The sequence below is a fragment of the Amblyomma americanum genome, chromosome 10 (assembly GCF_052857255.1).
Source record: "Amblyomma americanum isolate KBUSLIRL-KWMA chromosome 10, ASM5285725v1, whole genome shotgun sequence".
Lineage (NCBI taxonomy): Eukaryota > Metazoa > Arthropoda > Arachnida > Ixodida > Ixodidae > Amblyomma > Amblyomma americanum.
Genome location: NC_135506.1, coordinates 145881796 through 146170153, shown reverse-complemented (window position 1 = coordinate 146170153; position 288358 = coordinate 145881796). Strand labels below are relative to the sequence as shown.

The window sequence follows — 288358 nt, the reverse complement described above, 5'->3', positions numbered from 1 at the left end:
TGAGTTATCGTGCGCAGCTAACAAGCTCACAACGGATGACGACAAACGAGCTGTGTTGCTCAGTTGCTGTGGGCCAGAGACGTACTCCCTCATAGCAACCCTCGTCAAGCCTTCGCGGCCACCCAACGTGGGCTATCAAGTCATCGTCGACGCAGGGAAGAAGCATATCAACCCGAAGCCATCTGAACTATACTCGAGGTACGTCTTTTCGAAGCGCGACCAACAAGACGGAGAGGGCGTGGCTGACTATGTCACTGCTTTGCGCAAGTTATCCGAGAACTGCGGATTTGGCGGTACAAAAATTCCGTTAGAGGAAATGTTGCGTGACCGTCTGGTTTTTGGAATTTCGGACAGTGTGGTTCAACCGCGTTTGTTGGCGGAAAAGGATCTGACGTTTGAGACGGCATACGAGTTAGCAGTAACGGCGGAAACGACTGCCAAGCAGCAAAAAGCAATGAGGAGCAATGCACAAGAACCCGAGTTCCAGCAGGAGTTGACGGTGGAAGTAGGAAGGGTGGCGAGCATGAAGAGTAGAAACTTGGGCGAGTCGGTAACGGTGATCCATGGAAAGTGTCCCTTTGTCCCGTTTTGCGCTACTCTCACTTTCCATGGAGCATGAAGAAACCAGAAAGACAGCGGCGTTGTTTTCGCTGTTTGGCAGCCCATTCAGGATGGCGGTGCAGATACAAAGATTCTGTGTGCTTCAGCTGCGGTGGAAAGGGACACTTATCAAAAGCATGCCGAAAAAAGCAAGCAGAAGTGGAAATGCAGCTGGATAATATGGAACATGCTGTGAAGAGCGAGTACGACGAGTCGTTCAGTATCAGCCAAGTAAAAAGTGGGACGCCAAAGTACGTCATCGCTGTAGAGATTGGGAAGGAAAGCGTGCCTATGGAAGTAGATTCTGGAGCTGCCAGGTCTCTTATTAGTGTGAACAAATTTCAAAAGCTGCAAGTGGCGAAACAGATCAAGCTGGAAGATTGCAACACGCAACTCCCTGGACGAGGGAAGGTCTCGACGTGCTGGGAAAAGCGTCCGTGCCCGTGAAGTTCACAGGCAGAGAATTTAAGTTGCCACTGCTTGTAGTGAAAAAAGAGGGAAACACTCTTCTAGGCCGGGATTGGTTCCAGCCACTGGAAATCAGCATAGCTGGCCTTTACAGCGTCCACGCCAGAGCAGAAGGAATTTTGAAAAGGTTTCCAGAGGTGTTCAGTGACACGTTTCCAGGCGCTGCCCTACCCCTCATCCACATCGAACTCAAGGAGGGCGCCCAAGCCAGGTTCCTGAAATGTCGTAGCATTCCGTTTACGATGAGGGAGGAAGTCGTGGCAGAGCTTAACCGCTTGGTGGAGCTGGGAATTCTACAACCCACTCAGTATTCCGACTGGGCAACGCCAATCGTCGTGGTGCGGAAAAAAAACGGCTCCCTCAGAATATGCGGGGATTATCGAAGCACTGAACCAGGCCGTCAAAAGCAATGTGTACCCACTTCCGACAAGCAAAGAACTTTTTGCGAGGTTAGGAAGGGGGCGTGTTTTTTCCAAGCTGGATCTGACGCAGGCCTATCAGCAACTGTTGGTAGATGAAGAAACGGCAGAGTTGCTCACGATTAACACCGTGCAGGGGCTATACAAGGTTTGTCGTCTGCCGTTCGGCGTGTCCGTTGCTCCTGGTGTTTTTCAAAGAACCATGGACACCGTGTTGGCTGGAATGCCGCACGTAGCGACATACCTAGATGACATCCTGATTGCCAGCGAGTCGATTGAGGAGCATGAAAGGATGTTGGCTGAAGTCCTCAGCCGCTTGGCCAAATCGGGTCTCAGAGTTCAAGCGGAAAAGTGCGAATTTTTCAAGGAGTCTTGAGTTTCTAGGGCATCGGATTGACGCAAAGGGCATCTACCCCTCCAAGGTCGAGGCCATCCACCAAGCTCCTGCACCCAAGAACAAAAAGGAACTGCAAGCCTTTTTGGGCATGATAAATTTCTATAATCGGTTCTTGAAGGGAAGAACAGAAGTAGCGGAAAAGCTGTATCGTTTGTTGGATAGCCACGTAGCAGGGAACTGGGGTGCAGAGCATATGGAAGCGTTTGAGAGCCTGAAGAAGTTGCTAACGTCTAACTCGTTGCTGGTGCATTTTAAGACGGATGTCCCGTTAGTGTTGTCATGCGACGCATCATCTGTGGGTGTAGGAGCGGTTTTGGCTCATCGCGACAGCAAAGGAAAGGAGCAGCCTGTGGCGTATGCGTCCAGAACGTTATCTAGGGCGGAGCGCAATTATGCTCAGATTGACCGTGAGGCCCTTGCCGTGGTTTTTGGGGTTCGACATTTTCACCAATATCTTTGTGGGCGAGATTTCCTCATTATCACGGATCACAAACCCTTGCTAAGAATTTTCCAGAGGCAGAAGCAAATTCCGGCGGTTATTTCTCTCCGCATGTTACGGTGGACGCTAATGCTGTCGGCATACGATTACGTGCTCGAGTACAGGAAAACCAAGGACCATGGAAACGCCGACTGCCTAAGCAGGTTACCGGGCCCCTTAACCCGCCAAGAGACCGAGGCGCCAGGCGACATACTCCTTCTGGAAGCTGTGGAGTACCCTCCAGTGAGCGCAATGGAAGTGGCAGCCTCCACCAGGGGTGATCCCCTGCTGTACCAGGTGAAGAATGGATCCTGGAGGGCTGGCCGCAAGAACGGGTAGGCCTGAAGTATTCTGCATATTGGGTAAGACAAAACGAGTTGTCCGTACATCGTGACTGTGTATTCTGGGGGAGCCGCGTAGTTATTCCAGAGGCACTGCAGAAGCAAGTTCTAAGCCTTATGCATGCTAACCATCCAGGAGTGACGGCCATGAAGGCAATCGCTAGGTCGTACGTGTGGTGGCCGAAGATGGACGAAAAGATCGTCGAGTTTGTGAGGCACTGCACGCCATGCCAGGAAAACAGGCAGAGTGAACCAAGGACACCAACGCATTTCTGGACTAAGCCTGAACGACCGTGGAGTAGAATACACGTGGATTTCGCAGGACCCGTCCAGGGCGTGTTTTTTTTTGGTGGTTGTAGACGCCCTGTCAAACTGGGCCGAAATTGAAGTGATGCCGTCTCTCCAGTCATCTGCAGTAATTGAAAAGTTTCGCCAAATGTTTGCAACACATGGTTTGCCCGACTTGGTTGTGTCGGATAATGGCACCGCTTTTGCAAGCAGAGAAACTCAGGCTTTCCTGAAACTGAATGGTATACGCTATATGTATGCGGCGCCGTACCACCCGGCGAGCAACGAAAGGGCGGAGCGGATGATCCGAGAACTGAAGTGTGCGTTACGGAAACAGAGACAGGGCACCGTATTATGCAAGGTTGCACGACTTCTATTCAAACAGCACTCTACGCCGCACGCCGAGACCGGGAAATCTCCAGCCGAAGTCATGCTGGGCCGGAAGTTCAGGACCGCCCTATCCAGCCTTCGCCTGGATGAGAGTGACGCAAGCTGCCTTCGGCAGCCGCCACCACGAGGTTTCCAGTCTGGTGACGCCGTGTACGCGCGGAACTTCCGGCCAGGGCCCAAGTGGTTGTTTGCACGCGTGTCGCGACCGATAGGCCACGTCATGTACGAGCTGAGTACGGCAGACGGAGCTGTGCACCGACGCCACCGCAACCACGTTCGCAGAGCATGGTGCTCTGATCCCCGGACAACAGACCAGCAAACCTGTCCCTCGTTCGCTCTGCCGTCTATGTCAAGCCGCGCACTGGGACCTTCAGAGCCCGAGACGTCTCAGCCGCTCCGGCGTTCCACTCGCCAACGTAACCCAGTGCGACGTTACGGCATCGATGACTAAGGGGGAAGGGATGTGGTAGATTGTGCAGTCACGCACTGTGACGTAGGTGTGCCACAAGAGAGCATGCGCCAGTTCTGTGCCTGTGTTGCTATCACCGGTGGTGCTGATAACGGGCCACCGCCGCAGCTATTTAAGCAGTCGTGTTCTTGGAGTAAAGCGCTTTTGATTCTGTGCATTGTGACTCACGCGTCAGTCTGTTACACTTACAAATGACAGCTGGTCCGGCGGTGGTTCTTTCAAGTCGTCCTTGGAGAGTGCGTGTGGGCACGTTTTGCCAGCAGAGCACCACGTGTCCGATGAAGGAATTAGATGACGGCGGCCTCAGGTTGGGTGCAAGTCTACAGCAGCAGAGGTCGTTTGTGGCAGCTTGTAGATTCAGAGCAGGGGTGCGTTGCTTGGTCCCCGTATCATTTGCATTCAGCGATCTGCAACGCGGGCAGTAACTTTTTAGCAATACAGTCGTGTTGTTGCCACTGCTGCCAGGAGGCCGCTGATCTGGCGGTTGCTGTTTTATGTCGTCCTTGTTGCAGTCTGTGTACACGCAGGTTTTGCCCTTAGAAGAAATAGGAGCTGAAGGTCACAAATGCAGTAAGAACAAAGGGGCGGTGATCCCATATGTTCATCGCCTATTGCACAGATGGAAGAAGATAGCGGAGAAGTTTCATGGCAAGATCCTGTTTTAAGCGACAAACAAATTGATGAAGGCTCCTGCGTTATTGAAACGCAAGAAAGAAATTGGTGACACCAAAAGAAGGTTGTGGTGTTCGTCATGGCACTCAGTTTTTGCAGTGCAGCGTTGGAGTGGTTTACAGGATTCCGTTCTCGTGCGGCCATTTCTACGCGCGCCAAACAGGCAGGTGCCTAAATGATCGCCTGTTGGAACATGCTGATTCTTTGGGAGGCTCTTGTTCATTAAAGTTGGTTGCACATTGCAAATGCTGCCCGTGCACACCGCATTTGACAACACCTCGGTGCTCTATCGTCATAAATAGCGACTGGTACGAGTAGTAGAGGCGTATCATATCTTCACAGAAGCTGACTCGTGTGTGAGCAGCATTTCGATGGCCTTGTCTAAGCGCGAGATATGGCTGTTGGAACAACGTGGAAGCCAGTAGGTGTTTGTTTCAGCAATTGTTATTTTTCTTTCTTTTTAGGTTGTAGTTGTGATGATGACGTGAGGCTCTGACACGGCGATTACAGATTATAAATATGTGGTTTTCCGAGTAAAACAGACAGTTGTAAGTCAGCGCGAGTCCGTGTATTCCTCTTTTTCTGGTCCTTGGTGTTAGTTGCGTTGTTTCGTACCTTAAGATGCAATACGAACTCGCCCACTTTGCTGTGTTACCCTTAGAGCGCCACGAGTCCGACGAAGGAATTGGATGACGGCGGCTTCAGGTTGGGCGCAAGTCAACGGCAGCGGGGATAGTAAGCAGCAGCATGGATAGTCACAGCAGGGGTGGCGTTCGTTTGCCCCAATCACAGTTTTGGTTTGGTTTGGTTTACGGGGTTTAACGTCCCAAAGCGACTCAGGCTATGAGGAACGCCGTAGTGAAGGGCTCCGGAAATTTCGACCACCTGGGGTTCTTTTACGTGCACTGACATCGCACAGCACACGGGCCTCTAGAATTTCGCCTCCATCGAAATTCGACCGCCGCGGCCGGGATGGAACCCGTGTCATTCGGGCCGGCAGCCGAGCGCCATAACCACTCAGCCACCGCGGCGGCTTCAATCACAGTTTTATTCAATGGTCTGCATCAAGGGCGGTAGCTTTCTAGCCATCCAGTCGTGTTGTTTTTGCCACTGCTTCCAAGTGGTCGTTTTTTATCTGGCCCTTGTCGCAGTCTGTGTCTACGCAAGTTTTCCCAGTTGAGCGCCACGTGTCCCAAGGGGGAATTAGATGATGGCGGCCTCAGGTTGGGCGCAAGTCCACAGCAGCAGGGATCATTCGCGGCAGCATGTAGATTCAGAGCAGAAGTGGCGTTCCTTGTTCCCAGTAACAGTTGCATTCAAGGATCTACAACGCGGGCAGTAGCTTTTTAGCAATGCATCATGTTGTTTTTGCCATGGCTTCCAAATGATAGCTGGCCCGGCGGTCGCTCTTTTATGTGGTTCCTGTTGCAGCCTGCGCTTATGCAGTAGAACACGTTCTTGGGCATGTTGGCTCATAGCTTCAGTAGACGAAGGACACAAAAACACAGCACACAGGAAAAGAAAGACACGAGACAGCGCCTGGCTCTTGTATTTCTTTTCCTGCGTGCTGTTTTTGTGCGCTTCGTCTACTCAAGCGCCAACGCAGGTTTTGCAAGTTGAGTGCGACGTGTCCGATGAAGGAATAAGACGACGGCGACCTCAGCTTGGGCGCAAGTGCACTGTACCAGAGAACGTTCGCAGCAGCATTTATTTTCAGAGCAGGGGTGGCGTTCTTTTGTTGTAGTCACAGTTTCAGTCAGAGATCTGACACGAAAGCTGTAGCTTTTAGCAATGCAGTCATGTTGTTGTTGCCTATGCTGCTAAGTGGCCGCTGATCCAGGATGGCTCTTTTATGTAGTCCGTGTTGCAGTCTGCGTCTACGTAGGTTTTGCCAGTGGAGCACTACGTGTCCGATGACGGAATCGGTTGATGGCGGCCTCAGGTAGGTTGCAAGCTCACAGCAGCTGGAATCGTTCGCAGCAGCATGTTAATTCACAGTAGGGTTGGCGATACTTGATCCAAGTCACAGCTGCATTCAGAGATCTGAAACGAGGGCAGTAGCTTTTTAGCAATACATGCGTGTTGTTGCCATTCCTGCCAAGTGACAGCTGATCCGGCGGTCGCTCTTTTATGTGGTGCGTGTTGAAGTCTGCGTATACGCATGTTTCGCCCTTAGAGCGCCACGTGTCCGATGGCGGAATTGGGTGACGCCAGCCTCAGGTTGGGCGCCACTCGACGGCAGCAGGGATCGTTGGCAGCAGCAAGTAGATTCACAGCAGGGCTGGCGTTCCTTTGCCCCATTAACAGTGTCATTCAATGAACTGCATCGAGCGCGGTAGTTTTTTAGCCATGCAGTCGTGTTGCCACTGCTCCAAGTGGCCGCTGATCCAGGGGTCGCTCTATTTTTGTGGTCCGTGCTGCAGTCTGCGTCTACGAAGGTTTTGCCAGCAGAGTGCCACTTCCCCGATGTAATAATTGAATGACGGCGGCAACAGGTTGGGCGAAAGTCAACAGCAGCAGGGATAGTTCGATGCAGAAAGTAAATTCAGAGCAGGAGTGGAGCTCCTTGGTAACAGTCACAGTTGCATTCAGGAATCTGCCGCGCGGGCTGTAGCTTTTTTTGCAATGCAGTCCTGTTGTTGCCACTCCTGCCAAGTGGCTGCTGACGCAACGTTCGTTCTTTTATCTGATAGATGTTCCAGCCTGCATCTGCGCAGGTTTTGCCAGTAGAGCGCCAAATGTCCGATGAGAAAATTTAATGACGGTTACCTCATGTGTGGCGCCAGTCCACAGCAGCAGGGATCGTTCGCAACAGCATGTTACCTCACAGCAGGGTTGACGGCCCTTGTTAGCAGTCACAGTGTCATGGAATGGTCTGCATCGAGGGCAGTAGATTTTTAGCAGTGCAGTCGTGTTGGTAATACAGATACCTATCGTGAATTCTGTCGCGCGATTGACACCTATCGTGGGATGTGTCGTACGTCAGATTCCTGGCGAGGGTTATTGTTTTACTGCAGAACATCTAGAAATACTGTCGTGCCGTCGTGTGACAGCGATAGGATGAAATTGACTAAAGGTCTGTTAAAGCGCGTTCACTGTGGCGAGTCGCGAAGAGGTTGCGAGGTGCTCTGGTCTGCTGGTGACGGGCACAGAGCGAAATGAAATGCTAATTCTCATTGGCGAGTCGAGTTTTCAACTCGCTTTCCGCGACCGTGGTTCTCTCTCCGAACGAGAATTGGCCTAGAGGAGAGCCACTGCTCGAACACCCACTTAGTTACCTTCTGTTCTTACATGAAAGTGTGACGAAAGTAGTGCATGCTCAAGACTAATGCGGCTTTGGAAGCCCAGAGAGCTGTAATGCACAAGCGACGAAGCCAGCGGTGCCTGCATATCCGCACGTGCTTGCGGTGGGGGCATGTAGCCAGCCACGACAGCGCCTGCTTCCAATTGCCGTGCGCAAGTCGATTGGCGCTACTGAAAGTCACTGTCCTCCTGGCTGCTGTGAGGTTGTCGTCAAGCCATGTAACATACTGTACCGCTACTACTATATGCGCAGGAAAGGCCAATTAAGGACACATATACACGCGTCGCGGAAAAGAATGCAGTTAATCACGGCCTCGGCACTGTCCACGAAATGCCTCGCCACTCACCGTTCCTGCTGTTCCAGGTGCTGCTGCTCACCGGCTATCACCTGCCTGTTTCATCGACTTGCCGACCGGTTCCGCAATCTTGCGGCGCTAGCTGGTTTCTGGACGGCTGCGGCCGCTCATCCGATCATCTGTGCGCACCCCTGCCGATTTTGGACACTTTCGACCTTCGGGCCTGGCAACATGCTACATTATCAGCTGACGAGGACACCTACATAAAGCACTCGGATTTCACCGCCCCCTTGGGCCACGGCACTGTCCACAAAATGCCTCGCCACTCACCGTTCCTGCTGTTCCAGGTTGGTTATTGTGAGTGTTCTTGTTACCGTGATGATGATGTCTGTCTTGTGGCAGTGTCGTGGCCACCCCATATTCTGAAACGTTTCCGCTTGGCGGCAGTGTACATTTGGCGCATTTTGGTCCTGGGTGGGGACGTTGAAACAAACCCAGGCCGAAGGGCCAAGAGAAAAAGCTCGAACTGGTATATGTAGCTGTTCAAAGGCTTGAGACGAACCACGCGAATATCCTCGAAAGTGTTAACAAGATTCTTACAAATCATATTGCCCTGCAAAATGAAATGAAGACTTTAAAGGATCGTGTGCATGAACTTGATCTTAAAATCGAGTCTATTCCAGTTCTTCAAAGGGACTTACAGTCTTTAGCTACCCGTATGCAGGAACTGGAACTTAAAAAACAGTCAGTGCCTACCACAGTATCTGCCACGAGTTGTACACACGATGTATCTAACATTCAAGTAAAACTTGACGACCTGGAAAATCGTTCCCGCCGGTCTAACATTCTTTTTCATGGTGTTCAGGACACTGATGAGTCTGAAACTAGGGAAGACTCTGAGCGTCATGTGAACGAATTCTGTTCTAGCAAACTTGGTATCACGTTGTCTTCCTTAGCCCGTGCTCACCGCATAGGCCCTTTTCTCTCAGGAAAAAAAGAGACCCATTATTGCAAAGCTGTTCAGCGAAAAAGAAGTCGAAACGATTATGAGTAAGGGCTATAAACTCAAAAATACCGATTTCAGCATTTCGCGAGATTACTCGAAAACGGTTCGTGAGAAACGCAGCCAACTGTGGAAGTATGCCAAATCAGTAAAAAAAGAAGGTGATAAGGTCCGTTTGTCTTTTGATAAACTGCTTATTAATGGTGTCTCGTATTTCTGGGATGATCAAACCAGTAGCGCAGTGCGCGTGTCCCTTGCCTGACGCATCCCTTCCAGTTCCTGTAAAGTGGCAGGCAAACCACCCGTGCGGCCAAACGCGCAGCGTTGCTCCAATTACGATGTCAGTTTTCTGTACACTAACATAAGGAGTGTTCTTTGTAAAAACGTAGCACTTTCTTCTTTAATTGATTCATGCTGCTCCTCGGTCATCGCGCTTACCGAGACTTGGTTAAATTGCATGGTTCCTGATGATGTCGTTTTCGCCTGTGACTCCGAATTCAACATATTTCGTTGTGACCGCACGGGCCGTAGAGGTGGCGGTGTCCTTCTGGCTGTCAATAAAGTGCTCACTGCTGTGCCTATCGAGGTCACGTCGTACCTAGAATCGGTATGGGTCCAGTTGAGTTGTGGTCCCACGGTCGCCATCATTGGCGTCATTTACCGCCCTCCGGACATGAATTCTTCATTCGCAAGTCAGTTTTCTAATTTACTAAGCGATCTTACTTGTCATTTCCCGAATTCAAGCTTACTTTTACTTGCTGACTTTAACTTTCCGGCTATTAACTGGTCGTCATTAACAGCTCCTGCCAATGATCCTGAAGCTCAGGCTTTCCTCCTGTCCTGTCTCGATTTCTCTTTGCAACAACTTATTTTTGATCCTACGCGTCGTTCCGCCACTACAGCCAAAATTCTCAATCTTATCTTGACAAGTGATCCTTACCTTTGCTCCAACATTGCGCTCTTAGGCCTTTCCGACCATTCCATAATCACGGGTAACCTGAATTTTGTGCCCCATAAAAAGGTAACTCGCACTAAACAAATAAGGTGCTACAACCGAGCAAACTTCGGTGAAATAAACGCTCAGTTGTCAGTCTTTCCTGATCATTTTCTTCACGATTTTTCGTCACGCTCCGTGGAATCGAACTGGAACCTGTTCAGCGTGAAACTTGCTACTCTCATTGAGAGATTCATACCAGTCATCAGTATCCCATGCACTAACACAGCGCCTTGGTTTAATAGGCATCTACGTCGCCTTAATAACAAGAAAAAGCGCCTTTACAGACAAGTCGACAAGAACAGACACTCCGAATCTTGGCAACGGTACAAACTATGTGATAAGGAATATCAGTCTGAGTTGATATCTGTACGTAGGCACTTCTTCACACACGATCTACCGGCAATGCTAACAAACAATCCACGGAAGTTCTGGCAGATAATAAACCCCGCTAATCATCCTGACATTACTCTTACCAACGCGGAAGGCAGCAGTGTTCCAGTGGCCGAATGCGCCGAAGTTTTCAATAACGCATTCACATCCATTTTTACCCGTGAAGATCTCCCTCTACCTCCTATTTCTGTCAGCACTTCTAATACGTCAATGTCCGAAATATGTATCAGTGAGACAGGTATCTTTTCCTTACTAGGGAAGCTTAAAACAACATCAGCATCAGATCACCTTGGCTTTAATAACAAAATACTCAAAAATTCACCTGATGGTATTCATCGCATCTTGTCCGCTATTTTTTCACAATCTCTATCATCAGGCGTGATTCCGCTGGACTGGCGCCTAGCTAAAGTTGTGCCAATTTTCAAGTCTGCTGATCGTCCCTCACCACTAAATTACCGACCCATTTCATTAACTAGCACTGTTTGCAAGCTTCTTGAACACGTAATTCACTCGCAGGTAATTAACTATCTCGAAGAACATAACATTATCTTTAAATATCAACATGGGTTCCGTAAAGGCTACTCATGCGAAACGCAACTTGCCGGATTCATTCAAGACATACATTCATCGATTGATGCTGGCATTCAAGTAGACTCCATATTTCTTGATTTTTCTAATGCTTTCGACAGAGTACCTCACAACCGGTTATTAATGAAACTAGCACTGCTTAATATCACCCTCTTGTCATTGCATGGTTTAAAGTTTTTCTCTTTTCCAGGTCTCAACTTACAGCTGTCAATAACAACAATTCGTCTTTCAGTCAAGCACACTCTGGCGTCCCACAAAAAAGTGTGCTTGGCCCCTTACTTTTCCTAATATTTATCAACGATTTACCGGATCCCATTTCTTCCCATATCAGACTTTTTGCTTATGATTGTGTAATTTATCGCAAAATTTATTCTAACACCGATTGTCAATCCCTTCAATCTGACCTGGATTCAGTAACAGCATGGTGCTCAACCTGGCTTATGCAACTTAATCATTCAAAAACTAAATTGATGTCTTTTACTAACCGAATGTCTCGAATTCAAACAGCATACTCCTTAAATAATAGCTCACTCGAGCTAGTCACCACGTATAAGTACTTAGGACTTCACCTTCATTCAGACGTAGCATGGAACCACAATATTAACCTTATGCTTGCATCTGCTAATCGGTCATTAGGTCTCTTAAAACATAACCTAAAGCATGCTCCTCCTCACCTCCGTGCCCATGCCTATACCACTCTAATTCGACCTAAACTCGAATATGCCTCGGCCATTTGGGACTCTTACCAATCTTACCTAATAAATAACATTAAATCTTTGGAGAACCACGCCGTTCGTTTTATTTACTCCGATTATTCACGTACCACCAGCATCACAGCCTTGAAGAAACGCGCAGGTCTCCAGGATTTATGTCTCCTCCGCAAAATTGCACGACTATCACTTTTTCATAAACTTTATCATCATCCATCACTTCATAACAACTTTTTTTCTTTGCCTCCTTCGATTTTTGACCGCCGCGATCATCCCTTTAAAGTTAGGCGTTTCACGTGCAGAACATTTAACTATGCGCATTCATTCTTACCACGCACAGTATCTGACTGGAACACTCTGCCTTCACATATCGCAACCACCACTGATCCAGATAAATATTTTAATCTTATATCTTCAATAACTACTGCTTAACTCTTCGCATACATTGTTATTTTTTCCTGGCTTCCTTTACAGGGTATGTTATTGCAGGGTATATTATTAAATGATTCATTGCATTAGTGTTCCGTTTGTATAATTTTAATACTGCAGTAATCTTCGTTCTTTGCCGCGCTGCCATTCTTTTGATTCTTTTGCTTACTTATGTCATGCGAAGTGTCTTATTTTTGCTTTTGTTGTCTTATATTTGTGGTTTTGTTTTATTCTGTTTATTTGCCTGTGCCCCCCCCCCCTATGTAATACCCTCTCGAGGGCCTTTAGGGGTATTCTGTATAAATAAATATAAAATAAATAAATCAGGGAAAATAACTCGCCATAACCATCCGCCTATCACAAAGGCAGCATGTGTGTACATTCACGCAGTTCTCGGTATAATTGTTCAAAACAACCGCGATATCATTTCTCCACGTTTAAGTTTTAATAGGGTAGAACGTTGGGCCAGTTCGTGGGCCAATTAAGTTGGGCCAGTTAAGTTTTAAGAGCGTCAGATCATACTACTTACGTTTGTCAAGGACATGTCTGTCTGCAGGGAAGGTCAGCTTAGCCAAGACAGTTACCACACTACATCACATAGCAAGAGCGGGCGCGTAGAGCCTCAGTTGTCACCCATACCTTCGACCCGTTTTACATATGCCAGTATAGCGGCTATCCAAGTGGAGCCCTGGCGACCCCCATTTGCATCAAATTTGGGGGCCGCCCGTTTGACACGGAATGTTCAAAGTGGTTTCAGATGACTTGCCATGTTCCTGAGGATAATATAAATCTTGAGATGAAGCCCAAAATATGTGTGGGATTCGCACCGACGACATTTCCACCCCAAACCATGAATTCCGGGGACTTCTAGACGGCCATTATGGCGTATTCGTTTGCCGCAGAGGGTTCCGGACGCGGTCAAACGATTCGTATTGTTGTAATGCACACTTTTATACAATTCATTAACTGATATGTAAGGAGGAAACATACCGTTATAGGAAGGTGGCTGTAATTCGCAATAGTAGGGCAAAATCTTTGAACTAGATGGCGGTGCTTGTATCTTACAAGTAATGTTTCCGAAACGAAACACCCTCGCATGTTTGTATTTTGTCTCCTCCACGTTTGCAGAGCACCCCGATCTATACACTTGAAGCTCCCGTAGTTAACGCTCTTAAGTCCAACACTGATCCAGTGTAGGCAGAGAATTTTTTTAGTGGCAGTGACGTGCTGCTTATCACAAAATACAAAAAAAAAATACTTTACGTCGTCGTACATTGCCTTCGCTGAAAAGTTCATGACGGTGACACGAAAATGTCGCCAAATAGAGAGAACAGCGTATGCAGCCGAAGGTGAACCGATTTCAACATGGACGCCCAGAAACGTCGCTCGCATGGGGCGCTGCCGCGCGCCTTCGCTTGAATTTACCTTTGAAAAAGGAACCCGGATATTGGTCAGGGGACGTGGCGTTATACCCCGCGACGCTACATATTGGATGAGATCTGTGAAATGATGTCACAAGCGACTTCCATAAAAGGGTGTACTTGTTCGGAGCTCCCCCCAACCTCCGCCCTTCCTCCTCCCGCCCACTTGACCAATGAGCTTATTTAACTTGCGCGTACACTGGGACTCGCTCCTGTGAACGCACATTTAATGCCTACTCAGACTTGCAAGCCGCAAAGGGCACGCGACCAGCAGTCGCTTGCGATCAGGCAGCAGCTAAACAACGCAATTCCTCACACCTGCAAGGGCGACCTGCGGACCTCCTTCTCGTTTGATTCCCGGTCGAAATAAGAATTAAGTCTTGGGACTGATGCCTATCGCGCGGTTTCGAAAGTTTCGTCCGCTTTGGCATTGTCTAGCTCCTGCGGCCTCCCGCTCGGTCCTCTAAAGTGGTCTGGTTCCCAGTGTGACTGTGTGCTAGGACAATGTGAGCGAACAGGAAGATGTCTGGTAGGTTTGATGTGCACCATGGCCATAAAATTAAGCGTCATGATAACGTAAGGGCGCCCTTCTCGGGGCTGACAGGCAGCCTGGATGCCGGCCGCCGGCTTCTGAAAAATGCGATAGTAATGTTTGTTCAAGTTCATACAAAGCCGTCGGATGAAGTATCGTTGGCCAATATCGAGTTGTTGGTAGAAGCAATAACAGGAACAGAAATAAATGTCTTCCAATAGCGCCTTTAATTGCTGCCGCTCAATTGCGGCTCTCCTGGCCTCAGCTGGCCCCGCTCCTGAAAGCGTCGCGGACACCAAGCATGTCTTTATTTTACTATGAGACGAGGTTCGCAGTAAAACGATGACGAGAGCAGCACCTCAGCGCTAGCCAGTTCTGAAGTGCAGTTATCTGTTGCATCGATGTGAAACCGGCTAGGCTTAGCGACGACTAGGGCAGCCAGGGAGCAGCGCGTAGTTCGATGCCCGGCGCGCCAACGGGCAGCGTCGTTGCCGAAAGCTCGGCTCGCTCACTTATTGGCTCAGCAGCTTGCGACTTGCACTCGGAAGGCTGGAAAATCGAACAGCGAGCGACTGCCCTGCGACTGAGCATTACTTTATGCCCACATTTGCAATACTCGTGAACAACTTTTAACGCCCATATGCTTGGGGTATCGGCTGCGTTGCGGCGAGTCTTAAGATCATCCAAGAGGAAAATACCAGCCAAAAAAAAAGACGAACACACCAGGAGAGAACAACACAGGACAACGGCTGGAAAGTCGTTGTCCTGTGTTGTTCTCTATTAATGTGTTCGTCTTTTTTTGGCTGGTATTTTCCTCTTTAACATGCCATACCAACAGGCCTACCATTCTGCCCTGCTTAAGATCGTCCGCGACGCCATCGTCACCGTTCGTGAAGCACAGGCTGAGAACTTCAATCCCAGTACGTGCCAAAACAGCTCGCATTTATCGGAACATTATGTACTCGCTAACACGGGTGCTTCGATGCGCTAGTGGGCTCTTGCTTGTGAAACTTTACGCGATCAGGATGCGGCGACTGCGAGCCGCTATTGCATATTTGCTAAAGTTTGACGCAAGTATCGACGTAGTTTCGTAATGCAGTTGATATCAAAGCAATCCGCTTGTACTGGTCACAGATTAAGGTGTTAAGTTTCATGATCTGCGGTTAGCGTGCCAGTGTCGCGCAAATGAAAGCATCGCAGCTGCTCTCCATCGCGCCACTCACGTTCAACATATTCACAATATTCGCCAGCTTGAGATACGGCGCATTTATTTGCTTTTTTGTCGCAACTTAGTGGTTATATCTGGCATCAAACGAAATAGCATTCCGTCAACAGCGTCGTCTGCTCCGTCGTCTGCTAGCACATCCGGATCACTTCAGGGGATCACAGGATCACAGCTTCTACAAACGACATGCCAGAAAAATTAACTGAAGCATAGAGTTTCTTACCATTATCTAGAGGGAAGGCTGGCGCCACGCCTATGGGAGTTTGCATGGAGCTTCCTCGAGACCACCTGTACCATCATGGGCGCTCTAAGCGTCATTGGGTGGAGAGCTAGCGACTGCAGAACTACAACTTTTGACCAAAAAATGCTAAAGAACAAACGTTGCTATATAGTTAAGAATGTCCTATCAATCAATATCCTGTCTATAATTTGTAACAAACCAGCACGAAAGCATGAAAATGCAAACTTAACAGGCGCACGTTTTAAAAAAAAATATGTTTTTGAAAAAAAAATGTTGACGCTTCAACCTTTTTAAAAGGTTTTTCCACAACATTTCGGAAAACAAAATCTTTCATTGGCGTCGTGTGCTATTGCGTTTTCGCTACTCTGGCTTTTGCAAACCACTTTTACGCCGAAGTCGTCTGCGCGGAGCGCGCCCAAGATACGGAATGGGACATTCAGTGACGCCATTCTGTGTTCTTGAAAAAACCTACTGCCCCGCATCAAGTAGCTCATCGCCCCATGAAGCTTTGCACGCCCATGGGAGCTCAGGTGCAGCGCCGCCAGCTTTCCCTCCAGCTTTCCGTCTCGCTTTCCCTCCAGCTTTCCCGCCAGTTCCCTCTGTATGAACTGAAAGTGCTTTGATATTCATAAATAATGCAAAATAAATTTCAGAATATACAACGTCTTCGATGTGAACATAATTCAAATATTCGTGGTTTAAAAAACAAACTTGTTTTTGAGTTGCAATTTCTCAACGACGCGAAATTGCAGCCGTCGGCGCCATTACAGCGCAAACGACGCGTGGCATTTTGCATTATTTGCGTCTTTGAGGCATTGCTTGAGTCCTTGTACGGCGGACATGTGTGAAGAACTCATTCAATAGGAAGGTGAGCAGGAGTATGTTTTGAAGACAACGACAAGAATTACGCCCTGTCGCCATTGGCGAGTTTCAACGGGCAAGCCACAGCTATAAAGAAAGGCAGTGCTGCGACGTCTTGTCATCTGGAAAGGCAACAAAGACTCCTGTGTGACGGATCTCCCCAGAGAGCTCTCGGACCGAAAGAATGTACTAGGCGACAGGTGTAACCACACAGACGCACATTTAATACACCCTATGTGACACACACACTAGAACACAAAGCTAACAGAACTAACACAAAACACAAAGAATAAAAATACACACGACCCGGGAATACTGCTACCAGCGTCTACTAATAGCGTTCTACTGTTAGTGGTCGGCGTTCGTGCTCACTGTTGGTTCGGTGCGGCTGCGGCGTTGTATGGATCCAGTAGCCGACATCGAGGCAGCGTTCGACGTGCATGGGCTGGCGTCGTACAAGCTTCCGATCTAAGCGCCCGTGGAGGTGATGCCGGTGTTGTTGGCGTAGGGGGCACCAACCGAATGGGTGGCAACAGCGCTGGAGACACCCCTGGCCGTAGCTGGTGGTAGCGTCCTCCTTGACTCCCCGGAACGGGCTCAGGCACGGCATGGAGTCCACGATGTGAAGCCCTAGAACGCGAGCTCACCAGAGCAGTAGCCGGCGTCTCTCTCTTCCAGCCGAAGCGTCACTGACCCGCCGGAACCTCCGCTTCTCTGTTCTTTCCCCCCATTCCTCGCTCTCCCTCGCCCTTTTATAGCCTTGGCGTTAGTCCACGTAAGCCTGGATGTCGCCTTCTCCTTCTTCACTTCTCCACCAATCATCTCTCTCCACCTCACCGAATGCTTCTCCACCGATCATCTCTCTCCACCTCACCGACTGCTTCTTCATTCTCTTTATTCTTCAGTTAATCCACGTCGTCTTCTTCACACCTCTTTCCTTCATAATTTTATTTTGGACTCATTATATGTGACAAGGGCCCCCTCTCTCAAGAGTTTTTCCATGAAAAACTGCTCACGTCGTCCTTATCTTCAAGCCATCAACCGACTATCATCCGTGGCGATTCTGGACCCAGCACACAACACACCGCAGATGTCCAGCACACACCAAAAGCACACCACTAACACAGCACACCAAATTGCACTTACGGAACATTAACACACCACTGCCGTTGTCCGTGCGGTGTCCTTAATACACATGTTAATGTCAACAACACACTCCCTTGTATCATCACATAACAACAACAACAACAACCACAACAAGATAAATCCCAGAGATACATTAGCACAGCAACAACAGCAAGATACATCCCAGAGATACCTAGAGCTGCTCAGTTGGCTCTATCTGTAGAGAGCTCTAATTTGTAACATATGACCTCTGCTTTGCCTGGCCCACCCGAAAACATCTCCCTCTTGATTTGGAGTAGAGCTGTGATCGCCTGTCTTCATTTACATTGGGCTTCATTAGTACCTCATCCCGACCTGCATTTTCTTCCCACTGCAGTTGGGCACCTCGGAAATATCACCTGTCCCCTCGGCCACTAACGCACATGCTACCTTCGGGGCGTGCCGCACGGCACCCCTTTCTTCGCACTTCTTCAACAAATTTACATGGAAAACCTTCTTAGTGTCATCTATCCACAATTCATAACCCATGTAATTTTTCTTCCGCGTCAGAAGGTGCGCGCCCTTCCATTGCATCAGCAACTTATTATGATCCCTGGGTAGCAGGACGAGAACCCTGTCGCCCGGATTCAGATTCCTGTGAATGGCTTTCTTTTCATAATATCCCTCATGGCGTTCATGCACCTTTTCCAGGCCTTGATGAGCAAGCCTGCACGTTTCCTTCAACCTGTCCCGCCACTCAATAACGTATGTGTATGTTGTCTTGACATCTGATTCAATCTCTTTATTAGCCCACAGCTCCTTGGGTATTGCAAGTGGACTTCTAACGGTTCTCCCATCCAACATTTCGAAGGGCGAGAAACAAAGACTCGTCGGCTGTACTTCGCGGTAAGCGAACAAAAGAGCTGGAAGATATCTATCCCAATCAGTAGGTCTCTCCTGGCACATTTTCTTGATCATATTTTTGAGGGTGACATTGAACCGGTCTCCAAGCCCATTCCACACAGAATGGTAAGGCGGCGTCAGTAACTGCCTTACTGACAAAAGGCGGTTAACCTCCTTCATTAGTTCCGATGTGAAGTTCGAGCCCTGGTCACTCAAAACTTTCCTCGGGAGCCCATAACGTGAAAATATTTCCACAAGACCCTCCGCTACTTGGATACTGTCAATAGTTCTCAGTGCAATAGCGTCAGGATAACGAGTGGCCACTTCAAGCAGAATAAGCATATATCTATTGCATTTGGCGGATACTGGAGAGATTGGCCTCACAATGTCAATAGCCACTCGCTGAAACGGTAGGTCGATGGCTAGCATCTTGCCCAGAGGTATGCGACCAACTCTTCCCTTCGGAATTGTGCACTGACACACGTCACATGAGCGAACACAGCGCATAACATCACTCTGAACACCCGGCCAAAAGAAATCCCCTGTGATCCTAGACACCGTTTTTTGAAAACTGTAAGGCCGCGCTTCATCAACGCGTACATTTTTTTATTCCCTTAGCTTGCGGTCACTGCGGGCCTCCGGTCTACATAGAGAGCCCTCAGTGAAGCATCGAGCTCTTCTCTACCCGCGTGACCCCCCCCCCCCCCCCCCCCGCAAGCAGTGGCAAAGGCGCAGGGGCACTGGCTGCTTGACAGCACCACTGTGACGGCCGAAGACACCTGGCGCCAAGAAAGCATGCGAGGCGCGCACAACCAGCACGGTTTGCCTCTTGGTCTTAGGCCGCATTCCCATTGCGGCAGAATGCGGACCACCTCGCATTCCGCGATGGGGCCCTTTTTTCTTTTTTTGGCATTCTCGATGGCACCGAAGCATCGCGTTTCTCCGCCGTCTGACATTCCTGCGGCGAGACAGTGGATCAGTGGCCCCGCAAATTAGCAGAAAAACAACATTTCGTCCTTCGAGAGGCGACGCGCGGGTGTGGCAAGGTGGGAAAAGCATCAAGCGATAAGGGTGAGAACTCCCCCGGGGACAGGGTTTCAGAATGTTTTCTGTAGGTGTTTCTTTTTTTTTAGCCAAGCCCAGGGCTCGAAGTTGGGTCCAGCCTTCAGGGGCTGTGGCTACTACCTCAATTGATTATCGAAGCCTAGGGCAGGCCTCGAAATATGCCCGTTCTATCTTCTTTGTTTGAAAAAGCTTAAATTTGCATGTAAAATCATTGGGGGGCAGTCTTGTCTAGTTGAGCTGGAGGCTCCGTGCAGTGGCACATAATTCTACAGACCTAGACTCTAACCTCGGGTCGATGAGTAAGGTCTTGTCGAGTTTCTCTGTGTGAGATCATTTCTTTTAATTTACAGTTTGACTGTCTGTGTGACATAACTTGTAACGCAGTATGCCAGTGTAAATCCTGTAAATATATTTTCTCTTTGTCTTTATCATCTGGCATCAATCATCGTCTGCTCCTTCAACACCGTCGAATCCACGTTTGGAGAGGTCCTGTGCCCTTCCGAAGAAACGCAAAGAACCATCTTTGAATTTACTGGCGCAGTCTACAGGATTCGGCACCCTTACAAAAGCAACCAAGAAGACCTCGGGCGGCAACAATAAATATGGGACGGCTGTGCAAGCCACCTTTGAGGACGGCCAGGCAAGGAGGGACATCCGGGCTTGTGCTGGATGAGTGGGATTTCTCGCGTCTGGTTGAGGTTGACTTGGCTTGTGTTAGGAATTTGAGGGTGTAGGCGTTTAATATCTCCAGATGCATGCGGCAGCGAGAGGTAGTATGCTGTATGCTGTTACAGACGCACTCGAAATTGAAATGCAGCGGCTTGAATTAGAACTCGAGCGGAAGAAACTTGAGATCTTGCGGGAGGAAGAGAGAATAATGAAAGAATTCAGGTGGCAGCTGGAGGGCAGCAGGCAGGCGTCCGCTGCGCCCGACTCAAAGGCGCAGCGCCGGTCAGACCTGGGCCCCGTTGCCGTGCGCTCTACCACAGGCGGCAACTTGTCTCGCTCCCAGACGGAGGCTCAGCACGAGCGTGGGCAGAACATTAGCCGCTTATCCCAGAGAAGAGCAGCGGCTCGCTGCGCAAGGGCGCAGGCGCATTCGGAGAGCTTAGTGGCAAGGGCTGCAGCACAGATAGAGGCCGTGACAGCACTCGAGACACTGCATGTAGGCGGCGGGCAGTCCGACTTTGCATCCGTAACTAAGGAGCAGCGGCGGCCAGACCTAGGCCCCAGGGCATATCCCGCTAGTACTGTAGAGAGCGACCCCTCCCGACCTTCGACGAATGCACAAAGACAGGTCGAGCAAAGTACGGCCAGCTTTTGCAGCGATCGACGGAGACTGACAACGTAGCTACCCAGGCTAAGCTCGAGCAGCCAGCCTCACTAGAGGACGAGCTGAACTGCGCAGTCAGCACAGTGGTGCAAATGGCAAACCGCGAGGATCCGAAAGAGGCGTCGGAACTATTTCCAGTGATGCCGACCAACCAGTTGCCGCCGTCCTTTGCAAAGACAGTCGAAGCTGATCTAACCGCGGTGAGCGCGGAAGAGCAGAAAACCAGGAGCGAGAACGGACACTCGGGAAGAGAGTTTCTTATACTCGGCGTGTCGCTCAGAACCTGGCAATGAAGGGCAGCCGTCGGAGGTTGGCGGCAGTGAGGCGGACTCCGCTGTCGGCGGTTATGTTTCTGCACAGCGAACTGATAAGGCAGAGGGAATGTGCGACGCGCCATTATTTGAGATCCGCGCGAGAACACCAGGAGAGCAGAACCAGATCAGGCAAGAATGTGGCAGCGGAATACCACGTGCACCAGAGCACCCAATTTTTCTGCACCGTGAAAAGCGCGGAGAGTGCGCAAAGTCGGCGGGCCTCTTTTTTGCACAGGAAAGCCAGAGCCTAACTCCGGTCGTGCACTATGACAAACAACTTGACCAGGCAGCATCGACACGCAAGCTGCTGCGTAGGCCGCGCACGCAGTACCGCAGCACCGGAAGCCTTCCGATCCGTATTTGGGACAGATAGCGAGGCATAGCCAGGCCAGCCTCGGCCGGCGTGAACGTTCCCGCTCACCCAACGGGGGACGTGCACGGAACTGTTCAGCGCCACCAAGAAAGACATTTGCACGTCAGTGGACTTTAATGTGCTTCGTGAGCGTGGGTGTCTGTGCCTAACTGTGCTGTGCGATTGTTAACGGACTTGTGCGCCGCTACCAAACTGTGTTTGTTTTATGTGTGTGTGTTGCGTGTCAGTTATTCTGATGTGACATTTTTGCGCCATGTCCGGATTTGCATGCCGTGATGTTCCAGTGTTGTGTATTCCTTTTTTGTTGTTAGTGTGTGTGGCTATAACCCCCGAAACAACGGATCTGTGTGCCGCTATGGCAAGAAATTGTCGCATGAGTAGCTAAGCTTGGAGGCTTAGGTTATTGCGGTCTTTATTTGGTTTTGCGTAAATGAGCGGACTCCAAGCTCATTTAGCATCTTAGGGAGGACGTGTAAGACCGCGCTTCACCAACGCGTACATTTTTTTTTATTCCCTTAGCTTGCGGTCACCGCGGGCCGCCGGTCTACGTGGAGAGCTCTCAGTGAAGCACCGAGCTCCCCTCTACCCGCGTGCCCACCCCCCGCAAGCTGTGGCAAAGGCGCAGGAGGCACTGGCTGCTTGAGAGCACCACTGTGACCGCCGAAGACACCCGGCGCCAAGAAACCATGCGAGGCGCGCACAACGAGCACGTGGTGCCTCTTGGTCTTAGGCAACATTCCCACTGCGGCAGAATGTGGACCACCTCGCATTCCGGGATGGGCCCTTTTTTTTCCTTTTTGGCATTCTCGATGGCACCGAAGTGTCGCGGTTCTGCGCCGTCTGACACTCCTGCGGCGAGACAGTGGATCAGTGGTCCCGCCAATTAGCTGAAAAACCACTTCTCATCCTTCGAGAGGCGACGCGCGGGTGTGGCAGGGAAGGGGAAAGCGTAAGCAATAAGGGCGAGAACTCTCCCTGAGGAGAGGGTTTTCAGAATGTTTTCTGTGTGTTTCTTTTTTTTTAGCCAAGCCCCGGGCTCGAAGTTGGGTCCAGCCTTCAGGGGCTGTGGCTACTACCTCCATTGGTTATCGAAGCCTAGGGCGGGCCTCGAAATATGCCCGCCCTAACTTCTTTGTTTGAAAAAGCTTTAAAATTGCATTTCAAATCATTGGAGGGTAGTCTTGTCTAGTTGAGCTAGAGACTCCGCGCAGCGGCACGTAATTCTACAGACCTAGACTCCAACCTCGGGTCGATGAGTAAGGTCTTGTCGAGTTTCTCTGTGTGAGATCATTTCTTTTAAGTTACAGTTTTACTGTCTGTGTGACTCTACTTGTAAGGCAGTTTGCCAATGTACATCCTGTAAATATATTTTCTCTTTGTCTTTATTTGGCATCAATCATCGTCTGCTCCTTCAACACCGTCGAATCCACGTTTGGAGAGGTCCTGTGCCCCTGCGAAGAAACGCAAAGAACCATCTTTGAATTTACTAACACCCTGGTGTACGCCCATAATGGATTCATGTCCTAAGCGTAGCACGGTCTCTCGCATATCTCGCGGTAACACCAGCTTTTGGACCCGCCTCCCGAAACTAAATATGCTTTCCCTGTGCAGAAGACCACTGACCAATGGATATTCGAACGACGTATGACTCTCCTTTTTTTTCCCTTTTTCCCGTACTCTTACGGAACGGGCCTTCATGCTCGGGTCTTCTTTTTGCCTAATTGCCATTTTGCCCGGTGTTATGCTCAGGAACATCGTAACAGGAGTAGAGAGCGGACGCTGCGTTGCTCGGGCTGTCGTTGAGCTCTTGTCTCCACTGCCGACGAGAAACTGACTGCACCCGTCTGAGCTGTCGCGGGACTTTCCTCCTTTGGATGTACTTCAACGTCGAGCATCCTCCACTCGGGATCGGGGTTTTCGACACTTCTTGCACCCGTAATGTTTCCCATTATGAGATCGTAGATGGGTTGGTCTTGCATTTTGCCACTACCTGCCCCGTATATATGACGTGGACACTTGAATCCTCGCTTCAGGAAAGGTACCTTACTGTGCTATCTGCAAGAGTGGCGACAGACGCTTCCCCTGTAAGATCCTCGTCCTTCACCAGGATTCTCCGAACCAAACTGTGTTGGCTCCGCGGTCTCTGAGCACCAATATAGGACGGTCCCTTATTTGCCCAACCACCACCGTCATTGCTGCTTTTGATTTGAGTGTTCCACTCGCCGCCTCATTTTCCAGCGGCGTTTGCTCTCCTTTCAGCTGCTGAACAGGTGGATTCACCACTTCTACCCTAGCGTCGACAACGCATGCAGCTCGGTCCTGCGTTCTGTATCGGCACTCATCCAGAGTACGACCCCTGCTCTTACAACATTGACACACAACCTGTGTTTTTTGGGCAGCGCTACTAGTCCGACAGTCAACTGCACGGTGTCCCACCTTGCCGCAGAGAAAACATTTTACTGGCGCCTTAGATGCACCGCCATATGCTCTTGGTTTTGCCGCATCTGTCTCTTGAGTCTTTTGGGTTTCCTCCTTTGCCTTACTCGAATTTCTTAGCCCTTGAGCCTCGAGGAATTGGTCTGCAGTGTCGGCGAACTCTTCCAATGAACACAACTTTCTTTCTTTCAGGAATAGCGCTAGCTTTGAGCTGCAGCACGCTAAAAATTGCTCTGTGACCAGCATGTCACGCACCCCTCAATACTCTTTTCTGTGTTTGACATACCAAGCCACCTATCAAAATACTTGGTCGGCCTGCAGGAAAACTGCTTAGCGATTTCCGAATCCTCAGGTTTTGCGGTGCAAAATCTCTTACGAAAAACCCTCTGCCGTGAGCCTGAGTCATTGGAGGAGCGCCTTTTTGACTTTCTCATAGTCCATGGAATCAGCAGCAGGCATCCTTCCAACACATTCAGCGCCTCTCCAACTAAACACATGCTCAATGCCGTGGCCGATTCACTGCGCTCCCAGCCTTGCTCCAAAGCTATCCGCTCGAATCGTTGCAGATATGCGTCCAGATGATCTTTTTTGTCATAGAAGGGAGCCATCGGCCTCCTTGGACAAATTCTGGCCGGTCTAGGAGATTCTCTACCCGCTAAAGAACGCTGATCACTCACTGTCCGTGATCTCATATCCTCCCGCGACATGCGCCTGATTCCACAAAAGAAACTCCTCCCATTCTATCCTTCTTCTCTCCTGTTCTGCCTCGCGTGCTCTTCTAGCTTCTCGCTCTTGTTCCTCCCGAGCGTCTGCGCGTGCTTGCGCCCTTTCCTCTCTCTGCCTCTTTGCCTCCTCTTTCTGCTGGTCGCAGAGACGCATCGCCTCTTCCTTGCTTTACCCCAGCTTGAGCGCCAGTTCTAACGTTCTTGCCAAATTCATACTTTCTGCCGCCGAGAGATCGGAAAGATCCGAGACGGAGCAAAAAAGAAACGAGGAAATGAACCCTGGCAGGCTCACCACTTATCTTTGTCACGGATCTTCCAGGAGAGCCGGTGTTGTTGGCGTTGGGAGCACCACCCGGATGAGTGGCAACAGCGCTGGAGACAACCCTGGCCGTAGCAGGTGGTAGCGTCTTCTATTGACTTCCCGGAACGGGCTCAGGCACGGCAGTTAGTACGCGATGTGAAGCCCTAGAACGCGAGCTCACCGGAGCAGTAGCCGGCGTCGCTCTCTTCCAGCCGATGTGTCCCTGGCCCGCCGGAGCCTCCGCTTCTCTGTTCTTTCCCCCTGTGCCTCGCTTTCCTTCGAACCTTTATAGCCTTGGCGTTAGTCCACATAAGCCTTGTCGTCGTCTTCTCCTTCTTTTCTTCTCCACCAATCATCTCTCTCCCTCTCACCGAATGCTTCTCCACCAATCATCTCTCTCCGTCTCACCGAATGCTTCTTCTTCGTCTTCTTTATTCTTCGGTTAATCCACGTCGTCTTCTTCACACCTCTTTCCTTCATAATTTTATTTTGGACTCTTTATTCTATGTCACATCTTGCGCAGTTTTACTAAGCCTGGATGAATCGCATGACAGGTGAGTCCCGCTCTGCGTTTCTTTGCTACCGATCTGTATTCACACGCCCTATTTGTATGCGGCTATATAGGAATGTGAGTGGAGGCAGTATGCATGCGGTTGCCGCAGCTATAATGCGGCGCCGAAAAAGCAGCGCCTATATTCTGCATGACAAGTTTTGTTCTCGTTGTCTTTATGTGCGTTTAGTACACGTGGGCCGTGGCAAATAAAAATTGCACCAGATATCCCAACAGAGTTACGCTTCAGTAAAACGAGTTCTTGGGCGAGTTGGTTACTTGTATTTGGCATAGTATCAGCGCAAAAAAAACACATACAAGAGAAGAATAGACACCGAGAGACACGCACAGACGCTGCACTCAACTGATTTACTCCAAGCTATCAATGTGGAATATATAGGCTGCGTCGCGCATGCGCGTTAAGAGAAACAAACAGAAGGCGTGCCACCACAACATCCTGATCTTACATCTTTTCTTGTAGCAGAAAAAAGAGCGCGTATCGAACTATACAGCAGAATTGACGTATCACTAATACAATCACTGCCCCTTTTCTTTATATGAAAGGCTTCCAAAAGCTCACGTGCGGTCTTGTCTTTACCTCTGCCTAGGACCATAGTACTTTCAAAATGAGGCGAACACTTGCAAGAACTGCAGTGCTGAACTGAGCGCACGTCCTCACTGTTCTGTAAATTTTGTTGGTGCTGCCTGAGTCGATCGTTAAGGCATCTGCCTGTTTTGCCTACATAGGCTTTCCCGCAAGACAACGGTATCTCACAAACCACTCCTGTTTTGCAACGTGAAAAAAACCAGCGAGAAAAGACGCAAGACCAGAGAAAGACACACACAGACTTTCGCCGCACTTTTAACTGAATTTATTAAGGTTTCACCACACATTTGTAGCCCTTACTTGCGCAGGCGCACATACATGCCACATTCAACAAAGTCCGGACGTCATTACTAGCCAGACAAAAAATTCCATTCTTTGTCAGTGAGAATAACAGATGGGTCGCTGATACAAACACGCTCGTTCTTTTTGATTAAAAACGCTTCTAACAGCTCGCGCTCGTGCCTGGACTTGATGCGGCCGAATATAGTAGCATTGTCCAGCAGAGCTGAGCAATTTTGGCACTCCTTGACATGTATGGCCAGGTTGCTCCCTGTACCTAAGCGCTGCGTTCTGCCATGCTCTCTGAGTCGCTCGTTCAAACATTGCCCCGTCTGCCCAATGTAAATTTTCTCACAAGAAGTAGGGATAGAATATACTACCCCCACAGCACACTTCGCGAACTTTGTTTGGTGCTTAGTTTTGCAGGCGGGTTCTCGCTTGGAGCCGGAGATACGGACGCAAAGGCTCGAAAGCTTTTAGGAGGACCGAAAACACCAGATTCACTCCAAATTGTTGGGAAACTTTTTTCAGTCCATGGGAAATTCTATGGTAGTAGGGAATCACCTCAAAGTTCGTTGTCCTCTCTGTTGGGTGCTCGGTATTGGCAGCAGGCTTCTTCATTTTCTTGCCCAAGGTTTCAGCGACCGCCAACAGCAAAGAGGAAGGAAACCCAGAGGCCTCTAGTCGAACCACCTGCTCGGCAAGACTGCATATCAAGGAGTACTAAAATTGCTCAGCTTTGCTTAACAACGATACCGTATCGGCTCGGGAAGTCCAGGCACGAGCGCGAGCTGTTAGTAGCGTTTTTAATAAAAAAAACGAGCGTGTTTGTATCAGCGACCCATCTGTTATTCTCACTGACAAAGAATGGATTTTTTTGTCTGGCTAGTAATGACGTCCGGACTTTGTTGAATGTGGCATGTATGTGCGCCTGCGCAAGTAGTGGCTATATATATGTGGTGGAACCTTAATAAATTCAGTTGAAAGTCCGGCGACCGCCTGTGTGCGTCTTCGTCTGGTCTTGAGTCATTTCTGTCTGTTTTTTTTTTTCACGTGAACATGTTCCAACTCGCCCAACAGTTCACGCTTCTGAAATGTTTTGCAACGCACGCATGGCCTGGCATGCTTTTTTCCGCAACCTATTTGTGCAAATTCCTTGCCGAAGATACGAGGACATAGCTTAGATAATTTTTCCGGAGCGGAAAAAACGAGAGGCATCGCAAAACTGCCCGCAACCTTCTTCAGGTTGTGCGAAATTTTATGCAGGTAGGGGACAACTTCCGTTCGCACGCTTCTTTAATCTTCCCTCGTCTTCAGGCTCTTCGTGTGCTTCTTCACTTTTTCAAGGAGCGCCTCGGCAACCGCCGTCATGACCGACTGAGGGTACCCAGACGCTACTAATCATTCCAATTGACTATTAAAGCTGCTTGCCATTTCGTGTTTGCAAGATTTCTCCAGTGCTGATTCGAGGCAGAGGTTTACAATGCTGCGTTTTACGACATTTGAATGAGCGGAATCATACGGTAGGAGTTGTTTTTGTACACGTGGAGCATAAGCCCAACACACACGTTCCTCACCAAACTTAGCACGTATGTCTAAAAAGTGAAGGGCCTTTTGCTTCGGTAGTTCGCAAGAGAAAGTCAGTCCCTTCTCATGCTTTTTAAAAGCGTCTAAAATTTTATTAACAGTAGCGCAGTAGTGTGAAGGGATCTGCTTGTCCAAAATGATCCAAAAATTGTCAGCGTATTGGTACAGTCTCATGACTTCGTCCAGGCTAAAAACAGGAGGTACAATCTGGTCAATGCTAGCTAAAAATATATCGCTTAAAATGGGTGCAACGCATGACTCAATGCAAGTTCCTTTGGGCTGCAAGTAGGGCTTGTCATTAAAAGCGATAGAAGTATTTTGAAGATAAAATACTAAAAGCGTAAAAAATTGTCAACAGACATGTCAGCTGAATTCTGAAAAGGGACGGCACCACTCATGTCAATGCATTGCTTCAGTGCTGAGAACAGCTCTTGGTGAGGTATTGAATAATACAGATATTCTATATCCACAGAAAACGCGTAGCTGATGCTCGGTTGAGATTTTGAAACTTGATTATTTCCTTATAATTTTTAATATAGAAAGGGTCAGTGATTGTCAATTCTATTAACGATTTTTGAAGGTACTGGCTCACCAGCAGCTGCCAAGTTCCCTTTTCACTGACTCTGGTGCGGAAAGGAACTGGCACTAAAAACGCTTTCAACCCATTGCCTTTAGTTTTTATGTCTTGGCACTCAACAAATCTTTTCCAACATCCTTGCAACATCGTAGGCAACTTTTTTTTGCGATAGTGGGGCTGCCTTTTTTAGCGGTAAAGTTTTTTCCACTGTCTGATGTGCTTTCTCGTTAAACATGTCCTGCGGAAGACCCACAAATACTCTTTTTTTGTGGGTCTGTACAAGTGATAAATCCTTTTCTTTAAAGTGTGTGACCTCGTTCTGCAAGGACGCTGCACATTGCTTAATTTCAGATACAACAGCAGCTTTCTTCAGACAGTCCGCCCCTTCAAGCAGGCCTCTCTCACGCTGTTCTGTCGGTGAGCAGCGTCTGTGCGTGTTTCCCGGTTTGTATTCTTCTCTGGTGTTTTTTTTTTGCGCTGCGGCTATGCCTAAGAGATGAGTTACGCTGTCGCTTGCTAGCGCTGCGACACTCAGTGCGAAAGCATAGATTTGCACTGTGCAGAAGACGATAAGCGAGACGTGCCGCGCGACGGAGCGCTCGCGCTAGGCCAGCTGCGGTCAGACAGCGCACTATTTTGCTCAGGGTTGGTACTTATCGGATTTTGCTTGCGCCTTAATATTCGTCAGACTAAATTATTCTGAGACAGTGATCGCATGTGAAAGGCTGATACATTTTCCTCGCCTTGTCATTTGTAAACATATCTGTGCTTCCCCAGTGGAACAGGATTTGAGGCAGTGTAATGTCAAAGTTAGATCAATCTTGCGTCTGTCATCAGCTGTAAGCACGATGTTTCCTCTCCTTCTGAGCACTGCGAGCTGTCGGGGATGCAACTGCACACTTATTTAGGATTTCTAGCTTTCTGCTATATCCCTCGCTTGTGCGGACCACATTCAAGTCGTTCGCCATCGTCGACGGTTTTTTGTTACTTATTTTCACTTTTTTATTTATTCTTGGTTGCGTGCCATCAGCTGTGCTGCCGGTGTTTCTCCGAGGTCGGAACTCTTCCCAGGCCCGAGATCCTACCCACAGACCTCCTTTCACCGCACTCACCAGTGTTATTTGGTATTTTTTGTTTCTCTTGCCCCTACTAGCATTGCCAGTCGCCAAATTTGTGCACTTTTTAATTTAATGTTGATTTGTTCAATGCGCTACCAGTATTTGTATGACGCTATAGGCTGTGATGTAGGCTGTTATGTGAGATATCAGGCTTCTTGCTAGTGAAGGTGTGCTTTTTTCCATTCTCTCTCCTCGTTTATGCAAGGCAGACTGGTCGCAACGTTCAAGTTAATACCTAGACGTTGGTGCAAGGCACCCTGATGGAAATTAATGAAAACCTATGTGTCCTATGTTCAAATTGGTGTGGGGTATTTCAGCCAGCTCATCTTTCGGTGTGGTTATTACAGTCATCCTGACTCGCTTCAAAGAATGTATGTGGGTGCATTACATAAAATCTGTTAATTTCCTTTGTCATGGGCTAGCTCACAGCTTTTTTATTTACTTATATTACGTATAATTTTAGTTCCCAAAGCAGTAGACAATTTCCTCTCTTGTCATTCATGACATTGCTGCAGCCTCTGACAGCTGTTGCTCATGATGTATTTATTTGCAGTTGCCAGCTGCCAGCATCTATTGGGCCATGCGTGCATCTTGCCTTCGGCTGTGTCATCCCTCCTGAGCCGTTCATGGTAGTTATTCTTTTTCAGTGATGCATATCTTACCTGCCTACTTAGAAAAATATTTTCAACATAGGCTTGCAGCTAGGTTTAGGAATGGATGCAAACTCGACATGCACTACACATCAGTACCTCAGCTATGATTTCGGGAACTGTGGACTAGTACGAAATATAGTCGCTCATGTGGCTCTTGACGCAGCTGCTGTTAACATAAAGGAGTTGATTCAATAAAACTTGTTGCTGGGTGAGTTGGTGACACATGCTTTAAAAAAGATGTAGCGCAAAAGAGACGAGCACGGAAGGGAGACACAAGGACGAACGCTACTAACAACTGGCTTTATTCTCCTCAACAGATGTCAGTATATACGTGTACACATCGCATGAACACAAGACACTAGGGCGGCTCTGTGCTTCTTCACAGAAAAAAGAAAAATGAAAAAGGGGGAAAAATTGATTACATATCTACAATCGAAGAAAGAATGAGTACCAAAATGTATCATCTGCAAAAAACGGGGAAGAGGGGGAGGGGCAAACAGGCGATGAAGATGAACCTACAGAAAATAACGAAAGAGAAAAACAGGCACGCACGAAAGAGGCTTTGTTATTCTTACTGAAACCTTTCCAGAAAAGCGCGCTCGCAGGAGAACAAACTTATTGACGCGTCGCTGATGCAATCACTCGATTTTTTGTTAATGTAGAAAGCCTCTAGCAAAACCCTGGCTTTTGTGCCTGCGCTGCTCCCCAGAATCTTTGCTTCTTTAAAGCGGGGCTCGCACTTGCATGTCAGAACATGCGAAACTAAATTTGCGAGTTTATCTTGTAGGATTAAGTTTTGAGCATGCTCTCTTAAACGGTCGTTGAGACTGCGCCCCGTCTGCCCTATATAGCATTTTCCACCGGACAGTGGAATGATGTAGACCACTCCCAAGGCACATTTGACGAAGGCTTCTTCATGTTACTTTTCGCAACCGCGCTCAATTTCCCCGCAGATACGGGGGCATAGTTTGGCCAACTTATCTGGCGCCGAGAAAAGAGGAACATTAAATTATTCCGGAGCCCTCCACTACGGCACCTCTCTTCCTTTCTTCTTTCACTCCCTCCTTTACCCTTCCCTTACGGCGCGGTTCAGGTGTCCAACGATATATGAGACAGATACTGCGCCATTTCCTTTCCCCCAAAAAAACCAATTATAATTATTATTGTGCCTATTGGCCACTTTCTTGAGGTTATGAGAAACCTTATGAATGTAAGGCATCACCTCGGGATTGGCCCTCGCGCGTTCAGTTCCAGGCATCGTTCATCGGGGCCCGAGCTTCTTTAGGAGGGTTTCAGCGATTGCCGTTAGGACCGAACAAGGGAAGCCTGCAGCCAATACCCTGCGAATCTGATTATGGAAGCTACCGTGCATTTCGTGCGAACACGACTTACGAAGCGCAGATTATAAGCGGTGCGAAGCAATGGCTCTTTTTATAGTCTTAGAATGGGAGGAATCGTAGGGCAGAAGGGCTTTCTTGGCACGTGGGAAATACGCCCAGCAGGTGTGTCCCTTCGTTAACATAAGCTTCAAGTCTAAAAGCGTATCTCGAAATTCTTCGGGCCATACTCATTAAACAACTGTAAGATTTGCATAACTGAAAGTTCGTAAGCAGACTCGTTATTATCTTTTAGAAAGATTAAAAAATCGCCAACGTATCTAAAACCCAATAAAACCCGGCCTTCACTAAAAGCTTGATCCAAAAGGCGATTAATATAAGCTAGAAAAATGTCACATAAAATAGCGCCACACAGCACCCTATACAAACGCCATGCGTTGCAGAAAAGGCTGCATGTCAAATTCGATAAAAGTGACACTCAAATAAAATTCTAAAAGCTTTAAAGAACTATGGCTGGAACTGAACACGCGGGGGCTAATCCCGAGGTGATGCCTAACATTCATTAGGTTTCTCATAACCTCAAGAAAGTGGCCAGTAGGAACAATGTGCCTCTTATTTTCTCGGCGCCAAAAAAGTTGGCCAAATTATGCCCCCATACCGGCGGGGAAGTTGAGCGCGGTTGCAAGAAGCAACACCAAGAAGCCTTCGTCAAATGTGCCTTGGGAGTGGTCTACATCATTTCCCTGCCCTGCGAAAAATGCTATATAGGGCAGACGGGGCGCTGTCTCAACGACCGTTTAAGGAAGCATGCTCAAAACTTAATCCTACAAGATAATTTCTATGTACAAACGTTAGCGCAAAATAAGACACATTCACAAGAAAGGTGGAGAAGACAACACGCTACTGACAACTCAATTTTATTGAAAGAAACACATAATATATAGGTTCACCGTCCACCACCTATCAGCGGCAGCAAACGCCAGAAAGGTGAATAGGGTCATAAAAGCGATAAAAGACAAACACTAAAAACATGACTTAGTTAAAAACGATAAGTTGGGAGAAAGAACAATAAACGGCATGACACGTGGTGTAAAGGGCCTAAGAAACATGTCTGAATGGGATCTGAAAGAATGAAGACAAACCAAAATGCATTAAAACCGTAAAAAACAAGATAAACCACGTGATACAAGAAAACCATCTAAAAGGCTTTGTGCACTCAACCCTTCAGATTATTCTGTTCAAAAAAAAAACCACAGTAGCTGTACACGTGTTCGTATCAGGAAAACTTTTCTAAAAAGGCTTCTTCGCTTTTTTACAAGAAGATAGAAGCATCGCTAACGGCACTCAGGCCCTTTTTCCTAAATATTAAAGGCTTCTTTTACTTCGCGGGACACTCGATCCCGGCCTCTACCTAAAACTACAGTTCTTTCAAGAATGGGCCCGCAGGTGCTTTGTTCACAGTCGTTACAATGAAGAGGCCGATTAGAACCTGTTCCCGTCCCCATCGTACGCTTATGCTCCTCCAACCTTTCATTTAGGCAACGCCCCGTCTGTCCAATATACATTTTTCCACACGCGAGTGGGATCTGATAAACAACTCCTTCATTGCACCCTACGTACCTACTGGAATGCCTGGTTCCGTAGGTTTCTTCTCTTTTTTTTCTGAGTTTACACGAGGACATATTGAGGCCAGCTTACAGGGAGCTGAGTATACAACTGGAACTTTGAATTCAGATGCAACTTTTTTCAGGTTATGGGCAACGCGGTGGGAGTAGGGCACCACTTCAGGCCTAATTCTATCCTTAACAGGCATAGGCTGTTTACGTTCCACGCCTTTTATGCTGTGAAGAACGGACTCCACCACACTAGTCAGGACAGACTAAGGGAAGCCTGCATCCTGAAGCCTCACCATCTGCAACTGGAAGCCCCTTTTAATGGTATGACAACAGGATTTCGCAATGGCGGCGTGTAAACCAGACGTGGAAATGGCTCGCTTCACTGTCTTAGATTGTGCCGATTCGTATGACAAAAACCTTTCTGGGCACGAGGGTGGTACATGCGGCAAATTTTGTCTTTGGTTATGGAAATTTCCAGGTCTAAAAATTGCAGTTTATCGCTTTCAGGTACCTCCTGTGTAAGTTCTAACCCCTCTCCGTTCTCACGAAAAATTCCTAGAACCTCGTTAACTGTGCCTGAGTAGGACTGTGGGTCTTGTTTTTTAGTAGGATTAAAAAATCATCGACGTATCTGAAAATTCTCATTAACCTTTCCTTGTCCAACTGCTCAATCACACTTCGATCAATCATTGAAAGGAATATATTGCCCAGAACCGGGGCCACACACGAGCCAATACAAATCTTTTTCGTCTGTATAAGCGAGCCACTTTAAACTGTACAATTGTGGCATTAAGTTCAAATTCCAACAAAGTAATGAAATTCCCTACTGACGCACCAGCTGCGTTTTGAAAAGATGTACCCCCATTTCTTCAATGCATGCTTCAACGGCTGTGAAAAATTCCTTATGGGGAATGGAATAGAAAAGATCTTTAGCATCAACATTACAACGGCATGGTACACCTTCTCTGTAATTCTTTGCCGTGAAAAAAACATGTTAAGATTTTTGCTCTTAAGGTCACTTATAGGCTTTGCTAACCTTTGCAGCTCCAATTCGTTGCAGAGGGCGGTGGCTCTTGTGGCGGTGGCCTTCATGGGCTTGAGTTCAGATCGTTTAAAGTTTTTCTCAACTGCACGGCACACTTTTTCATTATATGCCCCCTTGGGCACCACCACAAAAAAACCTTCCTTGTCGGCATGCAGCAAACGAATGTCGCTCTCTTTGAAGTATTTCACCACTTTCTTGACCGTAGACCCATATCAACTGGCTCTCTTGGAAGCCGTCATGGCTAGCGCGTCCACTCCTTCCAGCAGGCATCGCTCACGATCTTCCGCCAGTGCCTTCCCCGCCACTCGCCTATTCAGAGAAAAGAGCTCATGAGCCACTGTAGTTGGCTCAAGACTGAATGTCTCTTATTTTGCGCTAACGTTTGTACATAGAACTATGCACCAGCTAGCCCAGCAACAAGTGTTACTTGACTGCAAGATAAGCTCGCATATTTAGTTTCGCATGTTCTGACGTGCAAGTGCGAGCGCCGCTTTGAAGAAGCAAAGATTCTGGGCAGGAGCGCAAGCACAAATGCCAGAATTTTGCTGGAGGCTTTCTACATTAACAAAAGTCTAGTGATTGCAGGAGCAACGTGTCAATGAGTTTGTTCTCCTCCGAGCGCGCTTTTCTGGAAAAGTTTCTGTAAGAATCACACCTCCTTTTTCGTGCGTGCCTGTTTTTCTCTTTCGTTTTTTCTGTAGGTTGATCTTCATTGCCTGTTTTCTCCACCCCCCTCTCTCCCTTCCATTTTTTGCAGGTGATACATTTTGGTACTCGTTCTTTCTGCGAAACCTGTTGCCTGTTATGCGTATGTGTCCTCGAAAAGGCCCTATATGTTCATTTATCCCTTTAAAACATTTTGCTCAACAACGTTGGTTTAAAAGTATTTCTGATACAGAGAACAAGATGTCCGTCAGTAATGTTAAATTCCAAGATAACACCAATCCTTGTATTGCATAGCATCTTTGGAATGCACTGGGCAAGCTGCTGTCAGCAAATATCTATTGCTGGTTTATTGCCAAGGCATATAATTATACTGCACAGTCTGTACATACACCTTAAAACTGCATCCCTGAAAATACCTGAAAATTAGTTGAAAGAAAATTGAAGTAAATGTCACAGTAACTGTCTCACGTTTTCACGGACACTTCAACCTTGATGTAAGAGAGGGATATAGGAGAGAATTAAACAAGAGGTACCATAGCGGAGGGCTGGCGCCCTTGTTAGATGTCCTCTCTATAGTTAAACATACCCCGCAATTTTACACATTTGGTGCAAAACACGGGACTTGCACGCTCACGAGGACCCTCATGTCAGTAAAACAAAAAGTGCAAAGGTTGCCGTACTTTAAAGCGCAGCTGACTGCCGCTCAAAGTTGAGAGCAAAAATATGTCTCCTTTCCTCATGTGCAATCCGCGATGCAGTTTGCAATGGTGATTGACATTGAGTCGCGTGATGCGCAGCCCGTTCCTGGAGTTGGTGATTTTGTCTGTCGTGTGAATCTGCCGTTACAATTAGTGCCGAACAATGGTTCTCCAGTTTATCTTAGTTAACTGCATCCTGTGCCACCTGCTACCACCCTTTTTCCTCAAATTTCCCAATCTCATTTGGCCACCTAATTGCCACCCTTTCATGCATTCACCTACTCTTGGAATCCTCCCAGTGTTTAGTGCGGTATTGCCTATATCTTTACACATGCATTGCCCTTCCTTTTTTTATTATTCATGATATCTCTGTTTCTGCTTCTTGCATAAGGAGCTGGGCTCTTGCTGTTTAGAGGGGAGGGGTACAAAAGTTTAAACATTCAAAATTTGATTTTTTACTATTCGTAAACAGGCACAATCTAGCAAGTTTAAATCACAGGTGCTGAGTGCAACATACTATTGGCCTACCTAGTAGTCACTTCAACCTTTCACCCGCATTAAGTGAAAACAAGGGGTGCAGCCTCGAATATTGGAACGTCGTTGATATTGCCTTTCAACAGTATCTACTTGCTAGTGATGCTGATGGGGCTAGCTAGGAGAACACTTTGGCATAGCATCGGAGCCTGTGTGCTAGCTAGGAGAACACTTTGGCATAGCATCGGTCGGTCACGCACATAAAATCTCTTTGGGCACTCTAAAATGAATACAGCAGCTCTAACGATGGCCAGGAGTGAGAGGCTTTGTAACGAGCGGTGCCGACGAGACTGACAGTCGCCAAGCCAGGCCTTGACAGAAAGCTGGCGAGCGAAAACTTGTCTCCGACGAGACAACAAACTGAGTATCTTCTCTTGTCTTTTTATGTCGAGTGGAAACAGTAACGAAATGCACTGCATGTGTTCACGTGTGGACACTGACGAGAGATAAACATCACACGACAGTGCCAGCCTCCTCTGGCGAGAAACTCTAGTGAGTACGTTTGTGTGATGATGATTGTAGAAAGCGAATTTTTAAGTCCTAGCGTATGAAGTTCGTCATAAGTGTAGTTTCGGCAGCAGTGACTTGAAATCAGTTGTTGCTTACTGTGTAGAACACATAGAGTGAATGAGATGTGACAATGCTAGATGAGGTGACTCTCTCTGTCTAGCAATGGATTGTTTTGGGAAACGCAGACTTGTGGAGAACAGCTTAGTTATATCTGATTTTTTTATGTTATTGGCGTAGTATGAGTGATGAGGAATTGTAGTTCATGATTGAGGATATAAATACTCAGTGCGAAAATGAAAAGAGCTAAAATAATAAACAATCTTAAAAAGAACATTTTATGATAGGCAGTAAGGTAATAGAAGTGGTACCTTTGTACATCTAGGCCAGGTCATCCGCAATTCTAGGCCAGGTCGTGCACAAATGTAGATCATTTGAGAGAAATGTGTGCGAGTAGATTGGGGTATAAGTCCTTTGGAATGCACGCAAAAGTTACAAACAGTTCCTTTCGGTATGCTCAAAAATAATTTAAACTGCCTTGATGCTACAAATATCTCGGGCATAAAGTGGTACACTAAGAAGTTTAAAACTGCGAACAGTGCAGTCGACCACTGAAAGGAAAAACACAAGGTTAATGCTAAGATATAGAGGAGAGAGATGGGTGAGCTGAAAATGAATGCAAATAAAAATTTCAGCTAAAAGTTGGAGTAGACGTACGCACGACATCCATTTTTAATAGCTGACTGTCCTTTTGGGTAGTGTAGTGGTTGCTGGCAGCAAGAAACTCTCCTCCTGCCTTCATGTTAGGGACATATTGCTTTGTGAATTAGGTCCCAAAGCCTGTCATAAGCCGCATGTGCTTTTAATGAATTATCTGTGCAAATATATGGCATTGGAAAGCTAGATAAACTCTAAAACCTCATCAATGCTCACTCTCTCTGTAGTGAACTTTATAAAGCCTGTTAGTCACCTCTTTGTTGCATGTCACCCCTTCACTACAATGTCCCTCATTGCCTGAGTTGCTTTGGGATGTTAAACACAAATAAACTAACCTAAGCATGTCACCCCAAATGGGAGCCACGGTTTGGTACTCAGCTGCTGTCCCGAAAGATGGAGGTTCAATTCCAGCTGCAGTGGACGCATTTTGATGGAGACGAAATGCTGGAGGTGCAAGTACTCTGTGATGTTAGCACACTAAAAGATTTATCCATTGCTCTAATATCTAACAGAGCCTGCGCCACTTTGTGGCATTAAACCTCATGACACTAAGAAAAATTAGTGGCTACATCATTTCATTATTTTTTTTAATTTATTATTATTTTCTAAAAATTAACAATTTTCTGCACCTCTTTTCCTTCATCTCTGCCTCTCTTATTCCCTTCCTCGTTGTGTAGCAGGTCAGTGGTTTGAATGCCAGCTTTTTTCATTAGAAAAACTTTCTCGCTCTATTCTTTGTTAGTTGTATTATGCAGAAATATATGAAGCTTAAATCCAAGACTATGGCCTGGATGGTAAGTTCTATAGTCTAGGATAGTCAGTTTTATATTCAATCATACTTACATTACATATTATGCTATCTATGCAGACTCTTTGTAATGGGCTGCCTGGCTCAAAAGTTCAGTGGCCTGCATTGGTATACAAATTTTCAATGTAAATTTCTCAGTTGCATGCATAAAGAGGTTGGGCAAGCTCATGCGCATGTGAAGCTCATAAATTTGCATTTGTTTTCATAACCTTCGCTGTGATGCATTGACCCACTGGATTACACTGCAAATCTTCACAGCAATTAGATCTGCCTAATTTAGTGAGACATTCATGTACTCAAGTTTGGCTTAGTACACTGTGCTCAAATGATGAAATGAACGGCTGCGCAAATCAGGACACAGACAAGAGACACCACATGCGCACGTGGTGCGCATGTGGTGTCTCTTTTTTGTCTGTGTCCTGATTTGCGCAGCCGTTCATTTCATCAGGCACCAGCTCGCCCCTCAGGCCGTTATTTTTTGTGCTCAAATGAGTTTGTTAGCTGGCAAAGATAAAGCAAGGGTGGCAGTGTTTTGTATTGTTCACAGGGCATTCTTGCAAACTCCTGTCTGCGTGTCATTCCTTTCTTTTCGTGCAACATAAACAGTTCTCTTCACACTCAGATTTGAAATAAAATGCTGCACACTTCACCACTGTAAAATTGAAAGCCATTGTGCCGCTCCACAAAATGATATCTGGCTGCAGCTGTAGTTGTGTTATGAAAAATTCGCTAGGCTATATTCACACCAATTCGTCATGATACAAGCCACTCGCACGCCACACAACCATGTTGATAATATCCAGCAGTCTTGCTGTGGAGAGTGCAGATGAATCAAGAATGCTAAAAGTTTTCGAAAAGAATTCTTGGAACGCTCCCTATGAGGTTAAGGAACTTTTATACTTCATTAACATCAGACCATTTATAGAGTATGCCTATGCACTCTGGGACCCTCTCGTCAGAACTTATTGTGATATGCTGGAATGCGTTCAGAATCGCGCGGCGTGGTTTGTCACCAACAGATATATTTTTAATTATCGAAGTAAAAGTATCAAACAGGACCTGAACTTGGAGCGTCTGGAGGAGCGCCGTTTACGAATAAAGTTAGAATTTCTTTACCGCATTTATTTCAAGGAAACTACTACTAACCCAGAAACTTATTTGCTGCCACCTCATTATGTATCCAGAAGGCACAACCACGACTGGAAAATACTTGATATAGAATGCGGTAGTAATGTGTTCAAAGTGTTTTTCTTTCCGCATGCCATTAATGAGTGTTGTAAGCTGCTTCAATCTAATGTTGAATGCGAGTCCGAAGCAAAGTTCCGAGCATTGTTGTCGGAACTGTGATGTGCACGCATCCTCAACTGCTGTTTTTCTTCTTTTCCTCCTCTTTTCCTTCCCTGAAGAATTGACTGATGTGAATTCGCTGTTTACGCACTTTTTTATCATCTGCCATAGATTATTTCTCGTCCTGTACAAATGGTTGGCACATGCTGTAGGATTGACTGTGTATGTATGTATTCCCCCCTGCAGATATGCCTTCGTCGCGCTGCAGAAATGTAACGAAATAAACAGCTGATGATCTGTTAGGGCTGCAGGTTTCCAAGAGTGAGAAAATCAGAGGGAGCCTCTGAGCCAGTTATAATAGTAAAATTTGACTAGTAGCAGACAGGGATCATGCAGCTTGTGGAGGGCAGGAAAATTGGAGACATATGGAAGAGGCTGGAGACTCAAGTGCACCATCTGGGCTTGTGATGCAATGTGTAGGGCCCTTGGTTTCTTGGTAAAACCTGGTTTCTCATTACTGTTGCACCCAAAAAGATTCTTAAAGACTAGGTTTAACACAGTTTCTGTGGAAATGTAAGAAAGTGTGGTTTGATGGTGCCCAGAGCTGAAGAACTGCTGGAGTGTAGTGGTTGTCACATATTTCTTCTAACACAGATTTTTTAAACAATTCTTGCTATTTTATTCCTCTTTTATATTTATTGTTAGTCGAGTTGCTTATAATTTTAGGGTAAATTGAAAACTACATGTACTGACTGGTATTCCATTGCAATAATTGTACCCATAATTATGAAGTCTTCTTCGAAGGTAGGTGTGCATTTAGTATGTGTGCTGTGCATTTCAGTTATTGTTTCTGCAGTGCAAAATGGAGGGCAGGTCTCTGCTGTGCGAGTTCTTTGCAATGGAGTGAAAGCAACTGTAGCAGCGTTTAATACTGTCACCCAGCCAAATGTTCTCCCACAGGACCACTCAGCTTCTGAATACCTGTGGCTCAACGCTCGAAGCTCCGATTGCCCTTTGCGAGGTTTCTTGCATTAACCTCTGCACGACATAGGGCTCAGAGCTAACAAGCATTTGAAACCATAGAACTATACACAGCAGTGCTGGGACCGAGCAGAAAGGCAGCGTTAACGAGGTCGCGATAAACGCGGTTTAATTAGTGTGAAAAAATAGTTGCACTCTCAGAAAACGCTGTTTTTTTCTTAGTCGGTCATTGAAACAAAGCAATACATAAGAAATTTGCTGTCTTGCTGACGCTGACCCCTTAATTTTTTTCTAGAGTTGCATGGAGGTTGTGCGGCCACCAAGTTGCGTGCGATTTGTGCCAGTGACCTGGAGCAGGATGGGAAATTTGTGAAAGGCCAGTGGTATTCACTCAGTAAAGCAAGCTTTTTCTGTAAATACAGTTTTTGCCATGGCATTGCTTAGGGATGCATGCATTTAACTGACTACTCTGCACCTACCCATGCTTCAAGAACAATGAAGTACGTGAAAAAAATTGATTTGCGAAAAAAGCTTGCCGCTTCAGATATGTTTTTTCAGGAAAGTATTTGTCATTTAAAGGGCTCAGTGTACTGTGAAAAACCTTTAAAATATTCCTGTGCTTGTTTTGGCCTTTTGAAAATTTCTCATTCCACGTCTTTGTGTCCCTGAGCTTGTAGCTTGTCTGCATGAGATTGCATGAGATTGGCTGCTACCTACAGTTCGATTTTTGTTGCTCTTTTATTGGTTGTCACATTGTTTGCGTGGCGGTGTCCTGTGGTTTGGGACGTAATCTGATCTGATTTCTGCGTTGGCCTCAAGTGCAAGCTTTGGATGGGGAGGCAGGTTTACAGCGCCCCCTTGTTCGCTGTAACTACAGTTCGGCCATGAGGGTTAGTCCTTTTTTTATTGTGCTGCAGTGCCATTTACGTCATGCATAAATTAACGAAGTAAGCACAATTTTTGTAATATAATATCATTCATTATAACTGCAGTCATTATAAGTGCGCTTGACTCTAAATTGGCTGTCTTCCGGAATTCAGTATAACATCTTAAAACCAGCCGGAAGACACAACACAGGAGAAGAGATGAGCACAAGACTAGGCTGGTCTAACAATTGAAATTTTATTGAAGGAAAGCGGCAAAATAAGTCCTGCAAAGAGATGCATGCGTGCAAAACCCCAAAGCAGTGAGAGGGCGAAAAACAATCGAAAACACTGGAATACAAGTAACCCATTTAAAGAAACAAATTCGTAAATGTTCATCGACGGCTTAGCTACGCACATGTCCTTAGCCTTACCGATGTAGTAAGCCTCAACAATATCCGGACAGATTTATCATTTCTGTAAACCACTGATGTGCCGCAAAAATCGGGCGCGCAAAGAGACAGGTCGTCCTCCGATTGCATTCACGAGGTTGAACGTGCAGTGCCAGGTAATAATTCGCCTTCCCCCCTACAGTGAAAGTGCTCTCAGTCAGGCGCACATTCAGACATCTGCCCGTCTGCCCGTAGTAGTTTCAGCTACAAGGGAGTGGAACGTAAAACCTTTTACTTTTGCAAGTGGTGAACCTTATTTATCTACCATTGTGCATAGCTGATGATTACCCGTAGTTGTATCAAGCCTGGTTTGAACGATGGTGCAAAGGGCTCCTACCTCGCTTTTAGCTGTCAAGACAACAGAATCATCACACTTTGGTGCGACTTTCTTGAGACAGTGCGAAATGCCATAGAGGTGCTGCTCCACTACGTCAGCATCATCCAAGTGAAGTTCCTTTCCCTGAAGCGAGTGAAAATACACTGACAGGTGCGCAAGCTGGGCAAGATGCCCATCTGCCAGGTGCCATTGGCTTGGAAACCTGCTCCTAGAATGCGTTCTCTACACTGTGATGGCATGATTTCCGTAAACCTGTCGTGATGCTTGCGATTGCCAACCCATCCTTCACCAGCCTCAAGTGGTTCGACTCATGGCTATGAGCTTGAATAGGACAAATTGCCGGGCCAGTTGGTAATGATTCATTCTTGTTGACAGCGCGTTAAAGCACGATTGCACGATAGCCCACAGAAAGAGGCTCACAGATTGCGACACATGTGTTGTGTATCGCGTTCCACTTTCATGTGGTAAGAATTACATCGGCCAGACTGGTCGATGTATCAATGAGCGTCTAGCGGAACACCGCAGATCTCTAAAACGTGGTGTGTCCTCCAACCTCGCTTTGCACTGCAGGGATTGCAAAAATTTCTTTCCTCACCTTGACAGGACAAGTATCTTGTTCAGGCACAAAGATAGGGTATGCCGGGAGCTGATAGAAGCTTACTTGATTAAAAAAGAGAGAGAAGCGTGCGCCGCATCACCGTAGGTCAGCCTGCAGGATAAGGAAGTTCCTTTTCTGCGCAGTTTCTTGGGGGCAAGTAGACAGTACGGGGAGTTGGCCTTATGTGATTGAATTTGGTTTTCCTGTTGCTGTGGTGTTCCTTATCACGCAGGAATGAAATGTCATTGATTTCTTTATACATCGGCTGTGGCGGTTCCTTTTGTTGTTTTTGTGTTCTATCACGCCTATAAAGCTTCCTTTCAGTGAATAAAAGCTCAGTTGATAGTCTGCGCTTGTGTTGTGTCTCCTCGTTCGCTTTTGTCCTCGTTTTTTTGCGCTGTCAAGTATGAATCCACACCAACTAGCCCAACTTTCTGTTCTTATCAAGTATATCTTTCCACCGTCGCAGTAATCCTCTCCTGTTCCCCTACTCTATCTCTAACGTTCCGATCGACCCTGTCCAATCATATAAATATCTCGGTGTTCATCTTAGTCTTGACCTCACGTGGAATAGCCATATCGCGTACATTATTTCATCTGCTGACAAAACTATTGGCTTCTTAAAGCGTAATCTCCACTCTGCCCCCCACCATGCTAAGCTACTCGCATACAAATCATTAGTTCGATCAAAATTAGAATACGCATCGCCAATCTGGTCTCCAAACCAAGTATACCTTACTAACTCACTTGAATCAGTTCAAAATAGGGCAACTACATTCATTTATTCCTCATACTTTTTTGATATCAGCATATCGGCTCTGAAATCGCAGTCCAATATACCTACTCTTTCACTTCGTCGCCACATTGCTAGTTTATCCCTTTTTCATAAATTCTTTTATTCCGCGCTATCACAGGAACCCTATATGTGCCCTCCCCCACCACGCTTTTTTCTTCGCACCGAACATCAGCATCAGGTATCTCGGCAACGAGCACGCACAACTTTTTCTTCATCATTCTTTCCCCGGACTGCTAGCGACTGGAACGGCCGTCCCCATGAACTTGCTGCCATCACATGCCAAACTAAGTTTCTTAAACAAATTACGCGTTTGCTTGCATCACGATAATCATTTTTTTGTATAACTCGTTCAAGTTTTGTGTACTTTTTCTGTTGTTAATCTATATGTGTCCCACCCCTTATGTAATACCCTCACACGAGGGTATTTAAGGAAATAAAGTGAAGTGAAGTGAAGTAGTAGTAGAATGCATCTTGAAACCGCGCAAGAAAGACAGGGGACGAGCAAGAAATGAACAGGACCGAGTGCGGAAGATTTGTAGCTGCATTCTATCGAAGGACACAATTTGGATTTTTGCAAATTGCCTTTTGCTGCTTAGTAACTGCGCAATAATTCATAAGCCACACCAAGTATGCCATATAATAGAGAGAGGAGGGCTAGTTATTGGCTAGTAGTAGAATGCATCTTGTAACCGCGCAAAAAAGACAGGGGACGAAGAAGAAACAAACAGGACGGAGCGCGGAATTTCGGTAGCCGCATTCTATCGGGGGACACATCTTCTATTTTAACAAATTGCCTTCTGCTACTTAGCAACTGCGCATTAGCTCATAAGACACACCACTTATACCATACAATAGAGATAGGTGGGCTAGTTGGTGGATAGTAGTAAAATGCATCTCGTAACCGCGCAAAAAAGACGGACGAGTAAGAAAGGAACAGAACAGAGCGCGGAATTTCTGTAGCTGCATTCTACAGTAGGACACATCTTGGATTTTTGTCAAATTGACTTCTGCTGCTTACTAACTGCGCATTAGCTGATAAGCCACACCACGTATACAATACAATAGAGATAGGCGGGCTAATTGGTGGATAGCAGTAGAATGCATCCTGAATCCGGGCAGAAAGACAGGGGACGAGGAAGAAATGAACAGGACAGAGCGCGTAATTTCTGTAACTGCAATCTATCGGAGGACACATCTTGGATTTTTGCCAAATTCCCTTCTGCTACTTAGTAACTGCACATTTCCTCATAAGCCACAACACGTATACCATACAATAGAGATAGGCGTGATAGTTGGTCGCTAGTAGTAGAATGCATCTTGTAACCGCGGAAAAAAGACGGGACGAGAAAGAAATGAACAGGACCGAGCGCGGAATTTCTCTAGCTGCATTCTATCGGAGCAAACATCTTGTATTTTAAACAAATTGCTTTCTGCTAGTTATCAACTGCGCATTAGCTTATAAGCCACACCACGTATAACATACAGTAGAGAGAGGCGGGCTAGTTGGTGGCTAGTAGTAGAATGCATCTTGTAACCGCGGAAAAAAGGCGGGAAGAGGAAGAAATGAACAGGACATAGCGCGGAATTTCTGTAGCTGCATTTTATCGGAGGACACATCTTTGACTTTGACAAATTGCCTTCTGCTATTTAGTGCCTGCGCATTAGCTGATAAGCCACACCACGTATACCATACAATAGAGATAGGCGGGCTAGTTGCTGGCTAGTAGTGAAACGCATCTTGAAACCGCGCTGAAAAGACAGCGGACGAGGAAGAAATGAACAGGACAGAGTGCGGAATATCTGTAGCTGCATTTTATCGGGGGACACATTTTGGATTTTTGCAAAATTGCCTTCTCCTCCTTATTAACTGCGCATTAGCTCATACGCCACACCACGTGTACCATACAATAGAGACAGGCGGGCTAGTTGGTGGCTAGTAGTAGAATGCATCTTGTAACCGCGCAAAAAAGACAGGGGACGAGGAAGAAATGAACAGGACAGAGCGCGGAATTTTTGTAGCTGCGTTCTATCGGAGGAATCTTCATGGATTTTAACAAATTGCCTTCTGCTAATCAGTAAGTGCGCATTAGCTCATAAGAAACACCACGTAAACCATACAATAGAGGAGGCGGGCTAGTTGGTGGCTTGTAGTAGAATGCATCTTGTAACCGCGCAAAAAAGACAGGGGACGAGGAAGAAATGAACAGGACCGAGTGCGGAACATCTGTAGCTGCATTCTATCGGACGAATCATCTTGGATTTTTGCCAAATTGCCTTCTGCTAATCAGAAATTGCGCATTAGCTCATAAGACAACCACGAATACCATATAATAGAGAGAGGCGGGCTAGTTGGTGGCTAGTAGTAGAACGCATCTTGAAACCGCGCAAAAAAGACAGGGGACGAGGAAGAAATGAACAGGACCGGCGCGGAATTTCTGTAACCAACTAAAGCGGCTGTTTGGGCTTGTTGGTCAGTGAACATGGTAAAAGAATGCAGCGCGAAAAAAACAAGGACGAACAGAAGTGGACAGGACAGGGCGCTGATCAGCGCCCTGTCCTGTCCACTTCTGTTTGTCCTTGTTTTTTTCGCGCTGCATTCTTTTACCATTTTCTGTAACCGTCTTCTATCGGAGCACACATCTTAGATTTTTGCAAATTGCTTTCTGCTACTTAGTGACTGCACACTAGCTCATAAGCCACACCACGTATACCATATAATCGAGAGAGGCGGGCTAGTTGGTGGCTTGTAGTTGAATGCATCTTGTAACCGCACAAAAAATACAGGGCACGAGGAAGAATGAACGGGACAGAGCGCGGAATTTCCGTAGCCGCATTCTATCGGAGGACACATCTTGGATTTTTGCCAAATTGCTTTCTGCTACTGAATAACTGCGCATTATCTCATAAGCCACACCACGTAAACCATACAATAGAGAGGGGCGGGCTAGTTGGTGGCTTGTAGTAGAATGCATCTTGTAACCGCGCAAAAAAGACAGGGGACGAGGAAGAAATGAACAGGACCGAGTACGGAATATCTGTATATGCATTCTATCGGGGGACACATTTTGGATTTTTGCCAAATTGCCTTCTCCTAATCAGAAATTTCGCATTAACTCATAAGCCACACCAGGAATACCATATAAGAGAGAGAGGCGGGCTAGTTGGTGGTGTTACGTTTCGCCTACGACGCGCGGTATAGCCGGCGCGGATGCAACGGACGCCGGGGCTTCGTTCAAAGTGGCGGTCATTTTGGGCCCGTTCAGTGCTGCCGTAACGCCTCCCGCCAAGCGCGTCCAGGCAGGTTTCAATGCCACGTGTCGTCGTGTGTGCGTGTGTGTGTGTGCATGTTGGTGCCCACGCTTGTCAAAGCGCGGCAGCCGGGGAGAGGAGCTCCCCAACTGGGAGGCGAGGAGGTCTGACCGGCGCCGGCCCGGCGGACGCGCACGTCACGTCTGAACATGTTCGAGCGTCGCCGTATCGGGCGCCTCATCCAGAGCCGTTCCTTCTTGCCCTCGACTCCGAGGGTATAAAAGCCGCTGCCCCGGACGCCAAAGAGAGACTTCGATTTCTTCCTTCGAGTAACGTGGTCGCCCTGACCGGCTGCTCTTTTGAGATGCCAGAATAAACAAGTTGTTCTGTTGCCAGTCGACTCATCCTTTGCCGGGACCTTCGGATGTTTCCAGCTTTGCCCCAGGCCGCCAGGCCAACGCTACCTTTGGGGCTTGCAACCCATTTGCAACAACTGGTTGCCAGCGGTGAGATCCCGACAACGGAGGCCAGGAGCGAAGATATGCGGTCGACTGTATGCTGAGCAGCACAACGACCATCCGGGAGCAGTGCAACGAGCCTTGTGTGATGACTGGTTGCCTGCAGCGGAACGACTGCGCTGAATTCTTGGCTGCGAGGTTTGGTGAGTGCGGGACTTTCTTCTTCTGAGTTTTGCCAGGCTTTTGTTAGTGTCAGAAACAGAGCTGGTAATTGTGTTGTCGTTGCTGCCGGGTTAGTTTGCGGCAAGACAATAGTAGGCAGTAGAGAAAGCAGCATTCGGAGCAGCCATGGATTTGAAGTCGTTGCGCAAACCGAAATTGCTGGAGCTTGCAAGAAAGTTGGGTCTGGATGTCTCAGACAAACTCAGAAAACCAGAACTGCTAAGGGCTATTCTTGAGTTAGAGGCTGAGGATGACGAGCTGTCGGAATGCCTTGAGACCATTGAGGAGAGGGAGCAAAAAGAGGAGCGCGAACGTAAAGAGCAAAAAGAGAAAGACGAGCGCGAACGTAAAGAACAAAAAGATACAGAGAAAGAAGAGCGCGACCGTCAACACGCTTTGGAAATGAAGCGTCTCGAGGTAGAGATGGAACGCGCTCGTCATGGAAGTCAGGCACACGGTGCAGGAGAACGAGTATCGTTCAAAATGACTGACCTGATACGGCCGTTTAAGCTTGGAGAGGACATTGGTTTGTTCCTGGTTAACTTTGAGCGAAAGTGCGAGAAGCAGGGGATTCTCGGGAAACGTGGCCACAGCGCTTGCTCACTTTGTTACCCGGCGAGGCGGCCGACGTAGTCGCTCGCTTGAAGAGAGAGGAGGCAGAGGATTTCGACCAAGTGAAATCGAGTCTGCTAAAAAAGTACAGGCTGTCTGCGGAGGCGTTCCATCGGAAGTTTCGGGAAAATGAAAAAGGCAGAAATGAGTCATATACAGAGTTTGCCTACAGGCTTATGTCAAACATGCAGGAGTGGCTCAAAGAAGAGAAAGCGTTTCGTGACCACGAGAAAATTCTGCAGTGTTTCGGGCTGGAACAGTTTTATAGTCGGTTACCTGAGAACGTGCGGTACTGGGTCTTGGATAGGCCAGACGTTAGTACAGTGGCTAAAGCCGCCGAGCTAGCCGAGGAGTTTGTGACGCGTCGGGCTCGCGGAGCTAAGGACGGTCAAAAGGGTGAATTTGGCTCCAAGTCTGAGAAGCCGAAGTTCACACCCATGAGAGCAAGGGGGGACACACGTAGTGCGGATGCGAGTGAAAGCAGTCCGACCGAACGTAAGGAGACGGCGGCAGCCAAAGCCGAACGCAGAAAGCGGTTCGAGACGAGGCAAGCGCGCGTGTGTTATACGTGCCAAAAGCCGGGTCACTTTTCGGCGCAGTGTCCAGAAACAAAAACAAAAGTCGTGTGTTTGTCATTATGTAGCACTGACGAGAACATGAAGCTTCTCGAGCCTTACATGCGAGACTTCCTCGTGAACGGGAAAGAGTGCCGAGTGCTTCGTGATTCCGCAGCTACAATGGATGTAGTTCACCCCTCTTACATAGAACCCGATATGTTCACGGGCGAGTGCGCATGGATCAAGCAAGCCGTGGAAGCTCACAGCGTGTGTCTGCCCGTAGCAAAAGTGCTTATTGAAGGACCTTTCGGAGCACTTGAGACGAAGGCCGTAGTGTCATCTATGCTGCCCCCCAGTACCCGTACCTATTTTCGAACAGGTCCGATCACCTCCTGCGCGAGAAGGGGCTTTTGTTTGATGAGGCTAGCGTTCAGGCCTTAACCAGATCGAGAGTTCGGGAGCTCGCTGCAAAGCCGGTAGTTGCGGGGCCGACGCTGTCGAACAATGAAAAAGGGTCGGAGGCGCAGCAAGCTGATATTCCGAGCACGTCCGAACTGGATAAAATTGAGCCTGTAGCGTTGAAGGCACCAGGTACTGGAGAGGAAATGCCTGACACGGGAAAGTTAGAAGAGCTTCCGGTCGAGCTTCCGGGACTAGGCTCAGTGACGAACAGGGAAGACACCGATCACGTCATTAGTGACTTACTCAGTAAAGCACCGCTGTCGGCTGAGCAGAAAACCGCACTACACCAACTCTTACAAGAGTTTCAAGGTCAGTTCTCTGAGAGGCCTGGTAGGACTTCTGTCCTTACTCATGGTATAGAACTTACCTCCCCAGAGCCAGTACGATCCAAGGCGTACCGGGTGTCACCCCGCCAGCGCGATATTATGGAGGCTGAGGTAAAGAAAATGCTACAGCTCGGTGTTATTGAGGCGGGTGAGAGTGATTATACCTCCCCTTTGATTTTAGTTGAGGTACCGGGCAAGGAACCTCCTCCTTCGGTCGACTACCGCAGGCTTAATTCCATCACTAAGGATCAAATTTATCCGATCCCTAACATCGAGGAGCGCCTTGAGAAAGTTAGTAGCGCTCAGTTTATTTCCACCCTAGATCTTGTCAGGGGTTATTGGCAGGTTCCACTTACAGAAGAGGCTAGTAGGTATGCGGCGTTCATTTCACCAATGGGAACATTCCGTCCTAAAGTTTTGAGTTTCGGTTTGAAGAACGCGCCATAATGCTTTTCAAGCCTCATGGACAAAGTGTTGCGGGGACAGGAAGAGTTCGCTTTACCGTATTTAGACGACGTAGCGATATTCTCCGCATCCTGGTCTGAGCATATGGCACACTTGCGGGCAGTGCTAACCCGCCTGCGCGAAGCGGGCTTGACAGTCAAGGCTGCCAAGTGCCAATTAGCAAAGGCCGAGGTTTTCTACCTCGGTCACGTGATTGGACAGGGTCGTCGCCGCCCCTCTGAAATAAAAGTGGCCGCTGTGCGAGACTTCCCGCAACCGCGCACGAAGACCGATATTCGGTCGTTCTTAGGTGTCGCCGGCTACTATCAGAGGTACATCCCCAGGTACTCCGATATCGCGGCTCCCCTGATGGATGCTCTAAGAAAAACAGAGCCCCAAACAGTCGTCTGGAGCGAGACAAAGGAAAGAGCTTTTAGCGCCTTAAAGAGCGCCCTAACAAGCCAGCGTGTGCTACGATCGCCAGACTACACAAAAGGGTTCGTTGTTCAGTGCGATGCTAGTGAGCGAGGCATGGGCGTTGTACTGTGCCAAAGGGACAATGGAGAAGTGGAACACCCCGTCCTGTATGCTAGTCGTAAGCTGACCTGTCGTGAGCAGGCGTACAGCGCCACCGAGAAAGAGTGTGCGTGTCTCGTGTGGGCCGTTCAGAAATTGTCATGCTACCTAGCCGGCTCGAGGTTTATCATTGAGGCGGATCACTTCCCTCTCCAATGGCTGCAGGCCATCTCTCCCAAAAATGGCCGCCTCCTGCGCTGGAGCCTCGCTTTGCAACAATATTCCTTTGAGGTGCGTTACAAAAAGGGGAGTCTCAACGGTAACGCCGATGGCTTAAGTCGAAGCCCCTAACGTGGGATTCCGCCTCAAAGTTGTTTGTTACTGATGTTTTCTTCCTAAGGCAGGATTTTTAACATATTGCTTTTGTTTAGTGTTTCAAAGTGATTATGTGCTTTCTAGTGCAATTTTCCAATTTGTGGACGCGTTCTGAGTGCTGCTTGACTACTGTAAGGAACTAGGCAGTAGTATAAAAGGGGAAAGAGCCTGGCAGAGCTTAGTGAGGGTTGTCTCGTGCTTGCTGACTGAGCGGTTGCGTTTCGGCGTAGTTCTAACGCTTGCTGGGAACGAGCACAAAAATGGCAACTCTCCCGAAGTCACTTTGCAGTGTCCTGTGTGAACCTGAACCTGAGAACGAGGCCTTCTCTGTGCGCTGCGCTCAAGCAACGTCGAGGGACGACCGGTTTCGATTACGAGCATCATCGAGCGACATCCCTCCGGACAGCGGAGGCAGTCCCCTGACCATCGGGATCTCCTTCTCCCGGCGGGGCGGTCTGTTACGTTTCGCCTACGACGCGCGGTATAGCCGGCGCGGATGCAACGGACGCCGGGCCTTCGTTCAAAGTGGCGGTCATTTTGGGCCCGTTCAGTGCTGCCGTAACGCCTCCCGCCAAGCGCGTCCAGGAAGGTTTCAATGCCACGTGTCGTCGTGTGTGCGTGTGTGTGTGTGCATGTTGGGGCCCACGCTTGTCAATGCGCGGCAGCCGGGGAGAGGAGCTCCCCAACTGGGAGGCGAGGAGGTCTGACCGGCGCCGGCCCGGCGGACGCGCACATCACGTCTGAACATGTTCGAGCGTCGCCGTATCGGCCGCCTCATCCAGAGCCGTTCCTTCTTGAGGGTATAAAAGCCGCTGCCCCGGACGCCAAAGAGAGACTTCGATATCTTCCTTCGAGTAACGTGGTCGCCCTGACCGGCTGCTCTTTTGCGATGCCAGAATAAACAAGTTGTTCTGTTGCCAGTCGACTCATCCTTTGCCGGGACCTTCGGATGTTTCCAGCTTTGCCCCAGGCCGCCAGGCCAACGCTACCCTTGGGGCTTGCAACCCATTTGCAACAGTGGCTAGTAGTCGAATGCATCTTGCAGCCGCGCAAAAAAGACAGGGGACGAGGAAGAAATGAACAGGACAGAGCACGGAATTTCAGTAGCTGCATTCTATTGGAGGACAAATCTTGAATTTTTGCCAAATTGCCTTCTCTTACTTAGTAACTGCACCTTAGCTCATACGCCACACCACGTATACCATACAATAGAGAGGCGATCTAGCTGGTGGCTAGTAGTAGATTGCATCTTGTAACCGCGCAAAAAAGACATGGAATGAGGAAAAAATGAACAGGGCCGAGTTCAGAATATCTTTAGCTGCATTCTCTCGGAGGACACATCTTGTATTTTTGCCAAATTGCCTTCTGCTACTTAGTAACTGCGCATTAGCTCATACGCCACACCACGTATACCATACAATAGTGAAAGGCGGGCTAGTTGGTGGCTAGTAGTAGAATACATCTTGTAACCGCGCAAGAAAGGAGGGGCACGAGAAAGATATGAATAGTACCCAGTGCTGAATATCTGTAGGTGCATTCTATGGGAGGACACAACTTGGATTTTTGCCAAATTGCCTTCTGCTACTTATTAACTGCGCATTAGCTCTTAAGCCACACCGCGTGTACCATACAGTATAGAGAGGCGGGCTAGTTGGTGGCTAGTAGTCGAATGCATATTGTAACCGCACAAAAAAGACAGAGGACGAGGAAGAAATGAACAGCACCGACTGCGTAATATCTGTAACTGCATTCTATCAGAGGACTCATCTTGGATTTTTGCCAAATTGCCTTCTGATACTTATTAACTGCGCATTAGCTCAAAAGAAACACCACGTATACCATACAATAGAGAGAGGCGGGCTAGTTGGTGGCTAGTAGGGAAACGCATCTTGAAACCGCGCAAAAAGACAGGTGACGAGGAATAAATGAACAGGACATGCGCGGAATTTCTGTAACCGTCTTCTATCGGAGGACAAATCTTGGATTTTTGCAAATTGCTTTCTGCTACTTAGTGGCTGCGCATTAGCTCATAAGCCACACAACGTAAACCATACAATAGAGAGAGGCGGGCTAGTTGGTGGCTTGTAGTAGAATGCATCTTGTAACCGCGTAAAAAAGACGGGACGAGGAAGGAATGAACAGGACCGAGTGCGGAATATCTGTATCTGCATTCTATCGGGGGACACATTTTGGATTTTTGCCAAATTGCATTCTCCTAATCAGAAATTGCGCATTAGCTCATAAGCCACACAAGAAATCCATATATTAGAGAGAGGCGGGCTAGTTGGTGGCTAGTAGTCGAATGCATCTTGTAGCCGCGCAAAAAAGACAGGGGACGAGGAAGAAATCAACAGGACAGAGCGCGGAATTAAAGTAGCTGCATTCTATCGGAGGACTCATCTTGGATTTTTGCCAAATTGCCTTCTGCTACTTAGTAACTGCGCATTAGCTCAAACGCCACACCACGTATACCACGCAATAGAGAGAGGCGGGCTAGTTGTTGGCTAGTAATAGAATGCATCTTGTAACCGCGCAAAAAAGACAGGGAAGGAGGAAGAAATGAACAGGACCGAGTGCGGAATATCTGTAGCTGCATTCTATCGGAGGACACATCATGGATTTTTTCCAAATTGCCTTCTGCTAATGAGTAACTGCGCATAAGCTTATAAGCCACACCACGAATACCATAAAATAGGATGAGGCGGGCTAGTTGGTGGCCAGTAGTCGAATGCCGCGCAAAAAAGACAGGAGACGAGGAAGAAATGAACAGTACCGAGTGCGGAACATCTGTAGGTGCATTCCATGGGAGGACACATCTTGGAGTTTTGCCAAATTGCCTTCTGCTACTTAGTAACTGCGCATTAGCTCATAAGCCACACCACGTATACCATACAATAGAGAGAGGCGGGCTAGTTGGTGGCTAGTAGTCGAATGCATCTTGTATCCGCGCAAAAAAGACAGGGGACAAGGAAGAAATGAACAGGACCGAGTGCGGAATATCTGTAGCTGCATTCTATCGGAGGACACATTTTGGATGTTTGCAAAATTGCCTTCTGCTCCTTAGTAACTGCGCATTAGCTCATACGCCACTCCACGTATACCATACAATGTAGAGAGGCGAGCAAGTTGGTGGATAGAAGTAGAATGCATCTTGAAACCGCGCAAAAAAGACAGGGGACGAGGAAGAAACGAACAGGACAGAGCATGGAATTTCTGCAGCCGCATTCTATAGGAGGACAGATCTTGGATTTTTGCCAAATTGCTTTCTGCTCCTTAGTAACTGCACCTTAGCTCATACGCCACACCACGTATACCATACATTAGAGAGGCGGGCTAGCTGGTGGCTAGTAGTAGATTGCATCTTGTAACCGCGCAAAAAAGACATGGAATGAGGAAAAAATGAACAGGGCCGAGTGCAGAATATCTTTAGCTGCATTCTCTCGGAGGACACATCTTGGATTTTTGCAAATTGCTTTCTGCTACTTAGTGGCTGCGCATTAGCTCATAAGCCACACAACGTAAACCATACAATAGAGAGAGGGGGGCAAGTTGGTGGCTTGTAGTAGAATGCATCTTGTAACCGCGCAAAAAAGACATGGAATGAGGAAAAAATGAACAGGGCCGAGTGCAGAATATCTTTAGCTGCATTCTCTCGGAGGACACATCTTGGATTTTTGCCAAATTGCCTTCTGCTACATCGTAACTGCGCATTAGCTCATACGCCACACCACGTATACCATACAATAGTGAAAGGCGGGCTAGTTGGTGGCTAGTAGTAGAATGCATCTTGTAACCGCGCAAAAAAGGAAGGGCACGAGAAAGATATGAACAGTAACCAGTGCTGAATATCTGTAGGTGCATTCTATGGGAGGACACATCTTGGATTTTTGCCAAATTGCCTTCTGCTACTTATTAACTGCGCATTAGCTCATAAGCCACACCACGTATGCCATACAATAGAGAGAGGCGGGCTAGTTGGTGGCTAGTAGTCGAATGCATCTTGTATCCGCGCAAAAAAGACAGGGGACAAGGAAGAAATGAACAGGACCGAGTGCGGAATATCTGTAGCTGCATTCTATCGGAGGACACATTTTGGATTTTTGCAAAATTGCCTTCTGCTCCTTAGTAACTGCGCATTAGCTCATACGCCACACCACGTATACCATACAATGTAGAGAGGCGAGCAAGTTGGTGGATAGAAGTAGAATGCATCTTGAAACCGCGCAAAAAAGACAGGGGACGAGGAAGAAACGAACAGGACAGAGCATGGAATTTCTGCAGCCGCATTCTATAGGAGGACAGATCTTGGATTTTTGCCAAATTGCTTTCTGCTCCTTAGTAACTGCACCTTAGCTCATACGCCACACCACGTATACCATACATTAGAGAGGTGGGCTAGCTGGTGGCTTGTAGTAGAATGCATCTTGTAACCGCGTAAAAAAGACAGGGGACGAGGAAGGAATGAACAGGACCGAGTGCGGAATATCTGTATCTGCATTCTATCGGGGGACACATTTTGGATTTTTGCCAAGTTGCATTCTCCTAATCAGAAATTGCGCATTAGCTCATAAGCCACACCACGAATACCATATAATAGGATGAGGCGGGCTAGTTGGTGGCCAGTAGTCGAATGCCGCGCAAAAAAGACAGGAGACGAGGAAGAAATGAACAGTACCGAGTGCGGAACATCTGTAGGTGCATTACATGGGAGGACACATCTTGGAGTTTTGCCAAATTGCCTTCTGCTACTTAGTAACTGCGCATTAGCTCATAAGCCACACAACGTATACCATACAATAGAGAGAGGCGGGCTAGTTGGTGGCTAGTAGTCGAATGCATCTTGTATCCGCGCAAAAAGACAGGGGACAAGGAAGAAATGAACAGGACCGAGTGCGGAATATCTGTAGCTGCATTCTATCGGAGGACACATTTTGGATTTTTGCAAAATTGCCTTCTGCTGCTTAGTAACTGCGCATTAGCTCATACGCCACACCACGTATACCATACAATAGAGAGAGGCGAGCTAGTTGGTGGATAGAAGTAGAATGCATCTTGAAACCGCGCAAAAAGGACAGGGGACGAGGAAGAAACGAACAGGACAGAGCATGGAATTTCTGTAGCCGCATTCTATAGGAGGACCGATCTTGGATTTTTGCCAAATTGCTTTCTGCTCCTTAGTAACTGCGCATCAGCTCATAAGCCACACCACATAAACCATACAATAGAGGAGGCGGGCTAGTTGGTGGCTTGTAGTAGAATGCATCTTGTAACCGCGCAAAAAAGACAGGAGACAAGGAAGAAATGAACAGGACAGAGCACGGAATTTCAGTAGCTGCATTCTATTGGAGGACAAATCTTGAATTTTTGCCAAATTGCCTTCTCTTACTTAGTAACTGCACCTTAGCTCATACGCCACACCACGTATACCATACAATAGAGAGGCGGGCTAGCTGGTGGCTAGTAGTAGATTGCATCTTGTAACCGCGCAAAAAAGACATGGAATGAGGAAAAAATGAACAGGGCCGAGTGCAGAATATCTTTAGCTGCATTCTCTCGGAGGACACATCTTGGATTTTTGCCAAATTGCCTTCTGCTACATCGTAACTGCGCATTAGCTCATACGCCACACCACGTATACCATACAATAGTGAAAGGCGGGCTAGTTGGTGGCTAGTAGTAGAATGCATCTTGTAACCGCGCAAAAAAGGAAGGGCACGAGAAAGATATGAACAGTAACCAGTGCTGAATATCTGTAGGTGCATTCTATGGGAGGACACATCTTGGATTTTTGCCAAATTGCCTTCTGCTACTTAGTGACTGCGCATTATCTCATAAGCCACTCAACGTAAACCATACAATAGAGAGAGGCGGGCTAGTTGGTGGCTTGTAGTGGAATGCATCTTGTAACCGCGTAAAAAAGACAGGGGACGAGGAAGGAATGAACAGGACCGAGTGCGGAATATCTGTATCTGCATTCTATCGGGGGACACATTTTGGATTTTTGCCAAATTGCATTCTCCTAATCAGAAATTGCGCATTAGCTCATAAGCCACACCAAGACCTCCATATATTAGAGAGAGGCGGGCTAGTTGGTGGCTAGTAGTCGAATGCATCTTGTAGCCGCGCAAAAAAGACAGGGGACGAGGAAGAAATCAACAGGACAGAGCGTGGAATTAAAGTAGCTGGATTCTATCGGAGGACTCATCTTGGATTTTTGCCAAATTGCCTTCTGCTACTTAGTAACTGCGCAGTAGCTCAAACGCCACACCACGTATACCACACAATAGCAAGAGGCGGGCTAGTTGTCGGCTAGTAATAGAATCCATCTTGTAACCGCGCAAAAAAGACAGGGAAGGAGGAAGAAATAAACAGGACCGAGTGCGGAATATCTGTAGCTGCATTCTATTGGAGGACACATCATGAATTTTTTCCAAATTGCCTTCTGCTAATGTGTAACTGCGCATTAGCTTATAAGCCACACCACGAATACCATATAATAGGATGAGGCGGGCGAGTTTGTGGCCAGTAGTCGAATGCCGCGCAAAAAAGACAGGAGACGAGGAAGAAATGAACAGTACCGAGTGCGGAACATCTGCAGGTGCATTCCATGGGAGGACACATCTTGGAGTTTTGCCAAATTGCCTTCTGCTACTTAGTAACTGCGCATTAGCTCATAACCCACACCACGTATACCATACAATAGAGAGAGGCGGGCTAGTTGGTGGCTAGTAGTCGAATGCATCTTGTAACCGCGCAAAAAAGACAGGGGACAAGGAAGAAAGTAGCTGCATTCTATCGGAGGACTCATCTTGGATTTTTGCCAAATTGCCTTCTGCTACTTAGTAACTGCGCATTAGCTCAAACGCCACACCACGTATACCACACGATAGAGAGAGGCGGGCTAGTTGTTGGCTAGTAATAGAATGCATCTTGTAACCGCGCAAAAAAGACAGGGGACGAGGAAGAAATGAACAGGACAGAGCGCGGAATTTCTGTAGCTGCATTCTATCGGAGGAATCTTCATGGATTTTAACAAATTGCCTTCTGCTAATCAGTAAGTGCGCATTAGCTCATAAGGAACACCTAGTATAATATACAATAGAGAGAGGCGAGCTAGTTGGTGGATAGAAGTAGAATGCATCTTGAAACCGCGCAAAAAAGACAGGGGACGAGGAAGAAACGAACAGGACAGAGCATGGAATTTCTGTAGCCGCATTCTATAGGAGGACAGATCATGGATTTTTTCCAAATTGCTTTCTGCTCCTTAGTAACTGCGCATCATCTCATAAGCCACACCACATAAACCATACAATAGAGGAGGCGGGCTAGTTGGTGGCTTGTAGTAGAATGTATCTTGTAACCGCGCAAAAAAGACAGGAGTCGAGGAAGAAATGAACAGGACAGAGCACAGAATTTCAGTAGCTGCATTCTATTGGAGTTCAAATCTTGAATTTTTGCCAAATTGCCTTCTCTTACTTAGTAACTTCACCTTAGCTCATACGCCACACCACGTATAACATACAATAGAGAGGCGGGCTAGCTGGTGGCTAGTAGTAGATTGCATCTTGTAACCGCGCAAAAAAGACATGGAATGAGAAAAAAATGAACAGGGCCGAGTGCAGAATATCTTTAGCTGCATTTTCTCGGAGGACACATCTTGGATTTTTGCCAAATTGCCTTCTGCTACTTAGTAACTGCGCATTAGCTCATACGCCACACCACGTATACCATACAATAGTGAAAGGCGGGCTAGTTGGTGGCTAGTAGTAGAATGCATCTTGTAACCGCGCAAAAAAAGAAGGGCACGAGAAAGATATGAACAGTACCCAGTGCTGAATATCTGTAGGTGCATTCTATGGGAGGACACATCTTGGATTTTTGCCAAATTGCCTTCTGCTACTTATTAACTGCGCATTAGCTCATAAGCCACACCGCGTGTACCATACAAATGAGAGAGGCGGGCTAGTTGTCGGGTAGTAATAGAATGCATCTTGTAACCGCACAAAAAAGACAGAGGACGAGGAAGAAATGAACAGCACCGACTGCGTAATATCTGTAACTGCATTCTATCAGAGGACTCATCTTGGATTTTTGCCAAATTGCCTTCTGATACTTATTAACTGCGCATTAGCTCAGAAGAAACACCACGTATACCATACAATAGAGAGAGGCGGGCTAGTTGGTGGCTAGTAGGGAAACGCATCTTGAAACCGCGCAAAAAAGACAGGGGACGAGGAATAAATGAACAGGACATGCGCGGAATTTCTGTAATCGTCTTCTATCGGAGGACAAATCTTGGATTTTTGCAAATTACTTTCTGCTACTTAGTGACTGCGCATTAGCTCATAAGCCACACAACGTAAACCATACAACAGAGAGAGGCGGGCTAGTTGTCGGCTAGTAATAGAATCCATCTTGTAACCGCGCAAAAAAGACAGGGAAGGAGGAAGAAATGAACAGGACCGAGTGCGGTATATCTGTAGCTGCATTCTATCGGAGGACACATCATGAATTTTTTCCAAATTGCCTTCTGCTAATGAGTAACTGCGCATTAGCTTATAAGCCACACCACGAATACCATATAATAGAGAGAGGCGGGCTAGTTGGTGGCCAGTAGTCGAATGCCGCGCAAAAAAGACAGGAGACGAGGAAGAAATGAACAGTACCGAGTGCGGAACATCTCTAGGTGCATTCCTGGGAGGTCACATCTTGGAGTTTTGCCAAATTGCCTTCTGCTCCTTAGTAACTGCGCATTCGCTCATACGCTACACCACGTATACCATACAATAGAGAGAGGCGGTCTAGTTGGTGGCTAGTAGTAGAATGCATCTTGTAACGGCGCAAAAAAGACAGGGGACGTGGAAGAAATGAACAGGACCGAGTGCGGAATATCTGCAGCTGCATTCTATTGGAGGACACATCTTGGATTTTCGCCAAATTGCCTTCTGCTAATCAGAAATTGCGCATTAGCTCATAAGCCAACCACGAGTACCATAGAATAGAGAGAGATGAGCTAGCTGGTGGCTAGTAGTAGAATGCATGTTGTAACCGCGGAAAAAAGACACGGAATGAGGAAGAAATGAACAGGACCGAGTGCAGAATATCTGTAGCTGCATTCTCTCGGAGGACACAACTTGGATTTTTGCCAAATTGCCTTCCGCTGCTTAGTAACTGCGCATTAGCTCATACGCCACAACACGTATACCATACAATAGAGAGAGGCGGGCTAGTTGGTGGCTAGTAGTCGAATGCAACTTGTAGCCGCGCAAAAAAGACAGGGGACAAGGAAGAAATGAACAGGACCGAGTGCGGAATATCTGTAGCTTCATTCTATCGGAGGACACATTTTGGATTTTTGCAAAATTGCGTTCTGCTCCTTAGTAACTGCGCATTAAATCATACGCTACACCACGTATACCATACAATAGAGAGAGACGGGCTTGTTGGTGGCTAGTAGTAGAATGCATCTTGTAACTGCGCAAAAAAGACAGGGGACGAGGAAGAAATGAACAGGACTGAGCGCAGAATTTCTGCAGCTGCATTCTATCGGAGGAATCTTCATGGATTTTAACAAATTGCCTTCTGCTAATCAGTAACTGCGCATTAGCTCATAAGAAACACCATGTATAATATACAATAGAGAGAAGCGGGCTGGTTGGTGGATAGAAGTAGAATGCATCTTGAAACCGCGCAAAAAAGACAGGGGACGAGGAAGAAACGAACAGGACACAGCAATGGATTTTCTGTAGCCGCATTCTATAGGAGGACAGATCTTGGATTTTTGCCAAATTGCTTTCTGCTACTTAGTAACTGCGCATTAGCTCATAAGCCACACCACCTAAACCATACAATAGAGGAGGCGGGATAGTTGGTGGCTTGTAGTAGAATGCATCTTGTAACCGCGCAAAAAAGACAGGGGACGAGGAAGAAATCAACAGGACAGAGCGCGGAATTTCAGTAGCTGGATTCTGTCGGAGGACACATCTTGGATTTTTACCAAATTGCCTTCTGCAACTTTCTAACTGCGCATTAGCTCAAACGCCACACGCGTATACCACACAATAGAGAGAGGCGGGCTAGTTGTTGGCTAGTAAAAGAATGCATCTTGCATCCGCGCAAAAAAGACAGGGAACGAGGAAGAAATGAACAGGACCGAGTGCGGAATATCTGTATCTGCATTCTATCGGGGGCACATTTTGCATTTTTGCCAAATTACCTTCTGCTAATCAGAAATTGCGCATTGGCTCATAAGCCACACCACGTATACCATATAATCGAGAGAGGCGGGCTAGTTGGTGGCTTGTAGTAGAATGCATCTTGTAACCGCGCAAAAAATACAGGGCACGAGGAAGAATGAAGAGGACAGAGCGCGGAATTTCTGTAGCCGCATCCTATCGGAGGACAAATCTTGGCTTTTTCCCAAATTGCTTTCTGCATCTTAGTAACTGCGCATTAGCTCAAACGCCAAACCACGTATACCATACAATAGAGAGAGGCGGGCTAGTTGTCGGCTAGTAATAGAATGCATCTTGTAGCCGCGCAAAGAAGACAGGGAACGAGGACGAAATGAACAGGACCGAGTGCGGAATATCTGTAGCTGCTTTGTATCGAAGGGCACATCTTGGATTTTTACACATTGCCTTCTGCCACTTAATAACTGCGCATTAGCTCATAAGCCACATCACGTATACCATATAATGAAGAGAGGCGGGCTAGTTGGAGGCTAGTAGTAGAATGCCTCTTGAAACCGCGCAAAAAAGACAGGGGACGAGGAAGAAATGAACATGACAGAGCGCGGAATTTCTGTAGCTGAATTCTATGACAGGGCACTTCTTGGATTTTAACAAATTGATTTCTGCTAATCATTAACTGCGCATTAGCTCATAAGAAACACCACGTATAACATACAATAGAGAGAGGCGGGCTAGTTGGTGGCTTGTAGAAGAATGCATCTTGTTACCGCGCAAAAAAGACAGGGGACGAGGAAGAAACGAACAGGACAGAGCGCGGAATTTCTGTAGCGGCATCCAATCGGAGGACACATTTTGGATTTTTGCCAAGTTGCTTTCTGCTACTTAGTAACTGCGCATTAGCACATACGCCACACCACGTATACCATACAATAGAGAGAGGCGGGCTAGTTGGTGGCTAGTAGTAGAATGCATCTTGTAGCCGCGCAAAAAAGACAGGGGACGAGGAAGAAATCAACAGGACAGAGCGCGTAATTTCAGTAGCTGGATTCTGTCGGAGGACACATCTTGGATTTTTACCAAATTGCCTTCTGCAACTTAGTAACTGCGCATTAGCTCAAACGCGACACCACGTATACCACACAATAGAGAGAGGCGGACTAGTTGTTGGCTAGTAATAGAATGCATCTTGCATCCGCGCAAAAAAGACAGGGAACGAGGAAGAAATGAACAGGACCGAGTGCGGAATATCTGTAGCCGCATTCTTTATTTTTTTATTTATTTTTATTTATTGATACTGCAATCCCCTCTGGGGATTTTAGCAGGGTGGGATAGAATAAATACATAATGAAAACAATAACACAGACAAAGCATATAATACAAATGAGATCCATGGAGCGTATAAACAGTTAAAGACAACACATTTCTAAACAATACCTGAAATAAATGCCGATAGTGATGATTTTGAAATTTGATCATTGGTTAGTAGATTCCATTCAGTTACTTTTCGGGGAAAGAAAGAATACTTAAAACAGTTTTTATGGGTGTTAAAGGCGGTTATTGTGCGACTGTTTCTCTGCCTTGTTGAATACCCAGATGAAAAACTAATTATTCCCATGAGGTCGGTTTTGTAATGACTGTTAATAAGTTGAAAGAGGAATTTTAGTCGTGATACACGGTTTCTTTGCGTTAATAGTGGCAGGTTTGCTTTCATTAGTAGTTCGGTTACTGATGTACGTCCAAAGCTATTATATATGAAGAGAACTGCTTTTCTTTGCACCATTTCCATCTTGGTGATGTTAGTCTTGGTGAAAGGGTCCCAAATTACACATGCATAGTCTAGTATCGGCAGAATTACACTTTTGTATGCGAGCAGACGGACAGAAGGGGTGGAAAGTCTCAAAACCCTCCTCAAGAAGAATAATTTGCGGTTAGCATTAGCTACTACATATTCAAGGTGCTTAGTGCAAGTGAGATCATTAGTGATCCAGAGTCCTAGATACTTGTAGTGTGTTACTTCAGAGAGAAATATGTCGTTAGTAGCATATGGATATTTATGTTTGTGCTTCTTGTGTGTAATGGTCATAAAAACAGTTTTTTGAAAATTAATTGACATTTGCCAAGCTTTGCACCAGGCAACAACTTGTCCTAAGGCATTGTTCAGCAGTTCCTGGTCAGCGGCATTCTCTATTTCCGAGTACAATACACAGTCGTCAGCATAAAGTTTAACCTTAACGGGAATACCATGCAGTACATCATTAATAAACAAAAGAAACAAAAGAGGCCCAAGCACCGAGCCCTGCGGGACGCCAGAGCCAACTGAAAGTCGTTCTGAATGGTGGTCATTAAAAACAACAAATTGTTCTCTGTTCTCAAGATAAGCCGCAAGCCAATTAATTAGTTGAGAATTTTTCAGTATTGCGCCTAATTTGTGAAGTAACTTTTTATGAGACACCTTTTCGAAAGCCTTTGAAAAATCCATAAAAACAGCGTCTATTTGTTTCCCATTGTTAATTGCTTTAGCAAAGTCATGCACTTTTAGAACCAATTGGGTATTTGTAGAGTAGCCTTTTCGGAAACCATGTTGATGCTTCGTAAGTATATTATATTTCTCCAAGAACTCTGAGATATGATTATGAATTATGTGTTCCAAAAGTTTACATACCGTAGATGTTAAAGAAATTGGGCGGTAATTTTGAATGCACTGTTTTTTTCCTGCTTTATGTAGTGGCTTCACTGTGGCAGTCCTCCAGTCGCTCGGCACTTGTCCCTCGCACAATGATCTCTTGAACAGAACGTGCAGATATTTTGAGGTCCATTCTGCATACCGCTTTAAAAATGTGTTTGGAATGTTGTCCGGACCGCAAGACTTTTTAATGTCCAGATTTAAAAGCATGTTTAGTATTCCTGTTTCACTTATTTTAACATCGGGTATAGGTGACGTAGGTAATTCGAAAGACGGCATTACGCCATTATTTTTAGTAAAGACGGACTTAAAATGTTTATTAAATGCATTTGCTATTTCCTTGCCATCGCACACATCTCTACCATCAACATGAAACACATCACATTCCTTGGAAGTCGGAGAAATAGAACGCCAAAACATTTCTGGAGCTGTAGTTATGAAACTGGGCAGTGATTCACCATAGTAGCGTTGTTTATCGGCATATACTTTATTTTTAAGGCGGGAGGAAATTTCGTCAATCTTGTTTTTGACCGCCTGTGCAGCATGGATTTTCAATCTTTTCTTAAGACGCTTCAATTGCCTTTGGAGTCCTAACGTCTCACGGGAGATCCAGGGGTTCCTGCCGTTTTTCTTTTTAGTTATCAGCGGGACAAAACGGTCAATGCACTCTTTTACTAATTTTTTAAACCTGCACCAAAGCGAATGCACATCATCTGTGCTATCTGAAAAGGCATCGAAGTTAAGCGAAAGTATGTCAATGATTGATACATCATCGGCTCGAGAAAAGTTTGGGTAAGATGGATATTTAGGCTTGCTATCCAAGACGGCATCAGCAATGGTGAGTAGGACAGCTTCGTGGTCTGAAATTCCAGGTACTATTTCGTAATTTGTATCTGCGCCTATTGATCCGCTGACAAAAAATAGGTCAAGGACTGACTGAGAACTGCCCTGAATTCTTGTGCTTTGTACCACAATTTGCAATAAATCAAAGGAAAAAGCAATGTCCAACATTGCTTCACCTAAAGCGTCATGTTTTTCAAGTGAGAACGTCGACCAGTCTATATTAGGTAAATTAAAATCACCTGCCGATATAATACGATCACCAAGTTTGACATTTGTGTACAAATATTGTTTGAGATCGTCTAGAACGGAAACGGTAGAACTAGGGGGCCTATACATTGCTGATAACATATCTAACATTTCCATAGTATGCTTTACAAAAAATACTCTACATTGGGTATATCAGACATTGGGAAAATTCGCAAGGTTGACTTAAAGAGTATGCTAACGCCTCCACCTCTACCATCACGGTCTTTTCTGTACGAACTGTAGCCAGTGGGTACAAACTCACTGTCAAATACTGTGTCGTTAAGCCAAGTCTCAGTCAAAACCGCAATTTCTGGATCGTGCAAATGCAGAAGAGCCTCCAACTCAGCAGTCTTGTTTAGAACACTCCTACAATTAACATTTAATATTTTCAGGGTCCGAGGTTTATTGGTGAGAAGTCAGTTTGATTTCTTTCTAAGCCTGAAGCGAGAACCTTTCGCTTCGTCCCAACCAAATAGGACGTTATCAACGCTTAGTTTATCGAATAATAACTTTGCTTTGGCTCCTTCGTCTCTCTCTTCTTTACAGCTTTTCCATAACTGTTTACGTATTTCTCGAACTCGTTTTGAATAATCCTCAGCTATTGATATGCCGGAGTCTTTGAGCTTGTGACATGATTGTAATATGGACATTTTTTCACGGAAATCGAGCAGTTTTAAAATGACAGGTCGCACCTTGCTTGCTTCCTTTTTACCCATTCTATGGCACCTTTCGACGCCACATACCGTTAAACCCAGCTTTTCCTGAAAAACGCCGTTTGTTACTTTCTCTTCCAGTTCATGGTTAGACTCAATGCTGTCCTCCTCTATACCGTAAATGATAAGGTTATTTCTTCTACCTCTGTTTTCTAAGTCATCCATCTGGTTTCTAACTAAAGTAAGCTGCCACTGAAGTTCTGATATGGTAGATTCCATATCTTTCACCTTCGTGGCTAAGACATTTAGGCCGGATAACTGTCTCTCAATACCGTCAATCCGCTCAGTTAAAGAGGAAAGCTTGTCTTCTATCTTGTTTTGTGATGCCTGTAGGCCCTCCATTGTTGAAGTAATCTTACCCTGGCCTGCTAGTAACTCCGATAGCATCTCTTTTTCAGTTGGACCAGGATTTGCTTCAATATCGCCACAAGACAACAGATCTTTCGATAATGTAATAACACAAGACAGAAAGCACTCAACGCTCAGTGGGCAGGGCAGCAGCACTAAAAAATGATCGTCACTTCGATAACAATGTTCATATTTGAAATTATTTGAGATTACCAACCTGAAGTGCAAAGCAAAAGGGATTGCTTAGCATGTTGCCGTGTCTGCTGATGACATGCCCACTGGCGAAGAAAAGCTCCGGTGGTGGATTTATAGTCGATGGATGAGCCACGTGACATGACGTCCCCGATGTCGTCAAAGGTGTGGAAGCTGATAGCCAAGGTTGGTCTGGTTCAGTGATGACTCCGTCGGAAAGCAGTACTGCTGATACGGCATCGAATCCTTGAACATGGTTCGCACGTGTCGCTTGATACCACTCACGCGGCGCTAGCAGGGCTCCGAGAAAGACCTGAAGTGCAAAGCAAAAGGGATTGCTTAGCATGTTGCCGTGTCTGCTGCTGACATGCCCACTCTAGGACACATCATGAATTTTTTCCAAATTGTCTTCTGCTAATGAGTAACTGCGCATTAGCTTATAAGCCACACCACGAATACCATATAATAGAGAGAGGCGGGCTAGTTGTTGGCCAGTAGTCGAATGCCGCGCAAAAAAGACAGGAGTACAAGAAGAAATGAACAGTACCGAGTGCGGAACATCTCTAGGTGCATTCCATGGGAGGACACATCTTGGATTTTTGCCAAATTGCCTTCTGCTACTTAGTAACTGCGCATTAGCTCATAAGCCACACCACGTATACCATACAATAGAGAGAGGCGGGCTAGTTGGTGGCTAGTAGTCGAATGCATCTTGTAGCCGCGCAAAAAAGTCAGGGGACAAGGAAGAAATGAACAGGACCGAGTGCGCAATATCTGTAGCTTCATTCTATCGGAGGACACATTTTGGATTTTTGCAAAATTGCCTTCTGCTCCTTAGTAACTGCGCATTAGCTCATAAGAAACACCACGTATAATATACAATAGAGAGAAGCGGGCTGGTTGGTGGATAGAAGTAGAATGCATCTTGAAACCGCGCAAAAAAGACAGGGGACGAGGAAGAAACGAACAGGACAGAGCATGGATTTTCTGTAGCCGCATTCTATAGGAGGCCAGATCTTGGATTTTTGCCAAATTGCTTTCTGCTACTTAGTAACTGCGCATTAGCTCATAAGCCACACCACGTAAACCATACAATAGAGGAGGCGGGCTAGTTGGTGGCTTGTAGTAGAATGCATCTTGTAACCGCGCAAAAAAGACAGGGGACGAGGAAGAAATGAACAGGACCGAGTGCGGAATATCTGTAGCTGCATTCTATTGGATGACACATCTTGGATTTTTGCCAAATTGCCTTCTGCTAATCAGAAATTGCGCATTAGCGCATTAGCACCGTCTTCTATCGAAGGACACATCCTGGATTTTTGCAAATTGCGTTTTGCTACTTAGTGACTGCGCATTAGCTCACAAGCCACACCACGTATACCATGTAATCGAGAGAGGCGGGCTAGTTGGAGGCTTGTAGTAGAATGAATCTTGTAACCGCGCAAAAAATACAGGGCACGAGGAAGATTGAACAGGACAGAGCGCGGAATTTCTGTAGCCGCATTCTATCGCAGGACACATCTTGGATTTTTGCCAAATTGCTTTCTGCTACTGAGTAACTGCGCATTAGCTCATAAGCCACAGCACGTAAACCATACAATAGAGAGAGGCGGGCTAGTTGGTGGCTTGTAGTAGAATGCATCTTTTAACCACGCAAAAAAGACAGGGGACGAGGAAGAAATGAACAGGACCGAGTGCGGAATATCTGTATCTGCATTCTATCGGGGACACATTTTGCTTTTTTGCCAAATTCCTTTCTGCTAATCAGAAATTGCGCATTAGCTCATAAGCCACACCACGCATACCATATAATCGAGAGAGGCGGGCTAGTTGGTGGATTGTAGTAGAATGCATCTTGTAACCGCGCAAATAATACAGGGCACGAGGAAGAATTGACAGGACAGAGCGCGGAATTTCTGTAACCGTCTTCTATCAAAGGACACATCTTGGATTTTTGCAAATTGCTTTCTGCTACTTAGTGACTGCGCATTAGCTCATAAGCCAAACCACGTATACCATATAATCAAGAGATGCGGGCTAGATTGTGGCTTGTAGTAGAATGCATCTTGTAATCGCGAAAAAAATACAGGGCACGAGGAAGAATGAACAGGACAGATCGCGGAATTTCTGTAGCCGCATACTATCGCAGGACACATCTTGGATTTTTTCCAAATTGCCTTCTGCAACTTAGTAACTGCGCATTAGCTCAAACGCCACACCACGTATACAAAACAATAGAGAGAGTCGGGCTAGTTGTTGGCTAGTAATAGAATGCATCTTGCATCCGCGCGAAAAAGACAGGGAACGAGGAAGAAATGAACAGGACCGAGTGCGGAATATCTGTAGCCGCATTCTATAGGAGGACACATCTTGAATTTTTTTCCAAATTGCCTTCTGCTAATGAGTAACTGCGCATTAGCTTATAAGCCACACCACGAATACCATATAATAGAGAGAGGCGGGCTAGTTATTGGCCAGTAGTCGAATGCCGCGCAAAAAAGACAGGAGACCAGGAAGAAATGAACAGTACCGAGTGCGGAACATCTCTAGGTGCATTCCATGGGAGGACACATCTTGGATTTTTGCCAAATTGCCTTCTGCTACTTAGTAACTGCGCATTAGCTCATACGCCACACCACGTATACCATACAATAGAGAGAGGCAGGCTAGTTGGTGGCTAGTAGTCGAATGCATCTTGCAGCCGCGCAAAAAAGACAGGGGACAAGGAAGAAATGAACAGGACCGAGTGCGGAATATCTGTAGCTTTATTCTATCGGAGGACACATTTTGGATTTTTGCAAAATTGCCTTCTGCTCCTTAGTAACTGCGCATTCGCTCATACGCTACACCACGTATACCATACAATAGAGAGAGGCGGTCTAGTTGGTGGCTAGTAGTAGAATGAATCTTGTAACGGCGCAAAAAAGACAGGGGACGAGGAAGAAATGAACAGGACTGAGCGCAGAATTTCTGTAGCCGCATTCAATAGGACGACAGATCTTGGATTTTTGCCAAATTGCTTTCTGCTACTTAGTAACTGCGCATTAGCTCATATGCCACACCACGTAAACCATACAATAGAGGAGGCGGGCTAGTTGGTGGCTTGTAGTAGAATGCATCTTGTAACCGCGCAAAAAAGACAGGGGACGAGGAAGAAACGAACAGGACAGAGCGCGGAATTTCTGTAGCGGCATCCAATCGGAGGACACATTTTGGATTTTTGCCAAGTTGCTTTCTGCTACTTAGTAACTGCGCATTAGCACATACGCCACACCACGTATACCATACAATAGAGAGAGGCGGGCTAGTTGGTGGCTAGTAGTAGAATGCATCTTGTAACCACGCAAAAAAGACAGGGGACGAGGAAGAAATGAACAGGACCGAGTGCGGAATATCTGTATCTGCATTCTATCGGGGACACATTTTGCATTTTTGCCAAATTGCCTTCTGCTAATCAGAAATTGCGCATTAGCTCATAAGCCACACCACGTATACCATATAATCGAGAGAGGCGGGCTAGTTGGTGGCTTGTAGAAGAATGCATCTTGTAACCGCGCAAAAAAGACAGGGCACGAGGAAGAATTGACAGGACAGAGCGCGGAATTTCTGTAACCGTCTTCTATCAAAGGACACATCTTGGATTTTTGCAAATTGCTTTCTGCTACTTAGTGACTGCGCATTAGCTCATAAGCCACCCCACGTAATCCATACAATAGACAGAGGCGGGCTAGTTGGTGGCTTGTAATAGAATGCATCTTGTAACCGCGCAAAAAAGACAGGGCATGAGGAAGAAATAAACAGAACCGAGTGTGGAATATCTGTATCTGCATTCTATCGGGGGACACATTTTGCATTTTTGCCAAATTGCCTTCTGCTAATCAGAAATTGCGCATTGGCTCATAAGCCACACCACGTATACCATATAATCGAGAGAGGCGGGCTAGTTGGTGGCTTGTAGTAGAATGCATCTTGTAACCGCGCAAAAAATACAGGGCACGAGGAAGAATGAACAGGACCCAGCGCGGAATTTCTGTAGCCGCATTCTATCAGAGTGCACATCTTGGATTTTTGCCAAATTGCTTTCGGCAACTTAGTAAACGCGCATTAGCTCAAACGCCACACCACGTATACCATACAATAGAGAGAGGCGGGCTAGTTGCCGGCTAGTAATAGAATGCATCTGTAACCGCGCAAAGAAAACAGGGAACGAGGACGAAATGAACAGGACCGAGTGCGGAATATCTGTAGCTGCATTCTATCGGAGGAAACATCTTGGATTTTTTCCAAATTGCCTTCTGCTAATTCTATCGGAGGAAGAAATGAACAGGTCAGAGCGCGGAATTTCTGTAACTGCTTTGTATCGAAGGGCACATCTTGGATTTTTACACATTGCCTTCTGCTACTTAATAACTGCGCATTAGCTCATAAGCCACATCACGTATACCATATAATGAAGAGAGGCGGGCTAGTTGGTGGCCAGTAGTCGAATGCATCTTGTAACCGCGCAAAAAAGACAGGGGACTAGGAAGAAATGAACACGACAGGCGCGGAATTTCTGTAACCGTCTTCTATCGGAGGACACATCTTGGATTTTTGCAAATTGCTTTCTGCTACTTAGTGACTGCGCATTTGCTCATAAGCCACACAACGTAAAGCATACAATAGAGAGAGGAGGGCTATTTGGTGGCTTGTAGTAGAATGCATCTTGTAACCGCGCAAAAAAGACAGGGGACGAGGAAGAAATGAACAGGACCGAGTGCGGAATATCTGTATCTGCATTCTATCGGGGGACACATTTTGGATTTTTGCAAATTGCATTCTCCTAATCAGAACTTGCGCATTAGCTCATAAGCCACACCACGAACACCATATAATAGAGAGAGGCGGGCTGGTTGGTGGCTAGTAGTCGAATGCATCTTGTAGCCGCGCAAAAAAGACAGGGGACGAGGAAGACATCAACAGGACAGAGCGCGGAATTTCAGTAGGTGGATTCTAACGGAGGACACATCTTGGATTTTTACCAAATTGCCTTCTGCAACTTAGTAACTGCGCATTAGCTCAAACGCCACACCACGTATACAAAACAATAGAGAGAGGCGGGCTAGTTGTTGGCTAGTAATAGAATGCATCTTGCATCCGCGCGAAAAAGACAGGGAACGAGGAAGAAATGAACAGGACCGAGTGCGGAATATCTGTAGCCGCATTCTATAGGAGGACGCATCTTGGATTTTTGCCAAATTGCCTTCTGCTAATTAGAAATTGCGCATTAGCTCATAAGCCAACCACGAGTACCATATAATAGAGAGAGACGAGCTAGCTGGTGGCTAGTAGTAGAATGCATCTTGTAACCGCGGAAAAAAGACACGGAATGAGGAAGAAATGAACCGGAGCGAGTGGAGAATATCTGTAGCGCATTCTCTCGGAGGACACATCTTGGATTTTTGCCAAATTGCCTTCTGCTAATTAGAAATTGCGCATTAGCTCATAAGCCAACCACGAGCACCATATAATAGAGAGAGACGAGCTAGCTGGTGGCTAGTAGTAGAATGCATCTTGTAACCGCGGAAAAAAGACACGGAATGAGAAAGAAATGAACCGGAGCGAGTGCAGAATATCTGTAGCTGCATTCTCTCGGAGGACGCATCTTGGATTTTTGCCAAATTGCCTTCCGCTGCTTAATAACTGCGCATTAGCTCATAAGAAACACCACGTATACCATACAATAGAGAGAGGCGGGCTAGTTGGTGGATAGTAGTAGAACGCATCTTCAAACCGCGCAAAAAAGACAGGGGACGAAGAAGAAAAGAACAGGACAGGCGCGTAACTTCTGTAACCGTCTTCTATCGAAGGACACATCCTGGAGTTTTGCAAATTGCTTTTTGCTACTTAGTGACTGCGCATTAGCTCACAAGCCACACCACGTATACCATGTAATCGAGAGAGGCGGGCTAGTTGGAGGCTTGTAGTAAAATGCATCTTGTAACCGCGCAAATAATACAGGGCACGAGGAAGAATTGACAGGACAGAGCGCGGAATTTCTGTAACCGTCTTCTATCAAAGGACACATCTTGGATTTTTGCAAATTGCTTTCTGCTACTTAGTGACTGCGCATTAGCTCATAAGCCAAACCACGTATACCATATAATCGAGAGAGGCGGGCTAGTTGGTGGCTAGTTGTCGAATGCATCTTGTAGCCGCGCAAAAAAGACAGGGCACGAGGAAGACATCAACAGGACAGAGCGCGGAATTTCAGTAGGTGGATTCTAACGGAGGACACATCTTGGATTTTTACCAAATTGCCTTCTGCAACTTAGTAACTGCGCATTAGCTCAAACGCCACACCACGTATACAAAACAATAGAGAGAGGCGGGCTAGTTGTTGGCTAGTAATAGAATGCATCTTGCATCCGCGCGAAAAAGACAGGGAACGAGGAAGAAATGAACAGGACCGAGTGCGGAATATCTGTAGCCGCATTCTATAGGAGGACACATCTTGAATTTTTTCCAAATTGCCTTCTGCTCCTTAGTAACTGCGCATTAGATCATACGCTACGCCACGTATACCATACAATAGAGAGAGACGGGCTTGTTAGTGGCTAGTAGTAGAATGCATCTTGTAACTGCGCAAAAAAGACAGGGGACGAGGAAGAAATGAACAGGACTGAGCGCAGAATTTCTGTAGCTGCATTCTATCGGAGGAATCTTCATGGATTTTAACAAATTGCCTTCTGCTAATCAGTAACTGCGCATAAGCTCATAAGAAACACCACGTATAATATACAATAGAGAGAAGCGGGCTGGTTGGTGGATAGAAGTAGAATGCATCTTGAAACCGCGCAAAAAAGACAGGGGACGAGGAAGAAACGAACAGGACAGAGCATGTATTTTCTGTAGCCGCATTCTATAGGAGGACAGATCTTGGATTTTTGCCAAATTGCTTTCTGCTACTTAGTAACTGCGCATTAGCTTATAAGCCACACCACGAATACCATATAATAGAGAGAGGCGGGCTAGTTGTTGGCCAGTAGTCGAATGCCGCGCAAAAAAGACAGGAGACCAGGAAGAAATGAACAGTACCGAGTGCGGAACATCTCTAGGTGCATTCCATGGGAGGACACATCTTGGATTTTTGCCAAATTGCCTTCTGCTACTTAGTAACTGCGCATTAGCTCATACGCCACACCACGTATACCATACAATAGAGAGAGGCGGGCTAGTTGGTGGCTAGTAGTCGAATGCATCTTGCAGCCGCGCAAAAAAGACAGGGGACAAGGAAGAAATGAACAGGACCGAGTGCGGAATATCTGTAGCTTTATTCTATCGGAGGACACATTTTGGATTTTTGCAAAATTGCCTTCTGCTCCTTAGTAACTGCGCATTAGCTCATAAGCCAACCACGAGTACCATAGAATAGAGAGAGACGAGCTAGCTGGTGGCTAGTAGTAGAATGCATGTTGTAACCGCGGAAAAAAGACACGGAATGAGGAAGAAATGAACAGGACCGAGTGCAGAATATCTGTAGCTGCATTCTCTCGGAGGACACAACTTGGATTTTTGCCAAATTGCCTTCCGCTGCTTAGTAACTGCGCATTAGCTCATAAGAAACACCACGTATACCATACAATAGAGAGAGGCGGGCTAGTTGGTGGCTAGTAGTCGAATGCAACTTGTAGCCGCGCAAAAAAGACAGGGGACAAGGAAGAAATGAACAGGACCGAGTGCGGAATATCTGTAGCTTCATTCTATCGGAGGACACATTTTGGATTTTTGCAAAATTGCGTTCTGCTCCTTAGTAACTGCGCATTAGATGATACGCTACACCACGTATACCATACAATAGAGAGAGACGGGCTTGTTGGTGGCTAGTAGTAGAATGCATCTTGTCTCTGCGCAAAAAAGACAGGGGACGAGGAAAAAATGAACAGGACTGAGCGCAGAATTTCTGTAGCTGCATCCTATCGGAGGAATCTTCATGGATTTTAACAAATTGCCTTCTGCTAATCAGTAACTGCGCATAAGCTCATAAGAAACACCACGTATAATATACAATAGAGAGAAGCGGGCTGGTTGGTGGATAGAAGTAGAATGCATCTTGAAACCGCGCAAAAAAGACAGGGGACGAGGAAGAAACGAACAGGACAGAGCATGGATTTTCTGTAGCCGCATTCTATAGGAGGACAGATCTTGGATTTTTGCCAAATTGCTTTCTGCTACTTAGTAACTGCGCATTAGCTCATAAGCCACACCACCTAAACCATACAATAGAGGAGGCGGGATAGTTGGTGGCTTGTAGTAGAATGCATCTTGTAACCGCGCAAAAAAGACAGGGGACGAGGAAGAAATCAACAGGACAGAGCGCGGAATTTCAGTAGCTGGATTCTGTCGGAGGACACATCTTGGATTTTTACCAAATTGCCTTCTGCAACTTTCTAACTGCGCATTAGCTCAAACGCCGCACCACGTATACCACACAATAGAGAGAGGCGGGCTAGTTGTTGGCTAGTAATAGAATGCATCTTGCATCCGCGCAAAAAAGACAGGGAACGAGGAAGAAATGAACAGGACCGAGTGCGGAATATCTGTATCTGCATTCTATCGGTGGACACATTTTGCATTTTTGCCAAATTGCCTTCTGCTAATCAGAAATTGCGCATTAGCTCATAAGCCACACCACGTATACCATATAATCGAGAGAGGCGGGCTAGTTGGTGGCTTGTAGAAGAATGCATCTTGTAACCGCGCAAAAAAGACAGGGGACGAGGAAGAAACGAACAGGACAGAGCGCGGAATTTCTGTAGCGGCATCCAATCGGAGGACACATTTTGGATTTTTGCCAAGTTGCTTTCTGCTACTTAGTAACTGCGCATTAGCACATACGCCACACCACGTATACCATACAATAGAGAGAGGCGGGCTAGTTGGTGGCTAGTAGTAGAATGCATCTTGTAACCACGTAAAAAAGACAGGGGACGAGGATGAAATGAACAGGACCGAGTGCGTAATATCTGTAGCTGCATTCTATCGGAGGACACATCTTGGATTTTTGCCAAATTGCCTTCTGCTACTTAATAACTGCGCATTAGCTCATACGCCACACCACGTATACCATACAATAGAATGAGGCGGGTTAGTTGGTGGCTAGTAGTAGAATGCATCTTGTAGCCGCGCAAAAAAGACAGGGGAGGAGGAATAAATCAACAGGACAGAGCGCCGAATTTCAGTAGCTGGATTCTGTCGGAGGACACATCTTGGATTTTTACCAAATTGCCTTCTGCAACTTAGTAACTGCGCATTAGCTCAAACGCCACACCACGTATACAACACAATAGAGAGAGGCGGGCTAGTTGTTGGCTAGTAATAGAATGCATCTTGCATCCGCGCAAAAAAGACAGGGAACGAGGAAGAAATGAACAGGACCGAGTGCGGAATATCTGTCGCCGCATTCTTTATTTTTTTTATTTATTTTTATTTATTAATACTGCAATCCCTTCTGGGGATTTTAGCAGGGTGGGATAGAATAAATACATAATGAAAACAATAACACAGACAAAGCATATAATACAAATTAGATCCATGGAGCGTATAAACAGTTAAAGACAACACATTTCTAAACAATACCTGAAATAAATGCCGATAGTGATGATTTTGAAATTTGATCATTGGTTAGTAGATTCCATTCAGTTACTGTTCGGGGAAAGAAAGAATACGTAAAAGAGTTTTTATGGGTGCTAAAGGCGGTTATTGTGCGACTGTGTCTCTGCCTTGTAGAATACCCAGATGAAAAACTAATTATTCCCGTTAGGTCGGTTTTGTAATGACCGTTAATAAGTTGAAAGAGGAATTTTAGTCGTGATACACGGTTTCTTTGCGTTAATAGTGGCAGGTTTGCTTTCATTAGTAGTTCGGTTACTGATGTATGTCCAAAGCTATTATATATGAAGAGAACTGCTTTTCTTTGCACCATTTCCATCTTGGTGATGTTAGTCTTGGTGAAAGGGTCCCAAATTACACATGCATAGTCTAGTATCGGCAGAATTACACTTTTGTATGCGAGCAGACGGACAGAAGGGGTGGAAAGTCTCAAAACCCTCCTCAAGAAGAATAATTTGCGGTTAGCATTAGCTACTACATATTCAAGGTGCTTAGTGCAAGTGAGATCATTAGTGATCCAGAGTCCTAGATACTTGTAGTGTGTTACTTCAGAGAGAAATATGTCGTTAGTAGCATATGGATATTTAAGTTTGTGCTTCTTGCGTGTAATGGTCATAAAAACAGTTTTTTGAAAATTAATTGACATTTGCCAAGCTTTGCACCAGGCAACAACTTGTCCTAAGGCATTGTTCAGCAGTTCCTGGTCAGCGGCATTCTCTATTTCCGAGTACAATACACAGTCGTCAGCATAAAGTTTAACCTTAACGGGAATACCATGCAGTACATCATTAATAAACAAAAGAAACAAAAGAGGCCCAAGCACCGAGCCCTGCGGGACGCCAGAGCCAACTGAAAGTCGTTCTGAATGGTGGTCATTAAAAACAACAAATTGTTCTCTGTTCTCAAGATAAGCCGCAAGCCAATTAATTAGTTGAGAATTTTTCAGTATTGCGCCTAATTTGTGAAGTAACTTTTTATGAGACACCTTGTCGAAAGCCTTTGAAAAATCCATAAAAACAGCGTCTATTTGTTTCCCATTGTTAATTGCTTTAGCAAAGTCATGCACTGTTAGAACCAATTGGGTATTTGTAGAGTAGCCTTTTCGGAAACCATGTTGATGCTTCGTAAGTATATTATATTTCTCCAAGAACTCTGAGATATGATTATGAATTATGTGTTCCAAAAGTTTACATACCGTAGATGTTAAAGAAATTGGGCGGTAATTTTGAATGCACTGTTTTTTTCCTGCCTTATGTAGTGGCTTCACTGTGGCAGTCCTCCAGTCGCTCGGCACTTGTCCCTCGCACAATGATCTCGTGAACAGAACGTGCAGATATTTTGAGGTCCATTCTGCATACCGCTTTAAAAATGTGTTTGGAATGTTGTCCGGACCGCAAGACTTTTTAATGTCCAGATTTAAAAGCATGTTTAGTATTCCTGTTTCACTTATTTTAACATCGGGTATAGGTGACGTAGGTAATTCGAAAGACGGCATTACGCCATTATCTTTAGTAAAGACGGACTTAAAATGTTTATTAAAAGCATTTGCTATTTCCTTGCCATCGCACACATCTTTACCATCAACATGAAACACATCACATTCCTTGGAAGTCGGAGAAATAGAACGCCAAAACTTTTCTGGAGCTGTAGTTATGAAACTGGGCAGTGATTCACCATAGTAGCGTTGTTTATCGGCATATACTTTATTTTTAAGGCGGGAGGAAATTTCGTCAATCTTGTTTTTGACCGCCTGTGCAGCATGGATTTTCAATCTTTTCTTAAGACGCTTCAATTGCCTTTGGAGTCGTAACGTCTCACGGGAGATCCAGGGGTTCCTGCCGTTTTTCTTTTTAGTTATCAGCGGGACAAAACGGTCAATGCACTCTTTTACTAATTTTTTAAACCTGCACCAAAGCGAATGCACATCATCTGTGCTATCTGAAAAGGCATAGAAGTTAAGCGAAAGTATGTCAATGATTGATACATCATCGGCTCGAGAAAAGTTTGTGTAAGATGGATATTTAGGCTTGCTATCCAAGACGGCATCAGCAATGGTGAGTAGGACAGCTTCGTGGTCTGAAATTCCAGGTACTATTTCGTAATTTGTATCTGCGCCTATTGATCCGCTGACAAAAAATAGGTCAAGGACTGACTGAGAACTGCCCTGAATTCTTGTGCTTTGTACCACAATTTGCAATAAATCAAAGGAAAAAGCAATGTCCAACATTGCTTCACCTAAAGCGTCATGTTTTTCAAGTGAGAACGTCGACCAGTCTATATTAGGTAAATTAAAATCACCTGCCAATGTAATACGATCACCAAGTTTGACATTTGTGTACAAATATTGTTTGAGATCGTCTAGAACGGAAACGGTAGAACTAGGGGGCCTATACATTGCTGCAATAACATATCTAACATTTCCATAGTATGCTTTACAAAAAAATACTCTACATTGGGTATATCAGACATTGGGAAAATTCGCAAGGTTGACTTAAAGAGTATGCTAACGCCTCCACCTCTACCATCACGGTATTTTCTGTACGAACTGTAGCCAGTGGGTACAAACTCACTGTCAAATACTGTGTCGTTAAGCCAAGTCTCAGTCAAAACCGCAATTTCTGGATCGTGCAAATGCAGAAGAGCCTCCAACTCAGCAGTCTTGTTTAGAACACTCCTACAATTAACATTTAATATTTTCAGGGTCCGAGGTTTATTGGTGAGAAGTCAGTTTGATTTCTTTCTAAGCCTGAAGCGAGAACCTTTCGCTTCGTCCCAACCAAATAGGACGTTATCAACGCTTAGTTTATCGAATAATAACTTTGCTTTGGCTCCTTCGTCTCTCTCTTCTTTACAGCTTTTCCATAACTGTTTACGTATTTCTCGAACTCGTTTTGAATAGTCCTCAGCTATTGATATGCCGGAGTCTTTGAGCTTGTGACATGATTGTAATATGGACATTTTTTCACGGAAATCGAGCAGTTTTAAAATGACAGGTCGCACCTTGCTTGCTTCCTTTTTACCCATTCTATGGCATCTTTCGACGCCACTTACCGTTAAACCCAGCTTTTCCTGAAAAACGCCGTTTGTTACTTTCTCTTCCAGTTCATGGTTAGACTCAATGCTGTCCTCCTCTATACCGTAAATGATAAGGTTATTTCTTCTACCTTTGTTTTCTAAGTCATCCATCTGGTTTCTAACTAAAGTAAGCTGCCACTGAAGTTCTGATATGGTAGATTCCATATCTTTCACCTTCGTGGCTAAGACATTTAGGCCGGATAACTGTCTCTCAATACCGTCAATCCGCTCAGTTAAGGAGGAAGGCTTGTCTTCTATCTTGTTTTGTGATGCCTGTAGGCCCTCCATTGTTGAAGTAATCTTACCCTGGCCTGCTAGTAACTCCGATAGCATCTCTTTTTCAGTTGGACCAGGATTTGCTTCAATATCGCCACAAGACAACAGATCTTTCAATAATGTAATAACACAAGACAGAAAGCACTCAACGGTCAGTATGCAGGGCAGCAGCACTAAAAAATGATCGTCACTTCGATAACAATGTTTATATTTGAAATTATTTGAGATTACCAACCTGAAGTGCAAAGCAAAAGGGATTGCTTAGCATGTTGCCGTGTCTGCTGATGACATGCCCACTGGCGAAGAAAAGCTCCGGTGGTGGATTTATAGTCGATGGATGAGCCACGTGACATGACGTCCCCGATGTCGTCAAAGGTGTGGAAGCTGATAGCCAAGGTTGGTCTGGTTCAGTGATGACTCCGTCGGAAAGCAGTACTGCTGATACGGCATCGAATCCTTGAACATGGTTCGCACGTGTCGCTTGATACCACTCACGCGGCGCTAGCAGGGCTCCGAGAAAGACCTGAAGTGCAAAGCAAAAGGGATTGCTTAGCATGTTGCCGTGTCTGCTGCTGACATGCCCACTGGCGAAGAAAAGCTCCGGTGGTGGATTTATAGTCGATGGATGAGCCACTTGACATGACGTCCCCGATGTCGTCAAAGGTGTGGAAGCTGATAGCCAAGGTTGGTCTGGTTCAGTGATGACTCCGTCGGAAAGCACTGCTGCTGATACGGCATCGAATCCTTGAACATGGTTCGCACGTGTCGCTTGATACCACTCACGCGGCGCTTGCAGGGCTCCGAGAAAGACCTGAAGTGCAAAGCAAAAGGGATTGCTTAGCATGTTGCCGTGTCTGCTGCTGACATGCCCACTGGCGAAGAAAAGCTCCGGTGGTGGATTTATAGTCGATGGATGAGCCACGTGACATGACGTCCCCGATGTCGTCAAAGGTGTGGAAGCTGATAGCCAAGGTTGGTCTGGTTCAGTGATGACTCCGTCGGAAAGCAGTACTGCTGGTACGGCATCGAATCCTTGAACATGGTTCGCACGTGTCGCTTGATACCACTCACGCGGCGCTAGCAGGGCTCCGAGAAAGACCTGAAGTGCAAAGCAAAAGGGATTGCTTAGCATGTTGCCGTGTCTGCTGCTGACATGCCCACTCTAGGACACATCATGAATTTTTTCCAAATTGTCTTCTGCTAATGAGTAACTGCGCATTAGCTTATAAGCCACACCACGAATACCATATAATAGAGAGAGGCGGGCTAGTTGTTGGCCAGTAGTCGAATGCCGCGCAAAAAAGACAGGAGTACAAGAAGAAATGAACAGTACCGAGTGCGGAACATCTCTAGGTGCATTCCATGGGAGGACACATCTTGGATTTTTGCCAAATTGCCTTCTGCTACTTAGTAACTGCGCATTAGCTCATAAGCCACACCACGTATACCATACAATAGAGAGAGGCGGGCTAGTTGGTGGCTAGTAGTCGAATGCATCTTGTAGCCGCGCAAAAAAGACAGGGGACAAGGAAGAAATGAACAGGACCGAGTGCGGAATTTCTGTAGCCGAATTCTATCAGAGTGCACATCTTAGATTTTTTCCAAATTGCCTTCTGCTAATTCTATCGGAGGAAGAAATGAACAGGTCAGAGCGCGGAATTTGTGTAACTGCTTTGTATCGAAGGGCACATCTTGGATTTTTACACATTGCCTTCTGCTACTTAATAACTGCGCATTAGCTCATAAGCCACATCACGTATACCATATAATGAAGAGAGGCGGGCTAGTTGGTGGCCAGTAGTCGAATGCATCTTGTAACCGCGCAAAAAAGACAGGGGACGAGGAAGAAATGAACACGACAGGCGCGGAATTTCTGTAACCGTCTTCTATCGGAGGACACATCTTGGATTTTTGCAAATTGCTTTCTGCTACTTAGTGACTGCGCATTTGCTCATAAGCCACACAACGTAAACCATACAATAGAGAGAGGAGGGCTAGTTGGTGGCTTGTAGTAGAATGCATCTTGTAACCGCGCAAAAAAGACAGGGGACGAGGAAGAAATGAACAGGACCGAGTGCGGAATATCTGTATCTGCATTCTATCAGGGGACACATTTTGGATTTTTGCCAAATTGCATTCTCCTAATCAGAACTTGCGCATTAGCTCATAAGCCACACCACGAACACTTATAATAGAGAGAGGCGGGCTGGTTGGTGGCTAGTAGTCGAATGCATCTTGTAGCCGCGCAAAAAAGACAGGGGACGAGGAAGACATCAACAGGACAGAGCGCGGAATTTCAGTAGGTGGATTCTAACGGAGGACACATCTTGGATTTTTACCAAATTGCCTTCTGCAACGTAGTAACTGCGCATTAGCTCAAACGCCACACCACGTATACAAAACAATAGAGAGAGGCGGGCTAGTTGTTGGCTAGTAATAGAATGCATCTTGCATCCGCGCGAAAAAGACAGGGAACGAGGAAGAAATGAACAGGACCGAGTGCGGAATATCTGTAGCCGCATTCTATAGGAGGACACATCTTGAATTTTTTTCCAAATTGCCTTCTGCTAATGAGTAACTGCGCATTAGCTTATAAGCCACACCACGAATACCATATAATAGAGAGAGGCGGGCTAGTTGTTGGCCAGTAGTCGAATGCTGCGCAAAAAAGACAGGAGACCAGGAAGAAATGAACAGTACCGAGTGCGGAACATCTCTAGGTGCATTCCATGGGAGGACACATCTTGGATTTTTGCCAAATTGCCTTCTGCTACTTAGTAACTGCGCATTAGCTCATACGCCACACCACGTATACCATACAATAGAGAGAGGCGGGCTAGTTGGTGGCTAGTAGTCGAATGCATCTTGCAGCCGCGCAAAAAAGACAGGGGACAAGGAAGAAATGAACAGGACCGAGTGCGGAATATCTGTAGCTTTATTCTATCGGAGGACACATTTTGGATTTTTGCAAAATTGCCTTCTGCTCCTTAGTAACTGCGCATTCGCTCATACGCTACACCACGTATACCATACAATAGAGAGAGGCGGTCTAGTTGGTGGCTAGTAGTAGAATGCATCTTGTAACGGCGCAAAAAAGACAGGGGACGAGGAAGAAATGAACAGGACTGAGCGCAGAATTTCTGTAGCCGCATTCTATAGGAGGACAGATCTTGGATTATTGCCAAATTGCTTTCTGCTACTTAGTAACTGCGCATTAGCTCATATGCCACACCACGTAAACCATACAATAGAGGAGGCGGGCTAGTTGATGGCTTGTGGTAGAATGCATCTTGTAACCGCGCAAAAAAGACAGGGGACGAGGAAGAAACGAACAGGACCGAGTGCGGAATATCTGTATCTGCATTCTATCGGTGGACACATTTTGCATTTTTGCCAAATTGCCTTCTGCTAATCAGAAATTGCGCATTAGCTCATAAGCCACACCACGCATACCATATAATCGAGAGAGGCGGGCTAGTTGGTGGCTTGTAGAAGAATGCATCTTGTAACCGCGCAAAAAAGACAGCGGACGAGGAACAAACGAACAGGACAGAGCGCGGAATTTTTGTAGCGGCATCCAATCGGAGGACACATTTTGGATTTTTGCCAAGTTGCTTTCTGCTACTTAGTAACTGCGCATTAGCACATACGCCACACCACGTATACCATACAATAGAGAGAGGCGGGCTAGTTGGTGGCTAGTAGTAGAATGCATCTTGTAACCACGCAAAAAAGACAGGGGACGAGGAAGAAATGAACAGGACCGAGTGCGGAATATCTGTATCTGCATTCTATCGGGGACACATTTTGCTTTTTTGCCAAATTCCTTTCTGCTAATCAGAAATTGCGCATTAGCTCATAAGCCACACCACGCATACCATATAATCGAGAGAGGCGGGCTAGTTGGTGGCTTGTAGTAGAATGCATCTTGTAACCGCGCAAATAATACAGGGCACGAGGAAGAATTGACAGGACAGAGCGCGGAATTTCAGTAACCGTCTTCTATCAAAGGACACATCTTGGATTTTTGCAAATTGCTTTCTGCTACTTAGTGACTGCGCATTAGATCATAAGCCAAACCACGTATACCATATAATCAAGAGATGCGGGCTAGTTTGTGGCTTGTAGTAGAATGCATCTTGTAATCGCGAAAAAAATACAGGGCACGAGGAAGAATGAACAGGACAGATCGCGGAATTTCTGTAGCCGCATTCTATCGCAGGACACATCTTGGATTTTTGCCAAATTGCTTTCTGCTACTGAGTAACTGCGCATTAGCTCATAAGCCACCCCACGTAATCCATACAATAGACAGAGGCGGGCTAGTTGGTGGCTTGTAATAGAATGCATCTTGTAACCGCGCAAAAAAGACAGGGGATGAGGAAGAAATAAACAGAACCGAGTGTGGAATATCTGTATCTGCATTCTATCGGGGGACACATTTTGCATTTTTGCCAAATTGCCTTCTGCTAATCAGAAATTGCGCATTGGCTCATAAGCCACACCACGTATACCATATAATCGAGAGAGGCGGGCTAGTTGGTGGCTTGTAGTAGAATGCATCTTGTAACCGCGCAAAAAATACAGGGCACGAGGAAGAATGAACAGGACACAGCGCGGAATTTCTGTAGCCGCATTCTATCAGAGTGCACATCTTGGATTTTTGCCAAATTGCTTTCGGCAACTTAGTAAACGCGCATTAGCTCAAACGCCACACCACGTATACCATACAATAGAGAGAGGCGGGCTAGTTGCCGGCTAGTAATAGAATGCATCTGTAACCGCGCAAAGAAAACAGGGAACGAGGACGAAATGAACAGGACCGAGTGCGGAATATCTGTAGCTGCATTCTATCGGAGGAAACATCTTGGATTTTTTCCAAATTGCCTTCTGCTAATTCTATCGGAGGAAGAAATGAACAGGTCAGAGCGCGGAATTTCTGTAACTGCTTTGTATCGAAGGGCACATCTTGGATTTTTACACATTGCCTTCTGCTACTTAATAACTGCGCATTAGCTCATAAGCCACATCACGTATACCATATAATGAAGAGAGGCGGGCTAGTTGGTGGCCAGTAGTCGAATGCATCTTGTAACCGCGCAAAAAATACAGGGCACTAGGAAGAAAGAACAGGACAGAGCGCGGAATTTCTGTTGCCGCATTCTATCGCAGGACACATCTTGGATTTTTGCCAAATTGCTTTCTGCTACTGAGTAATTGCGCATTAGCTCATAAGCCACAGCTCGTAAACCATACAATAGAGAGAGGCGGGCTAGTAGTAGGTGGCTTGTAGTAGAATGCATCTTTTAACCACGCTAAAAAGACAGGGGACGAGGAAGAAATGAACAGGAACGAGTGCGGAATATCTGTATCTGCATTCTATCGGGGGCACATTTTGCATTTTTGCCAAATTACCATCTGCTAATCAGATATTGCGCATTGGCTCATAAGCCACACCACGTATACCATATAATCGAGAGAGGCGGGCTAGTTGGTGGCTTGTAGTAGAATGCATCTTGCAACCGCGCAAAAAATACAGGGCACGAGGAAGAATGAACAGGACAGAGCGCGGAATTTCTGTTGCCGCATCCTATCGGAGGACCAATCTTGGATTTTTCCCAAATTGCTTTCTGCAACTTAGTAACTGCGCATTAGCTCAAACGCCAAACCACGTATACCTTACAATAGAGAGAGGCGGGTTAGTTGTCGGCTAGTAATAGAATGCATCTTGTAACCGCGCAAAGAAGACAGGGAACGAGGACGAAATGAACAGGACCGAGTGCGGAATATCTGTAGCTGCTTTGTATCGAAGGGCACATCTTGGATTTTTACACATTGCCTTCTGCTACTTAATAACTGCGCATTAGCTCATAAGCCACATCACGTATACCATATAATGAAGAGAGGCGGGCTAGTTGGAGGCTAGTAGTAGAATGCCTCTTGAAACCGCGCAAAAAAGACAGGGGACGAGGAAGGAATGAACATGACAGAGCGCGGAATTTCTGTAGCTGCATTCTATGACAGGGCACTTCTTGGATTTTAACAAATTGCCTTCCGCTAATCATTAACTGCGCATTAGCTCATAAGAAACACCACATATACCATACAATAGAGAGAGGCGGGCTAGCTGGTGGCTTCTAGTAGAATGCATCTTGTAACCGCGCAAAAAAGACACGGAATGGGGAAGAAATGAACAGGACCGAGTGCAGAATATCTGTACCTGCATTCTCTCGGAGGACACATCTTGGATTTTTGCCAAATTGCCTTCCGCTACTTAGTAACTGCGCATTAGCTCTTACGCCACACCACGTATACCATACAATAGAGAGAGGCGGGCTAGTTGTTGGCTAGCAGTAGAATGCATCTTGTAACCGCGCAAAAAAGACAGGGGACGAGAAAGAAATGAACAGTACCGAGTGCGGAACATCTCTAGGTGCATTCCTGGGAGGACACATCTTGGATTTTTGCCAAATTGCCTTCTGCTACTTAGTAACTGCGCATTAGCTCATAGGCCACACCACGTATACCATACAATAGAGAGAGGCGGGCTAGTTGGTGGCTAGTAGTAGAATGCATCTTGTAACCACGCAAAAAAGACAGGGGACGAGGATGAAATGAACAGGACCGAGTGCGTAATATCTGTAGCTGCATTCTATCGGAGGACACATCTTGGATTTTTGCCAAATTGCCTTCTGCTACTTAGTAACTGCGCATTAGCTCATAGGCCACACCACGTATACCATACAATAGAGAGAGGCGGGCTAGTTGGTGGCTAGTAGTACAATGCATCTTGTAACCACGCAAAAAAGACAGGGGACGAGGATGAAATGAACAGGACCGAGTGCGTAATATCTGTAGCTGCATTCTATCGGAGGACACATCTTGGATTTTTGCCAAATTGCCTTCTGCTACTTAGTAACTGCGCATTAGCTCATAGGCCACACCACGTATACCATACAATAGAGAGAGGCGGGCTAGTTGGTGGCTAGTAGTAAAATGCATCTTGTAACCACGCAAAAAAGACAGGGGACGAGGATGAAATGAACAGGACCGAGTGCGTAATATCTGTAGCTGCATTCTATCGGAGGACACATCTTGGATTTTTGCCAAATTGCCTTCTGCTACTTAGTAACAGCGCATTAGCTCATACGCCACACCACGTATACCATACAATAGAAAGAGGCGGGTTAGTTGGTGGCTAGTAGTAGAATGCATATTGTAACCGCGCAAAAAATTCAGGGCATGAGGAAGAATGAACAGGACAGAGCGCGGAATTTCTGTAGCCGCATTCTATCGGAGGACACATATTGGATTTTTGCCAAATTGCTTTCTGCAACTTAGTAACTGCGTATTAGCTCAAACGCCACACCACGTATACCATACAATAGAGAGTGGCGTGCTGGTTGTCGGCTAGTAATAGAATGCGTCTTGTAACCGCGCAAAAAAGACAGGGAATGAGGACGAAATGTACAGGACCCAGTGCGGAATATCTGTAGCTGCATTCTATCGGAGGACACATTTTGGATTTTTGCAAAATTGCCTTCTGCTCCTTAGTAACTGCGCATTAGCTCATACGCCACACCAGGTATACCATACAATAGAGAGAGTCGGGCTAGTTGGTGGCTAGTAGTAGAATGCATCTTGTAGCCGCGCAAAAAAGACAGGGGACGAGGAATAAATCAACAGGACAGAGCGCGGAATTTCAGTAGCTGGATTCTGTCGGAGGACACATCTTGGATTTTTACCAAATTGCCTTCTGCAACTTAGTAACTGCGCATTAGCTCAAACGCCACACCACGTATACCACTCAATAGAGAGAGGCGGGCTAGTTGTTGGCTAGTAATAGAATGCATCTTGCATCCGCAACAGGACCGAGTGCGGAATATCTGTAGCCGCATTCTTTATTTTTTTTATTTATTTTTATTTATTAATACTGCAATCCCCTCTGGGGATTTTAGCAGGGTGGGATAGAATAAATACATAATGAAAACAATAACACAGACAAAGCATATAATACAAATTAGATCCATGGAGCGTATAAACAGTTAAAGACAACACATTTCTAAACAATACCTGAAATAAATGCCGATAGTGATGATTTTGAAATTTGATCATTGGTTAGTAGATTCCATTCAGTTACTGTTCGGGGAAAGAAAGAATACGTAAAACAGTTTTTATGGGTGCTAAAGGCGGTTATTGTGCGACTGTGTCTCTGCCTTGTAGAATACCCAGATGAAAAACTAATTATTCCCGTTAGGTCGGTTTTGTAATGACCGTTAATAAGTTGAAAGAGGAATTTTAGTCGTGATACACGGTTTCTTTGCGTTAATAGTGGCAGGTTTGCTTTCATTAGTAGTTCGGTTACTGATGTATGTCCAAAGCTATTATATATGAAGAGAACTGCTTTTCTTTGCACCATTTCCATCTTGGTGATGTTAGTCTTGGTGAAAGGGTCCCAAATTACACATGCATAGTCTAGTATCGGCAGAATTACACTTTTGTATGCGAGCAGACGGACAGAAGGGGTGGAAAGTCTCAAAACCCTCCTCAAGAAGAATAATTTGCGGTTAGCATTAGCTACTACATATTCAAGGTGCTTAGTGCAAGTGAGATCATTAGTGATCCAGAGTCCTAGATACTTGTAGTGTGTTACTTCAGAGAGAAATATGTCGTTAGTAGCATATGGATATTTAAGTTTGTGCTTCTTGCGTGTAATGGTCATAAAAACAGTTTTTTGAAAATTAATTGACATTTGCCAAGCTTTGCACCAGGCAACAACTTGTCCTAAGGCATTGTTCAGCAGTTCCTGGTCAGCGGCATTCTCTATTTCCGAGTACAATACACAGTCGTCAGCATAAAGTTTAACCTTAACGGGAATACCATGCAGTACATCATTAATAAACAAAAGAAACAAAAGAGGCCCAAGCACCGAGCCCTGCGGGACGCCAGAGCCAACTGAAAGTCGTTCTGAATGGTGGTCATTAAAAACAACAAATTGTTCTCTGTTCTCAAGATAAGCCGCAAGCCAATTAATTAGTTGAGAATTTTTCAGTATTGCGCCTAATTTGTGAAGTAACTTTTTATGAGACACCTTGTCGAAAGCCTTTGAAAAATCCATAAAAACAGCGTCTATTTGTTTCCCATTGTTAATTGCTTTAGCAAAGTCATGCACTGTTAGAACCAATTGGGTATTTGTAGAGTAGCCTTTTCGGAAACCATGTTGATGCTTCGTAAGTATATTATATTTCTCCAAGAACTCTGAGATATGATTATGAATTATGTGTTCCAAAAGTTTACATACCGTAGATGTTAAAGAAATTGGGCGGTAATTTTGAATGCACTGTTTTTTTCCTGCCTTATGTAGTGGCTTCACTGTGGCAGTCCTCCAGTCGCTCGGCACTTGTCCCTCGCACAATGATCTCGTGAACAGAACGTGCAGATATTTTGAGGTCCATTCTGCATACCGCTTTAAAAATGTGTTTGGAATGTTGTCCGGACCGCAAGACTTTTTAATGTCCAGATTTAAAAGCATGTTTAGTATTCCTGTTTCACTTATTTTAACATCGGGTATAGGTGACGTAGGTAATTCGAAAGACGGCATTACGCCATTATCTTTAGTAAAGACGGACTTAAAATGTTTATTAAAAGCATTTGCTATTTCCTTGCCATCGCACACATCTTTACCATCAACCTGAAACACATCACATTCCTTGGAAGTCGGAGAAATAGAACGCCAAAACTTTTCTGGAGCTGTAGTTATGAAACTGGGCAGTGATTCACCATAGTAGCGTTGTTTATCGGCATATACTTTATTTTTAAGGCGGGAGGAAATTTCGTCAATCTTGTTTTTGACCGCCTGTGCAGCATGTATTTTCAATCTTTTCTTAAGACGCTTCAATTGCCTTTGGAGTCGTAACGTCTCACGGGAGATCCAGGGGTTCCTGCCGTTTTTCTTTTTAGTTATCAGCGGGACAAAACGGTCAATGCACTCTTTTACTAATTTTTTAAACCTGCACCAAAGCGAATGCACATCATCTGTGCTATCTGAAAAGGCATAGAAGTTAAGCGAAAGTATGTCAATGATTGATACATCATCGGCTCGAGAAAAGTTTGTGTAAGATGGATATTTAGGCTTGCTATCCAAGACGGCATCAGCAATGGTGAGTAGGACAGCTTCGTGGTCTGAAATTCCAGGTACTATTTCGTAATTTGTATCTGCGCCTATTGATCCGCTGACAAAAAATAGGTCAAGGACTGACTGAGAACTGCCCTGAATTCTTGTGCTTTGTACCACAATTTGCAATAAATCAAAGGAAAAAGCAATGTCCAACATTGCTTCACCTAAAGCGTCATGTTTTTCAAGTGAGAACGTCGACCAGTCTATATTAGGTAAATTAAAATCACCTGCCAATATAATACGATCACCAAGTTTGACATTTGTGTACAAATATTGTTTGAGATCGTCTAGAACGGAAACGGTAGAACTAGGGGGCCTATACATTGCTGCAATAACATATCTAACATTTCCATAGTATGCTTTACAAAAAAATACTCTACATTGGGTATATCAGACATTGGGAAAATTCGCAAGGTTGACTTAAAGAGTATGCTAACGCCTCCACCTCTACCATCACGGTATTTTCTGTACGAACTGTAGCCAGTGGGTACAAACTCACTGTCAAATACTGTGTCGTTAAGCCAAGTCTCAGTCAAAACCGCAATTTCTGGATCGTGCAAATGCAGAAGAGCCTCCAACTCAGCAGTCTTGTTTAGAACACTCCTACAATTAACATTTAATATTTTCAGGGTCCGAGGTTTATTGGTGAGAAGTCAGTTTGATTTCTTTCTAAGCCTGAAGCGAGAACCTTTCGCTTCGTCCCAACCAAATAGGACGTTATCAACGCTTAGTTTATCGAATAATAACTTTGCTTTGGCTCCTTCGTCTCTCTCTTCTTTACAGCTTTTCCATAACTGTTTACGTATTTCTCGAACTCGTTTTGAATAATCCTCAGCTATTGATATGCCGGAGTCTTTGAGCTTGTGACATGATTGTAATATGGACATTTTTTCACGGAAATCGAGCAGTTTTAAAATGACAGGTCGCACCTTGCTTGCTTCCTTTTTACCCATTCTATGGCATCTTTCGACGCCACCTACCGTTAAACCCAGCTTTTCCTGAAAAACGCCGTTTGTTACTTTCTCTTCCAGTTCATGGTTAGACTCAATGCTGTCCTCCTCTATACCGTAAATGATAAGGTTATTTCTTCTACCTCTGTTTTCTAAGTCATCCATCTGGTTTCTAACTAAAGTAAGCTGCCCCTGAAGTTCTGATATGGTAGATTCCATATCTTTCACCTTCGTGGCTAAGACATTTAGGCCGGATAACTGTCTCTCAATACCGTCAATCCGCTCAGTTAAAGAGGAAAGCTTGTCTTCTATCTTGTTTTGTGATGCCTGTAGGCCCTCCATTGTTGAAGTAATCTTACCCTGGCCTGCTAGTAACTCCGATAGCATCTCTTTTTCAGTTGGACCAGGATTTGCTTCAATATCGCCACAAGACAACAGATCTTTCGATAATGTAATAACACAAGACAGAAAGCACTCAACGCTCAGTGGGCAGGGCAGCAGCACTAAAGAATGATCGTCACTTCGATAACAATGTTCATATTTGAAATTATTTGAGATTACCAACCTGAAGTGCAAAGCAAAAGGGATTGCTTAGCATGTTGTGTGTCTGCTGATGACATGCCCACTGGCGAAGAAAAGCTCCGGTGGTGGATTTATAGTCAATGGATGAGCCACGTGACATGACGTCCCCGATGTCGTCAAAGGTGTGGAAGCTGATAGCCAAGGTTGGTCTGGTTCAGTGATGACTCCGTCGGAAAGCAGTACTGCTGATACGGCATCGAATCCTTGAACATGGTTCGCACGTGTCGCTTGATACCACTCACGCGGCGCTAGCAGGGCTCCGAGAAAGACCTGAAGTGCAAAGCAAAAGGGATTGCTTAGCATGTTGCCGTGTCTGCTGCTGACATGCCCACTGGCGAAGAAAAGCTCCGGTGGTGGATTTATAGTCGATGGATGAGCCACGTCACATGACGGCCCCGATGTCGTCAAAGGTGTGGAAGCTGATAGCCAAGGTTGGTCTGGTTCAGTGATGACTCCGTCGGAAAGCAGTACTGCTGATACGGCATCGAATCCTTGAACATTGTTCGCACGTGTCGCTTGATACCACTCACGCGGCGCTAGCAGGGCTCCGAGAAAGACCTGAAGTGCAAAGCAAAAGGGATTGCTTAGCATGTTGCCGTGTCTGCTGCTGACATGCCCACTGGCGAAGAAAAGCTCCGGTGGTGGATTTATAGTCAATGGATGAGCCACGTGACATGACGTCCCCGATGTCGTCAAAGGTGTGGAAGCTGATAGCCAAGGTTGGTCTGGTTCAGTGATGACTCCGTCGGAAAGCAGTACTGCTGATACGGCATCGAATCCTTGAACATGGTTCGCACGTGTCGCTTGATACCACTCACGCGGCGCTAGCAGGGCTCCGAGAAAGACCTCAAGTGCAAAGCAAAAGGGATTGCTTAGCATGTTGCCGTGTCTGCTGCTGACATGCCCACTGGCGAAGAAAAGCTCCGGTGGTGGATTTATAGTCGATGGATGAGACACGTGACATGACGTCCCCGATGTCGTCAAAGGTGTGGAAGCTGATAGCCAAGGTTGGTCTGGTTCAGTGATGACTCCGTCGGAAAGCAGTGCTGCTGATACGGCATCGAATCCTTGAACATGGTTCGCACGTGTCGCTTGATACCACTCACGCGGCGCAAGCAGGGCTCCGAGAAAGACCTGAAGTGCAAAGCAAAAGGGATTGCTTAGCATGTTGCCGTGTCTGCTGCTGACATGCCCAATCTAGGACACATCTTGGATTTTTGCCAAATTGCCTTCTGCTACTTAGTAACTGCGCATTAGCTCATAAGCCACACCACGTACACCATACAATAGAGAGAGGCGGGCTAGTTGGTGGCTAGTAGTCGAATGCATCTTGTAGCCGCGCAAAAAAGACAGGGGACAAGGAAGAAATGAACAGGACCGAGTGCGGAATATCTGTAGCTTCATTCTATCGGAGGACACATTTTGGATTTTTGCAAAATTGCCTTCTGCTCCTTAGTAACTGCGCATTAGCTCATAAGAAACACCACGTATAATAAAGAATAGAGAGAAGCGGGCTGGTTGGTGGATAGAAGTAGAATGCATCTTGAAACCGCGCAAAAAAGACAGGGGACGAGGAAGAAACGAACAGGACAGAGCATGGATTTTCTGTAGCCGCATTCTATAGGAGGACAGATCTTGGATTTTTGCCAAATTGCTTTCTGCTACTTAGTAACTGCGCATTAGCTCATAAGCCACCCCACGTAAACCATACAATAGAGGAGGCGGGCTAGTTGGTGGCTTGTAGTAGAATGCATCTTGTAACCGCGCAAAAAAGACAGGGGACGAGGAAGAAATGAACAGGACCGAGTGCGGAATATCTGTAGCTGCATTCTATTGGATGACACATCTTGGATTTTTGCCAAATTGCCTTCTGCTAATCAGAAATTGCGCATTAGCTCATAAGCCACACTAATTATACCATATAATCGAGAGAGGCGGGCTAGTTGGTGGCTTGTAGAAGAATGCATCTTGTAACCGCGCAAAAAATACAGGGCATGAGGAAGAATGAACAGGACAGAGCGCGGAATTTCTGTAGCCGCATTCTATCGGAGGACACATGTTGGATTTTTGCCAAATTGCTTTCTGCAACATAGTAACTGCGCATTAGCTCAAACGCCACACCACGTATACCATACAATAGAGAGTGGCGGGCTAGTTGTCGGCTAGTAATAGAATGCATCTTGTAACCGCGCAAAAAAGACAGGAAACGAGGACGAAATGTACAGGACCCAGTGCGGAATATCTATAGCTGCATTCTATCGGAGGACACATTTTGGATTTTTACACATTGCCTTCTGCTACTTAATAACTGCGCATTAGCTCATAAGCCACATCACGTATACCATATAATGAAGAGAGGCGGGCTAGTTGGTGGCCAGTAGTCGAATGCATCTTGTAACCGCGCAAAAAAGACAGGGGACGAGGAAGAAATGAACAGGACAGAGCGCGGAATTTCTGTAGCTGCATTCTATGACAGGGCACTTCTTGGATTTTAACAAATTGCCGTCTGCTAATCAGTAACTGCGCATTAGCTCATAAGAAACACCACGTATATTATACAATAGAGAGAAGCGGGCTGGTTGGTGGATAGAAGTAGACCGCATCTTGAAACCGCGCAAAAAAGACAGGGGACGAGGAAGAAACGAACAGGACAGAGCATGGATTTTCTGTAGCCGCATTCTATAGGAGGACAGATCTTGGATTTTTGCCAAATTGCTTTCTGCTACTTAGTAACTGCGCATTAGCTCATAAGCCACACCACGTAAACCATACAATAGAGGAGGCGGGCTAGTTGGTGGCTTGTAGTAGAATGCATCTTGTAACCGCGCAAAAAAGACAGGGGACGAGGAAGAAATGAACAGGACCGAGTGCGGAATATCTGTAGCTGCATTCTATTGGAGGACACATCTTGGATTTTTGCCAAATTGCCTTCTGCTAATCAGAAATTGCGCATTAGCTCATAAGCCAACCACGAGTACCATATAATAGAGAGAGACGGGCTAGCTGGTGGCTAGTAGTAGAATGCATCTTGTAACCGCGGAAAAAAGACACGGAATGAGGAAGAAATGAACAGGAGCGAGTGCAGAATATCTGTAGCTGCATTCTCTCGGAGGACGCATCTTGGATTTTTGCCAAATTGCCTTCCGCTGCTTAGTAACTGCGCATTAGCTCATAAGAAACACCACGTATACCATACAATAGAGAGAGGCGGGCTAGTTGGTGGCTAGTAGTAGAACGCATCTTCAACCGCGCAAAAAAGACAGGGGACGAAGAAGAAAAGAACAGGACAGGCGCGTAACTTCTGTAACCGTCTTCTATCGAAGGACACATCCTGGATTTTTGCAAATTGCTTTTTGCTACTTAGTCACTTAGCATTAGCTCATAAGCCACAACACGTATACCATATAATCAAGAGATGCGGGCTAGTTTGTGGCTTGTAGTAGAATGCATCTTGTAACCGCGCAAAAAATACAGGGCACGAGGAAGAATGAACAGGACACAGCGCGGAATTTCTGTAGCCGAGATCTATCAGAGTGCACATCTTGGATTTTTGCCAAATTGCTTTCGGCAACTTAGTAAACGCGCATTAGCTCAAACGCCACACCACGTATACCATACAATAGAGAGAGGCGGGCTAGTTGCCGGCTAGTAATAGAATGCATCTGTAACCGCGCAAAAGAAACAGGGAACGAGGACGAAATGAACAGGACCGAGTGCGGAATATCTGTAGCTGCATTCTATCGAAGGAAACATCTTGGATTTTTTCCAAATTGCTTTCTGCTAATTCTATCGGAGGAAGAAATGAACAGGTCAGAGCGCGGAATTTCTGTAACTGCTTTGTATCGAAGGGCACATCTTGGATTTTTACACATTGCCTTCTGCTACTTAATAGCTGCGCATTAGCTCATAAGCCACATCACGTATACCATATAATGAAGAGAGGCGGGCTAGTTGGTGGCTAGTAGTAGAATGCATCTTGTTACCGCGCAAAAAAGACAGGGGACGAGGAGGAAATGAACATGAGAGAGCGCGGAATTTCTGTAGCTGCATTCTATGACAGGGCACTTCTTGGATTTTAACAAATTGCCTTCTGCTAATCAGTAACTGCGCATTAGCTCATAAGAATCACCACGTATAACATACAATAGAGAGAGGCGGGCTAGTTGGTGGATAGTAGTCGTATGCATCTTGCAGCCGCGCAAAAAAGACACGGAATGAGGAAGAAATGAACAGGACCGAGTGCAGAATATCTGTACCTGCATTCCCTCGGAGGACACATCTTGGATTTTTGCCAAATTGCCTTCCGCTACTTAGTAACTGCGCATTAGCGATTACGCCACACCACGTATACCATACAATAGAGAGAGGCGGGCTAGTTGTTGGCTAGCAGTAGAACGCATCTTGAAACCGCGCAAAAACGACAGGGGACGAGGAAGAAATGAACAGGACAGGCGCGGAATTTCTGTAACCGTCTTGTATCGGAGGACACATCTTGGATTTTTGCAAATTGCTTTCTGCTACTTAGTGACTGCGCATTAGCTCATAAGCCACAACACGCATACCATACAATCGAGAGAGGCGGGCTAGTTGGTGGCTTGTAGCAGAATGCATCTTGTAACCGCGCAAAAAATACAGGGCACGAGGAAGAATTGACAGGACATAGCGCGGAATTTCTGTAACCGTCTTCTATCAAAGGACACATCTTGGATTTTTGCAAATTGCCTTCCGCTACTTAGTAACTGCGCATTAGCTCTTACGCCACACCACGTATACCATACAATAGAGAGAGGCGGGCTAGTGTGTGGCTTGTAGCAGAATGCATCTTGTAGCCGCGCAAAAACGACAGGGGACGAGGAAGAAATGAACAGGACAGGCGCGGAATTTCTGTAACCGTCTTGTATCGGAGGACACATCTTGGATTTGTACACATTGCCTTCTGCTGCTTAATAACTGCGCATTAGCTCATAAGCCACATCACGTATACCATATAATGAAGAGAGGCGGGCTAGTTTGTGGCTAGTAGTAGAATGCATCTTGTAACCGCGCAAAAAAGACAGGGGACGAGGTAGAAATGAACATGAGAGAGCGCGGAATTTCTGTCCCTGCATTCTATGACTGGGCACTTCTTCGATTTTAACAAATTGCCTTCTGATAATCAGTAACTGCGCATTAGCTCATAAGACACACCACGTATAACATACAATAGAGAGAGGCGGGCTAGTTGGTGGATAGTAGTCGAATGCATCTTGCAGCCGCGCAAAAAAGACAGGGGACGAGGAAGAAATGAACAGGACAGAGCGCGGAATTTCAATAGCTGCATTCTATCGGAGGACAAATCTTGAATTTTTGCCAAATTGCCTCCTGTTACTTAGTAACTCCACATTAGCTCATACGCCACACCACATATACCATACAATAGAGAGAGGCGGGCTAGCTGGTGGCTTGTAGTAGAATGCATCTTGTAACCGCGCAAAAAAGACACGGAATGAGGAAGAAATGAAAAGGACCGAGTGCAGAATATCTGTACCTGCATTCTCTCGGAGGACACATCTTGGATTTTTGCAAATTGCCTTCCACTACTTAGTAACTGCGCATTAGCTCTTACGCCACACCACGTATACCATACAATAGAGAGAGGCGGGCTAGTTGGCTAGCAGTAGAATGCATCTTGTAACCGCGCAAAAAAGACAGGGGACGAGGAAGAAATTTATTTATTTATTTATTTATTTATTTATTTATTTCAGAGTTACTGCCAGCCTTCGCAGAAGGCCTTTGGCAGGAGTGAGCATACATGGTGAAGAAAGTACAAAAAAGCGCTACAAGATATGATAATGATAACAGTGGTGTCATCCGCCTGCTTGAGCAGATTAACACCGAGAAAAAATGAAAAATAAAAAAATAAGCAAGAAAAATGCTTTGTACAAGCTCGCGCTGTTCAGGCATATAGAAACAACACTCACATAACACAAGAACACTGGCATCAATAGCACGCTTTAGTAAATAAACACTAACGGTAGACATACGCTGATCCATCAGCAATGACAATAATCACTACCACAAAGCAATATCAATAGCGGGAACAAAAAACGCTTAGGTTGAGTCAACTTATGCACTTCAATTTTGATAAGAAAGATTCGACAGTCGGGCATTCCACAGCGTCACAAGGCAAAACGTTCCACTGACGGACGGTTCTCGGAAAAAAGGAATTTTTAAAGGTATCTGTTCGGCACATATATTTGAATTTTTTGGAATGGTTTGATCGTGTACATCGCCGTATAACATGTTCGATATAAATGCTACTATCTATACCTAGCTTACTATTGTAGAGTAGATGCATGTATTTCATTCGTTCAAAATACCGTCGCAATTGTAATGGTTCTAAATTAGCTTTTTCCACAAGTGCAGTTGCTGAGGTACGCCAACTGTATGAGTTATAGATGAATCGAACTGCCTTTTTTTGGATGCTTTCGAGTTTGGCAATGTTTAATTGAGTGCACGGATCCCAGACTACAGAAGCGTATTCAGAACGGGTCTGATAAAAGTTTTGAAGGCAAGGAGTGAAAAAAGAGTGAAAAAGCGCGGTATTCCTGTAGCCGCATTCTATCGGACGACACATCTTGGATTTTTTGCAAATTGTCTTCTGCTGCTTAGCAACTGCGCGTTAGCTCATAAGCCACACCACGTATACCATACAATAGAGACAGGCGGGCTAGTTGGTGGCTAGTAGTAGAATGCATGTTGCAACCGCGTAAAAAAGACAGGGGACGAGAAAGAAAAGAGGACAGGCGCGGAACTTCTGTAACTGTATTCTATCGGAGAACACATCTTGGATTTTTGAAAATTGCCTTCTGCTACTTAGATACTGCGCATTAGCTCATAAGCCACACCACGTATACCATATAATGAAGAGAGGCGGGCTAGTTGGTGGCTAGTAGTAGAATGCATCTTGTAACCGCGCAAAAAAGACAGGGGACGAGGAAGAAATGAACAGTACCGAGTGCGGAACATCTGTAGGTGCATTCTATGGGAGGACACGTCTTGGATTTTTGCCAAATTGCCTTCTGCTACTTATTAACTGCGCATTAGCTCATAAGAAACACCACGTATAACATACAATAGAGAGAGGCGGGCTAGTTGGTGGATAGTAGTCGAATGCATCTTGCAGCCGCGCAAAAAAGACACGGAATGAGGAAGAAATGAACAGGACCGAGTGCAGAATATCTGTACCTGCATTCCCTCGGAGGACACATCTTGGATTTTTGCCAAATTGCCTTCCGCTACTTAGTAACTGCGCATTAGCTCTTACGCCACACCACGTATACCATACAATAGAGAGAGGCGGGCTAGTTGTTGGCTAGCAGTAGAACGTATCTTGAAACCGCGCAAAAACGACAGGGGACGAGGAAGAAATGAACAGGACAGGCGCGGAATTTCTGTAACCGTCTTGTATCGGAGGACACATCTTGGATTTTTGCAAATTGCTTTCTGCTACTTAGTGACTGCGCATTAGCTCATAAGCCACAACACGCATACCATACAATCGAGGGAGGCGGGCTAGTTGGTGGCTTGTAGCAGAATGCATCTTGTAACCGCGCAAAAAATACAGGGCACGAGGAAGAATTGACAGGACCGAGTGCGGAATATCTGTAGCTGCATACTATCGGAGGACACGTCTTGCATTTTTGCCAAATTGAATTCGGCTAATCAGAAACTGCGCATTAGCTCATAAGCACACCACGAATACCATATAATAGAGAGAGGCTGGCTAGTGTGTGGCTAGTAGTCGAATGCATCTTGTAGCCGCGCAAAAAGACAAGGGACGAAGAAGAAATGAACAGGACCGAGTGCGGAATATCTGTAGCTGCATTCTATAGGAGGACACATCTTGGATTTTTGCCAAATTGCCTTCTGGTAATCAGTAACTGCGCATTAGCTGATAAGCCACACCACGTATACCATACAATAGAGAGAGGCGAGCTAGTTGGTGGCTTGTAGTCGAATACATCTTGTAACCGCGCAAGAAAGACAGTGGACGAGGAAGAAATGAACAGGACCGAGTGCGGAATATCTGTAGCTGCAATCTATCGGAGGACACACCTTGGCTTTTACGAAATTGCTTTCTGCAACTTAGTAACTGCGCATTAGCTCAAACGCCACACCACGTATACCGTACAACAGAGAGAGGCGGGCTAGTTGTTGGCTAGTAATAGAATGCTTCTTGTAACCGCGCAAAAAAGACAAGGGACGAGGAATAAATGAACAGTACCGAGTGCGAAACATCTGTAGGTGCATTCTATGGGAGGACACATTTTGGATTTTTTCCAAATTGCCTTCTGCTACTTAATAACTGCGCATTAGCTCATAAGCGACACCACGTGTACCATACAATAGAGAGAGGCGGGCTAGTTGGTGGCTAGTAGTCGAATGCATCTTGTAGCCGCGCAAAAAAGACAGGGGACGACGAAGAAAGGAACAGGACAGAGCGCGGAATTTCATTAGCTGCATTCTATCGGAGGACACATCTTGTATTTTTACCAAATTGCTTTCTGCTACTTAGTAACTGCGCATTAGCTCAAACGCCTCACCACGTATACCATACAATAGATAGAGGCGGGCTAGTTGGTGGTTGGTAGAAAAATGCATCTTGAAACCGCGCAAAAAAGACAGACACCACAAAGAAGGCGTTTCGTGATATCTTCCCTCTTGTCCGTGTTCGTCTTTGCTCTGTGAATGTAAGCAAGAAGTACCAACTCGCCCAGCAACTGATTTTAAAAAAGACAGGGGACGAGGAAGAAATGAACAGGACGGAGCGCGGAACTTCTGTAACTGCATTCTATCGGAGGACACATCTTGAATTTTTGCAAATTGCCTTCTGCAACTTAGTAACTATGCATTAGCTCATACGGAACACCCCGTATACCATACATTAGAGAGAGGCGGGCTAGTTGGTGGCTAGTCGTAGAATGCATCTTGAAACCGCGCAGAAAAGACAGGGGACGAGGAAGAAATTTATTTATTTATTTATTTATTTATTTATTTATTTATTTATTTATTTATTTCAGAGGTACTGCCAGCCTTCGCAGAAGGCCTTTGGCAGGAGTGAGCATACATGGTGAAGAAAGCACAAAAAAGTGCTACAAGATATGATAATGATGACAGTGGTGTCATCCGCCTGCTTGAGCAGATTAACACCGAGAAAAAAGGAAAAATAAAACAATAAGCAAGAAAAATGCTTTGTACAAGCTCGCGCTGTTCAGGCATATAGAAACAACACTGGCACATAACACAAGAACACTGGCATCAATAGCACGCTTTAGTAAATAAACACTAACAGTAGACATACGCTGATCCATCAGCAATGACAATAATCACTACCACAAAGCAATATCAATAGCGGGAACAAAAAACTCTTAGGTTGAGTCAACTTATGCACTTCAATTTTGATAAGAAAGATTCGACAGTCGGGCATTCCACAGCGTCACAAGGCAAAACGTTCCACTGACGGACGGTTCTCGGAAAAAAGGAATTTTTAAAGGTATCTGTTCGGCGCATATATTCTTTGAATTTTTTGGAATGGTTTGATCGTGTACATCGCCGTATAACATGTTCGATATAAATGCTACTATCTATACCTAGCTTACTATTGTAGAGTAGATGCATGTATTTCATTCGTTCAAAATACCGTCGCAATTGTAATGGTTCTAAATTAGCTTTTTCCACAAGTGCAGTTGCTGAGGTACGCCAACTCTATGTGTTATAGATGAATCGAACTGCCTTTTTTTGGATGCTTTCGAGTTTGGCAATGTTTAATTGAGTGCACGGATCCCAGACTACAGAAGCGTATTCAAGAACGGGTCTGATAAAAATTTTGAAGGCAAGGAGTGAAAAAAGAGTGAAAAAGCGCGGTATTCGTCTAGCCGCATTCTATCGGAGAACACATCTTGGATTTTTGAAAATTGCCTTCTGCTACTTAGATACTGCGCATTAGCTCATAAGCCACACCACATATACCATATAATGAAGAGAGGCGGGCTAGTTGGTGGCTAGTAGTAGAATGCATCTTGTAACCGCGCAAAAAAGACAGGGGACGAGGAAGAAATGAACAGTACCGAGTGCGGAACATCTGTAGGTGCATTCTATGGGAGGACACGTCTTGGATTTTTGCCAAATTGCCTTCTGCTACTTATTAACTGCGCATTAGCTCATAAGAAACACCACGTATAACATACAATAGAGAGAGGCGGGCTAGTTGGTGGATAGTAGTCGAATGCATCTTGCAGCCGCGCAAAAAAGACACGGAATGAGGAAGAAATGAACAGGACCGAGTGCAGAATATCTGTACCTGCATTCCCTCGGAGGACACATCTTGGATTTTTGCCAAATTGCCTTCCGCTACTTAGTAACTGCGCATTAGCTCTTACGCCACACCACGTATACCATACAATAGAGAGAGGCGGGCTAGTTGTTGGCTAGCAGTAGAACGTATCTTGAAACCGCGCAAAAACGACAGGGGACGAGGAAGAAATGAACAGGACAGGCGCGGAATTTCTGTAACCGTCTTGTATCGGAGGACACATCTTGGATTTTTGCAAATTGCTTTCTGCTACTTAGTGACTGCGCATTAGCTCATAAGCCACAACACGCATACCATACAATCGAGGGAGGCGGGCTAGTTGGTGGCTTGTAGCAGAATGCATCTTGTAACCGCGCAAAAAATACAGGGCACGAGGAAGAATTGACAGGACCGAGTGCGGAATATCTGTAGCTGCATACTATCGGAGGACACGTCTTGCATTTTTGCCAAATTGAATTCGGCTAATCAGAAACTGCGCATTAGCTCATAAGCACACCACGAATACCATATAATAGAGAGAGGCTGGCTAGTGTGTGGCTAGTAGTCGAATGCATCTTGTAGCCGCGCAAAAAGACAAGGGACGAAGAAGAAATGAACAGGACCGAGTGCGGAATATCTGTAGCTGCATTCTATAGGAGGACACATCTTGGATTTTTGCCAAATTGCCTTCTGGTAATCAGTAACTGCGCATTAGCTGATAAGCCACACCACGTATACCATACAATAGAGAGAGGCGAGCTAGTTGGTGGCTTGTAGTCGAATACATCTTGTAACCGCGCAAGAAAGACAGTGGACGAGGAAAAAATGAACAGGACCGAGTGCGGAATATCTGTAGCTGCATTCTATCGGAGGACACACCTTGGCTTTTACGAAATTGCTTTCTGCAACTTAGTAACTGCGCATTAGCTCAAACGCCACACCACGTATACCGTACAACAGAGAGAGGCGGGCTAGTTGTTGGCTAGTAATAGAATGCTTCTTGTAACCGCGCAAAAAAGACAAGGGACGAGGAATAAATGAACAGTACCGAGTGCGAAATATCTGTAGCTGCATTCTATAGGAGGACACATCTTGGATTTTTTCCAAATTGCCTTCTGCTACTTAATAACTGCGCATTAGCTCATAAGCGACACCACGTGTACCATACAATAGAGAGAGGCGGGCTAGTTGGTGGCTAGTAGTCGAATGCATCTTGTAGCCGCGCAAAAAAGACAGGGGACGACGAAGAAAGGAACAGGACAGAGCGCGGAATTTCATTAGCTGCATTCTATCGGAGGACACATCTTGTATTTTTACCAAATTGCTTTCTGCTACTTAGTAACTGCGCATTAGCTCAAACGCCTCACCACGTATACCATACAATAGATAGAGGCGGGCTAGTTGGTGGCTGGTAGAAAAATGCATCTTGAAACCGCGCAAAAAAGACAGACACCACAAAGAAGGCGTTTCGTGGTATCTTCCCTCTTGTCCGTGTTCGTCTTTGCTCTGTGAATGTAAGCAAGAAGTACCAACTCGCCCAGCAACTGATTTTAAAAAAGACAGGGGACGAGGAAGAAATGAACAGGACGGAGCGCGGAACTTCTGTAACTGCATTCTATCGGAGGACACATCTTGAATTTTTGCAAATTGCCTTCTGCAACTTAGTAACTATGCATTAGCTCATACGGAACACCCCGTATACCATACATTAGAGAGAGGCGGGCTAGTTGGTGGCTAGTCGTAGAATGCATCTTGAAACCGCGCAGAAAAGACAGGGGACGAGGAAGAAATTTATTTATTTATTTATTTATTTATTTATTTCAGAGGTACTGCCAGCCTTCGCAGAAGGCCTTTGGCAGGAGTGAGCATACATGGTGAAGAAAGCACAAAAAAGTGCTACAAGATATGATAATGATGACAGTGGTGTCATCCGCCTGCTTGAGCAGATTAACACCGAGAAAAAAGGAAAAATAAAACAATAAGCAAGAAAAATGCTTTGTACAAGCTCGCGCTGTTCAGGCATATAGAAACAACACTGGCACATAACACAAGAACACTGGCATCAATAGCACGCTTTAGTAAATAAACACTAACAGTAGACATACGCTGATCCATCAGCAATGACAATAATCACTACCACAAAGCAATATCAATAGCGGGAACAAAAAACTCTTAGGTTGAGTCAACTTATGCACTTCAATTTTGATAAGAAAGATTCGACAGTCGGGCATTCCACAGCGTCACAAGGCAAAACGTTCCACTGACGGACGGTTCTCGGAAAAAAGGAATTTTTAAAGGTATCTGTTCGGCGCATATATTCTTTGAATTTTTTGGAATGGTTTGATCGTGTACATCGCCGTATAACATGTTCGATATAAATGCTACTATCTATACCTAGCTTACTATTGTAGAGTAGATGCATGTATTTCATTCGTTCAAAATACCGTCGCAATTGTAATGGTTCTAAATTAGCTTTTTCCACAAGTGCAGTTGCTGAGGTACGCCAACTCTATGTGTTATAGATGAATCGAACTGCCTTTTTTTGGATGCTTTCGAGTTTGGCAATGTTTAATTGAGTGCACGGATCCCAGACTACAGAAGCGTATTCAAGAACGGGTCTGATAAAAGTTTTGAAGGCAAGGAGTGAAAAAAGAGTGAAAAAGCGCGGTATTCGTCTAGCCGCATTCTATCGGACGACACATCTTGGATTTTTGCAAATTGCCTTCTGCTGCTTAGCAACTGCGCGTTAGCTCATAGGCCACACCACGTATACCATACAATAGAGACAGGCGGGCTAGTTGGTGGCTAGTAGTAGAATGCATGTTGCAACCGCGAAAAAAAGACAGGGGACGAGAAAGAAAAGAGGACAGGCGCGGAACTTCTGTAACTGTATTCTATCGGAGAACACATCTTGGATTTTTGAAAATTGCCTTCTGCTACTTAGATACTGCGCATTAGCTCATAAGCCACACCACATATACCATATAATGAAGAGAGGCGGGCTAGTTGGTGGCTAGTAGTAGAATGCATCTTGTAACCGCGCAAAAAAGACAGGGGACGAGGAAGAAATGAACAGTACCGAGTGCGGAACATCTGTAGGTGCATTCTATGGGAGGACACGTCTTGGATTTTTGCCAAATTGCCTTATGCTACTTAGTAAATGCGCATTAGCTCATTCGGCACACCACGTATACCATACAATAGAGAGAGGCGGGCTAGTTGGTAGCTATTAGTCGAAAGCATCTTGTAACCGCGCAAAAATGACAGGGGACGAGGAAGGAATGAACAGGACCGAGTGCGGAATATCTGTAGCTGCATTCTATCGGAGGGGACATCTTGGATTTTCGCCAAATTGCCTTCTGCTAATCAGAAACTACGCATTAGCTCATAAGCCACACCACGTATACCATATAATCGAGAGAGGCGGGCTAGTTGGTGGCTTGTAGTAGAATGCATCTTGTAAGCGCGCAAAAAAGACAGGGCACGAGGAAGAAATGAACAGGACAGAGCGCGGAGTTTCTGTAGCCGCATTCTATCGGAGGACACATATTGGATTTTTGCCAAATTGCTTCCTGCTACTTATTAACTGCGCATTAGCTCATAAGCCACACCACGTAAACCATACAATAGAGAGAGGCGGGCTAGTTGGTGGCTTGTAGTAGAAAGCATCTTGTAATAGCGCCAAAAAGACAGGGGACGAGGAAGAAATGAACAGGACCGAGTGCGGAATATCTGTAGCTGCATTCTATCGGAGGACACGTCTTGCATTTTTGCCAAATTGCCTTCTGCTAATCAGAAACTGCGCATTAGCTCATAAGCACACCACGAATACCATATAATAGAGAGAGGCTGGCTCTTGTGTGGCTAGTAGTCGAATGCATCTTGTAGCCGCGCAAAAAAGACAGGGGACGAGTAAGGAATGAACAGGACCGAGTGCGGAAAATCTGTAGCTGCATTCTATCGGAGGACACACCTTGGGTTTTTACCAAATTGCTTTCTGCAACTTAGTAACTGCGCATTAGCTCAAACGCCACACCACATATACCGTACAACAGAGAGAGGCGGGCTAGTTGTTGGCTAGTAATAGAATGCTTCTTGTAACCGCGCAAAAAAGACAGGGGACGAGGAAGAAATGAACAGGACCGAGTGCGGAATATTTGTAGCTGCATTCTATCGAAGGACACTTCTTGGATTTTTGTCAAATTGCCTTCTGCTAATCAGTAACGGCTCATTAGCTCACAAGCCACAGCGCGAATACCATATAATAGAGAGAGCCGGGCTAGTTGGTGGCCAGTAGTCGAAAGCATCTTGTAACCGCGCAAAAAAGACAGGGGACGAGGAATAAAGGAACAGGTCGGAGCGCGGAACTTCTGTAACTGCATTCTATCGGAGGACACATCTTGAAGTTTTGCAAATTGCCTTCTGCTACTTAGTAACTGCGCGTTAGCTCATAAGCCACACCACGTATACCATACAATAGAGAGAGGCGGGCTAGTTGGTGGCTAGTAGTAGAATGCATGTTGCAACTGCGAAAAAAAGACGGGGGACGAGGAAGAAAAGAGGACAGGCGCGGAACTTCTGTAACTGTATTCTATCGGAGAACACATCTTGGATTTTTGAAAATTGCCTTCTGCTACTTAGATACTGCGCATTAGCTCATAAGCCACACCACGTATACCATATAATGAAGAGAGGCGGGCTAGTTGGTGGCTAGTAGTAGAATGCATCTTGTAACCGCGCAAAAAAGACAGGGGACGAGGAAGAAATGAACAGGTCAGAGCGCGGAATTTCTGTAACTGCATTCTATAGAAGGGCACATCTTGGATTTTTACAAATTGCCTTCTGCTACTTGATAACTGCGCATTAGCTCATAAGCCACACCACGTATACCATATAATGAAGAGAGGCGGGTTAGTTGGTGGCTAGTAGTAGAATGCATCTTGTAACCGCGCGAAAAAGACTGGGGACGAGGAAGAAATAAACATGACAGAGTGCGGAATTTCTGTAGCTGCATTCTATCGGAGGACACTTCTTGGATTTTAACAAATTGCCTTCTGCTAATCAGTAACTGCGCATTAGCTCATAAGAAACAACACGTATAACATACAATAGAGAGAGGCGGGCTAGTTGGTGGATAGTAGTAGAATGCATCTTCATACCGCACAAAAAGACAGGGGACGAGGAAGAAATGAACAGGACAGAGCGCGGAATTTCTGTAGCCGCATTCTATCGGAGGTCACATCTTGGAGTTTTGCCAAATTGCCTTACGCTAATCAGTAACTGCGCATTAGCTCATAAGAAACACCACGTATAACATACAATAGAGAGAGGCGGGCTAGTTGGTGGATAGTAGTAGAATGCATCTTGAAACCGTGCAAGAAAGACAGGAGACGAGGAAGAAATGAACAGGACAGAGCGCGGTTCATAGTAGTAGAATGCACCTTGAAACCGCGCAAAAAAGACAGAAGACGAGAAAGAAATCAACAGGACAGAGCGCGGAATTTCTGTAGCCGCATTCTATCGAAGGACACATCTTGGATTTTTGCCAAATTGCCTTCTGCTAATCAGTAACTGCGCATTAGCTCATAAGAAACACCACGTATAACATACAATAGAGAGAGGCGGGCTAGTTGGTGGATAGTAGTGGAATGCTTCTTGAAACCGCGCAAAAAAGGCAGGGGACGAGGAAGAAATGAAGAGGACAGAGCGCGGAATTTCTGTAGCCGCATTCTATTGAAGGACACAACTTGGATTTTTACCAAATTGCCTTCTGCTAATCAGTAACTGCGCATTAGCTCATAAGAAACTCGACGTATAACATACAATAGAGAGAGGCGGGCTAGTTGGTTGATAGTAGTAGAATGCATCTTGAAACCGCGCAAAAAAGACAAGGGACGAGGAAGCAATGAAAAGGGCACAGCGCAGAATTTCTGTAGCCGCATTCTATAGGAGGACACATTTGGATTTTTGCAAATTGCCTTCTGCTACTTAGTTACTGCGCATTAGCTCATAAGAAACACCACGTATACCATACTATAAAGAGAGGCGGGCTAGTTGGTGGCTAGTAGTAGAATGCATCTTGAAACCGTGCAAAAAAGACAGGGGACGAGGAAGAAATGAACAGGACAGAGCGCGGAATTTCTGTAGCCGCATTCTATCGGAGGACACATCTTGGATTTTTGCAAATTGCATTCTGCTAATCAGTAACTGCGCATTAGCTCATAAGAAACACCACGTATAACATACAATAGAGAGAGGCGGGCTAGTTGGTTCATAGTAGTAGAATGCACCTTGAAACCGCGCAAAAAAGAGAGGGGACGAAGAAGAAATGAACAGGACAAAGCGCGGAATTTCTGTAGCCGCATTCTATCGAAGGACACATCTTGGATTTTTGCCAAATTGCCTTCTGCTAATCAGTAACTGCGCATTACCTCATAAGAAACACCACGTATAACATACAATAGAGAGAGGCGGGCTAGTTGCTGGATAGTAGTGGAATGCTTCTTGAAACCGCGCAAAAAAGGCAGGGGACGAGGAAGAAATGAAGAGGACAGAGCGCGGAATTTCTGTAGCCGCATTCTATTGAAGGACACAACTTGGATTTTTACCAAATTGCCTTCTGCTAATCAGTAACTGCGCATTAGCTCATAAGAAACTCGACGTATAACATACAATAGAGAGAGGCGGGCTAGTTGGTGGATAGTAGTAGAATGCATCTTGAAACCGCGCAAAAAAGACAAAGGACGAGGAAGCAATGAAAAGGGCACAGCGCAGAATTTCTGTAGCCGCATTCTATAGGAGGACACATCTTGGATTTTTGCAAATTGCCTTCTGCTACTTAGTTACTGCGCATTAGCTCATAAAAAACTCGACGTATAACATACAATAGAGAGAGGCGGGCTAGTTGGTGGATAGTAGTAGAATGCATCTTGAAACCGCGCAAAAAAGACAAGGGACGAGGAAGCAATGAAAAGGGCACAGCGCAGAATTTCTGTAGCCGCATTTTATAGGAGGACACATCTTGGATTTTTGCAAATTGCCTTCTGCTACTTATTTACTGCGCATTAGCTCATAAGAAACACCACGTATACCATACTATAGAGAGAGGCGGGCTAGTTGGTGGCTAGTAGTAGAATGCATCTTGAAACCACGCAAAAAAGACAGGGGACGAGGAAGAAATGAACAGAAAAAAGCGCGGTATTCCTGTAGCCACATTCTATCGGACGACACATCATGGATTTTTGAAAATTGCCTTCTGCTAGTTAGATACTGCGCATTAGCTCATAAGAAACACCACGTGTAACATACAATAGAGAGAGGCGGGCTAGTTGGTGGATAGTAGTAGAATGCATGTTGCAACCGCGAAAAAAAGACGGGGGACGAGGAAGAAAAGAGGACAGGCGCGGATCTTCTGTAACTGTATTCTATCGAGAACACATCTTGGATTTTTGAAAATTGCCTTCTGCTACTTAGATACTGCGCATTAGCTCATAAGAAACACAACGTATAACATAAAATAGAGAGAGGCGGGCTAGTTGGTGGATAGTAGTAGAATGCATCTTGAAACCACGCAAGAAAGACAGGGGACGAGGAAGAAATGAACAGGTCAGAGCGCGGAATTTCTGTAACTGCATTCTATAGAAGGGCACAACTTGGATTTTTACAAATTGCCTTCTGCTACTTGATAACTGCGCATTAGCTCATAAGCCACACCACGTATACCATATAATGAAGAGAGGCGGGCTAGTTGGTGGATAGTAGTAGAATGCATCTTGATACCGCGCAAAAAGACAGGGGACGAGGAAGAAATGAACAGGACAGAGCGCGGAATTTCTGTAGCCGCATTCTATCGGAGGTCACATCTTGGAGTTTTGCCAAATTGCCTTATGCTAATCAGTATCTGCGCATTAGCTCATAAGAAACACCACGTATAACATACAATAGAGAGAGGCGGGCTAGTTGGTGGATAGTAGTAGAATGCATCTTGAAACCGTGCAAAAAAGACAGGGGACGAGGAAGAAATGAACAGGACAGAGCGCGGAATTTCTGTAGCCGCATTCTCTCGGAGGACACATCTTGGATTTTTGCAAATTGCCTTCTGCTAATCAGTAACTGCGCATTAGCTCATAAGAAACACCACGTATAACATACAAAAGAGAGAGGCGGGCTAGTTGGTTCATAGTAGTAGAATGCACCTTGAAACCGCGCAAAAAAGACATGGGACGAGGAAGAAATGAACAGGACAGAGCGCGGAATTTCTGTAGCCGCATTCTATCGGAGGGCACATCTTGGATTTTTGCCAAATTACCTTCTGCTAATCAGTAACGGCGCATTAGCTCATAAGCCACACCACGAATACCATATAATAGAGAGAGGCGGGCTAATTGGTGGCCAGTAGTCGAAAGCATCTTGTAACCGCGCAAAAATACAGGGGACAAGGAAGAAATGAACAGGACCGAGTGCGGAATATCTGTAGCTGCATTCTATCGGAGGACACATCTTGGATTTTTGCAAAATTGCCTTCCTCTACTTAGCAACTGCGCATTAGCTCATAAGCCACACCACGTATACCATACATTAGAGAAAGGCGGGCGAGTTGGTGGCTGGTAGAAAACTGCATCTTGAAACCGCGCAAAAAAGACAGACACCACAAAGACGGCGTTTCGTGGTATCTTCCCTCTTGTCCGTGTTCGTCTTTGCTCTGTGAATGTAAGCAAGAATTACCAACTCGCCCAGCAACTGATTTTAAAAAAGACAGGGGACGAGGAAGAAATGAACAGGACGGAGCGCGGAACTTCTGTAACTGCATTCTATCGGAGGACACATCTTGAATTTTTGAAAATTGCCTTCTGCAACTTAGTAACTATGCATTAGCTCATACGGAACACCCCGTATACCATACATTAGAGAGAGGTGGGCTAGTTGGTGGCTAGTAGTAGAATGCATCTTGAAACCGCGCAAAAAAGACAGAGGACGAGGAAGAAATTTATTTATTTATTTATTTATTTATTTATGTATTTATTTAATTATTATAGAGGTACTGCCAGCCTTCGCAGAAGGCCTTTGGCAGGAGTGAGCATACATGGTGAAGAAAGTACAAAAAAGCCCTACAAGATATGATAATGATAACAGTGGTGTCATCCGCCTGCTTGAGCAGATTAACACCGAGAAAAAATAAAAAATAAAAAAATAAGCAAGAAAAATGCTTTGTACCAGCTCGCGCTGTTCAGGCATATAGAAACAACACTGGCACATAACACAAGAACACTGGCATCAATAGCACGCTTTAGTAAATAAACACTAACGGTAGACATACGCTGATCCATCAGCAATGACAATAATCACTACCACAAAGCAATATCAATAGCGGGAACAAAAAACGCTTAGGTTGAGTCAACTTATGCACTTCAATTTTGATAAGAAAGATTCGACAGTCGGGCATTCCACAGCGTCACAAGGCAAAACGTTCCACTGACGGACGGTTCTCGGAAAAAAGGAATTTTTAAAGGTATCTGTTCGGCACATATATTCTTTGAATTTTTTGGAATGGTTTGATCGTGTACATCGCCGTATAACATGTTCGATATAAATGCTACTATCTATACCTAGCTTACTATTGTAGAGTAGATGCATGTATTTTATTCGTTCAAAATACCGTCGCAATTGTAATGGTTCTAAATTAGCTTTTTCCACAAGTGCAGTTGCTGAGGTACGCCAACTCTATGAGTTATAGATGAATCGAGCTGCCTTTTTTTGAATGCTTTCGAGTTTGGCAATGTTTAATTGAGTGCACGGATCCCAGACTACAGAAGCGTATTCAAGAACGGGTCTGATAAAGGTTTTGAAGGCAAGGAGTGAAAAAAGAGTGAAAAAGCGCGGTATTCCTGTAGCCGCATTCTATCGGACGACACATCTTTGATTTTTGCAAATTGCCTTCTGCTGCTTAGCAACTGCGCGTTAGCTCATAAGCCACACCACGTATACCATACAATAGAGACAGGCGGGCTATTTGGTGGCTAGTAGTAGAATGCATGTTGCAACCGCGTAAAAAAGACAGGGGACGAGAAAGAAAAGAGGACAGGCGCGGAACTTCTGTAACTGTATTCTATCGGAGAACACATCTTGGATTTTTGAAAATTGCCTTCTGCTACTTAGATACTGCGCATTAGCTCATAAGCCACACCACATATACCATGTAATGAAGAGAGGCGGGCTAGTTGGTGGCTAGTAGTAGAATGCATCTTGTAACCGCGCAAAAAAGACAGGGGACGAGGAAGAAATGAACAGTACCGAGTGCGGAACATCTGTAGGTGCATTCTTTGGGAGGACACATCTTCGATTTTTGCCAAATTGCCTTCTGCTACTTAGTAACTGCGCATTAACTCATTCGGCACACCACGTATACCATACAATAGAGAGAGGCGGGCTAGTTGGTAGCTATTAGTCGAATGCATCTTGTAACCGCGCAAAAATGACAGGGGACGAGGAAGGAATGAACAGGACCGAGTGCGGAATATCTGTAGCTGCATTCTATCGGAGGAGACATCTTGGAGTTTTGCCAAATTGCCTTCTGCTAATCAGAAACTTCGCATTAGCTCATAAGCAACACCACGTATACCATATAATCGAGAGAGGCGGGCTAGTTGGTGGCTTGGAGTAGAATGCATCTTATAAGTGCGCAAAAAAGACATGGCACGAGGAAGAAATGAACAGGACAGAGTGCGGAATATCTCTAGCTGCATTGTATAAAAGGGCACATCTTGGATTTTTACAAATTGCCTTCTGCTACTTGATAACTGCGCATTAGCTCATAAGCCACACCACGTATACCATATAATGATGAGAGGCGGGTTAGTTGGTGGCTAGTAGTAGAATGCATCTTGTAACCGCGCGAAAAAGACTGGGGACGAGGAAGAAATAAACATGACAGAGTGCGGAATTTCTGTAGCTGCATTCTATCGGAGGACACTTCTTGTATTTTAACAAATTGCCTTCTGCTAATCAGTAACTGCGCATTAGCTCATAAGAAACACCACGTATAACATACAATCGAGAGAGGCGGGCTAGATTGTGGATAGTAGTAGAATGCATCTTGATACCGCGCAAAAAGACAGGGGACGAGGAAGAAATGAACAGGACAGAGCGCGGAATTTCTGTAGCCGCATTCTATCGGAGGTCACATCTTGGAGTTTTGCCAAATTGCCTTTTGCTAATCAGTAACTGCGCATTAGCTCATAAGAAACACCACGTATAACATACAATAGAGAGAGGCGGGCTAGTTGGTGGATAGTAGTAGAATGCATCTTGAAACCGTGCAAAAAAGAGAGGGGACGAGGAAGAAATGAACAGAACAGAGCGCGGAATTTCTGTAGCCGCATTCTATCGGAGGACACATCTTGGATTTTTGCAAATTACCTTCTGCTAATCAGTAACTGCGCATTAGCTCATAAGAAACACCACGTATAACATACAATAGAGAGAGGCGGGCTAGTTGGTGGATAGTAGTAGAATGCATCTTGAAACCGTGCAAAAAAGACAGGGGACGAGGAAGAAATGAACAGAACAGAGCGCGGAATTTCTGTAGCCGCATTCTATCGGAGGACACATCTTGGATTTTTGCAAATTACCTTCTGCTAATCAGTAACTGCGCATTAGCTCATAAGAAACACCACGTATAACATACAATAGAGAGAGGAGGGCTAGTTGGTTCATAGTAGTAGAATGCACCTTGAAACCGCGCAAAAAAGACAGCGGACGAGGAATAAATGAACAGGACAGAGCGCGGAATTTCTGTAGCCGCATTCTATCGGAGGACACATCTTGGATTTTTGCCAAATTACCTTCTGCTAATCAGTAACTGCGCATTAGCTCATAAGAAACACCATGTATAACATAAAATAGAGAGAGGCGGGCTAGTTGGTGGATAGTAGTAGAATGCATCTTGAAACCGCGCAAAAAAGACAGGGGACGAGGAAGAAATGAACATGACAGAGCGCGGAATTTCTGTAGCTGCATTCTATCAGGGGACACTTCTTGGATTTTAACAAATTGCCTTCAGCTAATCAGTAACTGCGCATAAGTTCATAAGAAACACCACGTATAACATGCAATAGAGAGAGGCGGGCTAGTTGGTGGATAGTAGTAGAGTGCATCTTCAAACCGCGCAAAAAAATAGAGGACGAGGAAGAAATGAACAGGACAGAGCGCGGAATTTCTGTAGCCGCATTCTATCGAAGGACACATCTTGGATTTTTGCCAAATTGCCTTCTGCTAATTAGAAACTGCGCATTAGCTCATAAGCACACCACGAATACCATATAATAGAGAGAGGCTGGCTAGTGTGTGGCTAGTAGTCGAATGCATCTTGTAGCCGCGCAAAAAAGACAGGGGACGAGGAAGAAATGAACAGGACCGAGTGCGGAATATCTGTAGCTGCACTCTATAGGACACATCTTGGATTTTTGCCAAATTGCCTTCTGGTAATCAGTAACTGCGCATTAGCTGATAAGCCACAACACGTATACCATACAATAGAGAGAGGCGAGCTAGTTGGTGGCTTGTAGTAGAATGCATCTTGTAAGCGCGCAAAAAAGACAGGGCACGAGGAAGAAATGAACAGGACAGAGCGCGGAGTTTCTGTAGCCGCATTCTATCGGAGGACACATATTGAATTTTTGAAAATTGCCTTCTGCTACTTAGATACCGCGCATTAGCTCATAAGAAACACCACGTGTAACATACAATAGAGAGAGGCGGGCTAGTTGGTGGATAGTAGTAGAATGCATGTTGCAACCGCGAAAAAAACACGGGGTCGAGGAAGAAAAGAGGACAGGCGCGGATCTTCTGTAACTGTATTCTCTCGGAGAACACATCTTGGATTTTTGAAAATTGCCTTCTGCTACTTAGATACTGCGCATTAGCTCATAAGAAACACCACGTATAACATACAATAGAGAGAGGCGGGCTAGTTGGTGGATAGTAGTAGAATGCATCTTGAAACCACGCAGAAAAGACAGGGGACGAGGAAGAAATGAACAGGTCAGAGCGCGGAATTTCTGTAACTGCATTCTATAGAAGGGCACAACTTGGATTTTTACAAATTGCCTTCTGCTACTTGATAACTGCGCATTAGCTCATAAGCCACACCACGTATACCATATAATGAAGAGAGGCGGGCTAGTTGGTGGATAGTAGTAGAATGCATCTTGATACCGCGCAAAAAGACAGGGGACGAGGAAGAAATGAACAGGACAGAGCGCGGAATTTCTGTAGCCGCATTCTATCGGAGGTCACATCTTGGAGTTTTGCCAAATTGCCTTATGCTAATCAGTAACTGCGCGTTAGCTCATAAGAAACACCACGTAAAACATACAATAGAGAGAGGCGGGCTAGTTGGTGGATAGTAGTAAAATGCATCTTGAAACCGTGCAAAAAAGACAGGGGACGAGGAAGAAATGAACAGGACAGAGCGCGGAATTTCTGTAGCCGCATTCTTTCGGAGGGCACATCTTGGATTTTTGCCAAATTACCTTCTGCTAATCAGTAACGGCGCATTAGCTCATAAGCCACACCACGAATACCATATAATAGAGAGAGGCGGGCTAGTTGGTGTCCAGTAGTCGAAAGCATCTTGTAACCGCGCAAAAAAGACAGGGGACAAGGAAGAAATGAACAGGACCGAGTGCGGAATATCTGTAGCTGCATTCTATCGGAGGACACATCTTGGATTTTTGCAAAATTGCCTTCCTCTACTTAGCAACTGCGCATTAGCTCATAAGCCACACCACGTATACCATACATTAGAGAAAGGCGGGCGAGTTGGTGGCTGGTAGAAAACTGCATCTTGAAACCGCGCAAAAAAGACAGACACCACAAAGACGGCGTTTCGTGGTATCTTCCCTCTTGTCCGTGTTCGTCTTTGCTCTGTGAATGTAAGCAAGAAGTACCAACTCGCCCAGCAACTGATTTTAAAAAAGACAGGGGACGAGGAAGAAATGAACAGGACGGAGCGCGGAACTTCTGTAACTGCATTCTATCGGAGGACACATCTTGAATTTTTGCAAATTGCCTTCTGCAACTTAGTAACTATGCATTAGCTCATACGGAACACCCCGTATACCATACATTAGAGAGAGGTGGGCTAGTTGGTGGCTAGTAGTAGAATGCATCTTGAAACCGCGCAAAAAAGGCAGGGGACGAGGAAGAAATTTATTTATTTATTTATTTATTTATTTATTTATTTATTTATTTATTTATTTATTTATTTATTTATTTATTTATTTAATTATTTTAGAGGTACTGCCAGCTTTCGCAGAAGGCCTTTGGCAGGAGTGAGCATACATGGTGAAGAAAGTACAAAAAAGCCCTACAAGATATGATAATGATAACAGTGGTGTCATCCGCCTGCTTGAGCAGATTAACACCGAGAAAAAATGAAAAATAAAAAAATAAGCAAGAAAAATGCTTTGTACAAGCTCGCGCTGTTCAAGCATATAGAAACAACACTGGCACATAACACAAGAACACTGGCATCAATAGTACGCTTTAGTAAATAAACACTAACGGTAGACATACGCTGATCCATCAGCAATGACAATAATCACTACCACAAAGCAATATCAATAGCGGGAACAAAAAACGCTTAGGTTGAGTCAACTTATGCACTTCAATTTTGATAAGAAAGATTCGACAGTCGGGCATTCCACAGCGTCACAAGGCAAAACGTTCCACTGACGGACGGTTCTCGGAAAAAAGGAATTTTTAAAGGTATCTGTTCGGCACATATATTTTTGAATTTTTTGGAATGGTTTGATCGTGTACATCGCCGTATAACATGTTCGATATAAATGCTACTATCTATACCTAGCTTACTATTGTAGAGTTGATGCATGTATTTCATTCGTTCAAAATACCGTTGCAATTGTAATGGTTCTAAATTAGCTTTTTCCACAAGTGCAGTTGCTGAGGTACGCCAACTCTATGAGTTATAGATGAATCGAGCTGCCTTTTTTTGAATGCTTTCGAGTTTGGCAATGTTTAATTGAGTGCACGGATCCCAGACTACAGAAGCGTATTCAAGAACGGGTCTGATAAAAGTTTTGAAGGCAAGGAGTGAAAAAAGAGTGAAAAAGCGCGGCATTCCTGTAGCCGCATTCTATCGGACGACACATCTTGGATTTTTGCAAATTGCCTTCTGCTTCTTAGCAACTGCGCGTTAGCTCATAGGACACACCACGTATACCATACAATAGAGACAGGCGGGCTAGTTGGTGGCTAGTAGTAGAATGCATGTTGCAACCGCGAAAAAAAGACAGGGGACGAGAAAGAAAAGAGGACAGGCGCGGAACTTCTGTAACTGTATTCTATCGGAGAACACATCTTGGATTTTTGAAAATTGCCTTCTGCTACTTAGATACTGCGCATTAGCTCATAAGCCACACCACATATACCATATAATGAAGAGAGGCGGGCTAGTTGGTGGCTAGTAGTAGAATGCATCTTGTAACCGCGCAAAAAAGACAGGGGACGAAGAAGAAATGAACAGTACCGAGTGCGGAACATCTGTAGGTGCATTCTATGGGAGGACACGTCTTGGATTTTTGCCAAATTGCCTTATGCTACTTAGTAAATGCGCATTAGCTCATTCGCACACCACGTATACCATACAATAGAGAGAGGCGGGCTAGTTGGTAGCTATTAGTCGAATGCATCTTGTAACCGCGCAAAAATGACAGGGGACGAGGATGGAATGAACAGGACCGAGTGCGGAATATCTGTAGCTGCATTCTATTGGAGGGGACATCTTGGATTTTCGCCAAATTGCCTTCTGCTAATCAGAAACTACGCATTAGCTCATAAGCCACACCACGTATACCATATAATCGAGAGAGGCGGGCTAGTTGGTGGCTTGTAGTAGAATGCATCTTGTAAGTGCGCAAAAAAGACAGGGCACGAGGAAGAAATGAACAGGACAGAGCGCGTAGTTTCTGTAGCCGCATTCTGTCGGAGGACACATATTTTATTTTTGCCAAATTGCTTCCTGCTACTTATTAACTGCGCATTAGCTCATAAGCCACACCACGTAAACCATACAATAGAGAGAGGCGGGCTAGTTGGTGGCTTGTAGTAGAAAGCATCTTGTAACAGCGCCAAAAAGACAGGGGACGAGGAAGAAACGAACAGCACCGAGTGCGGAATATCTGTAGCTGCATTCTATCGGAGGACACGTCTTGCATTTTTGCCAAATTGCCTTCTGCTAATCAGAAACTGCGCATTAGCTCATAAGCACACCACGAATATCATATAATAGAGAGAGGCTGGCTAGTGTGTGGCTAGTAGTCGAATGCATCTTGTAGCCGCACAAAAAAGACAGGGGACGAGGAAGAAATGAACAGGACCGAGTGCGGAATATCTGTAACTGCATTCTATAGGAGGACACATCTTGGATTTTTGCCAAATTGCCTTCTGGTAATCAGTAACTGCGCATTAGCTGATAAGCCACACCACGTATACCATACAATACAGAGAGGCGAGCTAGTTGGTGGCTTGTAGTCGAATACATCTTGTAACCGCGCAAAAAAGACAGTGGACGAGGAAGAAATGAACAGGACCGAGTGCGAAATATCTGTAGCTGCATTCTATCGGAGGACACACCTTGGGTTTTTACCAAATTGCTTTCTGCAACTTAGTAACTGCGCATTAGCTCAAACGCCACACCACGTATACCGTACAACAGAGAGAGGCGGGCTAGTTGTTGGCTAGTAATAGAATGCTTCTTGTAACCGCGCAAAAAAGACAGGGGACGAGGAAGAAATAAACAGGACCGAGTGCGGAATATTTGTAGCTGCATTCTATCGAAGGACACTTCTTGGATTTTTGTCAAATTGCCTTCTGCTAATCAGTAACGGCTCATTAGCTCATAAGCCACACCGCGAATACCATATAATAGAGAGAGGTGGGCTAGTTGGTGGCCAGTAGTCGAAAGCATCTTGTAACCGCGCAAAAAAGACAGGGGACGAGGAATAAAGGAACAGGACGGAGCGCGGAACTTCTGTAACTGCATTCTATCGGAGGACACATCTTGAATTTTTGCAAATTGCCTTCTGCTACTTAGTAACTGCGCGTTAGCTCATAAGCCACACCACGTATACCATACAATAGAGAGAAGAGGACAGGCGCGGAACTTCTGTAACTGTATTCTATCGGAGAACACATCTTGGATTTTTGAAAATTGCCTTCTGCTACTTAGATACTGCGCATTAGCTCATAAGAAACACCACGTATAACATACAATAGAGAGAGGCGGGCTAGTTAGTGGATAGTAGTAGAATGCATCTTGAAACCACGCAAAAAAGACAGGGGACGAGGAAGAAATGAACAGGTCAGAGCGCGGAATTTCTGTAACTGCATTCTATAGAAGGGCACATCTTGGATTTTTACAAATTGCCTTCTGCTACTTGATAACTGCGCATTAGCTCATAAGCCACACCACGTATAGCATATAATGAAGAGAGGCGGGTTAGTTGGTGGCTAGTAGTAGAATGCATCTTGTAACCGCGCAAAAAAGACTGGGGACGAGGAAGAAATAAATATGACAGAGCGCGGAATTTCTGTAGCTGCATTCTATCGGAGGACACTTCTTGGATTTTAACAAATTGCCTTCTGCTAATCAGTAACTGCGCATTAGCTCATAAGAAACAACACGTATAACATACAATAGAGAGAGGCGGGCTAGTTGGTGGATAGTAGTAGAATGCATCTTCATACCGCACAATAAGACAGGGGACGAGGAAGAAATGAACAGGACAGAGCGCGGAATTTCTGTAGCCACATTCTATCGGAGGTCACATCTTGGAGTTTTGCCAAATTGCCTTATGCTAATCAGTAACTGCGCATTAGCTCATAAGAAACACCACGTATAACATACAATAGAGAGAGGCGGGCTAGTTGGTGGATAGTAGTAGAATGCATCTTGAAACCGTGCAAAAAAGACAGGAGACGAGGAAGAAATGAACAGGACAGAGCGCGGAATTTCTGTAGCCGCATTCTATCGGAGGACACATCTTGGATTTTTGCAAATTGCATTCTGCTAATCAGTAACTGCGCATTAGCTCATAAGAAACACCACGTATAACATACAATAGAGAGAGGCGGGCTAGTTGGTTCATAGTAGTAGAATGCACCTTGAAACCGCGCAAAAAAGACAGGGGACGAAGAAGAAATGAACAGGACAAAGCGCGGAATTTCTGTAGCCGCATTCTATCGAAGGACACATCTTGGATTTTTGCCAAATTGCCTTCTGCTAATCAGTAACTGCGCATTAGCTCATAAGAAACACCACGTATAACATACAATAGAGAGAGGCGGGCTAGTTGGTGGATAGTAGTGGAATGCTTCTTGAAACCGCGCAAAAAAGGCAGGGGACGAGGAAGAAATGAAGAGGACAGAGCGCGGAATTTCTGTAGCCGCATTCTATTGAAGGACACAACTTGGATTTTTACCAAATTGCCTTCTGCTAATCAGTAACTGCGCATTAGCTCATAAGAAACTCGACGTATAACATACAATAGAGAGAGGCGGGCTAGTTGGTGGATAGTAGTAGAATGTATCTTGAAACCGCGCAAAAAAGACAAAGGACGAGGAAGCAATGAAAAGGGCACAGCGCAGAATTTCTGTAGCCGCATTCTATAGGAGGACACATCTTGGATTTTTGCAAATTGCCTTCTGCTAATCAGTAACTGCGCATTAGCTCATAAGAAACTCGACGTATAACATACAATAGAGAGAGGCGGGCTAGTTGGTGGATAGTAGTAGAATGTATCTTGAAACCGCGCAAAAAAGACAAAGGACGAGGAAGCAATGAAAAGGGCACAGCGCAGAATTTCTGTAGCCGCATTCTATAGGAGGACACATCTTGGATTTTTGCAAATTGCCTTCTGCTACTTAGTTACTGCGCATTAGCTCATAAGAAACTCGACGTATAACATACAATAGAGAGAGGCGGGCTAGTTGGTGGCTAGTAGTAGAATGCATCTTGAAACCACGCAAAAAAGACAGGGGACGAGGAAGAAATGAACAGAAAAAAGCGCGGTATTCCTGTAGCCGCATTCTATCGGACGACACATCATGGATTTTTGAAAATTGCCTTCTGCTAGTTAGATACTGCGCATTAGCTCATAAGAAACACCACGTGTAACATACAATAGAGAGAGGCGGGCTAGTTGGTGGATAGTAGTAGAATGCATGTTGCAACCGCGAAAAAAAGACGGGGGACGAGGAGGAAAAGAGGACAGGCGCGGATCTTCTGTAACTGTATTCTATCGGAGAACACATCTTGGATTTTTGAAAATTGCCTTCTGCTACTTAGATACTGCGCATTAGCTCATAAGAAACACCACGTATAACATACAATAGAGAGAGGCGGGCTAGTTGGTGGATAGTAGTAGAATGCATCTTGAAACCACGCGAGAAAGACAGGGGACGAGGAAGAAATGAACAGGTCAGAGCGCGGAATTTCTGTAACTGCATTCTATAGAAGGGCACAACTTGGATTTTTACAAATTGCCTTCTGCTACTTGATAACTGCGCATTAGCTCATAAGCCACACCACGTATACCATATAATGAAGAGAGGCGGGCTAGTTGGTGGATAGTAGTAGAATGCATCTTGATACCGCGCAAAAAGACAGGGGACGAGGAAGAAATGAACAGGACAGAGCTCGGAATTTCTGTAGCCGCATTCTATCGGAGGTCACATCTTGGAGTTTTGCCAAATTGCCTTATGCTAATCAGTAACTGCGCATTAGCTCATAAGAAACACCACGTATAACATACAATAGAGAGAGGCGGGCTAGTTGGTGGATAGTAGTAGAATGCATCTTGAAACCGTGCAAAAAAGACAGGGGACGAGGAAGAAATGAACAGGACAGAGCGCGGAATTTCTGTAGCCGCATTCTATCGGAGGACACATCTTGGATTTTTGCAAATTGCCTTCTGCTAATCAGTAACTGCGCATTAGCTCATAAGAAACACCACGTATAACATACAATAGAGAGAGGCGGGCTAGTTGGTTCATAGTAGTAGAATGCACCTTGAAACCGCGCAAAAAAGACATGGGACGAGGAAGAAATGAACAGGACAGAGCGCGGAATTTCTGTAGCCGCATTCTATCGGAGGGCACTTCTTGGATTTTTGCCAAATTACCTTCTGCTAATCAGTAACGGCGCATTAGCTCATAAGCCACACCACGAATACCATATAATAGAGAGAGGCGGGCTAGTTGGTGGCCAGTAGTCGAAAGCATCTTGTAACCGCGCAAAAAAGACAGGGGACAAGGAAGAAATGAACAGGACCGAGTGCGGAATATCTGTAGCTGCATTCTATCGGAGGGCACATCTTGGATTTTTGCAAAATTGCCTTCCTCTACTTAGCAACTGCGCATTAGCTCATAAGCCACACCACGTATACCATACATTAGAGAAAGGCGGGCGAGTTGGTGGCTGGTAGAAAACTGCATCTTGAAACCGCGCAAAAAAGACAGACACCACAAAGATGGCGTTTCGTGGTATCTTCCCTCTTGTCCGTGTTCGTCTTTGCTCTGTGAATGTAAGCAAGAATTACCAACTCGCCCAGCAACTGATTTTAAAAAAGACAGGGGACGAGGAAGAAATGAACAGGACGGAGCGCGGAACTTCTGTAACTGCATTCTATCGGAGGACACATCTTGAATTTTTGCAAATTGCCTTCTGCAACTTAGTAACTATGCATTAGCTCATACGGAACACCCCGTATACCATACATTAGAGAGAGGTGGGCAAGTTGGTGGCTAGTAGTAGAATGCATCTTGAAACCGCGCAAAAAAGATAGGGGACGAGGAAGAAATTTATTTATTTATTTATTTATTTATTTATTTATTTATTTTAGAGGTACTGCCAGCCTTCGCAGAAGGCCTTTGGCAGGAGTGAGCATACATGGTGAAGAAAGTACAAAAAAGCCCTACAAGATATGATAATGATAACAGTGGTGTCATCCTCCTGCTTGAGCAGATTAACACCGAGAAAAAATGAAAAATAAAAAAATAAGCAAGAAAAATGCTTTGTACAAGCTCGCGCTGTTCAGGCATATAGAAACAACACTGGCACATAACACAAGAACACTGGCATCAATAGCACGCTTTAGTAAATAAACACTAACGGTAGACATACGCTGATCCATCAGCAATGACAATAATCACTACCACAAAGCAATATCAATAGCGGGAACAAAAAACGCTTAGGTTGAGTCAACTTATGCACTTCAATTTTGATAAGAAAGATTCGACAGTCGGGCATTCCACAGCGTCACAAGGCAAAACGTTCCACTGACGGACGGTTCTCGGAAAAAAGGAATTTTTAAAGGTATCTGTTCGGCACATATATTCTTTGAATTTTTTGGAATGGTTTGATCGTGTACATCGCCGTATAACATGTTCGATATAAATGCTACTATCTATACCTAGCTTACTATTGTAGAGTAGATGCATGTATTTCATTCGTTCAAAATACCGTCGCAATTGTAATGGTTCTAAATTAGCTTTTTCCACAAGTGCAGTTGCTGAGGTACGCCAACTCTATGAGTTATAGATGAATCGAGCTGCCTTTTTTTGAATGCTTTCGAGTTTGGCAATGTTTAATTGAGTGCACGGATCCCAGACTACAGAAGCGTATTCAAGAACGGGTCTGATAAAAGTTTTGAAGGCAAGGAGTGAAAAAAGAGTGAAAAAGCGCGGTATTCCTGTAGCCGCATTCTATCGGACGACACATCTTTGATTTTTGCAAATTGCCTTCTGCTGCTTAGCAACTGCGCGTTAGCTCATAAGCCACACCACGTATACCATACAATAGAGACAGGCGGGCTATTTGGTGGCTAGTAGTAGAATGCATGTTGCAACCGCGTAAAAAAGACAGGGGACGAGAAAGAAAAGAGGACAGGCGCGGAACTTCTGTAACTGTATTCTATCGGAGAACACATCTTGGATTTTTGAAAATTGCCTTCTGCTACTTAGATACTGCGCATTAGCTCATAAGCCACACCACATATACCATATAATGAAGAGAGGCGGGCTAGTTGGTGGCTAGTAGTAGAATGCATCTTGTAACCGCGCAAAAAAGACAGGGGACGAGGAAGAAATGAACAGTACCGAGCGCGGAACATCTGTAGGTGCATTCTATGGGAGGACACATCTTCGATTTTTGCCAAATTGCCTTCTGCTACTTAGTAACTGCGCATTAACTCATTCGGCACACCACGTATACCATACAATAGAGAGAGGCGGGCTAGTTGGTAGCTATTAGTCGAATGCATCTTGTAACCGCGCAAAAATGACAGGGGACGAGGAAGGAATGAACAGGACCGAGTGCGGAATATCTGTAGCTGCATTCTATCGGAGGAGACATCTTGGAGTTTTGCCAAATTGCCTTCTGCTAATCAGAAACTACGCATTTGCTCATAAGCAACACCACGTATACCATATAATCGAGAGAGGCGGGCTAGTTGGTGGCTTGGAGTAGAATGCATCTTGTAACCGTGCAAAAAAGACAGGGCACGAGGAAGAAATTAACAGGACAGAGCGCGGAGTTTCTGTAGCCGCATTCTATCGGAGGACACATATTGGATTTTTGCCAAATTGCTTCCTGCTACTTAGTAACTGCGCATTAGCTCATAAGCCGCACCACGTAAACCATACAATAGAGAGAGGCGGGCTAGTTGGTGGCTAGTAGTCGAATGCATCTTGTAGCCGCGCAAAAAAGACAGGGGACGAGGAAGAAATGAACAGGACCGAGTGCGGAATATCTCTAGCTGCATTGTATAAAAGGGCACATCTTGGATTTTTACAAATTGCCTTCTGCTACTTGATAACTGCGCATTAGCTCATAAGCCACACGACGTATACCATATAATGATTAGAGGCGGGTTAGTTGGTGGCTAGTAGTAGAATGCATCTTGTAACCGCGCGAAAAAGACTGGGGACGAGGAAGAAATAAACATGACAGAGTGCGGAATTTCTGTAGCTGCATTCTATCGGAGGACACTTCTTGTATTTTAACAAATTGCCTTCTGCTAATCAGTAACTGCGCATTAGCTCATAAGAAACACCACGTATAACATACATTCGAGAGAGGCGGGATAGATTGTGGATAGTAGTAGAATGCATCTTGATACCGCGCAAAAAGACAGGGGACGAGGAAGAAATGAACAGGACAGAGCGCGGAATTTCTGTAGCCGCATTCTATCGGAGGTCACATCTTGGAGTTTTGCCAAATTGCCTTTTGCTAATCAGTAACTGCGCATTAGCTCATAAGAAACACCACGTATAACATACAATAGAGAGAGGCGGGCTAGTTGGTGGATTGTAGTAGAATGCATCTTGAAACCGTGCAAAAAAGACAGGGGACGAGGAAGAAATGAACAGAACAGAGTGCGGAATTTCTGTAGCCGCATTCTATCGGAGGACACATCTTGGATTTTTGCAAATTACCTTCTGCTAATCAGTAACTGCGCATTAGCTCATAAGAAACACCACGTATAACATACAATAGAGAGAGGAGGGCTAGTTGGTTCATAGTAGTAGAATGCACCTTGAAACCGCGCAAAAAAGACAGCGGACGAGGAATAAATGAACAGGACAGAGCGCGGAATTTCTGTAGCCGCATTCTATCGGAGGACACATCTTGGATTTTTGCCAAATTACCTTCTGCTAATCAGTAACTGCGCATTAGCTCATAAGAAACACCATGTATAACATAAAATAGAGAGAGGCGGGCTAGTTGGTGGATAGTAGTAGAATGCATCTTGAAACCGCGCAAAAAAGACAGGGGACGAGGAAGAAAGGAACATGACAGAGCGCGGAATTTCTGTAGCTGCATTCTATCAGGGGACACTTCTTGGATTTTAACAAATTGCCTTCAGCTAATCAGTAACTGCGCATAAGTTCATAAGAAACACCACGTATAACATGCAATAGAGAGAGGCGGGCTAGTTGGTGGATAGTAGTAGAGTGCATCTTCAAACCGCGCACAAAAATAGAGGACGAGGAAGAAATGAACAGGACCGAGCGCGGAATTTCTGTAGCCGCATTCTATCGAAGGACTTATCTTGGATTTTTGCCAAATTGCCTTCTGGTAATCAGTAACTGCGCATTAGCTGATAAGCCACAACACGTATACCATACAATAGAGAGAGGCGAGCTATTTGGTGGCTTGTAGTCGAATACATCTTGTAACCGCGCAAGAAAGACAGTGGACGAGGAAGAAATGAACAGGACCGAGTGCGAAATATCTGTAGCTGCATTCTATCGGAGGACACACCTTGGGTTTTTACCAAATTGCTTTCTGCAACTTAGTAACTGCGCATTAGCTCAAACGCCACACCACGTATACCGTACAATAGAGATAGGCGGGCTAGTTGTTGGCTAGTAATAGAATGCTTCTTGTAACCGCGCAAAAAAGACAGGGGACGATGAATAAATGAACAGGACCGAGTGCGGAATATTTTTAGCTGCATTCTATCGAAGGACACTTCTTGGATTTTTGCCAAATTGCCTTCTGCTAATCAGTAACGGCTCATTAGCTCATAAGCCACACCGCGAATACCATATAATAGAGAGAGGCGGGCTAGTTGGTGGCCAGTAGTCGAAAGCATCTTGTAACCGCGCAAAAAAGACAGGGGACGAGGAATAAATGAACAGGACGGAGCGCGGAACTTCTGTAACTGCATTCTATCGGAGGACACATCTTGAATTTTTGCAAATTGCCTTCTGCTACTTAGTAAATGCGCATTAGCTCATACGCCACACCACGTATACCATACATTGGAGAGAGGCAGGCTAGTTGGTGTCTAGTAGTAGAATGCATCTTGAAACCACGCAAAAAAGACAGTAGACGAGGAAGAAATGAACAGAAAAAAGCGCGGTATTCCTGTAGCCGCATTCTATCGGACGACACATCATGGATTTTTGCAAATTGCCTTCAGCTAATCAGTAACTGCGCATAAGTTCATAAGAAACACCACGTATACCGTACAATAGAGAGAGGCGGGCTAGTTGGTGGCTAGTAGTAGAATGCATGTTGCAACCGCGAAAAAAAGACGGGGGACGAGGAAGAAAAGAGGACAGGCGCGGAACTTCTGTAACTGTATTCTATCGGAGAACACATCTTGGATTTTTGAAAATTGCCTTCTGCTACTTAGATACTGCGCATTAGCTCATAAGAAACACCAGGTATAACATACAATAGAGAGAGGCGGGCTAGTTGGTGGATAGTAGTAGAATGCATCTTGAAACCACGCAAAAAAGACAGGGGACGAGGAAGAAATGAACAGGTCAGAGCGCGGAATTTCTGTAACTGCATTGTATAGAAGGGCACATCTTGGATTTTTACAAATTGCCTTCTGCTACTTAATAACTGCGCATTAGCTCATAAGCCACACCACGTATACCATATAATGATGAGAGGCGGATTAGTTGGTGGCTAGTAGTAGAATGCATCTTGTAACCGCGCGAAAAAGACTGGGGACGAGGAAGAAATAAACATGACAGAGTGCGGAATTTCTGTAGCTGCATTCTATCGGAGGACACTTCTTGTATTTTAACAAATTGCCTTCTGCTAATCAGTAACTGCGCATTAGCTCATAAGAAACACCACGTATAACATACAATCGAGAGAGGCGGGCTAGTTGGTGGATAGTAGTAGAATGCATCTTGAAACCGTGCAAAAAAGACAGGGGACGAGGAAGAAATGAACAGGACAGAGCGCCGAATTTCTGTAGCCGCATTCTATCGGAGGACACATCTTGGATTTTTGCAAGTTGCCTTCTGCTAATCAGTAACTGCGCATTAGCTCATAAGAAACACCACGTATAACATACAATAGAGAGAGGCGGGCTAGTTGGTTCATAGTAGTAGAATGCACCTTGAAACCGCGCAAAAAAGACAGGGGACGAGGAATAAATGAACAGGACAGAGCGCGGAATTTCTGTAGCCGCATTCTGTCGGAGGACACATCTTGGATTTTTGCAAAATTACCTTCTGCTAAACAGTAACTGCGCATTAGCTCATAAGAAACACCATGTATAACATACAATAGAGAGAGGCGGGCTAGTTGGTGGATAGTAGTACAGTGCAGCTTCAAACCGCGCAAAAAAATAGAGGACGAGGAAGAAATGAACAGGACAGAGCGCGGAATTTCTGTAGCCGCATTCTATCGAAGGACACATCTTGGATTTTTGCCAAATTGCCTTCTGCTAATTAGAAACTGCGCATTAGCTCATAAGCACACCACGAATACCATATAATAGAGAGAGGCTGGCTAGTGTGTGGCTAGTAGTCGAATGCATCTTGTAGCCGCGCAAAAAAGACAGGGGACGAGGAAGAAATGAACAGGACCGAGTGCGGAATATCTGTAGCTGCACTCTATAGGACGCATCTTGGATTTTTGCCAAATTGCCTTCTGCTACTTAATAACTGCGCATTAGCTCATAAGCCACACCACGTATACCATATAATGATGAGAGGCGGATTAGTTGGTGGCTAGTAGTAGAATGCATCTTGTAACCGCGCGAAAAAGACTGGGGACGAGGAAGAAATAAACATGACAGAGTGCGGAATTTCTGTAGCTGCATTCAATCGGAGGACACTTCTTGTATTTTAACAAATTGCCTCCTGCTAATCAGTAACTGCGCATTAGCTCATAAGAAACACCACGTATAACATACAATCGAGAGAGGCGGGCTAGTTGGTGGATAGTAGTAGAATGCATCTTGATACCGCGCAAAAAGACAGGGGACGAGGAAGAAATGAACAGGACAGAGCGCGGAATTTCTGAAGCCGCATTCTATCGGAGGTCACATCTTGGAGTTTTGCCAAATTGCCTTATGCTAATCAGTAACTGCGCATTAGCTCATAAGAAACACCACGTATAACATACAATAGAGCGAGGCGGGCTAGTTGGTGGATATTAGTAGAACGCATCTTGAAACCGTGCAAAAAAGACAGGGGACGAGGAAGAAATGAACAGGACAGAGCGCCGAATTTCTGTAGCCGCATTCTATCGGAGGACACATCTTGGATTTTTGCAAATTGCCTTCTGCTAATCAGTAACTGCGCATTAGCTCATAAGAAACACCACGTATAACATACAATAGAGAGAGGCGGGCTAGTTGGTTCATAGTAGTAGAATGCACCTTGAAACCGCGCAAAAAAGACAGGGGACGAGGAATAAATGAACAGGACAGAGCGCGGAATTTCTGTAGCCGCATTCTGTCGGAGGACACATCTTGGATTTTTGCCAAATTACCTTCTGCTAATCAGTAACTGCGCATTAGCTCATAAGAAACACCATGTATAACATACAATAGAGAGAGGCGGGCTAGTTGGTGGATAGTAGTACAGTGCATCTTCAAACCGCGCAAAAAAATAGAGGACGAGGAAGAAATGAACAGGACAGAGCGCGGAATTTCTGTAGCCGCATTCTATCGAAGGACACATCTTGGATTTTTGCCAAATTGCCTTCTGCTAATTATAAACTGCGCATTAGCTCATAAGCACACCACGAATACCATATAATAGAGAGAGGCTGGCTAGTGTGTGGCTAGTAGTCGAATGCATCTTGTAGCCGCGCAAAAAAGACAGGGGACGAGGAAGAAATGAACAGGACCGAGTGCGGAATATCTGTAGCTGCACTCTATAGGACGCATCTTGGATTTTTGCCAAATTGCCTTCTGGTAATCAGTAACTGCGCATTAGCTGATAAGCCACAACACGTATACCATACAATAGAGAGAGGCGAGCTATTTGGTGGCTTGTAGTCGAATACATCTTGTAACCGCGCAAGAAAGACAGTGGACGAGGAAGAAATGAACAGGACCGAGTGCGAAATATCTGTACCTGCATTCTATCGGAGGACACACCTTGGGTTTTCACCAAATTGCTTTCTGCAACTTAGTAACTGCGCATTAGCTCAAACGCCACACCACGTATACCGTACAATAGAGATAGGCGGGCTAGTTGTTGGCTAGTAATAGAATGCTTCTTGTAACCGCGCAAAAAATACAGGGGACGATGAATAAATGAACAGGACCGAGTGCGGAATATTTGTAGCTGCATTCTATCGAAGGACTCTTCTTGGATTTTTGCCAAATTGCCTTCTGCTAATCAGTAACGGCTCATTAGCTCATAAGCCACACCGCGAATACCATATAATAGAGAGAGGCGGGCTAGTTGGTGGCCAGTAGTCGAAAGCATCTTGTAACCGCGCAAAAAAGACAGGGGACGAGGAATAAATGTACAGGACGGAGTTCGGAACTTCTGTAACTGCATTCTATCGGAGGACACATCTTGAATTTTTGCAAATGGCCTTCTGCTACTTAGTAACTGCGCATTAGCTCATACGCCACACCACGTAGACCATACATTAGAGAGAGGCGGGCTAGTTGGTGTCTAGTAGTAGAATGCATCTTGAAACCACGCAAAAAAGACAGTAGACGAGGAAGAAATGAACAGAAAAAAGCGCGGTATTCCTGTAGCCGCATTCTATCGGACGACACATCATGGATTTTTGCAAATTGCCTTCTGCTGCTTAGTAATTGCGCGTTAGCTCATAAGCCACACCACGTATACCGTACAATAGAGAGAGGCGGGCTAGTTGGTGGCTAGTAGTAGAATGCATCTTGAAACCACGCAAAAAAGACAGTAGACGAGGAAGAAATGAACAGAAAAAAGCGCGGTATTCCTGTAGCCGCATTCTATCGGACGACACATCATGGATTTTTGCAAATTGCCTTCAGCTAATCAGTAACTGCGCATAAGTTCATAAGAAACACCACGTATACCGTACAATAGAGAGAGGCGGGCTAGTTGGTGGCTAGTAGTAGAATGCATGTTGCAACCGCGAAAAAAAGACGGGGGACGAGGAAGAAAAGAGGACAGGCGCGGAACTTCTGTAACTGTATTCTATCGGAGAACACATCTTGGATTTTTGAAAATTGCCTTCTGCTACTTAGATACTGCGCATTAGCTCATAAGAAACACCACGTATAACATACAATAGAGAGAGGCGGGCTAGTTGGTTCATAGTAGTAGAATGCACCTTGAAACCGCGCAAAAAAGACAGGGGACGAGGAATAAATGAACAGGACAGAGCGCGGAATTTCTGTAGCCGCATTCTATCGGAGGACACATCTTGGATTTTTGCCAAATTACCTTCTGCTAATCAGTAACTGCGCATTAGCTCATAAGAAACACCATGTATAACATAAAATAGAGAGAGGCGGGCTAGTTGGTGGATAGTAGTAGAATGCATCTTGAAACCGCGCAAAAAAGACAGGGGACGAGGAAGAAATGAACATGACAGAGCGCGGAATTTCTGTAGCTGCATTCTATCAGGGGACACTTCTTGGATTTTAACAAATTGCCTTCAGCTAATCAGTAACTGCGCATAAGTTCATAAGAAACACCACGTATAACATACAATAGAGAGAGGCGGGCTAGTTGGTGGATAGTATTAGAGTGCATCTTCAAACCGCGCAAAAAAATAGAGGACGAGGAAGAAATGAACAGGACAGAGCGCGGAATTTCTGTAGCCGCATTCCATCGAAGGACACATCTTGGATTTTTGCCAAATTGCCTTCTGCTAATCAGTAACTGCACATTAGCTCATAAGAAACACCACGTATAACATACAATAGAGAGAGGCGGGCTAGTTGGTAGATAGTAGTGGAATGCTTCTTGAAACCGCGCAAAAAAGGCAGGGGACGAGGAAGAAATGAAGAGGACAGAGCGCGGAATTTCTGTAGCCGCATTCTATTGAATGACACAACTTGGATTTTTGCCAAATTGCCTTCTGCTAATCAGTAACTGCGCATTAGCTCATAAGAAACACGACGTATAACATACAATAGAGAGAGGCGTGCTAGTTGGTGGATAGTAGTAGAATGCATCTTGAAACCGCGCGAAAAAGACAAGGGACGAGGAAGCAATGAAAAAGACACAGCGCAGAATTTCTGTAGCCGCATTCTATAGGAGGACACATCTTGGATTTTTGCAAATTGCCTTCTGCTACTTATTTACTGCGCATTAGCTCATAAGAAACACCACGTATACCATACTATAGAGAGAGCCGGACTAGTTGGTGGCTTGTACTAGAATGCATCTTGTAACCGCGCAAAAAAGACAGGGCACGAGGAAGAAATGAACAGGACAGAGCGCGGAATTTCTATAGCCGCATTCTATCGGAGGATACATCTTGGGTTTTTGCCAAATTGCTTTCTGCGACTTAGTAACTGCGCATTAGCTCATAAGCCACACCACGAATACCATACAATTGAGAGGCGGACTAGCTGGTGGCTAGTAGTAGATTGCATCTTGTAACCGCGCAAAAAAGACAAGGAATGAGGAAAAAATGAACAGGGCCTAGTGCAGAATATCTGTAGCTGCATTCCCTCGGAGGACACATCTTGGATATTTGCCAAATTGCCTTCCGCTACTTAGTAACTGCGCATTAGATCATACGCCACACCACGTATACCATACAATAGAGAGAGGCGGGCTAGTTGGTTCATAGTAGTAGAATGCACCTTGAAACCGCGCAAAAAAGACAGGGGACGAGGAATAAATGAACAGGACAGAGCGCGGAATTTCTGTAGCCGCATTCTATCGGAGGACACATCTTGGATTTTTGCCAAATTACCTTCTGCAAATCAGTAACTGCGCATTAGCTCATAAGAAACACCACGTATAACATACAATAGAGAGAGGCGGGCTAGTTGGTGGATAGTAGTAGAATGCATCTTGTAACCGCGCGAAAAAGACTGGGGACGAGGAAGAAATAAACATGACAGAGTGCGGAATTTCTGTAGCTGCATTCTATCGGAGGACACTTCTTGTATTTTAACAAATTGCCTTCTGCTAATCAGTAACTGCGCATTAGCTCATAAGAAACACCACGTATAACATACAATCGAGAGAGGCGGGCTAGTTGGTGGATAGTAGTAGAATGCATCTTGATACCGCGCAAAAAGACAGGGGACGAGGAAGAAATGAACAGGACAGAGCGCGGAATTTCTGTAGCCGCATTCTATCGGAGGTCACATCTTGGAGTTTTGCCAAATTGCCTTATGCTAATCAGTAACTGCGCATTAGCTCATAAGAAACACCACGTATAACATACAATAGAGAGAGGCGGGCTAGTTGGTGGATAGTAGTAGAACGCATCTTGAAACCGTGCAAAAAAGACAGGGGACGAGGAAGAAATGAACAGGACAGAGCGCGGAATTTCTGCAGCCGCATTCTATCGGAGGACACATCTTGGATTTTTGCAAATTGCCTTCTGCTAATCAGTAACTGCGCATTAGCTCATAAGAAACACCACGTATACCATACAATAGAGAGAGGCGGGCTAGTTGGTTCATAGTAGTAGAATGCACCTTGAAACCGCGCAAAAAAGACAGGGGACGAGGAATAAATGAACAGGACAGAGCGCGGAATTTCTGTAGCCGCATTCTATCGGAGGACACATCTTGGATTTTTGCCAAATTACCTTCTGCTAATCAGTAACTGCGCATTAGCTCATAAGAAACACCATGTATAACATACAATAGAGAGAGGCGGGCTAGTTGGTGGATAGTAGTAGAGTGCATCTTCAAACCGCGCAAAAAAATAGAGGACGAGGAAGAAATGAACAGGACAGAGCGCGGAATTTCTGTAGCCGCATTCTATCGAAGGACACATCTTGGATTTTTGCCAAATTGCCTTCTGCTAATTAGAAACTGCGCATTAGCTCATAAGCACACCACGAATACCATATAATAGAGAGAGGCTGGCTAGTGTGTGGCTAGTAGTCGAATGCATCTTGTAGCCGCGCAAAAAAGACAGGGGACGAGGAAGAAATGAACAGGACCGAGTGCGGAATATCTGTAGCTGCACTCTATAGGACGCATCTTGGATTTTTGCCAAATTGCCTTCTGGTAATCAGTAACTGCGCATTAGCTGATAAGCCACAACACGTATACCATACAATAGAGAGAGGCGAGCTATTTGGTGGCTTGTAGTCGAATACATCTTGTAACCGCGCAAGAAAGACAGTGGACGAGGAAGAAATGAACAGGACCGAGTGCGAAATATCTGTAGCGGCATTCTATCGGAGGACACACCTTGGGTTTTCACCAAATTGCTTTCTGCAACTTAGTAACTGCGCATTAGCTCAAACGCCACACCACGTATACCGTACAATAGAGATAGGCGGGCTAGTTGTTGGCTAGTAATAGAATGCTTCTTGTAACCGCGCAAAAAAGACTGGGGACGATGAATAAATGAACAGGACCGAGTGCGGAATATTTGTAGCTGCATTCTATCGAAGGACTCTTCTTGGATTTTTGCCAAATTGCCTTCTGCTAATCAGTAACGGCTCATTAGCTCATAAGCCACACCGCGAATACCATATAATAGAGAGAGGCGGGCTAGTTGGTGGCCAGTAGTCGAAAGCATCTTGTAACCGCGCAAAAAAGACAGGGGACGAGGAATAAATGAACAGGACGGAGTTCGGAACTTCTGTAACTGCATTCTATCGGAGGACACATCTTGAATTTTTGCAAATTGCCTTCTGCTACTTAGTAACTGCGCATTAGCTCATACGCCACACCACGTATACCATACATTAGAGAGAGGCGGGCTAGTTGGTGTCTAGTAGTAGAATGCATCTTGAAACCACGCAAAAAAGACAGTAGACGAGGAAGAAATGAACAGAAAAAAGCGCGGTATTCCTGTAGCCGCATTCTATCGGACGACACATCATGGATTTTTGCAAATTGCCTTCTGCTGCTTAGTAATTGCGCGTTAGCTCATAAGCCACACCACGTATACCGTACAATAGAGAGAGGCGGGCTAGTTGGTGGCTAGTAGTAGAATGCATGTTGCAACCGCGAAAAAAAGACGGGGGACGAGGAAGAAAAGAGGACAGGCGCGGAACTTCTGTAACTGTATTCTATCGGAGAACACATCTTGGATTTTTGAAAATTGCCTTCTGCTACTTAGATACTGCGCATTAGCTCATAAGAAACACCACGTATAACATACAATAGAGAGAGGCGGGCTAGTAGGTGGATAGTAGTAGAATGCATCTTGAAACCACGCTAAAAAGACAGGGGACGAGGAAGAAATGAACAGGTCAGAGCGCGGAATTTCTGTAACTGCATTGTATAGAAGGGCACATCTTGGATTTTTACAAATTGTCTTCTGCTACTTGATAACTGCGCATTAGCTCATAAGCCACACCACGTATACCATATAATGATGAGAAGCGGGTTAGTTGGTGGCTAGTAGTAGAATGCATCTTGTAACCGCGCAAAAAAGACTGGGGACGAGGAAGAAATAAACATGACAGAGTGCGGAATTTCTGTAGCTGCATTCTATGGGAGGACACTTTTTGTATTTTAACAAATTGCCTTCTGCTAATCAGTAACTGCGCATTAGCTCATAAGAAACACCACGTATACCATACAATCGAGAGAGGCGGGATAGTTGGTGGATAGTAGTAGAATGCATCTTGATACAGCGCAAAAAGACAGGGGACGAGGAAGAAATGAACAGGACAGAGCGCGGAATTTCTGTAGCCGCATTCTATCGGAGGTCACATCTTGGAGTTTTGCCAAATTGCCTTATGCTAATCAGTAACTGCGCATTAGCTCATAAGAAACACCACGTATAACATACAATAGAGAGAGGCGGGCTAGTTGGTGGATAGTAGTAGAATGCATCTTGAAACCGTGCAAAAAAGACAGGGGACGAGGAAGAAATGAACAGGACAGAGCGCGGAATTTCTGTAGCCGCATTCTATCGGAGGACACATCTTGGATTTTTGCAAATTGCCTTCTGCTAATCAGTAACTGCTCATTAGCTCATAAGAAACACCACGTATAACATACAATAGAGAGAGGCGGGCTAGTTGGTTCATAGTAGTAGAATGCACCTTGAAACCGCGCAAAAAAGACAGGGGACGAAGAATAAATGAACAGGACAGAGCGCGGATTTTCTGTAGCCGCATTCTATCGGAGGACACATCTTGGATTTTTGCCAAATTACCTTCTGCTAATCAGTAACTGCGCATTAGCTCATAAGAAACACCATGTATAACATAAAATAGAGAGAGGCGGGCTAGTTGGTGGATAGTAGTAGAATGCATCTTGAAACCGCGCAAAAAAGACAGGGGACGAGGAAGAAATGAACATGACAGAGCGCGGAATTTCTGTAGCTGCATTCTATCAGGGGACACTTCTTGGATTTTAACTAATTGCCTTCAGCTAATCAGTAACTGCGCATAAGTTCATAAGAAACACCACGTATAACATACAATAGAGAGAGGCGGGCTAGTTGGTAGATAGTAGTGGAATGCTTCTTGAAACCGCGCAAAAAAGGCAGGGGACGAGGAAGAAATGAAGAGGACAGAGCGCGGAATTTCTGTAGCCGCATTCTATTGAAGGACACAACTTGGACTTTTGCCAAATTGCCTTCTGCTACTTGATAACTGCGCATTAGCTCATAAGCCACACCACGTATACCATATAATGATGAGAAGCGGGTTAGTTGGTGGATAGTATTAGAGTGCATCTTCAAACCGCGCAAAAAAATAGAGGACGAGGAAGAAATGAACAGGACAGAGCGCGGAATTTCTGTAGCCGCATTCCATCGAAGGACACATCTTGGATTTTTGCAAAATTGCCTTCTGCTAATCAGTAACTGCGCATTAGCTCATAAGAAACACCACGTATAACATACAATAGAGAGAGGCGGGCTAGTTGGTAGATAGTAGTGGAATGCTTCTTGAAACCGCGCAAAAAAGGCAGGGGACGAGGAAGAAATGAAGAGGACAGAGCGCGGAATTTCTGTAGCCGCATTCTATTGAAGGACACAACTTGGATTTTTGCCAAATTGCCTTCTGCTAATCAGTAACTGCGCATTAGCTCATAAGAAACCCGACGTATAACATACAATAGAGAGAGGCGTGCTAGTTGGTGGATAGTAGTAGAATGCATCTTGAAACCGCGCAAAAAAGACAAGGGACGATGAAGCAATGAAAAGGACACAGCGCAGAATTTCTGTAGCCGCATTCTATAGGAGGACACATCTTGGATTTTTGCAAATTGCCTTCTGCTACTTATTTACTACGCATTAGCTCATAAGAAACACCACGTATACCATACTATAGAGAGAGCCGGACTGGTTGGTGGCTTGTACTAGAATGCATCTTGTAACCGCGCAAAAAAGACAGGGCACGAGGAAGAAATGAACAAGACAGAGCGCGGAATTTCTGTAGCCGCATTCTATCGGAGGATACATCTTGGGTTTTTGCCAAATTGCTTTCTGCTACTTAGTAACTGCGCATTAGCTCATAAGCCACACCACGAATACCATACAATTGAGAGGCGGACTAGCTGGTGGCTAGTAGTAGATTGCATCTTGTAACCGCGCAAAAAAGACAAGGAATGAGGAAAAAATGAACAGGGCCTAGTGCAGAATATCTGTAGCTGCATTCCCTCGGAGGACACATCTTGGATTTTTGCCAAATTGCCTTCCGCTACTTAGTAACTGCGCATTAGATCATACGCCACACCACGTATACCATACAATAGAGAGAGGCGGGCTAGTTGGTGGCGTGGAACCGGCGAGATGGCGGTGACCCTTACAAGCTTTCTACTGCTCACGCAGGTGTTTTCGGCGAACATTTTGGCGGCGGTCCTTCCTGACGGATTTCCGTTCGACGACGTATGCCCGGAATTGGTCGACAGTGGTTCTTCGTGTACGACTGCATTGTTTGAGAACTTCGAATTGCAACAGTGCCCAGCCAGCGACGAATTTGAACAGTTTGTGATTCCGAGCTGGCAACATTGCCAAGTGGGCGTCGACGCTGCCAAGTGTCGGCTACAAAAGCATCGGAGCAGCACTGTAACGATGGGGCGTGGAACCGGCGAGATGGCGGTGACCCTTACAAGCTTTCTACTGCTCACGCAGGTGTTTTCGGCGAACATTTTGGCGGCGGTCCTTCCTGACGGATTTCCGTTCGACGACGTATGCCCGGAATTGGTCGACAGTGGTTCTTCGTGTACGACTGCATTGTTTGAGAACTTCGAATTGCAACAGTGCCCAGCCAGCGACGAATTTGAACAGTTTGTGATTCCGAGCTGGCAACATTGCCAAGTGGGCGTCGACGCTGCCAAGTGTCGGCTACAAAAGCATCGGAGCAGCACTGTAACGATGGGGCGTGGAACCGGCGAGATGGCGGTGACCCTTACAAGCTTTCTACTGCTCACGCAGGTTGGTCTTTTTCACCCTTTGAAACCGTCGCGCTACATTTTGCCGGTTCCACCCCAAATGCTTTATCTTACTTTTTCCTGTAAGCCACGCGGTTTTGTGCTGTCAAATCGTCTGTATGTTAAGAGGCATTTTTCAGTTTTTCGTAGCCCAGCGTTTTATCTTCTAATCTTGTTGCTTTGTGGCGGGGATATTGAGAGTAACCCTGGCCCAGCAACAGCTGAACAATTTCGAGAGCTGTTGAATGGTCAAACCACAATTCTTTCCAAGTTATCGCAGCTTACCGCGGACGTAACTGACGTAAAAGCCCGGCTTGTTGTATTGGAAACTAAGTTAGGAAAAATTGACGCAATTGAAACAGCTCTAGCCAACGTTGAAGATCAACAACGAAAAGATCATGAAGTTCTGACAAGCATGATTGCAAAAATAGACGATTTGGAAAATCGTGGAAGGCGTAATAACTTGATTTTTTACGGCTTAACTGATTCTGATGACAGTGAGACGGCAGCCAAGTCTGAGGAGCTTATCATAAGTCAGTGCACTGAGAAGCTGGAATTGTCTTCCGTGTCTATTGAACGTGCTCATAGGCTGGGTAAATTCTCCCAAGGAAAAAATCGGCCTATCATTGTGCGCTTCAATTCCTTTAAAGACCGCCAGGCTGTGCTTGCAAATGCATTCAAGCTCAAGGGATCCAGTGTTGCTATATCTGAAGACTTTTCCCGTACTCTCCGTGATAGGAGAAAGAAATTATGGGATTATGCCAAGCAAAATGGCGAAAAAGGCGTGAAAGCAGTTCTGAAATATGATACGCTTCATTTGGGTAGTAGGCGTTTCCAATGGGACAGTGAAGCCGGCACCGTACGGGAACAATGACAAACCACTGTTCATTCTGCGATGTGCCCGGTCAGCATTTTGTCAATCAATTGCCGCAGTATAAAAAATAAAGTTGATGACTTTCACTTTCTTCTTCGTACCGTGCAACCGACCTTTGTTTTGGGAACAGAATCGTGGCTCGATCCTACCATCTCAAGCGCTGAAATATTTCCTGACACGTACGAGTGTTTTCGTCGCGACCGTTGTGCACGTGGCGGAGGAGTGTTTATTTTGGTCCATAAAAGTGTCCCGTGCGCTCAAATGGAATTCTCTGATAGTGAAACTGAATTGGTTGTTTGCAAAGTACGACTGCCGAACGGGAAAGCAATGGTTCTTGGGTCATTTTATAGGCCTCCTGGTCCTTCTGTAAAGCCGCTAGTTGGCTTATCTCATTTTCTTGAAACCATTAACACTGAATGCCTTGTTTTAGGGGGGGACTTTAACCTTCCAGACATTGACTGGTCAGCTAACGAACCAAGAGATATAGCTCGAGGGAATCTATACTCAACTTTTTTTGACATTTTAGATTCCAACACCTTTTGTCAGTATGTGCATGAGCCATCACGAACGGACGGAACTGGTCACGTACTCGACCTCTTGCTGTGTAACGTGCCTGATGTTGTATGCAATGTACAAGTGTTGCCTGGTTTGAGCGACCACAATATTATTCTAGCAGATTTATTAGTTCACTACGTGAAGGTTGCAAAACCACCTAGGCGAAAGATTTATGTCTACAGCAAGGCCAACTACGAGGCGATTAGCGCTGCTTTCGATTCGTTCTTTCCAACTTTTGATGAACTCGCGGATAACTTAAATATCGAACAGCTATGGAGTACATTCAAACAGAAATTGTTCGAATTACGTGAAGCTTTTGTTCCATTAAGCGTTATATCAAGTAAGAGAGCTCGAGATAAACCCTGGTTTAACACCGAGTTACGTGCCCTTGTTCGCAGACAGCGACGAATGTATCGAAGATACAAGTTGTCTAAATCGCCAGAGTGTTTGGCCTTGCTGAAAACAATAAAAAATGAATTCAGACAGAAGTCTCACATCGCTAAAGACTTGTATTTTTCGAATTTAGGAGAAAAACTTGTCAAATATACCAAAGAATTTTGGAGATATGTGAAGCGTAATGGTAAGGATGACAGCTCAGTACCTGCTCTGAAAAATGATGCGTTAATCATCCATGATGATGAGGCTAAAGTTGAAATGTTTAGCCGTTATTTTTCATCTGTGTTTTTGCCACCTAGTTCACGTTCTGTCTGTTTTGCATTACCTCTTGAAATAGATTGCATGCCGGAAGTTACTTTTTGTGTTGACGGTGTGCGTAAATTATTGAAGGATTTGAATCAGGCTAAGGCTTGTGGCCCTGATGACATTCCTGCCGCAATTTTAAGGAATTGTGCGGATACATTATGTCTGTATTTCACCCGGCTGTTCCAGAAGTCTCTTAATGAAACCGACTTGCCTGCTGATTGGAAGGTAGCGCGTGTCGTGCCCATACATAAGAGTGGTATGCGAAACTCCGTTCAGAACTACAGACCCGTTTCCTTAACCAGCATAACCTGTAAAATTATGGAGCATGTAATATATATTTGCGTTATGGCCCATCTCACCAAACACAATCTCTTATGCACTAGTCAACATGGTTTCAGGCGTGGATTTTCCTGCAATACGCAGCTGGTGGAGTTCGTTCATGATTTGGCATCGGCAATCGATAAGCAACAAATTGTGGACTGCGTTTTCTTGGATTTCCGCAAGGCATTTGATGTTGTCGCGCACAGTCTTCTTCTCTCCAAATTGAAAGCGTATAACCTGGATTGTAAAATAATTGCGTGGATTGCAGAATATCTGTCGTTACGAAGGCAGGCTGTTGTTCTGAACGGTATTTCTTCACAGTATGCACCAGTTACGTCGGGAGTTCCCCAAGGCTCAGTATTGGGACCACTTTTGTTTTTGCTGTATATTAATGATATTTCAGTTGGCATACAGTCTTCATTCAGGATGTTTGCCGATGATTGTGTTGTTTACAGAGTAGTAAATTCCACTTCTGATTCACAAATCCTGCAAACTGATTTAGATACTGTGGCAGACTGGTGTGTACGTTGGGACATGTCCTTAAATATAAACAAAACTGTTCACGTCACCTTCACAAGAAAACGTGCTAATCATCCGTATAGGTATAGAATTAATGATCTTACTCTCAACATAAGCAAGTCATTTAAATATCTAGGCGTCTTTTTTACATCGGACTTACGATGGAATAAGCACATTAATTATATTGCGAATAAGGCAGCGTCACGTTTGGGTTTTCTACGGCGGAATTTTAGCCATTTACCAAGTAACTTAAAAACACAGCTGTATTTCAGTTACGTACGCTCCATACTTGAATATGGATGTGTTTGCTGGGACCCACACACATCTGAGTGTGTAGGAAAATTAGAGAAAATTCAGAATAGGGCCGTTAGATTTGTTCTTGGTAATTATAATTGGCAAGTTAGTATGACGGAAAGCAAACGAAAACTTAACTGGCAAGAGTTGAAGGACCGTAGAAGGTACATCAGATTGAAATTTTTCCATGAGATTTATTATTCAAAAACTGGCATAAACCGCGAACAATATATCCAGGCACCTCATTATATATCAAAGCGACTAGACCACTGTTTGAAGGTCAGAGAATTTTCTTGCAAGGGTGACGTCTTGCGTTATTCTTTTTTTGTTAGAACTGTTCGGGACTGGAACAGTTTGCCATCGAGCATTGTATGTATTACATCTAACGAAGCATTTTTCCATGCACTGCAATAATTGCTTTATACCTATAAATGAAGTCTGTACCCCCCCTGCTGTAATGCCCTGCGGGTCGATGCAGGTAACTAATAAATAAATAAATAAATAGTAGTAGAATGCATCTTGTAACCGCGCAAAAAAGGCCGGGGACGAGGAAGAAATGAACAGGAGAGGCGCGGAATTTCTGTAACCGTCTTCTATCGGAGGACACACCTTGGATTTTTGCAAATTGCTTTCTGCTACTTAGTGACTGCGCATTAGCTCATAAGCCACACCGCCTGTACCGTACAATATAGAGAGGCGGGCTAGTTGGTGACTAGCAGTCGAATGCATATTGTAACCGCACAAAAAAGACAGAGGACGAGAAAGAAATGAACAGCACCGACTACGGAATATCTGTAACTGCATTCTATCGGAGGACTCATCTTGTATTTTTGCCAAATTGCCTTCTGCTACTTAGTAACAGCGCATTAGCTCATAAGAAACACCACGTATACCATACATTAGAGAGAGGCGGGCTAGTTCGTGGCTAGTAGTAAAATGCCTCTTGAAACCCCGCAAAAAAGACAGGGGATGAGGAAGAAATGAACAGGACAGGCGCGGAATTTCTGTAACCGTCTTCTATCGGAAGACACATCTTGGATTTTTGCAAATTGCTTTCTGCTACTTAGTGACTGCGCATTAGCTCATAAGCCACACAACGTAAACCATACAATAGAGAGAGGCGGGCTAGTTGGCGGCTTGTAGTAGAATGCATCTTGTACCCGCGCAAAAATACAGGGGACGAGGAAGAAATGAACAGGACCGAGTGCGGAATATCTGTATCTGCATTCTATCGGGGGACACATTTTGGATTTTTGCCAAACTGCATTCTCCTGATCAGAACTAGCGCATTAGCTCATAAGCCACACCACGAACACCATATAATAGAGAGAGGCGGGCTAGTTGGTGGCTAGTAGTCGAATGCATCTTGTAGCTGCGCAAGAAAGACAGGGGACGAGGAAGAAATCAACAGGACAGAGCGCGGAATTTCAGTAGCTGGATTCTATCGGAGGACACATCTTGGATTTTTACCAAATTGCCTTCCTCAACTTAGTAACTGCGCATTAGCTCAAACGCCACACCAAGTATACCACACAATAAAGAGAGGCGGGCTAGTTGTTGGCTAGTAGTAAAATGCATCTTGTAACTGCGCAAAAAAGACAGGGAACGAGGAAGAAATGAACAGGACCGAGTGCGGAATATCTGTAGCCGAATTCTATAGAAGGACACATCTTGAATTTTTTCCAAATTGCCTTCTGCTAATGAGTAACTGCGCATTAGCTTATAAGCCACACCACGAATACCATATAATAGAGAGAGGCGGGCTAGTTGGTGGCCAGTAGTCGAATGCCGCGCAAAAAAGACAGGAGACGAGGAAGAAATGAACAGTACCAAGTGCGGAACATCTCTAGGTGCATTCCATGGGAGGACACATCTTGGATTTTTGCCAAATGGCCTTCTGCTCCTTAGTAACTGCGCATTAGCTCATACGCTACACCACGTATACCATACAATAGAGAGGCGGGCTAGTTGGTGGCTAGTAGTAGAATGCATCTTGTAACCGCGCAAAAAAGACAGGGGATGAGGAAGAAACGAACAGGACATAGCATGGAATTTCTGTAGCCGCATTCTATAGAAGAGCAGATCTTGAATTTTTGCCAAATTGCTTTCTCCTACTTAGTAACTGCGCATTACCTCATAAGCCACACCACGTAAACCATACAATAGAGGAGGCGGGCTAGTTGGTGGCTTGTAGTAGATTGCATCTTGTAACCGCGCAAAAAAGACAGGGAACGAGGAAGAAATTAACAAGACCGAGTGCGGAATATCTGTAGCTGCATTCCATTGGAGGACACATCTTTGATTTTTTCCATATTGCCTTCTGCTAATCAGAAATTGCGCATTAGCTCATAAGCCAACCACGAATACCATATAATAGAGAGAGACGGGCTAGCTGGTGGCTAGTTGTAGAATGCATCTTGTAACCGCGGAAAAAAGACACGGAATGAGGAAGAAATGAACAGGACCGAGTGCAGAATATCTCTAGCTGCATTCTCTCGGAGGACACATCTTGGATTGTAGACACATTGCCTTCCGCTGCTTAGTAACTGCGCATTAGCTCTTAAGAAACACCACGTATACCACAAAATAGAGAGAGGCGGGCTAGTTGGTGGCTGGTAGTAGAACGCATCTTGAAACCGCGCAAAAAAGAAAGGGGACGAGTAAGAAATGAACAGGACAGGCCCGTAATTTCTGTAACCGTCTTCTATCAAAGGACACATCTTGGAATTTTGCAAATTGCTTTCTGCTACTTAGTGACTGCGCATTAGCTCATAAGCCACAACACGTATACCATATAATCAAGAGAGGCGGGCTAGTTGGTGGCTTGTAGTAGAATGAATCTTTTAACCGAGCAAAAAAGACTGGGGACGAGGAAGAAATAAACATGACAGAGCGCAGAATTTCTGTAGCTGCATTCTATCGGAGGACACTTGTATTTTAACAAATTGCCTTCTGCTAATCAGTAACTGCGCATTAGCTCATAAGAAACACCACGTATAACATACAATAGAGAGAGGCGGGCTAGTTGGTGGATAGTAGTAGAATGCATCTTGATACCGCGCAGAAAGACAGGGGACGAGGAAGAAATGAACAGGACAGAGCGCGGAATTTCTGTAGCCGCATTCTATCGGAGGTCACATCTTGGAGTTTTGCCAAATTGCCTTATGCTAATCAGTAACTGCGCATTAGCTCATAAGAAACACCACGTATAACATACAATAGAGAGGCGGGCTAGTTGGTGGATAGTAGTAGAATGCATCTTGAAACCGTGCAAAAAAGACAGGGGACGAGGAAGAAATGAACAGGACAGAGCGCGGAATTTCTGTAGCCGCATTCTATCGGAGGACACATCTTGGATTTTTGCAAATTGCCTTCTGCTAATCAGTAACTGCGCATTAGCTCATAAGAAACACCACGTATAACATACAATAGAGAGAGGCGGGCTAGTTGGTTCATAGTAGTAGAATGCACCTTGAAACCGCGCAAAAAAGACAGGGGACGAGGAATAAATGAACAGGACAGAGCGCGGAATTTCTGTAGCCGCATTCTATCGGAGGACACATCTTGGATTTTTGCCAAATTACCTTCTGCTAATCAGTAACTGCGCATTAGCTCATAAGAAACACCATGTATAACATACAATAGAGAGAGGCGGGCTAGTTGGTGGATAGTAGTAGAGTGCATCTTCAAACCGCGCAAAAAAATAGAGGACGAGGAAGAAATGAACAGGACAGAGCGCGGAATTTCTGTAGCCGCATTCTATCGAAGGACACATCTTGGATTTTTGCCAAATTGCCTTCTGCTAATTAGAAACTGCGCATTAGCTCATAAGCACACCACGAATACCATATAATAGAGAGAGGCTGGCTAGTGTGTGGCTAGTAGTCGAATGCATCTTGTAGCCGCGCAAAAAAGACAGGGGACGAGGAAGAAATGAACAGGACCGAGTGCGGAATATCTGTAGCTGCACTCTATAGGACGCATCTTGGATTTTTGCCAAATTGCCTTCTGGTAATCAGTAACTGCGCATTAGCTGATAAGCCACAACACGTATACCATACAATAGAGAGAGGCGAGCTATTTGGTGGCTTGTAGTCGAATACATCTTGTAACCGCGCAAGAAAGACAGTGGACGAGGAAGAAATGAACAGGACCGAGTGCGAAATATCTGTAGCGGCATTCTATCGGAGGACACACCTTGGGTTTTCACCAAATTGCTTTCTGCAACTTAGTAACTGCGCATTAGCTCAAACGCCACACCACGTATACCGTACAATAGAGATAGGCGGTCTAGTTGTTGGCTAGTAATAGATTGCTTCTTGTAACCGCGCAAAAAAGACTGGGGACGATGAATAAATGAACAGGACCGAGTGCGGAATATTTGTAGCTCCATTCTATCGAAGGACTCTTCTTGGATTTTTGCCAAATTGCCTTCTGCTAATCAGTAACGGCTCATTAGCTCATAAGCCACACCGCGAATACCATATTATAGAGAGAGGCGGGCTAGTTGGTGGCCAGTAGTCGAAAGCATCTTGTAACCGCGCAAAAAAGACAGGGGACGAGGAATAAATGAACAGGACGGAGTTCGGAACTTCTGTAACTGCATTCTATCGGAGGACACATCTTGAATTTTTGCAAATGGCCTTCTGCTACTTAGTAACTGCGCATTAGCTCACACGCCACACCACGTAGACCATACATTAGAGAGAGGCGGGCTAGTTGGTGTCTAGTAGTAGAATGCATCTTGAAACCACGCAAGAAAGACAGTAGACGAGGAAGAAATGAACAGAAAAAAGCGCGGTATTCCTGTAGCCGCATTCTATCGGACGACACATCATGGATTTTTGCAAATTGCCTTCTGCTGCTTAGTAATTGCGCGTTAGCTCATAAGCCACACCACGTATACCGTACAATAGAGAGAGGCGGGCTAGTTGGTGGCTAGTAGTAGAATGCATGTTGCAACCGCGAAAAAAAGACGGGGGACGAGGAAGAAAAGAGGAGAGGCGCGGAACTTCTGTAACTGTATTCTATCGGAGAACACATCTTGGATTTTTGAAAATTGCCTTCTGCTACTTAGATACTGCGCATTAGCTCATAAGCCACACCACGTATACCATATAATGATGAGAAGCGGGTTAGTTGGTGGCTAGTAGTAGAATGCATCTTGTAACCGCGCAAAAAAGACTGGGGACGAGGAAGAAATAAACATGACAGAGTGCGGAATTTCTGTAGCTGCATTCTATGGGAGGACACTTCTTGTATTTTAACAAATTGCCTTCTGCTAATCAGTAACTGCGCATTAGCTCATAAGAAACACCACGTATAACATACAATCGAGAGAGGCGGGATAGTTGGTGGATAGTAGTAGAATGCATCTTGATACCGCGCAAAAAGACAGGGACGAGGAAGAAATGAACAGGACAGAGCGCGGAATTTCTGTAGCCGCATTCTATCGGAGGTCACATCTTGGAGTTTTGCCAAATTGCCTTATGCTAATCAGTAACTGCGCATTAGCTCATAAGAAACACCACGTTTAACATACAATAGAGAGAGGCGGGCTAGTTGGTGGATAGTAGTAGAATGCATCTTGAAACCGTGCAAAAAAGACAGGGGACGAGGAAGAAATGAACAGGACAGAGCGCGGAATTTCTGTAGCCGCATTCTATCGGAGGACACATCTTGGATTTTTGCAAATTGCCTTCTGCTAATCAGTAACTGCTCATTAGCTCATAAGAAACACCACGTATAACATACAATAGAGAGAGGCGGGCTAGTTGGTTCATAGTAGTAGAATGCACCTTGAAACCGCGCAAAAAAGACAGGGGACGAGGAATAAATGAACAGGACAGAGCGCGGAATTTCTGTAGCCGCATTCTATCGGAGGACACATCTTGGATTTTTGCCAAATTACCTTCTGCTAATCAGTAACTGCGCATTAGCTCATAAGAAACACCATGTATAACATAAAATAGAGAGAGGCGGGCTAGTTGGTGGATAGTAGTAGAATGCATCTTGAAACCGCGCAAAAAAGACAGGGGACGAGGAAGAAATGAACATGACAGAGCGCGGAATTTCTGTAGCTGCATTCTATCAGGGGACACTTCTTGGATTTTAACAAATTGCCTTCAGCTAATCAGTAACTGCGCATAAGTTCATAAGAAACACCACGTATAACATACAATAGAGAGAGGCGGGCTAGTTGGTGGATAGTATTAGAGTGCATCTTCAAACCGCGCAAAAATATAGAGGACGAGGAAGAAATGAACAGGACAGAGCGCGGAATTTCTGTAGCCGCATTCCATCGAAGGACACATCTTGGATTTTTGCCAAATTGCCTTCTGCTAATCAGTAACTGCGCATTAGCTCATAAGAAACACCACGTATAACATACAATAGAGAGAGGCGGGCTAGTTGGTAGATAGTAGTGGAATGCTTCTTGAAACCGCGCAAAAAAGGCAGGGGACGAGGAAGAAATGAAGAGGACAGAGCGCGGAATTTCTGTAGCCGCATTCTATTGAATGACACAACTTGGATTTTTGCCAAATTGCCTTCTGCTAATCAGTAACTGCGCATTAGCTCATAAGAAACACGACGTATAACATACAATAGAGAGAGGCGTGCTAGTTGGTGGATAGTAGTAGAATGCATCTTGAAACCGCGCAAAAAAGACAAGGGACGAGGAAGCAATGAAAAGGACACAGCGCAGAATTTCTGTAGCCGCATTCTATAGGAGGACACATCTTGGATTTTTGCAAATTGCCTTCTGCTACTTATTTACTGCGCATTAGCTCATAAGAAACACCACGTATACCATACTATAGAGAGAGCCGGACTAGTTGGTGGCTTGTACTAGAATGCATCTTGTAACCGCGCAAAAAAGACAGGGCACGAGGAAGAAATGAACAGGACAGAGCGCGGAATTTCTGTAGCCGCATTCTATCGGAGGATACATCTTGGGTTTTTGCCAAATTGCTTTCTGCTACTTAGTAACTGCGCATTAGCTCATAAGCCAGACCACGAATACCATACAATTGAGAGGCGGACTAGCTGGTGGCTAGTAGTAGATTGCATCTTGTAACCGCGCAAAAAAAGACAAGGAATGAGGAAAAAATGAACAGGGCCTAGTGCAGAATATCTGTAGCTGCATTCCCTCGGAGGACACATCTTGGATTTTTGCCAAATTGCCTTCCGCTACTTAGTAACTGCGCATTAGATCATACGCCACACCACGTATACCATACAATAGAGAGAGGCGGGCTAGTTGGTTCATAGTAGTAGAATGCACCTTGAAACCGCGCAAAAAAGACAGGGGACGAGGAATAAATGAACAGGACAGAGCGCGGAATTTCTGTAGCCGCATTCTATCGGAGGACACATCTTGGATTTTTGCCAAATTACCTTCTGCTAATCAGTAACTGCGCATTAGCTCATAAGAAACACCACGTATAACATACAATAGAGAGAGGCGGGCTAGTTGGTGGATAGTAGTAGAATGCATCTTGTAACCGCGCGAAAAAGACTGGGGACGAGGAAGAAATAAACATGACAGAGTGCGGAATTTCTGTAGCTGCATTCTATCGGAGGACACTTCTTGTATTTTAACAAATTGCCTTCTGCTAATCAGTAACTGCGCATTAGCTCATAAGAAACACCACGTATAACATACAATCGAGAGAGGCGGGCTAGTTGGTGGATAGTAGTAGAACGCATCTTGAAACCGTGCAAAAAAGACAGGGGACGAGGAAGAAATGAACAGGACAGAGCGCGGAATTTCTGTAGCCGCATTCTATCGGAGGTCACATCTTGGAGTTTTGCCAAATTGCCTTATGATAATCAGTAACTGCGCATTAGCTCATAAGAAACACCACGTATAACATACAATAGAGAGAGGCGGGCTAGTTGGTGGATAGTAGTAGAACGCATCTTGAAACCGTGCAAAAAAGACAGGGGACGAGGAAGAAATGAACAGGACAGAGCACGGAATTTCTGTAGCCGCATTCTATCGGAGGACACATCTTGGATTTTTGCAAATTGCCTTCTGCTAATCAGTAACTGCGCATTAGCTCATAAGAAACACCACGTATACCATACAATAGAGAGAGGCGGGCTAGTTGGTTCCTAGTAGTAGAATGCACCTTGAAACCGCGCAAAAAAGACAGGGGACGAGGAATAAATGAACAGGACAGAGCGCGGAATTTCTGTAGCCGCATTCTATCGGAGGACACATCTTGGATTTTTGCCAAATTACCTTCTGCTAATCAGTAACTGCGCATTAGCTCATAAGAAACACCATGTATAACATACAATAGAGAGAGGCGGGCTAGTTGGTGGATAGTAGTAGAGTGCATCTTCAAACCGCGCAAAAAAATAGAGGACGAGGAAGAAATGAACAGGACAGAGCGCGGAATTTCTGTAGCCGCATTCTATCGAAGGACACATCTTGGATTTTTGCCAAATTGCCTTCTGCTAATTAGAAACTGCGCATTAGCTCATAAGCACACCACGAATACCATATAATAGAGAGAGGCTGGCTAGTGTGTGGCTAGTAGTCGAATGCATCTTGTAGCCGCGCAAAAAAGACAGGGGACGAGGAAGAAATGAACAGGACCGAGTGCGGAATATCTGTAGCTGCACTCTATAGGACGCATCTTGGATTTTTGCCAAATTGCCTTCTGGTAATCAGTAACTGCGCATTAGCTGATAAGCCACAACACTATACCATACAATAGAGAGAGGCGAGCTATTTGGTGGCTTGTAGTCGAATACATCTTGTAACCGCGCAAGAAAGACAGTGGACGAGGAAGAAATGAACAGGACCGAGTGCGAAATATCTGTAGCGGCATTCTATCGGAGGACACACCTTGGGGTTTCACCAAATTGCTTTCTGCAACTTAGTAACTGCGCATTAGCTCAAACGCCACACCACGTATACCGTACAATAGAGATAGGCGGGCTAGTTGTTGGCTAGTAATAGAATGCTTCTTGTAACCGCGCAAAAAAGACTGGGGACGATGAATAAATGAACAGGACCGAGTGCGGAATATTTGTAGCTGCATTCTATCGAAGGACTCTTCTTGGAGTTTTGCCAAATTGCCTTCTGCTAATCAGTAACGGCTCATTAGCTCATAAGCCACACCGCGAATACCATATAATAGAGAGAGGCGGGCTAGTTGGTGGCCAGTAGTCGAAAGCATCTTGTAACCGCGCAAAAAAGACAGGGGACGAGGAAGAAATGAACAGAAAAAAGCGCGGTATTCCTGTAGCCGCATTCTATCGGACGACACATCATGAATTTTTGCAAATTGCCTTCTGCGGATTAGTAATTGCGCGTTAGCTCATAAGCCACACCACGTATACCATACAATAGAAAGGCGGGCTAGTTGGTGGCTAGTAGTAGAATGCATCTTGTAACCGCGCAAAAAAGACAGGGGATGAGGAAGAAACGAACAGGACAGAGCATGGAATTTCTGTAGCCGCATTCTATAGAAGAGCAGATCTTGAATTTTTGCCAAATTGCTTTCTCCTACTTAGTAACTGCGCATTACCTCATAAGCCACACCACGTAAACCATACAATAGAGGAGGCGGGCTAGTTGGTGGCTTGTAGTAGATTGCATCTTGTAACCGCGCAAAAAAGACAGGGAACGAGGAAGAAATTAACAAGACCGAGTGCGGAATATCTGTAGCTGCATTCCATTGGAGGACACATCTTTGATTTTTTCCATATTGCCTTCTGCTAATCAGAAATTGCGCATTAGCTCATAAGCCAACCACGAATACCATATAATAGAGAGAGACGGGCTAGCTGGTGGCTAGTTGTAGAATGCATCTTGTAACCGCGGAAAAAAGACATGGAATGAGGAAGAAATGAACAGGACCGAGTGCAGAATATCTCTAGCTGCATTCTCTCGGAGGACACATCTTGGATTGTAGACACATTGCCTTCCGCTGCTTAGTAACTGCGCATTAGCTCTTAAGAAACACCACGTATACCACAAAATAGAGAGAGGCGGGCTAGTTGGTGGCTGGTAGTAGAACGCATCTTGAAACCGCGCAAAAAAGAAAGGGGACGAGTAAGAAATGAACAGGACAGGCCCGTAATTTCTGTAACCGTCTTCTATCAAAGGACACATCTTGGAATTTTGCAAATTGCTTTCTGCTACTTAGTGACTGCGCATTAGCTCATAAGCCACAACACGTATACCATATAATCAAGAGAGGCGGGCTAGTTGGTGGCTTGTAGTAGAATGAATCTTTTAACCGAGCAAAAAAGACTGGGGACGAGGAAGAAATAAACATGACAGAGCGCAGAATTTCTGTAGCTGCATTCTATCGGAGGACACTTGTATTTTAACAAATTGCCTTCTGCTAATCAGTAACTGCGCATTAGCTCATAAGAAACACCACGTATAACATACAATAGAGAGAGGCGGGCTAGTTGGTGGATAGTAGTAGAATGCATCTTGATACCGCGCAGAAAGACAGGGGACGAGGAAGAAATGAACAGGACAGAGCGCGGAATTTCTGTAGCCGCATTCTATCGGAGGTCACATCTTGGAGTTTTGCCAAATTGCCTTATGCTAATCAGTAACTGCGCATTAGCTCATAAGAAACACCACGTATAACATACAATAGAGAGGCGGGCTAGTTGGTGGATAGTAGTAGAATGCATCTTGAAACCGTGCAAAAAAGACAGGGGACGAGGAAGAAATGAACAGGACAGAGCGCGGAATTTCTGTAGCCGCATTCTATCGGAGGACACATCTTGGATTTTTGCAAATTGCCTTCTGCTAATCAGTAACTGCGCATTAGCTCATAAGAAACACCACGTATAACATACAATAGAGAGAGGCGGGCTAGTTGGTTCATAGTAGTAGAATGCACCTTGAAACCGCGCAAAAAAGACAGGGGACGAGGAATAAATGAACAGGACAGAGCGCGGAATTTCTGTAGCCGCATTCTATCGGAGGACACATCTTGGATTTTTGCCAAATTACCTTCTGCTAATCAGTAACTGCGCATTAGCTCATAAGAAACACCATGTATAACATACAATAGAGAGAGGCGGGCTAGTTGGTGGATAGTAGTAGAGTGCATCTTCAAACCGCGCAAAAAAATAGAGGACGAGGAAGAAATGAACAGGACAGAGCGCGGAATTTCTGTAGCCGCATTCTATCGAAGGACACATCTTGGATTTTTGCCAAATTGCCTTCTGCTAATTAGAAACTGCGCATTAGCTCATAAGCACACCACGAATACCATATAATAGAGAGAGGCTGGCTAGTGTGTGGCTAGTAGTCGAATGCATCTTGTAGCCGCGCAAAAAAGACAGGGGACGAGGAAGAAATGAACAGGACCGAGTGCGGAATATCTGTAGCTGCACTCTATAGGACGCATCTTGGATTTTTGCCAAATTGCCTTCTGGTAATCAGTAACTGCGCATTAGCTGATAAGCCACAACACGTATACCATACAATAGAGAGAGGCGAGCTATTTGGTGGCTTGTAGTCGAATACATCTTGTAACCGCGCAAGAAAGACAGTGGACGAGGAAGAAATGAACAGGACCGAGTGCGAAATATCTGTAGCGGCATTCTATCGGAGGACACACCTTGGGTTTTCACCAAATTGCTTTCTGCAACTTAGTAACTGCGCATTAGCTCAAACGCCACACCACGTATACCGTACAATAGAGATAGGCGGTCTAGTTGTTGGCTAGTAATAGATTGCTTCTTGTAACCGCGCAAAAAAGACTGGGGACGATGAATAAATGAACAGGACCGAGTGCGGAATATTTGTAGCTCCATTCTATCGAAGGACTCTTCTTGGATTTTTGCCAAATTGCCTTCTGCTAATCAGTAACGGCTCATTAGCTCATAAGCCACACCGCGAATACCATATAATAGAGAGAGGCGGGCTAGTTGGTGGCCAGTAGTCGAAAGCATCTTGTAACCGCGCAAAAAAGACAGGGGCCGAGGAATAAATGAACAGGACGGAGTTCGGAACTTCTGTAACTGCATTCTATCGGAGGACACATCTTGAATTTTTGCAAATGGCCTTCTGCTACTTAGTAACTGCGCATTAGCTCATACGCCACACCACGTAGACCATACATTAGAGAGAGGCGGGCTAGTTGGTGTCTAGTAGTAGAATGCATCTTGAAACCACGCAAGAAAGACAGTAGACGAGGAAGAAATGAACAGAAAAAAGCGCGGTATTCCTGTAGCCGCATTCTATCGGAGGACACATCTTGGATTTTTGCCAAATTACCTTCTGCAAATCAGTAACTGCGCATTAGCTCATAAGAAACACCACGTATAACATACAATAGAGAGAGGCGGGTTAGTTGGTGGCTAGTAGTAGAATGCATCTTGTAACCGCGCAAAAAAGACTGGGGACGAGGAAGAAATAAACATGACAGAGTGCGGAATTTCTGTAGCTGCATTCTATGGGAGGACACTTCTTGTATTTTAACAAATTGCCTTCTGCTAATCAGTAACTGCGCATTAGCTCATAAGAAACACCACGTATAACATACAATCGAGAGAGGCGGGATAGTTGGTGGATAGTAGTAGAATGCATCTTGTTACCGCGCAAAAAGACAGGGACGAGGAAGAAATGAACAGGACAGAGCGCGGAATTTCTGTAGCCGCATTCTATCGGAGGTCACATCTTGGAGTTTTGCCAAATTGCCTTATGCTAATCAGTAACTGCGCATTAGCTCATAAGAAACACCACGTTTAACATACAATAGAGAGAGGCGGGCTAGTTGGTGGATAGTAGTAGAATGCATCTTGAAACCGTGCAAAAAAGACAGGGGACGAGGAAGAAATGAACAGGACAGAGCGCGGAATTTCTGTAGCCGCATTCTATCGGAGGACACATCTTGGATTTTTGCAAATTGCCTTCTGCTAATCAGTAACTGCTCATTAGCTCATAAGAAACACCACGTATAACATACAATAGAGAGAGGCGGGCTAGTTGGTTCATAGTAGTAGAATGCACCTTGAAACCGCGCAAAAAAGACAGGGGACGAGGAATAAATGAACAGGACAGAGCGCGGAATTTCTGTAGCCGCATTCTATCGGAGGACACATCTTGGATTTTTGCCAAATTACCTTCTGCTAATCAGTAACTGCGCATTAGCTCATAAGAAACACCATGTATAACATAAAATAGAGAGAGGCGGGCTAGTTGGTGGATAGTAGTAGAATGCATCTTGAAACCGCGCAAAAAAGACAGGGGACGAGGAAGAAATGAACATGACAGAGCGCGGAATTTCTGTAGCTGCATTCTATCAGGGGACACTTCTTGGATTTTAACAAATTGCCTTCAGCTAATCAGTAACTGCGCATAAGTTCATAAGAAACACCACGTATAACATACAATAGAGAGAGGCGGGCTAGTTGGTGGATAGTATTAGAGTGCATCTTCAAACCGCGCAAAAAAATAGAGGACGAGGAAGAAATGAACAGGACAGAGCGCGGAATTTCTGTAGCCGTATTCCATCGAAGGACACATCTTGGATTTTTGCCAAATTGCCTTCTGCTAATCAGTAACTGCGCATTAGCTCATAAGAAACACCACGTATAACATACAATAGAGAGAGGCGGGCTAGTTGGTAGATAGTAGTGGAATGCTTCTTGAAACCGCGCAAAAAAGGCAGGGGACGAGGAAGAAATGAAGAGGACAGAGCGCGGAATTTCTGTAGCCGCATTCTATTGAATGACACAACTTGGATTTTTGCCAAATTGCCTTCTGCTAATCAGTAACTGCGCATTAGCTCATAAGAAACACGACGTATAACATACAATAGAGAGAGGCGTGCTAGTTGGTGGATAGTAGTAGAATGCATCTTGAAACCGCGCAAAAAAGACAAGGGACGAGGAAGCAATGAAAAGGACACAGCGCAGAATTTCTGTAGCCGCATTCTATAGGAGGACACATCTTGGATTTTTGCAAATTGCCTTCTGCTACTTATTTACTGCGCATTAGCTCATAAGAAACACCACGTATACCATACTATAGAGAGAGCCGGACTAGTTGGTGGCTTGTACTAGAATGCATCTTGTAACCGCGCAAAAAAGACAGGGCACGAGGAAGAAATGAACAGGACAGAGCGCGGAATTTCTGTAGCCGCATTCTATCGGAGGATACATCTTGGGTTTTTGCCAAATTGCTTTCTGCTACTTAGTAACTGCGCATTAGCTCATAAGCCAGACCACGAATACCATACAATTGAGAGGCGGACTAGCTGGTGGCTAGTAGTAGATTGCATCTTGTAACCGCGCAAAAAAGACAAGGAATGAGGAAAAAATGAACAGGGCCTAGTGCAGAATATCTGTAGCTGCATTCCCTCGGAGGACACATCTTGGATTTTTGCCAAATTGCCTTCCGCTACTTAGTAACTGCGCATTAGATCATACGCCACACCACGTATACCATACAATAGAGAGAGGCGGGCTAGTTGGTTCATAGTAGTAGAATGCACCTTGAAACCGCGCAAAAAAGACAGGGGACGAGGAATAAATGAACAGGACAGAGCGCGGAATTTCTGTAGCCGCATTCTATCGGAGGACACATCTTGGATTTTTGCCAAATTACCTTCTGCTAATCAGTAACTGCGCATTAGCTCATAAGAAACACCACGTATAACATACAATAGATAGAGGCGGGCTAGTTGGTGGATAGTAGTAGAATGCATCTTGTAACCGCGCGAAAAAGACTGGGGACGAGGAAGAAATAAACATGACAGAGTGCGGAATTTCTGTAGCTGCATTCTATCGGAGGACACTTCTTGTATTTTAACAAATTGCCTTCTGCTAATCAGTAACTGCGCATTAGCTCATAAGAAACACCACGTATAACATACAATCGAGAGAGGCGGGCTAGTTGGTGGATAGTAGTAGAACGCATCTTGAAACCGTGCAAAAAAGACAGGGGACGAGGAAGAAATGAACAGGACAGAGCGCGGAATTTCTGTAGCCGCATTCTATCGGAGGTCACATCTTGGAGTTTTGCCAAATTGCCTTATGCTAATCAGTAACTGCGCATTAGCTCATAAGAAACACCACGTATAACATACAATAGAGAGAGGCGGGCTAGTTGGTGGATAGTAGTAGAACGCATCTTGAAACCGTGCAAAAAAGACAGGGGACGAGGAAGAAATGAACAGGACAGAGCACGGAATTTCTGTAGCCGCATTCTATCGGAGGACACATCTTGGATTTTTGCAAATTGCCTTCTGCTAATCAGTAACTGCGCATTAGCTCATAAGAAACACCACGTATACCATACAATAGAGAGAGGCGGGCTAGTTGGTTCCTAGTAGTAGAATGCACCTTGAAACCGCGCAAAAAAGACAGGGGACGAGGAATAAATGAACAGGACAGAGCGCGGAATTTCTGTAGCCGCATTCTATCGGAGGACACATCTTGGATTTTTGCCAAATTACCTTCTGCTAATCAGTAACTGCGCATTAGCTCATAAGAAACACCATGTATAACATACAATAGAGAGAGGCGGGCTAGTTGGTGGATAGTAGTAGAGTGCATCTTCAAACCGCGCAAAAAAATAGAGGACGAGGAAGAAATGAACAGGACAGAGCGCGGAATTTCTGTAGCCGCATTCTATCGAAGGACACATCTTGGATTTTTGCCAAATTGCCTTCTGCTAATTAGAAACTGCGCATTAGCTCATAAGCACACCACGAATACCATATAATAGAGAGAGGCTGGCTAGTGTGTGGCTAGTAGTCGAATGCATCTTGTAGCCGCGCAAAAAAGACAGGGGACGAGGAAGAAATGAACAGGACCGAGTGCGGAATATCTGTAGCTGCACTCTATAGGACGCATCTTGGATTTTTGCCAAATTGCCTTCTGGTAATCAGTAACTGCGCATTAGCTGATAAGCCACAACACTATACCATACAATAGAGAGAGGCGAGCTATTTGGTGGCTTGTAGTCGAATACATCTTGTAACCGCGCAAGAAAGACAGTGGACGAGGGCGCGGCGAAAGCCTTGGGCGCACAACGCTGACTATGCGTCCGATTCTTCTTGTACAGGTTTTGTTCCTGCCAACTGCCAGCCTCCTTGTTGCGCCTTCAGCCAAGCCGTTTACAACAGTGACATCAAGCCATATCGACGATGCAGTTTCGTGCCTCTTTCCGAAAACGGATGATGCAGTGTTTTCAAGTCACGGGTTCCTGACGTCACCAGCTTCAACTGCTATAAAGACAGCACCGCACGATGGACTTACCAGTGGGCGCGGCGAAAGCCTTGGGCGCACAACGCTGACTATGCGTCCGATTCTTCTTGTACAGGTTTTGTTCCTGCCAACTGCCAGCCTCCTTGTTGCGCCTTCAGCCAAGCCGTTTACAACAGTGACATCAAGCCATATCGACGATGCAGTTTCGTGCCTCTTTCCGAAAACGGATGATGCAGTGTTTTCAAGTCACGGGTTCCTGACGTCACCAGCTTCAACTGCTATAAAGACAGCACCGCACGATGGACTTACCAGTGGGCGCGGCGAAAGCCTTGGGCGCACAACGCTGACTATGCGTCCGATTCTTCTTGTACAGGTTTTGTTCCTGCCAACTGCCAGCCTCCTTGTTGCGCCTTCAGCCAAGCCGTTTACAACAGTGACATCAAGCCATATCGACGATGCAGTTTCGTGCCTCTTTCCGAAAACGGATGATGCAGTGTTTTCAAGTCACGGGTTCCTGACGTCACCAGCTTCAACTGCTATAAAGACAGCACCGCACGATGGACTTACCAGTGGGCGCGGCGAAAGCCTTGGGCGCACAACGCTGACTATGCGTCCGATTCTTCTTGTACAGGTTAGTTACAACAGCACAATACGCAGTGATGATCGTTTTCTTGTTGTACTGCCGCGCCCACATCTGTGTTTGAGTATTGCCTATGAGTGTTTAAATTCGTGTAAGCTTCTCGTTTGTGGGGACATTGAAGAAAATCCGGGACCGACTGTTGATGAAATGTTCGAGTCTATATTGAGTGGCCAGCAAGCAATTAGAGCTGACATCGCTTCATTGAAAGAACGCCTTGAATCCACGGAGACAGCAATACACTGTTTCGAACAGCGTTTAATCAGCTTGGAATGCAGTATGACCGAGGTTCGAGCAAAGACCCGTGAAAATGAAGAAACACATGCAGTTGCAACCGCAGCGCATGACCTACTTAAACTTCACCATGAAAAACTGGTTGATTTGGAAAACCGCAGCCGCCGTTCAAATTTGATTGTTTTTGGGATTACCGAAGATCCTAATGAAACGGAAACAACGCTACGGGAGAAGGTTATTGAAGACGTCTTCAAGGATAAGGTGGGGGTAGATTGTGTTTCAGTAGCGAGAATTCACAGACTCGGGAAGAGACCCACAGGAAGGCCCGTCATCGCGTTTTTCCAGGATTACACTGAAAAACAAGCCCTCATGAAGAATGCTCACAAACTGAAAGGATCAGGAATATCCTTGCAAAATGATTACTGCGCAGACACGCTGCGCAAGCGCCGACTACTTTGGAACAGCGCGAAAGAAGAAAAAGATAGCGGCAGAAAGGTCTGGCTTGTTCATGATAAGATTCGCGTTGGCGGCGACTTATATATTTGGGACGACGTACACAACACACGGAAACTAGTTGCAAAAAGGGATGACACAGAAATGAGACTAGAGCAGGCAGAATAGCAATCACGGTCTTTCCAGTTTCGGCTGCTTTCACTAAATGCCCAAAGCATTGTCAATAAAATAGACAGACTGCAAGATCTTTTATTAGTATACGATCCTCATATATGCGTTATTTCTGAAACCTGGTTGCATGACGGGGTGCAGGATGATGAAATAATTTCGCCAGGTTACCAACTGTTTAGAAGAGATAGATTCTCCCGAGGTGGTGGCGTCGCAGTTATAGCAAAAAATAGTGTTGATATACGAGAACTAGTTCAGATTGATAACCACGAAAGCTTGTTTTTGAATGTCTCTGTCTGGGGTTTTTCATTCATACTATGTTCTGTGTACCGCGCACCAAATGCTGATGATCACTTTATGCAGAAATTATATGATCACCTTTTGAAATTCAGAGGAAAAAACTTAATTATAACTGGTGATTTTAATCTTCCTCAAATAAAATGGAATAACTGGAGCTATGGGCACAGTCCTTCCTGTGATATACTCATTGATATGATGCTAACTTTTAGTCTTGAACAGGTTATTACTGTTTCTACCAGAGGAGACAATATTCTAGACCTCTTATTCCTCAGTGAAATTTTCCATGAAGGAACCGCTGAAATTGATGCAGGCATTTCAGACCACAAATTAATTTCTTTTTCATCAACAATCAACGTGAATAGAAGAAAACAACGTGAACGATTTAAGGTTAGGGACTATGCTAAAGCAGATGATACATCAATTATCGATTACTTAGACCTATACCTAAATGTTGTCCATGATGATGTCGAGCTTTCATGGCAAAAGTTCAGGGACATAGCCTCTTATTGCATTAACAGATTCATTCCACTGAGAAGTGTCAAGAAACCTCCATCAAACCCGTGGATAAACAGAGATATTATCCAAACTAAGCGAAAGCTAAAGCGAATGAAGAAACATAGCAGGCAGAGTTTGTCTTCCAAAAAATTGAAAACTGAATTACTAACAAAAGTGAAAGCAGCCCGAGATAAGTTTTTCAGTCATGATCTTGTTGATTTTATTTCACATGCCCCACAGAAGTTTTGGCGTTTTTTAGGTCAATCTAAACAGGCAATTCATAAAATTAAGGTTAATGATGAAATAATTGAAGACGCTTCCAGTATTGCCGAACACTTCAATGAATATTTTTGGAGTGTGTTTTCTGACCTGGATGAATTTGAACATCATAACAATGATAGGTCTTTTGTACATGACATTGTGATTTCCAGGCAAGGTGTTTTGGATATGCTCTTAAAAATTGATGTCAGGAAATCTGCCGGGCCGGATAATATACCAAATGCTTTTTTACGAAGGTATGCGGAACAGATATGCGTTTTTTTAACTGACTTTTTCAAATTATCATTACAATTAGGAGAAATACCATCTGACTGGCGTACCGCAAGAGTTGTTCCAATTCATAAAAAGGGTGACCATCTTACAGTATCGAATTATCGTCCCATTTCTATAACGACCACTTGCAGCAAATTATTAGAGCACATTGTCGCAGGCTTTATTCGTCAGTTTTTGACAGACCATAATGTCCTCTCTCCATTTCAACATGGGTTTCGAAAGAGACTGTCGACAACAACTCAACTTGTGTCAGTTGTTCATGAAATCTCTCAGGTGCTTGACACGTCCGGGCAAGTCGATATGCTCTTTTTTGATTTTAGTAAAGCATTCGATAAGGTTCCCCATGGAAAATTACTCCACAAACTAGAGCGCATTGGTCTTCCTACAAATATTATAACATGGATCCAGGCCTACCTCCGCCATAGACAGCAATTTGTTGAAATAAACAAATGTACTTCCAATATCCGTCAGGTAACTTCTGGTGTACCGCAAGGCAGCGTATTAGGACCACTTTTATTTTTGATCTATATTAATGATATAGTCGACGTAATTCCTGATGATGTCCATGTTAATTTATTTGCGGATGACTGTGTCATTTTTAGAAAAATTGTTTCCAGGAACGACAGCAATTACTTACAGGAATCAGTTAATGCTATCCGTGATTGGTGTGAACTTTGGTGCATGGAAATCAATGTAAACAAAACAGTTTTGCTGCGAGTCACACGGAAAAAAGAACCTAGTGTATTTTCTTATGTACTTAACAACACAATAATATCTGAGGTTGAAAAATACAAGTATTTGGGTCTCACATTCAACAGTAAACTCTCTTGGTCAAACCATATTTCCATTACATGTTCAGCAGCATTGCGCAAATTGTGGTTCTTGAAAAGGAAACTTAGAAATGCACCTGCAAATACCAAAATGTTAGCATACAACACATTTGTCCGTTCCAAACTGGAGTATGCAGCAGTTGTATGGGATCCTCATACTAAAAAGAATATAATGAATTTAGAGCGTGTTCAAAGGAAGGCTATCAGATTTATCTTTAGTAAATATAAAAGAGAGGATTCTCCGTCTTTAATAATGCTTGCAAATAAAATCAGTACGCTGGAAAACAGGCGGAAGATAAGTCGTCTCCAATTTTTACATAACATTATAAATGGAAAAAGCGCACTTCAGCAGCCTCATTACGTAAAACCTCTAAGTTCACGCCAGACAAGACACAGACATAACCTTTCACTTACGCCAATATTTTCTAAAACAAAATCCCATATGAATAGTTTCTTTCCGCGTACTATACATGAATGGAATTCTATACCTGTCGATGTATTGCAGTCACAAAACTTTGCAGAAGAGCTGGAAAAACATCTTTCTTCCATAAACTAACTGAAACAAAACCAGTGTTCACAATCTGTTATGTTTTCCTAACTCCTTCACTTTGTGATGCCTTTTTTCCCCCCAGAAACAGTTCTGTTGTTCTGAGTAAAAATTGCCCGCCTGTTTGTTATTTCACATGTGCCACTCTTCATGTTTTGTTCGTTATTGTGCTGGTGCCAGAGCGTATTCATTGAGTAACACTGCTACACCCAGCATTATTTTTCGTTACTGTTTATTGTTGTTTTGCACTGTCACACTTTTTACTGTACTGCCTCTCCTGCTAGGGCCAGTTTATTGGCCTGCAGTATCAATAAATAAATAAATAAATGAACAGGACCGAGTGCGAAATATCTGTAGCGGCATTCTATCGGAGGACACACCTTGGGGTTTCACCAAATTGCTTTCTGCAACTTAGTAACTGCGCATTAGCTCAAACGCCACACCACGTATACCGTACAATAGAGATAGGCGGGCTAGTTGTTGGCTAGTAATAGAATGCTTCTTGTAACCGCGCAAAAAAGACTGGGGACGATGAATAAATGAACAGGACCGAGTGCGGAATATTTGTAGCTGCATTCTATCGAAGGACTCTTCTTGGAGTTTTGCCAAATTGCCTTCTGCTAATCAGTAACGGCTCATTAGCTCATAAGCCACACCGCGAATACCATATAATAGAGAGAGGCGGGCTAGTTGGTGGCCAGTAGTCGAAAGCATCTTGTAACCGCGCAAAAAAGACAGGGGACGAGGAAGAAATGAACAGAAAAAAGCGCGGTATTCCTGTAGCCGCATTCTATCGGACGACACATCATGAATTTTTGCAAATTGCCTTCTGCTGATTAGTAATTGCGCGTTAGCTCATAAGCCACACCACGTATACCGTACAATAGAGAGAGGCGGGCTAGTTGGTGGCTAGTAGTAGAATGCATGTTGCAACCGCGAAAAAAAGACGGGGGACGAGGAAGAAAAGAGGACAGGCGCGGAACTTCTGTAACTGTATTCTATCGGAGAACACATCTTGGATTTTTGAAAATTGCCTTCTGCTACTTAGATACTGCGCATTAGCTCATAAGAAACACCACGTATAACATACAATAGAGAGAGGCGGGCTAGTAGGTGGATAGTAGTAGAATGCATCTTGAAACCACGCTAAAAAGACAGGGGACGAGGAAGAAATGAACAGGTCAGAGCGCGGAATTTCTGTAACTGCATTGTATAGAAGGGCACATCTTGGATTTTTACAAATTGCCTTCTGCTACTTGATAACTGCGCATTAGCTCATAAGCCACACCACGTATACCATATAATGATGAGAAGCGGGTTAGTTGGTGGCTAGTAGTAGAATGCATCTTGTAACCGCGCAAAAAAGACTGGGGACGAGGAAGAAATAAACATGACAGAGTGCGGAATTTCTGTAGCTGCATTCTATGGGAGGACACTTCTTGTATTTTAACAAATTGCCTTCTGCTAATCAGTAACTGCGCATTAGCTCATAAGAAACACCACGTATAACATACAATCGAGAGAGGCGGGATAGTTGGTGGATAGTAGTAGAATGCATCTTGATACCGCGCAAAAAGACAGGGGACGAGGAAGAAATGAACAGGACAGAGCGCGGAATTTCTGTAGCCGCATTCTATCGGAGGTCACATCTTGGAGTTTTGCCAAATTGCCTTATGCTAATCAGTAACTGCGCATTAGCTCATAAGAAACACCACGTATAACATACAATAGAGAGAGGCGGGCTAGTTGGTGGATAGTAGTAGAATGCATCTTGAAACCATGCAAAAAAGACAGGGGACGAGGAAGAAATGAACAGGACAGAGCGCGGAATTTCTGTAGCCGCATTCTATCGGAGGACACATCTTGGATTTTTGCAAATTGCCTTCTGCTAATCAGTAACTGCTCATTAGCTCATAAGAAACACCACGTATAACATACAATAGAGAGAGGCGGGCTAGTTGGTTCATAGTAGTAGAATGCACCTTGAAACCGCGCAAAAAAGACAGGGGACGAGGAATAAATGAACAGGACAGAGCGCGGAATTTCTGTAGCCGCATTCTATCGGAGGACACATCTTGGATTTTTGCCAAATTACCTTCTGCTAATCAGTAACTGCGCATTAGCTCATAAGAAACACCATGTATAACATAAAATAGAGAGAGGCGGGCTAGTTGGTGGATAGTAGTAGAATGCATCTTGAAACCGCGCAAAAAAGACAGGGGACGAGGAAGAAATGAACATGACAAAGCGCGGAATTTCTGTAGCTGCATTCTATCAGGGGACACTTCTTGGATTTTAACAAATTGCCTTCAGCTAATCAGTAACTGCGCATAAGTTCATAAGAAACACCACGTATAACATACAATAGAGAGAGGCGGGCTAGTTGGTGGATAGTATTAGAGTGCATCTTCAAACCGCGCAAAAAAATAGAGGACGAGGAAGAAATGAACAGGACAGAGCGCGGAATTTCTGTAGCCGCATTCCATCGAAGGACACATCTTGGATTTTTGCCAAATTGCCTTCTGCTAATCAGTAACTGCGCATTAGCTCATAAGAAACACCACGTATAACATACAATAGAGAGAGGCGGGCTAGTTGGTAGATAGTAGTGGAATGCTTCTTGAAACCGCGCAAAAAAGGCAGGGGACGAGGAAGAAATGAAGAGGACAGAGCGCGGAATTTCTGTAGCCGCATTCTATTGAAGGACACAACTTGGATTTTTGCCAAATTGCCTTCTGCTAATCAGTAACTGCGCATTAGCTCATAAGAAACACGACGTATAACATACAATAGAGAGAGGCGTGCTAGTTGGTGGATAGTAGTAGAATGCATCTTGAAACCGCGCAAAAAAGACAAGGGACGAGGAAGCAATGAAAAGGACACAGCGTAGAATTTCTGTAGCCGCATTCTATAGGAGGACACATCTTGGATTTTTGCAAATTGCCTTCTGCTACTTATTTACTACGCATTAGCTCATAAGAAACACCACGTACACCATACTATAGAGAGAGCCGGACTAGTTGGTGGCTTGTACTAGAATGCATCTTGTAACCGCGCAAAAAAGACAGGGCACGAGGAAGAAATGAACAGGACAGAGCGCGGAATTTCTGTAGCCGCATTCTATCGGAGGATACATCTTGGGTTTTTGCCAAATTGCTTTCTGCTACTTAGTAACTGCGCATTAGCTCATAAGCCACACCACGAATACCATACAATTGAGAGGCGGAATAGCTGGTGGCTAGTAGTAGATTGCATCTTGTAACCGCGCAAAAAAGACAAGGAATGAGGAAAAAATGAACAGGGCCTAGTGCAGAATATCTGTAGCTGCATTCCCTCGGAGGACACATCTTGGATTTTTGCCAAATTGCCTTCCGCTACTTAGTAACTGCGCATTAGATCATACGCCACACCACGTATACCATACAATAGAGAGAGGCGGGCTAGTTCGTGGCTAGTAGTAAAATGCCTCTTGAAACCCCGCAAAAAAGACAGGGGATGAGGAAGAAATGAACAGGACAGGCGCGGAATTTCTGTAACCGTCTTCTATCGGAAGACACATCTTGGATTTTTGCAAATTGCTTTCTGCTACTTAGTGACTGCGCATTAGCTCATAAGCCACACAACGTAAACCATACAATAGAGAGCGGCGGGCTAGTTGGCGGCTTGTAGTAGAATGCATCTTGTACCCGCGCAAAAATACAGGGGACGAGGAAGAAATGAACAGGACCGAGTGCGGAATATCTGTATCTGCATTCTATCGGGGGACACATTTTGGATTTTTGCCAAACTGCATTCTCCTAATCAGAACTTGCGCATTAGCTCTAAGCCACACCACGAACACCATATAATAGAGAGAGGCGGGCTAGTTGGTGGCTAGTAGTCGAATGCATCTTGTAGCCGCGCAAAAAAGACAGGGGACGAGGAAGAAATCAACAGGACAGAGCGCGGAATTTCAGTAGCTGGATTCTATCGGAGGACACATCTTGGATTTTTACCAAATTGCCTTCCTCAACTTAGTAACTGCGCATTAGCTCAAACGCCACACCAAGTATACCACACAATAGAGAGAGGCGGGCTAGTTGTTGGCTAGTAGTAAAATGCATCTTGTAACTGCGCAAAAAAGACAGGGAACGAGGAAGAAATGAACAGGACCGAGTGCGGAATATCTGTAGCCGAATTCTATAGAAGGAAACATCTTGAATTTTTTCCAAATTGCCTTCTGCTAATGAGTAACTGCGCATTAGCTTATAAGCCACACCACGAATACCATATAATAGAGAGAGGCGGGCTAGTTGGTGGCCAGTAGTCGAATGCCGCGCAAAAAAGACAGGAGACGAGGAAGAAATGAACAGTACCAAGTGCGGAACATCTCTAGGTGCATTCCATGGGAGGACACATCTTGGATTTTTGCCAAATGGCCTTCTGCTCCTTATTAACTGCGCATTAGCTCATACGCTACACCACGTATACCATACAATAGAGAGGCGGGCTAGTTGGTGGCTAGTAGTAGAATGCATCTTGTAACCGCGCAAAAAAGACAGGGGATGAGGAAGAAACGAACAGGACAGAGCATGGAATTTCTGTAGCCGCATTCTATAGAAGAGCAGATCTTGAATTTTTGCCAAATTGCTTTCTCCTACTTAGTAACTGCGCATTACCTCATAAGCCACACCACGTAAACCATACAATAGAGGAGGCGGGCTAGTTGGTGGCTTGTAGTAGATTGCATCTTGCAACCGCGCAAAAAAGACAGGGAACGAGGAAGAAATTAACAAGACCGAGTGCGGAATATCTGTAGCTGCATTCCATTGGAGGACACATCTTGGATTTTTGCCATATTGCCTTCTGCTAATCAGAAATTGCGCATTAGCTCATAAGCCAACCACGAATACCATATAATAGAGAGAGACGGGCTAGCTGGTGGCTAGTTGTAGAATGCATCTTGTAACCGCGGAAAAAAGACACGGAATGAGGAAGAAATGAACAGGACCGAGTGCAGAATATCTCTAGCTGCATTCTCTCGGAGGACACATCTTGGATTGTAGACACATTGCCTTCCGCTGCTTAGTAACTGCGCATTAGTTCTTAAGAAACACCACGTATACCATAAAATAGAGAGAGGCGGGCTAGTTGGTGGCTGGTAGTAGAACGCATCTTGAAACCGCGCAAAAAATACAGGGGACGAGTAAGAAATGAACAGGACAGGCCCGTAATTTCTGTAACCGTCTTCTATCAAAGGACACATCTTGGAATTTTGCAAATTGCTTTCTGCTACTTAGTGACTGCGCATTAGCTCATAAGCCACAACACGTATACCATATAATCAAGAGAGGCGGGCTAGTTGGTGGCTTGTAGTAGAATGAATCTTTTAACCGCGCAAAAAAGACTGGGGACGAGGAAGAAATAAACATGACAGAGCGCAGAATTTCTGTAGCTGCATTCTATCGGAGGGCACTTGTATTTTAACAAATTGCCTTCTGCTAATCATTAACTGCGCATTAGCTCATAAGAAACACCACGTATAACATACAATAGAGAGAGGCGGGCTAGTTGGTGGATAGTAGTAGAATGCATCTTGATACCGCGCAGAAAGACAGGGGACGAGGAAGAAATGAACAGGACAGAGCGCGGAATTTCTGTAGCCGCATTCTATCGGAGGTCACATCTTGGAGTTTTGCCAAATTGCCTTATGCTAATCAGTAACTGCGCATTAGCTCATAAGAAACACCACGTATAACATACAATAGAGAGGCGGGCTAGTTGGTGGATAGTAGTAGAATGCATCTTGAAACCGTGCAAAAAAGACAGGGGACGAGGAAGAAATGAACAGGACAGAGCGCGGAATTTCTGTAGCCGCATTCTATCGGAGGACACATCTTGGATTTTTGCAAATTGCCTTCTGCTAATCAGTAACTGCGCATTAGCTCATAAGAAACACCACGTATAACATACAATAGAGAGAGGCGGGCTAGTTGGTGGCTAGTAGTAGAATGCATCTTGTAACCGCGCAAAAAAGGCAGGGGACGAGGAAGAAATGAACGGTACCAAGTGCGGAGCATCTCTAGGTGCATTCCATGGGAGGACATTTTCTTGGATTTTTGCCAAATTGCCTTCTGCTGCTTATTAACTGCGCATTAGCTCATAAGCCACACCACGTATACCATACAATAGAGAGAGGCGGGCTAGTTGGTGGCTAGTAGTCGAATGCATCTTGTAACCGCGCAAAAAAGACAGGGGACAAGGAAGAAATGAACAGGACCGAGTGCGGAATATCTGTAGCTGCATTCTATCAGGGGAAACATTTTGGATTTTTGCAAAATTGCCTTCTGCTCCTTAGTAACTGCGCATTAGCTCATACGCTACACCACGTATACCATACAATAGAGAGAGGCGGGCTAGTTGGTGGCTAGTAGTAGAATGCATCTTGTAACCGCGCAAAAAAGACAGGGGATGAGGAAGAAACGAACAGGTCAGAGCATGGAATTTCTGTAGCCGCATTCTATAGAAGGACAGATCTTGAGTTTTTGCCAAATTGCTTTCTCCTACTTAGTAACTGCGCATTACCTCATAAGCCACACCACGTAAACCATACAATAGAGGAGCCGGGCTAGTTGGTGGCTTGTAGTAGAATGCATCTTGTAACCGCGCAAAAAAAAGGGGACGAGGAAGAAATTAACAAGACCGAGTGCGGAATATCTGTAGCTGCATTCTATTGGAGGACACATCTTGGATTTTTGCCAAATTGCCTTCTGCTAATCAGAAATTGCGCATTAGCTCATAAGCCAACCAGGAATACCATATAATAGAGAGAGACGGGCTAGCTGGTGGCTAGTAGTAGAATGCATCTTTTAACCGCGGAAAAAAGACACGGAATGAGGAATAAATGAAAAGGACCGAGTGCAGAATATCTGTAGCTGCATTCTCTCGGAGGACACATCTTGGATTGTAGACACATTGCCTTCCGCTGCTTAGTAACTGCGCATTAGCTCTTAAGAAACACCACGTATACCATAAAATAGAGAGAGGCGGGCTAGTTGGTGGCTGGTAGTAGAACGCATCTTGAAATCGCGCAAAAAAGACAGGGGACGAGTAAGAAATGAACAGGACAGGCCCGTAATTTCTGTAACCGTCTTCTATCAAAGGACACATCTTGGATTTTTGCAAATTGCTTTCTGCTACTTAGTGACTGCGCATTAGCTCATAAGCCACACCACGTATACCATATAATCAAGAGAGGCGGGCTAGTTGGTGGCTTGTAGTAGAATGCATCTTGTAACCGCGCAAAAAAGACTGGGGACGAGGAAGAAATAAACATAACAGAGCGCGGAATTTCTGTAGCTGCATTCTATCGGAGGACACTTCTTGTATTTTAACAAATTGCCTTCTGCTAATCAGTAACTGCGCATTAGCTCATAAGAAACACCACGTATAACATACAATAGAGAGAGGCGGGCTAGTTGGTGGATAGTAGTAGAATGCATATTGATACCGCGCAAAAAGACAGGGGACGAGGAAGAAATGAACAGGACAGAGCGCGGAATTTCTGTAGCCGCATTCTATCGGAGGTCACATCTTGGAGTTTTGCCAAATTGCCTTATGCTAATCTGTAACTGCGCATTAGCTCATAAGAAACACCACGTATACCATACAATAGAGAGAGGCGGGCTAGTTGGTGGATAGTAGTAAAATGCATCTTGAAACCGTGCAAAAAAGACAGGGGACGAGGAAGAAATGAACAGGACAGAGCGCGGAATTTCTGTAGCCGCATTCTATCGGAGGACACATCTTGGATTTTTGCAAATTGCCTTCAGCTAATCAGTAACTGCGCATTAGTTCATAAGAAACACCACGTATAACATACAATAGAGAGAGGCGGGCTAGTTGGTGGATAGTAGTAGAGTGCATCTTCAAACCGCGCAAAAAAATAGAGGACGAGGAAGAAATGAACAGGACAGAGCGCGGAATTTCTGTAGCCGCATTCTATCGAAGGACACATCTTGGATTTTTGCTAAATTGCCTTCCGCTACTTAGTAACTGCGCATTAGCTCATACGCCACACCACGTATACCATACAATAGAGAGAGGCGGGCTTGTTGGTGGCTAGTAGTAGAATGCATCTTGTAACCGCGCAAAAAAGGCAGGGGACGAGGAAGAAATGAACAGGACAGGCGCGGAATTTCTGTAACCGTCTTCTATCGGAGGACACATCTTGGATTTTTGCAAATTGCTTTCTGCTACTTAGTGACTGCGCATTAGCTCATAAGCCACACAACGTAAACCATACAATAGAGAGAGGCGGGCTAGTTGGCGGCTTGTAGTAGAATGCATCTTGTAACCGCGCAAAAAAGACAGGGGACGAGGAAGAAATGAACAGGACCGAGTGCGGAATATCTATATCGGCATTCTATCGGGGGACACATTTTGGATTTTTGCCAAACTGCATTCTCCTAATCAGAACTTGCGCATTAGCTCATAAGCCACACCACGAACACCATATAATAGAGAGAGACGGGCTAGCTGGTGGCTAGTAGTAGAATGCATCTTGTAACCGCGGAAAAAAGACACGGAATGAGGAAGAAATGAACAGGACCGAGTGCAGAATATCTGTAGCTGCATTATCTTGGAGGACACATCTTGGATTTTTGCCAAATTGCCTTCCGCTGCTTAGTAACTGCGCATTAGCTCATAAGAAACACCACGTATACCATACAATAGAGAGAGGCGGGCTAGTTGGTGGCTAGTAGTCGAATGCCTCTTGTAGCCGCGCAAAAAAGACAGGGGGCGAGAAAGAAATGCAGGACAGAGCGCGGAATTTCTGTAGCCGCATTCTATCGGAGGTCACATCTTGGAGTTTTGCCAAATTGCCTTATGCTAATCTGTAACTGCGCATTAGCTCATAAGAAACACCACGTATACCATACAATAGAGAGAGGCGGGCTAGTTGGTGGATAGTAGTAAAATGCATCTTGAAACCGTGCAAAAAAGACAGGGGACGAGGAAGAAATGAACAGGACAGAGCGCGGAATTTCTGTAGCCGCATTCTATCGGAGGACACATCTTGGATTTTTGCAAATTGCCTTCAGCTAATCAGTAACTGCGCATTAGTTCATAAGAAACACCACGTATAACATACAATAGAGAGAGGCGGGCTAGTTGGTGGATAGTAGTAGAGTGCATCTTCAAACCTCGCAAAAAAATAGAGGACGAGGAAGAAATGAACAGGACAGAGCGCGGAATTTCTGTAGCCGCATTCTATCGAAGGACACATCTTGGATTTTTGCCAAATTGCCTTCTGCTAATCAGTAACTGCGCATTAGCTCATAAGAAACACCACGTATAACATACATAAGAGAGAGGCGGGCTAGTTGGTGGATAGTAGTGGAATGCTTCTTGAAACCGCGCAAAAAAGGCAGGGGACGAGGAAGAAATGAAGAGGACACAGCGGGGAATTTCTGTAGCCGCATTCTATTGAAGGACACAAATTGGATTTTTGCCAAATTGCCTTCTGCTAATCAGTAACTGCGCATTAGCTCATAAGAAACACCACGTATACCATACTATAGAGAGAGCCGGACTAGTTGGTGGCTTGTACTAGAATGCATCTTGTAACCGCGCAAAAAAGACAGGGCACGAGGAAGAAATGAACAGGACAGAGCGCGGAATTTCTGTAGCCGCATTCTATCGGAGGATACATCTTGGGTTTTTGCCAAATTGCTTTCTGCTACTTAGTAACTGCGCATTAGCTCATAAGCCACACCACGAATACCATACAATAGAGAGGCGGACTAGCTGGTGGCTAGTGGTAGATTGCATCTTGTAACCGCGCAAAAAAGACACGGAATGAGAAAAAAATGAACAGGGCCGAGTGCAGAATATCTGTAGCTGGATTCTATCGGAGGACACATCTTGGATTTTTACCAAATTGCCTTCCTCAACTTAGTAACTGCGCATTAGCTCAAACGCCACACCACGTTTACCACACAATAGAGAGAGGTGGGCTAGTTGTTGGCTAGTAGTAAAATGCCTCTTGAAACCCCGCAAAAAAGACAGGGGATGAGGAAGAAATGAACAGGACAGGCGCGGAATTTCTGTAACCGTCTTCTATCGGAGGACACATCTTGGATTTTTGCAAATTGTTTTCTGCTACTTAGTGACTGCGCATTAGCTCATAAGCCACACAACGTAAACCATACAATAGGGAGAGGCGGGCTAGTTGGCGGCTTGTAGTAGAATGCATCTTGTAACTGCGCAAAAAAGACAGGGAACGAGGAAGAAATGAACAGGACCGAGTGCGGAATATCTGTAGCCGAATTCTCTAGGAGGACACATCTTGAATTTTTCCCAAATTGCCTTCTGCTAATGAGTAACTGCGCATTAGCTTATAAGCCACACCACGAGTACCATATAATAGAGAGAGGCGGGCTAGTTGGTGGCCAGTAGTCGAATGCATCTTGTAACCGCTCAAAAAAGACAGGGGACAAGGAAGAAATGAACAGGACCGAGTGCGGAATATCTGTAGCTGCATTCTATCAGAGGACACATTTTGGATTTTTGCAAAATTGCCTTCTGCTCCTTAGTAACTGCGCATTCGCTCATACGCTACACCACGTATACCATACAATAGAGAGAGGCGGGCTAGTTGGTGGCTAGTAGTAGAATGCATCTTGTAACCGCGCAAAAAAGACAGGGGATGATGAAGAAACGAACAGGACAGAGCATGGAATTTCTGTAGCCGTATTCTATAGGAGGACACATCTTGAATTTTTTCCAAATTGCCTTCTGCTAATGAGTAACTGCGCATTAGCTTATAAGCCACACCACGATAACCATATAATAGAGAGAGGCGGGCTAGTTGGTGGCCAGTAGTCGAATGCCGCGCAAAAAAGACAGGAGACGAGGAAGAAATGAACAGTACCAAGTGCGGAACATCTCTAGGTGCATTCCATGGGAGGACACATCTTGGATTTTTGCCAAATTGCCTTCTGCTACTTATTAACTGCGCATTAGCTCATAAGCCACACCACGTATACCATACAATAGAGAGAGACGGGCTAGTTGGTGGCTAGTAGTCGAATGCATCTTGTAACCGCTCAAAAAAGACAGGGGACAAGGAAGAAATGAACAGGACCGAGTGCGGAATATCTGTAGCTGCATTCTATCAGAGGACACATTTTGGATTTTTGCAAAATTGCCTTCTGCTCCTTAGTAACTGCGCATTCGCTCATACGCTACACCACGTATACCATACAATAGAGAGAGGCGGGCTAGTTGGTGGCTAGTAGTAGAATGCATCTTGTAACCGCGCAAAAAAGACAGGGGATGATGAAGAAACGAACAGGACAGAGCATGGAATTTCTGTAGCCGTATTCTATAGGAGGACACATCTTGAATTTTTTCCAAATTGCCTTCTGCTAATGAGTAACTGCGCATTAGCTTATAAGCCACACCACGATAACCATATAATAGAGAGAGGCGGGCTAGTTGGTGGCCAGTAGTCGAATGCCGCGCAAAAAAGACAGGAGACGAGGAAGAAATGAACAGTACCAAGTGCGGAACATCTCTAGGTGCATTCCATGGGAGGACACATCTTGGATTTTTGCCAAATTGCCTTCTGCTACTTATTAACTGCGCATTAGCTCATAAGCCACACCACGTATACCATACAATAGAGAGAGACGGGCTAGTTGGTGGCTAGTAGTCGAATGCATCTTGTAACCGCTCAAAAAAGACAGGGGACAAGGAAGAAATGAACAGGACCGAGTGCGGAATATCTGTAGCTGCATTCTATCAGAGGACACATTTTGGATTTTTGCAAAATTGCCTTCTGCTCCTTAGTAACTGCGCATTCGCTCATACGCTACACCACGTATACCATACAATAGAGGAGGCGGGCTAGTTGGTGGCTTGTAGTAGAATGCATCTTGTAACCGCGCAAAAAAGACAGGGGACGAGGAAGAAATTAACAAGACCGAGTGCGGAATATCTGTAGCTGCATTCTATTGGAGGACACATCTTGGATTTTTGCCAAATTGCCTTCTGCTAATCAGAAATTGCGCATTAGCTCATAAGCCAACCACGAATACCATATAATATAGAGAGACGGGCTAGCTGGTGGCTAGTAGTAGAATGCATCTTGTGACCGCGGAAAAAAGACACGGAATGAGGAAGAAATGAACAGGACCGAGTGCAGAATATCTGTAGCTGCATTCTCTGGGAGGACACATCTTGGATTGTAGACACATTGCCTTCCGCTGCTTAGTAACTGCGCGTTAGCTCATAAGAAACACCAGGTATATTATACAATAGAGAGAGGCGGGCTAGTTGGTGGATAGGGGTACAATGCTTCTTGAAACCGCGCAAAAAAGACAGGGGACAAGGAAGAAACGAACAGGACAGAGCGCGGAATTTCTGTAGCCGCATTTTATAGGAGGACAGATCTTGGATTTTTGCCAAATTGCCTTCCGCTACTTAGTAACTGCGCATTAGCTCATAAGAAACACCACGTATATCATACAATAGAGAGAGGTGGGCTAGTTGGTGGCTTGTAGTAGAACGCATCTTCAAACCGCGCAAAAAAGACAGGGGACGAAGAAGAAATGAACCGGACAGGCGCGTAACTTCTGTAATCGTCTTCTATCGAAGGACACATCTTGGATTTTTGCAAATTGCTTTCTGCTACTTAGTGACTGCGCATTAGCTCACAAGCCACATCACGTATACCATGGCATTTTTCTGGGCCAGTTGGTATGAATCCATGATTTGGGCCAGCAGTGTGTTCCGTGTTCCATGTGTCTCTCTTCGGGTCAGGTAGTCGGTCGCTATGATGATCCACTTATTTCCAGATGTTGACGTTGGAAAAGGGCCAAGCAAGTCCATGCCAATCTGCTGAAAGGGTCTTGAGGGAGGTTCAATGGGGTTCAGAAATCCTGCTGGTCGTGTGGGAGGAGTCTTTCGTCGCTGACAATCTCGGCATGTTTTCACATAGTGTGCGACATCGGCAGACAGTCGGGGCCAGTAATACTTGTCTTGAATGCGGCGGAGGGTGCGAGTAAACCCGAGATGTCCAGCTGTTGGCTCGTCGTGTGAAGCCTGTAGAACTTCTTCGCGGAGACAAGTAGGTACAACAAGGAGGTAGGCTGTTTTGTTCGCTGTAAAGTTCTTCTTCACAAGGACCTCATTCTGCACAGAGAAAGAAGACAGTCCTCGCTTGAATGAAGCGGGGGGTGAAGAAACCTTGCCTTCCAGGTACTCGATGAGGCCTTTTAGGTTGGGGTCCGAGCGTTGCTGCTGAGCAAAAGAGCTTGCGCTGATGGGTCCCAGCAAGGCGTCCTCATCGTCGTCCAGCGGCGGTGCATCTACTGGGGCTCGTGAGAGGCAATCGGCGTCAGTGTGCTTGCGTCCGGACTTGTAAACGACGGTGACGTCAAACTCCTGGAGACGCAGACTCCATCGAGCGAGTCGACCAGAGGGATCCTTCAAATTGGCAAGCCAGCAGAGCGCGTGGTGGTCGCTGACCACCTTGAACGGCCGTCCGTAGAGGTAGGGGCGGAATTTCGACGTAGCCCAGATGATGGCAAGGCACTCCTTCTCAGTGGTCGAATAGATAGCCTCGGCCTTGGAAAGGGAACGGCTAGCGTATGCGATGACCTTCTCCAGCCCGTCACTGTTTTGAACGAGAACGGCGTCTAGTCCCACGCTGCTTGCGTCGGTATGAACTTCAGTATCGGCGTTTTCATCAAAATGCTCAAGGATCGGTGGGGACTGTAAACGACGCTGAAGTTCCTTGAAGGCTTCTGCTTGCGGCGCTTCCCATTTAAACGGCACGTCTGCCTTCGTCAGTTGGGTCAGGGGCTCGGCGATGCGCGAAAAGTTTTTCACAAATCGTCGGTAATATGCGCATAGTCCGAGAAATCTGCGCACTGCTTTCTTATCGGCCGGCGGTTGAAACTGTTCAATAGCAGCTGTTTTTGCGGGTCTGGGCGTACTCCTTCCTTGCTAACGATGTGGCCTAGAAACAGCAGCTCTTCGTAGGCAAAGTGGCATTTCTCAGGTTTCAAGGTTAGGCCAGACGACTTGATTGCGTCTAGTACTGTTCGAAGTCTTTTGAGGTGCTCTTCAAAGTTCGAGGCGAAGACAACGACGTCATCTAAATATACCAGACAAATCTGCCACTTCCGGCCTGCCAGCACTGTATCCATTACTCGCTGAAACGTCGCTGGTGCGGAACAGAGACCAAATGGCATCACCTTGAACTCAAACAGCCCATCCGGAGTTATGAATGCTGTCTTCTCGCGATCTCTTTCGTCGACCTCAATTTGCCAGTAGCCGCTCTTGAGGTCCATCGATGAGAAATATTTGGCGTTGCAGAGGCGGTCCAGTGTGTCGTCGATGCGGGGGAGGGGGTAGACGTCCTTCTTTGTTATGTTGTTCAAGCGGCGGTAATCCACGCAGAATCGAAGTGCGCCGTCTTTCTTTCTCACTAGAACAACCGGTGCCGCCCATGGGCTGTTTGAGGGCTGGATGACGTCGTCGCGAAGCATTTCCTCGACTTGGTCCCGGATGGCTTGTCGTTCTCGTGGAGACACACGGTAGGGGCTTTGACGGAGAGGTCGTACGTGTTGGTCTGTTATAATGCGATGCTTGGCAATTGGCGTCTGTCGCACCTTCGGCGATGTCGAAAAGCACTCACTGTAGTTTTGAAGCAGATTGCGGATCTGGTCTTGTCTGTTCCGGTGCAGGGCTGGGTTGATGTCGAAAGTGGGCGAGTTCTCTTGGTCAGGCGGATCTTCTGCCGAGGGGTCGGAGAGGGCGAAGGAATCTCGTACGTCAGATATTTCGTCGTAGAAAGCAATCGTCGTTCCTCTGTTAATATGCCGGAATTCTTCGCTGAAGTTAGTCAGCAGTACTTCGGCCTGGCCATTGCGGAAATGTGCGATGCCTCTTGCGATGCTGATTCCTCGGTCTAGTAGCAACTGCATGTGCCCCTTGATGATGGCTTCAGTGTTTATGGCTTTCGTGGCGCCTACGGTCACGATAACGCTTGAACGGGGTGGGACGCTCACTTCTTCCTCCAGGACACTTAGGGCAACGTGATTTTCCCGAGTTTTCATCGAAGCGATGGCTTCGTCCGTCGAAAGCGTGATCAGCTTGGATCGCAGGTCGATGATCGCCTGATGCTCATTAAGGAAATCCATACCCAAGATCACTTCGCGGGAGCATTGCGGTAGCACAATAAAGGTCGCAGGATAGGTATGTCCTTTGACAGTCACCCGCGCTGTGCATCGTCCTGATGGCGTAATGAGGTGGCCCCCAGCGGTGCGAATTTGTGGGCCGTCCCAAGCCGTAGTGACTTTTCTGAGCTGCGCAGCGAATGTTCCATTCATCACCGAGTAATCGGCTCCTGTGTCGACTAGAGCGGTAACTTTCCGGCCGTCGATAGTCACTTCTAGGTCGGAGGTCCTGGGTCTTGCATTGCATGTCGCTCTCGGCGTCGGGTCACGGCTTCGTCGCGTATGCGAGTCACGGGTTGGGCGTGTGGTCGAAGCTCCTCTGGGTGGCGGCGTCGATTTCAAGGTAGCTTGCGTCGTGGTTCTCATTGTGTGCGGCGTCGGTGCAGCGAGTGTCGGTTCTTCATGCGGCGTCGCGGGTGCAGCGTCTTCATAGGGCGTGGTCGGTGGAGGATCTTCGGCGTTTAGCTCGTGAGCAACCTCACCTCTAGAGGTTGCTGCCTTTAGTTTCCCCTACGGGGGCTGGGCGACCTTCCTCGTACCGCGGCTGCGTAGCTGCGGCGTGGCGACGCAAAGCGCGAGGTTGACGGCGATGGTGAGCGCGAAAAGCGGTTCGGCGTGTACTCTTCTCGACGCAGGTACTCGTAGATTTCGTGCGGACGTTGTCCGAAGCGTGGTCGTGGGGCGTTAACGGCAAATCCTCGAAGACCGATACGTCGGTACGGGCAGTGACGAAGAATATGGCCGGCCTCACCGCAATGGAAGCACAACGGCCGGTTGTCGGAAGTCCTCCAGGCGTCGCATTTCCTGGGGCTTGAGCGTCGGTCATAGACTGGGCGGGTAGGGGCTGGGAGGCGGCGTTGTGGAACGATTGGCTCATCTCGGGGAGGACGTGGGGGTTGTCGTTGGGGCTGAGCAGTCCTTACTGCAGCGGCGTAGGTCATGGCCTGGGGTTCTGTGGCCGTCGGGGTGCCAAGTGCCTGTTGCACTTCTTCCCGTACCACGTTCATCAGAGTCGATGCTTTTGGCTGTGGGGAGGATGGCAGTAATAGGCGTAGCTCCTCTCGGACGATTTCGCGGATAACGTCCCGCAAGCTGTCGCTGGTGGTGGCCGGCGTGTCCGAACGGATTGCATAGGCAGAGGAAGGGCGGTTGTACTGCCGAGCTCGGACGTCGAGGGTCTTCTCAATCGTGCAGGCTTCCTGCATGAATTCCTCGACCGTTTTTGGCGGCTGACGGACGAGGCTGCCAAAGAGTTGTTCTTTTACGCCGCGCATTAAGAACTGAACTTTCTTTCCTCGGTCATCCCGGGATCGGCGCGGCGAAATAGGCGCTTCATCTCCTCGACGTAGCTGCGGACGGGCTCATTCGGAAGCTGGATCCTGGACTCGAGGAGTCGTTCGGCTCTTTCTTTCTTCACGACACTGGTAAATACCTTCAATAGTTCTCTCTTGAATAGCTCCCATGTCGTAAGGGACGACTCGTAGTTTTCGTACCACGTGCGTGCGGAGCCATCCAATGAGAAAAAAACGTGTCCAATCTTTGCCGCATCATCCCACTTGTTGAATGACGCCACGCGCTCAAATTGATCCAACCATTCTTCAGGGTCTTCGCCTAGGGATCCATTGAAAGTTGGCGGCACCCGCGGCTGCTGCAGTATGATCGGTGTCGACATCATCGGCGAGATTGCGGTGCTCGTAGCCGCGTCTTTTCGCTGTCTTGTGCGGTCCGGCAGTTTCCCGAACTCAGGCTCCTCTCCCTGGAGGCGTCGGCTGGCTCGCTGAGCTGCTGGCTCGTCCTCGGGTGCGAAGCGCTCAGGGCTGGCTTCACGACTTGAAGGGGGCGTCCGGAACATGGAAGGCTACCCAGCACCTCCACCAGATGTCACGTAGTGGTGACGGCAGTCGAGGCAGCGATGAAGACGGACGAAAGGATCTTCTAAAAGAACTGTTTATTGGGCTGACTTGCACCCAAAATGGACTGAATCACTCGGCGGCGGCGAAGCGACAAGCGTGCTCGGCGGTCGTCGAACAGAATGCCCGCCGCTGTCGGCCGTGCTCAATTTAAAGCTGATAGCGAACATTCGAGATAAAGGCCGCAAAGTTACTAGAACATTCCGGAACAACGTAGAATCAGCTTTGCCTGGCTGCGATCAATCGAGATAAATCTAGTCGCGTCTTGCGTCGCAAACAAAGCGATAAGGTGGTGTCGCGGCAGATTTGAAAAACGAACAAACACTGCAAATATTGGCGGCAATATAATAGAGAGAGGCGGGCTAGTTGGTGGCTTGTAGTGAAATGCATCTTGTAACCGCGCAAAAAAGAAAGGGAGGAGGAAGGAATGAACAGGACCGAGTGCGGAATATCTGTAGCTGCATTCTATCGGAGGACACATCTTGGATTTTTGCCAATTTGCCTTCTGCTACTTAGTAAATGTGCATTAGCTCATACGCCACACCACGTATACCATACAATAGAGACAGGCGGGCTAGTTGGTGGCTTATAGTAGAATGCATCGTGTAACCGCGCGAAAAAGACAGGGGACGAGAAAGAAATGAACAGGACAGGGTGAGTTGTTGGGCTAGTTGGTGTTCGGCTACTTGGTTGGGCTGTTGGGCTAGTTGGTGTTTAGCTACTTTCTAACTGCGCATTAGCTCATACGCCACACCACGTATACCATACAATAGAAAGAGGCGGGCTAGTTGGTGGCTTGTAGTAGAATGCATCTTGTAACCCTGCAAAAAAGACGGGACGAGAAAAAAGGAACAGGACCGAGTGCGGAATATCTGTAGCTGCATTCTATCGGAGGACACATCTTGGATTTTTGCCAAATTGCCTTCTACTAATCAGAAACTGAGCATTAGCTCATAAGCCACACCACGTAAACCATACAATAGAGAGAGGGGGGCTAGTTGGTGGCTTGTAGTAGAATACATCTTGTAACCGCGCAAAAAAGACAGGGGACGAGGAAGAAATGAACAGGACCGAGTGCGGAATATCTGTAGCTGCTTTCTATCGGTGGACACATCTTGGAATTTGGCCAAATTGCCTTCTGCTAATCACAAACTGCGGATTAGCTCATAAACCACACCACGCATACCATACAATAGAGGCGGGTTAGTTGGTGGCTAGTAGTAGAATGCATCTTGTAACCGCGCAAAAAAGACACGTGACGAGGAAGAAATGAGTAGGACCAAGTGCGGAATATCTGTTGCTGCATTCTATCGGAGGACACATCTTGCATTTTTGCCAAATTGCTTTCTGCTACCTAGTAACTGCGCATTAGCTCATACGCCACACCACGTATCCCATACAATAGAGAGCTGCGGGCTAGTTGGTGGCTAGTAGAAAAATGCATCTTGTAACCACGCAAAAAGACAGGGGATGAGAAAGAAATGAACAGGACCGATTGCGGAATATCTGTAGCTGCATTCTATCGGAGTGCACATCTTGGATTTTTCCAATTTGCCTTCTGCTACTTAGTAACTGCGCATTAGCTCATAAGCCACACATCGAATACAATATAATAGAGAGAAGCGGGGGTTGTTGGTGGCTTGTAGTGGAATGCATCTTGAAACTGCGCGAAAAAGACAGGGGACGAGGAAGGAATGAACAGGACCGAGTGCGGAATATCTGTAGCTACATTCTGTCGGAGGACTCATCTTGGATTTTTGCCAAATTGCCTTCTGCTACATAGTAACTGCGCATTAGCTCATACGCCACACCACGTTTACCATACAATTGAGAGAGGTGGGCTAGTTGGTGGCTAGTAGTAGAATGCATCTTGTAACCGCGCAAAAAAGACAGGGGACGGGGAAGAAATGAACAGGACCGAGTGCGGAATATCTGTAGCTGCATACTATCGGAGGACTCATCTTGGATTTTTGCCAAATTGCCTTCTGCTAATCACAAACTGCGGATTAGCTCATAAACCACACCACGTATACCATACAATAGAGGCGGGTTAGTTGGTGGCTAGTAGTAGAATGCATCTTGTAACCGCGCAAAAAAGACACGTGACGAGGAAGAAATGAGTAGGACCAAGTGCGGAATATCTGTTGCTGCATTCTATCGGAGGACACATCTTGCATTTTTGCCAAATTGCTTTCTGCTACCTAGTAACTGCGCATTAGCTCATACGCCACACCACGTATCCCATACAATAGAGAGCTGCGGGCTAGTTGGTGGCTAGTAGTAGAATGCATCTTGTAACCACGCAAAAAGACAGGGGATGAGAATGAAATGAACAGGACCGATTGCGGAATATCTGTAGCTGCATTCTATCGGAGGACACATATTGGATTTTTCCAATTTGCCTTCTGCTACTTAGTAACTGCGCATTAGCTCATAAGCCACACCTCGAATACCATATAATAGAGAGAAGCGGGGCTTGTTGGTGGCTTGTAGTGGAATGCATCTTGAAACTGCGCGAAAAAGACAGGGGACGAGGAAGGAATGAACAGGACCGAGTGCGGAATATCTGTAGCTGCATTCTATCGGAGGACACATCTTTGATTTTTGCCAAATTGCCTTTAGCTACTTACTAACTGCGCATTAGCTCATACGCCACACCACGTATACCATTCAATAGAGAGAGGCGGGCTAGTTGGTGGGTTGTAGTAGAATGCATCTTGTAACCGCGCAAAATGACAGGGGACGAGGAAGAAATGAACAGGACCGAGTGCGGAATATCTGTAGCTGCATTCTATCGGGGGACACATCTTGGATTTTTGCCAAATTGCCTTCTGCTAATCAGAAACTGCGCATTAGCTCATAAACCACACCACGTATACCATACAATAGAGGCGGGTTAATTGGTGGCTAGTAGTAGAATGCATCTTGTAACCGCACAAAAAAGACAGGGGATGAGGAATAAATGAACAGGACCGAGTCCGGAATATCTGTAGCTGCATTCTATCGGAGGACACATCTTGGATTTTTGCCAAATTCCCTTCTGCTACTTAGTAACTGCGCATTAGCTCATACGCCACACCACGTATACCATACAATAGAGAGTGGCGGGCTGGTTGGTGGCTAGTAGTAGAATGCATCTTGTAACCGCGCAAAAAAGACAGGGGACGAGGAAGAAATGAACAGGACCGAGCGCGTAATATCTGTAGCTGCATTCTATCGGAGGACACATCTTGGGTTTTTGCCAAATTGCCTTCTGCTACTTAGTAACTGCGCATTAGCTCATACGCCACACCACGTATACCATACAATAGAGAGAGGCGGGTTAGTTGGTGGCTAGTAGTAGAATGCATCTTGTAACCGCGCAAAAAAGACAGGGGACGAGGAAGAAATGAACAGGACCGAGTGCGGAATATCTGTAGCTGCATTCTATCGGAGGACACATCTTGGATTTTTGCCACATTGCCTTCTGCTACTTAGTAACTGCGCATTAGCTCATAAGCCACACCACGAATACCATATATTAGAGAGAGGCGGGCTAGTTGGTGGCTTGTAGTGGAATGCATCTTGAAACCGCGCCAAAAAGACAGGTGGCGAGGAAGGAATGAACAGGACCGAGTGCGGAATATCTGTAGCTGCATTCTATCGGAGGACACATCTTGGAATTTTGCCAAATTGCCTTTAGCTACTTACTAACGGCGCATTAGCTCATACGCCACAACACGTATACCATACAATAGATAGAGGCGGGCTAGTTGGTGGCTTGTAGTGGAACGCATCTTGAAACCGCGCAAAAAAGACAGGTGGCGAGGAAGGAATGAACAGGACCGAGTGCGGAATATCTGTAGCTGCATTCTATCGGAGGACACATCTTGGAATTTTGCCAAATTGCCTTTAGCTACTTACTAACGGCGCATTAGCTCATACGCCACAACACGTATACCATACAATAGATAGAGGCGGGCTAGTTGGTGGCTTGTAGTGGAATGCATCTTGTAACCGCGCAAAAAAGACAGGGGACGAGGAAGAAATGAACAGGACCGAGTGCGGAATATCTGTAGCTGCATTCTATCGGAGGACACATCTTGGATTTTTGCCAATTTGCCTTCTGCTACTTAGTAAATGTGCATTAGCTCATACGCCACACCACGTATACCATACAATAGAGACAGGCGGGCTAGTTGGTGGCTTATAGTAGAATGCATCGTGTAACCGCGCGAAAAAGACAGGGGACGAGAAAGAAATGAACAGGACCGTGTGCGGAATATCTGTAGCTGCATTCTATCGGAGGACACATCTTGGATTATTGCCCATTGCCTTCTGCTACTTAGTAACTGCGTATAAGCTCAAAAGACACACCACGAATACCATATAATAGAGAGAGGCGGGCTAGTTGGTGGCTTGTAGTGGAATGCATCTTGTAACCGCGCAAAAAAGAAAGGGGACGAGGAAGGAATGAACAGGCCCGAAAGCGGAATATCTGTAGCTGCATTCTATCGGAGGACACATCTTGGATTTTTGCCAAAGTGCCTTTAGCTACTTTCTAACTGCGCATTAGCTCATACGCCACACCACGTATACCATACAATAGAAAGAGGCGGGCTAGTTGGTGGCTTTTAGTAGAATGCATCTTGTAACCGTGCAAAAAAGACGGGACGAGAAAAAAGGAACAGGACCGAGTGCGGAATATCTGTAGCTGCATTCTATCGGAGGACACATCTTGGATTTTTGCCAAATTGCCTTCTACTAATCAGAAACTGAGCATTAGCTCATAAGCCACACCACGTAAACCATACAATAGAGAGAGGGGGGCTAGTTGGTGGCTTGTAGTAAAATACATCTTGTAACCGCGCAAAAAAGACAGGGGACGAGGAAGAAATGAACAGGGCCGAGTGCGGAATATCTGTGGCTGCTTTCTATCGGTGGACACATCTTGGAATTTTGCCATATTATCTTCTGCTAATCAGAAACTGCGCATTAGCTCATAAGCCACACCACGAATACCATATAATAGAGAGAGGCGGGCTAGTTGATGGCTAGTAGTCGAGTGCATCTTGTAGCCGCGCAAAAAAGACAGGGGACGAGGAAGAAATGATCAGGACAGAACGCGGAATTTCTGTAGCGGCATTCTATCGGAGGACACAATGGATTTTTGCCAAGTTGCTTTCTGCTACCTAGGAACTGCGCATTAGCTCATACGCCACACAACGTATCCTATACAATAGAGAGATGCGGGCTACTTGGTGGCTGGTAGTAGAATGCATCTTGTAACCGCGCAAAAAAGACAGTAGAGAGGAAGAAATGAACAGGACCAAGTGCGGAATATCTGTTGCTGCGTTCTATCGGAGGACACATCTTGGCTTTTTGCCAAATTGCCTTCTTACACTTAGTAACTGCGCATTAGCTCATAAGCCACACCACGTAAACCATACAATAGAGAGAGGCGGGCTAGTTGGTGGCTTGTAGTAGAATACATCTTGTAACCGCGCAAAAAATACAGGGGACGAGGAAGAAATGAACAGGACCGAGTGCGGAATATCTGTAGCTGCATTCTATCGGAGGACACATCTTGGAATTTTGCCAAATTATCTTCTGCTAATCAGATACTGCGCATTAGCTCATAAGCCACACCACGAATACCATATAATAGAGAGAGGCGGGCTAGTATTCGAGTGCATCTTGTAGCCGCGCGAAAAAGACAGGAGACGAGGAAGAAATGATCAGGACAGAGCGCGGAATTTCTGTAGCGGCATTCTATCGGAGGACACATAATGGATTTTTGCCAAGTTGCTTTCTGCTACCTAGTAACTGCGCATTAGCTCATACGCCACACCACGTATCCCAAACAATAGAGAGATGCGGGCTAGTTGGTGGCTAGTAGTAGAATGCATCTTGTAACCGCGCAAAAAAGACAGGGGACGAGCAAGAAATGAACAGGACCGAGTGCGGAAAATCTGTATCTGCATTCTATCGGAGGACACATCTTGGATTTTTGTCAAATTGCCTTCTGCTAATCAGTAACTGCGCATTAGCTAATAAGCCACACCACGTATAGCGTACAATAGAGAGAGGCGTGGTAGTTTGTGGCTATTAGTATTATGCATCTTGTAACCGCGCAAAAAAGACAGGGGATGAGGAAGAATTGAACAGGACCGTGTGCGGAATATCTGTAGCTGCATTCTATCTGAGGACACATCTTGGATTTTTGCCACATTGCCTTCTGCTACTTAGTAACTGCGCATTAGCTCATAAGCCACACCACGAATACCATATATTAGAGAGAGGCGGGCTAGTTGGTGGCTTGTAGTGGAATGCATCTTGAAACCGCGCAAAAAAGACAGGTGGCGAGGAAGGAATGAACAGGACCGAGTGCGGAATATCTGTAGCTGCATTCTATCGGAGGACACATCTTGGAATTTTGCCAAATTGCCTTTAGCTACTTACTAACGGCGCATTAGCTCATACGCCACACCACGTATACCATACAATAGAGAGAGGTGGGCTAGTTGGTGGCTTGTAGTAGAATGCATCTTGCAACCGCGCAAAAAAGACAGGGGATGAGGAAGAATTGAACAGGACCGTGTGCGGAATATCTGTAGCTGCATTCTATCGGAGGACACATCTTGGATTTTTGCCAAATTGCCTTCTGCTAATCAAAAACTGCGCATTAGCTCATAAGCCACACCACGAATACCATACAATAGAGAGGCGGGCTAGTTGGTGGCTAGTAGTAGACTGCATCTTGTAACCGCGCTAAAAGACATTGGACGAGGAAGGAATGAACAGGACCGAGTGCGGAATATCTGTAGCTGCATTCTATCGGAGGACACATCTTGGATTTTTGCCAAATTGCCTTCTGCTAATCAGAAACTGCGCATTAGCTCATAAGTCACACCACGAATACCATAAAATAGAGAGATGTGGGCTAGTTGGTGGCTAGAAGTAGAATGCATCTTGTAACCGCGCAAAAAAGACACGGGACGAGGAAGAAATGAACAGGACCGAGTCCGGAATATCTGTAGCTGCATTCTATCGGAGGACACAGCTTGGATTTTTGCCAAATTGCCCTCTGCTACTTAGTAACTGCGCATTAGCTCATACGCCACACCACGTATACCATACAATAGAGAGAGGCGGGCTAGTTGGTGGCTAGTAGTAGAATGCATCTTGTAACCGCGCAAAAAGACAGGGGACGAGGAAGAAATGAACAGGACCGAGGGCGGAATATCTGTAGCTGCATTCTATCGGAGGGCTCATCTTGGATTTTTGCCAAATTGCCTTCTGCTACTTAGTAACTGCGCATTAGCTCGTAAGCCACACCACGTATACCATACAATAGAGAGAGGTGGGCTAGTTGGTTGCTTGTAGTAGAATTCATCTTGTAACCGCGCAAAATAGAGAGGGGACGAGGAAGATATGAACAGGACCGAGTGCGGAATATCTGTAGCTGCATTCTATCCGAGGACACATCTTGCATTTTTGCCAAATTGCTTTCTGCTACCTAGTAACTGCTGTGACATTCCGTGTGTGCTACGAGGATCCACGTTCGACGGCGCGGCGTAGACGGAGACCCGTGACAGCGGCATCATCAATTACCCAGCCATGCTCTTTGAGTGACGACCAGAAAAACCGGACCCGCCGCCGCGGGGAAACAGGCTTTATCCTCCCCAATTTCCGGGCACATTCCAGGACAAGGGAGCTGTCGGCGGGCCAGAGCGCGCCGTACCACAGCCGACGCTATGCGCTACCGCGAAGACAACATTCTTCCCCCCCCCCCCCCCTTTGTCGTGGGCTATCGCCGGGAAGGCACCCACAGCTTCCCAGAAGGGCCGTGACGGACACCTGTCAGACGGACAGGCAGTACTCGCCAAGAATGTGGAAAGACAGGCGCTAGTGAATTAGCTCCGAAGAGAGAGCCTGTGTATACACTCACTTGAGAGAGAGTGGTGGCGTTTTTGTTGTTTATTTAGTTTGTATTGTTAACAGACTCTGGGTTCGAGGCTAAGCCCAACCCAAGGGGTGGTCCCCATCTCGCATGTTATTTTGGATTGGAGAATTGATGCTTTGGGCGGGCCACTGAAAATGACCGCCCTTAGTCCTTTGTTAATCAAGTGCTTAAAAGCGCATGTAAACGGATGCAGTCGAGTCCAGTCTGAGCTGGGGCTCCATGCTTAGCATGTAATGTGATGCTACTTAGGCACTAACCTGCCCGGTCGATGAGTAAAGTAGTGCAAAGTTTGTTCTGTTGTAAAATTATGCTCTGCTGTCATCATCTACAAGCTCGCCTCCTGTTCATCTTCCAAGCCGAACGACACTAGAGGAAGGTTTTGTGAACCATCCTCGAAGAAACGGAAGAAGAACGCTCAGGACGACATCGTTCGCCAAGAGGGCCTTCAGCGCCGAAGCCCGACGGCGTGCAGCTTCTGCCAGCAACCGCTCGAGCCCAACTCCGGAGCCACTCCATCGCCCCCATGAAGTCGTCGGCACGTAAGCTCGGACGCCCCAGCCTCTGATGTATAACCTTAATCATGTGTAATTATTGAATATACCTGTTTGTTTAAACTGAGCCATACGGTGTCTCTTTGCCTCTCCGTCCCGTGTGGACCTGCGCATTATGGGGGTCATCACACTGGTGTCAGAAGTGGGGTCTCAAAAGCAAATGTCCTCTGAATGCTGCGACATTCATGACTTCAAAATTGTAATCAAAAGGGAATCACGGGACTGATTGTGGGACTTTTACCCCCATTTGAGAGGCTTGAGGCACCGGAGGGCTTAAAAAAAAATGTCTTTATCTGAGGGAGCTCCCACTCCACAGCCGTCGCTCGGAGCAAGCATGCTGGCATTAGGAAGCGTCATTCCGACGTTTACGGGAGATAAGACAGGGGTTCCAATCTGCGATTTCTTTTCCATGCTAGAAGAGATTGGGAAAATGGGGGGATGGTCCGATGCTCAAATGCTGGGAATGGCGAGGTGTAAGATGGCAGGAGCTGCTCATGATTTTGCATGGCGAGACGAAAAAGTAAAATCCACAAAATCATTCGCGGAATTTAAGAAGCTCGCGTTTGAGCATTTTGACACTGAACCACGTCACGTGCGAGTACAGAGGTTCCGTGACGCCGGACAGATGGTAGGGGAGGACGTGCGAACGTTTGCGTCGCGGCTTCAGCGCTTAGCGCGCGATACGTTAAGCAGGGAGGAGGAAGGAGACCAGCTAAGGAAGAAATACGCGGAGGATCTACTTAAAGAGGAAATGACCGCTTTGTTCGTGGCTGGTCTGCAAGACCCCGTGCGCCGGTTCGTGCTCTCGCGCAAGCCGAGCAATTTCGACCAAGCCGTGGAGGCCGCATTGGTTGAGGAACAAAATGAGGCGTTAACGACAGCCGCAGCGAGAGTACGCGTCATAGAGAGAGCGGTGCTCAACCCTGAGGTTGCTCTCTTGGCGAAGCGGTTAGATCGCTTAGAACAGCTGCTATCTCAGCAGGTAGAATGCCAGGTTGAAGCGCGCGCTCAACAGCGCCCATTCGCTGGAAACCAGAGACCGCCACAAAGCTACAGGCGCGGTATGCGAGATTTTGAAGAAATCGAATGTTTCGCTTGCCAGGGTCGCGGACACATCGCCAGGTTCTGCCAAAACGTGCGCCGTGGGGAGCCACAAAGAGAAGCAGGCGAGACACGCCCTAAGCAAGCCTACAGCGGGGCTCCAGATACCGAGTCAAAAAACTAGTTAGTCCTCCCCAGCCTGAGGAGCGTGGGGAGGGAGCAGTAGACGATGAGGTGGTGGTAGTTTGTGTGGCCGACGAGGCATGCCCTGTTGTGCGTAGCAAGTTAAATCTCTGTTGTATGGAATTGTTGATAGATACGGGGTCAAAGGTGACATTGCTTAAAGAGAGCAGTTTTAACACGCTTCGAAGGAAGGGGGACCGCGAGGTGTTGGAAGCGTCTGGTGGTATGGCAACCAAATTTGTAGGCAAAACGGGGGATCCTCTTGGCATAAGTGGACTCTACCGGTTACACTTCTCTCTCGGCGGAATTGCATTGGATCACCCCTGCTACGTATGCCCGAACACGGTGTCTCTGCCAAACGGAGTGTCAGGTATATTAGGGCAGGATTTTTTGAGAAAAGGGAAGGTAGTAGTCTCATTCTCTGAGGAAGAGGTTAATGCGGGCGGCTCAAAAGTTCCGTTTTTGAACAGGAGAGGGGCTGAGATTCGCATTACCGATATTGACACCCGTCAAACAGTGGGATCATTGGAGAAGGTATATTCGCGGGTTGCCGTCCGGCTGGTCGAGGAGGCGGTCGTCCTTCCTTGGTCGGAGCACATTTTGTACGCGTTTGTGCCTTCAGATGTAGAGAGCGGCGCCGTGGGAGTGCTTGAGCCGGTCGACTCTCTCAGCAATGGCCTGAAGGCAGCCGCGTGCCTCATGACAGTTAATGACGCCCACAGAGTGCCCCTACGGGTGGTTAACTGTAGCCAGCAGCCACTGAGCCTTCCCAAGAACAAAACATTGGCTTTCTTCACCTCTGCGATAGAGCAACGTGAGCCCACCGATACGGTACTCGCAACTGTAGAGCATGCTAGTCCTTCGGCTGCTCCAAAGGTGTCGTTCGATCTTTCTCACGTAAAATCCAGGGAGAGGGAGGCTCTGGCTGGTTTGCTGAACGACTACTCGGAGGTATTCGCCGCGTCCAACCTGGATTTGGGCTGCTGTGGCGTTATAAAGCACAGGATAGAAACCGGCACTTCATCGCCCGTTTACCAGCGTGCGTACAGGATTCCTTACTCCCAACGTGAGGAGATGGATTTTTGCCAAGTTGCTTTCTGCTACCTAGTAACTGCGCATTAGCTCATAAGCCACACCACGTATACCATTCAATAGAGAGAGGCGGGCTAGTTGGTGGCTTGTAGTAGAATAAATCTTGTAAATGCGCAGAAAAGACAGGGGACGAGGAAGGAATGAACAGGACCGAGTGCGGTTATCTGTAGCTGCGTTCTATCGGAGGACACATCTTCGATTTTTGCTAAATTGCCTTCTACTAATCAGAAACTGCGCATTAGCTCATAAGCCACACCACGAATACCATATAATAGAGAGAGCCGGGCTAGTTGGTGGCTTGTAGTGGAATGCATGTTGTAACCGCGCAAAAAAGACGGGACGAGGAATGAATGAACAGGACCGAGTGCGGAATATCTGTAGCTGCATTCTATCGGAGGACACATCTTGGATTTTTGCAAATTACCTTTAGCTACTTACTAACTGCGCATTAGCTCATACGCCACACCACGTATACCATACAACAAAAAAAGAGGCGGGCTAGTTGGTGGGTTGCAGTAGAATGCATCTAGTAACCGCGCAAAATGACAGGGGACGAGGAAGAAATGAACAGGACCAAGTGCGGAATATCTGTAGCTGCATTCTATCGGGCGACACATCTCGGTGTTTTGCCAAATTGCCTTCTGGTACTTAGTAACTGCGCATTAGCTCATACGCCACACCACGTATACCATACAATAGAGAGAGGCGGGTTAATTGGTGGCTAGTAGTAGAATGCATCTTGTAACCGCGCAAAAAAAGACCGGGGACGAGGAAGAAATGAACAGGACCGAGTGTGGAATATCTGTAGCTGCATTCTATCAGAGGGCTCATATTGGATTTTTGACAAATTTCCTTCTGCTACTTAGTAACTGCGCATTAGCTCATAAGCCACACCACGTATACCATACAATAGAGAGAGGCGGGCTAGTTGGTTGCTTGTAGTAGAATGCATCTTGAAACCGCGCAAAATAGAGAGGGGACGAGGAAGATATGAACAGGACCGAGTGCGGAATATCTGTAGCTGTATTCTATCGGAGGACACACCTTGGATGTTTGCAAAATTGCCTTCTGCTAATCAGAAACTGCGCATTAGCTCATAAACCATACCACGTATACCATAAAATAGAGGCGGGCTAGTTGGTGGCGAGTAGTAGAATGCATCTTGTAACCGCGCAAAAAAGACAGTAGACGAGGAAGAAATGAACAGGATGAAGTGCGGAATATCTGTAGCTGCATTCCATCGGAGGACACATCTTGGAATTTTGCCAAATTGTCTTCTGCTAATGAGAAACTGCGCATTAGCTCATAAGCCACACCACGAATACCGTATAATAGAGAGAGGCAGGCTAGTTGATGGCTAGTAGTCGAGTGCATCTTGTAGCCGCGCAAAAAAGACAGGGGACGAGGAAGAAATGATCAGGAAAGAGCGCGGAATTTCTGCAGCTGCATTCTATCGGAGGACACATATTGGATTTTTGCCAAATTGCCTTCTGCTAATCAGTAACTGCGCATTAGCTAATAAGCCACACCACGTATACCATACAATAGAGAGAGGCGTGCTTGTTGGTGGCTATTAGTAGTATGCATCTTGTAACCGCGCAAAAAAGACAGGGGATGAGGAAGAATTGAACAGGACCGAGTGCGGAATATCTGTAGGTGCATTCTATTGGAGGACACATCTTGGATTTTTGCCAAATTCCCTTCTGCTACTTAGTACTGCGCATTACCTCCTGCGCCACACCACGTATACCATACAATAGAGAGAGGCGGGCTAGTTGGTGGCTAGGAGTAGAATGCATCTTGAAACCGCGCAAAAAAGACAGCGGGCGAGGAAGGAATGAACAGGACCGAGTGCGGAATATCTGTAGCTGCATTCTATCGGAGGACACATCTTGGATTTTTGCCAAATTGCCTTTAGCTACTTACTAACTGCGCATTAGCTCATACGCCACAACACGTATACCATACAATAGAGAGAGGTGGGCTACTTGGTGGCTAGTAGTAGAATGCATCTTGTAACCGCGCAAAAAAGACAGGGGATGAGGAAGAATTGAACAGGACCGTGTGCGGAATATCTGTAGCTGCATTCTATCGGAGGACACATCTTCGATTTTTGCCACATTGCCTTCTGCTACTTAGTAACTGCGCATTAGCTCATAAGCCACACCACGAATACCATATAATAGAGAGAGGCGGGCTAGTTGGTTGCTTGTAGTGGAATGCATCTTGAAACCACGCAAAAAAGACAGGGGGCGAGGAAGGAATGAACAGGACGGAGTGCGGAATATCTGTAGCTGCATTCTATCGGAGGACACATCTTGGATAATTGCCCATTGCCTTCTGCTACTTAGTAACTGCGCATTAGCTCATAAGCCACACCACGAATACCATATAATAGAGAGAGGCGGGCTATTTGGTGGCTTGTAGTGGAATGCATCTTGTAACCGCGCAAAAAGACAGGGGACGAGGAAGGAATGAACAGGACGGAGTGCGGAATATCTGTAGCTGCATTCTATCGGAGGACACATCTTGGATTTTTGCCAAAGTGCCTTTAGCTACTTACTAACTGCGCATTAGCTCATGCGCCACACCACGTATACCATACAATAGAAAGAGGCGGGCTAGTTGGTGGCTTGTAGTGGAATGCATCGTGTAACCGCGCAAAAAAGACACGTGACGAGGAAGAAATGAGTAGGACCAAGTGCGGAATATCTGTTGCTGCATTCTATCGGAGGACACATCTTGCATTTTTGCCAAATTGCTTTCTGCTACCTAGTAACTGCGCATTAGCTCATACGCCACACCACGTATCCCATACAATAGAGAGCTGCGGGCTAGTTAGTGGCTAGTAGTAGAATGCATCTTGTAACCACGCAAAAATACAGGGGATGAGAAAGAATTGAACAGGACCGATTGCGGAATATCTGTAGCTGCATTCTATCGGAGGACACATCTTGGATTTTTCCAATTTGCCTTCTGCTACTTAGTAACTGCGCATTAGCTCATAAGCCACACCTCGAATACCATATAATAGAGAGAAGCGGGGCATGTTGGTGGCTTGTAGTGGAATGCATCTTGAAACTGCGCAAAAAAGACAGGAGACGAGGAAGGAATGAACAGGACCGAGTGCGGAATATCTGTAGCTGCATTCTATCGGAGGACACATCTTGGATTTTTGCCAAATTGCCTTTAGCTACTTACTAACTGCGCATTAGCTCATACGCCACACCACGTATACCATTCAATAGAGAGAGGCGGGCTAGTTGGTGGGTTGTAGTAGAATGCATCTTGTAACCGCGCAAAATGACAGGGGACGAGGAAGAAATGAACAGGACCGAGTGCGGAATATCTGTAGCTGCATTCTATCGGGGGACACATCTTGGATTTTTGCCAAATTGCCTTCTGCTAATCAGAAACTGCGCATTAGCTCATAAACCACACCACGTATACCATACAATAGAGGCGGGTTAATTGGTGGCTAGTAGTAGAATGCATCTTGTAACCGCACAAAAAAGACAGGGGATGAGGAATAAATGAGCAGGACCGAGTCCGGAATATCTGTAGCTGCATTCTATCGGAGGACACATCTTGGATTTTTGCCAAATTCCCTTCTGCTACTTAGTAACTGCGCATTAGCTCATACGCCACACCACGTATACCATACAATAGAGAGTGGCGGGCTGGTTGGTGGCTAGTAGTAGAATGCATCTTGTAACCGCGCAAAAAAGACCGGGGACGAGGAAGAAATGAACAGGACCGAGCGCGTAATATCTGTAGCTGCATTCTATCGGAGGACACATCTTGGATTTTTGCCAAATTGCCTTCTGCTACTTAGTAACTGCGCATTAGCTCATACGCCACACCACGTATAACATACAATAGAGAGTGGCGGGCTGGTTGGTGGCTAGTAGTAGAATGCATCTTGTAACCGCACAAAAAAGACAGGGGATGAGGAATAAATGAGCAGGACCGAGTCCGGAATATCTGTAGCTGCATTCTATCGGAGGACACATCTTGGATTTTTGCCAAATTCCCTTCTGCTACTTAGTACTGCGCATTAGCTCATACGCCACACCACGTATCCCATACAATAGAGAGATGTCGGCTAGTTGGTGGCTAGTAGTAGAATGCATCTTGTAACCGCGCAAAAAAGACAGGGGACGAAGAAGAAATGAACAGGACCGAGTGCGGAATATCTGTAGCTGCATTCTATCGGAGGACACACCTTATGTTTTTGCCAATTTGCCTTCTGCTACTTAGTAAATGTGCATTAGCTCATACGCCACAGCACGTATACCATACAATAGAGAGAGGCGGGGTAGTTGGTGGCTTATAGTAGAATGCATCGTGTAACCGCGCGAAAAAGACAGGGGACGAGGAAGAAATGAACAGGACCGTATGCGGAATATCTGTAGCTGCATTCTATCGGAGGACACATCTTGGATAATTGCCCATTGCCTTCTGCTACTTAGTAACTGCGCATTAGCTCATAAGCCACACCACGAATACCATATAATAGAGAGAGGCGGGCTAGTTGGTGGCTTGTAGTGGAATGCATCTTGTAACCGCGCAAAAAGACAGGGGACGAGGAAGGAATGAACAGGACGGAGTGCGGAATATCTGTAGCTACATTCTATCGGAGGACACATCTTGGATTTTTGCCAAAGTGCCTTAAGCTACTTACTAACTGCGCATTAGCTCATGCGCCACACCACGTATACCATACAATAGAAAGAGGCGGGCTAGTTGGTGGCTTGTAGTAGAATGCATCTTGTAACCGCACAAAAAAGACAGGGCACGAGGAAGAAATGAACAGGACAGAGCGCGGAATTTCAGTAGCTGCATTCTATCGGAGGACACATCTTGGATTTTTGCAAAATTGCTTTCTGCTACTTAGTAACTGCGCATTAGCTCATAAGCCACAGCACGTAAACCATACAATAGAGAGAGGCGGGCTAGTTGGTGGCTTGTAGTAGAATGCATCTTGTAACCGCGCAAAAAAGACAGGACACGAGGAAGAAATGAACAGGACAGAGCGCGGAATTTCAGTAGCTGCATTCTATCGGATGACACATCTTGGATTTTTGCAAAATTGCCTTCTGCTACTTAGTAAATGTGCATTAGCTCATACGCCACACCACGTATACCATACAATAGAGAGAGGCGGGCTAGATGGTGGCTTATAGTAGAATGCATCGTGTAACCGCGCGAAAAAGACAGGGGACGAGGAAGAAATGAACAGGACCGTGTGCGGAATATCTGTAGCTGCATTCTATCGGAGGACACATCTTGGATTATTGCCCATTGCCTTCTGCTACTTAGTAACTGCGCATTAGCTCATAAGCCACACCACGAATACCATACAATAGAAAGAGGCGGGCTAGTTGGTGGCTTGTAGTAGAATCCATCTTGTAACCGCGCAAAAAAGACAGATCACGAGGAAGAAATGAACAGGACAGAGCGCGGAATTTCAGTAGCTGCATTCTATCGGAGGACGCATCTTGAATTTTTGCAAAATTGCTTTCTGCTACTTAGTAACTGCGCATTAGCTCATAAGCCACACCCCTAAAACCATACAATAGAGAGAGGAGGGCTGGTTGGTGGCTTGTAGTAGAATACATCTTGTAACCGCGCAAAAAAGACAGGGGACGAGGAAGAAATGAACAGGACCGAGTGCGGAATATCTGTAGCTGCATTCTATTGGAGGACACATCTTGGAATTTTGCCAAATTGTCTTCTGCTAATCAGAAACTGAGCATTAGCTCATAAGCCACACCACAAATACCATATAATAGAGAGAGGGGGCTAGTTGATGGCTAGTAGTCGAGTGCATCTTGTAGCCGCGCAAAAACACAGGGGACAAGGAAGAAATGATCAGGACAGAGCGCGGAATTTCTGTAGCTGCATTCTATCGGAGGGCACATCTTAGATTTTTGCCAAATTGCTTTCTGCTACTTAGTAACTGCGCATTATCTCAAACGCCACACCACGTATAACATACAATAGAGAGAGGCGGGCTAGTTGTTGGCTAGTAATAAAATGCGTCTTGTAACCGCGCAAAAGGCCGGGGACGAGGAAGAAATGAACAGGACTGAGTGCGGAATATCTGTAGCTGCATTCTATCGGAGGACACGTCTTGGATTTTTGCCAAATTGCCTTCTGCTACTTAGTAACTGCGCATTAGCTCATACGCCACACCACGTATACCATACAACAGAGAGAGGCGGGTTAGTTGGTGGCTAGTAGTAGAATGCATCTTGTAACCGCGCAAAAAAGACAGGGGACGAGGAAGAAATGAACAGGACCGAGTGCGGAATATCTGTAACTGCATTCTATCGGAGGACACATCTTGGATTTTTGCCAATTTGCCTTCTGCTACTTAGTAAATGTGCATTAGCTCATACGCCACACCACGTATACCATACTATAGAGAGAGGCGGGCTAGATGGTGGCTTATAGTAGAATGCATCGTGTAACCGCGCGAAAAAGACAGGGGACGAGGAAGAAATGAACAGGACCGTGTGCGGAATATCTGTAGCTGCATTCTATCGGAGGACACATCTTGGATTATTGCCCATTGCCTTCTGCTACTTAGTAACTGCGCATTAGCTCATAAGCCACACCACGAATACCATACAATAGAAAGAGGCGGGCTAGTTGGTGGCTTGTAGTAGAATCCATCTTGTAACCGCGCAAAAAAGACAGATCACGAGGAAGAAATGAACAGGACAGAGCGCGGAATTTCAGTAGCTGCATTCTATCGGAGGGCTCATCTTGGATTTTTGCCAAATTGCCTTCTGCTAATCAGAAACTGCGCATTAGCTCATAAACCACACCACGTATACCATACAATAGTGGTGGGCTAGTTGGTGGCTAGTAGTAGAATGCATCTTGTAACCGCGCAAAAAAGACAGGGGATGAGAAAGAAATGAACAGGACCGAGTCCGGAATATCTGTAGCTGCATTCTATCGGAGGACACATCTTGAATTTTTGCCAAATTCCCTTCTGCTACTTAGTAACTGCGCATTAGCTCATACGCCACACCACGTATACCATACAATAGAGAGTGCCGGGCTAGTTGGTGGCTAGTAGTAGAATGCATCTTGTAACCGCGCAAAAAAGAGAGGGGACGAGGAAGAAATGAACAGGACCGAGTGCGTAATATCTGTAGCTGCATTCTATCGGAGGACTCATCTTGGATTTTTGCCAATTTGCCTTCTGCTACTTAGTAAATGTGCATTAGCTCATACGCCACACCACGTATACCATGCAATAGAGAGAGGCGGGCTAGATGGTGGCTTATAGTAGAATGCATCGTGTAACCGCGCGAAAAAGACAGGGGACGAGGAAGAAATGAACAGGACCGTGTGCGGAATATCTGTAGCTGCATTCTATCGGAGGACACATCTTGGATTATTGCCCATTGCCTTCTGCTACTTAGTAACTGCGCCTTAGCTCATAAGCCACACCACGAATACCATACAATAGAAAGAGGCGGGCTAGTTGGTGGCTTGTAGTAGAATCCATCTTGTAACCGCGCAAAAAAGACAGATCACGAGGAAGAAATGAACAGGACAGAGCGCGGAATTTCAGTAGCTGCATTCTATCGGAGGACGCATCTTGGATTTTTGCAAAATTGCTTTCTGCTACTTAGTAACTGCGCATTAGCTCATAAGCCACACCCCTAAAACCATACTATAGAGAGAGGCGGGCTGGTTGGTGGCTTGTAGTAGAATACATCTTGTAACCGCGCAAAAAAGACAGGGGACGAGGAAGAAGTGAACAGGACCGAGTGCGGAATATCTGTAGCTGCATTCTATTGGAGGACACATCTTGGAATTTTGCCAAATTGTCTTCTGCTAATCAGAAACTGCGCATTAGCTCATAAGCCACACCACAAATACCATATAATAGAGAGAGGGGGCTAGTTGATGGCTAGTAGTCGAGTGCATCTTGTAGCCGCGCAAAAAGACAGGGGACGAGGAAGACATGATCAGGACAGAGCACGGAATTTCTGTAGCTGCATTCTATCGGAGGGCACATCTTAGATTTTTGCCAAATTGCTTTCTGCTACTTAGTAACTGCGCATTATCTCAAACGCCACACCACGTATAACATACAATAGAGAGAGGCGGGCTAGTTGTTGGCTAGTAATAAAATGCGTCTTGTAACCGCGCAAAAGGCCGGGGACGAGGAAGAAATGAACAGGACTGAGTGCGGAATATCTGTAGCTGCATTCTATCGGAGGGCTCATCTTGGATTTTTGCCAAATTGCCTTCTGCTACTTAGTAACTGCGCATTAGCTCATAAGCCACACCACGTATACCATACAATAGAGAGAGGTGGGCTAGTTGGTGGCTAGTAGTAGAATGCATCTTGTAACTGCGCAAAAAGACAGGGGACGAGGAAGAAATGAACAGGACCGAGTGCGGAATATCTGTAGCTGCATTCTATCGGAGGACACATCTTGGAATTTTGCCAAATTGCCTTCTGCTAATCAGAAACGGCGCATTAGCTCATACGCCACACCACGTATACCATACAATAGAGAGAGGTGGGCTAGTTGGTGGCTAGTAGTAGAATGCATCTTGTAACCGCGCAAAAAGACAGGGGACGAGGAAGAAATGAACAGGACCGAGGGCGGAATATCTGTAGCTGCATTCTATCGGAGGGCTCATCTTGGATTTTTGCCAAATTGCCTTCTGCTACTTAGTAACTGCGCATTAGCTCATACGCCACACCACGTATACCATACAATAGAGAGAGGTGGGCTAGTTGGTTGCTTGTAGGAGAATTCACCTTGTAACAGCGCAAAATAGAGAGGGGACGAGGAAGATATGAACAGGACCGAGTGCGGAATATCTGTAGCTGCATTCTATCGGAGGACACGTCTTGGATTTTTGCCAAATTGCCTTCTGCTAATCAGAAACTGCGCATTAGCTCATAAACCACACCACGTATACCATACAATAGTGGTGGGCTAGTTGGTGGCTAGTAGTAGAATGCATCTTGTAACCGCGCAAAAAAGACAGGGGATGAGAAAGAAATGAACAGGACCGAGTCCGGAATATCTGTAGCTGATTCTATCGGAGGACACATCTTGAATTTTTGCCAAATTCCCTTCTGCTACTTAGTAACTGCGCATTAGCTCATACGCCACACCACGTATACCATACAATAGAGAGTGCCGGGCTAGTTGGTGGCTAGTAGTAGAATGCATCTTGTAACCGCGCAAAAAAGAGAGGGGACGAGGAAGAAATGAACAGGACCGAGTGCGTAATATCTGTAGCTGCATTCTATCGGAGGACTCATCTTGAATTTTGCCAATTTGCCTTCTGCTACTTAGTAAATGTGCATTAGCTCATACGCCACACCACGTATACCATACAATAGAGAGAGGCGGGCTAGATGGTGGCTTATAGTAGAATGCATCGTGTAACCGCGCGAAAAAGACAGGGGACGAGGAAGAAATGAACAGGACCGTGTGCGGAATATCTGTAGCTGCATTCTATCGGAGGACACATCTTGGATTATTGCCCATTGCCTTCTGCTACTTAGTAACTGCGCATTAGCTCATAAGCCACACCACGAATACCATACAATAGAAAGAGGCGGGCTAGTTGGTGGCTTGTAGTAGAATCCATCTTGTAACCGCGCAAAAAAGACAGATCACGAGGAAGAAATGAACAGGACAGAGCGCGGAATTTCAGTAGCTGCATTCTATCGGAGGACGCATCTTGAATTTTTGCAAAATTGCTTTCTGCTACTTAGTAACTGCGCATTAGCTCATAAGCCACACCCCTAAAACCATACAATAGAGAGAGGAGGGCTGGTTGGTGGCTTGTAGTAGAATACATCTTGTAACCGCGCAAAAAAGACAGGGGACGAGGAAGAAATGAACAGGACCGAGTGCGGAATATCTGTAGCTGCATTCTATTGGAGGACACATCTTGGAATTTTGCCAAATTGTCTTCTGCTAATCAGAAACTGAGCATTAGCTCATAAGCCACACCACAAATACCATATAATAGAGAGAGGGGGCTAGTTGATGGCTAGTAGTCGAGTGCATCTTGTAGCCGCGCAAAAACACAGGGGACAAGGAAGAAATGATCAGGACAGAGCGCGGAATTTCTGTAGCTGCATTCTATCGGAGGACACATCTTAGATTTTTGCCAAATTGCTTTCTGCTACTTAGTAACTGCGCATTATCTCAAACGCCACACCACGTATAACATACAATAGAGAGAGGCGGGCTAGTTGTTGGCTAGTAATAAAATGCGTCTTGTAACCGCGCAAAAGGCCGGGGACGAGGAAGAAATGAACAGGACTGAGTGCGGAATATCTGTAGCTGCATTCTATCGGAGGACACGTCTTGGATTTTTGCCAAATTGCCTTCTGCTACTTAGTAACTGCGCATTAGCTCATACGCCACACCACGTATACCATACAACAGAGAGAGGCGGGTTAGTTGGTGGCTAGTAGTAGAATGCATCTTGTAACCGCGCAAAAAAGACAGGGGACGAGGAAGAAATGAACAGGACCGAGTGCGGAATATCTGTAACTGCATTCTATCGGAGGACACATCTTGGATTTTTGCCAATTTGCCTTCTGCTACTTAGTAAATGTGCATTAGCTCATACGCCACACCACGTATACCATACTATAGAGAGAGGCGGGCTAGATGGTGGCTTATAGTAGAATGCATCGTGTAACCGCGCGAAAAAGACAGGGGACGAGGAAGAAATGAACAGGACCGTGTGCGGAATATCTGTAGCTGCATTCTATCGGAGGACACATCTTGGATTATTGCCCATTGCCTTCTGCTACTTAGTAACTGCGCATTAGCTCATAAGCCACACCACGAATACCATACAATAGAAAGAGGCGGGCTAGTTGGTGGCTTGTAGTAGAATCCATCTTGTAACCGCGCAAAAAAGACAGATCACGAGGAAGAAATGAACAGGACAGAGCGCGGAATTTCAGTAGCTGCATTCTATCGGAGGACGCATCTTGGATTTTTGCAAAATTGCTTTCTGCTACTTAGTAACTGCGCATTAGCTCATAAGCCCCACCCCTAAAACCATACTATAGAGAGAGGCGGGCTGGTTGGTGGCTTGTAGTAGAATACAGCTTGTAACCGCGCAAAAAAGACAGGGGACGAGGAAGAAGTGAACAGGACCGAGTGCGGAATATCTGTAGCTGCATTCTATTGGAGGACACATCTTGGAATTTTGCCAAATTGTCTTCTGCTAATCAGAAACTGCGCATTAGCTCATAAGCCACACCACAAATACCATATAATAGAGAGAGGGGGCTAGTTGATGGCTAGTAGTCGAGTGCATCTTGTAGCCGCGCAAAAAGACAGGGGACGAGGAAGACATGATCAGGACAGAGCGCGGAATTTCTGTAGCTGCATTCTATCGGAGGGCACATCTTAGATTTTTGCCAAATTGCTTTCTGCTACTTAGTAACTGCGCATTATCTCAAACGCCACACCACGTATAACATACAATAGAGAGAGGCGGGCTAGTTGTTGGCTAGTAATAAAATGCGTCTTGTAACCGCGCAAAAGGCCGGGGACGAGGAAGAAATGAACAGGACTGAGTGCGGAATATCTGTAGCTGCATTCTATCGGAGGGCTCATCTTGGATTTTTGCCAAATTGCCTTCTGCTACTTAGTAACTGCGCATTAGCTCATAAGCCACACCACGTATACCATACAATAGAGAGAGGTGGGCTAGTTGGTGGCTAGTAGTAGAATGCATCTTGTAACTGCGCAAAAAGACAGGGGACGAGGAAGAAATGAACAGGACCGTGTGCGGAATATCTGTAGCTGCATTCTATCGGAGGACACATCTTGGATTATTGCCCATTGCCTTCTGCTACTTAGTAACTGCGCATTAGCTCATAAGCCACACCACGTATACCATACTATAGAGAGAGGCGGGCTGGTTGGTGGCTTGTAGTAGAATACATCTTGTAACCGCGCAAAAAAGACAGGGGACGAGGAAGAAGTGAACAGGACCGAGTGCGGAATATCTGTAGCTGCATTCTATTGGAGGACACATCTTGGAATTTTGCCAAATTGTCTTCTGCTAATCAGAAACTGCGCATTAGCTCATAAGCCACACCACAAATACCATATAATAGAGAGAGGGGGCTAGTTGATGGCTAGTAGTCGAGTGCATCTTGTAGCCGCGCAAAAAGACAGGGGACGAGGAAGACATGATCAGGACAGAGCGCGGAATTTCTGTAGCTGCATTCTATCGGAGGGCACATCTTAGATTTTTGCCAAATTGCTTTCTGCTACTTAGTAACTGCGCATTATCTCAAACGCCACACCACGTATAACATACAATAGAGAGAGGCGGGCTAGTTGTTGGCTAGTAATAAAATGCGTCTTGTAACCGCGCAAATGCCGGGGACGAGGAAGAAATGAACAGGACTGAGTGCGGAATATCTGTAGCTGCATTCTATCGGAGGGCTCATCTTGGATTTTTGCCAAATTGCCTTCTGCTACTTAGTAACTGCGCATTAGCTCATAAGCCACACCACGTATACCATACAATAGAGAGAGGTGGGCTAGTTGGTGGCTAGTAGTAGAATGCATCTTGTAACTGCGCAAAAAGACAGGGGACGAGGAAGAAATGAACAGGACCGCGGGCGGAATATCTGTAGCTGCATTCTATCGGAGGGCTCATCTTGGATTTTTGCCAAATTGCCTTCTGCTACTTAGTAACTGCGCATTAGCTCATACGCTACACCACGTATACAATACAATAGAGGCGGGCTAGTTGGTGGCTAGTAGTAGAATGCATCTTGTAACCGCGCTAAAAGACATTGGACGAGGAAGGAATGAACAGGACCGAGTGCGGAATATCTGTAGCTGCATTCTATCGGAGGACACATCTTGGATTTTTGCCAAATTGCCTTCTGCTAATCAGAAACGGCGCATTAGCTCATACGCCACACCACGTATACCATACAATAGAGAGAGGTGGGCTAGTTGGTGGCTAGTAGTAGAATGCATCTTGTAACCGCGCAAAAAGACAGGGGACGAGGAAGAAATGAACAGGACCGAGGGCGGAATATCTGTAGCTGCATTCTATCGGAGGGCTCATCTTGGATTTTTGCCAAATTGCCTTCTGCTACTTAGTAACTGCGCATTAGCTCATACGCCACACCACGTATACCATACAATAGAGAGAGGTGGGCTAGTTGGTTGCTTGTAGGAGAATTCACCTTGTAACAGCGCAAAATAGAGAGGGGACGAGGAAGATATGAACAGGACCGAGTGCGGAATATCTGTAGCTGCATTCTATCGGAGGACACGTCTTGGATTTTTGCCAAATTGCCTTCTGCTAATCAGAAACTGCGCATTAGCTCATAAACCACACCACGTATATCATACAATAGTGGTGGGCTAGTTGGTGGCTAGTAGTAGAATGCATCTTGTAACCGCGCAAAAAAGACAGGGGATGAGAAAGAAATGAACAGGACCGAGTCCGGAATATCTGTAGCTGCATTCTATCGGAGGACACATCTTGAATTTTTGCCAAATTGCCTTCTGCTCCTTAGTTACTGCGCATTAGCTCATACGCCACACCACGTATACCATACAATAGAGAGAGGCGGGTTAGTTGGTGGCTAGTAGTAGAATGCATCTTGTAACCGCGCAAAAAAGAGAGGGGACGAGGAAGAAATGAACAGGACCGAGTGCGTAATATCTGTAGCTGCATTCTATCGGAGGACACATCTTGGATTTTTGCCAAATTGCCTTCTGCTCCTTAGTAACTGCGCATTAGCTCATACGCCACACCACGTATACCATACAATAGAGAGAGGCGGGTTAGTTGGTGGCTAGTAGTAGAATGCATCTTGTAACCGCGCAAAAAAGAGAGGGGACGAGGAAGAAATGAACAGGACCGAGTGCGGAATATCTGTCGCTGTATTCTATCGGAGGACACACCTTGGATGTTTGCAAAATTGCCTTCTGCTAATCAGAAACATCGCATTAGCTCATAAACCGCACCACGTATACCATACAACAGAGGCGGGCTAGTTGGTGGCTAGTAGTAGAATGCATCTTGTAACCGCGCAAAAAAGACAGTAGACGAGGAAGAAATAAACAGGACCAAGTGCGGAATATCTGTAGCTGCATTCTATCGGAGGACACATCTTGGAATTTTGCCAAATTGTCTTCTGCTAATCAGAAACTGCGCATTAGCTCATAAGCCACACCACGAATACCATATAATAGAGAGAGGCCGACTAGTTGATGGCTAGTAGTCGAGTGCATCTTGTAGCCGCGCAAAAAAGACAGGGGACGAGGAAGAAATGATCAGGAAAGAGCGCGGAATTTCTGTAGCTGCATTCTATCGGAGGACACATATTGGATTTTTGCCAAGTTGCTTTCTGCTACCTAGTAACTGCGCATTAGCTCATAAGCCACACCACGTATACCATTCAATAGAGAGAGGCGGGCTAGTTGTTGGCTAGTAATAGAATGCATCTTTAAACCGCGGAAAAAGACCGGGGACGAGCAAGAAATGAACAGGACCGAGTGCGGAATATCTGTAGCTGCATTCTATCGGAGGACACATCTTGTATTTTTGCCAAATTGCCTTCTGCTAATCAGTAACGGCGCATTAGCTAATAAGCCACACCACGTATACCATACAATAGAGAGAGGCGTGCTTCTTGGTGGCTATTAGTAGTATGCATCTTGTAACCGGCAAAAAAGACAGCGGATGAGGAAGAATTGAACAGGACCGAGTGCGGAATATCTGTAGGTGCATTCTATCGGAGGACACATCTTGGATTTTTGCCAAATTCCCTTCTGCTACTTAGTACTGCGCATTACCTCCTACGCCACACCAGGTATACCATACAATAGAGAGAGTCGGGCTAGTTGGTGGCTAGTAGTAGAATGCGACTTTTAGCCGCGCAAAAAAGACAGGGGATGAGGAAGAAATGAACAGGACAGAGCGCGGAATTTCAGTAGCTGCATTCTATCGGAGGACACATCTTAGATTTTTGCCAAATTGCTTTCTGCTACTTAGTAACTGCGCATTATCTCAAACGCCACACCTCGTATAACATGCAATGGAGAGAGGCGGGCTAGTTGTTGGCTAGTAATAGAATGCATCTTGTAACGGCGGAAAAGGCCGGGGACGAGGAAGAAATGAACAGGACCGAGTGCGGAATATCTGTAGCTGCATTCTATCGGAGGACACATCTTGGATTTTTGCCAAATTGCCTTCTGCTAATCAGTAACTGCGGATTAGCTAATAAGCCACACCACGTATACCGTACAATAGAGAGAGGCGTGCTAGTTGGTGGCTACTAGTAGTATGCATCTTGTAACCGCGCAAAAAAGACAGGGGATGAGGAAGAATTGAACAGGACCGTGTGAGGAATATCTGTAGCTGCATTCTATCGGAGGACACATCTTGGATTTTTGCCACATTGCCTTCTGCTACTTAGTAACTGCGCATTAGCTCATAAGCCACACCACGAATACCATATAATAGAGAGAGGCGGGCTAGTTGGTGGCTTGTAGTGGAATGCATCTTGAAACCGCGCAAAAAAGACAGGGGGCGAGGAAGGAATGAACAGGACCGAGTGCGGAATATCTGTAGCTGCATTCTATCGGAGGACACATCTTGGAATTTTGCCAAATTGCCTTTAGCTAATCAAAAACTGCGCATTAGCTCATAAGCCACACCACGAATACCATACAATAAAGAGAGCTGGGCTAGTTGGTGGCTAGTAGTAGAATGCATCTTGTAACCGCGCAAAAAAGACAGGGGACGAGGAAGGAATGAACAGGACCGAGTGCGGAATATCTGTAGGTGCATTCTATCGGTGGACACATCTTGGATTTTTGCCAAATTCTCTTCTGCTACTTAGTAACTGCGCATTACCTCCTACGCCACACCACGTATACCATACAATAGAGAGAGGCGGGCTAGTTGGTGGCTAGTAGTAGAATGCATCTTGTAACCGCGCTAAAAGACATTGGACGAGGAAGGAATGAACAGGACCAAGTGCGGAATATCTGTAGCTGCATTCTGTCGGAGGACTCATCTTGGATTTTTGCCAAATTGCCTTCTGCTACTTAGTAAGTGCGCATTAGCTCATACGCCACACCACGTATACCATACAATAGAGAGAGGTGGGCTAGTTGGTGGCTAGTAGTAGAATGCATCTTGTAACCGCGCAAAAAAGACACGTGACGAGGAAGAAATGAGTAGGACCAAGTGCGGAATATCTGTTGCTGCATTCTATCGGAGGACACATCTTGCATGTTTGCCAAATTGCTTTCTGCTACCTAGTAACTGCGCATTAGCTCATACGCCACACCACGTATCCCATACAATAGAGAGATGCGGGCTAGTTGGTGGCTAGTAGTAGAATGCATCTTGTAACCACGCAAAAAGACAGGGGATGAGAAAGAAATGAACAGGACCGAGTGCGGAATATCTGTAGCTGCATTCTATCGGAGGACACATCTTGGATTTTTCCAATTTGCCTTCTGCTACTTAGTAACTGCGCATTAGCTCATAAGCCACAGCTCGAATACCATATAATAGAGAGAAGCGGGGCTTGTTGGTGGCTTGTAGTGGAATGCATCTTGAAACTGCGCAAAAAAGACAGGGGACGAGGAAGGAATGAACAGGACCGAGTGCGGAATATCTGTAGCTGCATTCTATCGGAGGACACATCTTGGATTTTTGCCAAATTGCCTTTAGCTACTTACTAACTGCGCATTAGCTCATACGCCACACCACGTATACCATACAATAGAGAGAGGCGGGCTAGTTGGTGGGTTGTAGTAGAATGCATCTTGTAACCGCGCAAAATGACAGGGGACGAGGAAGAAATGAACAGGACCGAGTGCGGAATATCTGTAGCTGAATTCTATCGGGAGACACATCTTGGATTTTTGCCAAATTGCCTTCTGCTAATGAGAAACTGCGCATTAGCTCATAAACAACACCACGTATACCATACAATAGAGGCGGGTTAATTGGTGGCTAGTAGTAGAATGCATCTTGTAACCGCACAAAAAAGACAGGGGATGAGGAATAAATGAACAGGACAGAGTCCGGAATATCTGTAGCTGCATTCTATCGGAGGACACATCTTGGATTTTTGCCGAATTCTCTTCTGCTACTTAGTAACTGCGCATTAGCTCATACGCCACACCACGTATACCATACAATAGAGAGTGGCGGGCTAGTTGGAGGCTAGTAGTAGCATGCATCTTGTAACCGCGCAAAAAAGACTGGGGACGAGGAAGAAATGAACAGGACCGAGTGCGTAATATCTATAGCCGCATTCTATCGGAGGACACATTTGGGATTTTTGCCAATTTGCCTTCTGCTACTTAGTAAATGTGCATTAGCTCATACGCCACACCACGAATATCATACAATAGAGAGAGGCGGGCTAGTTGGTGGCTTATAGTAGAATGCATCGTGTAACCGCGCGAAAAAGACAGGGGACGAGGAAGAAATGAACAGGACCGTGAGGGGAATATCTGTAGCTGCGCTCTATCGCAGGACACATCTTGGATTATAGCCCATTGCCTTCTGCTACTTAGTAACTGCGCATTAGCTCATAAGCCACACCACGAATACCATATAATAGTGAGAGGCGGACTAGTTGGTGGCTTGTAGTGGAATGCATCTTGTAACCGCGCAAAAAAGACAGTAGACGAGGAAGAAATAAACAGGACCAAGTGCGGAATATCTGTAGCTGCATTCTATCGGAGGACACATCTTGGAATTTTGCCAAATTGTCTTCTGCTAATCAGAAACTGCGCATTAGCTCATAAGCCACACCACGAATACCATATAATAGAGAGAGGCCGACTAGTTGATGGCTAGTAGTCGAGTGCATCTTGTAGCCGCGCAAAAAAGACAGGGGACGAGGAAGAAATGATCAGGAAAGAGCGCGGAATTTCTGTAGCTGCATTCTATCGGAGGACACATCTTGGATTTTTGCCAAATTCCCTTCTGCTACTTAGTACTGCGCATTACCTCCTACGCCACACCACGTATACCATACAATAGAGAGAGTCGGGCTAGTTGGTGGCTAGTAGTAGAATGCGACTTTTAGCCGCGCGAAAAAGACAGGGGATGAGGAAGAAATGAACAGGACAGAGCGCGGAATTTCAGTAGCTGCATTCTATCGGAGGACACATCTTAGATTTTTGCCAAATTGCTTTCTGCTACTTAGTAACTGCGCATTATCTCAAACGCCACACCTCGTATAACATGCAATGTAGAGAGGCGGGCTAGTTGTTGGCTAGTAATAGAATGCATCTTGTAACGGCGGAAAAGGCCGGGGACGAGGAAGAAATGAACAGGACCGAGTGCGGAATATCTGTAGCTGCATTCTATCGGAGGACACATCTTGGATTTTTGCCAAATTGCCTTCTGCTAATCAGTAACTGCGGATTAGCTAATAAGCCACACCACGTATACCGTACAATAGAGAGAGGCGTGCTAGTTGGTGGCTACTAGTAGTATGCATCTTGTAACCGCGCAAAAAAGACAGGGGATGAGGAAGAATTGAACAGGACCGTGTGAGGAATATCTGTAGCTGCATTCTATCGGAGGACACATCTTGGATTTTTGCCACATTGCCTTCTGCTACTTAGTAACTGCGCATTAGCTCATAAGCCACACCACGAATACCATATAATAGAGAGAGGCGGGCTAGTTGGTGGCTTGTAGTGGAATGCATCTTGAAACCGCGCAAAAAAGGCCGGGGACGAGGAAGAAATGAACAGGACCGAGTGCGGAATATCTGTAGCTGCATTCTATCGGAGGACACATCTTGGAATTTTGCCAAATTGCCTTTAGCTAATCAAAAACTGCGCATTAGCTCATAAGCCACACCACGAATACCATACAATAAAGAGAGGTGGGCTAGTTGGTGGCTAGTAGTAGAATGCATCTTGTAACCGCGCAAAAAAGACAGGGGACGAGGAAGAAATGAACAGGACCGAGTGCGGTATATCTTGCTGCATTCTATCGGAGGACACATCTTGGATTTTTGCCAATTTGCCTTCTGCTACTTAGTAAATGTGCATTAGCTCATACGCCACACCACGTATACCATACAATAGAGAGAGGCGGGCTAGTTGGTGGCTTATAGTAGAATGCATCGTGTAACCGCGCGAAAAAGACAGGGGACGAGGAAGAAATGAACAGGACCGTGTGCGGAATATCTGTAGCTGCATTCTATCGGAGGACACATCTTGGATTATTGCCCATTGCCTTCTGCTACTTAGTAACTCCGCATTAGCTCATAAGCCACACCAAGAATACCATATAATAGAGAGAGGCGGGCTAGTTGGTGGCTTGTAGTGGAATGCATCTTGTAACCGCGCAAAAAAGACAGGGGACGAGTAAGGAATGAACAGGACCGAGTGCGGAATATCTGTAGCTGCATTCTATCGGAGGACAAATCTTGGATTGTTGCCAAAGTGCCTTTAGCTACTTACTAACTGCGCATTAGCTCATACGCCACACCACGTATACCATACAATAGAAAGAGGCGGGCTAGTTGGTGGCTTGTAGTAGAATGCATCTTGTAACCGCGCAAAAAAGACATTGGACGAGGAAGGAATGAACAGGACCAAGTGCGGAATATCTGTAGCTGCATTCTGTCGGAGGACTCATCTTGGATTTTTGCCAAATTGCCTTCTGCTACTTAGTAACTGCGCATTAGCTCATACGCCACACCACGGATACCATACAATAGAGAGAGGTGGGCTAGTTGGTGGCTAGTAGTAGAATGCATCTTGTAACCGCGCAAAAAAGACACGTGACGAGGAAGAAATGAGTAGGACCAAGTGCGGAATATCTGTTGCTGCATTCTATCGGAGGACACATCTTGCATGTTTGCCAAATTGCTTTCTGCTACCTAGTAACTGCGCATTAGCTCATACGCCACACCACGTATCCCATACAATAGAGAGATGCGGGCTAGTTGGTGGCTAGTAGTAGAATGCATCTTGTAACCACGCAAAAAGACGGGATGAGAAAGAAATGAACAGGACCGAGTGCGGAATATCTGTAGCTGCATTCTATCGGAGGACACATCTTGGATTTTTGCCACATTGCCTTCTGCTACTTAGTAACTGCGCATTAGCTCATAAGCCACACCACGAATACCATATAATAAAGAGAGGCGGGCTAGTTGGTGGCTATTAGTAGTATGCATCTTGTAACCGCGCAAAAATACAGGGTATGAGGAAGAATTGAACAGGACCGAGTGCGGAATATCTGTAGGTGCATTCTATCGGTGGACACATCTTGGATTTTTGCCAAATTCTCTTCTGCTACTTAGTAACTGCGCATTACCTCCTACGCCACACCACGTATACCATACAATAGAGAGAGGCGGGCTAGTTGGTGGCTAGTAGTAGAATGCATCTTGTAACCGCGCTAAAAGACATTGTACGAGGAAGGAATGAACAGGACCAAGTGCGGAATATCTGTAGCTGCATTCTGTCGGAAGACTCATCTTGGATTTTTGCCAAATTGCCTTCTGCTACTTAGTAACTGCGCATTAGCTCATACGCCACACCACGTATACCATACAATAGAGAGAGGTGGGCTAGTTGGTGGCTAGTAGTAGAATGCATCTTGTAACCGCGCAAAAAAGACACGTGACGAGGAAGAAATGAGTAGGACCAAGTGCGGAATATCTGTTGCTGCATTCTATCGGAGGACACATCTTGCATGTTTGCCAAATTGCTTTCTGCTACCTAGTAACAGCGCATTAGCTCATACGCCACACCACGTATCCCATACAATAGAGAGATGCGGGCTAGTTGGTGGCTAGTAGTAGAATGCATCTTGTAACCACGCAAAAAGACAGGGGATGAGAAAGAAATGAACAGGACCGAGTGCGGAATATCTGTAGCTGCATTCTATCGGAGGACACATCTTGAATTTTTCCAATTTCCCTTCTGCTACTTAGTAACTGCGCATTAGCTCATAAGCCACACCTCGAATACCATATAATAGAGAGAAGCGGGGCTTGTTGGTGGCTTGTGTGGAATGCATCTTGAAACTGCGCAAAAAAGACAGGGGACGAGGAAGGAATGAACAGGACCGAGTGCGGAATATCTGTAGCTGCATTCTATCGGAGGACACATCTTGGATTTTTGCCAAATTGCCTTTAGCTACTTACTAACTGCGCATTAGCTCATACGCCACACCACGTATACCATACAATAGAGAGAGGCGGGCTAGTTGGTGGGTTGTAGTAGAATGCATCTTGTAACCGCGCAAAATGACAGGGGACGAGGAAGAAATGAACAGGACCGAGTGCGGAATATCTGTAGCTGAATTCTATCGGGAGACACATCTTGGATTTTTGCGAAATTGCCTTCTGCTAATGAGAAACTGCTCATTAGCTCATAAACAACACCACGTATACCATACAATAGAGGCGGGTTAATTGGTGGCTAGTAGTAGAATGCATCTTGTAACCGCACAAAAAAGACAGGGGATGAGGAATAAATGAACAGGACAGAGTCCGGAATATCTGTAGCTGCATTCTATCGGAGGACACATCTTGGATTTTTGCCAAATTCTCTTCTGCTACTTAGTAACTGCGCATTAGCTCATACGCCACACCACGAATATCATACAATAGAGAGAGGCGGGCTAGTTGGTGGCTTATAGTAGAATGCATCGTGTAACCGCGCGAAAAAGACAGGGGACGAGGAAGAAATGAACAGGACCGTGAGGGGAATATCTGTAGCTGCGCTCTATCGCAGGACACATCTTGGATTATAGCCCATTGCCTTCTGCTACTTAGTAACTGCGCATTAGCTCATAAGCCACACCACGAATACCATATAATAGAGAGAGGCGGACTAGTTGGTGGCTTGTAGTGGAATGCATCTTGTAACCGCGCAAAAAAGACAGGGGACGAGGAAGGAATGAACAGGACCGAGTGCGGAATATCTGTAGCTGCATTCTATCGGAGGACACATCTTGGATTTTTGCCAAAGTGCCTTTAGCTACTTACTAACTGCGCATTAGCTCATACGCCACACCACGTATACCATACAATAGAAAGAGGCGGGCTAGTTGGTGGCTTGTAGTAGAATGCATCTTGTAACCGCGCAAAAAACACAGGGCACGAGGAAGAAATGAACAGGACAGAGCGCGGAATTTCTCTGGCTGCATTCTATCGGAGGAAGCATCTTGGATTTTTGCAAAATTGCTTTCTGCTAATCAGAAACTGAGCATTAGCTCATAAGCCACACCACGAATACCATATAATAGAGAGAGGCGGGCTAGTTGGTGGCTAGTAGTAGAATGCATCTTTTAGCCGCGCAAAAAAGACAGGGGATGAGGAAGAAATGAACAGGACAGAGCGCGGAATTTCAGTAGCTGCATTCTATCGGAGGACACATCTTGGATTTTTGCCAAATTGCCTTCTGCTAATCAGAAACTGCGCATTAGCTCATAAACCATACCACGTATACCATACAATAGAGGCGGGTTAATTGGTGGCTAGTAGTAGAATGCATCTTGTAACCGCACAAAAAAGACAGGGGATGAGGTATAAATGAACAGGACCGAGTCCGGAGTATCTGTAGCTGCATTCTATCGGAGGACACATCTTGGATTTTTGCCAAATTCCCTTCTGCTACTTAGTAACTGCGCATTAGCTCATACGCCACACCACGTATACCATACAATAGAGAGTGGCGGGCTAGCTGGTGGCTAGTAGTAGAATGCATCTTGTAACCGCGCAAAAAAGACTGGGGACGAGGAAGAATTGAACAGGACCGAGAGCGGAATATCTGTAGCTGCATTCTGTCGGAGGACTCATCTTGGATTTTTGCCAAATTGCCTTCTGCTACTTAGTAACTGCGCATTAGCTCATACGCCACACCAAGAATACCATACAATAGAGAGATGTGGGCTAGATGGTGGCTAGTAGTAGAACGCATCTTGTAACCGCGCAAAAAAGACAGGGGACAACGAAGAAATGAACAGGACCGAGTGCGGAATATCTGTAGCTGCATTCTGTCGGAGGACTCATCTTGGATTTTTGCCAAATTGCCTTCTGCTACTTAGTAACTGCGCATTAGCTCATACGCCACACCACGTATACCATACAATAGAGAGAGGCGGGTTAGTTGGTGGCTAGTAGTAGAATGCATCTTGTAACCGCGCAAAAAAGACAGGGGACGAGGAAGAAATGAACAGGACCGAGTGTGGAATATCTGTAGCTGCATTCTATCGGAGGGCTCATCTTGGATTTTTGACAAATTTCCTTCTGCTACTTAGTAATTTCGCATTAGCTCATAAGCCACACCACGTATACCATACTATAGAGAGTGCCGGGCTAGTTGGTGGCTAGTAGTAGAATGCATCTTGTAACCGCGCAAAAAAGAGAGGGGACGAGAAAGAAATGAACAGGACCGAGTGCGGAATATCTGTCGCTGTATTCTATCGGAGGACACACCTTGGATCTTTGCAAAATTGCCTTCTGCTAATCAGAAACATCGCATTAGCTCATAAACCGCACCACGTATACCATACAATAGAGGCGGGCTAGTTGGTGGCTAGTAGTAGAATGCATCTTGTAACCGCGCAAAAAGGACAGTAGACGAGGAAGAAATAAACAGGACCAAGTGCGGAATATCTGTAGCTGCATTCTATCGGAGGACACATCTTGGAATTTTGCCAAATTGTCTTCTGCTAATCAGAAACTGCGCATTAGCTCATAAGCCACACCACGAATACCATATATTAGAGAGAGGCCGACTAGTTGATGGCTAGTAGTCGAGTGCATCTTGTAGCCGCGCAAAAAAGACAGGGGACGAGGAAGAAATGATCAGGAAAGAGCGCGGAATTTCTGTAGCTGCATTCTATCGGAGGACACATCTTGGATTTTTGCCAAATTCCCTTCTGCTACTTAGTACTGCGCATTACCTCCTACGCCACACCACGTATACCATACAATAGAGAGAGTCGGGCTAGTTGGTGGCTAGTAGTAGAATGCGACTTTTAGCCGCGCAAAAAAGACAGGGGATGAGGAAGAAATGAACAGGACAGAGCGCGGAATTTCAGTAGCTGCATTCTATCGGAGGACACATCTTAGATTTTTGCCAAATTGCTTTCTGCTACTTAGTAACTGCGCATTATCTCAAACGCCACACCTCGTATAACATGCAATGTAGAGAGGCGGGCTAGTTGTTGGCTAGTAATAGAATGCATCTTGTAACGGCGGAAAAGGCCGGGGACGAGGAAGAAATGAACAGGACCGAGTGCGGAATATCTGTAGCTGCATTCTATCGGAGGACACATCTTGGATTTTTGCCAAATTGCCTTCTGCTAATCAGTAACTGCGGATTAGCTAATAAGCCACACCACGTATACCGTACAATAGAGAGAGGCGTGCTAGTTGGTGGCTACTAGTAGTATGCATCTTGTAACCGCGCAAAAAAGACAGGGGATGAGGAAGAATTGAACAGGACCGTGTGAGGAATATCTGTAGCTGCATTCTATCGGAGGACACATCTTGGATTTTTGCCACATTGCCTTCTGCTACTTAGTAACTGCGCATTAGCTCATAAGCCACACCACGAATACCATATAATAGAGAGAGGCGGGCTAGTTGGTGGCTTGTAGTGGAATGCATCTTGAAACCGCGCAAAAAAGACAGGGGGCGAGGAAGGAATGAACAGGACCGAGTGCGGAATATCTGTAGCTGCATTCTATCGGAGGACACATCTTGGAATTTTGCCAAATTGCCTTTAGCTAATCAAAAACTGCGCATTAGCTCATAAGCCACACCACGAATACCATACAATAAAGAGAGGTGGGCTAGTTGGTGGCTAGTAGTAGAATGCATCTTGTAACCGCGCAAAAAAACAGGGGACGAGGAAGAAATGAACAGGACCGAGTGCGGTATATCTGTTGCTGCATTCTATCGGAGGACACATCTTGGATTTTTGCCAATTTGCCTTCTGCTACTTAGTAAATGTGCATTAGCTCATACGCCACACCACGTATACCATACAATAGAGAGAGGCGGGCTAGTTGGTGGCTTATAGTAGAATGCATCGTGTAACCGCGCGAAAAAGACAGGGGACGAGGAAGAAATGAACAGGACCGTGTGCGGAATATCTGTAGCTGCATTCTATCGGAGGACACATCTTGGATTATTGCCCATTGCCTTCTGCTACTTAGTAACTCCGCATTAGCTCATAAGCCACACCAAGAATACCATATAATAGAGAGAGGCGGGCTAGTTGGTGGCTTGTAGTGGAATGCATCTTGTAACCACGCAAAAAAGACAGGACACGAGGAAGAAATGAACAGGACAGAGCGCGGAATTTCAGTAGCTGCATTCTATCGGAGGACACATCTTGGATTTTTGCAAAATTGCTTTCTGCTACTTAGTAACTGCGCATTAGCTCGTAAGCCACACCACGTAAACCACACAATAGAGAGAGGCGGGCTAGTTGGTGGCTTGTAGTAGAATGCAACTTGTAACCGCGCAAAATAGACAGGGGACGAGGAAGAAAGGAACAGGACCGAGTGCGGAATATCTGTAGCTGCATTCTATCGGAGGACACATCTTAGATTTCTGCCAAATTGCTTTCTGCTACTTAGTAACTGCGCATTATCTCAAACGCCACACCACGTATAACATACAATAGAGAGAGGGGGGCTAGTTGTTGGCTAGTAATAGAATGCGTCTTGTAACACGCGCAAAAAGCCGGGGACGAGGAAGAAATGAACAGGACCGAGTGCGGAATATCTGTAGCTGCATTCTATCGGAGGACACATCTTGGATTTTTGCCACATTGCCTTCTGCTACTTAGTAACTGCGCATTAGCTCATAAGCCACACCACGAATACCATATAATAAAGAGAGGCGGGCTAGTTGGTGGCTATTAGTAGTATGCATCTTGTAACCGCGCAAAAAAGACAGGGTATGAGGAAGAATTGAACAGGACCGAGTGCGGAATATCTGTAGGTGCATTCTATCGGTGGACACATCTTGGATTTTTGCCAAATTCTCTTCTGCTACTTAGTAACTGCGCATTACCTCCTACGCCACACCACGTATACCATACAATAGAGAGAGGCGGGCTAGTTGGTGGCTAGTAGTAGAATGCATCTTGTAACCGCGCTAAAAGACATTGGACGAGGAAGGAATGAACAGGACCAAGTGCGGAATATCTGTAGCTGCATTCTGTCGGAAGACTCATCTTGGATTTTTGCCAAATTGCCTTCTGCTACTTAGTAACTGCGCATTAGCTCATACGCCACACCACGTATACCATACAATAGAGAGAGGTGGGCTAGTTGGTGGCTAGTAGTAGAATGCATCTTGTAACCGCGCAAAAAAGACACGTGACGAGGAAGAAATGAGTAGGACCAAGTGCGGAATATCTGTTGCTGCATTCTATCGGAGGACACATCTTGCATGTTTGCCAAATTGCTTTCTGCTACCTAGTAACTGCGCATTAGCTCATACGCCACACCACGTATCCCATACAATAGAGAGATGCGGGCTAGTTGGTGGCTAGTAGTAGAATGCATCTTGTAACCACGCAAAAAGACAGGGGATGAGAAAGAAATGAACAGGACCGAGTGCGGAATATCTGTAGCTGCATTCTATCGGAGGACACATCTTGAATTTTTCCAATTTCCCTTCTGCTACTTAGTAACTGCGCATTAGCTCATAAGCCACACCTCGAATACCATATAATAGAGAGAAGCGGGGCTTGTTGGTGGCTTGTAGTGGAATGCATCTTGAAACTGCGCAAAAAAGACAGGGGACGAGGAAGGAATGAACAGGACCGAGTGCGGAATATCTGTAGCTGCATTCTATCGGAGGACACATCTTGGATTTTTGCCAAATTGCCTTTAGCTACTTACTAACTGCGCATTAGCTCATACGCCACACCACGTATACCATACAATAGAGAGAGGCGGGCTAGTTGGTGGGTTGTAGTAGAATGCATCTTGTAACCGCGCAAAATGACAGGGGACGAGGAAGAAATGAACAGGACCGAGTGCGGAATATCTGTAGCTGAATTCTATCGGGAGACACATCTTGGATTTTTGCCAAATTGCCTTCTGCTAATGAGAAACTGCTCATTAGCTCATAAACAACACCACGTATACCATACAATAGAGGCGGGTTAATTGGTGGCTAGTAGTAGAATGCATCTTATAACCGCACAAAAAAGACAGGGGATGAGGAATAAATGAACAGGACAGAGTCCGGAATATCTGTAGCTGCATTCTATCGGAGGACACATCTTGGATTTTTGCCAAATTCTCTTCTGCTACTTAGTAACTGCGCATTAGCTCATACGCCACACCACGTATACCATACAATAGAGAGTGGCGGGCTAGTTGGAGGCTAGTAGTAGAATGCATCTTGTAACCGCGCAAAAAAGACTGGGGACGAGGAAGAAATGAACAGGACCGAGTGCGTAATATCTATAGCCGCATTCTATCGGAGGACACATCTTGGATTTTTGCCAATTTGCCTTCTGCAACTTAGTAAATGTGCATTAGCTCATACGCCACACCACGAATATCATACAATAGAGAGAGGCGGGCTAGTTGGTGGCTTATAGTAGAATGCATCGTGTAACCGCGCGAAAAAGACAGGGGACGAGGAAGAAATGAACAGGACCGTGAGGGGAATATCTGTAGCTGCGCTCTATCGCAGGACACATCTTGGATTATAGCCCATTGCCTTCTGCTACTTAGTAACTGCGCATTAGCTCATAAGCCACACCACGAATACCATATAATAGAGAGAGGCGGACTAGTTGGTGGCTTGTAGTGGAATGCATCTTGTAACCGCGCAAAAAAGACTGGGGACGAGGAAGAAATGAACAGGACCGAGTGCGTAATATCTATAGCCGCATTCTATCGGAGGACACATCTTGGATTTTTGCCAATTTGCCTTCTGCAACTTAGTAAATGTGCATTAGCTCATACGCCACACCACGAATATCATACAATAGAGAGAGGCGGGCTAGTTGGTGGCTTATAGTAGAATGCATCGTGTAACCGCGCGAAAAAGACAGGGGACGAGGAAGAAATGAACAGGACCGTGAGGGGAATATCTGTAGCTGCGCTCTATCGCAGGACACATCTTGGATTATAGCCCATTGCCTTCTGCTACTTAGTAACTGCGCATTAGCTCATAAGCCACACCACGAATACCATATAATAGAGAGAGGCGGACTAGTTGGTGGCTTGTAGTGGAATGCATCTTGTAACCGCGCAAAAAAGACAGGGGACGAGGAAGGAATGAACAGGACCGAGTGCGGAATATCTGTAGCTGCATTCTATCGGAGGACACATCTTGGATTTTTACCAAAGTGCCTTTAGCTACTTACTAACTGCGCATTAGCTCATACGCCACACCACGTATACCATACAATAGAAAGAGGCGGGCTAGTTGGTGGCTAGTAGTAGAATGCATCTTGTAACCGCGCAAAAAAGACAGGGGACGAGGAAGAAATGAACAGGACCGAGTGCGGAATATCTGTAGCTGCATTCTATCGGAGGACTCATCTTGGATTTATGCCAGATTGCCTTCTGCTACTTAGTAACTGCGCATTAGCTCATACGCCACACCACGTATACCATACAATAGAGAGAGGTGGGCTAGTTGGTTGCTTGTAGTAGAATTCATCTTGTAACCGCGCAAAATAGAGAGGGGACGAGGAAGAAATGAGTAGGACCAAGTGCGGAATATCTGTTGCTGCATTCTATTGGAGGACACATCTTGCATTTTTGCCAAATTGCTTTCTGCTACCTAGTAACTGCGCACTAGCTCATACGCCACACCACGTATCCCATACAATAGAGAGATGCGGGCTAGTTGGTGGCTAGTAGTAGAATGCATCTTGTAACCACGCAAAAAAGACAGGGGATGAGAAAGAAATGGACAGGACCGAGTGCGGAATATCTGTAGCTGCATTCTATCGGAGGACACATCTTGGATTTTTCCAATTTGCCTTCTGCTACTTAGTAACTGCGCATTAGCTCATAAGCCACAGCTCGAATACCATATAATAGAGAGAAGCGGGGCTTGTTGGTGGCTTGTAGTGGAATGCATCTTGAAACTGCGCAAAAAAGACAGGGGACGAGGAAGGAATGAACAGGACCGAGTGTGGAATATCTGTAGCTGCATTCTATCGGAGGACACATCTTGGATTTTTGCCAAATTGCCTTCTGCTAATCAGTAACTGCGCATTAGCTAATAAGCCACACCACGTATACCATACAATAGAGAGAGGCGTGCTAGTTGGTGGCTATTAGTAGTATGCATCTTGTAACCGCGCAAAAAAGACAGGGGATGAGGTAGAATTGAACAGGACCGAGTGCGGAATATCTGTAGGTGCATTCTATCGGTGGACACATCTTGGATTTTTGCCAAATTCTCTTCTGCTACTTAGTAACTGCGCATTAGCTCATACGCCTCACCACGTATACCATACAATAGAGAGAGGTGGGCTAGTTTGTGGCTAGTAGTAGAATGCATCTTGTAACCGCGCAAAAAAGACTGGGGACGAGGAAGAAATGAACAGGACCGAGTGCGTAATATCTATAGCCGCATTCTATCGGAGGACACATCTTGGATTTTTGCCAATTTGCCTTCTGCAACTTAGTAAATGTGCATTAGCTCATACGCCACACCACGAATATCATACAATAGAGAGAGGCGGGCTAGTTGGTGGCTTATAGTAGAATGCATCGTGTAACCGCGCGAAAAAGACAGGGGACGAGGAAGAAATGAACAGGACCGTGAGGGGAATATCTGTAGCTGCGCTCTATCGCAGGACACATCTTGGATTATAGCCCATTGCCTTCTGCTACTTAGTAACTGCGCATTAGCTCATAAGCCACACCACGAATACCATATAATAGAGAGAGGCGGACTAGTTGGTGGCTTGTAGTGGAATGCATCTTGTAACCGCGCAAAAAAGACAGGGGACGAGGAAGGAATGAACAGGACCGAGTGCGGAATATCTGCAGCTGCATTCTATCGGAGGACACATCTTGGATTTTTGCCAAAGTGCCTTTAGCTACTTACTAACTGCGCATTAGCTCATACGCCACACCACGTATACCATACAATAGAAAGAGGCGGGCTAGTTGGTGGCTAGTAGTAGAATGCATCTTGTAACCGCGCAAAAAAGACAGGGGACGAGGAAGAAATGAACAGGACCGAGTGCGGAATATCTGTAGCTGCATTCTATCGGAGGACTCATCTTGGATTTATGCCAGATTGCCTTCTGCTACTTAGTAACTGCGCATTAGCTCATACGCCACACCACGTATACCATACAATAGAGAGAGGTGGGCTAGTTGGTTGCTTGTAGTAGAATTCATCTTGTAACCGCGCAAAATAGAGAGGGGACGAGGAAGAAATGAGTAGGACCAAGTGCGGAATATCTGTTGCTGCATTCTATTGGAGGACACATCTTGCATTTTTGCCAAATTGCTTTCTGCTACCTAGTAACTGCGCACTAGCTCATACGCCACACCACGTATCCCATACAATAGAGAGATGCGGGCTAGTTGGTGGCTAGTAGTAGAATGCATCTTGTAACCACGCAAAAAAGACAGGGGATGAGAAAGAAATGAACAGGACCGAGTGCGGAATATCTGTAGCTGCATTCTATCGGAGGACACATCTTGGATTTTTCCAATTTGCCTTCTGCTACTTAGTAACTGCGCATTAGCTCATAAGCCACAGCTCGAATACCATATAATAGAGAGAAGCGGGGCTTGTTGGTGGCTTGTAGTGGAATGCATCTTGAAACTGCGCAAAAAAGACAGGGGACGAGGAAGGAATGAACAGGACCGAGTGTGGAATATCTGTAGCTGCATTCTATCGGAGGACACATCTTGGATTTTTGCCAAATTGCCTTCTGCTAATCAGTAACTGCGCATTAGCTAATAAGCCACACCACGTATACCATACAATAGAGAGAGGCGTGCTTGTTGGTGGCTATTAGTAGTATGCATCTTGTAACCGCGCAAAAAAGACAGGGGATGAGGTAGAATTGAACAGGACCGAGTGCGGAATATCTGTAGGTGCATTCTATCGGTGGACACATCTTGGATTTTTGCCAAATTCTCTTCTGCTACTTAGTAACTGCGCATTAGCTCATACGCCTCACCACGTATACCATACAATAGAGAGAGGTGGGCTAGTTTGTGGCTAGTAGTAGAATGCATCTTGTAACCGCGCAAAAAAGACAGGGGACGAGGAAGAATTGAACAGGACCGAGTGCGGAATATCTGTAGCTGCATTCTATCGGAGGACTCATCTAGGATTTTTGCCAAATTGCCTTCTGCTACTAAGTAACTGCGCATTAGCTCATACGCCACACCACGAATATCATACAATAGAGAGAGGCGGGCTAGTTGGTGGCTTATAGTAGAATGCATCGTGTAACCGCGCGAAAAAGACAGGGGACGAGGAAGAAATGAACAGGACCGTGAGGGGAATATCTGTAGCTGCGCTCTATCGCAGGACACATCTTGGATTATAGCCCATTGCCTTCTGCTACTTAGTAACTGCGCATTAGCTCATAAGCCACACCACGAATACCATATAATAGAGAGAGGCGGACTAGTTGGTGGCTTGTAGTGGAATGCATCTTGTAACCGCGCAAAAAAGACAGGGGACGAGGAAGGAATGAACAGGACCGAGTGCGGAATATCTGTAGCTGCATTCTATCGGAGGACACATCTTGGATTTTTGCCAAAGTGCCTTTAGCTACTTACTAACTACGCATTAGCTCATACGCCACACCACGTATACCATACAATAGAAAGAGGCGGGCTAGTTGGTGGCTTGTAGTAGAATGCATCTTGTAACCGCGCAAAAAACACAGGGCACGAGGAAGAAATGAACAGGACAGAGCGCGGAATTTCTCTAGCTGCATTCTATCGGAGGACGCATCTTGGAGTTTTGCAAAATTGCTTTCTGCTAATCAGAAACTGAGCATTAGCTCATAAGCCACACCACGAATACCATATAATAGAGAGAGGCGGGCTAGTTGGTGGCTAGTAGTAGAATGCATCTTTTAGCCGCGCAAAAAAGACAGGGGACGACGAAGAAATGAACAGGACAGAGCGCGGAATTTCAGTAGCTGCATTCTATCGGAGGACACATCTTAGATTTTTGCAAAATTGCTTTCTGCTACTTAGTAACTGCGCATTATCTCAAACGCCACACCACGTATAACATACAATAGAGAGAGGCGGGCTAGTTGTTGGCTAGTTATAGAATGCGTCTTGTAACCGCGCAAAAGGCCGGGGACGAGGAAGAAATGAACAGGACCGAGTGCGGAATATCTGTAGGTGCATTCTATCGGTGGACACATCTTGGATTTTTGCCAAATTCTCTTCTGCTACTTAGTAACTGCGCATTACCTCCTACGCCACACCACGAATACCATACAATAGAGAGATGTGGTCTAGTTGGTGGCTAGTAGTAGAATGCATCTTGTAACCGCGCAAAAAAGACAGGGGACAATGAAGAAATGAACAGGACCGAGTGCGGAATATCTGTAGCTGCATTCTGTCGGAGGACTCATCTTGGATTTTTGCCAAATTGCCTTCTGCTACTTAGTAACTGCGCATTAGCTCATACGCCACACCACGTATACCATACAATAGAGAGAGGTGGGCTAGTTGGTGGCTAGTAGTAGAATGCATCTTGTATCCGCGCAAAAAAGACAGGGGACGAGGAAGAAATGAACAGGACCGAGTGCGGAATATCTGTAGCTGCATTCTATCGGAGGACTCATCTTGGATTTTTGCCAAATTGCCTTCTGCTACTTAGTAACTGCGCATTAGCTCATACGCCACACCACGTATACCATACAATAGAGAGAGACGGGCTAGTTGGTGGCTAGTAGTAGAATGCATCTTGTAACCGCGCAAAAAGACAGGGGACGAGGAAGAAATGAACAGGACCGAGGGCGGAATATCTGTAGCTGCATTCTATCGGAGGGCTCATCTTGGATTTTTGCCAAAGTGCCTTTAGCTACTTACTAACTACGCATTAGCTCATACGCCACACCACGTATACCATACAATAGAAAGAGGCGGGCTAGTTGGTGGCTTGTAGTAGAATGCATCTTGTAACCGCGCAAAAAACACAGGGCACGAGGAAGAAATGAACAGGACAGAGCGCGGAATTTCTCTAGCTGCATTCTATCGGAGGACGCATCTTGGATTTTTGCAAAATTGCTTTCTGCTAATCAGAAACTGAGCATTAGCTCATAAGCCACACCACGAATACCATATAATAGAGAGAAGCGGGGCTTGTTGGTGGCTTGTAGTGGAATGCATCTTGAAACTGCGCAAAAAAGACAGGGGACGAGGAAGGAATGAACAGGACCGAGTGCGGAATATCTGTAGCTGCATTCTATCGGAGGACACATCTTGGATTTTTGCCAAATTGCCTTTAGCTACTTACTAACTGCGCATTAGCTCATACGCCACACCACGTATACCATACAATAGAGAGAGGCGGGCTAGTTGGTGGGTTGTAGTAGAATGCATCTTGTAACCGCGCAAAATGACAGGGGACGAGGAAGAAATGAACAGGACCGAGTGCGGAATATCTGTAGCTGAATTCTATCGGGAGACACATCTTGGATTTTTGCCAAATTGCCTTCTGCTAATGAGAAACTGCTCATTAGCTCATAAACAACACCACGTATACCATACAATAGAGGCGGGTTAATTGGTGGCTAGTAGTAGAATGCATCTTGTAACCGCACAAAAAAGACAGGGGATGAGGAATAAATGAACAGGACAGAGTCCGGAATATCTGTAGCTGCATTCTATCGGAGGACACATCTTGGATTTTTGCCAAATTCTCTTCTGCTACTTAGTAACTGCGCATTAGCTCATACGCCACACCACGTATACCATACAATAGAGAGTGGCGGGCTAGTTGGAGGCTAGTAGTAGAATGCATCTTGTAACCGCGCAAAAAAGACTGGGGACGAGGAAGAAATGAACAGGACCGAGTGCGTAATATGTATAGCCGCATTCTATCGGAGGACACATCTTGGATTTTTGCCAATTTGCCTTCTGCAACTTAGTAAATGTGCATTAGCTCATACGCCACACCACGAATATCATACAATAGAGAGAGGCGGGCTAGTTGGTGGCTTATGGTAGAATGCATCGTGTAACCGCGCGAAAAAGACAGGGGACGAGGAAGAAATGAACAGGACCGTGAGGGGAATATCTGTAGCTGCGCTCTATCGCAGGACACATCTTGGATTATAGCCCATTGCCTTCTGCTACTTAGTAACTGCGCATTAGCTCATAAGCCACACCACGAATACCATATAATAGAGAGAGGCGGACTAGTTGGTGGCTTGTAGTGGAAAGCATCTTGTAACCGCGCAAAAAAGACAGGGGACGAGGAAGGAATGAACAGGACCGAGTGCGGAATATCTGTAGCTGCATTCTATCGGAGGACACATCTTGGATTTTTGCCAAAGTGCCTTTAGCTACTTACTAACTGCGCATTAGCTCATACGCCACACCACGTATACCATACAATAGAAAGAGGCGGGCTAGTTGGTGGCTAGTAGTAGAATGCATCTTGTAACCGCGCAAAAAAGACAGGGGACGAGGAAGAAATGAACAGGACCGAGTGCGGAATATCTGTAGCTGCATTCTGTCGGAGGACTCATCTTGGATTTATGCCAGATTGCCTTCTGCTACTTAGTAACTGCGCATTAGCTCATACGCCACACCACGTATACCATACAATAGAGAGAGGTGGGCTAGTTGGTGGCTAGTAGTAGAATGCATCTTGTAACCGCGCAAAAAAGACACGTGACGAGGAAGAAATGAGTAGGACCAAGTGCGGAATATCTGTTGCTGCATTCTATTGGAGGACACATCTTGCATTTTTGCCAAATTGCTTTCTGCTACCTAGTAACTGCGCACTAGCTCATACACCACACCACGTATCGCATACAATAGAGAGATGCGGGCTAGTTGGTGGCTAGTAGTAGAATGCATCTTGTAACCACGCAAAAAAGACAGGGGATGAGAAAGAAATGAACAGGACCGAGTGCGGAATATCTGTAGCTGCATTCTATCGGAGGACACATCTTGGATTTTTCCAATTTGCCTTCTGCTACTTAGTAACTGCGCATTAGCTCATAAGCCACAGCTCGAATACCATATAATAGAGAGAAGCGGGGCTTGTTGGTGGCTTGTAGTGGAATGCATCTTGAAACTGCGCAAAAAAGACAAGGGACGAGGAAGGAATGAACAGGACCGAGTGTGGAATATCTGTAGCTGCATTCTATCGGAGGACACATCTTGGATTTTTGCCAAATTGCCTTCTGCTAATCAGTAACTGCGCATTAGCTAATAAGCCACACCACGTATACCATACAATAGAGAGAGGCGTGCTTGTTGGTGGCTATTAGTAGTATGCATCTTGTAACCGCGCAAAAAAGACAGGGGATGAGGTAGAATTGAACAGGACCGAGTGCGGAATATCTGTAGGTGCATTCTATCGGTGGACACATCTTGGATTTTTGCCAAATTCTCTTCTGCTACTTAGTAACTGCGCATTAGCTTATACGCCTCACCACGTATACCATACAATAGAGAGAGGTGGGCTAGTTTGTGGCTAGTAGTAGAATGCATCTTGTAACCGCGCAAAAAAGACAGGGGACGAGGAAGAAATGAACAGGACCGAGTGCGGAATATCTGTAGCTGCATTCTATCGGAGGACTCATCTAGGATTTTTGCCAAATTGCCTTCTGCTACTTAGTAACTGCGCATTAGCTCATACGCCACACCACGAATATCATACAATAGAGAGAGGCGGGCTAGTTGGTGGCTTATAGTAGAATGCATCGTGTAACCGCGCGAAAAAGACAGGGGACGAGGAAGAAATGAACAGGACCGTGAGGGGAATATCTGTAGCTGCGCTCTATCGCAGGACACATCTTGGATTATAGCCCATTGCCTTCTGCTACTTAGTAACTGCACATTAGCTCATAAGCCACACCACGAATACCATATAATAGAGAGAGGCGGACTAGTTGGTGGCTTGTAGTGGAATGCATCTTGTAACCGCGCAAAAAAGACAGGGGACGAGGAAGGAATGAACAGGACCGAGTGCGGAATATCTGTAGCTGCATTCTATCGGAGGACACATCTTGGATTTTTGCCAAAGTGCCTTTAGCTACTTACTAACTACGCATTAGCTCATACGCCACACCACGTATACCATACAATAGAAAGAGGCGGGCTAGTTGGTGGCTTGTAGTAGAATGCATCTTGTAACCGCGCAAAAAACACAGGGCACGAGGAAGAAATGAACAGGACAGAGCGCGGAATTTCTCTAGCTGCATTCTATCGGAGGACGCATCTTGGATTTTTGCAAAATTGCTTTCTGCTAATCAGAAACTGAGCATTAGCTCATAAGCCACACCACGAATACCATATAATAGAGAGAGGCGGGCTAGTTGGTGGCTAGTAGTAGAATGCATCTTTTAGCCGCGCAAAAAAGACAGGGGACGACGAAGAAATGAACAGGACAGAGCGCGGAATTTCAGTAGCTGCATTCTATCGGAGGACACATCTTAGATTTTTGCAAAATTGCTTTCTGCTACTTAGTAACTGCGCATTATCTCAAACGCCACACCACGTATAACATACAATAGAGAGAGGCGGGCTAGTTGTTGGCTAGTTATAGAATGCGTCTTGTAACCGCGCAAAAGGCCGGGGACGAGGAAGAAATGAACAGGACCGAGTGCGGAATATCTGTAGGTGCATTCTATCGGTGGACACATCTTGGATTTTTGCCAAATTCTCTTCTGCTACTTAGTAACTGCGCATTACCTCCTACGCCACACCACGAATACCATACAATAGAGAGATGTGGGCTAGTTGGTGGCTAGTAGTAGAATGCATCTTGTAACCGCGCAAAAAAGACAGGGGACAATGAAGAAATGAACAGGACCGAGTGCGGAATATCTGTAGCTGCATTCTGTCGGAGGACTCATCTTGGATTTTTGCCAAATTGCCTTCTGCTACTTAGTAACTGCGCATTAGCTCATACGCCACACCACGTATACCATACAATAGAGAGAGGTGGGCTAGTTGGTGGCTAGTAGTAGAATGCATCTTGTATCCGCGCAAAAAAGACAGGGGACGAGGAAGAAATGAACAGGACCGAGTGCGGAATATCTGTAGCTGCATTCTATCGGAGGACTCATCTTGGATTTTTGCCAAATTGCCTTCTGCTACTTAGTAACTGCGCATTAGCTCATACGCCACACCACGTATACCATACAATAGAGAGAGACGGGCTAGTTGGTGGCTAGTAGTAGAATGCATCTTGTAACCGCGCAAAAAGACAGGGGACGAGGAAGAAATGAACAGGACCGAGGGCGGAATATCTGTAGCTGCATTCTATCGGAGGGCTCATCTTGGATTTTTGCCAAATTGCCTTCTGCTACTTAGTAACTGCGCATTAGCTCATAAGCCACACCACGAATACCATACAATAAAGAGAGCTGGGCTAGTTGGTGGCTAGTAGTAGAATGCATCTTGTAACCACGCAAAACGACAGGGGATGAGAAAGAAACGAACAGGACCGAGTGCGGAATATCTGTAGGTGCATTCTATCGGTGGACACATCTTGGATTTTTGCCAAATTCTCTTCTGCTACTTAGTAACTGCGCATTACCTCCTACGCCACACCAAGAATACCATACAATAGAGAGATGTGGGCTAGATGGTGGCTAGTAGTAGAACGCATCTTGTAACCCGCGCAAAAAGACAGGGGACAACGAAGAAATGAACAGGACCGAGTGCGGAATATCTGTAGCTGCATTCTGTCGGAGGACTCATCTTGGATTTTTGCCAAATTGCCTTCTGCTACTTAGTAACTGCGCATTAGCTCATACGCCACACCACGTATACCATACAATAGAGAGAGGTGGGCTAGTTGGTGGCTAGTAGTAGAATGCATCTTGTAACCGCGCAAAAAAGACAGGGGACGAGGAAGAAATGAACAGGACCGAGTGCGGAATATCTGTAGCTGCATTCTATCGGAGGACTCATCTTGGATTTATGCCAGATTGCCTTCTGCTACTTAGTAACTGCGCATTAGCTCATACGCCACACCACGTATACCATACAATAGAGAGAGGTGGGCTAGTTGGTTGCTTGTAGTAGAATTCATCTTGTAACCGCGCAAAATAGAGAGGGGACGAGGAAGATATGAACAGGACCGAGTGCGGAATATCTGTAGCTGCATTCTATCGGAGGACACGTCTTGGATTTTTGCCAAATTGCCTTCTGCTAATCAGAAACTGCGGATTAGCTCATAAACCACACCGCGTACACCATACAATAGAGGCGGGTTAGTTGGTGGCTAGTAGTAGAATGCATCTTGTAACCGCGCAAAAAAGACACGTGACGAGGAAGAAATGAGTAGGACCAAGTGCGGAATATCTGTTGCTGCATTCTATTGGAGGACACATCTTGCATTTTTGCCAAATTGCTTTCTGCTACCTAGTAACTGCGCACTAGCTCATACGCCACACCACGTATCCCATACAATAGAGAGATGCGGGCTAGTTGGTGGCTAGTAGTAGAATGCACCTTGTAACCACGCAAAAAAAACAGGGGATGAGAAAGAAATGAACAGGACCGAGTGCGGAATATCTGTAGCTGCATTCTATCGGAGGACACATCTTGGAATTTTCCAATTTGCCTTCTGCTACTTAGTAACTGCGCATTAGCTCATAAGCCACAGCTCGAATACCATATAATAGAGAGAAGCGGGGCTTGTTGGTGGCTTGTAGTGGAATGCATCTTGAAACTGCGCAAAAAAAGACAGGGGACGAGGAAGGAATGAACAGGACCGAGTGCGGAATATCTGTAGCTGCATTCTATCGGAGGACACATCTTGGATTTTTGCCAAATTGCCTTCTGCTAATCAGAAACTGCGCATTAGCTCATACGCCACACCACGTATACCATACAATAGAGAGAGACGGGCTAGTTGGTGGCTAGTAGTAGAATGCATCTTGTAACCGCGCAAAAAGACAGCGGACGAGGAAGAAATGAACAGGACCCAGGGCGGAATATCTGTAGCTGCATTCTATCGGAGGGCTCATCTTGGATTTTTGCCAAATTGCCTTCTGCTACTTAGTAACTGCGCATTAGCTCATAAGCCACACCACGTATACCATACAATAGAGAGAGGTGGGCTAGTTGGTTGCTTGTAGTAGATTTCATCTTGTAACCGCGCAAAATAGAGAGGGGACGAGGAAGATATGAACAGGACCGAGTGCGGAATATCTGTAGCTGCATTCTATCGGAGGACACGTCTTGGATTTTAGCCAAATTGCCTTCTGCTAATCAGAAACTGCGGATTAGCTCATAAACCACACCGCGTATACCATACAATAGAGGCGGGTTAGATTGTGGCTAGTAGTAGAATGCATCTTGTAACCGCGCAAAAAAGACACGTGACGAGGAAGAAATGAGTAGGACCAAGTGCGGAATATCTGTTGCTGCATTCTATCGGAGACCACATCTTGCATTTTTGCCAAATTGCTTTCTGCTACCTAGTAACTGCGCATTAGCTCATACGCCACACCACGTATCCCATACAATAGAGAGATGCGGGCTAGTTGGTGGCTAGTAGTAGAATGCCTCTTGTAACCACGCAAAAGGACAGGGGATGAGAAAGAAACGCACAGGACCGAGTGCGGAATATCTGTAGATGCATTCTATCGGAGGACACATCTTGAATTTTTCCAATTTCCCTTCTGCTACTTAGTAACTGCGCATTAGCTCATAAGGCACACCTCGAATACCATATAATAGAAGCGGGGCTTGTTGGTGGCTTGTAGTGGAATGCATCTTGAACCTGCGCAAAAAAAAACAGGGGACGAGGAAGGAATGAACAGGACCGAGTGCGGAATATCTGAAGCTGCATTCTATCGGAGGACACATCTTGGATTTTTGCCAAATTGCCTTTAGCTACTTACTAACTGCGCATTAGCTCATACGCCGCACCACGTATACCATACAATAGAGAGAGGCGGGCTAGTTGGTGGGTTGTAGTAGAATGCATCTTGTAACCGCGCAAAATGACAGGGGACGAGGAAGAAATGAACAGGACCGAGTGCGGAATATCTGTAGCTGAATTCTATCGGGGGACACATCTTGGATTTTTGCCAAATTGCCTTCTGCTAATCAGAAACTGCGCATTAGCTCATAAACCACACCACGTATACCATACAATAGAGGCGGGTTAATTGGTGGCTAGTAGTAAAATGCATCTTGTAACCGCACAAAAAAGACAGGGGATGAGGAAGAATTGAACAGGACCGAGAGCGGAATATCTGTAGGTGCATTCTATCGGTGGACACATCTTGGATTTTTGCCAAATTCTCTTCTGCTACTTAGTAACTGCGCATTACCTCCTACGCCACACCACGAATACCATACAATAGAGAGATGTGGGCTAGTTGGTGGCTAGTAGTAGAACGCATCTTGTAACCGCGCAAAAAAGACAGGGGACAACGAAGAAATGAACTGGACCGAGTGCGGAATATCTGTAGCTGCATTCTGTCGGAGGACTCATCTTAGATTTTTGCCAAATTGCCTTCTGCTACTTAGTAACTGCGCATTAGCTCATACGCCACACCACGTATACCATACAATAGAGAGAGGTGGGCTAGTTGGTGGCTAGTAGTAGAATGCATCTTGTAACCGCGCAAAAAAGACAGGGGACGAGGAAGAAATGAACAGGACCGAGTGCGGAATATCTGTAGCTGCATTCTATCGGAGGACTCATCTTGGATTTTTGCCAAATTGCCTTCTGCTACTTAGTAACTGCGCATTAGCTCATACGCCACACCACGTATACCATACATTAGAGAGAGACGGGCTAGTTGGTGGCTAGTAGTAGAATGCATCTTGTAACCGCGCAAAAAGACAGGGGACGAGGAAGAAATGAACAGGACCGAGGGTGGAATATCTGTAGCTGCATTCTATCGGAGGGCTCATCGTGGATTTTTGCCAAATTGCCTTCTGCTACTTAGTAACTGCGCATTAGCTCATAAGCCACACCACGTATACCATACAATAGAGAGAGGTGGGCTAGTTGGTTGCTGGTAGTAGAATTCATCTTGTAACCACGCAAAATAGAGAGGGGACGAGGAAGATATGAACAGGACCGAGTGCGGAATATCTGTAGCTGCATTCTATCGGAGGACACGTCTTGGATTTTTGCCAAATTGCCTTCTGCTAATCAGAAACTGGGGATTAGCTCATAAACCACACCGCGTACACCATACAATAGAGGCGGGTTAGTTGGTGGCTAGTAGTAGAATGCATCTTGTAACCGCGCAAAAAAGACACGTGACGAGGAAGAAATGAGTAGGACCAAGTGCGGAATATCTGTTGCTGCATTCTATTGGAGGACACATCTTGCATTTTTGCCAAATTGCTTTCTGCTACCTAGTAACTGCGCACTAGCTCATACGCCACACCACGTATCCCATACAATAGAGAGATGCGGGCTAGTTGGTGGCTAGTAGTAGAATGCGTCTTGTAACCACGCAAAAAAGACAGGGGATGAGAAAGAAATGAACAGGACCGAGTGCGGAATATCTGTAGCTGCATTCTATCGAAGGACACATCTTGGATTTTTCCAATTTGCCTTCTGCTACTTAGTAACTGCGCATTAGCTCATAAGCCACACCTCGAATACCATATAATAGAGAGAAGCGGGGCTTGTTGGTGGCTTGTAGTGGAATGCATCTTGAAACTGCGCAAAAAAACAGGGGACGAGTAAGGAATGAACAGGACCGAGTGCGGAAAATCTGTACTGCATTCTATCGGAGGACACATCTTGGATTTTTGCCAAATTGCCTTTAGCTACTTACTAACTGCGCATTAGCTCATACGCCACACCACGTATACCATACAAAAGAGAGAGGCGGGCTAGTTGGTGGGTTGTAGCAGAATGCATCTTGTAACCGCGCAAAATGACAAAGGACGAGGAAGAAATGAACAGGACCGAGTGCGGAATCTCTGTAGCTGAATTCTATCGGGGGACACATCTTGGATTTTTGCCAAATTGCCTTCTGCTAATCAGAAACTGCGCATTAGCTCATAAACCATACCACGTATACCATACAATAGAGGCGGGTTAATTGGTGGCTAGTAGTAGAATGCATCTTGTAACCGCACAAAAAAGACAGGGGATGAGGTGTAAATGAACAGGACCGAGTCCGGAGTATCTGTAGCTGCATCCTATCGGAGGACACATCTTGGATTTTTGCCAAATTCCCTTCTGCTACTTAGTAACTGCGCATTAGCTCATACGCCACACCACGTATACCATACAATAGAGAGAGGCGGGCTAGTTGTTGGCTAGTTATAGAATGCGTCTTGTAACCGCGCAAAAGGCGGGGGCGAGGAAGAAATGAACAGAACCGAGTGCGGAATATCTGTAGCTGCATTCTATCGGAGGACACGTCTTGGATTTTTGCCAAATTGCCTTCTGCTAATCAGAAACTGCGGATTAGCTCATAAACCACACCGCGTACACCATACAATAGAGGCGGGTTAGTTGGTGGCTAGTAGTAGAATGCATCTTGTAACCGCGCAAAAAAGACACGTGACGAGGAAGAAATGAGTAGGACCAAGTGCGGAATATCTGTTGCTGCATTCTATTGGAGGACACATCTTGCATTTTTGCCAAATTGCTTTCTGCTACCTAGTAACTGCGCACTAGCTCATACGCCACACCACGTATCCCATACAATAGAGAGATGCGGGCTTGTTGGTGGCTAGTAGTAGAATGCATCTTGTAACCACGCAAAAAAGACAGGGGACGAGAAAGAAATGAACAGGACCGAGTGCGGAATATCTGTAGCTGCATTCTATCGGAGGACACATCTTGGATTTTTCTAATTTGCCTTCTGCTACTTAGTAACTGCGCATTAGCTCATAAGCCACAGCTCGAATACCATATAATAGAGAGAAGCGGGGCTTGTTGGTGGCTTGTAGTGGAATGCATCTTGAAACTGCGCAAAAAAGACAGGGGACGAGGAAGGAATGAACAGGACCGAGTGCGGAATATCTGTAGCTGCATTCTATCGGAGGACACATCTTGGATTTTTGCCAAATTGCCTTCTGCTAATCAGTAACTGCGCATTAGCTAATAAGCCACACCACGTATACCATACAATAGAAAGAGGCGGGCTAGTTGGTGGGTTGTAGTAGAATGCATCTTGTAACCGCGCAAAATGACAGGGGACGAGGAAGAAATGAACAGGACCGAGTGCGGAATATCTGTAGCTGAATTCTATCGGGGGACACATCTTGGATTTTTGCCAAATTGCCTTCTGCTAATCAGAAACTGCGCATTAGCTCATAAACCACACCACGTATACCATACAATAGAGGCGGGTTAATTGGTGGCTAGTAGTAGAATGCATCTTGTAACCGCACAAAAAAGACAGGGGATGAGGAAGACTTGAACAGGACCGAGAGCGGAATATCTGTAGGTGCATTCTATCGGTGGACACATCTTGGATTTTTGCCAAATTCTCTTCTGCTACTTAGTAACTGCGCATTAGCTCATACGCCACACCACGTATACCATACAATAGAGAGAGGTGGGCTAGTTGGTGGCTAGTAGTAGAATGCATCTTGTAACCGCGCAAAATAGACAGGGGACGAGGAAGAAATGAACAGGACCGAGTGCGGAATATCTGTAGCTGCATTCTATCGGAGGACTCATCTTGGATTTTTGCCAAATTGCCTTCTGCTACTTAGTAACTGCGCATTAGCTCATACGCCACACCACGTATACCATACATTAGAGAGAGACGGGCTAGTTGGTGGCTAGTAGTAGAATGCATCTTGTAACCGCGCAAAAAGACAGGGGACGAGGAAGAAATGAACAGGACCGAGGGCGGAATATCTGTAGCTGCATTCTATCGGAGGGCTCATCTTGGATTTTTGCCAAATTGCCTTCTGCTACTTAGTAACTGCGCATTAGCTCATAAGCCACACCACGTATACCATACAATAGAGAGAGGTGGGCTAGTTGGTTGCTTGTAGTAGAATTCATCTTGTAACCGCGCAAAATAGAGAGGGGACGAGGAAGATATGAACAGGACCGAGTGCGGAATATCTGTAGCTGCATTCTATCGGAGGACACGTCTTGGATTTTTGCCAAATTGCCTTCTGCTAATCAGAAACTGGGGATTAGCTCATAAACCACACCGCATACACCATACAATAGAGGCGGGTTAGTTGGTGGCTAGTAGTAGAATGCATCTTGTAACCGCGCAAAAAAGACACGTGACGAGGAAGAAATGAGTAGGACCAAGTGCGGAATATCTGTTGCTGCATTCTATTGGAGGACACATCTTGCATTTTTGCCAAATTGCTTTCTGCTACCTAGTAACTGCGCACTAGCTCATACGCCACACCACGTATCCCATACAATAGAGAGATGCGGGCTAGTTGGTGGCTAGTAGTAGAATGCCTCTTGTAACCACGCAAAAAGACAGGGGATGAGAAAGAAACGCACAGGACCGAGTGCGGAATATCTGTAGATGCATTCTATCGGAGGACACATCTTGAATTTTTCCAATTTCCCTTCTGCTACTTAGTAACTGCGCATTAGCTCATAAGGCACACCTCGAATACAATATAATAGAGAGAAGCGGGGCTTGTTGGTGGCTTGTAGTGGAATGCATCTTGAACCTGCGCAAAAAAAACAGGGGACGAGGAAGGAATGAACAGGACCGAGTGCGGAATATCTGTAGCTGCATTCTATCGGAGGACACATCTTGGATTTTTGCCAAATTGCCTTTACCTACTTACTAACTGCGCATTAGCTCATACGCCGCACCACGTATACCATACAATAGAGAGAGGCGGACTATTTGGTGGGTTGTAGTAGAATGCATCTTGTAACCGCGCAAAATGACAGGGGACGAGGAAGAAATGAACAGGACCGAGTGCGGAATATCTGTAGCTGCATTTTATCGGGGGACACATCTTGGATTTTTGCCAAATTGCCTTCTGCAATTCAGAAACTGCGCATTAGCTCATAAAACACACCACGTATACCATACAATAGAGACGGGTTAGTTGGTGGCTAGTAGTAGAATGCATCTTGTAACCGCACAAAAAAGACAGGGGATGAGGAATAAATGAACAGGACCGAGTCCGGAATATCTGTAGCTGCATTCTATCGGAGGACACATCTTGGATTTTTGCCAAATTCCCTTCTGCTACTTAGTAACTGCGCATTAGCTCATACGCCACACCACGTATACCATACAATAGAGAGTGGCGGGCTATTTGGTGGCTAGTAGTAGAGTGCATCTTGTAACTGCGCAAAAAAGACAGGGGACGAGGAAGAAATGAACAGGACCGAGTGCGGAATATCTGTAGCTGTATTCTATCGGAGGACACACCTTGGATTTTTGCAAAATTGCCTTCTGCTAATCAGAAACTGCGCATTAGCTCATAAACCACACCACGTATACCATACAATAGAGGCGGGCTAGTTGGTGGCTAGTAGTAGAATGCATCTTGTAACCGCGCAAAAAAGACAGTAGACGAGGAAGAAATGAACAAGACCAAGTGCGGAATATCTGTAGCTGCATTCTATCGGAGGACACATCTTGGAATTTTGCCAAATTGTCTTCTGCTGATCAGAAACTGCGCATTAGCTCATAAGCCACACCACGTATACCATTCAATAGAGAGAGGCGGGCTAGTTGTTGGCTAGTAATACAATGCATCTTTTAACCGCGCAAAAAGACCGGGGACGAGGAAGAAATGAACAGGACCGAGTGCTGAATATCTGTATCTGCATTCTATCGGAGGACACATCTTGGATTTTTGTCAAATTGCCTTCTGCTAATCAGTAACTGCGCATTAGCTAATAAGCCACACCACGTATACCATACAATAGAGAGAGGCGTGCTTGTTGGTGGCTATTAGTAGTATGCATCTTGTAACCGCGCAAAAAAGACAGGGGATGAGGAAGGAATGAACAGGACCGAGTGCGGAATATCTGTAGGTGCATTCTATCGGAGGACACATAATGGATTTTTGCCAAATTCTCTTCTGCTACCTAGTACTGCGCATTACCTCCTACGCCACACCACGTATACCATACAATAAAGAGAGGCGGGCTAGTTGGTGGCTTATAGTAGAATGCATCGTGTAACCGCGCGAAAAAGACAGGGGACGAGGAAGAAATGAACAGGACCGTGTGCGGAATATCTGTAGCTGCATTTTATCGGAGGACACATCTTGGATTTTTGCCACATTGCCTTCTGCTACTTAGTTACTGCGCATTAGCTCATAAGCCACACCACGAATACCATATAATAGAGAGAGGCGGGCTAGTTGGTGGCTATTAGTAGTATGCATCTTGTAACCGCGCAAAAAAGACAGGGTATGAGGAAGAATTGAACAGGACCGAGTGCAGAATATCTGTAGGTGCATTCTATCGGTGGACACATCTTGGATTTTTGCCAAATTCTCTTCTGCTACTTAGTAACTGCGCATTACCTCCGACGCCACACCACGTATACCATACAATAGAGAGAGGCGGGCTAGTTGGTGGCTAGTAGTAGAATGCATCTTGTAACCGCGCTAAAAGACATTGGACGAGGAAGGAATGAACAGGACCGAGTGCGGAATATCTGTAGCTGAATTCTATCGAAGGACACATCTTGGATTTTTGCCAGATTGCCTTCTCTTAATCAGAAACTGCGCATTAGCTCATAAGCCACACCACGAATACCATACAATAGAGAGATGTGGGCTAGTTGGTGGCTAGTAGTAGAATGCATCTTGTAACCGCGCAAAAAAGACAGGGGACGACGAAGAAATGAACAGGACCGAGTGCGGAATATCTGTAGCTGCATTCTGTCGGAGGACTCATCTTGGATTTTTGCCAATTTGCCTTCTGCTACTTAGTTACTGCGCATTAGCTCATACGCCACACCACGTATACCATACAATAGAGAGAGGTGGGCTAGTTGGTGGCTAGTAGTAGAATGCATCTTGTAACCGCGCAAAAAAGACACGTGACGAGGAAGAAATGAGTAGGACCAAGTGCGGAATATCTGTTGCTGCATTCTATCGGAGGACATATCTTGCATTTTTGCCAAATTGCTTTCTGCTACCTAGTAACTGCGCATTAGCTCATACGCCACACCACGTATCCCATACAATAGAGAGATGCGGGCTAGTTGGTGGCTAGTAGTAGAATGCATCTTGTAACCACGCAAAAAGACAGGGGACGAGGAATAAATGAACAGCACCGAGTGCGGAATATCTGTAGCTGAATTCTACCGGGGGACACATCTTGGATTTTTGCCAAATTGCCTTCTGCTAATCAGAAAGTGCGCATTAGCTCATAAACCACACCACGTATACCATACAATAGAGGCGGGTTAATTGGTGGCTAGTTGTAGAATGCATCTTGTAACCGCACAAAAAAGACAGGGGATGAGAAATAAATGAACAGGACAGAGTCCGGAATATCTGTAGCTGCATTCTATCGGAGGACACATCTTGGATTTTTGCCAAATTCTCTTCTGCTACTTAGTAACTGCGCATTAGCTCATACGCCGCACCACGTATACCATACAATAGAGAGAGGCGGACTATTTGGTGGGTTGTAGTAGAATGCATCTTGTAACCGCGCAAAATGACAGGGGACGAGGAAGAAATGAACAGGACCGAGTGCGGAATATCTGTAGCTGCATTCTATCGGGGGACACATCTTGGATTTTTGCCAAATTGCCTTCTGCAATTCAGAAACTGCGCATTAGCTCATAAAACACACCACGTATACCATACAATAGAGACGGGTTAGTTGGTGGCTAGTAGTAGAATGCATCTTGTAACCGCACAAAAAAGACAGGGGATGAGGAATAAATGAACAGGACCGAGTCCGGAATATCTGTAGCTGCATTCTATCGGAGGACACATCTTGGATTTTTGCCAAATTCCCTTCTGCTACTTAGTAACTGCGCATTAGCTCATACGCCACACCACGTATACCATACAATAGAGAGTGGCGGGCTATTTGGTGGCTAGTAGTAGAGTGCATCTTGTAACTGCGCAAAAAAGACAGGGGACGAGGAAGAAATGAACAGGACCGAGTGCGTAATATCTGTAGTTGCATTCTATCGGAGGACACATCTTGGATTTTTGCCAAATTTCCTTCTGCTACTTAGTAGCTGCGCATTAGCTCATAAGCCACACCACGTATACCATACAATAGAGAGAGGCGGGCTAGTTGGTTGCTTGTAGTAGAATGCATCTTGAAACCGCGCAAAATAGAGAGGAGACGAGGAAGATATGAACAGGACCGAGTGCGGAATATCTGTAGCTGTATTCTATCGGAGGACACACCTTGGATTTTTGCAAAATTGCCTTCTGCTAATCAGAAACTGCGCATTAGCTCATAAACCACACCACGTATACCATACAATAGAGGCGGGCTAGTTGGTGGCTAGTAGTAGAATGCATCTTGTAACCGCGCAAAAAAGACAGTAGACGAGGAAGAAATGAACAAGACCAAGTGCGGAATATCTGTAGCTGCATTCTATCGGAGGACACATCTTGGAATTTTGCCAAATTGTCTTCTGCTGATCAGAAACTGCGCATTAGCTCATAAGCCACACCACGTATACCATTCAATAGAGAGAGGCGGGCTAGTTGTTGGCTAGTAATACAATGCATCTTTTAACCGCGCAAAAAGACCGGGGACGAGGAAGAAATGAACAGGACCGAGTGCTGAATATCTGTATCTGCATTCTATCGGAGGACACATCTTGGATTTTTGTCAAATTGCCTTCTGCTAATCAGTAACTGCGCATTAGCTAATAAGCCACACCACGTATACCATACAATAGAGAGAGGCGTGCTTGTTGGTGGCTATTAGTAGTATGCATCTTGTAACCGCGCAAAAAAGACAGGGGATGAGGAAGGAATGAACAGGACCGAGTGCGGAATATCTGTAGGTGCATTCTATCGGAGGACACATAATGGATTTTTGCCAAATTCTCTTCTGCTACCTAGGACTGCGCATTACCTCCTACGCCACACCACGTATACCATACAATAAAGAGAGGCGGGCTAGTTGGTGGCTTATAGTAGAATGCATCGTGTAACCGCGCGAAAAAGACAGGGGACGAGGAAGAAATGAACAGGACCGTGTGCGGAATATCTGTAGCTGCATTTTATCGGAGGACACATCTTGGATTTTTGCCACATTGCCTTCTGCTACTTAGTTACTGCGCATTAGCTCATAAGCCACACCACGAATACCATATAATAGAGAGAGGCGGGCTAGTTGGTGGCTATTAGTAGTATGCATCTTGTAACCGCGCAAAAAAGACAGGGTATGAGGAAGAATTGAACAGGACCGAGTGCAGAATATCTGTAGGTGCATTCTATCGGTGGACACATCTTGGATTTTTGCCAAATTCTCTTCTGCTACTTAGTAACTGCGCATTACCTCCGACGCCACACCACGTATACCATACAATAGAGAGAGGCGGGCTAGTTGGTGGCTAGTAGTAGAATGCATCTTGTAACCGCGCTAAAAGACATTGGACGAGGAAGGAATGAACAGGACCGAGTGCGGAATATCTGTAGCTGAATTCTATCGGAGGACACATCTTGGATTTTTGCCAGATTGCCTTCTCTTAATCAGAAACTGCGCATTAGCTCATAAGCCACACCACGAATACCATACAATAGAGAGATGTGGGCTAGTTGGTGGCTAGTAGTAGAATGCATCTTGTAACCGCGCAAAAAAGACAGGGGACGACGAAGAAATGAACAGGACCGAGTGCGGAATATCTGTAGCTGCATTCTGTCGGAGGACTCATCTTGGATTTTTGCCAATTTGCCTTCTGCTACTTACTTACTGCGCATTAGCTCATACGCCACACCACGTATACCATACAATAGAGAGAGGTGGGCTAGTTGGTGGCTAGTAGTAGAATGCATCTTGTAACCGCGCAAAAAAGACACGTGACGAGGAAGAAATGAGTAGGACCAAGTGCGGAATATCTGTTGCTGCATTCTATCGGAGGACACATCTTGCATTTTTGCCAAATTGCTTTCTGCTACCTAGTAACTGCGCATTAGCTCATAAACCACACCACGTATACCATACAATAGAGGCGGGTTAATTGGTGGCTAGTTGTAGAATGCATCTTGTAACCGCACAAAAAAGACAGGGGATGAGGAATAAATGAACAGGACAGAGTCCGGAATATCTGTAGCTGCATTCTATCGGAGGACACATCTTGGATTTTTGCCAAATTCTCTTCTGCTACTTAGTAACTGCGCATTAGCTCATACGCCACACCACGTATACCATACAATAGAGAGTGGCGGGCTAGTTGGTGGCTAGTAGTAGAATGCATCTTGTAACCGCGCAAAAAAGACTGGGGACGAGGAAGAAATGAACAGGGCCGAGTGCGTAATATCTGTACCCGCATTGTATCGGAGGACACATCTTGGATTTTTGCCAATTTGCCTTCTGCTACTTAGTAAATGTGCATTAGCTCATACGCCACACCACGAATATCATACAATAGAGAGAGGCGGGCTAGTTGGTGGCTTATAGTAGAATGCATCTTGTAACCGCGCAAAGAACACAGGGCACGAGGAAGAAATGAACAGGACAGAGCGCGGAATTTCTCTAGCTGGATTCTATCGGAGGACGCATCTTGGATTTTTGCAAAATTGCTTTCTGCTAATCAGAAACTGAGCATTAGCTCATAAGCCACACCACGAATACCATATAATAGAGAGAGGCGGGATAGTTGGTGGCTAGTAGTAGAATGCATCTTTTAGCCGCGCAAAAAAGACAGGGGACGAGGAAGAAATGAACAGGACAGAGCGCGGAATTTCAGTAGCTGCATTCTATCGGAGGACACATCTTAGATTTTTGCCAAATTGCTTTCTGCTACTTAGTAACTGCGCATTATCTCAAACGCCACACCACGTATAACATACAATAGAGAGAGGCGGGCTAGTTGTTGGCTAGTTATAGAATGCGTCTTGTAACCGCGCAAAAGGCCGGGGACGAGGAAGAAATGAACAGAACCGAGTGCGGAATATCTGTAGCTGCATTCTATCGGAGGACACATCTTGGATTTTTGCCAAATTGCCTTCTGCTACTTAGTAACTGCGCATTAGCTCATAAGCCACACCACGTATACCATACAATAGAGAGAGGTGGGCTAGTTGGTTGCTTGTAGTAGATTTCATCTTGTAACCGCACAAAATAGAGAGGGGACGAGGAAGATATGAACAGGACCGAGTGCGGAATATCTGTTGCTGCATTCTATCGGAGGACACATCTTGCATTTTTGCCAAATTGCTTTCTGCTACCTAGTAACTGCGCATTAGCTCATACGCCACACCACGTATCCCATACAATAGAGAGATGCGGGATAGTTGGTGGCTAGTAGTAGAATGCATCTTGTAACCACGCAAAAAGACAGGGGATGAGAAAGAAACGAACAGGACCGAGTGCGGAATATCTGTAGATGCATTCTATCGGAGGACACATCTTGAATTTTTCCAATTTCCCTTCTGCTACTTAGTAACTGCGCATTAGCTCATAAGCCACACCTCGAATACCATATAATAGACCGAAGCGGGGCTTGTTGGTGGCTTGTAGTGGAATGCATCTTGAAACTGCGCAAAAAAAACAGGGGCCGAGGAAGGAATGAACAGGACCGAGTGCGGAATATCTGTAGCTGCATTCTATCGGAGGACACATCTTGGATTTTTGCCAAATTGCCTTTAGCTACTTACTAACTGCGCATTAGCTCATACGCCACACCACGTATACCATACAATAGAGAGAGGCGGGCTAGTTGGTGGGTTGTAGTAGAATGCATCTTGTAACCGCGCAAAAAAGACAGGGGACGAGGAATAAATGAACAGGACCGAGTCCGGAATATCTGTAGCTGCATTCTATCGGAGGACACATCTTGGATTTTTGCCAAATTCCCTTCTGCTACTTAGTAACTGCGCATTAGCTCATACGCCACACCACGTATACCATACAATAGAGAGTGGCGGGCTAGTTGGTGGCTAGTAGTAGAATGCATCTTGTAACCGCGCAAAAAAGACTGGGGACGAGGAAGAAATGAACAGGACAGGGTGCGTAATATCTGTAGCTGCATTCTATCGGAGGACACATCTTGGATTATTGCCGATTGCCTTCTGCTACTTAGTAACTGCGCATTAGCTCATAAGCCACACCACGTATACCATACAATAGAAAGAGGCGGGCTAGTTGGTGGCTTGTAGTAGAATGCATCTTGTAACCGCGCAAAAAAGACAGGGCACGAGGAAGAAATGAACAGGACAGAGCGCGCAATTTCTGTAGCTGCATTCTATCGGAGGACGCATCTTGGATTTTTGCAAAATTGCTTTCTACTAATCAGAAACTGAGCATTAGCTCATAAGCCACACCACGAATACCATATAATAGAGAGAGGCGGGCTAGTTGGTGGCTAGTAGTATAATGCTTCTTTTAGCCGCGCAAAAAAGACAGGGGACGAGGAAGAAATGAACAGGACCGAGTGCGGAATATCTGTAGGTGCATTCTATCGGTGGACACATCTTGGATTTTTGCCAAATTCTCTTCTGCTACTTAGTAACTGCGCATTACCTGCTACGCCACACCACGAATACCATACAATAGAGAGATGTGGGCTAGTTGGTGGCTAGGAGTAGAACGCATCTTGTAACCGCGCAAAAAAGACAGGGGACAACGAAGAAATGAACAGGACCGAGTGCGGAATATCTGTAGAGTCATTCTGTCGGAGGACTCATCTTGGATTTTTGCCAAATTGCCTTCTGCTACTTAGTAACTGCGCATTAGCTCATACGCCACACCCCGTATACCATACAATAGAGAGAGGTGGGCTAGTTGGTGGATAGTAGTAGAATGCATCTTGTAACCGCGCAAAAAAGACAGGGGACGAGGAAGAAATGAACAGGACCGAGTGCGGAATATCTGTAGCTGCATTCTATCGGAGGACTCATCTTGGATTTTTGCCAAATTGCCTTCTGCTACTTAGTAACTGCGCATTAGCTCATACGCCACACCACGTATACCATACAATAGAGAGAGACGGGCTAGTTGGTGGCTAGTAGTAGAATGCATCTTGTAACCGCGCAAAATGACAGGGGACGAGGAAGAAATGAACAGGACCGAGTGCGGAATATCTGTAGCTGCATTCTATCGGGGGACACATCTTGGATTTTTGCCAAATTACCTTCTGCTAATCAGAAAGTGCGCATTAGCTCATAAACCACACCACGTATACCATACAATAGGGGCGGGTTAGTTGGTGGTTAGTAGTAGAATGCATCTTGTAACCGCGCAAGAAAGACAGGGGACGAGGAAGAAATGAACAGGACCGAGTGTGGAATATCTGTAGCTGCATTCTATCAGAGGGCTCATCTTGGATTTTTGACAAATTTCCTTCTGCTACTTAGTAGCTGCGCATTAGCTCATAAGCCACACCACGTATACCATACAATAGAGAGAGGCGGGCTAGTTGGTTGCTTGTAGTAGATGCATCTTGAAACCGTGCAAAATAAAGAGGGGACGAGGAAGATATGAACAGGACCTAGTGCGGAATATCTGTAGCTGTATTCTATCGGAGGATACAAATTGGATTTTTGCAAAATTGCCCTCTGCTAATCAGAAACTGCGCATTAGCTCATAAACCACACCACGTATACCATATAATAGAGGCGGGCTAGTTGGTGGCTAGTAGTAAAATGCATCTTGTAACCGCGCAAAAAAGACAGTAGACGAGGAAGAAATGAACAGGACCAAGTGCGGAATATCTGTAGCTGCATTCTATCGGAGGACACATCTTGGATTTTTGCCAAATTGCCTTTAGCTACTTACTAACTGCGCATTAGCTCATACGCCACACCACGTATACCATACAATAGAGAGAGGCGGGCTAGTTGGTGGGTTGTAGTAGAATGCATCTTGTAACCGCGCAAAATGACAGGGGACGAGGAAGAAATGAACAGGACCGAGTGCGGAATATCTGTAGCTGCATTCTATCGGGGGACACATCTTGGATTTTTGCCAAATTGCCTTCTGCAATTCAGAAACTGCGCATTAGCTCATAAAACACACCACGTATACCATACAATAGAGACGGGTTAGTTGGTGGCTAGTAGTAGAATGCATCTTGTAACCGCACAAAAAAGACAGGGGATGAGGAATAAATGAACAGGACCGAGTCCGGAATATCTGTAGCTGCATTCTATCGGAGGACACATCTTGGATTTTTGCCAAATTCCCTTCTGCTACTTAGTAACTGCGCATTAGCTCATACGCCACACCACGTATACCATACAATAGAGAGTGGCGGGCTATTTGGTGGCTAGTAGTAGAGTGCATCTTGTAACTGCGCAAAAAAGACAGGGGACGAGGAAGAAATGAACAGGACCGAGTGCGTAATATCTGTAGTTGCATTCTATCGGAGGACACATCTTGGATTTTTGCCAAATTTCCTTCTGCTACTTAGTAGCTGCGCATTAGCTCATAAGCCACACCACGTATACCATACAATAGAGAGAGGCGGGCTAGTTGGTTGCTTGTAGTAGAATGCATCTTGAAACCGCGCAAAATAGAGAGGAGACGAGGAAGATATGAACAGGACCGAGTGCGGAATATCTGTAGCTGTATTCTATCGGAGGACACACCTTGGATTTTTGCAAAATTGCCTTCTGCTAATCAGAAACTGCGCATTAGCTCATAAACCACACCACGTATACCATACAATAGAGGCGGGCTAGTTTCTGGCTAGTAGTAGAATGCATCTTGTAACCGCGCAAAAAAGACAGTAGACGAGGAAGAAATGAACAAGACCAAGTGCGGAATATCTGTAGCTGCATTCTATCGGAGGACACATCTTGGAATTTTGCCAAATTGTCTTCTGCTGATCAGAAACTGCGCATTAGCTCATAAGCCACACCACGTATACCATTCAATAGAGAGAGGCGGGCTAGTTGTTGGCTAGTAATACAATGCATCTTTTAACCGCGCAAAAAGACCGGGGACGAGGAAGAAATGAACAGGACCGAGTGCTGAATATCTGTAGCTGCATTCTATCGGAGGACACATCTTGGATTTTTGTCAAATTGCCTTCTGCTAATCAGTAACTGCGCATTAGCTAATAAGCCACACCACGTATACCATACAATAGAGAGAGGCGTGCCTGTTGGTGGCTATTAGTAGTATGCATCTTGTAACCGCGCAAAAAAGACAGGGGATGAGGAAGGAATGAACAGGACCGAGTGCGGAATATCTGTAGGTGCATTCTATCGGAGGACACATAATGGATTTTTGCCAAATTCTCTTCTGCTACCTAGTACTGCGCATTACCTCCTACGCCACACCACGTATACCATACAATAAAGAGAGGCGGGCTAGTTGGTGGCTTATAGTAGAATGCATCGTGTAACCGCGCGAAAAAGACAGGTTACGAGGAAGAAATGAACAGGACCGTGTGCGGAATATCTGTAGCTGCATTCTATCGGAGGACACATCTTGGATTTTTGCCACATTGCCTTCTGCTACTTAGTTACTGCGCATTAGCTCATAAGCCACACCACGAATACCATATAATAGAGAGAGGCGGGCTAGTTGGTGGCTATTAGTAGTATGCATCTTGTAACCGCGCAAAAAAGACAGGGTATGAGGAAGAATTGAACAGGACCGAGTGCATAATATCTGTAGGTGCATTCTATCGGTGGACACATCTTGGATTTTTGCCAAATTCTCTTCTGCTACTTAGTAACTGCGCATTACCTCCTACGCCACACCACGTATACCATACAATAGAGAGAGGCGGGCTAGTTGGTGGCTAGTAGTAGAATGCATCTTGTAACCGCGCTAAAAGACATTGGACGAGGAAGGAATGAACAGGACCGAGTGCGGAATATCTGTAGCTGAATTCTATCGGAGGACACATCTTGGATTTTTGCCAAATTGCCTTCTCTTAATCAGAAACTGCGCATTAGCTCATAAGCCACACCACGAATACCATACAATAGAGAGATGTGGGCTAGTTGGTGGCTAGTAGTAGAATGCATCTTGTAACCGCGCAAAAAAGACAGGGGACGACGAAGAAATGAACAGGACCGAGTGCGGAATATCTGTAGCTGCATTCTGTCGGAGGACTCATCTTGGATTTTTGCCAATTTGCCTTCTGCTACTTAGTTACTGCGCATTAGCTCATACGCCACACCACGTATACCATACAATAGAGAGAGGTGGGCTAGTTGGTGGCTAGTAGTAGAATGCATCTTGTAACCGCGCAAAAAAGACACGTGACGAGGAAGAAATGAGTAGGACCAAGTGCGGAATATCTGTTGCTGCATTCTATCGGAGGACACATCTTGCATTTTTGCCAAATTGCTTTCTGCTACCTAGTAACTGCGCATTAGCTCATACGCCACACCACGTATCCCATACAAGAGAGAGATGCGGGCTAGTTGGTGGCTAGTAGTAGAATGCATCTTGTAACCACGCAAAAAGACAGGGGACGAGGAATAAATGAACAGGACCGAGTGCGGAATATCTGTAGCTGAATTCTACCGGGGGACACATCTTGGATTTTTGCCAAATTGCCTTCTGCTAATCAAGAAAGTGCGCATTAGCTCATAAACCACACCACGTATACCATACAATAGAGGCGGGTTAATTGGTGGCTAGTTGTAGAATGCATCTTGTAACCGCACAAAAAAGACAGGGGATGAGGAATAAATGAACAGGACAGAGTCCGGAATATCTGTAGCTGCATTCTATCGGAGGACACATCTTGGATTTTTGCCGAATTCTCTTCTGCTACTTAGTAACTGCGCATTAGCTCATACGCCACACCACGTATACCATACAATAAAGAGTGGCGGGCTAGTTGGTGGCTAGTAGTAGAATGCATCTTGTAACCGCGCAAAAAAGACTGGGGACGAGGAAGAAATGAACAGGGCCGAGTGCGTAATATCTGTACCCGCATTGTATCGGAGGACACATCTTGGATTTTTGCCAATTTGCCTTCTGCTACTTAGTAAATGTGCATTAGCTCATACGCCACACCACGAATATCATACAATAGAGAGAGGCGGGCTAGTTGGTGGCTTATAGTAGAACGCATCTTGTAACCGCGCAAAGAACACAGGGCACGAGGAAGAAATGAACAGGACAGAGCGCGGAATTTCTCTAGCTGGATTCTATCGGAGGACGCATCTTGGATTTTTGCAAAATTGCTTTCTGCTAATCAGAAACTGAGCATTAGCTCATAAGCCACACCACGAATACCATATAATAGAGAGAGGCGGGATAGTTGGTGGCTAGTAGTAGAATGCATCTTTTAGCCGCGCAAAAAAGACAGGGGACGAGGAAGAAATGAACAGGACAGAGCGCGGAATTTCAGTAGCTGCATTCTATCGGAGGACACATCTTAGATTTTTGCCAAATTGCTTTCTGCTACTTAGTAACTGCGCATTATCTCAAACGCCACACCACGTATAACATACAATAGAGAGAGGCGGGCTAGTTGTTGGCTAGTTATAGAATGCGTCTTGTAACCGCGCAAAAGGCGGGGGCGAGGAAGAAATGAACAGAACCGAGTGCGGAATATCTGTAGCTGCATTCTATCGGAGGACACATCTTGGATTTTTGCCAAATTGCCTTCTGCTACTTAGTAACTGCGCATTAGCTCATAAGCCACACCACGTATACCATACAATAGAGAGAGGTGGGCTAGTTGGTTGCTTGTAGTAGATTTCATCTTGTAACCGCACAAAATAGAGAGGGGACGAGGAAGATATGAACAGGACCGAGTGCGGAATATCTGTTGCTGCATTCTATCGGAGGACACATCTTGCATTTTTGCCAAATTGCTTTCTGCTACCTAGTAACTGCGCATTAGCTCATACGCCACACCACGTATCCCATACAATAGAGAGATGCGGGATAGTTGGTGGCTAGTAGTAGAATGCATCTTGTAACCACGCAAAAAGACAGGGGATGAGAAAGAAACGAACAGGACCGAGTGCGGAATATCTGTAGATGCATTCTATCGGAGGACACATCTTGAATTTTTCCAATTTCCCTTCTGCTACTTAGTAACTGCGCATTAGCTCATAAGCCACACCTCGAATACCATATAATAGACCGAAGCGGGGCTTGTTGGTGGCTTGTAGTGGAATGCATCTTGAAACTGCGCAAAAAAAACAGGGGACGAGGAAGGAATGAACAGGACCGAGTGCGGAATATCTGTAGCTGCATTCTATCGGAGGACACATCTTGGATTTTTGCCAAATTGCCTTTAGCTACTTACTAACTGCGCATTAGCTCATACGCCACACCACGTATACCATACAATAGAGAGAGGCGGGCTAGTTGGTGGGTTGTAGTAGAATGCATCTTGTAACCGCGCAAAAAAGACAGGGGACGAGGAATAAATGAACAGGACCGAGTCCGGAATATCTGTAGCTGCATTCTATCGGAGGACACATCTTGGATTTTTGCCAAATTCCCTTCTGCTACTTAGTAACTGCGCATTAGCTCATACGCCACACCACGTATACCATACAATAGAGAGTGGCGGGCTAGTTGGTGGCTAGTAGTAGAATGCATCTTGTAACCGCGCAAAAAAGACTGGGGACGAGGAAGAAATGAACAGGACCGGGTGCGTAATATCTGTAGCTGCATTCTATCGGAGGACACATCTTGGATTATTGCCCATTGCCTTCTGCTACTTAGTAACTGCGCATTAGCTCATAAGCCACACCACGTATACCATACAATAGAAAGAGGCGGGCTAGTTGGTGGCTTGTAGTAGAATGCATCTTGTAACCGCGCAAAAAAGACAGGGCACGAGGAAGAAATGAACAGGACAGAGCGCGCAATTTCTGTAGCTGCATTCTATCGGAGGACGCATCTTGGATTTTTGCAAAATTGCTTTCTACTAATCAGAAACTGAGCATTAGCTCATAAGCCACACCACGAATACCATATAATAGAGAGAGGCGGGCTAGTTGGTGGCTAGTAGTATAATGCATCTTTTAGCCGCGCAAAAAAGACAGGGGACGAGGAAGAAATGAACAGGACCGAGTGCGGAATATCTGTAGCTGCATTCTATCGGAGAACACATCTTGGATTTTTGCCAAATTGCCTTCTGCTAATCAGTAACTGCGCATTAGCTAATAAGCCACACCACGTATACCATACAATAGAGAGAGGCGTGCTTGTTGGTGGCTATTAGTAGTATGCATCTTGTAACCGCGCAAAAAAGACAGGGGATGAGGAAGAATTGAACAGGACCGAGTGCGGAATATCTGTAGGTGCATTCTATCGGTGGACACATCTTGGATTTTTGCCAAATTCTCTTCTGCTACTTAGTAACTGCGCATTACCTCCTACGCCACACCACGAATACCATACAATAGAGAGATGTGGGCTAGTTGGTGGCTAGGAGTAGAACGCATCTTGTAACCGCGCAAAAAAGACAGGGGACAACGAAGAAATGAACAGGACCGAGTGCGGAATATCTGTAGAGTCATTCTGTCGGAGGACTCATCTTGGATTTTTGCCAAATTGCCTTCTGCTACTTAGTAACTGCGCATTAGCTCATACGCCACACCCCGTATACCATACAATAGAGAGAGGTGGGCTAGTTGGTGGATAGTAGTAGAATGCATCTTGTAACCGCGCAAAAAAGACAGGGGACGAGGAAGAAATGAACAGGACCGAGTGCGGAATATCTGTAGCTGCATTCTATCGGAGGACTCATCTTGGATTTTTGCCAAATTGCCTTCTGCTACTTAGTAACTGCGCATTAGCTCATACGCCACACCACGTATACCATACAATAGAGAGAGACGGGCTAGTTGGTGGCTAGTAGTAGAATGCATCTTGTAACCGCGCAAAATGACAGGGGACGAGGAAGAAATGAACAGGACCGAGTGCGGAATATCTGTAGCTGCATTCTATCGGGGGACACATCTTGGATTTTTGCCAAATTACCTTCTGCTAATCAGAAAGTGCGCATTAGCTCATAAACCACACCACGTATACCATACAATAGAGGCGGGTTAGTTGGTGGTTAGTAGTAGAATGCATCTTGTAACCGCGCAAAAAAGACAGGGGACGAGGAAGAAATGAACAGGACCGAGTGTGGAATATCTGTAGCTGCATTCTATCAGAGGGCTCATCTTGGATTTTTGACAAATTTCCTTCTGCTACTTAGTAGCTGCGCATTAGCTCATAAGCCACACCACGTATACCATACAATAGAGAGAGGCGGGCTAGTTGGTTGCTTGTAGTAGATGCATCTTGAAACCGTGCAAAATAAAGAGGGGACGAGGAAGATATGAACAGGACCTAGTGCGGAATATCTGTAGCTGTATTCTATCGGAGGATACAAATTGGATTTTTGCAAAATTGCCCTCTGCTAATCAGAAACTGCGCATTAGCTCATAAACCACACCACGTATACCATACAATAGAGGCGGGCTAGTTGGTGGCTAGTAGTAGAATGCATCTTGTAACCGCGCAAAAAAGACAGTAGACGAGGAAGAAATGAACAGGACCAAGTGCGGAATATCTGTAGCTGCATTCTATCGGAGGACACATCTTGGATTTTTGCCAAATTGCCTTTAGCTTCTTACTAACTGCGCATTAGCTCATACGCCACACCACGTATACCATACAATAGAGAGAGGCGGGCTAGTTGGTGGGTTGTAGTAGAATGCATCTTGTAACCGCGCAAAATGACAGGGGACGAGGAAGAAATGAACAGGACCGAGTGCGGAATATCTGTAGGTGCATTCTATCGGAAGACACATAATGGATTTTTGCCAAATTCTCTTCTGCTACTTAGTACTGCGCATTACCTCCTACGCCACACCACGTATACCATACAATAAAGAGAGGCGGGCTAGTTGGTGGCTTATAGTAGAATGCATCGTGTAACCGCGCGAAAATACAGGGCACGAGGAAGAAATGAACAGGACAGAGCGCGGAATATCTGTAGCTGCATTCTATCGGAGGACACATCTTGGATTATTGCCCATTGCCTTCTGCTACTTAGTAACTGCGCATTAGCTCATAAGCCACACAACGAATACCATATAATATAGAGAGGCGGGCTAGTTGGTGGCTATTAGTGGAATGCATATTTTAGCCGCGCAAAAAAGACAGGGGATGAGGAAGGAATGAACAGGACCGAGTGCGGAATTTCAGTAGCTGCATTCTATCGGAGGACACATCTTAGATTTTTGCCAAATTGCTTTCTGCTACTTAGTAACTGCGCATTATCTCAAACGCCACACCACGTATAACATGAGATAGAGAGAGGCGGGCTAGTTGTTGGCTAGTAATAGAATGCATCTTTTAACCGCGCAAAAAGACCGGGGACGAGGAAGAAATGAACAGGACCGAGTGCTGAATATCTGTAGCTGCATTCTATCGGAGGACACATCTTGGATTTTTGCCAAATTGCCTTCTGCTAATCAGTAACTGCGGATTAGCTAATAAGCCACACCACGTATACCGTACAATAGAGAGAGGCGTGCTAGTTGGTGGCTATTAGTAGTATGCATCTTGTAACCGCGCAAAAAAGACAGGGGATGAGGAATAAATGAACAGGACCGAGTCCGGAATATCTGTAGCTGCATTCTATCGGAGGACACATCTTGGATTTTTGCCGAATTCCCTTCTGCTAGTTAGTAACTGCGCATTAGCTCATACGCCACACCACGTATACCATACAATAGAGAGTGGCGGGCTAGTTGGTGGCTAGCAGTAGAATGCATCTTGTAACCGCGCAAAAAAGACTGGGGACGAGGAAGAAATGAACAGGACCGAGTGCGTAATATCTGTAGCCGCATTCTATCGGAGGACACATCTTGGATTTTTGCCAATTTGCCTTCTGCTACTTAGTAAATGTGCATTAGCTCATACGCCACACCACGAATATCATACAATAGAGAGAGGCGGGCTAGTTGGTGGCCTATAGTAGAATGCATCGTGTAACCGCGCGAAAAGGACAGGGGATGAGGAATAAATGAACAGGACCGAGTCCGGAATATCTGTAGCTGCATTCTATCGGAGGACACATCTTGGATTTTTGCCAAATTCCCTTCTGCTAGTTAGTAACTGCGCATTAGCTCATACGCCACACCACGTATACTATACAATAGAGATTGGCGGGCTAGTTGGTGGCTTGTAGTAGAATGCATCTTGTAACCGCGCAAAAAAGACAGGGCACGAGGAAGAAATGAACAGGACAGAGCGCGGAATTTCTGTAGCTGCATTCTATCGGAGGACGCATCTTGGATTTTTGCAAAATTGCTTTCTGCTAATCAGTAACTGCGCATTAGCTAATAAGCCACACCACGTATACCATACAATAGAGAGAGGCGTGCTTGTTGGTGGCTATTAGTAGTATGCATCTTGTAACCGCGCAAAAAAGACAGGGGATGAGGAAGAATTGAACAGGACCAAGTGCGGAATATCTGTAGGTGCATTCTATCGGTGGACACATCTTGGATTTTTGCCAAATTCTCTTCTGCTACTTAGTAACTGCGCATTACCTCCTACGCCACACCACGAATACCATACAATAGAGAGATGTGGGCTAGTTGGTGGCTAGTAGTAGAATGCATCTTGTAACCGCGCAAAAAAGACAGGGGACAACGAAGAAATGAACAGGACCGAGTGCGGAATATCTGTAGCTGCATTCTGTCGGAGGACTCATCTTGGATTTTTGCCAAATTGCCTTCTGCTACTTAGTAACTGCGCATTAGCTCATACGCCACACCACGTATACCATACAATAGAGAAAGACGGGCTAGTTGGTGGCTAGTAGTAGAATGCATCTTGTAACCGCGCAAAAAGACAGGGGACGAGGAAGAAATGAACAGGACCGAGGGCGGAATATCTGTAGCTGCATTCTATCGGAGGACTCATCTTGGATTTTTGCCAAATTGCCTTCTGCTACTTAGTAACTGCGCATTAGCTCATACGCCACACCACGTATACCATACAATAGAGAGAGACGGGCTAGTTGGTGGCTAGTAGTAGAATGCATCTTGTAACCGCGCAAAAAGACAGGGGACGAGGAAGAAATGAACAGGACCGAGGGCGGAATATCTGTAGCTGCATTCTAACGGAGGGCTCATCTTGGATTTTTGCCAAATTGCCTTCTGCTACTTAGTAACTGCGCATTAGCTCATAAGCCACACCACGTATACCATACAATAGAGAGAGGTGGGCTAGTTGGTTGCTTGTAGTAGAATTCACCTTGTAACCGCGCAAAATAGAGAGGAGACGAGGAAGATATGAACAGGACCGAGTGCGGAATATCTGTAGCTGCATTCTATCGGAGGACACGTCTTGGATTTTTGCCAAATTGCCTTCCGCTAATCACAAACTGCGGATTAGCTCATAAACCACACCGCGTATACCATACAATAGAGGCGGGTTAGTTGGTGGCTAGTAGTAGAATGCATCTTGTAACCGCGCAAAAAAGACACGTGACGATGAAGAAATGAGTAGGACCAAGTGCAGAATATCTGTTGCTGCATTCTATCGGAGGACACATCTTGTATTTTTGCCAAATTGCTTTCTGCTACCTAGTAACTGCGCATTAGCTCATACGCCACACCACGTATCCCATACAATAGAGAGATGCGGGCTAGTTGGTGGCTAGTAGTAGAATGCATCTTGTAACCACGCAAAAAGACAGGGGATGAGAAAGAAATGAACAGGACCGAGTGCGGAATATCTGTAGCTGCATTCTATCGGAGGACACATCTTGAATTTTTCCAATTTGCCTTCTGCTACTTAGTAACTGCGCATTAGCTCATAAGCCACACCTCGAATACCATATAATAGAGAGAAGCGGGTCTTGTTGGTGGCTTGTAGTGGAATGCATCTTGAAAATGCGCAAAAAAGACAGGGGACGAGGAAGGAATGAACAGGACCGAGTGCGGAATATCTGTAGCTGCATTCTATCGGAGGGCACATCTTGGATTTTTGCCAAATTGCCTTTAGCTACTTACTAACTGCGCATTAGCTCATACGCCACACCACGCATACCATACAATAGAGAGAGGCGGACTAGTTGGTGGGTTGTAGTAGAATGCATCTTGTAACCGCGCAAAATGACAGGGGACGAGGAAGAAATGAACAGGACCGAGTGCGGAATATCTGTAGCTGCATTCTATCGGGGGACACAACTTGGAGTTTTGCCAAATTGCCTTCTGCTAATCAGAAACTGCGCATTAGCTCATAAACCACACCACGTATACCATACAATAGAGGCGGGTTAGTTGGTGGCTAGTAGTACAATGCATCTTGTAACCGCGCAAAAAAGACAGGGGATGAGGAATAAATGAACAGGACCAAGTCCGGAATATCTGTAGCTGCATTCTATCGGAGGACACATCTTGGATTTTTGCCAAATTCCCTTCTGCTACTTAGTAACTGCGCATTAGCTCATACGCCACACCACGTATACCATACAATAGAGAGAGGCGGGCTAGTTGGTGGGTAGTAGTAGAATGCATCTTGTAACCACGCAAAAAAGACAGGGGATGAGAAAGAAATGAACAGGACCGAGTGCGGAATATCTGTAGCTGCATTCTATCGGAGGACACATCTTGGATTTTTCCAATTTCCCTTCTGCTACTTAGTAACTGCGCATTAGCTCAAAAGCCACACCTCGAATACCATATAATAAAGAGAAGCGGGGCTTGTTGGTGGCTTGTAGTGGAATGCATCTTGAAACTGCGCAAAAAAGACAGGGGACGAGGAAGGAATGAACAGGACCAAGTGCGGAATATCTGTAGCTGCATTCTATCGGAGGGCACATCTTGGATTTTTGCCAAATTGCCTTTAGCTACTTACTAACTGCGCATTAGCTCATACGCCACACCACGTATAACATACAATAGAGAGAGGCGGACTAGTTGGTGGGTTGTAGTAGAATGCATCTTGTAACCGCGCAAAATGACAGGGGACGAGGAAGAAATGAACAGGACCGAGTGCGGAATATCTGTAGCTGCATTCTATCGGGGGACACATCTTGGATTTTTGCCAAATTGCCTTCTGCTAATCAGAAACTGCGCATTAGCTCATAAACCACACCACGTATACCATACAATAGAGGCGGGTTAGTTGGTGGCTAGTAGTAGAATGCATCTTGTAACCGCACAAAAAAGACAAGGGATGAGGAATAAATGAACAGGACCGAGTCCGGAATATCTGTAGCTGCATTCTATCGGAGGACACATCTTGGATTTTTGCCAAATTTCCTTCTGCTACTTAGTAACTGCGCATTAGCTCATACGCCACACCACGTATACCATACAATAGAGAGTGGCGGGCTATTTGGTGGCTAGTAGTAGAATGCATCTTGTAACCGCGCAAAAAAGACAGGGGACGAGGAAGAAATGAACAGGACCGAGTGCGTAATATCTGTAGCTGCATTCTATCGGAGGACACATCTTGGATTTTTGCCAAATTGCCTTCTGCTACTTAGTAACTGCGCATTAGCTCATACGCCACACCACGTATACCATACAATAGAGAGAGGCGGGTTAGTTGGTGGCTAGTAGTAGAATGCATCTTGTGACCACGCAAAAAAGACAGGGGATGAGAAAGAAATGAACAGGACCGAGTGCGGAATATCTGTAGCTGCATTCTATCGGAGGACACATCTTGGATTTTTCCAATTTGCCTTCTGCTACTTAGTAACTGCGCATTAGCTCATACGCCACACCACGTATACCACACAATAGAGAGTAGCGGGCTATTTGGTGGCTAGTAGTAGAATGCATCTTGTAACCGCGCAAAAAAGACAGGGGACGAGGAAGAAATGAACAGGACCGAGTGCGTAATATCTGTAGCTGCATTCTATCGGAGGACACATCTTGGATTTTTGCCAAATTGCCTTCTGCTACTTAGTAACTGCGCATTAGCTCATACGCCACACCACGTATACCATACAATAGAGAGAGGCGGGTTAGTTGGTGGCTAGTAGTAGAATGCATCTTGTAACCGCTCAAAAAAGACAGGGGACGAGGAAGAAATGAACAGGACCGAGTGTGGAATATCTGTAGCTGCATTCTATCAGAGGGCTCATCTTGGATTTTTGACAAATTTCCTTCTGCTACTTAGTAACTGCTCATTAGCTCATAAGCCACACCGCGTATACCATACAAAAGAGAGAGGTGGGCTAGTTGGTTGCTTGTAGTGGAATTCATCTTGTAACCGCGCAAAATAGAGAGGGGACGAGGAAGATATGAACAGGACCGAGTGCGGAATATCTGTAGCTGCATTCTATCGGAGGACACGTCTTGGATTTTTGCCAAATTGCCTTCTGCTAATCAGAAACTACGGATTAGCTCATAAACCACACCGCGTATACCATAAAATAGAGGCGGGTTAGTTGGTGGCTAGTAGTAGAATGCATCTTGTAACCGCGCAAAAAACTCACGTGACGAGGAAGAAATGAGTAGGACCAAGTGCGGAATATCTGTTGCTGCATTCTATTGGAGGACACATCTTGCATTTTTGGCAAATTGATTTCTGCTACCTAGTAACTGCGCACTAGCTCATACGCCACACCACGTATCCCATACAATAGAGAGATGCGGGCTAGTTGGTGGCTAGTAGTAGAATGCATCTTGTAACTACGCAAAAAAGACAGGGGATGAGAAAGAAATGAACAGGACCGAGTGCGGAATATCTGTAGCTGCATTCTATTGGAGGACACATCTTGGATTTTTCCAATTTCCCTTCTGCTACTTAGTAACTGCGCATTAGCTCATAAGCCACACCTCGAATACCATATAATAGAGAGAAGCGGGGCTTGTTGGTGGCTTGTAGTTGAATGCATCTTGAAACTGCGCAAAAAAGACAGGGGACGAGGAAGGAATGAACAGGACCGAGTGCGGAATATCTGTAGCTGCATTCTATCGGAGGGCACATCTTGGATTTTTGCCAAATTGCCTTTAGCTACTTACTAACTGCGCATTAGCTCATACGCCACACCGCGTATACCATACAATAGAGAGAGGCGGACTAGTTGGTGGGTTGTAGTAGAATGCATCTTGTAACCGCGCAAAATGACAGGGGACGAGGAAGAAATGAACAGGACCGAGTGCGGAATATCTGTAGCTGCATTCTATCGGGGGACACATCTTGGAGTTTTGCCAAATTGCCTTCTGCTTATCAGAAACTGCGCATTAGCTCATAAACCACACCACGTATACCATACAATAGAGGCGGGTTAGTTGGTGGCTAGTAGTAGAATGCATCTTGTAACCGCGCAAAAAAGACAGGGGATGAGGAATAAATGAACAGGACCGAGTCCGGAATATCTGTAGCTGCATTCTATGGGAGGACACATCTTGGATTTTTGCCAAATTCCCTTCTGCTACTTAGTAACTGCGCATTAGCTCATACGCCACACCACGTATACCATACAATATAGAGTGGCGGGCTATTTGGTGGCTAGTAGTAGAATGCATCTTGTAACCGCGCAAAAAAGACAGGGGACGAAGAAGAAATGAACAGGACCGAGTGCGTAATATCTGTAGCTGCATTCTATCGGAGGACACATCTTGGATTTTTGCCAAATTGCCTTCTGCTACTTAGTAACAGCGCATTAGCTCATACGCCACACCACGTATACCATACAATAGAGAGAGGCGGGTTAGTTGGTGGCTAGTAGTAGAATGCATCTTGTAACCACGCAAAAAAGACAGGGGATGAGAAAGAAATGAACAGGACCGAGTGCGGAATATCTGTAGCTGCATTCTATCGGAGGACACATCTTGGATTTTCGCCAAATTGCCTTTAGCTACTTACTAACTGCGCATTAGCTCATACGCCACACCACGTATAACATACAATAGAGAGAGGCGGACTAGTTGGTGGGTTGTAGTAGAATGCATCTTGTAACCGCGCAAAATGACAGGGGACGAGGAAGAAATGAACAGGACCGAGTGCGGAATATCTGTAGCTGCATTCTATCGGGGGACACATCTTGGATTTTTGCCAAATTGCCTTCTGCTAATCAGAAACTGCGCATTAGCTCATAAACCACACCACGTATACCATACAATAGAGGCGGGTTAGTTGGTGGCTAGTAGTAGAATGCATCTTGTAACCGCACAAAAAAGACAGGGGATGAGGAATAAATGAACAGGACCGAGTCCGGAATATCTGTAGCTGCATTCTATCGGAGGACACATCTTGGATTTTTGTCAAATTTCCTTCTGCTACTTAGTAACTGCGCATTAGCTCATACGCCACACCACGTATACCATACAATAGAGAGTGGCGGGCTATTTGGTGGCTAGTAGTAGAATGCATCTTGTAACCGCGCAAAAAAGACAGGGGACGAGGAAGAAATGAACAGGACCGAGTGCGTAATATCTGTAGCTGCATTCTATCGGAGGACCCATCTTGGATTTTTGCCAAATTGGCTTCTGCTACTTAGTAACTGCGCATTAGCTCATACGCCACACCACGTATACCATACAATAGAGAGAGGCGGGTTAGTTGGTGGCTAGTAGTAGAATGCATCTTGTGACCACGCAAAAAAGACAGGGGATGAGAAAGAAATGAACAGGACCGAGTGCGGAATATCTGTAGCTGCATTCTATCGGAGGACACATCTTGGATTTTTCCAATTTGCCTTCTGCTACTTAGTAACTGCGCATTAGCTCATACGCCACACCACGTATACCATACAATAGAGAGTAGCGGGCTATTTGGTGGCTAGTAGTAGAATGCATCTTGTAACCGCGCAAAAAAGACAGGGGACGAGGAAGCAATGAACAGGACCGAGTGCGTAATATCTGTAGCTGCATTCTATCGGAGGACACATCTTGGATTTTTGCCAAATTGTCTTCTGCTACTTAGTAACTGCGCATTAGCTCATACGCCACACCACGTATACCATACAATAGAGAGAGGCGGGTTAGTTGGTGGCTAGTAGTAGAATGCTTCTTGTAACCGCTCAAAAAAGACAGGGGACGAGGAAGAAATGAACAGGACCGAGTGTGGAATATCTGTAGCTGCATTCTATCAGAGGGCTCATCTTGGATTTTTGACAAATTTCCTTCTGCTACTTAGTAACTGCGCATTAGCTCATAAGCCACATCACGTATACCATACAAAAGAGAGAGGTGGGCTAGTTGGTTGCTTGTAGTGGAATTCATCTTGTAACCGCGCAAAATAGAGAGGGGACGAGGAAGATATGAACAGGACCGAGTGCGGAATATCTGTAGCTGCATTCTATCGGAGGACACGTCTTGGATTTTTGCCAAATTGAATTCTGCTAATCAGAAACTGCGGATTAGCTCATAAACCACACCGCGTATACCATAAAATAGAGGCGGGTTAGTTGGTGGCTAGTAGTAGAATGCATCTTGTAACCGCGCAAAAAAGACACGTGACGAGGAAGAAATGAGTAGGACCAAGTGCGGAATATCTGTTGCTGCATTCTATTGGAGGACACATCTTGCATTTTTGCCAAATTGATTTCTGCTACCTAGTAACTGCGCACTAGCTCATACGCCACACCACGTATCCCATACAATAGAGAGATGCGGGCTAGTTGGTGGCTAGTAGTAGAATGCATCTTGTAACCACGCAAAAAAGACAGGGGATGAGGAATAAATGAACAGGACCGAGTCCGGAATATCTGTAGCTGCATTCTATCGGAGGACACATCTTGGATTTTTGCCAAATTCCCTTCTGCTACTTAGTAACTGCGCATTAGCTCATACGCCACACCACGTATACCATACAATAAAGAGTGGCGGGCTATTTGGTGGCTAGTAGTAGAATGCATCTTGTAACCGCGCAAAAAAGACAGGGGACGAGGAAGAAATGAACAGGACCGAGTGCGTAATATCTGTAGCTGCATTCTATCGGAGGACACATCTTGGATTTTTGGCAAATTGCCTTCTGCTACTTAGTAACAGCGCATTAGCTCATACGCCACACCACGTATACCATACAATAGAGAGAGGCGGGTTAGTTGGTGGCTAGTAGTAGAATGCATCTTGTAACCACGCAAAAAAGACAGGGGATGAGAAAGAAATGAACAGGACCGAGTGCGGAATATCTGTAGCTGCATTCTATCGGAGGACACATCTTGGATTTTTGCCAAATTGCCTTTAGCTACTTACTAACTGCGCATTAGCTCATACGCCACACCACGTATAACATACAATAGAGAGAGGCGGACTAGTTGGTGGGTTGTAGTAGAATGCATCTTGTAACCGCGCAAAATGACAGGGGACGAGGAAGAAATGAACAGGACCGAGTGCGGAATATCTGTAGCTGCATTCTATCGGGGGACACATCTTGGATTTTTGCCAAATTGCCTTCTGCTAATCAGAAACTGCGCATTAGCTCATAAACCACACCACGTATACCATACAATAGAGGCGGGTTAGTTGGTGGCTAGTAGTAGAATGCATCTTGTAACCGCACAAAAAAGACAGGGGATGAGGAATAAATGAACAGGACCGAGTCCGGAATATCTGTAGCTGCATTCTATCGGAGGACACATCTTGGATTTTTGTCAAATTTCCTTCTGCTACTTAGTAACTGCGCATTAGCTCATACGCCACACCACGTATCCCATACAATAGAGAGATGCGGGTTAGTTGGTGGCTAGTAGTAGAATGCATCTTGTAACCGCGCAAAAAAGACAGGGGATGAGGAATAAATGAACAGGACCGAGTCCGGAATATCTGTAGCTGCATTCTATCGGAGGACACATCTTGGATTTTTGCCAAATTCCCTTCTGCTACTTAGTAACTGCGCATTAGCTCATACGCCACACCACGTATACCATACAATAAAGAGTGGCGGGCTATTTGGTGGCTAGTAGTAGAATGCATCTTGTAACCGCGCAAAAAAGACAGGGGACGAGGAAGAAATGAACAGGACCGAGTGCGTAATATCTGTAGCTGCATTCTATCGGAGGACACATCTTGGATTTTTGCCAAATTGTCTTCTGCTACTTAGTAACAGCGCATTAGCTCATACGCCACACCACGTATACCATACAATAGAGAGAGGCGGGTTAGTTGGTGGCTAGTAGTAGAATGCATCTTGTAACCACGCAAAAAAGACAGGGGATGAGAAAGAAATGAACAGGACCGAGTGCGGAATATCTGTAGGTGCATTCTATCGGAGGACACATCTTGGATTTTTGCCAAATTGCCTTTAGCTACTTACTAACTGCGCATTAGCTCATACGCCACACCACGTATAACATACAATAGAGAGAGGCGGACTAGTTGGTGGGTTGTAGTAGAATGCATCTTGTAACCGCGCAAAATGACAGGGGACGAGGAAGAAATGAACAGGACCGAGTGCGGAATATCTGTAGCTGCATTCTATCGGGGGACACATCTTGGATTTTTGCCAAATTGCCTTCTGCTAATCAGAAACTGCGCATTAGCTCATAAACCACACCACGTATACCATACAATAGAGGCGGGTTAGTTGGTGGCTAGTAGTAGAATGCATCTTGTAACCGCACAAAAAAGACAGGGGATGAGGAATAAATGAACAGGACCGAGTCCGGAATATCTGTAGCTGCATTCTATCGGAGGACACATCTTGGATTTTTGTCAAATTTCCTTCTGCTACTTAGTAACTGCGCATTAGCTCATACGCCACACCACGTATACCATACAATAGAGAGTGGCGGGCTATTTGGTGGCTAGTAGTAGAATGCATCTTGTAACCGCGCAAAAAAGACAGGGGACGAGGAAGAAATGAACAGGACCGAGTGCGTAATATCTGTAGCTGCATTCTATCGGAGGACCCATCTTGGATTTTTGCCAAATTGGCTTCTGCTACTTAGTAACTGCGCATTAGCTCATACGCCACACCACGTATACCATACAATAGAGAGAGGCGGGTTAGTTGGTGGCTAGTAGTAGAATGCATCTTGTGACCACGCAAAAAAGACAGGGGATGAGAAAGAAATGAACAGGACCGAGTGCGGAATATCTGTAGCTGCATTCTATCGGAGGACACATCTTGGATTTTTCCAATTTGCCTTCTGCTACTTAGTAACTGCGCATTAGCTCATACGCCACACCACGTATACCATACAATAGAGAGTAGCGGGCTATTTGGTGGCTAGTAGTAGAATGCATCTTGTAACCGCGCAAAAAAGACAGGGGACGAGGAAGCAATGAACAGGACCGAGTGCGTAATATCTGTAGCTGCATTCTATCGGAGGACACATCTTGGATTTTTGCCAAATTGTCTTCTGCTACTTAGTAACTGCGCATTAGCTCATACGCCACACCACGTATACCATACAATAGAGAGAGGCGGGTTAGATGGTGGCTAGTAGTAGAATGCTTCTTGTAACCGCTCAAAAAAGACAGGGGACGAGGAAGAAATGAACAGGACCGAGTGTGGAATATCTGTAGCTGCATTCTATCAGAGGGCTCATCTTGGATTTTTGACAAATTTCCTTCTGCTACTTAGTAACTGCGCATTAGCTCATAAGCCACATCACGTATACCATACAAAAGAGAGAGGTGGGCTAGTTGGTTGCTTGTAGTGGAATTCATCTTGTAACCGCGCAAAATAGAGAGGGGACGAGGAAGATATGAACAGGACCGAGTGCGGAATATCTGTAGCTGCATTCTATCGGAGGACACGTCTTGGATTTTTGCCAAATTGCCTTCTGCTAATCAGAAACTGCGGATTAGCTCATAAACCACACCGCGTATACCATAAAATAGAGGCGGGTTAGTTGGTGGCTAGTAGTAGAATGCATCTTGTAACCGCGCAAAAAAGACACGTGACGAGGAAGAAATGAGTAGGACCAAGTGCGGAATATCTGTTGCTGCATTCTATTGGAGGACACATCTTGCATTTTTGCCAAATTGATTTCTGCTACCTAGTAACTGCGCACTAGCTCATACGCCACACCACGTATCCCATACAATAGAGAGATGCGGGCTAGTTGGTGGCTAGTAGTAGAATGCATCTTGTAACCACGCAAAAAGACAGGGGATGAGAAAGAAATGAACAGGACCGAGTGCGGAATATCTGTAGCTGCATTCTATCGGAGGACACATCTTGGATTTTTCCAATTTGCCTTCTGCTACTTAGTAACTGCGCATTAGCTCATAAGCCACACCTCGAATACCATATAATAGAGAGAAGCGGGGCTTGTTGGTGGCTTGTAGTGGAATGCATCTTGAAACTGCGCAAAAAAGACAGGGGACGAGGAAGGAATGAACAGGACCGAGTGCGGAATATCTGTAGCTGCATTCTATCGGAGGGCACATCTTGGATTTTTGCCAAATTGCCTTTAGCTACTTACTAACTGCGCATTAGCTCATACGCCACACCACGTATACCATACAATAGAGAGAGGCGGATTAGTTGGTGGGTTGTAGTAGAATGCATCTTGTAACCGCGCAAAATGACAGGGGACGAGGAAGAAATGAACAGGACCGAGTGCGGAATATCTGTAGCTGCATTCTATGGGGGGACACATCTTGGAGTTTTGCCAAATTGCCTTCTGCTAATCAGAAACTGCGCATTAGCTCATAAACCACACCACGTATACCATACAATAGAGGCGGGTTAGTTGGTGGCTAGTAGTAGAATGCATCTTGTAACCGCGCAAAAAAGACAGGGGATGAGGAAGAATTGAACAGGACCGTGTGCGGAATATCTGTAGCTGCATTCTATCGGAGGACACATCTTGGATTTTCGCCAAATTCCCTTCTGCTACTTAGTAACTGCGCATTAGCTCATACGCCACACCACGTATACCATACAATAGAGAGTGGCGGGCTATTTGGTGGCTAGTAGTAGAATGCATCTTGTAACCGCGCAAAAAAGACAGGGGACGAGGAAGAAATGAACAGGACCGAGTGCGTAATATCTGTAGCTGCATTCTATCGGAGGACACATCTTGGATTTTTGCCAAATTGCCTTCTGCTACTTAGTAACTGCGCATTAGCTCATACGCCACACCACGTATACCATACAATAGAGAGAGGCGGGTTAGTTGGTGGCTAGTAGTAGAATGCATCTTGTAACCACGCAAAAAAGACAGGGGATGAGAAAGAAATGAACAGGACCGAGTGCGGAATATCTGTAGCTGCATTCTATCGGAGGACACATCTTGGATTTTTGCCAAATTGCCTTTAGCTACTTACTAACTGCGCATTAGCTCATACGCCACACCACGTATAACATACAATAGAGAGAGGCGGACTAGTTGGTGGGTTGTAGTAGAATGCATCTTGTAACCGCGCAAAATGACAGGGGACGAGGAAGAAATGAACAGGACCGAGTGCGGAATATCTGTAGCTGCATTCTATCGGGGGACACATCTTGGATTTTTGCCAAATTGCCTTCTGCTAATCAGAAACTGCGCATTAGCTCATAAACCACACCACGTATACCATAAAATAGAGGCGGGTTAGTTGGTGGCTAGTAGTAGAATGCATCTTGTAACCGCACAAAAAAGACAGGGGATGAGGAATAAATGAACAGGACCGAGTCCGGAATATCTGTAGCTGCATTCTATCGGAGGACACATCTTGGATTTTTGTCAAATTTCCTTCTGCTACTTAGTAACTGCGCATTAGCTCATACGCCACACCACGTATACCATACAATAGAGAGTGGCGGGCTATTTGGTGGCTAGTAGTAGAATGCATCTTGTAACCGCGCAAAAAAGACAGCGGACGAGGAAGAAATGAACAGGACCGAGTGCGTAATATCTGTAGCTGCATTCTATCGGAGGACCCATCTTGGATTTTTGCCAAATTGCCTTCTGCTACTTAGTAACTGCGCATTAGCTCATACGCCACACCACGTATACCATACAATAGAGAGAGGCGGGTTAGTTGGTGGCTAGTAGTAGAATGCATCTTGTAACCGCGCAAAAAAGACAGGGGATGAGAAAGAAATGAACAGGACCGAGTGCGGAATATCTGTAGCTGCATTCTATCGGAGGACACATCTTGGATTTTTCCAATTTGCCTTCTGCTACTTAGTAACTGCGCATTAGCTCATACGCCACACCACGTATACCATGCAATAGAGAGTAGCGGGCTATTTGGTGGCTAGTAGTAGAATGCATCTTGTAACCACGCAAAAAAGACAGGGGATGAGAAAGAAATGAACAGGACCGAGTGCGGAATATCTGTAGCTGCATTCTATCGGAGGACACATCTTGGATTTTTCCAATTTGCCTTCTGCTACTTAGTAACTGCGCATTAGCTCATACGCCACACCACGTATACCATGCAATAGAGAGTAGCGGGCTATTTGGTGGCTTGTAGTAGAATGCATCTTGTAACCGCGCAAAAAAGACAGGGGACGAGGAAGAAATGAACAGGACCGAGTGCGTAATATCTGTAGCTGCATTCTATCGGAGGACACATCTTGGATTTTTGCCAAATTGCCTTCTGCTACTTAGTAACTGCGCATTAGCTCATACGCCACACCACGTATACCATACAATAGAGAGAGGCGGGTTAGTTGGTGGCTAGTAGTAGAATGCATCTTGTAACCGCGCAAAAAAGACAGGGGACGAGGAAGAAATGAACAGGACCGAGTGCGGAATATCTGTAGCTGCATTCTATCGGAGGACACATCTTGGATTTTTCCAATTTGCCTTCTGCTACTTAGTAACTGCGCATTAGCTCATACGCCACACCACGTATACCATACAATAGAGAGTAGCGGGCTATTTGGTGGCTAGTAGTAGAATGCATCTTGTAACCACGCAAAAAAGACAGGGGATGAGAAAGAAATGAACAGGACCGAGTGCGGAATATCTGTAGCTGCATTCTATCGGAGGACACATCTTGGATTTTTCCAATTTGCCTTCTGCTACTTAGTAACTGCGCATTAGCTCATACGCCACACCACGTATACCATACAATAGAGAGTAGCGGGCTATTTGGTGGCTAGTAGTAGAATGCATCTTGTAACCGCGCAAAAAAGACAGGGGACGAGGAAGAAATGAACAGGACCGAGTGCGGAATATCTGTAGCTGCATTCTATCGGAGGACCCATCTTGGATTTTTGCCAAATTGCCTTCTGCTACTTAGTAACTGCGCATTAGCTCATACGCCACACCACGTATACCATACAATAGAGAGAGGCGGGTTAGTTGGTGGCTAGTAGTAGAATGCATCTTGTAACCACGCAAAAAAGACAGGGGATGAGAAAGAAATGAACAGGACCGAGTGCGGAATATCTGTAGCTGCATTCTATCGGAGGACACATCTTGGATTTTTCCAATTTGCCTTCTGCTACTTAGTAACTGCGCATTAGCTCATACGCCACACCACGTATACCATACAATAGAGAGTAGCGGGCTATTTGGTGGCTAGTAGTAGAATGCATCTTGTAACCGCGCAAAAAAGACAGGGGACGAGGAAGAAATGAACAGGACCGAGTGCGTAATATCTGTAGCTGCATTCTATCGGAGGACCCATCTTGGATTTTTGCCAAATTGCCTTCTGCTACTTAGTAACTGCGCATTAGCTCATACGCCACACCACGTATACCATACAATAGAGAGAGGCGGGTTAGTTGGTGGCTAGTAGTAGAATGCATCTTGTAACCACGCAAAAAAGACAGGGGATGAGAAAGAAATGAACAGGACCGAGTGCGGAATATCTGTAGCTGCATTCTATCGGAGGACACATCTTGGATTTTTCCAATTTGCCTTCTGCTACTTAGTAACTGCGCATTAGCTCATACGCCACACCACGTATACCATACAATAGAGAGTAGCGGGCTATTTGGTGGCTAGTAGTAGAATGCATCTTGTAACCGCGCAAAAAAGACAGGGGACGAGGAAGAAATGAACAGGACCGAGTGCGTAATATCTGTAGCTGCATTCTATCGGAGGACACATCTTGGATTTTTGCCAAATTGCCTTCTGCTACTTAGTAACTGCGCATTAGCTCATACGCCACACCACGTATACCATACAATAGAGAGAGGCGGGTTAGTTGGTGGCTAGTAGTAGAATGCTTCTTGTAACCGCTCAAAAAAGACAGGGGACGAGGAAGAAATGAACAGGACCGAGTGTGGAATATCTGTAGCTGCATTCTATCAGAGGGCTCATCTTGGATTTTTGACAAATTTCCTTCTGCTACTTAGTAACTGCGCATTAGCTCATAAGCCACACCACGTATACCATACAAAAGAGAGAGGTGGGCTAGTTGGTTGCTTGTAGTGGAATTCATCTTGTAACCGCGCAAAATAGAGAGGGGACGAGGAAGATATGAACAGGACCGAGTGCGGAATATCTGTAGCTGCATTCTATCGGAGGACACGTCTTGGATTTTTGCCAAATTGCCTTCTGCTAATCAGAAACTGCGGATTAGCTCATAAACCACACCGCGTATACCATAAAATAGAGGCGGGTTAGTTGGTGGCTAGTAGTAGAATGCATCTTGTAACCTCGCAAAAAAGACACGTGACGAGGAAGAAATGAGTAGGACCAAGTGCGGAATATCTGTTGCTGCATTCTATTGGAGGACACATCTTGCATTTTTGCCAAATTGATTTCTGCTACCTAGTAACTGCGCACTAGCTCATACGCCACACCACGTATCCCATACAATAGAGAGATGCGGGCTAGTTGGTGGCTAGTAATAGAATGCATCTTGTAACGGCGCAAAAGACCGGGAACGAGGAAGAAATGAACTGGACCGAGTGCGGAATATCTGTCGCTGCATTTTATCGGAGGACACATCTTGGATTTTTGCCAAATTGCCTTCTGCTAATCAGTAACTGCGGATTAGCTAATAAGCCACACCACGTATACCGTACAATAGAGAGAGGCGTGCTAGTTGGTGGCTATTAGTAGTATGCATCTTGCAACCGCGCAAAAAAGACAGGGGATGAGGAAGAATTGAACAGGACCGTGTGCGGATTATCTGTAGCTGCATTCTATCGGAGGACACAATTTGGATTTTTGCCAAGTTGCTTTCTGCTACCTAGTAACTGCGCATTAGCTCATAAGCCACACCACGTATACCATACAATAGAAAGAGGCGGGCTAGTTGGTGGCTTGTAGTAGAATGCATCTTGTAACCCCGCAAGAAAGACAGGGCACGAGGAAGAAATGAACAGGACAGAGCGCGGAATTTCAGTAGCTGCATTCTATCGGAGGACACATCTTGGATTTTTGCAAAATTGCCTTCTGCTAATCAGTAACTGCGCATTAGCTCATAAGCCACACCACGTATACCATACAAAAGAGAGAGGTGGGCTAGTTGGTTGCTTGTAGTGGAATTCATCTTGTAACCGCGCAAAATGACAGGGGACGAGGAAGAAATGAACAGGACCGAGTGCGGAATATCTGTAGCTGCATTCTATCGGGGGACACATCTTGGAGTTTTGCCAAATTGTCTTCTGCTAATCAGAAACTGCGCATTAGCTCATAAACCACACCACGTATACCATACAATAGAGGCGGGTTAGTTGGTGGCTAGTAGTAGAATGCATCTTGTAACCGCGCAAAAAAGACAGGGGATGAGGAATAAATGAACAGGACCGAGTCCGGAATATCTGTAGCTGCATTCTATCGGAGGACACATCTTGGATTTTTGCCAAATTCCCTTCTGCTACTTAGTAACTGCGCATTAGCTCATACGCCACACCACGTATACCATACAATAGAGAGTAGCGGGCTATTTGGTGGCTAGTAGTAGAATGCATCTTGTAACCGCGCAAAAAAGACAGGGGACGAGGAAGAAATGAACAGGACCGAGTGCGTAATATCTGTAGCTGCATTCTATCGGAGGACACACCTTGGATTTTTGCCAAATTGCCTTCTGCTACTTAGTAACTGCGCATTAGCTCATACGCCACACCACGTATACCATACAATAGAGAGAGGCGGGTTAGTTGGTGGCTAGTAGTAGAATGCATCTTGTAACCGCTCAAAAAAGACAGGGGACGAGGAAGAAATGAACAGGACCGAGTGTGGAATATCTGTAGCTGCATTCTATCAGAGGGCTCATCTTGGATTTTTGACAAATTTCCTTCTGCTACTTAGTAACTGCGCATTAGCTCATAAGCCACACCACGTATACCATACAAAAGAGAGAGGCGGGCTAGTTGGTTGCTTGTAGTAGAATGCATCTTGAAACTGCGCAAAATAGAGAGGGGACGAGGAAGATATGAAAAGGACCGAGTGCGGAATATCTGTAGCTGTATTCTATCGGAGGACACACCTTGGATTTTTGCAAAATTGCCTTCTGCTAATCAGAAACTGCGCATTAGCTCATAAACCACACCACGTATACCATACAATAGAGGCGGGCTAGTTGGTGGCTAGTAGTAGAATGCATCTTGTAACCGCGCAAAAAAGACAGTAGACGAGGAAGAAATAAACAGGACCAAGTGCGGAATATCTGTAGCTGCATTCTATCGGAGGACACATCTTGGAATTTTGCCAAATTGTCTTCTGCTAATCAGAAACTGCGCATTAGCTCATAAGCCACACCACGAATACCATATAATAGAGAGAGGCAGGCTAGTGTATGGCTAGTAGTCGAGTGCGTCTTGTAGCCGCGCAAAAAAGACAGGGGGCGAGGAAGAAATGATCAGGAAAGAGCGCGGAATTTCTGTAGCTGCATTCTATCGGAGGACACATATTGGATTTTTGCCAAGTTGCTTTCTGCTACCTAGTAACAGCGCATTAGCTCATAAGCCACACCACGTATACCATTCAATAGAGAGAGGCGGTCTAGTTGTTGGCTAGTAATAGAATGCATCTTTTAACCGCGCAAAAAGACCGGGGAGGAGGAAGAAATGAACAGGACCGAGTGCTGAATATCTGTAGCTGCATTCTATCGGACGACACATCTTGGATTTTTGAAAAATTGCCTTCTGCTAATCAGTAACTGCGCATTAGCTAATAAGCCACACCACGTATACCATACAATAGAGAGAGGCGTGGTTGTTGGTGGCTATTAGTAGTATGCATCCTGTAACCACGCAAAAAAGACAGGGGATGAGGAAGAATTGAACAGGACCGAGTGCGGAATATCTGTAGCTGCATTCTATCGGGGGACACATCTTGGAGTTTTGCCAAATTCTCTTCTGCTACTTAGTACTGCGCATTACCTCCTACGCCACACCACGTATACCATACAATAGAGAGAGTTGGGCTAGTTGGTGGCTAGTAGTAAAATGCATCTTTCAGCCGCGCAAAAAAGACAGGGGATGAGGAAGAAATGAACAGGACAGAGCGCGGAATTTCAGTAGCTGCATTCTATCGGAGGACACACCTTAGATTTTTGCCAAATTGCTTTCTGCTACTTAGTAACTGCGCATTATCTCAAACGCCACATTACGTATAACATGATATAGAGAGAGGCGGGCTAGTTGTTGGCTAGTAATAGAATGCATCTTGTAACGGCGCAAAAGACCGGGAACGAGGAAGAAATGAACTGGACCGAGTGCGGAATATCTGTCGCTGCATTCTATCGGAGGACACATCTTGGATTTTTGCCAAATTGCCTTCTGCTAATCAGTAACTGCGCATTAGCTCATACGCTACACCACGTATACCATACAATAGAGAGAGGCGGGCTAGTTGGTGGCTAGTAGTAGAATGCATCTTGTAACCGCGCAAAAAAGACAGTAGACGAGGAAGAAATGAACAGGACCAAGTGCGGAATATCTGTAGCTGCATTCTATCGGAGGACACATCTTGGAATTTTGCCAAATTGTCTTCTGCTAATCAGAAACTGCGCATTAGCTCATAAGGCACACCACGAATACCATATAATAGAGAGAGGCACGCTAGTTGATGGCTAGTAGTCGAGTGCATCTTGTAGCCGCGCAAAAAAGACAGGGGACGAGGAAGAAATGATCAGGAAAGAGCGCGGAATATCTGTAGCTGCATTCTATCGGAGGACACATCTTGGATTTTTGCCAAAGTGCCTTTAGCTACTTACTAACTGCGCATTAGCTCATACGCCACACCACGTATACCATACAATAGAAAGAGGCGGGCTAGTTGGTGGCTTGTAGTAGAATGCATCTTGTAACCCCGCAAGAAAGACAGGGCACAAGGAAGAAATGAACAGGACAGAGCGCGGAATTTCAGTAGCTGCATTCTATCGGAGGACACATCTTGGATTTTTGCAAAATTGCCTTCTGCTAATCAGTAACTGCGCATTAGCTCATAAGCCACACCACGTATACCATACAAAAGAGAGAGGTGGGCTAGTTGGTTGCTTGTAGTGGAATTCATCTTGTAACCGCGCAAAATAGAGAGGGGACGAGGAAGATATGAACAGGACCGAGTGCGGAATATCTGTAGCTGCATTCTATCGGAGGACACGTCTTGGATTTTTGCCAAATTGCCTTCTGCTAATCAGAAACTGAGGATTAGCTCATAAACCACACCGCGTATACCATAAAATAGAGGCGGGTTAGTTGGTGGCTAGTAGTAGAATGCATCTTGTAACCGCGCAAAAAAGACACGTGACGAGGAAGAAATGAGTAGGACCAAGTGCGGAATATCTGTTGCTGCATTCTATTGGAGGACACATCTTGCATTTTTGCCAAATTGATTTCTGCTACCTAGTAACTGCGCACTAGCTCATACGCCACACCACGTATCCCATACAATAGAGAGATGCGGGCTAGTTGGTGGCTAGTAGTAGAATGCATCTTGTAACCACGCAAAAAAGACAGGGGATGAGAAAGAAATGAATAGGACCGAGTGCGGAATATCTGTAGCTGCATTCTATAGGAGGACACATCTTGGATTTTTCCAATTTGCCTTCTGCTACTTAGTAACTGCGCATTAGCTCATAAGCCACACCTCGAATACCATACAATAGAGAGAGGCGGAGTAGTTGGTGGGTTGTAGTAGAATGCATCTTGTAACCGCGCAAAATGACAGGGGACGAGGAAGAAATGAACAGGACCGAGTGCGGAATATCTGTAGCTGCATTCTATCGGGGGACACATCTTGGAGTTTTGCCAAATTGCCTTCTGCTAATCAGAAACTGCGCATTAGCTCATAAACCACACCACGTATACCATACAATAGAGGCGGGTTAGTTGGTGGCTAGTAGTAGAATGCATCTTGTAACCGCGCAAAAAAGACAGGGGATGAGGAATAAATGAACAGGACCGAGTCCGGAATATCTGTAGCTGCATTCTATCGGAGGACACATCTTGGATTTTTGCCAAATTCCCTTCTGCTACTTAGTAACTGCGCATTAGCTCATACGCCACACCACGTATACCATACAATAGAGAGTGGCGGGCTATTTGGTGGCTAGTAGTAGAATGCATCTTGTAACCGCGCAAAAAAGACAGGGGACGAGGAAGAAATGAACAGGACCGAGTGCGTAATATCTGTAGCTGCATTATATCGGAGGACACATCTTGGATTTTTGCCAAATTGCCTTCTGCTACTTAGTAACTGCGCATTAGCTCATACGCCACACCACGTATACCATACAATAGAGAGAGGCGGGTTAGTTGGTGGCTAGTAGTAGAATGCATCTTGTAACCACGCAAAAAAGACAGGGGATGAGAAAGAAATGAACAGGACCGAGTGCGGAATATCTGTAGCTGCATTCTATCGGAGGACACATCTTGGATTTTTCCAATTTGCCTTCTGCTACTTAGTAACTGCGCATTAGCTCATAAGCCACACCTCGAATACCATATAATAGAGAGAAGCGGGGCTTGTTGGTGGCTTGTAGTGGAATGCATCTTGAAACTGCGCATAAAAGACAGGGGACGAGGAAGGAATGAACAGGACCAAGTGCGGAATATCTGTAGCTGCATTCTATCGGAGGACACATCTTGGATTTTTGCCAAATTGCCTTCTGCTACTTAGTAACTGCGCATTAGCTCATACTCCACACCACGTATACCATACAATAGAGAGAGGCGGGTTAGTTGGTGGCTAGTAGTAGAATGCATCTTGTAACCGCTCAAAAAAGACAGGGGACGAGGAAGAAATGAACAGGACCGAGTGTGGAATATCTGTAGCTGCATTCTATCAGAGGGCTCATCTTGGATTTTTGACAAATTTCCTTCTGCTACTTAGTAACTGCGCATTAGCTCATAAGCCACACCACGTATACCATACAAAAGAGAGAGGCGGGCTAGTTGGTGGCTTGTAGTAGAATGCATCTTGAAACTGCGCAAAATAGAGAGGGGACGAGGAAGAAATGAACAGGACCAAGTGCGGAATATCTGTAGCTGCATTCTATCGGAGGACACATCTTGGAATTTTGCCAAATTGTCTTCTGCTAATCAGAAACTGCGCATTAGCTCATAAGGCACACCACGAATACCATATAATAGAGAGAGGCACGCTAGTTGATGGCTAGTAGTCGAGTGCATCTTGTAGCCGCGCAAAAAAGACAGGGGACGAGGAAGAAATGATCAGGAAAGAGCGCGGAATTTCTGTAGCTGCATTCTATCGGAGGACACATATTGGATTTTTGCCAAGTTGCTTTCTGCTACCTAGTAACTGCGCATTATCTCAAACGCCACACCACGTATAACATACAATAGAGAGAGGCGGGCTAGTTGTTGGCTAGTAATAGAATGCATCTTGTAACCGCGCAAAAAGACAGGGGACGAGGAAGAAATGAACATGGCCGAGTGCGGAATATCCGTAGCTGCATTCTATCGGAGGACACATCTTGGATTGTTGCAAAATTGCCTTCTGCTAATCAGTAACTGCGCATTAGCTAATAAGCCACACCACGTATACCATACAATAGAGAGAGGCGGGCTAGTTGGTGGCTACTAGTAGAATGCATCTTGTAACCGCGCAAAAAAGACAGGGGATGAGGAAGAAATGAACAGGACCGAGTGCGGAATATCTGTAGCTGCATTCTATCGGAGGACAAATCTTGGATTTTTGCCAAATTGCCTTCTGCTAATCAGTAACTGCGGATTAGATAATAAGCCACACCACGTATACCGTACAATAGAGAGAGGCGTGCTAGTTGGTGGCTATTAGTAGTATGCATCCTGTGACCGCGCAAAAAAGTCAGGGGATGAGGAAGAATTGAACCGGACCGTGTGCGGATTATCTGTAGCTGCATTAGCTAATAAGCCACACCACGTATACCATACAATAGAGAGAGGCGTGCTTGTTGGTGACTATTAGTAGTATGCATCTTGTAACCGCGCTAAAAGACATTGGACGAGGAAGGAATGAACAGGACCGAGTGCGGAATATCTGTAGCTGCATTCTATCGGAGGACACATCTTGGATTTTTGCCAAATTGCCTTCTGCTGATCAGAAACTGAGCATTAGCTCATAAGCCACACCACGAATATCATATAATAGAGAGAGGCGGGCTTGTTGGTGGCTAGTAGTAGAATGCATCTTTTAGCCGCGCAATCAAGACAGGGGACGAGGAAGAAATGAACAGGACCGAGTCCGGAATATCTGTAGCTGCATTCTATCGGAGGACACATCTTGGATTTTTGCCAAATTCCCTTCTGCTACTTAGTAACTGCGCATTAGCTCATACGCCACACCACGTATACCATACAATAGAGAGTGGCGTGCTATTTGGTGGCTAGTAGTAGAATGCATCTTGTAACCACGCAAAAAAGACAGGGGATGAGAAAGAAATGAACAGGACCGAGTGCGGAATATCTGTAGCTGCATTCTATCGGAGGACACATCTTGGATTTTTCCAATTTCCCTTCTGCTACTTAGTAACTGCGCATTAGCTCATAAGCCACACCTCGAATACCATATAATAGAGAGAAGCGGGGCTTGTTGGTGGCTTGTAGTGGAATGCATCTTGAAACTGCGCAAAAAAGACAGGGGACGAGGAAGGAATGAACAGGACCAAGTGCGGAATATCTGTAGCTGCATTCTATCGGAGGGCACATCTTCGATTTTTGCCAAATTGCATTTAGCTACTTACTAACTGCGCATTAGCTCATACGCCACACCACGTATACCATACAATAGAGAGAGGCGGACTAGTTGGTGGGTTGTAGTAGAATGCATCTTGTAACCGCGCAAAATGACAGGGGACGAGGAAGAAATGAACAGGACCGAGTGCGGAATATCTGTAGCTGCATTCTATCGGGGGACACATCTTGGATTTTTGCCAAATTGCCTTCTGCTAATCAGAAACTGCGCATTAGCTCATAAACCACACCACGTATACCATACAATAGAGGCGGGTTAGTTGGTGGCTAGTAGTAGAATGCATCTTGTAACCGCACAAAAAAGACAGGGGATGAGGAATAAATGAACAGGACCGAGTGCGTAATATCTGTAGCAGCATTCCATCGGAGGACACATCTTGGATTTTTGCCAAATTGCCTTCTGCTACTTAGTAACTGCGCATTAGCTCATACGCCACACCACGTATACCATACAATAGAGAGAGGCGGGTTAGTTGGTGGCTAGTAGTAGAATGCATCTTGTAACCACGCAAAAAAGACAGGGAATGAGAAAGAAATGAACAGGACCGAGTGCGGAATATCTGTAGTTGCATTCTATCGGAGGACACATCTTGGACTTTTCCAATTTGCCTTCTGCTACTTAGTAACTGCGCATTAGCTCATAAGCCACACCTCGAATACCATATAATAGAGAGAAGCGGGGCTTGTTGGTGGCTTGTAGTGGAATGCATCTTGAAACTGCGCAAAAAAGACAGTAGACGAGGAAGAAATAAACAGGACCAAGTGCGGAATATCTGTAGCTGCATTCTATCGGAGGACACATCTTGGAATTTTGCCAAATTGTCTTCTGCTAATCAGAAACTGCGCATTAGCTCATAAGCCACACCACGAATACCATATAATAGAGAGAGGCAGGCTAGTGTATGGCTAGTAGTCGAGTGCGTCTTGTAGCCGCGCAAAAAAGACAGGGGACGAGGAAGAAATGATCAGGAAAGAGCGCGGAATTTCTGTAGCTGCATTCTATAGGAGGACACATATTGGATTTTTGCCAAGTTGCTTTCTGCTACCTAGTAACTGCGCATTAGCTCATAAGCCACACCACGTATACCATTCAATAGAGAGAGGCGGTCTAGTTGTTGGCTAGTAATAGAATGCATCTTTTAACCGCGCAAAAAGACCGGGGACGAGGAAGAAATGAACAGGACCGAGTGCTGAATATCTGTAGCTGCATTCTATCGGAGGACACATCTTGGATTTTTGCCAAATTGCCTTCTGCTAATCAGTAACTGCGCATTAGCTAATAAGCCACACCACGTATACCATACAATAGAGAGAGGCGTGCTTGTTGGTGGCTATTAGTAGTATGCATCCTGTAACCACGCAAAAAAGACAGGGGATGAGGAAGAATTGAACAGGACCGAGTGCGGAATATCTGTAGGTGCATTCTATCGGAGGACACATCTTGGATTTTTGCCAAATTCTCTTCTGCTACTTAGTACTGCGCATTACCTCCTACGCCACACCACGTATACCATACAATAGAGAGAGGCGGGCTAGTTGGTGGCTAGTAGTAAAATGCATCTTTTAGCCGCGCAAAAAAGACAGGGGATGAGGAAGAAATGAACAGGACAGAGCGCGGAATTTCAGTAGCTGCATTCTATCGGAGGACACACCTTAGATTTTTGCCAAATTGCTTTCTGTGTCTTAGTAACTGCGCATTATCTCAAACGCCACACCACGTATAACATGATATAGAGAGAGGCGGGCTAGTTGTTGGCTAGTAATAGAATGCATCTTGTAACGGCGCAAAAGACCGGGAACGAGGAAGAAATGAACTGGACCGAGTGCGGAATATCTGTAGCTGCATTCTATCGGAGGACACATCTTGGATTTTTGCCAAATTGCCTTCTGCTAATCAGTAACTGCGGATTAGCTAATAAGCCACACCACGTATACCGTACAATAGAGAGAGGCGTGCTAGTTGGTGGCTATTAGTAGTATGCATCTTGTAACCGCGCAAAAAAGACAGGGGATGAGGAAGAATTGAACAGGACCGTGTGCGGATTATCTGTAGCTGCATTCTATCGGAGGACACATCTTGGATTTTTGCCACATTGCCTTCTGCTACTTAGTAACTGCGCATTAGCTCATAAGCCACACCACGAATACCATATAATAGAGAGAGGCGGGCTAGTTGGTGGCTTGTAGTGGAATGCATCTTGAAACCGCGCAAAAAAGACAGGGGGCGAGGAAGGAATGAACAGGACCGAGTGCGGAATATCTGTAGCTGCATTCTATCGGAGGACACAACTTGGATTTTTGCCAAATTGCCTTCTGCAAATCAAAAACTGCGCATTAGCTCATAAGCCACACCACGAATACCATATAATATAGAGAGGCGGGCTAGTTGGTGGCTATTAGTGGAATGCATCTTGTAACCGCGCAAAAAAGACAGGGGACTAGGAAGGAATGAACAGGACCGAGTGCGGAATATCTGTAGCTGCATTCTATCGGAGGACACATCTTGGATTTTTGCCAAAGTGCCTTTAGCTACTTACTAACTGCGCATTAGCTCAAGTTCAAGTCAAGTTCAAGTTTATTTTCCTTTCTTACAAAGGAGGAGCCGGGACTAAAAGCTGTGGTAACAGCTTGACTGGAGGTCCCGACTCCTTGAGACAGTGGCAGTACAGAAGGAAGGCGAGGGTCACATCATTGACATCAATTAGTAATGTCGGATATCCGATGCAAATCCACATTTACGCGAAGCGCGAACACACATGCAAAACGAAAGTCGCAATACACACATGTACTCAAAGCAAATGTTTTACATCACTAAAATATACAAAAACACAATTTCACAGATTGAAATTGTCTCGGCAGTAGTCACGGATATTGTGTTTTGAATTTCTGGTAATATCAAAATTGTCATGGATTAGTTTGTTTAGCAAGAGGGGAAGGTTGTAACTTAAGGACTGGTTCATAGAGTAAGTTCTTGGTGTTGGAGTGATCCAAGTTTCTTTGTGTCTAGTGTTACGGCAGCTGTTATTTTCTCTCAGTTGTCCAAGTACAATAAAGGGATTGTCACATTGTTGTGAAGAGTATTTATAGCATAATAGAAGCCTGTAAAAGTATAACGCGAAGATTGGAAGGATATCATACTTTATAAAGATATTTCTTGTGGGGAAAAGGAATGGCACATTTGCTATGGACCGGACGGCTTTTTTCTGCAGCAAATGCAATTTATGAAGATTTGTTACCCCTGTTGTTCCCCAAACCAAGCTGCAGTATTGGATATGACTTAGTACTAACGCGTTGTAGAGCAACATCTTTACCCTTACGGGAAAAATATGTCTAAAGCGACCAAGTATACCTAGAGCTGAGGAAACTTTCGAACAAATGTGTTCTATGTGCTCATTCCAAGTTAGGTTGTGAGAAAAGATAACGCCCAGTGTTTTTACAGAAGTCACAAGCTCTATTGGTTGGCTGTTTAAGGCTATTTTGAGAGGCCTAGATATTTTCTTTCCCTTAGGGAGGTATAACAGAACTTGTGTTTTTGACGGATTTATGCGCAAGCAGTTTGCATCTGCCCATGAGTGAAGTTTATTAAGGGCTTCGCTTGTTTTGCTTTCAACCTCGGCCTCGGAAATACCTGTGACAAAAAAAGTTGTGTCATCTGCAAATGACACAACCTGAACATTACTAGCGCTGTAGACGATGTCATTTATATAAACTAAAAATAGCAAAGGCCCAAGATTGCTTCCTTGGGGCACTCCGCATGTTATATGGAGGGTAGAAGAGGATGCTGTGTTTATATCTACATATTGGGTTCTGTGAGATAAGTAAGATTGTAATAGGGTTAGCGCTAGGCCCCGCACACCATACCTTTCCAATTTAAAAAGAAGAATATCATGATTTATGAGGTCAAAGGCCTTAGTAAAATCGATGTAAATACCCATGGTGAGCTTGTTTTCACTGAATGCCTTAATTATAATTTCTTTTTGAGTTAGAAGTGCTGTCTCTGTAGATCTTTTCTTCCTGAATCCATGTTGAAAATCTAAAAATAAGTGATTTTCGTCAAAATAAGAAGTCACTCTGTGATGTATTATTTTCTCAATGCCTTTGGAAAACACAGGCAGTATAGAAATCGGTCGGTAGTTTGTGAATAGGTTCTTATCACCTTTTTTAAAAATGGGTATCACTCGAGCAATTTGCATTCCTGTAGGGAAAACCCCAGTAGAGAGAATCAAATTATAAATATAGGTAATAATCGGGCACAGTATGTCAAGTACATATTTTACGGGCAATATCTGGAAGCCATTTACGTCCAGCGTTTTACTATTCTTCAAGTTATTGATGGAAGAGAAAACCTCAGCTGTTTCAGTCGGGGCCAAGAACAGCGAACTTATCCTATCGTTTCCTCGCACGTACTGAGCGTAGTTTTTAATGGTACTCCCATCGAGTTCATTATCTTTCGTTTGCTGAATAAAAAAGTGATTGAAAGCATCTGCCAATGGAACACCGGAGAGCTCTTTTTCCTCATGCCTAAAGGTGCCAAGTGTAAGCGTAGGAGTACCGGGACGCACCAAAGAGTTCAACTTGCGCCAGGCTGCATCTGACCGCAGTGTAGTTTCAGCATCGAACATATCTATTAGGTATGAATCCTTAGCTTTCCTCAGCGTAGACGTAAGTTTATTCCGGTAGCTCTTAAATTCTGCCAGTATATTTAGATCTTTAGTTTTTACAAATTTGGCATACAACGCATTTTTATGCTTGACCATTCTCAGGTGTTCTCTCGTTAACCAAGGTTTTCGCGCTCTCTTTGGCTTTTTTACTTGTGTTACTGGAAAATGCTGGTGGTATATTTTCTTAAGTATACTTATAAAGATAAGGTACGCTGTGTTGCTCTCACGGCATTCATATACTGCATCCCATGTTTGTTTTTCAACATCCTGGCGGAATGATTCAAGACGCGAAGATGTAATAACTTGACGATATGTGGGCTTTGGTTCATTCCACTTGATGGGAAATTGCTTGTCTACGAATAAAAAGGTTCCCAGATGATCACTTATACCTGTACAAAGAGTGCCAGCAAATGTAGTGTCTGTGTTAACGTTGGTAATAAATACGTCTAGTAATGTAGAACTTTGTTCTGTGATACGCGTTGGGTTGGTGATTACATTAGATAGGCCATAAGTAGAAAGAGTAAGGCTCAAGTCTTTCTGGTAAGGAGTAGGTACAATCATGTTCACATTCATGTCTCCACCTAAGAAGATCTGTGCTTTTTGCTCCGTCACATATTCTAAAAGTTCTTCAAGGAAGGCCAAAAAACGGATAAAGGTACCAGATGGCGGTCTGTAGACCACGCAAAACATATTGTCAAGGTGTCGCAAGGTAAGCACTTCAAAATCAGGAGTGACAGCACAGAATTTCTCTTCTGTATCACACAGCAGGTTATCTTTTACCAGGATAGAAACACCACCGCCTCTTTTGTCGTGACGATTTCGATAGAAACATTGATAACCAGATGGGCAGAATATAGCCGTTTCGCGTTCATACCATGTTTCAGTGAGCATGAGCACAGTGAAAGACATTTCAAATACTTCTAGCAAAGCATGCATTTCATTATCTTTGTTTCTTAAAGATCGGACGTTCTGATGAAAAAAAGAGTAGGCAGGTTTTTTCTTTTTGACCAATTTATGAATTTGCTGTGGTAGAAAATCCATGTTTAGAGCATACAAGCTGTACAGATAAGCTGGAACATTTTAAGCAATCCTAGAGAGCTGATCCTTGCTAGTGATAGGAATAACTTTTGATGTTTCAGTTTGGCGAACGTAGATTTTTCCATTCTTGACCCAGGCGTATTCCCATCCTCGTTCCTTTTTCGCGGCATTTACAGCACCGAAGAGACGTTTCTTTGCCGGACACAGGTGCTCATTGACAAAAATTTTATCATCTTGTTCTATCGCGAGGTCACGAGCCGTTAGCCTGTGCTTTCTTGCTTTTTCTAAGAAATAGTTACGCGGAGCTCTGTGAGTAAACTGCACAATTATGTTAGGGGAGGTAGAATTTCCGGCGGTCTGGACCCGATGGCAGACTTCAATGTCAGTGTCCTTCAGAGGCATCCCGATTACTTCACCCAACTGTTTTGTCAGTTCGTGCAGGTTTTCACCGTCTACCCGTGGCACTCCTTTAATTTCGACGTTCAGGCACCGCGAGTGTTGCTCGTTCTGCATAAGTCGGGATTCCTGCTCTTTTACTTGCGCATAGAGAGCTTCGCGTTCTTCCTTCAACGTGCTTATACTTTCTTTCAGAGCCTCGTTCTCTGCTTCAACTTTTTTCACGGAAGCTTTCATTTCCTCATAGCACTGGTTTATGAAAGTCATGCTGGCCTTAATATCTCTGACATCCTTCCTGAGTTCTCGCTCGAAACTTTCTTTTAGCTCGCGAAACTCTTGTTTCATCTCACGCTTAAGGTCCTCAAACAATTTCTGAAGTTCTTTGGCCATTTTTCAAAGTACTGAACTCGCGTATCAACAGTTTTGGCAGCAGCAGTGGCGGTAAGACAGTTACACTGACGTTAAAATGAGGGGGGAAAGTGCACCAACCTGGAAAAAGTGCGCAAAACTTGTAAGACGTGTCTGTCGCTCACCACTGCCACTGCCAAACTGTCGAGAGCGGGGGGCGTGGCCGGTTACTGCTGACGAAGGGAATAGCACACGGTTGCTGGAAGGCGTTGACGGTGGCCGCTGTGTCCTGGATGTCGAAGAAAAGACGACGATTGAAACCAACTTGTTCAGCTCCGGTAGGGCCAGGGCCGAAGCGAGGCGACAGCCTCATCAAAACAGGAACGGACCTGGAAAAAGTGCGCAAAACTTGTAAGACGTGCCACTGCCAAACTGTCGAGAGCGGGGGGCGTGGCCGGTTACTGCTGACGAAGGGAATAGCACACGGTTGCTGGAAGGCGTTGACGGTGGCCGCTGTGTCCTGGAAAAAGTGCGCAAAACTTGTAAGACGTGTCTGTCGCTCACCACTGCCAAGCTCATACGCCACACCACGTATACCATACAATAGAAAGAGGCGGGCTAGTTGGTGGCTTGTAGTAGAATGCATCTTGTAACCCCGCAAGAAAGACAGGGCACGAGGAAGAAATGAACAGGACAGAGCGCGGAATTTCAGTAGCTGCATTCTATCGGAGGACACATCTTGGATTTTTGCAAAATTGCCTTCTGCTAATCAGTAACTGCGCATTAGCTCATACGCTACACCACGTATACCATACAATAGTGAGAGGCGGGCTAGTTGGTGGCTAGTAGTAGAATGCATCTTGTAACCGCGCAAAAAAGACAGTAGACGAGGAAGAAATGAACAGGACCAAGTGCGGAATATCTGTAGCTGCATTCTATCGGAGGACACATCTTGGAATTTTGCCAAAATGTCTTCTGCTAATCAGAAACTGCGCATTAGCTCATAAGCCACACCACGAATACCATATAATAGAGAGAGGCACGCTAGTTGATGGCTAGTAGTCGAGTGCATCTTGTAGCCGCGCAAAAAAGACAGGGGACGAGGAAGAAATGATCAGGAAAGAGCGCGGAATTTCTGTAGCTGCATTCTATCGGAGGACACATATTGGATTTTTGCCAAGTTGCTTTCTGCTACCTAGTAACTGCGCATTATCTCAAACGCCACACCACGTATACCATACAATAGAGAGAGGCGGGTTAGTTGGTGGCTAGTAGTAGAATGCATCTTGTAACCGCTCAAAAAAGACAGGGGACGAGGAAGAAATGAACAGGACCGAGTGTGGAATATCTGTAGCTGCATTCTATCAGAGGGCTCATCTTGGATTTTTGACAAATTTCCTTCTGCTACTTAGTAACTGCGCATTAGCTCATAAGCCACACCACGTATACCATACAAAAGAGAGAGGCGGGCTAGTTGGTGGCTTGTAGTAGAATGCATCTTGAAACTGCGCAAAATAGAGAGGGGACGAGGAAGAAATGAACAGGACCAAGTGCGGAATATCTGTAGCTGCATTCTATCGGAGGACACATCTTGGAATTTTGCCAAATTGTCTTCTGCTAATCAGAAACTGCGCATTAGCTCATAAGGCACACCACGAATACCATATATTAGAGAGAGGCACGCTAGTTGATGGCTAGTAGTCGAGTGCATCTTGTAGCCGCGCAAAAAAGACAGGGGACGAGGAAGAAATGATCAGGAAAGAGCGCGGAATTTCTGTAGCTGCATTCTATCGGAGGACACATATTGGATTTTTGCCAAGTTGCTTTCTGCTACCTAGTAACTGCGCATTATCTCAAACGCCACACCACGTATAACATACAATAGAGAGAGGCGGGCTAGTTGTTGGCTAGTAATAGAATGCATCTTGTAACCGCGCAAAAAGACAGGGGACGAGGAAGAAATGAACATGGCCGAGTGCGGAATATCCGTAGCTGCATTCTATCGGAGGACACATCTTGGATTGTTGCAAAATTGCCTTCTGCTAATCAGTAACTGCGCATTAGCTAATAAGCCACACCACGTATACCATACAATAGAGAGAGGCGGGCTAGTTGGTGGCTACTAGTAGAATGCATCTTGTAACCGCGCAAAAAAGACAGGGGATGAGGAAGAAATGAACAGGACCGAGTGCGGAATATCTGTAGCTGCATTCTATCGGAGGACAAATCTTGGATTTTTGCCAAATTGCCTTCTGCTAATCAGTAACTGCGGATTAGATAATAAGCCACACCACGTATACCGTACAATAGAGAGAGGCGTGCTAGTTGGTGGCTATTAGTAGTATGCATCCTGTGACCGCGCAAAAAAGTCAGGGGATGAGGAAGAATTGAACCGGACCGTGTGCGGATTATCTGTAGCTGCATTAGCTAATAAGCCACACCACGTATACCATACAATAGAGAGAGGCGTGCTTGTTGGTGACTATTAGTAGTATGCATCTTGTAACCGCGCTAAAAGACATTGGACGAGGAAGGAATGAACAGGACCGAGTGCGGAATATCTGTAGCTGCATTCTATCGGAGGACACATCTTGGATTTTTGCCAAATTGCCTTCTGCTGATCAGAAACTGAGCATTAGCTCATAAGCCACACCACGAATATCATATAATAGAGAGAGGCGGGCTTGTTGGTGGCTAGTAGTAGAATGCATCTTTTAGCCGCGCAATCAAGACAGGGGACGAGGAAGAAATGAACAGGACCGAGTCCGGAATATCTGTAGCTGCATTCTATCGGAGGACACATCTTGGATTTTTGCCAAATTCCCTTCTGCTACTTAGTAACTGCGCATTAGCTCATACGCCACACCACGTATACCATACAATAGAGAGTGGCGGGCTATTTGGTGGCTAGTAGTAGAATGCATCTTGTAACCACGCAAAAAAGACAGGGGATGAGAAAGAAATGAACAGGACCGTGTGCGGAATATCTGTAGCTGCATTCTATCGGAGGACACATCTTGGATTTTTCCAATTTCCCTTCTGCTACTTAGTAACTGCGCATTAGCTCATAAGCCACACCTCGAATACCATATAATAGAGAGAAGCGGGGCTTGTTGGTGGCTTGTAGTGGAATGCATCTTGAAACTGCGCAAAAAAGACAGGGGACGAGGAAGGAATGAACAGGACCAAGTGCGGAATATCTGTAGCTGCATTCTATCGGAGGGCACATCTTCGATTTTTGCCAAATTGCATTTAGCTACTTACTAACTGCGCATTAGCTCATACGCCACACCACGTATACCATACAATAGAGAGAGGCGGACTAGTTGGTGGGTTGTAGTAGAATGCATCTTGTAACCGCGCAAAATGACAGGGGACGAGGAAGAAATGAACAGGACCGAGTGCGGAATATCTGTAGCTGCATTCTATCGGGGGACACATCTTGGATTTTTGCCAAATTGCCTTCTGCTAATCAGAAACTGCGCATTAGCTCATAAACCACACCACGTATACCATACAATAGAGGCGGGTTAGTTGGTGGCTAGTAGTAGAATGCATCTTGTAACCGCACAAAAAAGACAGGGGATGAGGAATAAATGAACAGGACCGAGTGCGTAATATCTGTAGCAGCATTCTATCGGAGGACACATCTTGGATTTTTGCCAAATTGCCTTCTGCTACTTAGTAACTGCGCATTAGCTCATACGCCACACCACGTATACCATACAATAGAGAGAGGCGGGTTAGTTGGTGGCTAGTAGTAGAATGCATCTTGTAACCACGCAAAAAAGACAGGGGATGAGAAAGAAATGAACAGGACCGAGTGCGGAATATCTGTAGTTGCATTCTATCGGAGGACACATCTTGGACTTTTCCAATTTGCCTTCTGCTACTTAGTAACTGCGCATTAGCTCATAAGCCACACCTCGAATACCATATAATAGAGAGAAGCGGGGCTTGTTGGTGGCTTGTAGTGGAATGCATCTTGAAACTGCGCAAAAAAGACAGTAGACGAGGAAGAAATAAACAGGACCAAGTGCGGAATATCTGTAGCTGCATTCTATCGGAGGACACATCTTGGAATTTTGCCAAATTGTCTTCTGCTAATCAGAAACTGCGCATTAGCTCATAAGCCACACCACGAATACCATATAATAGAGAGAGGCAGGCTAGTGTATGGCTAGTAGTCGAGTGCGTCTTGTAGCCGCGCAAAAAAGACAGGGGACGAGGAAGAAATGATCAGGAAAGAGCGCGGAATTTCTGTAGCTGCATTCTATCGGAGGACACATATTGGATTTTTGCCAAGTTGCTTTCTGCTACCTAGTAACTGCGCATTAGCTCATAAGCCACACCACGTATACCATTCAATAGAGAGAGGCGGTCTAGTTGTTGGCTAGTAATAGAATGCATCTTTTAACCGCGCAAAAAGACCGGGGACGAGGAAGAAATGAACAGGACCGAGTGCTGAATATCTGTAGCTGCATTCTATCGGAGGACACATCTTGGATTTTTGCCAAATTGCCTTCTGCTAATCAGTAACTGCGCATTAGCTAATAAGCCACACCACGTATACCATACAATAGAGAGAGGCGTGCTTGTTGGTGGCTATTAGTAGTATGCATCCTGTAACCACGCAAAAAAGACAGGGGATGAGGAAGAATTGAACAGGACCGAGTGCGGAATATCTGTAGGTGCATTCTATCGGAGGACACATCTTGGATTTTTGCCAAATTCTCTTCTGCTACTTAGTACTGCGCATTACCTCCTACGCCACACCACGTATACCATACAATAGAGAGAGGCGGGCTAGTTGGTGGCTAGTAGTAAAATGCATCTTTTAGCCGCGCAAAAAAGACAGGGGATGAGGAAGAAATGAACAGGACAGAGCGCGGAATTTCAGTAGCTGCATTCTATCGGAGGACACACCTTAGATTTTTGCCAAATTGCTTTCTGTGTCTTAGTAACTGCGCATTATCTCAAACGCCACACCACGTATAACATGATATAGAGAGAGGCGGGCTAGTTGTTGGCTAGTAATAGAATGCATCTTGTAACGGCGCAAAAGACCGGGAACGAGGAAGAAATGAACTGGACCGAGTGCGGAATATCTGTAGCTGCATTCTATCGGAGGACACATCTTGGATTTTTGCCAAATTGCCTTCTGCTAATCAGTAACTGCGGATTAGCTAATAAGCCACACCACGTATACCGTACAATAGAGAGAGGCGTGCTAGTTGGTGGCTATTAGTAGTATGCATCTTGTAACCGCGCAAAAAAGACAGGGGATGAGGAAGAATTGAACAGGACCGTGTGCGGATTATCTGTAGCTGCATTCTATCGGAGGACACATCTTGGATTTTTGCCACATTGCCTTCTGCTACTTAGTAACTGCGCATTAGCTCATAAGCCACACCACGAATACCATATAATAGAGAGAGGCGGGCTAGTTGGTGGCTTGTAGTGGAATGCATCTTGAAACCGCGCAAAAAAGACAGGGGGCGAGGAAGGAATGAACAGGACCGAGTGCGGAATATCTGTAGCTGCATTCTATCGGAGGACACAACTTGGATTTTTGCCAAATTGCCTTCTGCAAATCAAAAACTGCGCATTAGCTCATAAGCCACACCACGAATACCATATAATATAGAGAGGCGGGCTAGTTGGTGGCTATTAGTGGAATGCATCTTGTAACCGCGCAAAAAAGACAGGGGACTAGGAAGGAATGAACAGGACCGAGTGCGGAATATCTGTAGCTGCATTCTATCGGAGGACACATCTTGGATTTTTGCCAAAGTGCCTTTAGCTACTTACTAACTGCGCATTAGCTCAAGTTCAAGTCAAGTTCAAGTTTATTTTCCTTTCTTACAAAGGAGGAGCCGGGACTAAAAGCTGTGGTAACAGCTTGACTGGAGGTCCCGACTCCTTGAGACAGTGGCAGTACAGAAGGAAGGCGAGGGTCACATCATTGACATCAATTAGTAATGTCGGATATCCGATGCAAATCCACATTTACGCGAAGCGCGAACACACATGCAAAACGAAAGTCGCAATACACACATGTACTCAAAGCAAATGTTTTACATCACTAAAATATACAAAAACACAATTTCACAGATTGAAATTGTCTCGGCAGTAGTCACGGATATTGTGTTTTGAATTTCTGGTAATATCAAAATTGTCATGGATTAGTTTGTTTAGCAAGAGGGGAAGGTTGTAACTTAAGGACTGGTTCATAGAGTAAGTTCTTGGTGTTGGAGTGATCCAAGTTTCTTTGTGTCTAGTGTTACGGCAGCTGTTATTTTCTCTCAGTTGTCCAAGTACAATAAAGGGATTGTCACATTGTTGTGAAGAGTATTTATAGCATAATAGAAGCCTGTAAAAGTATAACGCGAAGATTGGAAGGATATCATACTTTATAAAGATATTTCTTGTGGGGAAAAGGAATGGCACATTTGCTATGGACCGGACGGCTTTTTTCTGCAGCAAATGCAATTTATGAAGATTTGTTACCCCTGTTGTTCCCCAAACCAAGCTGCAGTATTGGATATGACTTAGTACTAACGCGTTGTAGAGCAACATCTTTACCCTTACGGGAAAAATATGTCTAAAGCGACCAAGTATACCTAGAGCTGAGGAAACTTTCGAACAAATGTGTTCTATGTGCTCATTCCAAGTTAGGTTGTGAGAAAAGATAACGCCCAGTGTTTTTACAGAAGTCACAAGCTCTATTGGTTGGCTGTTTAAGGCTATTTTGAGAGGCCTAGATATTTTCTTTCCCTTAGGGAGGTATAACAGAATTTGTGTTTTTGACGGATTTATGCGCAAGCAGTTTGCATCTGCCCATGAGTGAAGTTTATTAAGGGCTTCGCTTGTTTTGCTTTCAACCTCGGCCTCGGAAATACCTGTGACAAAAAAAGTTGTGTCATCTGCAAATGACACAACCTGAACATTACTAGCGCTGTAGACGATGTCATTTATATAAACTAAAAATAGCAAAGGCCCAAGATTGCTTCCTTGGGGCACTCCGCATGTTATATGGAGGGTAGAAGAGGATGCTGTGTTTATATCTACATATTGGGTTCTGTGAGATAAGTAAGATTGTAATAGGGTTAGCGCTAGGCCCCGCACACCATACCTTTCCAATTTAAAAAGAAGAATATCATGATTTATGAGGTCAAAGGCCTTAGTAAAATCGATGTAAATACCCATGGTGAGCTTGTTTTCACTGAATGCCTTAATTATAATTTCTTTTTGAGTTAGAAGTGCTGTCTCTGTAGATCTTTTCTTCCTGAATCCATGTTGAAAATCTAAAAATAAGTGATTTTCGTCAAAATAAGAAGTCACTCTGTGATGTATTATTTTCTCAATGCCTTTGGAAAACACAGGCAGTATAGAAATCGGTCGGTAGTTTGTGAATAGGTTCTTATCACCTTTTTTAAAAATGGGTATCACTCGAGCAATTTGCATTCCTGTAGGGAAAACCCCAGTAGAGAGAATCAAATTATAAATATAGGTAATAATCGGGCACAGTATGTCAAGTACATATTTTACGGGCAATAT

General features: G+C 45.5%; 1 protein-coding gene across 1 annotated transcript; it reads right to left on the bottom strand.

Annotated features, from left to right (window-relative positions):
• Positions 1-89881: 89881 nt before the first annotated feature.
• LOC144108745 (uncharacterized) lies at positions 89882-278977 on the bottom strand. The gene is made up of 2 exons (XM_077641911.1): positions 278908-278977; positions 89882-90693 (listed from the first exon to the last, which is right to left on the bottom strand). The coding sequence occupies exons 1-2, from the start codon at positions 278975-278977 to the stop codon at positions 89957-89959; spliced, it is 807 nt and encodes a 268-aa protein (XP_077498037.1). The 3' UTR covers positions 89882-89956.
• Between the last annotated feature and the right edge of the window lie 9381 nt (positions 278978-288358).

Bases quoted from the DNA above. Each gene is read 5' to 3' on its own strand.
- LOC144108745 (XM_077641911.1), bottom strand. From the start codon at position 278,977: ATGTTCGATGCTGAAACTACACTGCGGTCAGATGCAGCCTGGCGCAAG. The intron at 90,694-278,907 runs GTACTCCTACGC...CATTATCGAAAG, and splicing joins GAACTCTTTGGTGCGTCCCG to ATCTGTTGTCTTGTGGCGAT.